The 288,358-nt window shown below is 38.5% G+C and overlaps 4 protein-coding genes, 3 non-coding genes and 1 pseudogene across 7 annotated transcripts in view; 1 reads left to right on the plus strand and 7 right to left on the minus strand.

Moving 5' to 3' along the window:
- Positions 1-7,077: 7,077 nt before the first annotated feature.
- On the minus strand, positions 7,078-39,428 carry DDX50 (DExD-box helicase 50). The gene is made up of 15 exons (XM_052640179.1): positions 39,252-39,428; positions 35,414-35,710; positions 33,019-33,094; positions 32,474-32,652; positions 30,111-30,228; positions 29,808-29,993; positions 29,221-29,366; positions 24,285-24,434; positions 17,080-17,241; positions 15,736-15,855; positions 14,918-14,991; positions 14,536-14,695; positions 11,506-11,640; positions 10,396-10,440; positions 7,078-7,483 (listed from the first exon to the last, which is right to left on the minus strand). The coding sequence occupies exons 1-15, from the start codon at positions 39,339-39,341 to the stop codon at positions 7,205-7,207; spliced, it is 2,217 nt and encodes a 738-aa protein (XP_052496139.1). The 5' UTR covers positions 39,342-39,428; the 3' UTR covers positions 7,078-7,204.
- A 7,044-nt stretch (positions 39,429-46,472) lies between these two features.
- Positions 46,473-111,289, minus strand: STOX1 (storkhead box 1). The gene is made up of 4 exons (XM_052641194.1): positions 110,980-111,289; positions 53,680-53,832; positions 49,294-51,628; positions 46,473-46,620 (listed from the first exon to the last, which is right to left on the minus strand). The coding sequence occupies exons 1-4, from the start codon at positions 111,287-111,289 to the stop codon at positions 46,473-46,475; spliced, it is 2,946 nt and encodes a 981-aa protein (XP_052497154.1).
- On the plus strand, positions 48,519-48,591 carry TRNAR-CCU (transfer RNA arginine (anticodon CCU)). The gene has a single exon. It is a non-coding gene; the product is annotated as a tRNA-Arg (tRNA).
- A 17,929-nt stretch (positions 111,290-129,218) lies between the features above and the next one.
- On the minus strand, positions 129,219-172,190 carry CCAR1 (cell division cycle and apoptosis regulator 1). The gene is made up of 24 exons (XM_052640019.1): positions 172,109-172,190; positions 162,636-162,808; positions 162,198-162,242; positions 160,206-160,238; positions 157,707-157,900; positions 156,628-156,742; positions 156,333-156,525; positions 154,465-154,594; positions 154,032-154,193; positions 151,383-151,608; positions 150,676-150,789; positions 149,975-150,141; positions 149,024-149,234; positions 148,121-148,204; positions 146,476-146,661; positions 140,227-140,418; positions 138,670-138,909; positions 138,214-138,325; positions 133,481-133,560; positions 132,554-132,700; positions 131,707-131,827; positions 131,287-131,472; positions 130,066-130,271; positions 129,219-129,492 (listed from the first exon to the last, which is right to left on the minus strand). The coding sequence occupies exons 1-24, from the start codon at positions 172,179-172,181 to the stop codon at positions 129,433-129,435; spliced, it is 3,450 nt and encodes a 1,149-aa protein (XP_052495979.1). The 5' UTR covers positions 172,182-172,190; the 3' UTR covers positions 129,219-129,432.
- LOC128049172 (small nucleolar RNA SNORD98) lies at positions 150,273-150,337 on the minus strand. Its single transcript, XR_008199533.1, has one exon. It is a non-coding gene; the product is annotated as a small nucleolar RNA SNORD98 (small nucleolar RNA).
- Positions 172,191-184,700: 12,510 nt separating the features above from the next.
- The window catches only part of TET1 (tet methylcytosine dioxygenase 1), a 121,847-nt gene continuing 18,189 nt past the window's right edge, over positions 184,701-288,358 (minus strand). The window contains exons 2-12 of the mRNA XM_052640242.1: positions 271,687-271,740; positions 226,622-228,944; positions 223,277-223,367; positions 222,643-222,736; positions 201,569-201,780; positions 197,747-197,897; positions 197,319-197,405; positions 193,864-193,953; positions 192,097-192,234; positions 188,605-188,953; positions 184,701-185,713 (exon numbers count right to left, since the gene is read on the minus strand). Coding sequence (XP_052496202.1) covers positions 184,701-185,713; positions 188,605-188,953; positions 192,097-192,234; positions 193,864-193,953; positions 197,319-197,405; positions 197,747-197,897; positions 201,569-201,780; positions 222,643-222,736; positions 223,277-223,367; positions 226,622-228,944; positions 271,687-271,740 — 4,602 coding nt within the window. The remainder of the gene's footprint in view (positions 185,714-188,604; positions 188,954-192,096; positions 192,235-193,863; positions 193,954-197,318; positions 197,406-197,746; positions 197,898-201,568; positions 201,781-222,642; positions 222,737-223,276; positions 223,368-226,621; positions 228,945-271,686; positions 271,741-288,358) is intronic.
- LOC128047854 (cyclin-A2-like) lies at positions 232,922-234,611 on the minus strand (annotated as a pseudogene).
- LOC128049146 (small nucleolar RNA SNORA36 family) lies at positions 277,637-277,770 on the minus strand. The gene has a single exon (XR_008199509.1). It is a non-coding gene; the product is annotated as a small nucleolar RNA SNORA36 family (small nucleolar RNA).

The raw sequence follows: 288,358 nt of genomic DNA on the forward strand, positions 1-288,358 counted from the left end.
ACAGAGTCGGACACGACTGAAGCGACTTAGCAGCAGCAGCAGCAGGAATCACAAAGGTTGATTTTATTCTCGTTCGAACACTGCCCAGATTCTCGCTAGCCCCGGCCTGATAAATGAAGATTTGAAGTTGCTTTTGAGTGGCGCCTCTTCAGTGCTTTGTATCAGGTTGCTCGCGTTTGTAAGGTCCTTTCACGCGCAAACGCGCGTGATGTGTAATCATCTTGTGGAAACTTCGACCCTTGAAAGGAGACGCCCAGACTCACAAGCCTGGATAAGAACTAGATGTCAAGCGGGTCTGGTCATTCATTCATGCGTGCGCTCAACATATATCCGCTGAGCATTCACCGTGTCAGGTGTGAGAATCAAGATTGGGATTCGGCACAGAAGTCTGTCTTCAATAAGCTTTGTAGACTAGGGGGAGATGGAGAAGTGTCAGTTGTTTTGAAGGCATAAATAAGCACTTAAACCAGCCTTGGGACCTGTAGAAAGGGTACCCAAACCATGTAGACTTCTACTAGAAAATATCGGGGGTCCTAGACTTGCAGAATTTGGACATAAACTACTTAAAGCTGTTGAGGGAAAGTGGTCCACTGAATGACATGACCAATATCGCTAAACTTCCTGTGAAGAACTAGTGAGGCAAAGAATTGGGAGCTTCTTCATCATAAAATCATTTTTTTAATGGGTTGAAATCTTTCCTGTCTGAAAAACTGAACCGTTTGCTCTGTGATTTTGGCCATATTTCTTAATCTGAATCTGAGTTTCTTATGCATAATGGGGATAACAAAACCTACTTCCTCGGTTGACAAAATTAAGATAATGGATGAAAAAGGGTTAGCATTGTCTGGCACACAGAGCACAGTAAATAAGAGCTATTTAAACTGATAAGGGGAACTATACCCAACATTTTGTAATAACCTATGAGAAAATAATCTGAAAAAAAAAAGATATATGTGTATCAGTATAACTGAATCACTAACCTAAACTCACACTGTAAATCAACTATACTTCAATTAAAAAATAAAAACATGAAAAAAAAAAAGCCTCATAGGTATGTCAAGGTTTTTAGAAAGAACTCAAAATGTAATCACTTTGTGACCAAGGGAAATACTGGGAGTTTTATTTCTGTATTTCATAAGATTAGTTTTTTACTACACATTCTTTAATCTGACAGTTCAAAGGAAATTGTTCATGTTTCACACATTATGTTTCACAGTGTCAATTTTTTAACAGATAAATTTATGTAAATATACGATGCTTTCACTTAACACCCTGTGAGATATCCTTGAGCCAGGAGCTTTGACTGATTTATCCATCTTTGTATCCTTAAGATTTTGGACAGTTCCTGGCAGACTTTAGCCTACCACTAGTACTGGGGTAAGGGAGGAACCCCTTGAAATAAATTTTAGTTATATGTCCAGGCAGGAAAGCAATTAGGAAGTTGCAGTCTAGTCAATAAACCACAAAATTACATGATGCTGCTGTATATGATATGGCTGTACACAGTACAGGGACATTTTTAATACCAACAGATGTTCAACAACAGAATAAGCCCAGAATGCTACTAAATGGGAAATTTTTGTCAAGGCTCATACAGTAAATTCTTTTTTAACATACCTGCACACAGGCACAGGCCAAAATTCCAAGGGGAAATATGCAAATGGCCCTTTTTGACTCAAAGGTAGCCAGATTACTATTTTTAATCTAATTGTCTGTACAAAATTCAGTAGCAAGTGGAAGAAATGGGTCTTACATCCATTTGATAGGGAATTGGAAGTACTTCTTGAATTCTGCCAAGCCAGTCTCCTCTGATAATGTAATATGTTTTCATAAAATTTGGAGAATTTTCTATTTCAAAAAGTATGTACACACACATACACAGTAAATTAAAAATCTATACAACAAAATGTAAGCAGTAATGACCTCTGAGAGAGGTAATTATAGGTGGTTTTAATCTTCTTCCACTTGCTTATCTATTTTTTTTCAAATTTCCAACAATGAACATACATTACTAAAATTTTTTAAAGGAATATAGTTTTTAAAAAGTAACTATTAAGCACTACTCCCAAATTATACAAAACAAAAATGAGAGGCTTTCAGACATTCACACCGAAGTGTGAATTTATTATCAAATTTCTAATGCTGAAAGAAATAAAACATTATTTACAAATTCAAAAGCAGATCAAGGTAATAGATTCAAGTTCAAGTAGATATTAGGGGACCACAACACTAGGGTACAGAGCATCATACAGAAGGCTCTGAATAGCCAAAAGGTGGAGCCATGAAGGCGCTGAGCTCTATGAAGAAGGAGCAAAGATAAAGAGGTGGAATGCAGCCCAAAGCTGAGAACTTGGTAAGGAATTTACCCTGCCCCTCCTCCTTCCAGAAGACAGAGAAAGCTATTGTTTTATCTTCTTAGGATTTGCCCCTTTCCTTCAGAGAAGGAAATGGCAACCCACTCCAGTATTCTTGCCTAGAGAATTCCGTGGACAGAGGAACCTGGTGGGCTGCTGTCCATGGGGTCACAAAGAGTCAGACATGCATGACTGAAGCGACTTAGCATGCATGCATGCATTGGAGAAGGAAATGGCAACCCACTCCAGTATTTTTGTCTGTAGAATCCCAGGGACAGAGGAGCCTGGTGGGCTGCCATCTGTGGGGTCGCGCAGAGTCGGACACGACTGAAGTGACTTAGCAGCAGCAGCAGCCTCTTTCCTTGCTAATAAGGACGCCAGCCTTTAGCAAGGGGACCCCTTAAATCCATTTTCCTTGGCATTTACCTGCATGCATATCTTTTTCACTCTCCTCCCTTACCCCCCAATGGCTTTTCTAAAACAAGGTCTATGAAGCCTTCCAATATATGACCCTTGTCATGTTCTCACCACCACTTTCCTCACAGTCAAGATCCTGACAACAAGAACTACTTATCGTTCGCCATGCTTAGACCATGTTGTATTAGCTACTCTGTGCCTATTTCTTTTACCTCACGTAATTCACAATCATCATGGCCAAAACGCTTTCTCTGAACCTCCCACCCCAGGTTCCTGGGCTGCACTTGGTGTTCTGGTACAGAGTTTGCCAATCATCACACTTCGCCATTGCCACGGACCTAGGTTTATGTGTCCATCTATTTCCCCATATTCTGAGCTATCAAGGGCAGAGACAGTGCTCCTTATTTACTTTTATATTAAAACTTATTCTGAGGTACCAAACACCTCAGTAGGAATGCAGCCCTTATTCCATTTTGGGTCTCAATACAGAGCTCACACACAAATGCAGACAGAGCCATCTAGATTTCCCTCCCCCAAGTCATTAGCTATTTGGAAGGAATCCCACTGCCCATAATCAAAACTTCTCAATCCAGCACCAACAGTCCTTCTTCCCTCTTGGGCTAACTGTAATCTGGCTCTTATTGGAAAATACTCCCCTATTGCTTCCTCACACATACGTTGCTTATTCCTTCACATCCAGTGTATACTGGTGTCAGTGTCTTCCTCTTTTCCTCAGAGCTACTCCTTGACCTTCATGTACATGCCCTTGTCCCTTTGGAAATCTGTGATAATCTCACCTTTTCCCACTCCTAATTCGAGTAATTTGCCAACCTCCCCCACTTATGGTATTTTGGCATCTAGATTAGTCTTATACTTCCTCCTCAGTTCTCATTTGTCTTCATTATCCACGGAAACCATCCACATAACTGGCTTCTCAGTTCTTTGACCACCTAAACTGAAATAACCTTTGCCCCCAACAGGCCTGCTCTGCAATTGTCTTCTCAACAGCTCCTCTCCTGAATCCTCAGACTCAGTCCTCAATCCTGTGCCCCTTCCACGTCCTCCCTACTGTCCACCCCTTCTCCACTTCAATTCCTAAGCAGTCTAGACTCCTTGGACTGTTAATCACTTATGCTGAATCCTTAACATCTTCACCTTGTCATCATTTAATCTTAGAGCAAAACTTCAGTCCCCCATCAGCTGTCTCCCACCTCCAATCCTACAGCACAATGCTGAGTGTTGTCATAAGAAATCACTCAACACTCTAATGGACTACAAATTCAGTCTCTCATCACGACTGGATGTCTGTGACCCTGTTTGCCTGGTGAGTTCTTCATTATGTTCTCTACTCAATACCTCTCATTTCTCCACTTTCCTCAAATTTCCTAGCCTACTACTTCCCTTTTCACCTTCAGTGGCTGACCACGCAAAACTACGACAGGAAAAAAATAGGAAGACATTAGGCAGATAATCTCTCAACTTTTTACCTTAACACCTGCAAACTCACCTCCATGATAATCATACCTTCCTCTTGATGTTAGAGATGGGCTTCCCTGGTGACTCAGATGATAAAGAATCCACCTGCAATGCAGGAGACTCAGATTCGATCTCTGGGTTGATCCCTGGGTCAGGAAGATCCCCTGGAGAAGGAAATGGCAACCCACTCCAGTATTCTTGCCTGGAGAATTCCATGGATATAGGAGCCTGGCAGACTACAGCCCATGGGGTCACAGTGTCAGACACAACTGACTAACACTTTCATTTTTCACTTTTCTGCTGTCTAAGGCTAAAATCTCCAGAATGTGCTTGAGCTCATTTGTTCGGATCTTCATAGAGATTTTGATCCATCATATATTCATTCTTTCTCCTCCCCTATCCTGTCCTGTCCCCTCATATTAGTATTTCAGCATGCTCAAATTTCCCTCATCTGCCCACCCAGCCAACACAAAATTCTCACTGCAATCTCATGTCCTTTCTTCTACATCTTAGCTTGTTCTTCCCTATCCCTATTCATCTACGTTTTAGCTTGTTCTTCCCTATTCCTAGCCAAGTTTCTGGAGACGTGTTCATTGTTTGTTATCCCTACTTCACCTCCCATATCCTGCTGAAGCCACGGCTAAATAGCTTCTACTGTCAATACTGTGTTAATATGGCTGCTCCCCACATCAATGTCTGCTTGCCAAATCCAAAGGCCATTTCAATTTTCTCTTCTGGTGCCTCTGGAAGCCCCATATTTCTGAGCTTTGGGCCCTCTTCTTGTCATCCCTTCTCAGTGGGATCCCCTTTCCTCTGCTATGCAGTAATTACACTGGTGTGCCTTTGGGTTACATTTTCAGACCTTTTCCTTACTATACTTTTCCTGGATCATCTCATCAATTACCATTTTTTGTTTATTATTGCCAAATCTTTCGAACAGCCTCTCTCCTTCATATAAATCCAACAGCCTACTCTTTATCTCCTGACACATGGACTACTCAATATTAAAATACATCTAATCCTGAACTAATCATGTTCTCTCTCTCCCCCACATAACTCTTCTTGCTCTTTGTTCTAGTACCTATCTCAGTGACAAACATAGGTTTAATTCTTCTGCTTCTTTTATTTTCCAATTGAAAGCACCAAGTCCTAACAATCCCATATCCTAAAACCCTCTGAAATCTATCCATGTTTCTCAAAGTCCACTGCCACTATTTAGCATAGTAGTTACGAATGCTGGTTCAGAAGCTACACTTGGTTTAAGTCATCACTCCACTATATATTATCCAGCTGAGTGATTCTAAATAAGCAATAACCTCTCAAGTGCCTCAGTTCACATCACTCAAAATATGTTACCTATCATTTATTATTGCAGACCACCATCACCTCTACCTGGGATTACTCTAACAGCATCTTAAGAGGGCTCACAGTGCCTAATCTGGCCCTTCTGCAATTCAGTCTCAGCATAGTCAGTAATCTTTCTGAAACACAAATCTCATCATGTCACTTCTTACTGTAAACTCTTTAATGATTCTTGTCTTCAAGAAAATATTTCAACTCCTGGGGCCTCTCTGGTGGTCAAGTTGTTAAGACTCCATGCTTCCACTGCAGGGTTGCAGGTTCAATCCCTGGTCTGAAAACTAAGATCCTGCATGCCACGTGGCCAAAAAAGGAAAAAGAAAAGAGTTCTGTGATAAATACAGTATTTCAATTCCTTAAAAATGCACATAGGACCTTTAAAATCTGGTTCCTAAATCCTTATCTATTACTGTCCTCTATCACATGTAAGCCATACTGAACTATGTGGAGGCCTTCAGATCTACTGTGCTATTCCCTGCCTCTGGGTTGCCGCGTATACAAGCATCCCTAGGAAATATTGCAGGTTCAGTTCCAGACCAACGCCAATAAAGCAAATACTGCAATAAAGTGAGTCACACAAATTTTTTGGTTTCACAATACATGTAAAAGTTATGTTTACGCTATACAACAGGCTAAAGTGTATAACAGCTTTATGTCTAAAATAATGTACATACCCTAGTTCAAAAATAGTATCAGAAAAAAACAGGACCAACAGGCTTGTTCAACACAGGATTGCCACAAACCTTCCATTTCTAAAATATACAGTTATCTGTGAAGTGCAGCAAAACAAGGTAGGCCTGTACTGTTCTGACTACAAAACCCTCTCCCTTCTAAACTGGCTAGATCAACTTGTGCTTCTGCTTTACTTCTCCTATCACTTCATCTAAAAAAGCCTGACTCCTAAGACTGATTAGGCACACCCCAATTAGATCCTTCACATTCCATAGCTACTTTCATCCTAAACATCAGGTGTTAATCTCAACCAGAATTGCTGCTTTAAACTGTAAGTTCCTCGAAGATGGTGACCATGCCTTATTCACCACTATACCCCTAGGGGCTAGGATAGTGATGGGCACACAGTAGACATTCAACAAGTAACTTTAACTGTTGAATAAATTATTGAGGATGCACTGCTTGCACACCTTTTAATTAACTTTATCTAAAATTTAAAATGTTGCATCTAACCAATCATGTCACCAGTCTTTACAGCCCTTTAATGCAAAAGGCATTTCTTATTTTCTACCATATTATTATATGAAAGGAATGATCTGAATACAGATACCCCATATTTTGTATTATGCAAGTAACGTTAAGATTGACTTAACTGCCACATTTTAGAAGAAATTTTAAAAGAGTACATTGAGAAAATTCTTAACACACAGTGAAAAGAGACAATAAAAGGAGGTTTTTTTATTCAAAGGTATAACTGGATAAGTAGATTTGTTTACAACCATTCTTGTGAAATACTTTTTAAAAAAATACAACCAACTTCTTTCCAAATAGCAGACACAGACCTCAGCTATGATGACCTAATTTTTGGTTGATAATGTACATGATTATGCAGAAACAGGCAAGCTCACACTGGTAGATTAACTATCTCAGTCAAAACTCCGCTTGTGGCCCCCATTTCTTGATCGATTTCTATTCCCACTTCGTCTTCTACCATCTTGTCGACTTCCTGACCGACTCCCCTGCCGACTCGGTCTACCTGACCGGCCACCGGATCGACCGCCTGACCGGCCCGACCGGCCCGACCGACCACCTGACCAACCACTCCTCTGTCTGGAATTAGAAGATGTATTTCCATCATAATATTCTTCAATTTCAGGCAACTTGGCTGGCACTGAGAGTATCCAGTCTGAATCACGCCACTCTGCCTGTTGGGGTAATTCACAGGATTAATACAAACGCAAAATAGAAACCATAAGCAAGCACATGAGTACAGGAGACTCTGTGAATATCTATTAGCTAAATAAATGTCACAGTCTATTCAGTCCAGAGGATCTGGAATAAAACGAAAAACCAGAAAGCAAAAACATATTCAAAGCTAAAACACAGGAACTTCAGTTCCTAAATTTTATGAACAAACAAAACAGAAAGACTCAGATACAGAGAACAAACAGGTGGTTTCCAGAGAAGAGAGAGATGGGGGGATGAGTGAAACAGATAAAGGAGATCAAGAGACAGAAACTTCCAGTTACAAAATAAATTAATCACAAGGATGAAATGTACAGCTTGGGGAATATAATTAATTATACTGTAATATTTTTGAATGATGAAAGTAGCAAGACTTATTGTAGCGATCATTTTGTAATATAAATATCAAATCACTATATTGTATACCTGGAACTAACACAGTTTTGCAGGTCGATTATACCTTTTTAAATTTTTTTAAAAATGTAGACACTGGGAGGAAATGCTTCAAAATGCTAATAGTGATTATCTCTGGGGGATGGGAATTTATGTATGATTGTTACTCTTTTCTTGTTAATCGCTCAGCTGTGTCTGACTCTTTGCGACCCCATAGAGTGTAGGCCACCAAGCTCCTCTGTAGGATGGGAATTTATATATGATTGTTACTCTTTTTTTGTTAATCGCTCAGTCGTGTCCGACTCTTTGCGACCCCATAGAGTGTAGCCCACCAGGCTCCTCTGTCCATGGGATTCTCCCGGCAAGAATACTAAAGTGGGCAGCCATTCCCTTCTCCAGGTGATTATTACCTTATACTTTTATGTGTTTCTAGTTGTCTGCAATGAACATGTACTGCTTGTAAAACTACAAAAAAAACAATAAATGTCATTAAAAATGAAAAAAATCCTGTTAAAACTTAAATCTCAAATTTAATGTAACGGTACAAAGCTTGGATCCTCCTCACCCCAAAAAAAGTTTCTAAAAGCTAAGTATTAGTCCAAGGAGAAATTTTCAGGCCAATTTTGGGACTCTAAATTCCTACTCGGTTTATATATTCTAAAAGAGCCCACCAGTTTCTCAGCACAAAACGAATAGACCACTAATAAGTGGTCATTGCTTTCAGAAGGTATACTGACAGAAACAAGGTCTGAGAGCTGATAATGCAGATTAAAAATCTGTCAACAGGGACTAAAAATGTCGCTATTAGAAACAATTTGGTATCGGGGTAAGCAAAATATAAAAATCAGCAGCCCTTAAGAGCATCAATATGTCATATCCTGCTACACTGTCTTTCACTGTGATCATGAGTTGCCAAGGCAAGTTAATATTAAAATACCTCCTTACATGTCAGGATGAGCAGAGACAAACAGCCACACACACAACTGGTGGCAATGTATGGCCAAAGCCTTAAAAATACACACAGTTTTTGGCCAAGCAGACATCCTTGAAAAGTTCATCTTAAAGAAATAAACTTGGCAATGCATAAAGAATTAGTTATGCCAACATTTAAGGCCAACCTGTTTATAATACATGTGAGTTGCTCAGTCATGTCCGACTCTTTGTGACCCCATGGACTGTAGGCTGACAAGCTCCTCTGTTCATGGAATTCTCCAAGCAAGAATACTGGAGTGGGTTGCCATTTCCTTCTCCAGGGGATCTTCCCAACCCAGGGATCAAACATTGTAGACAGATTCTTTACCATCTGAGCCACCAGTGCAAAGCTGTTATAATAGAGTATTAGTATTGGAAATAATCTAAATGTCAGAAAAATTGGACATTGGTTAAGCTGGTCACCACTATATAGTTGATAAAGAAATGTGTTTACAACATATTCTGAATTTTGAAAAGGACTTTGAAAACCAAATAATCCCGTTCTTGTGTCAAATATATATGTATCAGGGACACAAACAGACAAATTTCACAGTGTAGGAATTTAGTGGACAATCTCTTTCTTCTTCAGATAAAACACAAGGAAAATTTTTTTAAAGAGAGAAAGAAATTGGAGAACCTACAGAGTAAAAGAGACAAAAATCAAATTATACAGAATGAACTTTGCAGATCTTCTTATATTTAAAAATATTCAGGAGACAGGGGAAAATGTAAACACAAAATTGGATAATACTGATGAATTACTATTTTGGGGGGTTTAATAATGGTATTATGTTTTTTGAAAGTGTTTTTAATATTTTAGCTATATAAAAGTATTTATGGTTGAAATGATAGACTTCCTAGAATTTGTTTCAAAAGAATACAGGAGAGAGCTTCCCTGGTGGGTCAGTGGTAAAGAATCCACCTGCCAATGTAGGAAACATGGGCAGTTCAATCCCTGATCCAGGAAGATCCCACATGCCATGGAGCAACTAAGCCTGGGTACCACAAATATTAAGCCTGTGCTCTAGAGCCTGGGAGCTGCAACTACAGAGCCCACGTGCCTCAACTACGGAAGCCTGTGAGCGCTATAGCCCATGCTTTGCAACAGGAGACGCCACCGCAATGAGAAGCCCATGCATTGCAACTACAGAACAGCCCCCACTCTCTGCAACTAAGGAAAAGAAAAGCCCACACAGCAAGGAAGACCCAGCACAGCCATAAATAAAATTTAAAAAAAAAAAGACAAAGAATACAGTGTAAGTGGATGGAAGCGGACATGAAACACAACTGACCACGAGCTGGTAAGTGCTGAAGCTGTGTGATAAGTACATGAGGATTTCGTATGCAATTCTATTTTTTCACATTTGACAAACTGGATATTTATAATTTATTAGTTTATTAAGGAATTTTTAATTGACTTACACATGATAAAGATATTATAAATGTTTTTTTAATCTCTTTTAGAGAAACATATTCAACTATTTAACAGATAAAAATTTTTATATACCTGTAACCTTTCTGATTCAGTTGTGGGAACATCAAAACAAACACCCTAAAAGCAAAAGGAAAATATTTTTATTTAGATGCACATGAGTTGATTTTTTAAAACACCTTCTTATAACTTTATATAAACTAAAAAAAGAAAAGATTAAGTGGGTCCCATGACTGCTTACAGAATTAAACCAGCTAATACATAATAATGCATGATACAGAATGGCTGCTAATTGTACTTTCTAAATCTAAAAGTAAACCAGTATCTAATAAGAATTGACTACTAATGAGCATCTAGAGTATTCCCTAGAAAAGTTTTTCTAGACACTATTATGTTCCATGTCCTTTTTACAATGACCCATCTAATAAATTCCTTTAAAAACTTATCTCTCTGCCAAGAGATAACCTAAGATGTTTCCTCTTTGATCTTGGCTGCTAGTACACTGAAAGTTAATTAATATCCAAGTATAGCAAATGGTTTGGCCTAAGGATCTAGGTATATTTTCCCTCCCCCTCCACATTTTTTCTCAATGTACATAGTTGTCTTACTTGTCACAGATCTTTTTTGAAGGTAATATTAAACTTTGAGAAAGATAACTTTTCAATAAACAAGTTAATAAACTCTAGATTAGCATATATTTATATAGTCAGGTGAGATGAATAAATATAACATCTTTTCACAAAACCATTAGAAGAAATCACTCACTAAGATTACAGATGGCTTTAACTTCGCTATTTCATAACTGTATGAAAATACCTAATTCAGTTATCCTCATTAACAACCAATAGCAGGCCACTTAGAAACCAATATTGTGTATTCTCTTAAAAAAAAAAAAAACTATTTAGCTGTTGCAATTATGTTGCTCAATTGTAAAAAATAAACACACACAACCACACACACATTCAAAGGCAAAAACTTAGATAACTTGAATATTACAAATTAAGGAGAATGACTTACAGCTTTCTAGAGGAATGGGTTACTTACATAACTCCCCAAATTTCCAACTGGAAACACACTAACACATGGATAAAATAGTATTATTCATCCCATTAGACTTCAAAAAAACAGTGAACAAAATCTACTAGTCTTTATAAACATATACGGCAGTTGTCTGGAAAAGCCTACCATATTTCCCTTCAGGAGGCACATCCTGGTAATTTGGGACACAGCATTACTACTCAGCTTTCTGTTAAGTTCTTTCCAAGCACCGCTGACATCCTGTATTTCTTCTGGGCTTTCCAGAGTCATGGTCACAAACCCCTTAAGGAATAAAAGTCACATTGTGTTTGAGAGAAAAGCAGCAGCAATAGGACAATAACATTCTACCTTAACAGCCTTTTTTGATTTATGGCGTCCCAGGTGGCACTAGTGGTAAAGAACCCGCCTACCAACACAGGAGATGCAAAAGACAAGGGTTCAATCCCTGGGTCGGGAAGATCCTCTGGAGGAGGGAAGGGCAACCCCTCTCCAACATTCTTGCCTGGAGAATCCCATGGACAGAGGACCCTGGAGGGCTACAGCCCAATGGGTTGCAGAGTTGGACACAACTGAAGCAACTGAGCATGCATGCGTGCACTTCTTATAAGCCAACAGGACCAGTATAACATGACCATTAAAAAATAGCTTATTTTAAACTATATTAATATAAGACTAATGCTTATAGATCATTGAAAGTATCATTCTTCTATACACTGATATAAAGACTACATTTAATTCTAAACATAATGATTCAAGAGGAAATTAAACTACAGCATCAGGGATAAGATAAAGTAGTGAAGAATTAGGAAATGCTGAAGGACTCAAGGTTAGCTCTGAGTGGAAAAACAAGAGGACATAAACTTCTTTAAACTTTTGAAGGACTACACTTGAGCAAAAATGACTTGCTCTGTAAAAGTTCACTGGACAACTAAACGGTCAACATGAAGAAGATATAGGGAGGCACTGATGTAACAAATGGTTAAGTGCCCCCTACATATGTGCCAGAGACTGAGAGATTCAGCAGGAAATAGTCCTTTGTCTCACAGAGTTACCTTGTAGTGTACATGTAGCAAGGGGTTGGGGTGGGGGCAGTGAATGATGATGGAATTGTTGCTATTTAGTTGCTAAATTGTGTCCAACTATTTTGCTACTCTGTAGCCCACCAGGCTCCTCTGTCCAAGCGTGACAGTAAACAAACAAGTAAATATATACAATGTCAGATACTAATAATCACGAAAAAAAAATAAAGCAGGGGAAGAAAATGAAAATAGAGAGAAAAGGCAGGAATAAGCTTAGACAGGGTGATAGGGAAAGACCTCTGATACAGTGATACCTGACAGAAAGCTGAATGAAGTGAAGGAGGGAGCCAAGATTAGTAAAAGAACATTCATAATAATACAAATAAGCACAAAGGCCTTGTGTAGGATTAACTTTATGTTTGAGTATCAGCAAGTAGGTTACAATAGTTGAAACAAGAAAGGGGAGAGTGATAGGAGATGAGGCCAAAGAGGTAGCAAGGGAAGACCCTGCAGCACATTCCTCGTAAAGACTCTGGATTATGATTTTAACCCATAAAAGAAATATAAAACCACTAACACCCTGTTGCTAAGATATTTAAGCAGAGGTTAGATGACCCATCTGCCAAAGAGGGATTCTTTTATCAGATATGGGTTGGGATTAGATGACCTCTTAGATACTTCTTAGGTTTAAAAGTCTACCTTATGCTGATATATGGCAGACATGAAACAAATACTATAAAGCAATTATCCTTCAATTAAAAACATTTTTTTAAGTAAAAAAAAGAAGATATTACAATGGCAATGATGAAATATTATGAACAGTTTTATGCCAATAAATTTGATGACTTTAAAAGTGTACCTTAATGTTTCCTTGAGAAATGTGGTTTAAGTTTTCTTGAGAAGTATCTGGTGGGTTATTAGGGATAAAGTATTTGCTCAGTGCTAAAATAACACCCCATGGATTTCTTACTAATTACAGAGTAAAGTATACTTTTTATAATGGGAATACATGGCTCTGGTATGGTTTGACATCTGATACTGACCTGGCAGGGGGACAGGTCAGATGGTGTTTTATACACATACACATACTCTCCACATATACAGGCAATCCTTACTTTGCATGGGAGAAACGCTGGGCTGGAAGAAGCACAAGCCAGAATCAAGACTGCCGGGAGATATATCAATAACCTCAGATATGCAGATGACACCACCCTTATGGCAGAAAGTGATGAAGAACTAAAAAGCCTCTTGATGAAAGTGAAAGACGAGAGTGAAAAAGTTGGCTTAAAGCTCAACATTCAGAAAATGAAGATCATGGCATCTGGTCCCATCACTTCATGGCAAATAGATGGGGAAACAGTGGCTGACTTTGAGGGCTCCAAAATCACTGCAGATGGTGACTGCAGCCATGAAATTAAAAGACTCTTACTCCTTGAAAGGAAAGTTATGACCAACCTAGATAGTATATTGAAAAGCAGAGACATTACTTTGGCAACAAAGGTCCGTCTAGTCAAGGCTATGGTTTTTCCAGTGGTCATGTATGGATGTGAGAGTTGGACTGTGAAGAAAGCCGAAGAATTGATGCTTCTTAACTGTGGTGTTGGAGAAGACTCTTGAGAGTCCCTTGGACTGCAAGGAGATCCAACCAGTCCATTCTGAAGGAGATCAGTCCTGGGTGTTCACTGGAAGGACTGATGCTAAAGCTGAAACTCCAATACTTTGGCCACCTCATGTGAAGAGCTGACTCATTGGAAAAGACCCTGATGCTGGGAGGGATTGGGGGCAGAAGGAGAGGAGGATGACAGAGGATGAGATGGCTGGATGGCATCACTGACTTGATGGACATGAGTTTGAGTGAACTCTGGGAGTTGGTGATGAACAGGGAGGCCTGGCATGCTGTGATTCATGGGGTCGCAAAGAGTCGGACACGACTGAGCGACTGAACTGAACGGAACTGATGTTAGCTGCAGAGTCTATTTCTCGATTTGCATGGCTCCATGACAAAAAAAAAAAAAACGAGGAACAGGTTCTGGTATACAAGTTTCAGTTAGCACAGTACTGTGCAAAGTAAAGATGTCCTGTATTTCTCTCCTGATAGATATCTATGGTTCAATTTTAATCTTTCTCAACCACATACAATTTTCTCACAGATTTCTACCTTATCGGAGGTGATCAACGATCGTGGTTCAAAACTTGATGCGCCAGAAATGTGGGCTAATGCTGCGGCCAGTGCATCCACTGCCCCTTTCTCTTCTATCAGTCTCTGAGCTGATGGTCGGAAAAAATCAACAGCAGCATAAGAAACAGAAGCCAAAGACCTGCAGTTTAAAAACAGTAAATTTTCTTGGTCAAGACAAATGGGAAAGATAAAAGATAAAAGAAGGAATGGGAAAAGAGAGCAATGTTTTCGTATTTTAATATAATTAAATGTCTGTTGATAAAACTGGTGATTAAATTTTCTGATATGTCAACTAGGAGAGCTTAAAGATGTATAGCCTAATACAAAAGAAAAAATCATTCAGCAAGGTCAGAAAGCATACCTGATGGCATCCATGCTTTTAGATTTAACTAAATCCATTGTAGAAGGAACACCTACACGTTTAAAAGTAATTCCCTGAAAATGAAAGAATTACATTAAAGAAAAATGGAAGTCTTTACAATTAATTCCTAAATTAATCTAGATTGTTGAATTTCCATTTCTTGGACTTAAAAGATTTCCAAGCCCTAGCAGATCAAGATTTCCTAATAAATCATCAACAACAAATTCTAGAAAGAGGAAAAAACAATTTTTTTTTCAATTGTCTCATAGTTACAAATCATGGAATTACAGTTACAAAACAGCTGATTTTTTTTAAAAAGATGCTGTTTACAATAAATTTTTTCTTATTATCTTCATCATACAAAGTATGTGAAATAACGTATGAAAACACACATCATAAAAATGGGAAAAATACTACAAAAACTCAAGACCACAAAAAATATGTAATTTCTTGTAGAAACTGGCTATTGTAACATTTCTTAATATAATCTTGACTGTTACACCAAGATAATGTCACAATCATCCATTTACAATTTCAGACTAAGAGGTACTGAAATCACAATGCACTTCTGATTTTAGTCAAGGGAGAAATTCAAGGGAAAAGGGAGAATGTCAGCTCTTCTGTCTTCATAATAAAAGCTGTATTAAAACAAAGTCTTGCAGCTAATATAAATTAGCTCTCCACATGCTTCACATCCAAATGCAGCTTAAATGAGAAGTCATAAAATCTATTTGTGAGAACAAATATAAAAAGATCTCTGATCTCTTTTCTAAGGCACCATTTAGATAATAAGCCTGAAATAATTTAACTCTACTTACTGCTTTTTGTTCCACATATCGTAATTGACCTCTTTCTCTCGGTTGATAAAAACATATGCAGATCCCTGTCCGGCCAGCTCGACCTGTGCGTCCAGAGCGATGAATATAGGACTCAACATCCTAAAAATAAAAGAGGTAACTCTTCTTAAAAAATGTGGCAAATTAAACAGTCATTCCAGTAACCAAATAGTAGTACTAGAAGCAACAAAACTACTAATATCAATAATAACATTTTTATTTCAATCCTGTTGCTCTTTTCAATATCCCAGAGAATGTTTACGCTTGAATTCTGCAGTAAAAGGGATGAGATTTAAAACCTTTTTATCCAGCCTATCCCAAGGTTCTTTATATGGCAACTTTCTATACTTCTCTTGCATGATTCCATACTTCAAATGTAAATAAAGAAGTTAATCATTTGCAAAGGTACCAGATTCTGATCAATTTAACATTACACTAAGAAAAACTGGCTAAGAGCAAGAATAGATAATATATATTTTTTTAATCTAAGCAAAGTCTTGTAAATAAAAGGCAATTTATATAGCTACTCTTATTTTCTCCAAATCAAATCTCATTTCCTTGCAAAGTAAAAATGCAACGAAATATCAACTTACACCTATTAGAATGGCCATCACCAAAAAGACAAAAGAGAACAGATTAACATTTGTTAATGCTGGTGCAGAAGTGGAGAAAAGATAACTGTATGCACTGCTGGAAAACAGGATGGAGGATCCTCAAAAGTTAAAAATAGAATGACCACATGATCCAGTATTACATTTCCAGGAGTATATCCAAAGGATATGAAAACACTAATTCAAAAAGATATCCACACCCCTATGTTCACAGCAGCATTATTTACAATAGTCAAGACACAGAACCAACCTGTGTCCATCAAGAGACAAACAGATAAAAAGGCTTATATGGAATATTATTCAGCCATAAAAACAGGAAATCCTACCATTCGTGACAACATGGATGAACCTTAAAGGCAATATGCTAAGTGAAATAAGTCAGAGAAAGACAAATACTGTATGATCTCACGTACATATGGAATCTAAAAAACAACAACAATAACAACAAATAAAAAAACTAAACTCATAGAAACAGAGGGTTGGGGGGAGGAGAAATGAAGGGAGGTGGTCAAAAGATATAAACTTTCAATTAAAAGATAATTCCTTTCTTCTTTTATACCTATATGAGAAGATGGGTGGTAGCTGAACCTATTGTGGGCATCAATTCACAACATATATAAAGCAAAGCATAGTGCTATTATGGCTTAAACTTATACAGTGATGTATGTGAATTATTTTTCAATAAAATTGGTGGGGAAAAAAACTCATTTCCTACCTGTGGAGGTGAACTCTGAATCACCAGGTCAACCTCAGGAATGTCCAAACCACGGGCAGCCACATTGGTTGCCACCAAAACTTTAAAACTACCCTCTCTGAAGCCTTTCAGTGTGATTTCTCTTTGTGACTGAGCGATGTCCCCATGTAAACACTGGGCATTCTATTTGAAAAAAAAAGGAAAAGTAAGTGTATAGCACATAGTTAGCAGTGACAGCATCCAAATACTATAAAGTCTGTGCTCTTTTTGTTGCTGTTTTTATTTATTTGGCCACACCGTGCAGCATGTGGGATCTTAGTTCTCCACCAGGGACTGAACCTGCACCCCTGGAGTGCAAGTGTGGAATCTTAACCACTGGACCACCAGGGAAGTCCTTCCTCTTTTTGTTGTTGTTTCTAAATCTAGTAATTATAAAAATACATGCTTATTGTTTTTAAAAATCAAACAATGCAGAAAAACGTTAAGCATAAAATGCAAAAGCTTTCCTTAATATCAGTCTCCTAATAAGTAACTGCTAACAGTTAAGGAAATATTCCTCCACACACCATTTTTTAAATACACATACCTCACAAATCCTAGCATATAATTTTATGAATTTATAAAGATGGGATTATACTGGGACTTCCTTGCTGGTCCAGTGGCTAAGACTCTGCACTCTCAGTGTATGCAGCCTAGGTTTGATTCCTCAGGGAACTAGATCCCACATGCTACAACTAAGAGTTCACAAGCCACACTAAAGATCCCACATGCTGCAACAAAGACCTAGTGCAGCCAAATAAGTAAGTTTTTTTAGAAGAGATTATACTATATATGCATGGTTTTACAAGCTACCTTCTAAATTTGTTGTATCTCAGCCATAGATACACATCTACTTAATTTTTTAAAACTACATATGATTTCTTCATATGGCTACCGTATCTTTTCTTTCTGGCTATGACACATGAAATCTTAGTTTCCCCACCAGGGACTCAGCCCAGCCTCAGCAGTGAAAGCTCTGAGTCCTAACCACTGGACCGCCAGGAAATTCCCAGAGTCGTTTATTTTAGCAATACCCTACTAATGAACATTTGGGTAGGATCCAAACTTTCACCTTTAGAAACAAGGCTATAGTGAATAAGCTTGTACTGTATCTCCAGATCCCTCAGTATATGTATATTTCAGTAGATTACATATCTAGAAGTTGAATTCCTAGGTCAAAAATTATAAACATTAAGCATTTTAATATTTAATACTGCAAAACTGTATTATAAAAAGAAATTTGTAAAAAAAAAAAAAGTTTGTAAACAAATAGCATATACACATATGACTGAAGCCACTTATCTGATCTTATAAAAGTGGTTAAAGTACCACAGAAGACACTCCTGATGGATGCTCTTAAAGAAGAATCTGAGATAATTTATGACTTTTGCATGTGCAACCCTCCCTTTTGTGCCAATCAGTTGGAAGCCAAGGGAGTAAATTCTCGAAGACCCCCACCCAGTTCTGTAAATACAGGAGGAATCAGAGGGATCATGGCAGAAGGAGGTGAATTAGTTTGTTAAAAGGATCATCCATGACAGTTTACAACTTGAAAAAAGATTAAGATGGTATAGCTGTATGCTGGGAAAGAAATGCAGCCTGGCTTCTCTGAAGGAAGAACTTTGCATACAAGGGGTTCTTAGAGTCACCTACACTGAACTCTGCCAGGGTCAGACAATGAGACGGGCTTTGGCTTGGAGTTTTTATGATGATGTAACAGTACCATCACCACCCAGCAAGTGAAGAAAACTAGAGAAGCCAAGGAAGCCCATTACGTTTAAGTCCTGGGGTCTGTGATGGAAGAACTAGCCCTCCAAGCGTCATCTCTGGGCCCTGAGACAGTGGAAGGCATCGTGGTTTTGACAGCATGGACTGAAAAACTCCTCACTGACCTAAAGGTCCAGCATAAACGAGTTCCCTGTGGAAAGGAGGAAATCAGCCTTTTCCTAACAGCCACAGAAAACTCCTGGATTCACTTAAGGAGGAAGAAAAGAGACCGAGTGAGACAACTGAGAGAAGAGCCCCTAGCTCCCAAGAACGTGATCGAAGCCTTGGAAGAGAAAAAGTCTCCCCCCAAAGAGTCTGGCAGTAGCCAGGATGTTGCCCAGAGCCCCCAGGAGAGTGCCCTGAGGGGCTCTGCTCCACTGGAAGGAGAGTCTCCCACTGTGAGGGGGCCACAGCCCCAGCCAGGACTCGCTTTCCCAGGAGGAAAACCTAGAACCCACGGAGGATGAAAGGAGTGAGGAAAAGGGGGACATGGAGGTTCTGGAAGGTTGTAAAGGCTCTAGTAATGGAGCCCAGGACCACAAGGCTCCTGAGCCCTTCAGCAGCCCAGTGTCTGAAAAAGGGAACCATCTCCAAGGAGTGGCTGGACGTTACTTATTCAAGTGTCTGATAAACGTTAAGAAGGAGGTAGATGATGCCTTAGTTGAAATGCACTGGGTTGAGGGCCAGAACAGGGATTTGATGAACCAGCTTTGTACTTATATACCTAACCAAATTTTCAGGCTTGTTGCTAGTTAACTCCAAAATTCTAGCACAATTGGGAAAGTTATATAAAGCAGCTTGCTTTGAAGAGTGGCCTAGGGAAGTGGCAAGCTGAATTCCATCATTAGCTCACTAGTAACATTATGTGGAATTGTCTTAAAAAACCAACAAATGAGTCCATTTTTAAACACCCGCCTCCTCTAAAAAAAAAAAAATTACAGGGTATTGTAGTATGGTAGTTCAGAGAAAGAACTGTGGTGATCAGCATCAACAAAATGCCATCGGTAAACTCATAAGGGATTTAAACCTGACTTAAGCTGATCACTTTTGGAGAAGGAAATGGCAACCCACTCTAGTATTTTTGCCTGGAGAATCCCATGGACAGAGGAACCTTGTGGGGTACAGTCCATTGGGTCACAAGAGTCAGACATGACTGAGTGACTTTCACTACTTCACTATAGGAGTGATTAGTAATATTTATCTATACATATAACAATACTTAGTCCTAACCACTAGACCACCAGGGAATTCCACACCTATACTTCTATATTTCTATACCTATTGACTGCTTGTTATAAGAAAAGCACTGTAATAAACACCTTATTTTGTCTCAAAAGTATAAAAAAAAATTAATACCAATTTTTAAAATGGGAACACGGGCAGTGAAATATGAAGTGACTTGCCCCAGGTTACAGAGCCAGGAAATAACACAACTGGAATTTATATCATGTTCTGACTCCAAAGTGCAACTAATCACTATACACAGAAAAGAACATGTTAATAAATGAGAACAATTACAGAAGTAGAACTGTGAGGAATGCCAGTATTTAAAGTGCAAGTAAAAATATAAAAAGACTGCAACAAAGTTGGGAAAGATTAGCCAGGGAAGAAGGAAGAAAACCTGTGTGATATCATGGAACCCAAGTTAGGAGAACTGTTTCAAGAAAAGATACTTTTTTTTTTTAAGTCAAAATCAAAAAAAAAAAGAAAAAGCAAATATACTTTTCCACAAACATCTATGACAAAATTTAGTGACAAGGTATTTTCATGGTTTCCAAACATAAGCAGGTAGAGACAAAAACCTACTGGGGTGGGAGAGGGGTTTGCTAGCCCTAAGAACAGATAGATACTCCCTAGAAAGCATAATTTGAGAAAGTCAGTTGAAACTGGTAGAATTCTTACACATTTAAGGGTGATCGTGAGGAGCCAGAGGTAAAGTGTGAAACCAAATACCAAAAAAGTTAGAATTCAAGAAATGTTGCTGAAAAAGCCTGAAACAGTCTGGGCCCAAATGAACTCTCAAACTAACAAACCAATGCTTCTTTGCAAGGACAAAGCCCTGCACTAAGAAATTACTGGACCTAAAATTCAAACTGAGGATGACAGGGATCCCAGAAGCAAAGGAAAGAAATGACTCAGATGAAAGTGAAGGGAAAATCAACCAGAGCTCAGAAAGTGGGAGACTTTTTAAAAAACAGCTTTATTGAGATATACTTTGTAGACTGTATTCTTAAATACTATCAAAACTAAAAGAGGCAGCTCTAGACCTGTGAAGTGAGAAAACTATTCTGACCCATAGCTCCCCAGCAAAAGTTTGAAAGGATTAATCCCATCTAAAAATGAGCAACAGAACAGGTTATGGTTAAATTTTATAGAAAGTAATTATAAGAGGACAAATAAAAATATTCACCAAAACAATGAAAGAGCTCTAGAAAGGCATGCCTGAAAAAGATAGAGTATATATTATATTTCTGAATGAGCTAAATAAAAATTTTTAAATATTTATATATGAGAGAACAAGGAAAATCAGAATGAGAAAAAGTAAAATATGGGGTGAAATGACTCAAAGAAGTAGAAATAAAAGGCAAAGACTTTTCACAAATGAAGACTACACCGGAAGGAATACAAGACTGACTGAACACAACAAATGATGCCTTAATTTTGAAAAGTTTGAAAATTTAAATAAAGATTAAAAAAATTTGTTATCAAGTGATAAAGGAGAGACGAAAAAAGAGCCAACATATGTATAACAGGAGTCCTTGAAGAAAAAAAACAAAGCAATCAGACAAACCAAATACCAGAAAAATTAGAATTCAATAAATTTTGTTGACATTTAAAAATACATATATTTGAAACTACAAATTGTGTGCACTGTGCACTCATAAAAAGTGAACAACAGCGAAATATATTCTAGTGTAACTACTGATTTTTAAAGAAAAAGGAAAAAACACTTGTATTCAGGCAAAAAAACTAAATCAATCACTTATAACAGGAAAAAATCAGACTGGCATCACACTTTTTATAGTATGCTTTATTCCAGTGGAAAACATATTTAAGATACTGAAGGAAAAGGTAAACCAAGAATTTTAAATCCATCCAAAATGATTTTAAAGTTACAAACAAGCTATCATCAATACTACCACTACTAAGTCGCTTCAGTTGTGTCCGACTCTGTGTGACAAGAGACGGCAGCCCACCAGGCTCCTCTGTCCCTGGGATCCTCCAGGCAAGAACACTGGAGTGGGTTGCCATTTCCTTCCCCAATGCATGAGAGTGAAAAGTGAATCATGAGCCCTTCCTTGGGAATCTTCTAGATACTAAGTGACAGCAAAAATGGCTGAAGAGACATTGACACAAAGGCCAATGGTGTTGCTATCAATAGATGTTAAAATCATAAAAAGGAAAAAGAACCAGATATTACATATCTCCTGATGGAAGTATATCATCTATGAAATAAATTTGCACAAACAAACAAACCAATCTAAATTTACAGGAAATACAGAAAACAGCAGCATACTGTTTTCTGTCAAATGGTATCACTCATGAAAACTTGGTTTCTTAAATAATTTAAAAAGCTGTAAGAAGAAATAGAGGAATCCATGTATTGAAGAGATTTAATGAAATCACTTATTTGGATTCAGATTAAAAAAAAAACAAGCCATAAAAGAAAAAACAAAGCATGTATGCATGAGGCGATTGAGAATTTGAAGACTGATATTTGAAGATATTAATTACTATTAATTTTTTAGATGTCATTAACAGTATTGTGCCTTGGAAACGAACAGATATCATTCTGTCGTTTTTGAGATTGGAAGAAACACTAGCTGGAATCAAGATTGCTGGGAGAAATATCAATAACCTCAGATATGCAGATGACACCAACCTTATGGCAGAAAGTGAAGAGGAACTAAAAAGCCTCTTGATGAAAGTGAAACAGGAGAGCGAAAAAGCTGGCTTAAAGCTCAACATTCAGAAAACGAAGATCATGGCATCCAGTCCCATCACTTCATGGGAAATAGATGGGGAAACAGTGGAAAGTGTCAGACTTTATTTTTGGGGGCTCCAAAATCACTGCAGATGGTGATTGCAGCCATGAAATTAAAAGACGCTTACTCCTTGGAAGAAAGGTTATGACCAACCTAGATAGTATATTCAAAAGCAGAGACATTACTTTGCTGACTAAGGTCCGTCTAGTCAAGGCTATGGTTTTTCCTGTGGTCATATATGGATGTGAGAGTTGGACTGTGAAGAAGGCTGAGCACCGAAGAATGCTTTTGAAATATGGTGTTGGAGAAGACTCCTGAGAGTCCCTTGGACTGCAAGGAGATCCAACCAGTCCATCCTGAAGGAGATCAACCCTGGGATTTCTTTGGAAGGAATGATGTTAAAGCTGAAACTCCAGTACTTTGGCCACCTCATGCGAAGAGTTGACTCACTGGAAAAGACTCTGATGCTGGGCGGGATTGGGGGCAGGAGAAAAAGGGGACGACCGAAGATGAGATGGCTGGATGGCATCACTGACTCAATGGACGCGCGTCTGAGTGAACTCCGGGAGTTGGTGATGGACAGGGAGGCCTAGCGTGCTGCAATTCATGGGGTCGCAAAGAGTCGGACACGACTGAGCGACTGAACTGAACTGAACAGTATTGAGTTTAAAAAATAACCCTTTTATTTTAGAAATACATACCCAAATATTTCTGGGTATAATAACATGTTATCTAGCATTTGCATCAGAATAATTCAGGCACAAGAAGTGAGGGGGCATTTGGATAAAATAATTGTTGCAGCTGAAAAATGAATACACAGGGGCTCATTACACTGTCAACTTCTGTATATGTCTTATATAAGTTTGAAATTTTCTGTTATAAAAATTTTAAAAAGACATAAGGATTTAGTGTTCTGACCCATTCACTCAGTAAATATTTGCATTTCAACTTATGCACAACTCTACAACATTACCCACTCTTATTCATAGAAACTCATCTTGTTTCACTCTTGTGTTTTCAAGATCACATTTGCAAAGTCTTAAGAAAACTTCTGACGAAAATGGATAGAATTCAGGATTTTCCTGGTGGTCAAGCAGCTAAGACTCCACATGTGCAATGCAGAGGGGTGTGTTCGATCTCTGGGCAGGGAAGTAGATCCCATATGCTGCAACTAAAGATCTCACATGCCGCAACTAAGAGCCAGCATAGCCAAATAAATAAAGAGTTGCAAGAGGACTTAGGAATCATGTATTTTTTTAAAAAATGGACAGAATTCTATCCTGACTTAACAGATCATGACAGATCTAACATCTTTCTGAATTAGACCCAACTCAAAGAGTGACAATCAAACCTAGACTACAAAGGACATGACTTTTTTACTCAGTGATTCATAATCTATAATCTCCATTAAAGAAAGCACGAAAAAAGACTTACCTGTTTTATGTGTGGATTCATGGCCATTTCAGTTACATTCTTTTTGGTCTCACAGAAGATAATAGCCCTCCCTTCAGACCCACTGTAGACTTGAAGGACATCTCCAATAACTGCTGGCCTCTGAGACCAGTGGCACTGGATGGCCAAATGCTTTGAGGAAAGAAAATATCAAATATCTGCTTCATTCAAATTATTGAAAAGAATTCTTTTCTACACTTATTTCTATTTGTTCAAGAATTGGTCTTCCTGAAACACAATAAGACAATGATACTCCCTGATGCCACTTTAAAATAGCCATCAACAAGTGAAACGATAGGCAAATTGTAGTACACTTCTACAGTGGAATACTATTCAGCAGTTAAAAGGAATCAACTACTACTGATCTATACAACAATATAAATGAATCTCAAAACATATCCTAGGTAAATGAAGTCTTACAGAAAAAGAGTACACACAACACGATTCCATTTATATGAAGTTTTAAAACAGGCAAAACTAATCTATGATGGAAAAAACACAACAGTAGTTTGCCTCTGAAAGGGGAATGGGCAGAGGCAGAGGGAACTTTCTGTGATGATGTGTAATATTCTTTGTTTTGATACGGGTCTGGGTTGCACACATGCATGAATCTACCAAAATGAAGCAAATGTACACTTAAAATCTTGCATTTTGTTGTATGTAAATCTTATCTTAAAAACTATAAATATTAGGTGGATGAACCTCAAAAACATTATGCTAAGTCAAAGAAGTCCAACACAAAAAAGCCACATGTTGTAATTACATTTATATGAAATATCCACAAGAGGCAAATCCATAGAGACAGAAAGAAGATTGGTGGCTGCCTGGGGCTAGGATAAGGTGAGAATGGACAGTGACTGCTTAACAGCTACAGGATTTCCTTTTCAGGTAATGAAGTGTTTTGGAAGTAAATAGAAGCAATGGTTGTATAATACCATGAATACTAAATGACTCTGAACTGCACACTTCAAAGTGTTTAATTTTAGCTATGCAAACTTTACCTCAATTTAAAAAATTACATGTAAATATTGAAATCTAGCTAAAGATATGCACACTAAAATACTTATGGGGAGGGAATTCAATGTCAGTCCAGCAGTTAGAACTTCAAGCTTTCACTGCTGAGGGCAAGGGTTCAATCCCTCAACTAAGATACTACAAGTGGCACAGTATAGCCAAAAAACAAAAACAACTTACAGGGAAGTATACAATTTCTGTAATTTGAAGTAAATTAAAAAATCAGATAGATATAAGGGATGAGTAGACAGGCAATAAGCAAATACAGCAAAATATTATTGGCAGAATCTAGCTGATGGGTACATGGGTGTTCACTATAAAATTCTCTCAGCTTTCAGTGTTTGAAAATCTTCATGATAAAATGTTGAGGAAAAATCTACTGTAACATTTTAAATCTATACATTTAAACATACTATATCTCAATAAAATTGTTTAAAACAATTAATTATTGAACACATAGAAAACACAGACAAGCACAAAGAAGAAAATTAAGAATCATCTGTACCAGCTAAATCAAAGTCTTGCTTCTTCCTCTCCACCTCTCAAAAATGAAAATAAAAAAGCAGGGCTTCCCTGGTGGCTCAGCAGTAAAAAAAGTATGCCTACCAATGCAGGACACCGGGGTTCAATCCCTGATCCAGGAAGATCCCACATCGAGTGCACCACAACTATCGAGCTTGTGCTCCAGAGCCCCAGAGCCACTAACTACAGAGCTCACATACCACGACTATGGAACCTTGCATGCCCCAGAGCCAGAGTTCTGCAACAAGAGAAGCCATCGCAATGAGGAGCCACATACCACAGCTAGAGAGAAGCCCCTACTTGCTGCAACTAGAGAAAAACCCATGCAGCAACGATGACCCAGCACAGCTACGAATAAATTTTTTAAATATCAGGTTGGTGCAAAAGTAATAATGGTTTTCGCACTGTTGAAATTTGCCATTTGATATTGGACTACATTCTAAATGAGGTTATCTTATACATCATTTTACTGTGCATTTCTCACTTTATGGGGTTTTTTTGCTAATAACATTACTTATTTTATACTTATTTTAGACTATGGAAATGATGTTACACAAAAAAGCAAATTCGAGGAATTTTCTTATTTGAGTTCAGAATGGGTCATAGAATAGCAGAGACAACTCACAACATCAACAACACATTTGGCCCAGGAACTGCTAATGAACATACAGTGTAGTAGTGGTTCAAGTAGTTCTGAAAAGGTGACAAGAGCCCTGAAGATGAGGAGCATAGTGGCTGGCCATCGGAAGTTGGCAGCAACCAATTGAGAGGATTATCAAACCTGATCCTCTCACAACTGCACAACAGGCTGCAGAAGAACTCAACAGTTGACCATTCTATAGCTGTTCGGCATTTGAAACAAACTGGAAAGGTGAAAAAGCTTGAAGTGGATGCCTCATGAGCTGACCAAAAATTTTTTAAAAATCATCATTTTGAAGCGCTGTCTTCCCTTATTCTATGGAACAAACAATGAACCATTTCTCAATCGGATTATGACATGCAATGAAAAGTGGATTTTATACAACCAGTGATGATCAGCTTGGTAGGTGGACTGAGAAGAAGCTCCAAGGCACTTCCCAAAGCCAAACTTGCACCAAAAGATCACAGTCATTGTTTGGTGGTCTGCTGCCCAGCTTATCCACTATAGCTTTCTGAATCCTGGCGAAATCATTACATCTGAGAAGTACGCTCAACAAATTGATGAGAAGCACTGAAAACTGCAACGCCTGCCACCACTGGTCAAAAGAAAGGTCCAATTCTTCTCCATGAAAACACCTGACTGCACACTGCACGAGCAACACTTCAGAAGTTGAACTATGAAGTTTTGCCTCATCTGCCACAGTCACCTGACCTCTTGCCACCGACTACCACTTCTTCAAGCATCTTGAGAAGAAAATGCTTTCCAAGAGTTCGTTGAATCCCAAAGCATGGATTTTTATGCTACAAGAATAAGCAAACTTATTTCTTGTTGGCAAAAATGTGTTGACTGTAATGGTTCTTATTTTGATTAATAAAGATATGTTTGAACCTAGTTGTATTGATTTAAAATTCACAGTCCCAAACCGTAATTACGTCTGCACCAACCTAACAAATAAAAATAAAAAGATCCTGAATCTGATCAAGCCTGACAATCTAACCACCAACTCATAGGAAAATTAAAGCAGAGGAACATGTTAACTAACACCAGAGTTGCAAATCAACAAAGCTGAAACTATGGGAAACCTGAAAGACAATCTTTTATCCAATTAAAAACTGCAAAGAAAAGACGGGACAGAGGAATCCTGACAGGACAGAGGAATCTATATTTAAAAGATTTAATAGATGAATGGATAAAGAAGATATATGTGATGGAATATTACTCAATGATAAATAAGAAAATGAAACCTTGCCTTTTTCAACTACGTGGATGAATCTAGAAAATGTCAGACAGAAAAGACAAATACTGAATGATCTCACTTATATGTGGAATCCTAAAGAACAAAAAAAATGAAAACAGAAACACAGACACAAAATACTAAACAGTGGTACTGTTTTGAAGTGCCAAAGTGAGGGGGAGGGGCCTGAAACAGGTGACAGGGATTGATAGGTAAAAACTTCTAGTTATAAAATAAATACGCCACAGGGATGCAATATACAGCATAAGGAATATGGTCAAAAATATTGCAACAACTTAGTATGGGAACAGATGGTTATCAGATTTATTGTGGTGACCATATCATAACATATGCAAATATCAGATCACTACCTGAAACTAACATAATATTACACATCAACTATATTTCAATTTTAAAAAAGAAAAAGATATGGTGAATAAACATTCAACACAAGAATAAAAAAAAAATAAAAACACGTATAAACCAGTAGCAATATAAGGATCTTATGTGAATCCATAGTCAAACGAACTACTTACCAAAAAAAGGACAAACAGGATAATGTGAACACTAGCTATTAAAGATATTTTTAAAAATTGGTTTTTTCAAAAAAAAAAAATTGGTTTTTTCTACTGTGACGGTAACTTTGTGAGTTTTTTTGTTTTTAAAGAGCTCTTCTTTCCCAGAAGTAATCATTAGTATTAGTTTGATGCTTATCCTTCCCACCTATCCACCTATAAATATCTAAAGAATCTATTTAGGATTATTTGTGTATCTTTTAAAATAGTACAATTCTGTACTTAGAATTTTGTAATCTGGTTTTTATCACTCAAATTCTTTTTAGCCATTATGTTGTGTTTATAGATCACACTCCTGTTCCTCTGGACTGTCTTCATCTACGCACACATATACGTACATCTATCAAACGTGAAGGTGACATACGTGATACATGTCAAAAGTAATGCAAACCTTACCTTAATTCTCTTAAAAAATATACTACAAGTTTACATTTTCATAGAGTCAACATTATAAAGCTTTTCTTTATGGTGTCTTCTATCTTTATGTCTAGAAGAGTCTTCCCTCCCTGAAATCAAATAATGATCTACAAACTGCTGTAAATTATTTTATGGCTTAATTTTTTAAAATATTGGTGAATACTGTTGGTACAGGGTATGAAATGAGGATCTTTATTCCACCCAAGCTTTAATATATTATCCCAACACCAGCAAACTGTGATCAATCACCTCACTTCTCACATTCTACATACTTTAAATCTGTCTCTATGGATATTTGTATCTCTCTCCTGTTAGGACTTGCCTGTTCACAAACTTTTTCCCCTGTTTTACTCTGCTCCTCAGTCTTAGACTATAGAAATACCTAGGCATCTTACTGACTAAGGACCAAAAACAAAAGATTTGTCCTGAATTGGTACCCAAAACATACATTTAGCTTCAACAAATTTCAAAACACCAACTAAAAGCTAAAATCTATCACAATGGAAAGCTACTTACTTCCACAGTAGTTGCAGCCTTTTGAGTCATTTTCCCAACAAGGTCAACCTGTTCATATCTGGATTTCATGTATTTTTTTGCAACTTTGTATACCCACTGTGGGCAAGTTGCAGAAAGAAGTAAAGTCTGAGGATTGTCTTCAGAATCTTAAATAAACAAAAAGAATTCAAATGCTTTATTTCTTAATATCCCACAAAATAGTCAGCTCTTAAAAATGCCCCCAAATTTCAAAGAAATTATGAAAAATTCAAAACTTGGGGTGAATTTTGAACTTTACTACAGTTATTAAAACTTTCAACTTTCAAAACTGAGGGAAAATATGAAGAAAACTGAACCAAAGAGGAAGATACAAATTTAAGAACGAACAATGAGCAACGAAATCAGTAAAATAAGCTAGTAAAACTACTTCTATAAAATAATACACGTAAGAAAACATGGAGAGTGAAGAAAATGGTTAATGTATACTACTAAACATTCTTGTAACCCTGGGGACATGCATTAATATTAAAAATTATAAAATAAACAATTCATAAGCTTTTAGGTAAGAGAATAATTGCTAAATGTGCTTATTTTGAATTAGTATATACCAGTTTTGTAGGACTCATGGAGAATGTCTTCAACTTGTTCAGCAAATCCTAAATCTAACATTTGATCCACTTCATCAAGCACAACGTGGCGCAGTTTAGAAAGATCTAACCGGCCGCTCTGCAGATGGTCTTTGATACGACCAGGGGTCCCAACCAAGATGTCAATACCATTTCGAATATGATTAACTGTGAGAGGAGAGAAATATCAGTAATACATAAAATTCAAATATAGATTTTCACATTATACTTTTAGATTTCAGTAGCAAATAGATCTTTGTACTACCATCAAATATAGTTACTCACTCTGGCTTTGATATGATGTTCCACCATAAAAACATGCCACGCTGAGTTTCCTAGTTATATCTTTGAAGTCTTTGGCTACTTGGTTTGCCAGTTCCCTTGTTGGAGCCAAAACAAGTACCTTGCAAAAGGTTTAAAAAACAAAAAAACAAATTTCTATAGACTTCTAAATTCAAACTGAGACTTTTAAAAGATGCATTTAAAACTAGAAATCTCATCATTAACGTCATTGTATTTAAAGACAGAGCACAAACAATAACAAGGACGGCTTATGTTTATTAAATCCCCCTTTATTTCCTTCTGGAAAAGGAAATGGCAACCCACTCTAGTATTCTTGCCTGGAAAATTCCATGGATAGAGGAGCCTGGCAGGCTATAAACTATGGGGTCACAAGAGTTGAACATGACTTAGGGACTGAAACCACCATTACTTCCTTCAGATCTCTTTTCAAAAGTCACTTTCTCAAAAGGATTCCTAATCTTCTTTTCATATCCTCCCAACCCTGATTAACTGTTTCTTCTTAACACTTATACTGTATAAAATATTTATATTCTACATATTTGCTGACTATCTTGCCCACTAAAATGTAAGCCCCACAAACGCAGGGATTTATGTCAGTATGAGCTACTATATTTCCTGGATTTCAAACAGTGCCTGGCACAAAACAGATACTCAAAAAATATTTGTTGAATGAATGAATGAATGTCCAACATGTGCCATTTTTTAAAAAGAAATAGTTCAATTTATTTAAATTGCAATTAGCATATAAAATTGAATTTGTAGCTAAAACCAGAGAACGCAGGGCTTCCCAGGTGGTGCTAGTAGTAAAGAGCCCGCCTGCCAATGCGGGAGTTGTACAGAGATGTGAGTGTGATCCCTGGGTAGGTAAGATCCCCCGGAGAAAGACAGGGCAGCCCACTCCAGTATTCTTGCCTGGCGAATCCTTGGATAGATGAACCTAGTGGGCTATAGTCCATAGGGTCTCAAAGAGTTAGACACAACTGAAGTGACTTAGCACACACACACAGGAGAATGGTCTTAACTGTTTGGTGTTTAATGATAGGAGCTTCTTCTACACAGGATTCCAAGAGACTTACTTGTTTCATTAAGCAAATAAAACTCATGCTTCAAACAGGTTACACAGAAATTGATTTACACTTCATTTCCCTTTTTTTATATTTTGAAACTGCAGATTTAACAAAAGGTAGCCATAACATTTCTATATACAGGGTCAATTATAATTATGCAAACAATAGTGTTTTACACGATTTAATTTAATCCTCACACAAAAAAACCCTATGATGTGGTATTATCATCCCAATTTTACAAATGAGGAAGATGAGGCTTAGAGAAGTTGAGTCTTGCCCAAGATCAAACAGCTAGAAGTGACAGGGCTGGAATCTCCAGTAATATCCTTCGAGCGTGACAGCTTTAAAGACAGTGTTGGGATTGTATCCTATTGCTTTTACTTTCAGTCTCCCTAATTTCACCTAAGAAACAGACCTCTCTAAAAAAAACCTGTCCTGTCCCAAGACCATTATTATTTACCTACAGTCATATATGTGAATTTACTTTCACACTATTGGGGGATCCCCAGGTACCAGGGACTGAACCTGTGCCCCCTGCAGTGGAAGCCTGGAGTCTTAGCCACTTGATGGCCAGGGAAGTCCTAATGCTGTTTTTTCCTTCTGCACTTTTATGAACCTGAAAGTGAACACAGGTTCTAAAAAGGTCAAAGTTTAGGACAAAATTTCACTAGGTCCTCTCTGTTCTTTACTGCTCATATTATTAACACAGATCTTCAGTGTCATATCTATAATACTCTGAAAGTCAATCAATAAAATAAATATTTTTTACTGAATGACCAAATAAATCAATACCTCTAGCAAAATCACTGTTTAAAAGCAAAGGTTAGAAAAAAAAGAAAAAGAGCAAAGGTTAGGACTAAAAAAAGAAGACATTAGATATGCAGGCTTTATAATATATAGTTATCAAAGACATCTATGGATCCATAGACATTACATTCATACGCAATAACTCACTTTAGCTTCACTTGAGATTTATCTTAAAAATAAAACTTTTGCTTTAGGCCCCAAATTTTAACTTTATGCCCCAGGAGTAACTTTTCTATCTTTGGGGCACTTGAACTTAAGACCAGTACACTCTTTCTTTCTTTCTTTTTTTGGGGCCATGCCAGGCAGTTTGCAGGATCTTAGTTCCCTGACCAGGGACTGAGCCAGGGTCATGGCAGTAGAAGCACCAAGTCCTAACCACTGGACCACCAAGAAATTTCCAAGACCGGTATATTCTTTCTTTTGCCTTCCATTAGAGTAATATTTAAACCTTTTACTCCCTATAATGGTTACCTTCGGTGAGCGGCTTTTTTTAATTGTCTCTTGATTTCTTTGGAGTCTTTCAATCAAGGGGATGGCAAAAGAAAATGTCTTTCCTGTTCCTGTCCGCGCTTGAGCAATTAAATCTTTTCCTTCATATACAGGCCCAAAAGTCTTAACTTGAATAGGAAAGAGATATGTTACCCCTCGACCTGTAAAACGAGATTTCATTGAAATATTTACTTAAGACTGGCATTAGGAAAAAACACATTTATTTGAAATTAACATTTCTGATTCATCAACATGTGCCTAAAGATATATCACCTAGCAACATCTACATCTATTCCTACCCCAAAGAGGAATTATTTAAAAATTGGTCTCAACTTTTAACAAATACATTTAATTCTTTAAAGTTAAAAACTGATCAGAATACTGAAAAAATGATGTAGAAATAATTGTAATTATAAAAGCTATTTCTCTATGTTTTGTACATTTTCCTCTCGGTCAGAAAAGGTACAAGAGTTTTCTAAAATCTGGTTTTAGATTTTCAATTGCATATGCATTAAAATTCATTGTACCTTTCAGAAGCTTTATAGTCTCTTCAGAAATAGGGAAATTGGAGAAGGCTCCTTCTTTCTGTTCACGTGTTAGGGTCTGTCAAAACGAAATCAAAGTTCTAATATAGTTCATATCCAACTAGGTATTTAGAATCTTTTATGCATTTACTGCTTTTAGTTTTACTAAAGGAGCTAGCAAATCAATTTTTCGTTAGTACTTGCAAAAACTGTGTAACTTATAAGATAAATTAATGGGAAATTCTTTTAATCTCAAAAGTATCCCTTTAAACATCAAGCTTATTTAATACATTTTCCCATAAAGCATTTAAAAACGATTAATTCACACATAAAACTTCCTTTAGACATACATTTACTACATAAATCAAAATATAATTCCACTTGACTAAGATATTACAGAAGAGTTATTCAATAACTCCATATTCACAGATATAGATAGTATTAATTACAAGATTAACACCAGACTATAAACCAGCCTCAAAAGAAACTAAGCAATGAGGAAAGTAAATTGTTTCTAAAAGTTAAGTAAGTTGTTCTGTGAATCTAAAAAGCATATTTTAGTTCACTCATACAAGGAAAAGTTCCTGTAAGCTTGAAAATTTCTCTAACATATATATCAGGTTATACATACATATATTATAATTTAACATCTATTGAAAACTTTGTATATTAGTCAATGCATATATAGAACAAAGACAATATATTTATAAACTTTATTATCGGTTGTTTAAAGAAAATAATTATAAAATCATACACAATAGCAATTTTCAAACCAAGAACCAGATGAAGGACATAAGATCAAATGCAAATGTAATCCATTTAAGCAAACCTAAATGCTGTTATTTTTTTAAGATTAAAAGAAAAAATTTTATTACAAAAGTAATACAGTTTCATTGCAAAAATTTTAGAAACCATATATTAATAGAAAAACATTTTAAAGTTATCTACAATCTGGTCAGTTAAAACCACATTTGAAACACATACTTGTCCAATCCTCACTCTATGCATATATACATTTTTAAATTAAATAAAATCATACTGTATATACTATTTTGTAATCTGCTTTTTTTTGCATTTAATAAGATAGACTGAATATCTTTTTAACATACCTATGCTCTTTAGAATCAATGCATTCTATTGCATGAATATAGCAACATTTTATTAAACCAATTTGTCTACTATCAGACATTTAAGATGTTTAAATTTTTTGCTATTATCAGCATCACTGTGATAAGATACTGATTCATACAACTCTGCACACCTCATGATTATGCCTTTAGGAAGAAAACTCCTAAAAGTAGAATTCCTGAACTCTAACATAATCTAAACAAAATAATAAACAGTAAAGCTTATTACAATACAGACCAGTATAGCAGGCAAAAATCCCAACACAGCAAGATGTACATTCCACTATTGAGCAACTCAGATTTGCAGGGCCTTCTTTAGATCAACTTTCTAACAGATGTGCTTCCTGACAGATAGCAAACTCACAAACTGCACCACACTGTAAAGCAAGGATTCAACATCTTCTCTCAAAGCTTCCCAAAGATAGCACATTCAGTTCACATGTATCTAAATTAAGAGCAACTATCAGATTTTTTAAATATAAAGAATACTAAACACGAAGTTATTAAGAATCTCAAAGTTGTTTCTTTCTGAAGGTCTGAGTAATTTACTGACAATTTATAACACCTAGATAAACCTATGAACTCTGCTAGAGGAAGATACAAAAACAAATTGAATAAATTCAGTGCAAGAAAATACCTACACTAACAGATACTGATAAAAGCAGTGACCTAGAAATGAAAATTCTATACTAAGCATGTTTTCTATACCTCCCCCAAAAATTAATACCCAGGAGAACAGAGATCTTCAGATCATTTGTATATGTGTCATTTCTGCTTAAAAAAAGCAAACAGCTTTAAGACTGAATTACAATAAGACCTAAAAATCATTTAAAGTTGCTGTTGTTACAGAAGTACAATAATAATAAGGCAAAATATACAACATCAAGAAGACTTTATGTACCCTGTTTTCAGAAAAGTCAGAATTTACTTAATGAGTACTGGCAAGGACTGAAGTAACCACAAGAATACAAGTAGGTGACCATAAATTAGCAATTTGGAAAATCTGTTTAGGAACCCAATGTACAGGAAAGGTTTAAATTTGACCACCACTCCCTCTCCACCAACCTCTGCACCAAGAAAAAGGCAATATAATGAAAAAAACAAGGAACAAAGAAAAAAAGGCTCAGGTTTCAGCACTATAGATCCCCCAGTCCAACTGAGGGTATTGGACATTAAGCAGGAAATATTATAAAATCAATTCTAATTAGTCTACAAAAATCAAATTCTATTTCAAGAATAATGTCAAATGCAAAACAAAAAAATATCCATACCTCTTCTAGTTTATTATCACTTGATTTATGAGTAGAACTATTTAAAGATGACACTCGCTTTGATCTTTTTTCATGTTCATCAATATCTCCATTTGATAGATCTTTTCTTCTTGGCTTATGAGATTTAGAAAATTCATCTGAAAGTCTATCACATCCTTCCTCGGTGTCACCATTTAGCTTCTCTTTCATTTTAGCTTTTTTGGGTTTGGGAGCATCCAAGTCATCTGTAACACCATTTTCTCTTGTTTCTGATTTCTCATCTGAGTCATTATGGTGCCTTGACTTCCTTCTATCACTCTGTGGAAAGACAAAGAAGCAGTGACAGGAGGGTCACGAGGTCTGCTTTTAAGACTCTAGAGAAGTTAGAGTATGACTCCCCCCAACCAGCAAAGCCCAATTTATCGCAATCTTAAAAAGTTAGCTGGTAGAATTCTAGACTAGTTGCTATCCATTGTTTTCTTTCTCATCCCAACTCTTGCACTCTTAAGACTTGGCCTCTAGTCCCTCTCTAATCCCATTATAACATTTAAGGGAAACTGATTAGTTCCTTTTCAGTAAAAGAATGAGAACTCGACTATAAATTAAAAAGCAAAAATTTCTAATATCTTCAAGAAAGAAATTAAGATTTATTGAGTACCTACCCAGCACTGTGTAAAATGTTTTCAGCTTATCTTGTTTAAATCTTCATAACAACCCTATAAGGGAAGTACAGGTCCATAATCCCTTATCCGAAATTCCGATATCCATAATGCTCTGAAAACCGAAAGTTTTTTTGTAACTTATTTGGAGACAAAACCTTACCTGTCCTCAAATCATTTTGTGCCAAAATTTGACTTCAGAAAACATAAAACTACTTATAATCTTTATTTATTCCATTCAGTATGAATATTCATATTTAACATTAAAGCATTTGATTATAGGTTGGGGGCCCCAAACTCTACCGAGATGCTACCCTTTAAAAATCCCCAGAGTTCTGAATTCCAAAACTAGCCTCAAGGATTTTGGATAAGGGATAGGGAACCTGTATTAGCTTTGCCATTTTACAGATGAGGAAACAAGTTCTCAGATATAAGTAACTTGCCAAAGACCCACATATGGGATTTCCTGCAAGTGAAAGTGCTATTTGACTTGAAAGCCCATGCTCTTTTCACATCATGCTTCCTCTCTGAACTCTGATAAACAGAAACCAAAGTATGTAATTTATGTAAAACCATGATTGTTAATACTCCTGTGGAAGGACAACTGTATTAGTAATCCCAGAAATTTAAGTTTTTAAAATTTGAATAACAGAAAGAAAAAAAAAATTGGTTAACAGCACTTAAAAAGGGGGAAAGGAGGTGGCTTTCTGCAACTTTAGTTTTGAAATGCCAAGCTAGTGGCCAGTGTTTTAATATTGGCAGACAGCAAGAAATGTTTTGGAAATTTAGCACTTCAAAATTACTTGATCAAACGTTCAAAATAAATTACACAGTAATGACTAGTCTTGTTAAAACTACCACCACGAAAATATTTCACCATGATTTACACAGTTTATACAGAATACTTTCACATATAAGTTTCTCATCCATAAAAGTTGCTATGAAAAATGAATAACATATATGAAAATGCTTTGTAAACACTAGAGCTTTACATTAATACAAGCTATACAGTTATATGTTACATCATTTGATCTTTAGTTAACTGAACTAGCTCACATCTCATCAAACCAACAGGTTCTATAGACAAACAAGATTATTTATAGACCCAGCCTTGGGGTTTGAATTGTTCCTGGGCCCTGCACTTCAGGGAGATGAAGCAAGGTAAAATGAGACCTGTAGGTCCAGGCCCAGCAATATCCCAAGGTGATGAAATACACTGTTGCATATCAGATCCACAGTGCTCAACATTCTCCACTTTCCTGGCTTCCAAGACACACAATGTCCCCTCTTAACTCTCTTACCTCTATCTTCTTCGATGTTTCCTCTTTCTCCTTTTGCAGATGCTTAAGTCTCTGTTCTTTATGTACACTTTCATACCATTTTCATGGCTTCAACATACATTTCCAGGCTTCCTTCCTAACCTGCACTCCGATTCTGAGAACCTAAGGCCCAGCTCCATATCTCAACACATCCAAACCCAGTTACCTTCATCTCAATGCCAGACCACTATTTGAATGCTCTATTAGTTGGTACTCTGTTTCCAAATCTTTCGTTATCTTTCATAACTAAAGGAAAATCAACGAGCACATCTGGAGAAACTACAATGTGAAAACTACCAATTTACAAAGATAAAGTGAAATATAAGCATGGGCAAAGATATGGTAATTTCCCTCAGCAATCTTTGGGAAATTTGGGGGAAGGATACACACAGGAAGAATGAGCTAACTTTACAAGGAAGTGCATAATAAACGCTAATCAAATTATAAAGTCAGCACTGGAACAAGACTGTAAGGGGGAATGAGATTACTGTATGTGTCCACTGGAGTGGCTGTAACAGACACAAACTAAAATTTGACAGATGGACAGGATATGGATGCCAAACAAGGGACAAGTATTTTTGGAGGAGCAAAAACTAAAATAACTGCTTGATGATTTCACTTAGAGGAGTTATCTAGAGTAGTCAAATGCATAGAGACAGAGAGGAGAATGGTAGCTGTCAAAGGATGGGGAGACAGGGCAACTGAGGAGGTTGATGTTTAATGGGCACAGAGCTTCAGTTTGGGAGAATGAAAAGTTTTGGAGATCAATGAAGATGATGTCTGCAAACAAATGTGACTGTACTTACTGCTACAAAACTATATACTTTAAAAAGGGATTTCCCTGGTGGTCCAGTTGCTAAGACTCAATGCTCTCAACACAAGGAACCCTGGTTCAACTCCTGGTTGGGAAACTAGATCCCACATGCCAGGGCAGCCAAAAAAAAATTAATTAATTTTAAAAAGTAAATGTAAATTTTATGGTACATGTATTTTACCACAATAAAAAATAAATAAATAAATAACTGCTTGGCTGGAATTGCAGGTCTACCTTGTTGACAAGGTCAGAAGGGTAGGTTTGGCTCTCTGGAACTATGCAGAATATTTTCATTCTTTGGTCAAGTGTCAGGCTTCCAATACTGCTTCCTTACCCTCCAAAGCTCTGTTTCCTTTTCTCTAAGTCTCTTGAGAAGTGGGGCGGGAAGTCTCTGCAACTCTTCTAACGGACTCCTTGAGGGCAGGGACCTTCTTGGTGCCCAGCAAAGAGTCTGGTATAAATTAGGCTCAATAAATATTTATGAATTGAATGAGAACACTATGAGAAAAGACTATTAATAATAATAGCAAGACAGCAACAAAAACAATAATAACCCACATGATCTCTATCAGCCAAATCCTGGCAATGTTCGCTGTAACACTTTTCCTCAATCCTCTACTGACCCGTTATCGAGGTTTGTAAAGCTAAGATCGCTTTCCCCAAGATTCTCGCATACAGGACAGGATGACGGAGAAGTTACACATATTCAAGGCAATCGTTTTTCTTAAATCATCTTCTAAGACGGCCAACGAGAACCAAACGACAGGCCTCGCTGCTTAAGAAGAGGAAAGAATTGATTCCGCGATGAGAACTTGAGTCTGCCCATCTCTTAGGCGCCGACGGGAAGGACTGGGGGACCACGGGAGGCTGGGCCAAAGCCCAGTGCTGCCCTTCTCCGGCTGGGGATGTGGAGGTTGGAATGGCTCCAGAGCGACCTCCCAGGAACGAGGCCGGCGCGAGGAGAGGCCCTCGGATGCTCCGGCCCGGTTGGTGACAGACCATCAGGGAGACTTCCCTCCCCGCCCAAGCCGGCGCTGCCCAGGAGGCGCGGCCCATCCTCAGCGCACCTTTTGCCTCTCCTTCCTCTGGCTCTCGGTCTCCTCCAAGGGTGCCTCCAGCTCCATAATGTCCCCCCAGAGGAGTTTCCCAGGCATCATTCGCCTCCACCGCTTGCTGCCGCCTCCCTCTGGGCACCGTGGCCACAACCACCTACGGGCAGCGACAGCGTGAAAGGAAGCGGGGGCTGGACGGCCTCCAGGCCAAGGCAGTGCGTCACTTCCGGAACACGCATCGCACGGCGGAGGAAAATAATCCCGGATACTCCCAGTTTAAACTCCTTCCTTGCGACGCCGTCTCCCAGCCAATCAATGCGAAGAGTCTCGACTGACCCACCCTTATTCTGAAATAATTGGCTTCTAGAGTAAAACCCTGGCCAATCTCCATAAAGGATACGCAAGCTGATTAGCATAAGATGTTCAGCATTTTTTTTCCGCTTTCTCTCCCCATCCCCCACTCCGAACAATGCGCCGCAGCACAGCGGAGATAATTTGGAGCTTCCCAGCGTGCAGTGCAGGCGTTGGGGAGAACCCCAAAGGCGGGGGAGCGTGGCTCACAGGCGCGACTGGCTGGAAGGAGGACATGCCCGTGCGAGAGCTAAGCGAACGCCACGCGTCGCGTTGCTTTTCGCCGCCGGAAGCTGCTGGCCTCGGGCCCGCCCATTGCGGAGTGAGGCGTTAACGTTTAACGGCTACGCGCGAAGCCAGCCACCTAGCGTTGATGGGAAGGGGCGTCGTGGGGTCTGCAACGGAGTAGGTGGGCTTGGGGCGAAGGCCAGGTCCGAGCAACCTTCCCTCTGAGTTTTAGCTGTGAAGTTAATCCTTTGTTCATTTTAGGTCCTTCCCACCCTACTCACTTGACATTAGAGGAGACTAACACTGTAAAGGACTTCCCTGGTGATTCAGTCGGTAAAGAATCCATCTGCAATGCGGGAGACCCGGATTCGATCCCTGGGTTGGGAAGGTCCTCTGGAGGAGGGCATGGCAACCCACTCCAGTATTCTTGCTTGGAGAATACCGATGGACAGAGGAGCCTGGCGGGCTGCAGTCCATGTGTCGCAGAGTGGGACACGACCGAACGACTCAGCACACAACCCCCTGAAGAGGATTAATTTGGTTTAAGTCACACTGTCAGTGGCACAATGAGGACTAGAGAGCTCATCTCCTGAATCCCAGATCATTGCTTTCTCTGCCACACGAACCTGAAAGCTTTGAGTTTACCAAACGTTTTGGGAAAGATGTTCCCATAAAACATAAAATGAATAATAGGGAAAATCTGGAGAAATCTAGGAAAGAAGCCTAAAATGTCTTCGGAAGCTTATGTATTTGCAATGGATAAAAGGATTTTACTTATGGTTATTAACTGACCGTGAGTTACAACCTTGAACAAAACTGGAAACCTTTTGATAATACAAAGGGCTCTTTGGCATATATCTTTTCTTAGTTACTGGTGCTAGCTTGTTTTTGACTTTCTTTTCACAGCCCCATTCTTTTTATCTCTTCATGATCTCATCAACCTATTTACTCTTCAGTGGAGAAAAAACAAATTGAGATGTAGGTGCAGGGGTACTCGCAAACCTCTTGACAATGTCTAGCACACCAGCTTTGTAACATGAGTATCCAATTTAAGTCTTGGCAACATTTCAGTTTACTACAATTCTCCAAAGAGTTGGACAAAACAGCATCTGAACTGAACTGACACGTCCTAGAGTTTGATTATTCGTCTTGAATAACTGAAACACCAAATATAAATCTGTGATTGCTACAGGTCTTCTGTATAATTATGGGTTGGCCTGAAATCAGGGGCTATACGTTTAACTAAAGTGACCTTATGGATTCAGTACTGTGAACAAATGGGGTGTTCAGTTGATGGTGAAAAAATGCTTGTCTCTCCCTAAATCATAATAGCTATGCATCTCTAGACTGGTGCTGTTCTAAAACCTTTAGGTCCCACTCTCACACCCACTCCCAGTCCTACCACTGTGAAGTCTTTGTAGCCATACAACAAGGTATGATGTGCATAGAAACACAGGAGTGGATGTGTAAGAATGTCACATGTACAAAATTGGGATAATCATAGGAATAGCTGTTATTATGTTATAGTTGAAAATCAAATACAGATAAAGCTTCAGTGCCTCAACTATTTTTGGCATTTATTGTTATGTTGGAGGTCACACAACAGGTCTGAAAAAGGACTAGACTGTTTGAGACTCCCTAGGCAAGAGACTAATAAGTATATTAGTATTTTTTAGAATGACCTTCTATGGTTTGGGACACTCTACAAACCCTACATTCTAAGCACCAAACTCATTGAATCAAAACTCTGACTGCTGTCTGTGTCAGGTGGAGAGGGCAACGGTGGGGAAATTAAACTGAGTCATAAATAACTTGACTAAAGTGTGGCTTAGCTGAAAAAAATTGGAGTACCACTACATGTGTTCTCAGTGGGCATCAAACAAAAACGCTAGGAATGGAGATGACGGGATGGATAATTCATTTTTTCATATTTGGTCCCTGTAAGTCTCAAAAGATTAATACAGATGATGAAATTTATTGGGGGGAACACAAAGGGGATAGAATGAATAATTAAAATGTACAAGTAACTCAAAACGTGGTATTACTAGAACATCTTTGTTTTCCAAATATTTTGCCAGAGTTCCTGATACAATTTCTCAAAATTTGAGAGTTGAAATGCCTCATCTGTTGCTCTGTTGTGACATTCCATAAGATTTTCCTTGCCTTGGTTTTGGCTCATCAAACTCTATAAAAACAAGATGATTATAAACCTGCCTCTCTGGTCTTTCTCAAACCTTAGTGGGCTAGATTTTTATTTTTATTTCATAGTTAGAAAGTAGAAGGTAAAAAGAACCATTTTGCCATCTTCATGTCAAGATTATGTGAGGAATTGAACCACCATTTTAAAATGTTAGGACATGGAAACAGTTTAAGGGGCAGCTACAAATGGGTCAAGAGATGTTGAAGGCAGAGGTTGAGGAGAGTACTAAGGAGAAAATGAAAGAGGGAACAAGAAAAGGTGGTTTCTACCCTTGCTAGCCACATGACCTTGGCCAGCTGTAAAACCTGGCTTTTTGTTAGTAAAATAGGGGCAAAATGCCTCTCCTGCTGATAGTTCAAGGAATTGGGGGGATCCCCTGATATAACAATACAACGGAGATGATGTACAGAGGTACTTCTATTTCTTTTAGCTTCAGGTTTTGACAGTGTTGGCAAGGAGACAGCCTTGAACATATTTATTTAGCACATGTATAACTTCTATATGTATCTAGCTCATAATTCAAATTATTTGGGAAAGCTTTTTAAAGGTTTAACCTTAGGAAGAAGGTCTGTTTCTTTAGTCAATTACTTTGTACAAGCTTTGAATCAAAGTTTCAATCAAACTGAGTAAATCACTCAGTTTCTTCAGAAGAGGGCACCATTCCCCAAGAAATGGAATAGCTACTGCTAACCCACTGCAATGCCAGAGACCACAGTTCAATTCCTGGGTCGGGAAGATCCGCTGGAGAAGGGATAGGCTACCCACTCCAGTATTCTTGGGCTTCCCTGGTGGCTCAGCTGCTAAAGAATCCGCCTGCAATGCGGGGAGACCTGGGTTCAATCCCTGGGTTGGGAAGATCCCCTGGAAAAGGGAATGATTACCCACCCCAGTATTCTGGCCTGGAGAATTCCATGGACAGGCCATGGGGTCACAAAGCACAACTAAGTGACTTTCACTACTGAAAAGAGAACAAATTTCTAAGATTTCAAGTGAGACAAAGATCTGTAGAAGCCAGCAAGATAGTCATGAGTTTCTTTTTAATATATCCTTTGGCCATTCTTGTCTCATGACCCTCATATCTCTCCCACACTCCTTTTAGGCATTAGTCTGTCTTCCCCTTCCTTGAAAGCTTTCTCAGGTAACTGTAGGATGGACTCCCAAAATGCAGTTGATCCCAGTTTTTTCTCTGCTATGGCTCTTTCTACTCGTCCTCATGGAACTGACACTGTGAAACATTCTGTCTGCTAAACTGCATTTAGCAATATTTGATTCATGATTATTCTAATATAAGAATGAGATACAAATGGAGCTTAACAATGTCACACCAGCATGTGATAGGGTTGCATTACTGAGTAGGTGTAAGTTTAGCCACTGGCAAAGAAACTGATATTTCAGTTAGCAAGGAGTTAGGCAAAGGGTATGTACAGTTTCTATTAGGATTATTTAAATATTGAAAATTGTTTACAGAAGCCAGCTACTCTGAGGATTTTGAGGGGTCTGAGATCCCAGATGAAAGAGGAAGAAGAAGAAGAATGTGATCTCACATTATATGACAAGCCACAATAAGCCCATGCTTTGCATATTTTATTCCTATTTATAGCATAAGAGATTAACTGAAAACTTGTTAGCCAAAAGCATAATACCTTGCCCAGGAATGTCTGGATTTTGGTTAATGATACTTTTCTATAATCTTGAAGGACTGAATCTCTAAGTGGAGGATTTCCAGACAACCTGGCAAAAACAAGAGACCTCTATAATGGGCCAAGTATAGATGAGTTTTGTGAATAAATATACAAAAATACACACATATATTCGTAACAATGTCAGGTGCCTCCTGCTTTGGGCACTTTAAATAGATTATTCTCAAATCTTACAATTCTTATAAGGTATATATCATTACTATCTTCCTTTACAGATGAGAAAAAATGAATTAGAGAAGCTTGGTAACTTTCTCCATCATACAGCTATGAAGGATTGGAATTATGATTTAAACTCATCTGACTCCTAAACTCAGGTCACCAACGCTATTTCAAGAGAACGGTTTTCTCTCAGCAAACAGATAGAAGTGGGAAAGAAAATCATTAAGCAAAATTTCCACACACAAAAATTAATAGTGGGAAAATAAATTCAAGTCACCCATTGTAGAGAATAATCTCCCAAACAAGAATTTAAGAACATGTACACTCAACTTTAATATCTGTGGATATGTTGTGTTTTACAGAAGGCAGATTTACTGGTTTCATAATAGGCTTCCTTTAATACATTTAGAGAGTATCAAATGTATCTGAAAAAACTAGATAGATTTCATTGGTCCCTAGATGTGGCCAGAGTCACGAAAGACTTTGGATTCCCCACTGTATTAAGACAATTGTCCAGGCCCAGGATCAAAGAAGCGTAGTCGGTACTCCTTTTACCAAGGATTGGTAGGGAAAGTGCAGACATGGAGACCTGGAAGCAGTACTTGGGCATTTTGAGTGAGTTCAGTATTTCACAAGACCCTTAGTGAATCTTTTTTTCCCCTTTTTTAAAAAATTGGATATATTTTTATATAACCTTCACTCTACTGGTGGAAAGAATCTTCAAAATCGTCTAGTTCTGTCATGCTTTTAAGAAAAGTACTGAAAATACCTCTACAGCATACCCGTCAAGGGATCACCAAGCCTCTGCTTGAATGTCCTAAATGGTGGGAAGTTCATTTGTTTACAGAGTTGCCTACTTCATCTTCAGATAGTTTTATCTAATAAGTTCTTCATAATGAGCTGAATTTTTTTTCTTCTCTTAACTTCCATTCACTGGTGCTGACTCCAAGCTGTAAGACCCCCTAAATCTTTGCCTCCCCCACAGGGCTTTTCTATCCAGATAACCCTTGGTACTTTACCCAGGGTTTTTTGAATATCCCAGTGACCACAGTTAATCTTGGAATGCCATGGCAGATTGGTCAGAGCCACGAAAACCAGCTGTCAGGAGTGAGTGATCCAACCACAGTGAAACAGGGGCGCGTCTGGTCTCAGATCCTCTGCACTCTCACAGGGCCTGGAGGCAGCTCCCCACAGTGCTGAGCTTCATCGTTCTGGCCTTTGCTGTTACCTGGATGGTGAGAGCTGGAAAGTAGTCTCTATTCAAACATCCTTGACAATCCTTAGAAACCTCTTAGAAGAAATGTTATGCTCCGAGCCCGTATCTCCGAACCGACCGAGAGAGCAAGTCCACCACATTATTGCAAACGCAAGAAGGGAGTTTGTTTATTCCTAGCGCGCTCGGGCCCAAGTCTCATCCCACACAAGGGAATCCGACAAGAGCCCCGAACAAAGGAGTATGGCGGCTTATATACAGGCAGTTCTTTGTCTCAGTTACAGGAGTAGCTGGCGTTACATGATTGGCCAGGCAGGATGAGCGCATATCCTGTCTCTTTCTGGTAAACATGACTCAGGTCCTAGAGACCATCATTTGGTCCCTAACAAGAAACACCCCCTCAACTGAAAGTCAGCATTATCATCTACCCAACACGCTGAAACCAGTCTTGACTGCCCCATGTGTTTCCTAAACCCGAAAGACCCGAAAGAACTGACCATTCTACTACTTGGTCTGAAAAGACCTGGTAGAAAAAATTCTGGTGAGGCTACGTAGGTATTATGATGAACAAAAAGGATCAAATGTAGAAAATTATCTATCAGCCATCTTCCACCTTTTCTCTAAATCTCTTAATTCAGAATCTCCCTTTTACTCACAAGCCATCCTGCTTCCCTTCTATCTCCACCATTGAAAGCATCCTGACTCCTCACAGCCATTTTATGGAGAGCCTCAAACATGGGGAGAAGCCAGAGAAACAGTTGAGCCATATGCCTACTGCCACAGGTATTTTGGATATTGTCATTCAATTACAGTGTAGAGCCATTTCCTCATGTTAAAGCTGGTCACAGAGAATATCCCTGGCAGCAATGATTGGATAGAAGGAATTCTTGTTGTAAAGTATCAGTACTCAGTACATCTATACAAATTCTTTCTGATGATAAAAGACTTTAGTTGCAAACAAATTATCTATGTACCTAAAACACTGTTTTCTAGAGTTCTGTGTTGAAATCTGGTGAGATCCGCTTACCGTAAATACTCGGCATTGATGTGAGTACAAAATTCACTACTGGGTAGTAAATTAGCATCTTATGTATTTGAAAAACTAATAAATGTCTGTCTGATAGTCAACTTAATTATATTTAATTAGGAGAGCAATTATCCCATGTTTTTTATTGTAAACAATCTATATACCCCCAATAAATTTATAATAAGCTTCAAAAAAATCAGTGTCAAAAAAGGGAAAAAGCCAGTTAACTACAACAAAATATGTAATGAGATTAATAACATATATGTTTGGCTTTAGAGAATTCTTATAAACTCAGTTAATGAAAACACTCTATATTAATGCTATACGTTTTTACAAGAGTTTCCAAAAAAAATAAAAATTAAACATTTATCACTGGAGTGAGTTGTAGTAAGGAGCTGGATGTAAGTGTTTGACTGCTCTTTGTGCCTTCAAAGTTATGCAGTAAATTTTGTCTTCTTTTTAGTCCATCCAAAATGACTGAATTATTAGATGCCAGACTCTGTGTCCTAAAGATATTAAAAATAACAGAATTATTGCCCTTAAAAGGGTTTCTAACCAAGGCATTATATCTTCATTTGGTACTCTTTGAAGCAGTACATTTACTAACAGGAACTAACTTATAAAGTAAGTTAACCTTTAAAACTCTAAAGTACTCTTTTACATTTTAAAGGGTTTCCAAAAGCAATTCAATTATTTGACAGCTGCTTTCTAAGAAGTTCACATTTTCTAAATATCTGTTCTTAGATCTAGCATCAAGTATATTCTAGTCAGAAATAGTAAGTTCCCTGAAAAACTCTTCTATACAACTGCAGTGACCAATATCTTCTTGTGTAATTTGTTTCTTTTTTGAAAAGTTATATGGTAGAGAAAAGCCAACTATAATATTTTTCATATTGACAACGATTCTTTCCTAAGGGCTGTATGCTATGTTAGTCTCTTATTCAACATACCTGCCTTGCTTCAGCCAATGCACATTATTGGTTTGGCATTTTGCTTTTGACAGTCCCTTCTCCCACCTTGCCTCTTCTCCCTCTCTTGTCTATTACATTGAGATGTCTCAAATGTGTCTTTCCCACACATCACTCTTAATTCCACATCTCTTTGACAGTTATGAAGAGTTCGCACTTTGGTGTTTGTTCATTTGTTGGTCTTTTCGACTAAGTTGTAAGCTTCCTATAGGCAGCAACAACATCTTGTTCATCTTTGTCTCCCTAATCTTCATAACAATTATAGCACATAATTGATATCCAAATGTTATTTCCCCTCTCTTTTTCTATAAGTGTCTTTAATGATTATAGTTATAAAAAGTCTTTCCAGAAAACCACATTATAAGCAATTTTTTTAAATGCAGTTTCTCAGAGACTTCCTTCCTTGGTGGTCCAGTAGTTGAGACTTCACGCTTCTGCAGCAGGGGGCATGGGTTAGATCCCAGGGTAGGAGAACTAATAACCTGTGTAAAAAAATTCTCAATTGCATGTCAATTTCTCCTCTCTGTTTTGGGTTTGTTTTTGGTTTTGTTTTTGCTTTTACCAGAGAGAGAAAAAAAGGGTACCCCGTGGGTTACTGGTTCACACCACCATTGTTTGCCTCAAAGACAGCATGTTTTGATACTTTAACGACAATATAAACTATTCAAGCGGAAAGATCTTGGATATTGTTCCCCAATAAAGTACATATGTTTAAAAAATGCAGACTCCCAGGAATTCAGCCAAAGTTATAATCAAGAATGTCTGCAAACATTTATATAACAACAATTTACTACAGATTGAGTTATTAAAGCAAAAAATTGGGAATAATTGAAATGTCAAAGGAAGGAAAATACTGGTTATATAAATAACAAGAGTCCACATAATATAATACTAAGTAGCCATTTTTAAAAATGAGCTGGATATATATGTATTGATTACAAAATATCCATGATAAGTTAGGTGAAAAAAGAAAGCCACAGCTCTGTACAATCTGTTGTTAGAAAATAATTATAGTTGTAAATGCATGGGAAAAAGTCTGAAAGATATATGCCAAACTGCTAAGAATATTTGGGTCACCTCCTTGGAATAGGAATGGCAAAGGCTGGGAAATGGAGACTTCTAGTTTTACTTTTCTGTATTACTTTACTGTTTCAAAATGAGGTACACAATTTTATTTAATAATAAAACATATATATATATATACACCAAATTTTAAGATGCTTTTTTAGAAAACTAATAACATGGAAATGTTCATTATATTCTATTGAAAAAGCAACATGCAAAATAGTAACTATAGTGTGAGTTCAACAGACAAAATATACAGATCAATACATTCAGACAGAAGTGTTATAAATACACCAAATGTAAAAAGGATTTTTAAAATATTTAGATGTTAGAGTGATTATAGGTGTCTTTTAAAAATAATTTCAGGGACTTCCCTGGTGGTCCAGTGGCTAAGACTCTGCACTCCTAATGCAGAGGGCCCCTGTTCAAGCCCTGGTCAGGGAACTAGATCCCACATGCTGCAACTAAAAAATCCTGTATGCTGCAATGAAGACTGAAGATCCCACATGCTGCAATTAAGACCTGGTGTAGCCAAATAAATAAATAAATATTTAAAAAATAAAAAATAAAATAAAAATAATTTCAGGGACTTCCCTGGAGGTCTATTCCTGTTCCATGCCAGTTCAATTCCTGGTCGGAGAGCTAAGATCCCACATTCTCCATGACAAGGCCACAAAGAAAGAGAAAAAATACTTTTCAGTATTTCTCAACTATTCTATTATGACCAAACTACTTTTATGTTTCTCCTCTGAGCAATGTTATTTAAACAAATTGGTGTGGAAAAGATTCATGGAAAATAGCTACATCTCTATCTCATATTGTACAGAACCAAGTATTAAGTGATAATATCCAACCTTCACTTCAGGAAGCGCTTGGTTTATGGTAGTTCCTTCCTATCTTTGGAAATAACTTAAGATTTTAGTAGTGGAACAGTGGAACAGTCAAATCTTGGTTCATATTAAAAATGAACTCTATCCTATTGTGTAAGAGTTTCATTATAACTTCATATAATTGACTCAGTAAAGGCGGGCAGAACTGCATTATTATAAAAGGTTTACGCAGGAGCCTCCCGCTAGTTAACTCAATATGCCCTTGATTTTAATAATTCCCGTGGCTTAGTGGCTGGTCACTTATGCGTGCACTTACCGTGGAGAATCTATCCCACTATCCCCTGTCAGGCTCTGGGTTTCTGCTCCTTCCAAGTGACTGCGTTCAGGTTGGACATCCTGAGCCAACGCTGGCATATGCGAAGTGTTGAAGAGCTCCAACTTGTGTGTGAACTGTTTTCTCATTTCCTGACTCTGAGCACTCTGACTCCGGCTACCTGGTTTCTTTCCTGAATCACCAACAGAGCCTTGTAGGGCTTCGGCCTCAGCAGCGGCTCTCTCTGCGCTGCAGTAATCAAACACACTTCCATCATCAGGGGCTGAGGTCTGTACATGTTCAGCTACACTGGGTTCCTCCTCATAGTTAAAACCACACTCTATTCCTAAATTGAGGATACAGTTTTCAGCAGAAAGGTTGGGATTTTGGCTTTCACCAGGGTTAGTGAGCTTGTATTGTTCATTTCCTTTAAGCACCTGAGGCTCAAACCTCTGTATGTTGCTGTCGTACTCAGTCAGAGGCCTTTCTGTCACCTTCTGCTTTCCTAAATGATTCCACTTGTTTCCCTCTGGAAAGGAAAACTGAATGTTGTCAGGCAGCATTTGAATTAAGTCGTCATTCTCAGAAAAGTCATCCTCGTCCAGATAGAGTGAACTGCAGGCCCCATCTTCATCTTCCACTTCATTCTGATACAAGGCCTGGCCATCATCAGAAAGCCCTTCATTTTCTAGACACACAGTCTGTGCTTCTTGGACACGTGCCTTTCCCATCAGAGTTTCTTTAGAGTCTCGGTCTTGTCTCTCAGTTTGTCTCAAATGTTTCGCACCCGTTGGGTAATCCAAAAGACCGAGATTTTGGAACTGGTGTATTGTATTGTCAACTAATCTACAAGCAGAGGATGCCTGGTCTAAAGCAGAGGACCCTCCAGATGGCAGGACATGCTGTGTCTCTTCTGTCTCTTCTAATTTGTCAAAATGAGAATAACTCTTCCTTGGGACTTCAGGGACTGCCTCATTTTCTCCACCATACACGTCGCATCTCAACATGCTCTCCCGGAAGGAACAGCATTTACTACCATTTTGCAAACCATTACATTGAGAGTAATTTAAGAGGTGGTCTCTAAAATCATCGCTGATAGATTTGACAGTAGAGTGATTCACATAAGTGGATTCTTCTCTCAGTATATCATTACATTGTTCACCATATAGCCGTTTGGCCTCACTCTCAAAGATTCTTGAGGAAACCAAAGACCTTGACCTTTCGACAGGCTTTCCCTTTGGTCCAGTCTGATTGGGTTCCAAATCACTGGTCTTCTGGATTTTGTGCCCTTTGGTTATTGGGCTCCCTCGGGGAGCCAAACCCTGGAAAGGATTACTGATTTGCTTTTTGTAAATCAAATGGGGACCTAGTCCTGATGGATTCTCACCAAGTGGGTTCTGAAGTACTGCTTCATTTGTGGAGGTAGGCTGTGTAGCAGGGAGCTTGGGGTGTTTCTCCAGTCTAACATTTCCCGGCTGAGCCCCACTTCCCTGACCCCTGGCTTTGTGTCTGTCCCTATGCAAATGACCCTGCCTTCGAGGCTTTACAGACCAGCCTTGTCTTTTCTTAACTCCCACTTTTGAAGAATACTTATATCTGAGTGTCAGCATATCAGTGGATGTACCCTGGCTATTATATTTTTTTTGTTCTTCATACTTTTGCATCAGGACAGTATGTTTGATTAAGTTGTCAACAGTCAGAATGGGATTAATTCGTTTGATTATCTCATGTTCAATGTCTCGAGGGATATTGTCCATGTTGTCTTCATCTCGGACGGGCCATTCTTCTGGTGGGAACTGGGCAGAGAAACTGCTGAGCTTTATTCTGGACTTCTCCTTTCTGGATATATTGCGCCAGAAGAGGTTAAAGCCAAACTTCTTGACTTTTTCTCTATCTTTTGTGTGTGGTAAAGGTTTGATACTCTCACAGACATGATTCTCCTCAGACACTGAAACTGCTTGATTGTGTACCAAAGATTTGGATTCCACAAGACCTTTCTGCCCTTTGCTAGTCACTTCTACAGCAGCTGGTGGTTCCTGTACATCCTGAGTGCACACATCACGGAAACACCGGCAAGAATGACAATGCGAAATGAGGGCTGCATTTTCTTTGGCTAACTCTGCACAGCTCTCCACGTTCACCAGATACGTAATGGAAGTTGGCATCTGGGAATTTTCATCTGACAGAACTCTCTTATTTTCTTGGGGGGTTGTATTTGTGATGAAGTAAGTCTGAGGAGTAACGATGAAGTATCCTTCTCCAGTATGATAAATCTTCCTTTCTTTAATGAGAGTTCCCAGGGTGGTATAAAGAATATCTCGAGATGGAATTGCAATGCCTAAAACAAACAAGAATTTTACCCTGATAGATTCTGAATAAGAAATATTTTTAATGAGTGAACCAATTAATATATGTAATTAAAATGTCAAAGCATTAAAAATGATAGTTCAATTGAATAATAGGAATATAATTTGGTCTACACAAAGATATATGGGTAGGTTACCAATTAAGTAGAGGGAAAAAAATGAGTTCCCTCAAACAGAAACCCCAAGTTAAATGATCTCATTACAAATTTAAATTTTATTTAAGGAAAGACTTCTTGAGAGCAAACATAGAAGTTTTTGAAAACCACAGCCTCATAGCTTAAATCTTAGTAAGAATCCAAAGAAAAAATGAAAATCAGTCTGTGCTTGGGTAAGATGTTAGGTAACCACCTAACATCTGGATTATGGTAGTTTTTCAAAAAAGGAAGGTAACAATTTTAAAGACATTCCCTTTCCAAATAGCAGGGTTCAAAATTATATTTAGGTTGTGAAAACAATGTTTTAAAAGTGTAACACCGGAAGAAAATACATCAGCCTGTTAATATTGGTTTCCTTCGAGTGCATGCTCCGTCCCTCAGTCCCTTCAGTCGCGTCCGACTCCTATGACCCTACAGACTGTGGCCTGGCAGACTCCTGCATGTGGGATTATCCAGGCAAGAATACTGGAATGGACTCCCATGCCCTCTTTCTCCACATCTCTTATGCCTCCTGTATTGGCAGGAGAATTCTTTACTACTAGCACCACCTGGGAAGCCCTTTGTTTGGGCAGTGGTACTACAAGTGATTACCTTTCTATATTTTCTGGACTTTTCTACAATATGCATATTTTATAATGGGAAAATGAAAAATAGTCTTGTGTAACTGTGCATTTGGGATATCCTGTAGCTATGAAAAGAATGAGGTCGATACATGCTTCAACAGGAAGACATTAAAAAATCTGTCTTTAACTTTAAAAAGAAAAGGTGTACAAGGAATGTGTATATGTGCGTGCTCAGTTGCTCAGGTGGTGTCCATTCTTGGTGACCCCATGGACTGTAGCCCGCCAGGCTCCTCTGTCCATGGGATTTTCCAGGCAAGAATACTGGAGTGGGTTGCCATTTCCTACTCCAGGGGATCTTCCCGACCTCAGGGATTGAATCCCACATCTTGCCTCTCCTGGGTTGGCCCGCGGATTCTTTACCACTGTGCTACCTGGGAAGCCCAGAAAGAAAGCATAGAATGATCCAATTTGTTGCTTTAAAAGGTTACAGATATTCAAATACAATATATGAAGAGTCCATGAGAAACTATAAATGATAGAAGTTGCAATTTAAGAATAGGCAGGGACCTCTGTGGTAGATACAGTCTTTAAGACTACAATTACACGGCAAGGTGCATAGGTTCGATCCTTGGTTGAGGAACTAAGGTCCCACATACTTCAGAGCACGGTTGAGAGAAAAAAAAAAAAAATAGGAGGCATGGGGAGAAGATTAATCATTTTTTGCTTTGCCCTCCTTTCTACAGAGTCTGACTTAATTAAATTACTACCGTAAACATTATTTTTGAAAAAGTTCATCTGGAAGATAAAAGAAATACTCATAAATTTGCTGATGCAGACCTTTTTCTGACAGGGCTCTAATTTAGGTTTCTATAATAGAAAAAAAATGGGAATTCCCTGCTGGTACAGTGGATAAGAATCCATCTTCCGATGAAGGGGACACAGGCTTAATCCCTGGTCCAGGAAGATTCCACATGCCTTGGAGCAACTAAGTCCATGAGTGGCAACTACTTGAGCCCACGCGCTGCAACTACTGAAGCCGGAGCACGTGGAACTTGTGCTCTGAAACAAGAGAAGCCATCAAAATTAGAAGCCCACACACCACAACGAAGAGTAGAAGCCTCTGCTTTCTGCAACCAGAGAAAGCCCAAGCATAGCAACAAAGACACAGCACAGCCAAAAATTAATTTAAAAAAAAATCCATAAAAGAAAAAAATTGTATATTGCCCACTTTATGTGTTTAAGATGATTTATAAATAGAAAACAAACACAGGCAATGAACTGATAGAGAAAAACTTGTTACTTTACCTGGGTAACGTTTCATCAAATGTTCCAACAGTGATTCTTGTGTTACTACAATCTGATCAGCATTCATATCAGATATAGCACAGCAGAGAACTTCAGCCAGAGGTATAAACTGAGATTGAGCTATTGGATTCATTTGCACTGGAAAGACATCACCTAAATTGGAGATTTGAAAAAAAAAAAAAAAGTGACAAATTTGATACAGGATAGAAAATATTTGAAATTAGTTCATCAAAAATAAAGATGGATTATCAGGTGGAACTGCTATTCTTTCATCAGTCTTTACCCAGTCTGTTAACATTATACACACAATGATAAAAACCACAGGAAAAATTAAAAAAAGCTTACTTTATGATCTCTACTTTTAAGAAGTCTGTGATAGTTCTCACTACTTTATAAGCAAGAGATAATAAGTTTCCATAAGAAAACTCAAAGTGCTACTGGAGTTCAGGTCAGTCAAGGCTTACATGGCAATTCACATCTTTCAAAGCATTTTTTCATATTAGCTACCAGAGATAAGCACAGATGGAAGTATTTATTTATAATATATATAGCCATAAAAAGCTCAGTAATTGTGCCAATAGTTGTTGTTGTTCAGTCACCAAGTTGTGTCTGACTCTTTGGGACCCCATGAACTGCAGCTCACCAGGCTTCCCTGTCCTTCACTATCTACCAGAGTTTGCTCAAACTCATGTCCATTGAGTAGGTAGACATGACATCCAACCATCTCATCTTCTGTTGCCTCCTTCTCCTTCTGCACACAATCTTTTCCAGCAATCAGGGTTTTTCCAGTGAGGCAGCTCTTTGCATCAAGTGGCCAAAGTATTGGAGCTTCAACTTCAGCATCAGTCCTTCCAATGAATATTCAGGGTTGATTTCCTTTAAGGTTGACTGGTTTGATCTGCTTGCTGTCCAAAGGACACTCAAAGTCTTCTCTAGTACCACAATTTGAAAGCATCAATTCTTCAGTGCTCACTCAGCTTTCTTTATGGTCCAATTCTCATATCCATAAATGACTTCTGGAAAAACCATAGTTTTGACTAGATGGACCTTTGTCAGCAAAGTGATGTCTCTGTTTAATACAGTCTAGGTTTGTCATAGCTTTTCTTCCAAGGAGGAAGCATCTTTTAATTTCATGGCTGCAGTCACCATTTGCAGTGATTTTGGAGCTCAAGAAAACAGTCTCTCACCGTTTCCATTGTTTCGCCATCTATTTGCCATGAAGTGATGACTGGATGCCATGATCTTAGTTTTTTGAATGTTGAGTTTTAAGCCAGCTTTTTCACTCTCCTCTTTTACCTTCATCAAGAGGCTCTTTAGTTCCTCTTCACTTTCTGCCATTAGGGTGGTATCATCTGCATATCTGAGGTTGTTGATATTTCTCCTAGCAATCTTGATTCCAGCTTGTGATTCACCCAGCCCAGCATTTTGCATGATGTATTCTGTATAAAGGTTAAATAAGCAGGGTGACAATATACAGCCTTGACATACTCAATTCCCAATTTTGAACCAGTCTGTTGTTTGTCTGGTTCTAACTGTTGCTTCTTGACCTGCATATAGGTTTCTTGGGAGGCAAGTAAGATGGTCTGGTATTCCCATCTCTTAAGAATTTTTCATAGTTTGTTGTAATGCACCCAGTCAAAGGTTTTAGCATAGTCAACGAAGCAGAAGTAGATGTTTTTCTGGAATTCCCTTGCTTTTTCTGTGATCCAACGAATGTTGGCAATTTGATCTCTGATTCCTCTGCCTTTTCTAAAAACAAGTAAAGGGACAGAAATCAGTCTTCTGACTCCCAATCTAATATTTTGGTCATTCCACCATTTCCTAATTGAAATAATTAGTATGAGGAATTCTCTAGTGGTATCCAGTGGTTAAGACTTCTTTAACCTTCCACTGAAGGGGGCTCAGGTTCAATCCCTGGTCCCACATGGCATGTGGTGCAAGCAAATAAACAGAGCCATTGCCACATTAAAAAAAAAAAAAAAGTCAGACTGGGGTATTTATTCCCTGGTGGTCCAGTAACTAGGATTCACTACCGAGGGTGTGGATCAGCAAAGTAAGAATCTGAAAGTACAAGCCATGCAATACAGAGCCAAAACAAACAAAAAATGTCAGATCAAAGGAAGGGAGTTGGTGAGGAAAAAGTGAAATTAATGAGTCTCCCTTCTGAAGGGTTTCTCATCTTTGGTACTTTTGACAAATGATGACAGATGTCAAATGGGGCCAGATGACCAGGGTGACAAGGACTGAGGGATTTCCTGGGACTCAAGATATTCAGTGCTATAACCAGAAAGTTGAAAGCAAACTGAGATGGTTGGTCACCATAGACAGAGAATTATTTGTTGTGCAGAGCTCTCTTGATCATGGAAGGCTGTTTATTAGCATCCTTGGCCTCTCAGTGCCAGGAGCATCTCCCACAGTTGCAGCATCCAAAAATGTCTCCTGCTGCTGCTGCTGCCGCTGCTAAGTCGTCTCAGTCGTGTCCGACTCTGTGCGACCCCATAGACAGCAGCCCACCAGGCTCCACCGTCCCTGGGATTCTCCAGGCAAGAACACTGGAGTGGGTAAAAATGTCTCCAGATACTGCCAAATGGCCCTGAAAGGAAGGGATTGGGGGTCAAAAGTACCTCAGTTGTAAACCACTGTTTTAGACCATTTGTTGGGAAAATCTGATTGTGAAGGAGTAGAAATAGAACACAAACCAGGAAAAATTAGGATCAAATGAATGTGACTGTGTAGGTTGTGATTTTCTTAAAAGAAGATCTTTGCACATTTGGATGCCAAAAAGAAGGACTTATTGGCAATGATGAAAATTATTCCATGAGAGAGAAGAGAAGACATCAAGATCCCAACGGAGGGGAAAAGGAAAGTGCCTAAAAGGTAGAGGTAAAAGAAGAACTGTCTTAGAAATGAGAAAGATTGTACTTCATCTGAAACTTGAGAAAATATAAGATGGCCCATGACCAGAGATACTCTGAGACATGGAAGGAAAAAAAAATATTAGTACAGCAAAGTCATCTGAGCTCTGTAAAGTGAGAAAGGGAGAAAGAAAACAGAGGTGGGAGGAGAGAAAATGGGACTGAGGAGGTGAGAGTAGGGAGGAGGGAGTTTGGGGAGTTATTCTCAGGGTACATTAGGAAAGTTAAAAATGAACACAAAGATTATGAAGGAGCTCTGAGTCTCCTAAGTGTGGTTTCTGGCAGATGAAGCAATCTGAAATCAAAAAGGATGGGAGTCAGGGAGGCTACCAGTTTCTAAAACTTCAATGTGCATGTGAGAATCACCGGGCGATCGTGCTAGGGTACAGATTCTGTGTGATTCAGAAGATCTGAAACTAAGCCTATAATTCTGCATTTCTAACAACCTCCCAGGTGATGTTTCATGTTGCAGTTCTGAGGACTGCTCTTTAGAGTGGTAGAGGGTTAGGGCGTTAAAGTAGTGAACCAGTCAACAAATAAACATGGCCCCAGGGCAGCATGGGAGTCCACTCTAGCCAAAGAGAAGCCAAAGAATTTAGAAAACCTGGCTATAACCCTGCGTTTGACTCTTCTAGTATCAGTGAGGAAGCCAATATATTGCACTGTTTGTTGAGGAGGAAAGAAAGCGATGAGGACTGGCCAGGAACAAAGGGTTGTAGCCAAAGTTGTTAAGTGGCTCATAATACTGTATCTGCATGAAAGATAAAGGACCTCTTCCATCAGGAAACTGAAAAGCCGTTTGCTGTTAAAGATCACACTGATCTGTTTCCTTGTTTACTTAAGCTTCTCTATTTGGCAGGTTGGGTCATCTTTGACCTTGGAAGGTCACAACACAGGGCAGAACTGCTGTCTGTTTTGGCAGCAGAGGGAAGGATCTCCTCTTGGCCTGCTAGGTGTTCCATTCAGTGATGCTAAGATACCTATAGCATTCTGAGAAGCTAAGATGAATGGCTGATCAATTAGCATTTCAAAGCGTGGTGATAAGAGATGATGCTATGAAACTGACTGTCCAAGCGGAAGGTTAACTGACCTAAAACTCAAAATTCTCCTAGAAACTCCACCTCTGAGCTAAGAGTAATAAGCCTTTCTCCCTATCTTCATTCCCTCTTTGCTTTGTTTTTTACTTTCCGCATGTGAGACTTACTTTCTTTTCTTTCATCTCCCTCCTCAACCGGACAAAATATTGAATTAAAGTACAAATTCACATATTTTTATGCTTCTTAAACATAACTTTATGTGTTTAATTTAAAACAAACTTATATAACTCTCTTCCCCATCTTCCAAGTCACTCTTGGTGACTTTTTTTCTCGTATGTGGTCTTAAATTGATTACCTGTCCCACTTCATGTGGACTTAGAAGTCCTTAATCCAAAAAGGAGGGACAAGTTCTTCTCTGCTAGAAAGATATGGGCTAGAGTGTTAGAGAAGTGGAGGCCAAAACCTAAAAAGGATTTGCTCAACCACACAATACACACTCAAACCTCACCTCACCTCACCCCTGGCCTAAATCCAGTCACTCTGAATTTTAAGACAGGGGGGAGTGGGAGGGAAGTGAAGGCTAGAGATGAGTGGCTAGAAAGTCAGTTTATATTGGATGCCCCTGCTGTGCCCCCTGCCAGGGACTGCCCATTTCTGTACACATGAAACAGGAAGCTGTATTAGGGTCCAGGAAAGGGGTTAGACCCGAAGCAGCCCAGTTTCTAGTTCAACCCTTAAGTTTGTTTCCTCTTTTCATAGGAAAATGAATAGTCAAAATGGATTTTTTATGGGCCTGGGGGCAGACATGCATGGGATGTTCCTGTACATTTTTCTGCAATCCCCTGCATATAACTACTTCCAAACAAAAGTTAAAAAAAAGATTTTTCAGAAAGTACTACTTTTCATTAACAAGAAGTGCATGAGAAATAGAATGTTTCTCAGACATTTTAAAAATCCCAACCAATTTTTTCTTAATCTCAACACTGCTTGCCAAATCCAAAGATGCTTTTGGAAATTTTATTAGTAATTCCTACCATAGTGTGGGGATGTATATTTTAAAAGAGCAAACAAATCCACTACCCACTAGAAAGACAAATGCCTTTTTTTTTTTTAATTACTACCGTTATATGTCAACTGTCTTTTAGAAAACATGTTGAATCGCGTGTATCCTCTGCTTTGGAGCTCCCTCTACACAAACCCTAGAGGAAGCTTCTCAGTACATTCCTTTCACAGCTGGTGCTAAGATATGTCTTCAGGGTGAACCCTGACATGGGAACATTTGTGACAGATGTAGGAATCATTTTCCAGCTGCAGCCATAGTTTGTTTCAGTTACTTTTGCACTTGGATTTCTGGAATGCAATGACCCTTAGAGTTTTGCGCCAAAACTTAACATTCTGTGCAGGGGATTCCTCTTTTAGATGTAATTAGATTTCACAGTAAAAGAACGCCAGCCCTTTGTCTTTATCCTCAAAGTAATCCTGGAGTAACTGAAGAGCACCTTTAGTCCAGGCCTGCTATGGACCTCTGACCCTTGAGCTGGAGCAGGGATCAGAAGGCTAGCAGAGCTTGTGGGCCAGAGTAAACAGTTCACAACAATGTTCTCTCTGTTTACACAGTCTTGCACTCTTGGGTGCCACGGAAATGGGAGAAGTATTTATGCCAAAAGGCTGGTTTCACAAAAACTACCCAAAAAGTAGAACCATACAGATTAGTGCCTGCTACATTTAATGCCACCTTTTCTGCACAGGACATTTTTCTTTTTACCTTGCTGTATTCTCAAAGGATTTAGTTTGTATATAAATTTTAAAAAAAATTCCAAGTTATAACAATGAGGCAAATTATATGAGTTTTAAAAAGATTATTCTTTCAAAGTCCACTTTTTTAGGGAACAAAGAAACAATGGAAGGCAAATTAAATGTATGTAGCATTTAGATAAAGTGAAAACTGAAGCCCTGAACTATCAAAATCAGATAGACATCCAGTAAAGTCCAGAGCCAGGCTCTCCGGGGCTTGCAGTCCTAAAACTGTGACTAGAAGCAGCTTCCTGTATGATGGACATGAATTCATATAGACTCAGACAATCAATTCCTGCTCCCTGGTGCCTAATGATAGTGGTCTAGGAAGCCCCTGGGCAACAGAGCAGAACCCTGGAAGTGTGGCTTGTTCCTGGAGTTGGTGATAATCACTCAACAATAATCTGCTGCAATCAAAGACCTCATCAAAATCCTGAGGAAAACGGAGGTGGTTTCTTTATGTTGGGACACAAAGGCCTCCTCCCTATGCCTCAGTCGGAAGTCCTCTAGAAGAAAACCCTCTTCTGGCTGTTTTCTAACAGTAAAGAAAAGTGGCTGAGAGAACTACTTCCTGAACAATTGATAAGGCGTGAATATTCATGCTCCAGTGCAAAATAGCAAGAGGCACATTCATGACAAATATGGTCACAGCAAGATTGCCTTTCACCAGACCCACAGAAGGCAGCTGGAGTACACCAAGCTAACCTCCCCACCCTGCCACCTCCACGGAGCTGTGGTGCTGGAGAAATGGTCAACCCAGGAACACAGGACTCCCAGATCTGCCAGTATAGACAATCAGTTGGAAGTTTTAGTAAAATTAAAACAAGCCTAAACTTTGTACTCTCCAAGTAAGAAAGGCAGAACCAAAATCAAGTTACAAACTGCCTATCCCAAACTTGAATTTGCTTTGTCCACTGGAAGTAAAAGCATCTTTATCAAAATTGAATGTGTTTATTTTGATATCTGAATACTTTAGTTAGATTTCAGGGAAAAAATTAGTTTTCCATAAAAATGTTCCCTTTAGGGGAAGAAAATTACTATGCAGTATTTACATTTATCTTGCGCTTTTGATTAAGGCACCTAAACAAATTCCAAGAGGGCCTCCTCATGGAATCTATACTCTGACATTGGGCATAAGACGATGTTGCTACCAAACATGCAAAAGAGAGGAAATATGTCTTTGGAAATTTGGAAAGCATTTCCCGTTAGAACTTTTCTGGGTAACACTAAAACATGAATTGGCCACAAAATTAAATTCTAGGCAAAACTAATCCTAACATTATTTCATATTTAAAACACAAAGTTTTCTCTACTATAAACATGTTTAGTCCCTATGCAAGTGTGTTTATGGACTCCATACTAGGCAGTCTGCCAGAAATTCATGCATTGTTGACCTTCAAACGGTTTAACTGAGCTGCTCAAACTCGGCTAATTACCTGGACACATGAAATCGGAGAGCATCTTTTTGGGAGCTTGTATTGAATGACACCGTGGGAAAAATATCTTCTACGTGCATTAGAAATGACAATAGAACGCGAAAAAAACCAGCCTGCAGAGAATACACTCAGGTTTAACAAAAAAGGATGTTTTGTCCTAAGTAATCCAAGAAGCTTCGCTGATTTTAAACTATGCTTTTATCCAGTACAGAATTTCCAAATTTCTTTAATAAAATTGATCCTGAACTTTAAAAAAATGAAAGTAATCTGTAACAAAGTGCCTCAGCCGAGATTAGATGCTGTGCAAAAATTTCCATGACTTTCAGTAATTAGATCTACTGAGTTAAACACTTAAATAGGTTCAGAAAATCAAACAAAATGGGAACAAAAAGAAGAAAGGTTTCAAGCCAGCAAAGCCAAGCCCCTCTCCATGTCTCCCTTTTATTTTACAAAAATGAAAGAAAGCAAACACTTTTCTCCACAGTTAGAAACAAAAGAGGACCATGACTCAGAAACTGGCTAAGAGTAGTCAAGTTATCTACCATGGAAGCTGAAATTCCTTCCCCAGCTCAGTGATGTTTATTTTGGAGTCCCAGACAAATGGCTCCCCTTCTGGGAAATGCCCTCTGTTGAAAAGCTACAGGCTTCCCTGAAGAGAAGGCTGGGCTGTTCACCAGCAGGAATCCTTAGTGCTATCTTTACTAATGGCACTTCAACCTGTCAGGATTAGTAAATGAGAAGGCACTTTCTTTTCAAGTGACATGTCCACTGATACTAACCAGTAGTGGAGTTGCAAAGGTCTTGGGCCATTTATGACAGAGACCTCAGAATCTGGTTGTCACAGCACATGGATATGCTTGAAAAGACACATAGTTGGCCCTATCAGGGAGCCTCCAGCAGCCTTCCTCTATAGAGATACAGGCATGCCTGGCTGGGAGGGAAGGATGTGAATGACTGAAATCAGCTGACCTTTTTTTAAAAAATGTTAAAACTAATTCACACTCAGCCCCAAAGCCCTCAGGCATGGTGGTACCCTTCCCTAACCTCTATTCCCTTCCCAGGTTCCACTTGGGATATATTAATGACTTTACCCAGATGAGTTAGTTTTCTAAATAAATGAATAGCTTAAAACACTGCAAATTTATTATTTCACAGTCTATAGGTCAGAAGTCCAGTGGACTCCACTGGTTCCTCTGCTCTAGGACCCATGGCCTGGGCTCTGATTGGAGGCTCTGAGGGAGAATCTGCTTCCATGCTCATCCAGGTTTTTGGCAGAATTCAGTTCCTTGTGGTTGTAGGACTGAGGTCCCATTCCCTCAGTGGCTGTCAGACAGGAGCCCTTCTCAGCAACTTAAAGCCGCTTGGACTTCTTGTTATGTTGCCCCCTTCAGCTTCAAAGACCACATGGGGTCTTCTCTACTCTTCTATTATCTCTCATGTGCCCTTCTGTTGCTTTGCTTCTGCTTCCAGCCAGAGAAATTTCTCTGCTTTTAAGGGCTCATGTGATTAGATTGGGCCTACCCATACAATTGAGGATAATCTCCCTAAAGTCCATAACCTAATTACATCTGCAAAGTCGCTTATGCCATGTTAGGCAACATATTCACAGGTCCCAGGGATTCAGATGTGGACATCTTTGGGGGGCCCATTCTGCCCACCACAGCAGGTATAAGGGTTGGGGACAACAGCAAGCTGAGTAGAGCACAGGTTGTAAACTTCCATAGTCCCTGTATCTTCTTAAAAATGGGTGTGCAGAAAAACATCCTTTCTTTGCCCTCCAGGCAAACCTGTGGCTGATTTAAGATGAACCTTCTTCCCAAGAGTCTAGAAGCTGCACAGGCGATGATAGCAATTCTCATCTTTGCTCAGCATCATGGTGATGGGTATAAAATACCACTGTGGAAAACTGGGGGAAATTTTAGCACCAAGGTTGTTGTTTGAATAACAGATAAATTAAAATTACCTGTAACAAAGTAGCAGCCTTTTAATATGCACATAGTCTTCACGTTACAAATGAGCACTAATCTGGAGGCAAACCATCCGATGTGGGTTCTAACCCAGGTTTGCTATGTGGCTCTGAATAAGCCACCTCTCTTCTCTGGGCCTCAGTTTCTTTGTCTATAAGTGTGGAGCTGAACTAGATCAGCATTTTCCAAAATGCATTCTATGGAAAATTCATTCCATGAAATGCTCTGCAGGAAAAGGGTCCTAAAGGCCAATGTTTGAGAAACCCCAGAGTCCCAGGGACATTGTTAACAATTCTGAGAACAGTAACACAAAACCTAGCTTGTTTAACTCAATGTTTTCCAATCATATTTGGCAACAGTTTTTACTCCAGTACTTATTACCCTTCAGCTGTGACTTCTCTCCATTCCAGTTGGCCTCTCTCTGAACAGTCTGTATTTTCTCATCTCCATGACTTTGCCCCCATTTCCTCCACCTAAAGCACTCTTTCCCCACACCTCAGTGCTTCAAAATCCTGCCACAAAGACTGGCTCAAACACTGACTAACTCTCCCATGAACTGTTTTCTAGTTCCATCAGTTGGAGATAGTCTCCTTCCTACATGGACCACTTAAGAAATATCTAACCAGTAGCTACCATGGCATGCTATCCGGCACGCTGAACACACTGTTGTTATGACAGCACAGTCCTTCAATCATTCCTTGTCCAGCAAATATTTATTGGGTACCTACCATATGCCAGTTAATGGGGATACGGCAGTGAACACGACACAGTCCTCACCCTCAGAGGGCTCCCGTTCTAGTGGAAGAGCAGTGGTTGGAGGCAATCATAACCCAACATGAGGGCTATAATTAGTGGGACTGGGGCTCAGTACTCCTGGGTTCTACTCCTGGATGCCATTCTCAGAAGTTTGTGGAGCCTGGGCATGACCATCGTACAGAAGATGAGTCAGACCTGTCCCTATGTCGCCTTGGGTTACCTAAGATAGCTTGGGGTAAGAAAGGGAGTTCTGGAATTGGTCAGGCAGACCTGGGCTCAGATCTTCCGCTTCCACTTACTGAGTGCCCTCTTCAAGAAATCATTACTGCTGAACCAACAGTATTTGGTTCAGATGTTATTGTGGAAAAACATCCAAAAGTACCTGGAATAAGATTTGACACACATCAGTTCTACCAATATTAGCACTCTTTAACTTCTCTTTGCAAATTAGGGATATTAAATTGATCATCCCTTATTCCATGTTATTATTATTACTTTGAAGGCTTCTTGGAGGGCACAGTTCTACACACGGAAAAATTACTTAGCCAATCCTGACTTTTCTTTTCCTAATTTCCAGAGCCAATTTGATCAGACACCAGTCTTGACCATGACCTTCTCCCTACCTGAAAATGAAAAGCGAAAGTGAAGTCACTAAGTCGTGTCCAACTCTTTGGGACCCCACGGACTGTATGTAGCCTACCAGGCTCCTCCATCCATGGGATTTTCCAGGCAAGAATACTAGAGTGGGTTGCTATTTCCTTCTCCGGGGGATCTTCCTGACTCAGGAGTCAAGCCTCGGTCTCCCACATTGCAGGCAGATGCTTTACTGTCTGAACCACCAGGGAAGCCCAACCTAGGAGAAAACAATTTATGTAGGTAAAGTCCACTGCTAGCCCTGCTTTCTTCTATTCACTAACACTTTATTTGTGACCCTTTGTAGACATTGTAGGCTGGCTCATTCAACCCACATTCCAAATTACCTTTCTTTACTATGGAAGCAGGAAAAGCATATTACATACCCAGTTTTCCAGGCTTACTTAAAACTAGTGGACATGTGACATCATGGTGGTCAACAAGATAAAGGCAGCCAGCTACCAGTGCCAAGGAAAGAGCTTTCATAGAGAAAAGGTCTTTATTTCATCTTTTACCTTTCCATTCTTGACTCTTTCTTCCAGCCTGCATCCTGAAGAGATTGCAGCCACCTTGTGACCATGAGGTGACAAGCATGGGGTCAAAAACCCTCACCCGCTAAGGAAGACAAAGCAGAAAGAGTGAGCCCTGGTGTCTGACAGCCTTGCTGAGCCACTGTGCTGGCCCAGGGGGCTGCCTTCCTCCAAACTTCTTGTGATGAGACGCATCTACTCCCTATTTGTTCATGCCACTCTTAGAAGGTTTTCTATCATCTACAACAAAACACATCTCTAACTAACACTTGGTCAAGGGCGTCTGACATTTACCTCCTCATATTTTCTACTGTGGGCAAAATGTTTATCTTGAGGGCTTGAGTAAGCTTCTGGGTTTTATACCAGTCGGATGTTTTTACCGGAACACCTTAACTGCTCTGAAGCCAGAAGGCCACACTGGTGGGTATTTACAGAAAAGGTGTCGGGGCTCCTGCTGCTTTCCCCCTATCATGTCAAGTCAAACATGCCAAGAGAAGAGACACAGAAGCTTTAGTGAGTTTCCCTCATTTTTAACTGTACTTAAAAAGGTTACAATGGGCTCTCCTGTTCTAGATGAAAAAGGCTATCCTTATCACATGGAGAAATCACAGAGGGGAAGATAAGAAATGTCACAGTTGATACACCTTGATCTCAAAATATGGGTATCTACAGTTAGAGCCCCAAGAACGGAGTGCCTTTTAATCTCTCCTGAAAGGAAGTCTTATGAAATAGAGCCAGTAAGTCAATATCACCATTAACATCAATGTAAGATTAACTCAGGACTTAAAGAGGCAAATAATGAATAACCTCACTTAGACTTGAGGGGTGAGTGATCTCTGTCTTTGTTGAAGAAATCTGTCTCTGGTTGTAGATCCACACAGGCCCTGGGTCTGCAAGGTGGTGGACTAACCCCAGCAGAGGCCTCCTGCTCAAGAGAGGGGCTGGGTTCTGTGGTGTGAAGGGAGCTGGGAGAAGGTTCTACTCTGCAACACACACAGTGCTGCCTTTTACCACTGGCTCCCCTGCCCCACACACACACTTTACCAAAAAACATCACAAACATTGCAGCCTTGCCTGCTCTTCTCCTACTGAAAGTGGTGGGGGTTGGGTGACTCAGAATAATGAACAGGATCTGCCCAGAATCCAGGGAGGCTTATCAGTGTCCACAGGTGTTTCCCCAGGGCACCCAGCAGGCTGCTCTCCCACCAGATCTGGAAAGCATCACTGAGTTTGTGCATCAACAGCCTCTTTCACTTCTCCGAGACTGTCTGCTATGCTCCAGCTGCTTTCAAGTTGATTACAGACTCTCTTTTGGCCTCCTGAAATACTAACTTTTTGAAAGATAAAAGCCACTCCAGGGATACAATTCACATAAATGTATTTTTACTAAGAAGCACTTCCCAGCTGTTAGAAACTTTAAAAGGCATAAATGTTTTGATTTTAAGATTGTGAGTTTCCTTTTCTTCAGCACAGAAGGCTTCATCTTGCATCTGGGCAAATGTGACTACACCTCCACAGGGACTTCAGTGTATTTCTACAAGGTCATTGCCTTAGGAATGAAAAAGTAAAGTTCACCACGCTAAGAAATCTTAAAAGAGGCTGAAGGTCTTGCTCACTACCAGTGACTCTGATCTTTACATGGGAGGGTCATCTGGTCACTGCTTCTAGGAGCTGACCACCTACTTCACACTAAACCAACAATTACTGCACCTTTGACCCAAGGCAGCCAGATGGTTTTTCTCAGATTACATTCTGGGAGAAAGAACATGGGTTTGTGCACATTGTGTGGTGAGGCTGTCCAGGCAGAAGCCTCTAGGGTCCATCTGCAGAGGTTACCTGACCCCTCCTTTGCCTTCCATACAGACAGGGCCCCTCAACCCCACACAGAACAAATGCCCATGCTTTCTCTTTCTCCATCTCTTGGGTTTCAGCCAGAAAAGGGGTTCCAACACATCTCTTAAATACACTTGCTTCCTAGCTTGCTACGTCCCTAGGCCCCTCCTCTCCCTTTCTAGGAGTCTAAGACTAACATTCTCCATTTACTCATGAAATATTCCTCCCTCGAGCACTGCACACCAAGTATTCCCACTACCCACACACGAGTACTCCTACTACCCACACGCAAAAGGTTTTCTCAACTCCTACTCACTCACCAACCCTCTTGCCAAAGCCAACTCCTCCCTTTCTCGCTGCCACCTCCCGCCTTAGCCTAGCAGCCCAAAGCATGGTGCCAAGGCTCAGATGCAAGAGAGCCAAGCCAATTCTTGGGAGTTGCCTGTGGCAGCAGCACAGACAGCTAGGGCTCAGGAGTCGTGCATCCATCCTGCTCCCAGCATGGCCCAATGGAGCAAACTGTTAGCAGGAGAAGCTTGCTCTCTGACTCTCAAGAGCTGGGGCTTTCTGGATAAATGACGCTGAAAACTTGGAATCCTCAGTGAGGTTAACTGACAACTCGCTAGTAAGAGGACGCTAGAGAGCTTTACTAACTCTGAATGAGTGTTTAGATTTCAAGGGGAAAATGAGGCCCAAGACAGAGTCAGCTCTAAGTCATAACAACTTGAGTCATCAGAGTTGATCTGGGCTGCTTCAGAGATGTATTTATATTCCAAAAGTTTAGAGGGAGAACCCAGGATCCTTCCATCCTGTCTCCATCCAACAAAGGTTCTTTCCCCCTCTTTCTGGGAGAGAAGGAAGCTTTGTCTCTTTCTCTTGTACATAGGCAAAGAAAATTCACTTTTCTCCACCCCTCCCCTGTGGAGTGTCTGACCACCCCCGTTGGAGATTTTTCCATCTGGCTTTCATCGTATTACCCCAGTAGTAAGCACTGAGGCACAAGGTCTTGATACAGATAAAATTACTTACATAATAATATTACTTTTAAGTTACTGCATAATAACTAACCTGTCTCTGATCAAAATACCTATGTGCATTAAAAATAAAATGAATAGAGATGAATATTAAAAGCCTCACAGCTCTGGTGGCAAGAATGATGGGATCCTGTGTGTCTCGTGGCATGCCGGGAAAGATAAATGAGAGCCCTGAGGCTGGTTAGCAGGAGTTGAAGAAGATCCTGATAGCCCAGCTGTCAGGAGTCTGGCTTGGAAAATGGCAGCCTAATGGCACTTTTGGATTTAGCTCTCTCCTCCGGCTGGACCCTGAAATTCTTAAAGGTGGCCTTCAAGTGGAAAGGGGAATTAATTAGCTCCACGGCCAGAGCAAGTCTAGGAGAACCGCAGAGCTACGCTGCCCAGAACTGCAGGGACGGAGTCTGCATCACAGTCTTGAAGACACTTCTCTGCTCCCCTCTGATCCTTTCCTACCCCAGAAATGATCGTCCAAGATTGGAATGCTGGGAGCTCTACTGGACGCCAGTACCATGTAGCCATGCAGAGAAGGAGACACAGGACAGAGGGTCAATGAAGATACTAAGGAAGACTGAGCAAAACCTCAGTGAGTGAGCAGAACAGTGCCAGAGTCTCCTCACACAGGCCAGAGGGTGAAATCTGGGCTGTTCTAAATGCCTGCAGTTTGCACGCTTCTGCGTTCCCCACGGGCAGTGAGGAAAACGGCTTCTCCTTGCAGCTGTGACTTTTATCCCTGTAAATGCTGACTTTAACTGCTAGGAGTTCGTGCAAAAGTTTGCAGTGTGAAAAAAGGAGTTTTTTAAGGCTCTGCATGGTTTTCTAGGCTACTGCATCTGAATGTATGGCAGAAATTGATTTGGATGTTATATGCTTGTCATAAGTGCTTGAGAGGGATCGTCTCTTGATCAGAGAAAGATGCAAAAAGAAGTGTTCATGGCATTCCCTTGCTTTTTGCCACCTGTAGCTGAAATGGATGCCTTAACCCTGAGGTTCTGGCCATGGGGAGAAAGCTGCTGGCTTCTTACATCAAATTGCAGGCCTGCAGTCTTCCTGAACTCTAGGCGTAGGAGACAGAACAAGTCCCTGCACTGGATTTTGGCTAGAGGTTTGCCTCAGGAAAGGTGTAGTAGTAAGCCAAGAGGGCAGGAGAAGGAAGGCTGTTTCCAGATTAAGGTACGCTTTAGAGGTTCCTGACATGGTTACTAGACACATGCCCTTTGGAAAAGCGGCTTTTAAGCTTGCTGACGAGCTCCTGAATAAATCAGACCGCCCATTTGTATATTATGAAGTTGTGAGTCAACTCATATGACAGACAGGTGAAAGGAGCTTTAGAAAAAACTCCTTGCAAGAAAAGTCCTGCTAGCCAGGTGGCATTTCAGCTTTGCCCAAGAAAGTGACAGCTATCCCCTCTGCTGCCCCAAGCAAGGAAAAGCTGCTGATCTGTTGACTGGCTAATCAGAGGGAATCACAGATTCACAAGGTTTCCCTCAGTTGCCTGGGTCAGGCTCATCCGATGCCTGTTGTGGCTTCAAACTTTGCTAAACTAAAAACAAGTGTGGTCTCCCAGCTCCCTGAGCAGAACTTGGACTCTGAAACTGTTGAAAGACACCCTTTTGTGGGGCCGTGAGCTGTGGAAGACAGATCATGAATGCTGATGGACTTGTCGGCATTAGCACAGAAGCCTGTGGAGAGGCCTGTTTTCTGAAGAGGTCACTGCCCATCGGGAAAGCCTGACTCTTGCCCAGCAGGGTTCCTAGGGAAGCTGCAAGTTGAGGAAGGTCCAATCATGAGAAGCACGGCCCATCCGCCCACTAGGGAAGGTGTTACTGATGTTGGCTTTTTGGTTTCAGCCTTTCTGATTTTTGCTGTCAGGACAATGCGTGCCTTTCTGGTTCAGGCTGAGGTCACTACCAATCAGCTGCTGGTCTGACTCCCCTTTCACCTTATACCTCCTAAGGCAGCTTGATCATTCAATGCAGCCTTCACCAGGAGGGCTGATCTATAACAGGAGGGAAAGGGGCAGGGCACAACTTTGGAAAGAATGACATAGCCCAAGGACACAACATAAACCAATCAGAATCAAATGGGACCAAGATGGCAGACAAGACCAGACCTTAATCCTCAATCAACAAATGAAATGACACACCCAGAGGTGCCATGACAGTTCCAGGGTACTTTTAAAAGGCCAAGGAGTGGGTGGTGGCCCAAATCCTGGAAATCTCCACCCCTTCCCAAAAATAGTTGGAATAATCCTCCCACAGCAGATGAAATTACCCAGCCTATAAAAACTAACCACACCAAATTTCGTGGCTGCATTCACGCTCTGCGATGGTCCACACACACTCTGTCTATGGAGTGTGCTTCTCTCTGTATCTAAATAAATCCATTTCTTACCTATCACTTTGTCTCTCACTGAATTCTTTCTGTGATGAGATATCAAGGACCTGAGCTTCATTAGGTCCTGAAGTCAGGTACTGTGGGTTTTGGCTGGGTTTGAGTCCCAGCCATGTGGGTTTAAGTCCCAAACTGGGTTTGGGCTGGGTTCGAATCCCAGCCAAACGGTTTCAGATCCACTTTTGAATATTTCCACTGGATCACTCTAGGATGACAAGGGTGAGGGCCATACAGATCTATTTCAAAACAATTTTTAATTCAAAATTCTGCATTGACCATTGTCCTGGACATAAAGTAGCTTCCTTTCTGTCCCCTAACAACAATCCCAGATTGGTGCGCCTGAAAAGGGTCCTAGGAGATTTCAATTTAATAGTTAAGTCTGTTTGAACTGTATGAAAATGTTCTGTGACGAGGCTTTCTGCCTCTCTTGCACCCACCCTCCTGGAGGAAAGGTCTGGGTGAGACAGGAGGATGGGGGGAGAAACCTGTGAAGTTGTAGTGATGAGAAACACTGGTTTTATGACAACAGAGGGAAAGCAAAAAGCAAGGCTCCAGGCAAGGGAAAACTTGAGGCCTGGGAAGATAGGGGGGTGGGGGCAGAGATTAATGATCTCTGTTTTTCAGAATCTGCTCCTGAAGCCCCCCTCCCAGGGCAAGGCCACGCCTCTGGGTTCTCCTGACTAGCAGCCCTGCGACCCCTTTCCTCCCTGCCCTCTGTGCTATTGTGAACATTCCCAAATTCAAACTGACCGCTGCCTGACACTGACCAGACAGGCGTTTCCATGCAGAATACCTCCAAATATCTTCCACACTGCAGGGACAGATGAACTGATGGCATGAGCAAGCAGGACTGCTTGAAACTACACTGAGAACTGAACTGACCTGAATTATCTGGGATGAAGTGCAGAGTCCCCAGATGTATCCACTGGTGGGAGGTCAGAGGCCCCAGTAGGGATCCTGCCCACTTGTGCTGCCTAAATGATGTACAGCTCAATTTGGGGGCCCTCATAATTGGAAACTCCTTGTTCTCAGGGGTGCCCTGTGTGCCCTCTGCAGCTGGATGTATGAAAGGCAGGCATTAATTTATCCCTGGTAAAAACACTTACTTAAACCTGCAGGTGGTTATCAGAAACTTTCAAGGGTTTAAGGAAATACCCAGAGAGACAGGTAAGCTTACCTACGATGGGAGCACTTCCATTAGAAAAATGGTATAAAAAAAATAGAAAAATGGTATGAAATTTATTCTGACTTTTAACTGATGTGATTCATAACTCTGCCTCAGCCTCAAAGGCATTCATGGCAGCTTCCATTCACTGAGGCCAGTTATATGCATGATAGAATTCGCCATAGATTTCCTTCTCGAAGGTCATGGTAAAGTCTGTGCAAAGTATTAATATATCCAGGTTTATCTGGGTGTGTACCTCAGTCCCAGGTAGGCAAGGTTAGTGCAGAAACCTGAGGAAGCCACCAGGCAGTCTAAGGTAGCATGCGTGCTAAGTCGCTTGAGTTACGCCTGATTCTTTGCGACCCTGTGGACTGTAGCCCGCCAGGCTCCTCTGTCCATGGGATTCTCCAGGCAAGAATACTGGAGTGGGTTGTCATGCCCTCCTCCAGGGGATCTTCCCGACCCAAGAATAGAACCTGCGACCCTTACGTCTCCTGCACTGGCACCACCTGGTAGCTTTGCGTGTGTGTTAGTCGCTCAGTTGTGTACCACTCTTTGCGATCCCAGGGACTGTAGCTCACCAGGCTCCTCTGTCCAAGGGATTCTCCAGGCAAGAATACTTGAGTGAGATCCCTTTTCCAGAGGATCTTCCTGGCCCAGGGATTGAACCCAAGTCTCCTGTGAGGCAGGCAGGTTCTTTACCATCTGAGCTACCAGGGAAGCCCGATAGACTTCATAGTAAATGAGGTTAGTTCAACTGACTAAAACCAGGAGGAGTCTTGGAGGCAGGGACTAAGACCAATACCGTGGGACACCTTATCCTGCCCTTGGGAGTGCTGTTGGGTAAGTGCTGTTTAAGACAAACCCAGCGGATTTGGTCCTAGCTCCCACTGGTCTGACTAAAACAAAATGACAAATAGAGAGGCATCTTATGGGAAAATTTACCAGGTGCCAACCATGGGAAAACATAACAGGTGGAAGTGAGGGACAGAGAGAAAATAGTTTTGTGTTTCTGCAGAGCTGGGGCTTTTGTTCGTTTTGAAAAATCGGCTGAAAACTTGGGATCCTGGGCTAAGAGCAAGTCTTAGGAAATTAATTTGTAACTATATAGATAGTGAACTCCAGATTCACCCAGCCCTGGAGGTATGTGTTTATATTTCAAGGGAAAATGAGATCCAGGACCTTGGAGACATTTCTAGGTCAAGAAGCTGGAGCTTATCTGACCCCTAGAGAGATGTGTTTGCACTGCAAAAAGTTAGAGAACCAGAGTGCTTCTCATCCTGTCTCCAAAGAACAAAAGCAAATGAAAGAAAGGAAGGAAGGACAATTGGCTTTCTCCTGTGTAAACGCGGAGAAAAATCAGTGTTTCTCTCCTACACCAATGGAATGTCCAGCCACTGGTGTGGGAGGTTTCTCTAACCAGTTCTCATGGAGTCATCCCAGGACTGATATTGTTTGGTAAGGAATAATCAATCTGGTTCCACTTCAGGATGTCTGTGAAGAACTCTGTGACCCACTTCCTAGCAAAACAAAGCTGGTGGAAACTATAAGAACAACTATTCCAAGTCTCTGGAAATGTTATACACCAAACAAGGAAACCTTTATTCAAGAAAATCTTGTACGACTTGTTAAGAGCCATGAGACTCTGTGGGAATTGAACCACCGCCTTCTCCCTCCCCAAAGTGTCCCTCCACTTCAGCTCAGTTTGATGAAAGCCCCACTTCAGGCAAATATGGCCAAGAAGTCAGGGCTCCCTCTCCTCAGCTCCCAATCAAGGTTTACTATATCTTGCTGGGAGGGGCAAGCTGCCAGATTTTTCCATCCCCTCCAACTCCAAGCCAAAGAGGCTAAATTTAAATTCCTGATGAGTGTGGCTGAGAGATTTGGGGTTCCCTTCCTCTCCACAGCCTCTACCCACCCACTCCTGGCTCTATCCCAGGAGCCACAGTCCAAGAATACTGAGATTCCAACCACCTTTACTTCATCTCACTCATCAGTTCCGACCTGGGAGGGCAAGCTGGTCTTCAACTTGTGTCCGGCAGCCAAAGCAGTGGCTCAGGTGCCCAGAGTGCAGAGAGGTCCATAAGAAAAAGTTCCAAAGCACTCCCCAAAGGAATGGGCTTTATTTGAAAAGTGTTTAGGAAAGTTCAAGCCTAAAGGCACTCGTGAAGACAGCTCAGCTAAAAAGAGTCCCCCTGGGGTCAGAAAAAAACTTCAAAGATTGACCTCAAAAAACAATCCCTGCCAGAATTTAATTGGACCAGACTGGTGAGCATGTTTGCTTCTTAGTATTGTTGAAATCAACACAACAATCAGCTGGTTGTTGTTGCTCAGTCCCTAAGTGGTCTCCGACTCTTTGCAACCCCATGAAGTGCAGCACACCAGGCTTCCCTGTCCTTCACTATCTCCCTGAGTTGGCTCAAACTCATGTCCATTGAGTCAGTGATGCCATCCAACCATCTCATCCTCTATCACCCCCTTCTTCTCTTGGCCCTCAATCTTTCCCAGCATCAGGGTCTTTTCCATTGAGTCAGCTCTTTGAATCAGGGGGCCCAAGCAGTGGAGCTTCAGCCTCAGCATCAGTCCTTCCAGTGAATATTCAGGGTTGATTTCCTTTAGGATTGACAGGTTTCCTTGCTGCCCAAGGGGGACTCTCAGGAATCTTCTCTGTGAGCACCACAGTTTGAAAGTATCAATTCTTCCACGCTCAGCCTTCTTTACGGTCCAACTCTCACATCCATAAATGACTACTAGAAAAATCAGCTGGTAATTAGAACCTAATAAGAATGGTGTAAGGGAATTCGCTGGTGGGATGTCCAGTGGTTCAGACTCCACACTTCCAGCTGCAGGGGGTGCAGGTTCCCCTTATTGGGGAGTCAAAGAATGCTCAAACTTCTGCACATTTGTACTCATCTCACGCTAGCAAAGTAATGCTCAAAATTCTCCAAGCCAGGTTTCAACAGTACATGAACTGTGAACTTCCAGATGTTCGAGCTGTATTTAGAAAAGGGAGAGGAACCAGAGATCAAATTGCGAACATCTGCTGGATCATCAAAAAAGCAAGAGTTCCAGAAAAAACATCTGCCTCTGCTTTATTGACTACACCAAAATCTTTGTATGGATCACAACAAACTGTGAAAAATTCTTAAAGAGATGGGAATACCAGACGACCTTACCTGCCTCTTGAGAAATCTAGATACAGGTCAAGAAGCAACAGTTAGAACGGGACATGGAACCACAGACTGGTTTCAAACTGGGAAAGGAGTACGTCAAGGCTGTGTATTGTCACCCTGCTTATTTAACTCACATGCAGAGTAGAAAAGTGAAAGTGAAGTCACTCAGTCATGTTTGACTCTTTGCGACCCCATAGACTGTAGCCAACTATGCTCCTTCACCCATGGGGTTTTCCAGGCAAGAGTACTGGAGTGGGGTGCCATTTCCTTCTGCAGAGGATCTTCCCAACCGAGGTATCGATCCTAGGTCTCCTGCATTGTAGGCAGACACTTGATCGTCTGAGCCACCAGGGAAGTCCATATGCAGAGTTCATCATGCGAAATGCAGGGCTGGATAAAGCACTTGATTCTCCTGGAATCAAGATTTCCAGGAGAAATATCAATAACCTCAGATACCCAGATGATATCACCCTTATGACAGAAAGCAAAAAAGAACTAAAGAGCCTCTTGATGAAAGTGAAAGAGGAGAGGTGAAAAAGTTGGCTTAAAACTCAACATTCAAAAAACTAAGATCATGGCATCCGGTCCCATCACTTCATGGCAAATAGATGGGGAATCAGTGAGAGACTTTATTTTCTTAGGCTCCAAAATCACTGCAGATGGTGACTGCAGCTATGAAATTAAAAGACACCTGCTCCTTGGAAGAAAAGCTATGACCAACCTAGACAGCATATTAAAAAGCAGAGACATTACTTTGCCAACAAAGGTCCATCTAGTCAAAGCTATGGTTTTTCCAGTAATCATGTATGGATGTGAGAGTTGGACCATAAAGAAGGCTGAGCACCAAAGAACTGGCGCTTTCAAACTGTGGTGCTGGAGAAGACTCTTGAGAGTCCCTTGGAAGGCAAGGAGATCAAACCAGTCAATCCTAAAGGAAATCAACCCTGAATATCCATTGGAAGGACTGATGCTGAAGTTCCAATTCTTGGGCCACCTGATGCGAAGAGTGACTCTTTGGAGAAGACCTGATTCTAGAAGAGATTGAGGGCAAGAGAAGGGGGTGACAGAGGATGAGACTGCTGGATGGCATCATCAACTCAATGGACATGAGTTTGAGCAAACTCAGGGAGAGAGGGAAGGACAGGGAAGCCTGGCATGCTGCAGTCCATGTCGTCACAAAAAGTTGGACATGACTGAGTGACTCATCAACAACAAATGATGAGCCTTGCACTGAGTGTTTTGTGTGCATTAATTTTTAACTCAAAAGCATTCCAAGATGTTGCTACTTCTACAGTTTCTTATAGATGAGGAACCTGAGCTCCACAGAGACTAAGTAACTGCTCAAAACTAGTGACAGACTTGGGGTTCCAATCCTGGCCATCTGACTTCAGACCCAGGAACTTCTCTCTCCTTTATACTGATATCTGTGGTGGTGGTGGTTTAGTCGCTAAGTCATGTCCGACTGTTACAGCCCCATGGACTGTAACCTGCCAGGCTCCTCTGTCATGGAATTCTCCAGGCAAGAATACTGGAGTGGGTTGCCATTTCCTTCTCCAGGGGATTTTCCTGACCCAGGGATCAAATCCAGGTCTCCTGCATTGCAGCAGATTTCTTTATCAATTGAGCCATCAGGCAAGCCCCATCTGTCTGTAATTTTTTTTACTATTATCTGTCTCCCCAGAAGGTTATTAGTTCCTTGTCTGTAGAGAGCTGGTCTGCCTCATTGGAAAAGACCCTGATGTGGGGAAGACTGAAGGCAGGAGGAGAAAGGGATGATAGAGAATGAGGTGGTTGTATGGCACCACTGACTTGATGGACATCAGTTTGAGCAAGTTCCAGGAGTTAGTGATGGGGACAAGGAAGCCTGGTGTGTTGCAGTCCATGGGGTCACAAAGAATTGGACATGACTGAACTGAAGATCCCACGTACCATGGAGCATGACAAAAAAAAAAAAAATCGGTGTAATACCAAATAAGGCAGACATCATAACCAAGAGATCAGGAAAAGAGAGCTCTGCTAAAACCACTGTCATCCCAGGGAGACTGCATGACCAAGGCTGCAAACTTGAAGGAGTGATATCAAAGGCTTCATGCTGCAGGGGAATGAGACATCACTAATACAGCCTAGTCTTCAAAGCAGCCGTTTTATGTTCTAAGAATTAAAGGAAACCATGTTTATAGAAATAAAGTATGAAGACAATGTCTTGCCAGATAGAGATTATTGACAAAGATAAACTATAAAAAACTACATGAAAATCCTGGAGCTGAAAAGTACAATAATGAAAATTTAAAATTATTTAGAGGGGCTAATACATTTGAACTGGTAGAAGAATCAGTGAACCTGAAATCAGATCAATAGAGATTATACTGACTTTCTAAAAACAGAAAACAAATTAAGAAAAATGAACCAGAACCTCAGAGGATTGTAAGACTCCTTTAAAGTCATCAGTCTGTGTGTAAGGAGGAAAGAGGGAGGGGCAGAAAAAAAAATTTGATAGTTGTAAAATTTTGCCAAATTTGCTGAGAAACAATCTGTACATCCAAGAAGCTCAAAAACCTTCAAGTAGGATAACTATACACACAGACACATCAGAAAGAAAACTGAAATTCAAAGAGAAAATAAAATCTTGAAAGAACTAAGAAATTATCCATCACATATAAGGGAGCCCCAAATAGATCTAACAGTTGACTCCTCACTAGAAACAATGTACCCTAGAAAGCAGTGTGATAACATATTTAAAGCAATGAAAGAATAATCTTTTACTCAGAATACTGTCATGTGTGAATTCTAGATAAAATTAATAAAGATGGATATTAAAAAACCAACAAGAACTTCCCTGGTGGTCCAGTGTCTAAGACTCCACCCTCCCAATGCAGGGTTCAATCTCTGGTCAGGGAATGAGACCCCACATGCCACAAACCAGATCTACTGCAGCCAAATAAATAAACATCTTAAAAAAAAAAAAAAAGAAAGAAAAACCAACTATGCAGGATTTCCCTGGTGGTCCAGAGGTCCGTGTTCCCAATGCAGGGGCCTGGGTTCAATTCCTGGTTAGGGAACTAGATGCACATGTCACAGCTAAGACCTGGTAGAGCCAAATAACTATATCAAAAAATAAAAAACCGACAGTGCTCTAATCAAAATAGTTTAAAATTAAATGACTTTTTACTGCCACAGTTGGAGAACAACAATATTAGAAAGTGAGTTAAGACCCAGATGATTAAGTTTACTCATGATGTGTTCAAAGGTCCTAAAATGTTGAGACTCCCTCTTCCATCTTTTTGCAAGGATGGAGTTGCATTTGACTTGGTGTGGAAACCTGTTCCCTCTTAGCATATCACACTGGCCTTTGTCCCTAGTTCCTGGCACAGAGCTCCTAAAACCTGTGGAATTTCATGAGTGATAAAGGTAATTGGCAGGCCCCTAGAGAGCTTCAGGATGGGGGCTGGATGCCAGGAAGACCATGCCTTGATTAGAAGCTTGGAACTTTCAGCCTACTCTCCAACTTATGGGGATGGGCAAGGGGCTGCAAACTGCACTGATCACCAGTGGCCAATAACTTAATAAATCCTGTATATGTAATGAAACCTCCATAAAAACTCCTAAACAATAGAGTTAGGAGAGCTTCTGGGTTGGTGAATACATCAGGTGTTGGAGAGGCCATGAAACCTTAAACCTCTCTCCTACACATTGTCCTATGCAACCCTTTCGTTTAGCTCTTCCTGAGTTGTGTCCCTTATAATCAACTGGTCTTCAGTCACTCAGTCGTGTCCAAGTCTTTCTTACCCCATGGACTACAGCCTGACAGGCTCCTCTGTCCATGGAATCTTCCAGGAAAGAATACTAGAGTGGGTTGCCATTTCCTATTCCAGGGGATCCTCCCCACCCAGGGACTAAACCCAGGCCTCTTACATCTCCCGCATTGGTCAGCAGATTCTTTACCACCGAGCCAGCTGGGAAGCACCAATAAAGTGGTAACAGTAAATAAAGGACTTTTCTAAGTTCAAGTTGTTCAAGAAAATTCTTAAACCTGGGGAAGTTGGTTGTGAGAACTCTTGATTTTGTAAACAAGTAGAAGTCTGATAACCTGGGGACCTAATACTTTCAACTGACATCTGAAGGGAGGACAGTGTTGTGGGACTGAACCCTGAAGCCTGTGGAATCTGACACTCATTACCCAGAGCTAATTGTGCAACACCCAGTTGTCAGAGAGTCAGAGAATTAGTAGGTGTCAGAAGGAAAAAACACTTCTCACCCTTCCTGCTTTCAACGCTCATTCTCTATGCCTCCAATCTGTGTAACCGTAGCTGGCAGCCCCAGTCAGTAGGTCCTACAGCCTTTCCTCATGGCCCCCATATGGCAAGAGGCTGAGCAGAATCACACTAAAGTCTAAGTATAAACAAACAAGATGTGGTGGAATCTCAGCTACTGACAAAAGTGTCAGCTTTAAAATGAGGGTGTAACCACTTCAGTATTCTTGCCTTGAGAACCCCATGAGCAGTATGAAAAGGCAAAAAGTTAGGACACTGAAAGATGAACTCCCCAGGTTGGTAGGTGCCCAAAATGATACTGGAGATCAGTGGAGAAATAACTTAAGAAAGAATGAAGGGATGGTACCAAAGCAAAAACAACACCTGGTTGTGGACGTGACTGGCGATAGAAGCAAGGTCTGATGCTGTAAAGAGCAATATTGCATAGGAACCTGGAATGTCAGGTCCATGAATCAAGGCAAATTGGAAGTGGCCAAACAGGAGATGGCAAGAGTGAAGGTCGACATTTTAGGAATCAGCGAACTAAAATGGACTGGAATGGGTGAATTTAACTCAGATGACCATTTTATCTACTATTGTGGGCAGGAATCCCTTAGAAGAAATGGAGTAGCCATCATGGTCAACAAAAGGGTCTGAAATGCAGCACTTGGATACAATATCAAAAACGACAGAATGATCTCTGTTTGTTTCCAAGGCAAATCATTCAATATCACGGTAATCCAAGTCTATGCCCCAACCAGTAACGCTGAAAGAGCTGAAGTTGAACGGTTCTATGAAGACCTACAAGATCTTTTAGAACTAACACCCCAAAAAGATGTCCTTTTCATTATAGGGGACTGGAATGCAAAAGTAGGAAGTCAAGAAACACCTGGAGTAACAGGCAAATTTGGCCTTGGAGTACAGAATGAAGCAGGACAAAGGTTAATAGAGTTTTGCCAAGAGAACACACCGAAGAAGAAACACCTTCTTCCAATAATACAAGAGAAGCCTTTACACATGGACATCACAAGATGGCCAACATTGAAATCAGATTGATTATATTCTTTGCAGCCAAAGATGGAGAAGCTCTATACAGTCAGCAAAAACAAGACCAGGAAGGAGCTGACTGTGGCTCAGATCATGAACTCTTTATTGCCAAATTCAGACTGAAATTGAAGAAAGTGGGGAAAACCACGAGACCATTCAGGTACGACCTAAATCAAATCCCTTATGATTATACAGTGAAAGTGACAAATAGATTTAAGGGATTAGATCTGATAGATAGAGTGCCTGATGAACTATGGACAGAGGTTCCTGATATTGTACAGAAGATAGGGATCAAGACCATCTGGGGGAAAAGAAATGCAAGAAAGCAAAATGGCTGTCTGAGGAGGCCTTACAAGTAGCTGTGAATAGAAGAGAAGTGAAAAGCAAAGGAGAAAAGGAAAGATACACCCATTTGAATGCAGAGTTCCAAAGAATAGCAAGGAGAGATAAGAAAGCCTTTCTCAGCAATCAGTGCAAAGAAACAGAGGAAAACAATAGGATGGGAAAGACTAGAGATCTCTTCAAGAAAATTAGAGATACCAAGGGAACATTTCATGCAAAGATGGGCTCAATAAAGGACAGAAATGGTAGGGACCTAACAGAAGCAGAAGATATTAAGAAGAGGTGGCAAGAATACACAGAAGAACTGTACAAAAATGATCTTCATGACCCAGATAATCATGATGGTGTGATCACTCACCTAGAGCCACATATCCTGCAATGTGAAGTCAAGTGGGCCTTAGGAAGCATCACTACAAACAAAGCTAGTGGGGGTGATGGAATTCCAGTTGAGCTATTTCAAATCCTAAAAGATGATGCTGTGAAAGTGCTGCACTCAATATGCCAGCCAATTTGGAAAACTCAGCAGTGGCCACAAGACTGGAAAAGGTCAGTTTTCCTTCCAATCCTTAAGAAAGGCAATGCCAAAGAATGCTCAAACTACCGCACAATTGCACCTATCTCACACGCCAGTAAAGTAATGCTCAAAATTCTCCAAGCCAGGCTTCAGCAATATGTGAACGGTGAACTTCCAGATGTTCAGGTTGGTTTTAAAACAGGCAGAGGAACCAGAGATCAAATTGCCAACATCCACTGATCATCTAAAGAGCAAGAGAGTTCCAGTAAAACATCTATTTCTGCTTTATTGACTATGCAAAAGCCTTTGACTGTGTAAATCACAATAAACTGTGGAAAATTCTGAAAGAGATGGGAATACCAGACCACATGACCTGCCTCTTGAAAAACTTGTATGCAGGTCAGGAAGCAACAGTTAGAATTGGACGTGGAACAACAGACTGGTTCCAAATAGGAAAAGGCGTATGTCAAGGCTATATATTGTCACCCTGCTTATTTAACTTATATACAGAGTACATCATGAGAAATGCTGGGCTGGATGAAGCACAAGCTCGAATCAAGATTGCCAGGAGAAATATCAATAACCTCAGATATGCAGATGACACCACCCTTATGGCAGAAAGTGAAGAAGAACTAAAGAGCCTCTTGATGAAAGTGGAAGAGGAGAGTAAAAAACTTGGCTTAAAGCTCAACATTCTGAAAACAAAGATCATGGAATATGGTCCCATCACTTCATGGCAAATAGATGGGGAAACAGTGTCAGACTTTATTTTGGGGGGCTCCAAAATCACTGCAGATGGTAATTGCAGCCATGAAATTAAAAGACACTTACTCCTTGGAAGGAAGGTTATGACCAACCTAGACAGCATATTAAAAAGCAGAGACATTACTTTGCCAACAAAGGTCCATCTAGTCAAGGCTATGGTTTTTTTCAGTAGTCATGTATGGATGTGAGAGTTGGACTATAAAGAAAGCTGAGCACCGAGAATTGATGTTTTTGCACTGTGGTGTTGGAGAAGATTCTTGAGAGTCCCTTGGACTGCAAGGAGATCAGTCTTGGGTGTTCACTGGAAGGTCTGATGTTGAAGCTGAAACTCCAATACTTTGGCCACCTGATGCGAAGAGATGATGCATTTGAAAAGACCCTGATGCTGGGAAAGACTGAGGGCAGGAGGAGAAGGGGATGACAGAGGCTGAGATGGTTGGGTGGCATCACTGACTCAATAGACATGAGTTTGGGTGGGCTCTGGGAGTTGGTGTTGGACAGGGAGGCCTGGCGTGCTGCAGCTCATGGGGTCACAAAGAGTCGGACACAACTGAGCGACTGAACTGAACTGAACACAGAATTGAACTCCAAGGGAGCTTTTGCAAGACAAAAGCTACCAAGGGTTTCCTGGCAGTTTAGTGAAGTTGAAAAGTTAATGTCTTAGAAACCCTAGTCCACTGTTTCCTAAACATCAATCATTTGGGCCACCTTTGAGATTTGGGACCTATCCATGTATGTGGCTTCCCTGGTGGCTCAGAGGTTAAAGCGTCTGCATCCAATGCGGGAGACCTGGGTTCGATCCCTGGGTCAGGAAGATCCCCGGAGAAGGAAATGGCAACCCACTCCAGTATTCTTGCCTGGAGAATCCCATGGTCAGAGGAGCCTGGTAGGCTACGGTCCACGGGGTCGCAGAGAGTCGGATACGACTGAGCGACTTCACCTCACCTATCTCCAAATCCAGTTTATTAAAATAATTACTGAGAAAACTTGATGTCCCTACTGTAAGCAGAAAATCAGTGCCATTTGTTAAATAGAAGGTATACCTTAGTTCAGTAAGAGAATGTTTAAATGTATGTCTAAATCAAGTTGTGTTACCACTACCAATGCTGTACATGCCACACTTTGGGAAATAAAGCCCTAAAATTATACCATAATCCACTGCGCAGGATGAAAGAGTAAGATCAAAAACAGAAGGCCCTGTCCTTGCGAAGTGCCCTGAGTTGGAGAACCAGGCTTCCTCTTGAGAAGACTGATTTCAGCTTTCTTGATGAAGTACACAAGTAGCCACTAACCTCTATAGCACTTTGATCCAGTTAGAATACTATACTACAAAAAATGTTATTTTATTACCAGGACTCTCAACCAGCAAATATAACTACGGGCCACTACAGGGCTAGACAATTAAGTTCAGTTTAAAGACAAAACTCGGCCCCTGAGACTTCTGAAAGGCAACGTCACCAAATGCTATACTGCTCTCCAGAGATGGACCGTTTTATGTGATCCACAGTTACCACTGAAAGGGCACACCATTTCTTTATTCTCTTCTCTTAGGACTGTGAAGTCAGCTGATAGAAAGTTTAAGAGAAACAGATTCAGGCTACAACAAAAACAAAAACAAACACACAAAATAAAGCAAACACCAAAGCTGCTCCTTGCAGGTAATTTTTCAAGCTCTGTTCCAACAGGAACCAAAATCTGGAGAACGAGGATGAAAGAACAATCATGAAAGAGATTCTAGGGACAAATGCACATACCTCATCCTGCTAAGCTTCCACCCTGACTAGCTTTCCCTTTCCCGTTTATACCCCACTCAGATGGGAGAGGACTCACACATCAAGAGACAATGCAGGGAAATGCCTTGAATGCCCTGGTTCTCTACAGTCTGATCCTTCCACTTGGACTTAGGTGAAAGTCAGCAGTGAAGCTGGGTGTTGCCTGACCTGGCTGAAGTCTGACTGGAACTGCTGCTGCTGCTGCTAAGTCACTTCAGTCGTGTCCGACTCTGTGCAACCCCATGGACAGCAGTCCACCAGGCTCCGCCGTCCCTGGGATTCTCCAGGCAAGAACACTGGAGTGGGTTGCCATTTCCTCCTCCAATGCATGAAAGTGAAAAGTGAAAGTGAAGTCGCTCAGTCGTGTCCGACTCTTTGCGACCCCATGGACTGCAGCCCACCAGGCTCCTCCGTCCATGGGATTTTCCAGGCAAGAGTACTGGAGTGGGGTGCCATTGCCTTCTCCGCTGGCTGGGACTAGCACCTTTCAATTATGGATAATTAGCAGGGACTAGAGGCAGGTTCCTTGCTTCTGCCCTAAAGAAGATATAAAAATGACAGACATGATTTCCAGTGCAGGAAATGGTGCTCAGCCTATGCACAGGGCAAGGAGACTCACTGCCCCTCACTCTGCCCTGCCTGGCACCCACATTGAAGCTGGCCTAGCATGGCTCTTGATCAACAACTAAAGGAAAAGCCTCAATTGAGTCAAGGAAGGATGTAGGCAGAAAAGAAGACTTGAGAACATGTCTGCCCTCCAATGCCCAGACCCACCCCAGACCTGACACAATGCAATCCCTAACAACCCAAGCCATCCCAACCAATATGTATCTGCTAATGCTCTTAAACCTTAAACAAGGGTCATCTTTTGTCACCTTTCAAAATATTTTTCCTCTTAGTTGGTATGAATTTGCTAATTCTTTCCAAGGGATTTGTCTCTCTTTGATCCTCAGTGCCTTTGTGCCTCTTGAGAATTTAAACGGGTCTTCTGGGGTTTCCATTTTCTACCTACCTCAGTATTCTTGCCTGGAGAATCCCATGGATGGAGGAGCCCGGCAGGCTACAGTTCATAGGGTTTCAAAGAGTCAGACGCAACTGAAGCAACTTAACACACACGCAAGCGTGCACTTGCTTTGCTTACTCTTTGGCCTCTGGAAGGCATCTGGTTTCACAGAAGGCCTTCAAAGACTCCAGAAGTCAAAGGTCAAATTCTATATTTGTAACACACAGTCAGAAACAGAGAAAATTTAACAGAGAGACATACGCGTCCATACATCAGAAGATTCAGTTTGTTAAGACGTGAATTCTCCTCAAATCGATCCATAGAGCTACTACAATCCTAAAAAGTTCAAGTGGAATTTTTTTTGTAAAAATTGACAGGTTGATTCTAAAGTTTATATAGAAAAGCAAAGGACCTAAAACAGTAAAGACAAAAAGAAACAAAGTTGGAAGTCTTGACAACTTTGATTTCAAGGTTTACTACAAAACTACAGTAATGAAGACAGTATAGGACTGGTGACCAAACAGGCATCTCGATGAAAAGGACAGCAGACGGTCCAGAAAGAGACCAACACACGTGGCCAACTAATGTGTGACAAAGGGACAAGATTATTCAGTGGAGAAAGGACAGTCTTTTCAGTAAATGATTCTTGAAAAATTGGACATATCAATGAAAAAAGAAAAAAAAATGAGCTCTGACCAATAACTCACATGATATACAAAAATTTTATGAAATGCATCATAGAGCTAAACAAACTTAAAAGTATAAAATTTCTAAAGGGATAAAAATCTTCGTGATTTCAGTTCAGTGAAGGTTTCTTAGGTCACAATAAATACAATTTTAAAAAACTGATATATTGTATTTCATTTAAATTAAACACTTCTATTCTTCCCAAGATTCTGGTAAAAAATCATAATAATAAAGACACAAGCTACAGATTGGGAGAAAACACGTATCTCATAAAAGACATATCAAAATGTATTAGGAACTCCTATAATGGAAAAGTAAAACAATTTAAATGGGCAAAAGATTTGAACAGTTACTTCCTCAAGGAAGATATAAATGGCAAATAAGCTATTAAAAAGATGCATTAACGAAATACAAAGTAAAGCCACAAAGAAATACCACTATCTACCTATTAGAATAGCCAAAAATAATCAAATGAAATACCATATCAAACAAATAGAATACACATACATTGCTGTTGAGAATACAAAAATGGTACACTTTGGTTTCAAAATAGCTCTCTAATCACATGCTAAAGTATTTACCTAAGAAAAACGAAAACATACATCCACACCAAGACCTGTTAGCAAATGTTTGTTGCAGCTTTATTCATAATCACCAAAATCTGAAAGCAAACCTAAATGTCCATCAACTAGGTGAACAGATGAACATGTTGTGGAACATCTATGTGATGGAATACTACTTGGCAACAAAAAGGGATGAATTAATGATATACACACTGACAAATCTCAAAAGCATTATCCAAAGTGCAAGAAGCCAGACACAAAAAACTATACATTGTATGATGCCCTTACAACATTCCAGAAAAGGAAAAAACTATAGCAACAGAAATCAGATCAGTAGTTGCCAGGGGTCAGGGATAGAAGGATGAGAATGATTGCAAAGGGTACTAGGGAATTTTGGGGATGATGTAAATATTCTATATCTTAATTGTGGTGGTGGTTACAAACTGTTTCCATTTGTTAAAACTCAGACCTGTTTATCTAAAAAGGATCAGTTTTTCTTTTTAAATTTATTTTTAGCTGTGCTAGGTCTTTATTGCTGTGCCCAGGCTTTCTCTAGTTGTGGCAAGCAGAGGCTACACTCCAATTGTGGTGCGCAGGCTTCTCATCGCTGTGGCTTCTCTTGTGGAGCTTGGATTCTAGGGTGCTGGGGCCTCAGTAGTTGGTGGCACACATGGAATCTTCCCAGGGATTGGAACTTGTGTTCCCTGCACAGTGAACCCTAAGAAAGGCAATGCTAAAGAATGCTCAAACTACTGCACAATTGTACTCATCTCACGTGCTAGCAAAATAATGCTCAAAATTCTCCAAGACAGGCTTTAGCAATACGTGAACCATGAACTTCCAGATGTTCAAGTTGGATTTAGAAAAGGCAGAGGAACGAGAGAGCAAATTGCCAACATCCACTGGATCATGGAAAAAGCAAGAGAGTTCCAGAAAAACATCTATTTCTGCCTTATTGACTATGCCAAAGTCTTTGACTGTGTGGATCACAATAAACTGTGGAAAATTCTGAAAGAGATGGGAATACCAGCCCACCTGACCTGCCTCTTGAGAAATCTGTATGCAGGTCAGGAAGCAACAGTTAGAACCAGACATGGAACAACAGACTGGTTCCAAATCAGGAAAGGAGTACGTCAAGTATATTGTCACCCTGCTTATTTAACTTATATGCAGAGTACATCATGAGAAATGCCAGGGTGGATGAAGTATAAGCTGGAATCAAGATTGTCAGGAGAAATATCAATAACCTCAGATATGCAGATGACACCACCCTTATGGCAGAAAGTGAAGAAGAACTAAAGAGCCTCTGATGACAGTGAAGAGGAGAGTGAAAAAGTTGGCTTAAAGCTCAACATTCAGAAAACGAAGATCATGGCATCTGGTCCCATCACTTCATGGGAAATAGATGGGGAAACAGTGGAAACACTGGCTGACTTTATTTTTGGGGGCTCCAAAATCACTGCAGATGGTGACTGCAGCCATGAAATTAAAAGATGCTTACTCCTTGGAAGGAAAGTTATGACCAACCTAGACAGCATATTAAGAAAGCAGAGACACTACTTTCCCAACATAGGTCTGTCTAGTCAAAGCTATGGTTTTTCCAGTAGTCATGTATGGATGTGAGAGCCGGACTACAAAAAAAGCTGAGTGCCAAAGAATTGGTGCTTCTGAACTGTGGTGTTGGAGAAGACTCTTGAGAGTCCCTTGGACTGCATGGAGATCCAACCAGTACATCCTAAAGGAATCAGTCCTGAGTGTTCACTGGAAGGACTGATGTTGAAGCTGAAACTCCAATACTTTGGCCACCTGATGGGAAGAGCTGACTCATTTGAAAAGAGCCTGATGCTGGAAAAGATTGAGGGCAGGAAGATAAGGAGAAGACAGAGGATGGGATGGTTGGATGGCATCACTGACTCAATGGACATGAGTTTGGGTAAACTCCGGGAGTTGGTGATAGACAGGGAGGCCTGGCATGCTGTGGTCCATGGGGTCACAAAGAGTCGGACACAACTGAGTAACTGAACTGAACTGAACTGGACATTCCATTGTGTATAAGTTTGTGTGTATGTATACATACCACATCTTCTTTATTCGTTCATTTATTCATTTATTGATGGACACTTAGTTTGCTTCCATATCTTTGCTATTGCAAATGATGCTACAGTGAACATTAGGTTTGTTGTTGTTGTTTTAATTAGTGCCTTTCTTTGGATAACTACCCGGAAGTGGAGTGTCTGGAGGGCACAGTAGTTTTATTTCTAATTATGTGAGGAACCTCCTATTGTTATTCATAGTGGCTGTATCAACTTACATTCTCACCAACAATGCACAAGGGTTTCCTTTTCTCCATATCCTCGCTAAGACTTGTTACTGTTTTAAAATTTGTCCATATCACGTGGCATTCATGATCTAAGTTCCCCCACCCGGGACTAAACCCAGGCCTGAGCAGTGAAAGTGCTGAGTCCTAACCAGTGGACTGCCAAGGAATTCTCATTGTTGACTTTTTTCTTTTACTTTATTTTACTTTACAATACTGTATTGGTTTTGCCATACATCAACATGAATCCGCCGCGGGTGTACATGAGTTCCTAATCCTTAACCCCCCTCCCACCTCCCCCCCCATACCATCTCTCTGGGTCATCCCAGTGCACCAGCCCCAAGCATCCTGTATCCTGCATTGAACCTAGACTGGTGATTCATTTCTTATATGATATACATGTTTCAATGCCATTCTCCCAAATCATCCCACCCTCTCCCTCTCCCACAGAGTCCAAAAGTCTGTTCTATACATCTGTGTCTCTTTTGCTGTCTCGCATACAGGGTTATCAATTACCATCTTTCTAAATTCCACATATATGTGTTAGTATACTGTATTGGTGTTTTTCCTTCTGGCTTACTTCACTCTGTAGAATCGGCTCCAGTTTCATCCATCTCATTAGAACTGATTAAAATGTATTCTTTTTAATGGCTGAGTAATACTCCATTGTTGACTTCTGGATAATAGCCTTTCTGACAGCTGTAAGTCCTGTCTCACTATGGTTTTGGTTTGTATTTCCCTGATGATTAGTAATATTGAGCATCTTTTCACAAGTCTATTGGGAATCTTTATGTCTTCTTTGGAAAAATGTTTATTCAGGTTCTCTGTCCATTTTTTAACTAAGTTGGATGAGTTCTTTGAATATTTTGGATATTAGCTCACATCAGATATATCACTGGCAAATATCCCATTGAGTAGGTTGCTTTTCATTTTGTTGATAGTTTCCTTCACTGTGCAAAAGCTCTGTAGTTTGATGTAGTCCCATTTGTTTATTTTCAATTTTTTTTCCCTTGCTTGAAGAGACATATCCAAAAAAATATTGCTCTTTGATATCAGAGTGTACTGCTTATGTTTTCCTCTAGGAGTTTTGTGGTTTCATGTCTTACATTTATGTCTTTAATCCATTTGAGGTTTGTTTGTTTTTTATCATATATACACAAATCTATATACATATACAGACATAAAGTTCCTCGACCAGGGATTGAACCCATGCCTCCTGTAGTGGAAGCATGGAATCGTAACCACTGGACCTCCAGGAGAGTCCCTTTTGTTTATTTTGTAAATGGTATGACAAAGTAGTCTGATTCTTGTGCATATAGCTGTCCAATTTTCTCAATATCATTTACTGAAGAGATTGTCTTTCCCCATTGTATATTCTTGCCTCCTTTGCTATAGAATAATTGGCCATATAAGCATAGGTTTGTTTCTGGGCTTTCTATTCTGCTCCATTAATCTATGTTGTTTTTGCACCAGTACTATATCATTTGAATTATTACAGCTTTGTAATATAGTTTGAAATTGGAGTGTGTGATACCTCCAGCTTTGTTCTTCTTTCTCAAGACTATTTTGGCTATTCAGAGTTGCCACTGAGATCTTGATAGGGAATTCACTGAACCCATAGATCACTTCGGGTAGCATGGACAAGATGGACATGTACACACTGCTATATTTCAAATGGATAACCAACAAGGACCTACAGTATAGCACATGGAACTCTGTTATGTGACAGCCTGGATGGGAGGGGAGTTTGGGAGAGGATAGATACATGTGTATATATATGGCTGAATCCCTCTGCTGTTCACCTGAACTATCATAACACTGTTCATTTGCTATATCCCAATACAAAATAAAAAGGTCAAAATATTAAGCCCTCCAATCCATGAACATTGCTGCTAAATTACTTCAGTCGTGTCAGACTCTTAACAACCCTATGGACTGTAGCCCACCAGCCTCCTGTGTCCATGGGATTCTCCAGGCAAGAATACTGGAGTGGGTTGCAAATTAACCTTAATTAAATTACCATAATAAAGGCTATACATGAAATGCCCACAGCTCATATCATAATCAATGCGGAAAAACTGAAAACTTTTCCTGTAAGATCGGAAACAAGATAAGGATGCCCACTCTCACCACTTCTATTCAACATAGTCCTGGAACTCCCAGCCAGAGCAATTAAGCAAGAGAGAGAAATAAAAGTCATCCAAACTGGAAATAACTAAAATCATATATTTACAGATGACATGATAAAATATGCAGAAAACCCTAAAAAGCTGTTAAAATGAGTCAACAAATTGAGTAAAGTTGCAGTATATAAAAATCGACATACAAAAATCAATTTTAAAAAATCAGTTGCATTTCTATTTACCAACAAGGAACTATTTAAGAAGGAAACTAAGAGGATAACTCCATTTGCAATAGTATCAAAAGAATAAAATCCTTAGGAATAAATTTAACTAAGGATGTGAGAGACTGAAAACACTGATGAAAGATAATAAATGGAAAGATATCTTGGTGCTTGTGCTTTGGATTTTACAAAATGTTTTCACAGATGGTATCTCACTTGAGCCTGATGGCAATGCTGTGAAGTATAAAGGGCAGGTAATAGATTTGCCAACAGACAAGGCAACCGAGGCTTCAAGAGGACCAGATGAAAAGCTGGTCACTCACCTGGTTAGTGACAGAGAATTAGATCTTGGGTCTCCTGCATGTTCTTTGGGCTCTTTTTATGACCTTACTCAGGTGACAGAGTACCCACTTAACGAGCACCAAAGGCATAAACTGCTGTAGATCCGCAGAGGTCAAAGGCACCGCGAGTGCAGGCACCAATCTCTATGGAAGATAACACACACATGAGGCTGGGAAACATCTATGATGTATTGTGTTGAATAAGAGTATGAAAGTAATCACACACACGTACATGTACTCGACTCCTTGATCCTCTTACAGCGGCCTCAGGCTCAAATCCACATGCCCCAGTACAGCAGCCAAGGCCTGTCACAGGCCAGCCCCTCTCCAGACCCTCCATGCCACTGCCCACCTGCTACTCCATGCCCTGGCTGTGCTCAGATGCTTGTGGTCTCCCAGGTGGGCCATGCCCAGGGACACATGCACCCCCCGACCTCTGCTTAAAGTGTGCTTCTCATCAAGCTAACATCTACTTATTCTTCCTATCTTGGTTCAGGTATCACTTTCTCCTGGAATCATGTGTACATACTTATGGGGCTCTTGGTCATCTGTCCTTCTATTGCTCGATATGATTCTTTTTTTTTTTTAATTTGCTCCATATGATTCTGTTGACCCTAGTCGACAAGCTCCCTAAGGTCAGGGTATGAGCCTTTTGTCCCTGGTGTGTACAGGGCCAGCCACATAATAAAGACTCAGTGCATACCTAATAAATGATTGTGTGAGCAAGGGAGGCCCAGCATGGAGAGCTCCAACAGCCTCGAGACTTCAGACACATGGTGAAGAAGGATACTATTAGAGAATCAAGATGTGTGGGAAGGAATAAGGGGAAGGTACAACATCCCTGATTGTGGAAAATAACTTAAGCAACTTTAACGTGAGCTTTCATCTGTTCTTCACTGTGCCTCCTGACATAGGTGACTGGCAGGCTGATTCAGACAGGCTAGCGCCAAGCCAGGAGCTGGGAAGCCTGAGCCAGTCTCAAAGCCAAAGCGAGCAGTGGGCTATTCACAGCTGAGCACCCAGAAGCCCAGAGAAGTGAGGTGACTGACCTAAAGATTCCTTGTAACTTAGCAGCAGGGTTAGTTTCAAACTCAGGTATGGAAATACCAGTTCAGGGTTCTTTCTATAGCATCAGGCACCCTTTGGATCTGAGATAAGGTTCAAAGAGTTGTGGATCTGACTGGCACCAAGGGCCTGGTGAAAACAGGAAGCAAGGACAAAAGGACAGAGATCTTGAACACAGTCATGTGCCAGACCAGCAATATTCAGCACAGGCCCCAGTGGAGACAGGCTAGCGAAAATGAGAATCTAGAGACACATTTCCTTCGCCCTCCATGCTAAAGATTTCATGTCTTTGTGTTGTTTTCCTGACTCTGACTCTGGACTAGCTAGCCATAGGCTGAGTACTCTCAGGTACCTCTTCAAAACAACCTGCAAAGAAGTTGCTATAACCTCCTTTGTACCTATGAAAACAATAGAGCTGAGAGGGCTAAGTAATTAGCTCCAGGTCACAGAGCTAGTAAGTGGCAGGGCAGGAATTTGAACCTGATTTTTCTCCACTAACCAAAGTGGTTCTAAGTGGTCAGGAAACTTTCAGCTTTCAGTGACTCTTCTCAGTTTTGCTGAGACTGAAGATAATTCAGCAACTGAAGATAATTTTATGCTGGTGTTCTTTAGTAGTATCATATCGTGTGCAAGATTCACAGGGGTACTTAAGAGGCTTAACAACGTGGTACAATAAAAGAAGGAAAATGATCATGTTTTAAAACAAATAGTCTGGAGATAACCACAAAATCTTCTGGGACATTCATCCCTCAGCCAGTACCAGGGGTAAGAATGAAGGATCCGAAACTCAAGCATGACTCAAGACTTTGTTTTTTCCTTGGAGAACAACAGACATGTAAGTACATTCAGTGATGGTGACTCTAGCCATGGCAGATATGGGGCAAACCAGAGAACACCCATGGGCCCTGGCAGCAACAGTTTTGGGAGGTGCATGTTGACCTAAGTCCTCTTGGGTGTCGCCAACAGCCCGACCATAAGATAGATAGAGCCTGTAGATTTCAGGCTCACCCAGGTGCCTCAGGACAAACAACTAACTGGGAGGGAGCAGAGCCCCACCCATTAGCAGACAATTAGATTAAAGATTTACTGAGCATGGTTCCTTTGTTGAGTATGAGGGCTATTCCATTTCTTCTAAGGGATTCTTGCCCACAATAGTAGATATAATGGTCATCTGAATTAAATTTGCCCAGTCCTGTCCATTTTACTTCGTTGATTCCTAAAATGTCAATGTTCACTCTTGCCATCTCCTGTTTGACTACTTCCGATTTACCTTGATTCATGGACCTAACATTCCAGATTCCCGTGCAATATTGCTCTTTACAGCACTGGACTTTACTTTCATCACCAGTCACATTCACAACTGGGCATTGTTTTCGCTTTGGCTCTATCTCTTCATTCTTTCAGGAGAAATTTCTCCACTCTTCTCCAGGAGCATATTGGCCATCTACCCACCTGGGGAGTTCATCTTTCAGTGTCTTATCTTTTTGCCTTTTCATACTGTTCACGGGGTTCTCAAGGCAATGAGAGAGCTAATTCTTAGGTAGGTTGATAACAAGTCTGGGGCCCTCCAAGGAGGAAGGGGTCCAGGCCTTGAGGAGGAGAAAGGGGCCTGGGGCTCTCAAGGAGGAGAAAAGGACAAACTTTTTTTTCGACATTGTTTTGTCTTAGTCACATAAGATGTTATTTTCTTTAAGTCCAGATGTAAATAGATGGGGAAACAGTGGAAACAGTGTCAGACTTTATTTTTTTGGGCTCCAAAATCACTGCAGATGGTGACTGCAGCCATGAAATTAAAAGATGCTTACTCCTTGGAAGAAAAGTTATGACCAACCCAGATAGTATGTTCAAAAGCAGAGACATTACTTTGCTGACTAAGGTCCGTCTAGTCAAGGCTATGGTTTTTCCAGTGGTCATGTATGGATGTGAGAGGTGGACTATGAAGAAGGCTGAGCACCGAAGAATTGATGCTTTTGAACTGTGGTGTTGGAGAAGACTCTTGAGAGTCCCTTGGACTGCAAGGAGATCCAGCCAGTCCATCCTGAAGGAGATCAGCCCTGGGATTTCTTTAGAAGGAATGATGCTAAAGCTGAAGCTCCAGTACTTTGGCCACCTCATGCGAAGAGTTGACTCATTGGAAAAGACTCTGATGCTGGGAGGGATTGGGGTCAGGAGGAGAAGGGGACGACAGAGGATGAGATGGCTGGATGGCATCACTGACTCGATGGACGTGAGTCTGAGTGAACTCCGGGAGTTGGTGATGGACAGGGAGGCCTAGCGTGCTGCGATTCATGGGGTCGCAAAGAGTTGGACACGACTGAGCGACTGAACTGAACTGAATGCTTACACAACAAAACAACTCATCTTGCTCAAGGGTATGTATTCCGTTAAGCTCTGTACTAATGATTACATAACAACAATCAATGTATCTCGCTCAAGGACATGTTTCTCTTTCTTAACAAGAACCATATGTGGGAGTCTGGTGAAAGTATATAAGGCCATGTAAGACTGGTGAGGGTGTCTGTCTCACTTCTGATGTCTGTCAGAAGTTTTCTTTGTCCATTTTCACTTTAATAAAACCCTGCCACACAAAAGCTCTTGAGTGATCAAGCCTGGTCCCAGGTCCTGAAGCTAAACTTCTTCAGAGGTCACAAATCCAACATTGTTCACCGAAACCTATTAGCAAGAATACTGAAGTGGTTTGTCATTCGCTTCTCCAGTGGACCACGTATTGTCAGAATTCTCCACCATGACCCATTCATCTTGGGTGGCCCTATATGGCATGGCTCAACTGATCGGTGCAAAGAAATAGAGGAAAACAATAGAATGGGAAACACTAGAGATCTCTTTAAGAAAATTAGAGATACCAAGGGAATATTTCATGCAAAGATGGGAATAAAGGAAAGAAACAGTATGGATCCAAAAGAGGCAGAAGATATTAAGAAAAGGTGGCAAGAATACACAGAATTCAGTTCAGTTCAGTTGCTCAGTCATGTCTGATTCTTTGTAACCCCATAGACTGCAGCATGCCAGACCTCCCTGTCCCACCAACTCCCAGAATTTACTCATACTCATGTCCATTGAGTCGGTAATGCCATCCAACTATTCCATCCTCTGTCGTCCCCTTCTCCTCCTGCCTTCAATATTTCCCAGCATCAGGGTCTTTTCAAATGAGTCAGCTCTTCATGTCAGGTGGCCAAATTACTGGAGTTTCAGCTTCAGCATCAGTCCATCCAATGAACATTCAGGACTGATTTCCTTTAGGAGAGACTGGTTGGATAGCCTTGCAGTCCAAGCGACTCTCAAGAGTCTTCTCCAACACCACAGTTCAGAAGCATCAATTCTTCAGTGATCAGCTTTCTTTATAGTCCAACTCTCACATCCATACATGACTATTGGAAAAAACATAGCCTTGACTAGATGGACCTTTGTTGCCTAAGCAATGTCTCTGATTTTTAACATGCTGTCTAGGTTGGTCATAACTTTTCTTCCAAGGAGTAAGTGTCTTTTTATTTCATGGCTGCAGTCACCATCTACAGTGATTTTGGAGCCCCCAAAAATAAAGTCAGCCACTGTTTCTACTGTTTCTCCATCTATTTGCCATGAAGTGATGGGACCGGAAACAACGATCTTTGTTTTCTGAGTGTTGAACTTTAACCCAAATTTTTCACTCTCCTCTTTCACTTTCTTCAAGAGGCTCTTTAGTTCTTCACTTTCTGCCATAAGGGTGGTGTCATCTGCATATCTGAGGTTATTGATATTTCCCCCAGCAGTCTTGATTCCAGCTTGTGCTTCATCCAGCCTAGCATTTCTCATGATGTACTCTGCATATAAGTTAAATAAGCAGGGTGATAATACACAGCCTTGATGTACTCCTTTTCCTATTTGGAACCAGTCTGTTGTTCCATGTCCAGTTCTAACTGTTGCTTCCTGACCTGCATACAGATTTCTCTGTCTGGTATTCCCATCTCTTTAAGAATTTTCCACAGTTTGTTGTGATCCACACAGTCAGAGGCTTTGGCATAGTCAATAAAGCAGAAATAGATGTTTTTCTGGAACTCTCTTGCTCTTTCGATGATCCAATTGATGTTGGCAATTTGATCTCTGGTTCCTCTGCCTTTTCTAAATCCAACTTGAACATCTGGAAGTTCACAGTCAACGTATTGCAGAAACCTGGCTTGGAGAATTTTGAGCATTACTTTGCTAGCATGTGAGATGAGTGCAATTGTGTGGTAGTTTGAGCATTCTTTGGCATTGCCTTTCTTAGGGATTGGAATGAAAATGACCTTTTCCCGTCCTGTGGCCACTGCTGAGTTTTCCAAATTGGCTGGCATATTGAGTGCAGCACTTTCACAGCATCATCTTTTAGGATTTGAAATAGCTCAACTGGAATTCCATCACCCCCACTAGCTTTGTTCATTGTGATGCTTTCTAAGGCCCACTTGACTTCACATTCCAGGATGTCTGGTTCTAGGTGAGTGGTCACGCCATCATGATTATCTGGGTCATGAAGATCTTTTTTGTATAGTTCTTCTGTGTATTCTTGCCACCTCTTCTTAATCTCTTCTGCTTCTGTTAGGTCCATAACATTTCTGTCCTTTATTGAGCCCATTTTTGCATGAAGTGTTCCCTTGGTATCTCTAATTTTCTTGAAGAGATCTCTAGCCTTTCCCATTCTATTGTTTTCCTCTATTTCTTGCTCTGATCACTGAGGAAGGCTTTCTTATCTCTCCTTGCTATTCTTTGGAACTCTGCATTCAAATGGGTATATCTTTCCTTTTCTCCTTTGCTTTTCACTTCTCTTCTATTCACAGCTGCTTGTAAGGCCTCCTCAGACAGCCATTTTGCTTTTTTGCATTTCTTTCTCTTGGGGATGATCTTGCTCCCTGTCTCCTGTACAATGTCACGAACCTCCATCCATAGTTCCTCAGGCACTCTTGTCTATCAGATCTAGGAATCAGTGAACTAAAATGAACTGTAATGGGTGAATTTAACTCAGATGACCAGTATGTCTACTACTATGGCCAAGAATCCCTTAGAAGAAATGGAGTAGCCGTCATAGCCAACAAAAGAGTCTGAAATGCAGCACTTGGAGGTAGTCTCAAAAATGACATGGTGATCTCTGTTTGTTTTCAAGGCAAACCATTCAATATCACGGTAATCCAAGCCTATGCCCCAACCAGTAACACTGAAGAAGCTGAAGCTGAACAGTTCTGTGAAGACCTACAACACCTTCTAGAATTAACATCCAAAAAAGATATCCTTTTCATTATAGGGGACTGGAATGCAAAAGTAGGAAGTCAAGAAACATCTAGAGTAACAGGCAAGTTTGGCCTTGGAGTACAGAATGAAGCAGGGCAAAGGTTAATACAGTTCTGCCAAGAGAATGCACTGGTCATAGCAAACACCCTCTTCCAACAACACCAGAGAAGACTCTACATGGACATCACCAGATGGTCAACACCAATATCAGATTGATTATATTCTTTGCAGCCAAAGATGGAGAAGCTCTATACAGTCAGCAAAAATAAGACTGGGGAGTTGACTGTGGCCCAAATCATGAACTCTTTATTGCCAAATTCAGATTCAAAGAAAGTAGGGAAAACCACTAGACCATTCAGGTATGACCTAAATCAAATCCCTAATGATTATACAGTGGAAGTGACAAATAGATTTAAGAATACACAGAAGAACTATACAAAAAAGATCTTAATGACCCAGATAATCATGATGGTGTAATCACTTACCTAGAGCCAGACATTCTGGAATGAGAAGTCAAGTGGCCTTAGGAAGCATCACTATGAACAAAGCTAGTAGAGGTAATTGAATTCCAGTTGAGCTATTTCAAACCCTAAAAGATGATGCTGTAAAAGTGCTGCACTCAATATGCCAGCCAATTTGGAAAACTCAGCAATGGCCACAGGACTGGAAAAGGTCATTTTTCATTCCAATCCCTAAGAAAGGCAATGCCAAAGAATGCCCAAACTACCACACAATTGCACTCATCTCACACACTAGCAAAGTAACGCTCAAAATTCTCCCACCCTGGCTTCAACAGTAAGCGAACTGAGAACTTCCAGATGTTCAAGTTGGATTTAGAAAAGGCAGAGGAACCAGAGATCAAATTGCGAACATCCATTGGATCATCGAAAAAGCAAGAGTGTTCCAATAAAACATCTATTTCTGTTTTATTGATTACACCAAAGCCTTTGACTATGTGGATCACAACAAACTGTGGAAAATTCTTAGAGATGGGAATACCAGACCACCTAACCTGACTCCTGAGAAATCTGTATGCAGGTCAAGAAGCAACATAACTGAACATGAAACAACAGATTGGTTCCAAATCAGGAAAGGAGTATGACAAGGCTGTATGCTTTCACCCTGCTTTTTTAACTTCTATGCAGAATACATCAAGAGAAATGCTGGGCTGGATGAATCACAAGCTAGAGTCAAGACTGCTGGGAGAAATATCAATAATCTCACATACGCAGATGATACCACCCATATGGCAGAAACCAAAGAGAATCTAAAGAGCCTCTTGAGCATGAAAGAGGAGAGTGAAAAAGCTGGCTTAAAACTCAACATTCAAAAAACAAAGATCAGGGCATCAGACCCCATCACTTCATGGCAAATAAATGGGGAAACAATGGAAAGAGTGACAGTCTGTATTTTCTTGGGCTCCAAAACCACTGAAGATGGTGCCTGCAGCCATGAAAGTAATAGATGCTTGCTTCTTGGAAGAAAAGCTGTGACCAACTTAGACAGCAGAGTAAAAAGCAGAGACATTACTTTGGAGACAAAGGTCTATCTAGTCAAAGCTATGGTTTTTCCAGTAGTCATGTATGGATGTTAGAGTTGGACCATAAAGAAAGCTCAGCACCGAATAACTGATGCTTTTGAACTGTGGTGTTGGAGAAGACTCTTGAGAGTACGTTGGACAGCAAGGAGATCAAGACAGTCAATCCTAAAGGAAATCAGTCCTGAATGTTCATTGGAAGGACTGATGCTGAAGCTCCAATACTCTGGCCACCTGATGCCAGGTGTTGAAGAGTTGACTCATTGGAAAAGACCTTGATGCTGGGGAAGATTGAAGGCAGGAGGAGAAGGGGACCACAAAGGATGAGATGGTTAGATGGCATCACCAAACTGATGAACATGAATTTGAGCAGGGTCTGGAAGTTGGTGATAGACAGGGAAGTCTGGCATGCTGCAGTCCATGGGGTTGCACAGAGTCACACACGACTTAGCAACTGAACTGAGCACGGTTCTGCCTACCAGAACAAGACCTAGTTTTCCCCATAGCCAGTCACTCCCATCAGGAAGCTTGCATAAGCCTCTTATCCTCATCCATCATAGGGCAGACAGAAGCAAGAACTACAATCCCACAGACTTCAGAATGAAAACCACAATCACAGAAAGCTAACCAAAATGATCACATGGATCACAGCTTTGTCACAGTGACGGGGCTTGCATGACTCGGTGAAGCAATGACAAAATGTGGTCCACTAGAGAAGGGAATGGCAAACCACTCTAGTATTCTTGCCCAAGAAGCCCATGAGCAGTGTGAAAAGGCAAAGAGATACGACACTTTAAGATGAGCCCCCCAGATGAGTGGGTGTCCAGTATGCTTACTGGGGAAGCATGGAGAAATAGCTCCAGAAATAGAGCTGGGCCAAAGCGGAAACGACGCCCAGTTGTGGATGTGTCTGGTGGTGAAAGTAAAGTCCAATGCTATAAAGAACAATACTACATAAGAACCTGGAAAGTTAGGTCCATGAATCAAGGTAAATTGGAAGTGGTCAAACAGGAGATGGCAAGAAGGAACATCGACATTTTAGGAATCAGTGAACTAAAATGGACAGGAATGGGCAAATTTAATTCAGATGACCATTATGTCTAATTCTGTAGGCAAGAATCACTTAGAAGAAATGGAGTAGCCCTCATAGCAAACAAAAGAGTCTGAAATGCAATTATTTGTATACAATCCCAAAAACAACAAAATGATCTCAGTTCATTCCCAAGGCAAACCATTCAATATCACAGTAATCCAAGTCTATGACAAACCACTAATACTGAAGAAGCTGAAGTTGAACGGTTCTGTGAAGACCTACAAGACCTTCTAGAACTAACACACCCAAAAGATGTTCTTTTCATCACAGGGATTTGGAATGCAAAAGTAGGAAGTCAAGAGATACCTTGATTAACAGGTAAGTTTGGCCTTTGAGTACAAAATGAAGCAGGGAAAAGGCTAACAGAGTTTTGCCAAGAGAACACACTGGTCATAGCAAACACCCTCTTCCAACAACACAGGAAACAACTCTACACATGAACGTCACCAGATGGTCAAAACTAAAATCAGATTGATTATATTCTTTGCAGCCAAAGATGGTGATGCTATATATACAGTCAACAAAAACAAGAACTGGAGCCGACTGTGGCTCAGATCATCAGTTCCTTATTGCAAAATTCAGGCTTAAATTGAAGAAAGTAGGGAAAACCACTAGACCATGTAGGTATGACCTAAATCTAATCCCTTAGGATTATACAGTGGAGGTGGCAAATAGATTCAAGGGAGATTAGATCTGGTAGAGTGCCTGAAGAACTATGGAAGGAGGTTTGTAACATTGTATTGGAAGTGGTGACCAAAATCATCCCAAAGAAAAAGAAATGCAAGAAGGCAAAGTGGTTGTCTGAGGAGAACGTACAAATAACTAAGAAGAGAAGAGAAGCAAAAGTCAAAGGAGAAAGGAAAAGAACTACCCAATTGAATACAGTTTCAGAGAGTAGCAAGGAGTGATGATAAAGCCTTCTTATGTGAATAATGCAAAGAAATAGAAGAAAACAAAATGGGAAAGACTAGACAGCTCTTCAAGAAAACTGGAGATACCAAGGGAATATTTCATTCAAGGATGGGCACAATAAAAGAGAGAAATGGCAAGGACCTAATAGAACCAGAAGACATTAAGAAGAGGTGGCAAGAATACACAGAAGAGCTATAGAAAACCACAATGGTAACCACAATGGATATGGTTACTCACCTAGAGCTAGATATCCTGGAGTCTGAAGTCAAGTGAGCCTTAGGAAGCATTACTATGAACAAAACTAGTGAAGGTGATGGCATTCCAGCTGAGCTACTTAAAATCCTAAAAGGTGATACTGTCAAAGTGCTGTACTCAGTATGCCAGCAAATTTGGAAAAGAGTAGTGGCCACAGGACTGGAAAACGTCAGTTTTCACTCTAATCCCAAAGAAGAGCAATGCCAAAGAATGTTCAAACTATCATACAATTGAGCTCATTTCACATGCTAGCAAGGTAATGTTCAAAATCCTTCAAGCTAGGCTTCAGTAGTACATGAACTAAGAACTTCCACATGTACATGCTGGCATTAGAAAAGGCAGAAGAACCAGAGACCAAATTGCCAACATTCGTTGGATCACACAGAAAGCAAGGGATTTCCAGAAAAACATCTGCTTCTCTTTCATTGACTATGCTAAAGCCTTTGACTGTGTGGATCACAACAAACTATGGAAAATTCTTAAAGTGACAGGAATACCAGACCATCTTACCTGCCTCCTTAGAAACTTGTATGTGGGTCAGGAAGAAACAGAACCAGACAAGGAACAATGGACTGGCTCAAAATTGGGAAAGGAGTATGTCAAGGCTGTACATTGTCAGCCTGCTTATTTAACTTCTTTGCAGAGTACATCAAGAGAAATGCTGGGCTGGGTAAAGCACAAGCTGAAGTCAAGACTGCCAGGAGAAATACTAACAATCTCCTATATGCAGACTATACCACTCTAATGGCACGAAGGGAAGAGGAACTAAAGTCTCTTGATGAGAGTGAAAGAGAGTGAAAAAGCTGGCTTAAACCGAACATTCAAAAAACTAAGATCATGGCATCCATTCCCATCACTTCATGTCAAATAGATGGGGAAACAATGGAAACAGTGAGAGACTTTATTTTCTTGGGCTCCAAAATCACTGTAGACAGTGACTGCAGCCATGAAATTAAGACATCTGCTCCTTGGAAGAAAAGCTATGACAAATTTTGACAGCATATTAAAAGAGCAGAAACATCACTTTGCCAACAAAGGCCCATATAATCAAACCTTTTTCTAGTAGTCATGTATGGATGTGAGAGTTGAACCATAAAGAAGGGTGAGCACTAAAGAACTGATGCTTTCAAATTGCGGTGCCAGAGAAGACTCTTGTGAGTCCCTTGAACAGCTAGGATATCAAACCAGTCAATCCTAAAGGAAATCAACCCTGAGTATCCATTGGAAGGACTGATTCTGAAGCTGAAGCTCCAATACTTTGGTCACCTGGTGCAAAGAGCCGACTCATTGGAAAAGATCCCGATGCTGGGAAAGATTAAGGGCAAGAGGAGAAGGGGGCAATAGAGGATGAAATGGTTGGATGGTATCACTGACTCAATGGACATGAGTTTGAGCAAACTCTGGGAGATAATGAAGGACAGAGAAGCCTGGCGTGTTGCTGTCCATGGGGTTGCAAAGAGTCGGACACAACTTAGCAACTGAACAACAACAAAGAACACCCATCTCAGGCACCCCAGGGAGAACGGCATGCAAAGATAGCCTATGTGAGAGCCCAGTGTGTTCGGAACACAGTACACAAGTCTGGCTGAAGGGAAATGATGGTTAGTCTTATATGTCAGCTGGCTAGACTATAGATACTGCTGTTCAATCAAATGCTAATCTAGGCTTCTCTTTAAAACTATAGATGTGATTCAAGTCAATAAAACTTAAATAAGAGAGGTGATCCTTGACAATTTAGGCTTCTATCAGTTGAAAAGGCTTATGTGCAGAACTGAGGCTCCTCAAAAGAAGAAATTCCACTTATGCAGAGCAGCCTAGGCATGTGCCTGAGAGTTCCAGCCTGCCTTTCATGATGGCCAGACCAATGGATTTTAGACTTGCCTTGCCAGCCTTCACAATCATGCAAAGCCAATTCCTTGTAATAAATCTCTTAATATATATTTCACAGTGGTTCTGTTTCTCTGACTGATCCCTGACTGGTAAAGAAAGGCAGGCACCTCTCAGAAGATGGGGGAGATGGGGTGGGGGGCGGGGGAGTTCAGGCTAGACTTGGATTAGAGAGCCTTGCAGCACATGTTAAAGGCTCTGGACTTTTCCTGAAAAGATAAGAAGAAAAGCAGAAGGGACTCTAGCAGATAAAGAGCAGAATCATATCTGCAGTTTAGATGCTGACAGTCTGTCCACCTGGAGGATGGGGAATGAACTGGAGTGTCCAGGGCCAGCCAGGAGTCAGGACCATAAAAAGGGAGGAAGCTGGAGCCATAATTCAGGTAAGACATGGTGGATCTTGGTTGGATAAAGCTGTAGCAGTGGAAATAGTGAGAAAGGGGTGGGTTTGAGAGACACCAAGGAGTAAGCCTCATGGAGCTTGGTGACATACCGTCTGGGGATGAGGCAGAAGGAAGAGGAATCCAAGTTGATTTTCAAGTTGGCACTTTAAATCCCACTGGACCTCAACATACACGGTGGCCACTAGAGGTGCTGCCTCTCATCCACCTGTCACCAAATCAAAACATGAAGTCAAGGACACTCATTAAGTACCCAGATGCAACATTCAGATCATCCAGCTTGATAACAGCAATGTGTCTACAAGACACCCTGTTGTGAGCCCTTTGGCTCTTTCAGACTAAACCCTTCAGCTGCCCCTACCCAGAATAAGGAAAAAGGCAACATCTGGCAGAACAAAGCCAGAAAAACAGAAAGAAAGATCCCGGGTAGAAAGGGAAATGAGAGAAAAAGCAGGGTCAGAGCAGCTGCTTCTGCCATTTCCCAAACCTTGGAGTGAACCAAAGGCCTGGTAGGAATCTGACAGGCTCACAGGGAGAGTGAGTGCCAGGGCACTGGCTGGTGAAAATTACCAGAGTCTTCACAGGAACCCTGGAGGAACTGGTGGTGAATAGAGAGGAAGGTAAGAAACTCAAGGTAAGAAACCCAAACAATACCAGCCACATCACAGGCTTGATTCATTCCATTTCCTGTCTGCCAAGTGGGCAGAGTTATTTCAGGTTACTACTAAACAGAAGAAAAAGAATAATCAAGCTATAAAAGACTGGATACCAAGGTCTGTTTGGGAGAGAAAAGAGACGGAACAGAGCCATTTGTTTTGATGACTGGCTAAATAATCTGTCTGCAACAACACAGGAGACCCTGTTTCGATCCCTGGGTAGGAAAGATCCCCTGAAGAAGGGAATATTCCAGTATTCTGATCTGGTGAATTCCATGGATAGAGCCTGGCAGGCTACAGTCCACAGGTCACAAAAAGTTGGACACAACTGAGCGACGAACACTAAATGATCTTGTCATAACCATTAATTTCTCTGTGGTCATGATGTTTTAAAAGAGAAAAAGGCAGGACTTAAAAACACCCATTAATGAGGTTTCGTTTCTAATAATGGTGGACAAGATATTATTAAACCAACCTTCTTGCAAAAAACCACCATAAACTTTGGACAAAATATAAAAACTTTAACTTGAAAGTACTGAAATGCAACCAAAATCAGTAGAAACTGGAAGGGCAGTCCTCACAGAAGGAAACAGCAATATATAAGTTTCTCATTTTTTATGGCCCTTCACCTAAAGGCAAGCTACATTAGGAGCCAGGCCAGGAGACTGAAACTATGGTAGAAACCCAAAAGCCGATCTTACTGGATTACAGAATCTAAGGCCACTTTGGAGCAGCTACAACAGCAAGAAAGTGATGCTGAAAAGGAGTGAGCCATGGAGGTGGAACCCCAAATTCTAAATAAAAGCTCATGACTGAACTATGAACTATGCATGCAGAGGGCACAAGCAGCCTCCCTTAAGAGATTTCAACCTGCCATTTACTGCAGGGGAGACAGAGTTCAGAGATTGAGCACTATCATTGCTTGATAAACAAACAAAAAAACTCTACTGAGGCAAATAATAATCCAGAGTCTCTACAGCATATGACTCATAATGTCAGAGACATAATCCATAATGACAATCCATAATGTCAGAGATACAATCTATGTCTAGACAATACAAACAAAGTGAGCCATTCCAAAGAAAAGGCAACCAATGAGACTGATCCTGAGATGACTGAGTTGGTATAATTACAAGGATTTTTTTTTTTTTGGTGGCCCATATGGGGATACAAGGATTTTTAAAGAAGCTGGTGTAGCTATTCTGAAAGATTTTTTTAAGAAAAGAAAACATACTTGTAATGGACACGTTAGAAATCTCATTAGAGAAACAAATTATTTAAAAAAATAATAATCAAATGGGGAACTCCCTGGTGGTCCAGCGGTTAGAGACCTGGCTCTCTCGCTGCCAAGGAAGTATGTTCACTCCCTGGTCTGGGGATCTGAGATTCCACAATTCTCACAACACAACCAAAAAATAAATAATCAAATAATAAAACAATTTCCCGTCCATTTTTAAAAAATAACCAAATGGGATCTATCCAAAAATAAAAATATATGTCTACACACAAACTTGCATAGAAATGTTCATAGTGTTCTTCACAGTGGCCAAAAAGTGGAACCAACTCAAATAACCATCCGCTGATGAGTAGATAAGCAAAACGTGGTACATCCATGCAGTGGAATATTATTCACCCATAAAAATCAAGTACATAAGATATAACATGAAGGAACCTTGAAAACATTATGCTAAGTAAAATGTACCAGACACAAAAGACCACATATTGTGTGGGTTCCATTTACATGAAATGTCCAGAATAGGCAAATTCATAAAGGTAGAAGGTAGATTACTGGTTGGCAAAGGCTTGGGCAAGGGGAGAATGGGGAGATATTGCTAGTGGGTACAGAGTTTCTCTGGAAGTGATGAAAATGTTCTAGAATTAGATAATGGGAATGATCATACAACTGTAAATATACTAAAACCCACTGAATTGTACACTTTAAAATGGTTAATTTTATGTTATGGGAATTATATCTCAACTTCTTTTAGAGTAAGGTAAAACATTACATGAAACTGGGTAATGAATATGAAACTCTGTAACTTTTCTGTAAATCAAAAATTTTTCCAAAATAAAAAGTTTATTTTAAAGTAATTCTATTTACAATAGAATCCAAAATTGTTTTCAGGGACATAAATTAACAAAAGATATTTAGGACTTAAACACTTAGAAGTACAAATCACTGTCAAGACAAATTAAGACCACTCAGAGATACACCATGTTCATAAATTGTTAAGGTATCAATTCTCCCCAAATAAGGGTGACCAAGCATCCCAGTCTGCCCGGGATAGAGGGGGTTCCCAAGATGCAAGACTTATCATTTCTAAAACCAGAGCACTTTGAGGAAAACCAGGATTAATTTCTCATCTAACTTCAAATTAATCTATTGTTTCAATACAATCTCAATTAAAATTCCAGGTGTGTTTTCTTGAAAGACATTGACAAGCTGATTCTAAAATCTATGTGTAAGAACAGAGAACCTAGAGTAGTCAAAACAATTTTGAGGAAGACCAAAGTTGGAGGACTCACAACATCTGATTTCAAGGCTTACTATAAAGTACAATAAGTATAGTATTGGTGAAAGGACAGACTCAAGATGAATGGAAATAGCCCCTGACATATATACTCAATTGATTTTCTGCAAAGTTGCAAACGGAATTCAATGAGGAAGGTTAGTCTTTTCAACAAACTGTCATGAACTGGACACCCATACGCAAAAAGAAAAGAAAACCCTTCAAACTACACCTCACACCATCCACGTGCTGTGCTGTGCTTAGTCGCTCAGTCGTGTCTGACTCTCTGTGACCCCATGGACTGCAGCCCTCTAGGCTCCTCTGTCCATGGGGATTCTCCAAGCAAGGCTACTGGAAGGGGTTGCCACGGCCTCCTCCAAGGGATCTTCCCAACCCAGGGATCAAACCCACGTCTCCTGCATTGCAGGCGGATTCTTTACCAACTGAGACACTAGGGAACTCACATAAATAAAATGGCTCATAGACCTGAATGTAAAACCATAAAACTTATAGTTGAAAACACTGGAGAAAATCTTTGGGGAATATGAAATGAGTGTAAAATGGTACAAACGCTTTGGGAAAAGGTGCCAGAAAACTAAACATAACCTATTTAAGGAGTCAGCAATTCCTCTCCTAAGTAAGGACCCAGAAGAAATAAAAGCATTAAAAAAGTGTACAGAAATATTCATAAAAGTTTTTCACATTAGCCATAAACTGGAAACATCCCAGAAGTCCATCTAAGGATAAATGAATAAACTGTGATATATTGACATTAGTAAAATGGATTTCTACTGAGCAATAAAAAGGAACAAATTAATAATGCAACAGAGATAAATCTCAGAAACATTGGGCTGAATGAAGAATCCTCACACAGAAGTATATAGTCTATGATTTCACTTATGTGAAGTGCTTGAACAAGCAAACTTAATTTATGGTTTACACATAAAAGTGGTTACTTCTGAGGGTGGGGGCAGAGCTGACTGGGAAAGGGCAGAGGGAACTTTCTAGGGTCATGGTAATTTTTCAAACTCTGTTGGAAATTTGCGTTACACTCATGTATATTATATGAAAAATGCATGAAATGCTACATTTATAATTTGGGAATTTCACTGTTAATTTCATCTAAAAATTCCATTAGCTACTGAACCCAACAAGAGGCCCTACTGCCAATTCATGACAGGACTCCAGAAACAAGAAAGAATAGGAGTTGGACCATTCCTTCTCCTCACCATCTCTCCATAACCCTCCCCCCACCATTCCCCAAATCAGATAAAGTAAATCAGAACATTTCTGATGTTTGCCCAACTCTTGTACCATCAGGGCCTACGTATCCTTGAACTATTCCCCCAAATGAGACCCCAGAACAGAGTTTGAAATTTACACCTAGCATAAATTACTGGCTGGACTCTACTCAGAAGGATCACTTGTCATTTTACCTTGATACCTCTGTGCTCAGAGATGTTTCAAGGAGCAGGTAAGAGAGACATGAGGAGAGGTGGGAGAGTCCTCCCATCACCTCCCCTTCACCAACCTGACAGCCTGATCTCTAGGACCCTTCAAAGCACACACCAGGATTCTCTTGTCCAGCTGAATCAGAGACTCGCAAGAATCAGGTCTTGCAGTGCCCACATCTGTCCCTGTGGGATGTAGACTGTGTGAGCCAGCCAGCTTCCAGAACACAGGCTCCCACTCAGCTCTCCCCTCTTGAAGTAAATATGAAGTACACAGGCTGACTCCATTCTCTCCTTGAACACATTCAACTCTGAGTAAAATGTACACTAAAACAGGAAAAAAACAAAAACAAAACTAGAACAGTACCTAGCATATGAATACATTAATGAAGCAAGTATTTTGAAAAAGCCACAGGCATTTTTTTTGTTTTGTTTTTATGGCAGTGCTGCACAGCTTGAAGGATCTTGGTTTCTAGGATTGAACCCTGGCCACAGCAGTGAAAGCCCAGAATCCTAACCACGGTGGATCACCAAGGAAGTCCCCACAGGCATTCTTATTTTCATTCTCATTCAGTGAAAAAGATGAAAGGCCACAGTGGGTGTGAAAGAGTTGGGATACCTCAACTATCAATTTCGGAAAACAAACTGGTTTGGCCAAGTGGCCACCCCTCTCTTACCCCAGGAGGCCATCATTAACCTTTCAACTCCCCAGTGGGTGTGGTCCTCCAGTAAGAACTGATTCATCCAAACAAACACAGGTGTCCCCCATCTCCACCACCTGCAGTTCTGGGAAGCTTCCAGAGCTCAATCCATCAGTTGTTAAGGTCATTTGCTAATTTTTTTTAAAAAAGAACAGAAACAGAAAACACTTGAGGACTAGAGCACAAAAGAAGAGTTAGCGCCTGGTTATCCTGATAAAGACCCTTGGCCCCTTAGGGAAATACTGTCAGCCTGGAAACTATTTTTCTCACCAGAGTAAAGCTGGGGTAGAGAAAGTGAATAGAGAAAGAAGATGCACAAAACATGGGAGAAACAAACTGCTGCAGGCCTTAAATTCAAATCTGTCCCTGGGGTTCTGTCTGCTGTCTGCTTGGCCACAGCAATCTCTCCTCAAATCTTACAAGGCCACCATGAGCCCCAGGTTTGGAAGCCTAGGAGAAGGCCCCATGGAGCACAGCAGGCTTATAAAACTGAGGGCCATTCCTCCTTACCTCCCTGCATTTTGTCTGAGCTGGTCAGCAACACTTCTTAAGCCCAGATGCTCTTATATAAGAGTTGTTGTTTAGTTGCTAACTCATGTCCAACTCTTTGTGACCTCATGGACTGTAGCCCGCCAGCCTCCTGTGTCCATGGGACTCCTTCTCCCTTGGACCCAGGGATTAAACCCACGTCACCTGCATTGGTAGGCAGATTCTTTACCACTAAGCCACCAGGGAACCCCTTACATAGGAGGACATGAGCCTCAAAAAACAAAAGAACGATGAAAAATCTATGCCAAAGAGACCAAACTGATCTGACCAAATTGATTCTTTGTGTCTTTTTCTAACATTTTGCTCTTTCCCACAAGGTACTGAGAGTGGAGTGAAAACCTGCATTAGATCTCAGCTGTTCTTCCTTGCCTTTCTGGTAGTTCATTTTAGCTTCTGGAAGCCAGAGCTGCCAGACTTGTGAAGGGAAGTGGACTGAAATTTTCAATATCTTTGAAAGAAATCCACTCCTCCTCCTCTCACCACCTTCTGGGACTCTTGAGGTGGCCCAAGAGCTGCCTTGATGCCTCCTCTCCTGCAATCTGACCCAAGGACTCCCAAATTGGACTAGTAATTAGCGAATACATTTAAAACAAACCTCTCTCCCTATATGTATCCACTGACCAGCATCAAATAAGATCTTCCCTGTTTTGTTCCTCAAAATGTCCCAGTAGGTGGTTTTGTACAAATTATGTTCAAATTCTTATCAATATTCTGTTAAATAACCTCAAAACTATTCCCTCCAAGAGCCCCTCATCAGGGGCGATGACCCAGAGTAAAGACCACTTTGCTGCACACTCCATAGAATACAGTGTCCATCATATCCTGAACTGTGCGATGAGGCAGCACTATCTGATGGGTGGAGAATTAAGAGTACCTGGTGATATGTTCACTTTGTCCAAAGCGTCTTTCAGATGGCAGCAAACAGGGTCAATCCACGAACCAGCAGTCACCGCTGCTGGCTACACCCCAGGTGGCAGCATCACAGCTACCTCTGGCTTAGCACAAGGCCTCCCTATTTCACCCTCAGGTCCAGACCCCAACCCCATCCACTCTTTCTCTGCAATATGCTCTGTGCGGTGGAGGAACCAGAGAATGCAGCCGCTAATTCAAACCAGAAAAACCGAGGGAGGACACAGGACTGAAAAGAGCTTTTCATCCAGCCTGACCCCTTCCCCTTTGAGAATTTTGGCTTGGCTACTTGGTTCACCGCTATCAAAGCCAGAAACCTATTTTCTTTACTCATTCCTGCAAGTAAAAGGAGATGAAATGTGTGTATGTGGCTTTGCAAATGAAGGGAAGAAAAGTGGGGGTGGGTGGAGGTACCACACAGAACTGGATGCATGGAGGTGAGAAGCCTCACTGGCCTAGGGTGTAGAGACATCGCCTCTGAGCAGATGATATACAACATCAAGGACCTCATGCTGTCTTGCTCCCTTACACCTGGGAACTAAAACAAATGTATTTTATTGCTGCTCCTTGTTCTCCTCCTCCTCTTCCGAGGATGATTTATGGGCTGAGACGGAGAGGGGTTCTTCGGTAGGAGTCAAAATTGAGGGCTGGAACAACTGGTGACTTGTCAATAGCACACCATCAAATGGTACAGCCCCACATAAATGCAGACAGAACCAGGCTGTTTATCGGGAGCTGACACCCACATGAGTTTAGTGGGTACCAGAGACCACTCAGTGATGTGGCAGCTTATGTTCTTAATGAGAAGCTATTTTACAGAAGCAAAAAGCTGCTGTCTCCTAACAAATGGACTCTGAAAAGACTGGAAAGGAGGAATTCTCCCTATTTAGCTAATGGGATGGGATGTGTCCAGAACGCCAATTGTCATTTCTTTTTCCCTAGCAGTTAACGACCCCAAACCCTCCACTAGGCTCTGTGCCAAGACCACCACACACCCGGTACAGCAGGGCGTGAAAACCACAGGCTGTTGTCCGCTCGAAGCGTGTAATTTGAAACAAAACAAACAAAACATCAGCCAGTTCACAATCGGTAGATTCTGGCCAGCTCCTGGTGTACATTTCCTAAGCACCTCCACCCATGAAGCTGGGGCTGAGGCCCCTGTCTCCCGACTGCACAGCTCCGGCTCCCGGGGCCCTAAAACTCTCTCCCTAAAACATCACTTTTCCAGACTGAAAGTTCCTTCGATCAGGAACCTGTGCACTTCACTGCCTCAAAGAGTTGAGGAATGGAGACACCCTAAAGTTGGCCCAGGGCACGTCCAGTCATGTTTTGTTGAAGGTGGAAGCTCTTGGGTCCCAGCAAGAAGGAACATCTCAAGACAGTCCTTCTCCAGCCACTGTCTGCGCTCCCAAACCCACACCCTCCACCGCCAGTTCCCGCCCCAAAGGCCAGGGCTCGGTCCCGCAGCTCGCGCCTGACGCTCTCCCTTCCCGGCCCCGCACTCACCCACCGCCAGGATGCGAAAGCCCCGCGGCGGGCGCAGGGCCCGGCGACACCAGGCGTCGCGCAGCACCTGCAGGCTGGCGGGAGGCGCGTGCACCAGCAGCACCCCGCGCCGCAGCCAGCCCTGGAAGGCCAGCCGCGAGGCGGCGCGCGCCAGCCGCGAGTTCCAGAAGCAGCGCGCGTTGGCTCTTCGGAAGGCGCGGAACACAGCGCGCCCGCCAGGCTCCTCCGCACCCTCCGCCTCCTCCTGCGCCTCCAGCCTGCACAGCACCAGCGCCAAGGAACCCGGCGCCAGTTGCACGGGCCGGGCCATGCTGCCTCGGCGGCCAGGGCCCGCAGCTTAGCGCATCGCCGGGTTCCGCAGCTTCGGTGCGCTGGTGGCCGCGGTCTGCGGGAGGGATCGGCTTACTGTGCGCGGCGCCGGCTGCCGGGGGAACGGGGCTCCAGGGGGCGGGGTCGATTTGAGCGCCGGGCAGGGGGTGGGGCGGAACGTGCAGCCTGGGAACGGCCACTGCTCTCACCCGAGAGGCAGCCAATAGGGGTTTCCAAGTGCTGAATTCCCAGGTCATTCTCCATACCCCAACCCAATCCCCCAACTCCCACTCCGGGGGACTCTCCACTTCCCTGCTTCCCGGCAACCCGAGCTCCTCTTCCCCCATGGGCCGTCACAGGGGCTTTACCCGACCGGTGGGCGGGGGGCGCCCGCAGCTCCCGAGGAACCAAGCTCCCTCCAACTGCGGCTCGAAGGGCAGGTCAGGGTTCCCCAGAGCCCGGAGATCGCCCCCAAGAAGACGCCACGAGGGGTGAATGCCCTCGGGTCAGGAGTTAGGTCTCCGTCTGCTTCTAATCAGTTTGCGTAAGTTACCTTCCCTCTGTGACCTCCGTTTACTCTCTAGTAAAATAAGGAGTTGGGACTCAATTCTAAGAACCTTTTTCGTGACTTTCTGAGGTTCTAGGGTCTGGTCCCTCTCCTGGGTTATCCCATTCACTTGAAGTACTAAGGGACAAAGAATGATCCAGAGGCTCCATCTCGATCGGCTGGCGAGGCGCTGTAGTGAAATCCGTGGGATTCAGGCCTCGGTTGGGATGGGGATTCGGACAAGAATCCCCAGGAGTGTACGGAAAGACTCTAGCCAGTGCGTCGCAGCATGGGGGGCAGTTCAGATGCTGAGGGGAAAGAAGGAATCCTGGAATCCTGACTGTTGCACTGGGTGAGAGCTCCTGGGGGTAAGAACAGAAAGGAATGGAAGGGCAGTCTATAATCAGCACTTTAAGAGGGAGCAGAGGGGCTTGAGGAGACTTAGGAATCAGTCCAGATTCCCACTCCCTCAGCTTATCAGTTATCAGTAACAACTACAATAATCTGAGATAATCTTCACCTTGCTCCTAGTGAGTCATTACCACAGTAAATGATAGGGGATGTTGTTAATAGCTAGAGCTAACATATATTGGACACTATGCTGGAGGCCTTAATTTCACAACTCCATGTTAACTTCTCTTCCTATCTCTCCCTCTCTCGGTTTTTAACAGATAAGGTAACTGAAGCTAGGTTGGATTCAGAAGCACTTCCTGGTCATACAAATAGTAAGAAATGGTGTTAGACAACTTCCAAGTCAGGGCTCCCTATGACAAATTAAGTCTGACACAATTTTCAGTTTAAATAAGCAGGCAAACCTGAGACAACCATCTCACATTTCTTTTCTGTCTGAGATGGATAGATGGATAAATACAGCACAGAGCCCAAATGAACTAAATGTCTGTCTGCATAGCCAAGCTCCTCCTCTCTGTTGTGAGAGATGACATTACTGTGTTCCCCAACCTGGGGAACTATGACTTTAATCTTTATATCTAGCATCTATGACAGTGTCTATGATATCTCTTTATTTCTAGTATCTATGACATGATAATTTCCGTTTACACTCAACTCACTCTACCTAGAACTGTATTGAGAATTTGACATGTGTAGTTTTAGTCTCAGAATTAACCATCTGAAAGGGGGTCATATTACTGAGCCCCATCTTCCCTCCAGAGCAAATGACTGCCAGCAATGCATTTCACTTTTCCATTCTCCTATTTCCAGATGATCTCTCTCTTGCCCACCCCATCAGGCCTGAAATTCTGCCAGTACAATCCCACCTTCCAGAGTCTCAAAGCACATTCATTGTGTCTCCCATTTTTACATTTTGTGAAGATTTAGGTCACTTAATTTGCTAATGTCTGCAAAAATACAGTGGCATTTCATGGGACAGGACCATAGGATCAGTAGAGTTTTTGGGCTTCAAGACCATTAGGAGGATTGAGATGGCTTATCCTAGAGAGAAGAGAACAGGAAGCTAGTGCCTTTGATTGAATGGAGGGAGTGGCACTATGGGAGCACCCTATATCGAGGGACACTTGCGGATACGTGTAGAGACTACACTCTGAGGCATCAGCCTTGAGAACCACAGTGACAAGCTCTCGGAGGCAATGCAGTCAAGCCCATTGCTGGGGCCAGTGACACTGACATCAGTACTCGGTGTCAGGAGGTGCTGAGGTAACTGAATGAGCACCCCAGGAAAAATACCAAGCTCTGTTTTCCTCATTTTCTGGGTATCATGTAAACCCCTAAGTTTTTTTGTTTGTGACAGTTCTAAGGAGTAGACCTCCCGAAACATGGTCAAGACAAGGCCAACTCTGGCAAATGGATCTTGTGAGCTTATTTGGTTTAGAAAACTGAAGGGTAACAGATTCATTCTTGCTTACACTATAATTGCCAGAAAAGATGAACCGGGTCACTGGATGCTCACATCTGCCTGGTGTCTGTCCTATCTTAGGACAGATGATCCAGTTCAATAATCCTGATTCAGTGCTTTTCACACCCCGATTCCAGCCTGTCCTCCATCTCCATCCTTGCCTTCCTCCTCCAATCCACACCAAGGATTGCAGCTACTCAAAATTACGCACCTTCCCAAATATGCTTCCACATCTTTGCTCACACTATTTTCTCTGCCTAGAAGGCCTCTCCCCTTTCCATCAGGTGGTATACTACAAAGGCCAGCTCATAAAACCTGTGACACATCCAGGAAAATTAAATCTGTACTTAGAGCTTTGTTAACCCTCTCATAATACCTGTGTGTTAAAAGTTATAATATTTACTTACCTGTCTCTTTAGGCAACTTGAGAGGGCCAGGCTTCTGCTTGACTCATCTCTGTGACCCATCATATAGCCCAGTACCTGGGGCATAGATTTGTTCCATCTAAATCAAATCTAATTTAACTAGTGCTTGATCCAGGATAACCCTGTTTTTCTTGCTAGCCTGGTGTCACCGCCATACACAGAAGCATTCTGATCTGAGTTTGAATCACAGGAAGACCTTGGTGTCCAACAGTCAATGCTGAGGTCAAAGCCTCAAGGAACATGCACCCAGGTCCCACGCACCTGCACTTCAGTTGTTTCTCTGGAGTCATTTTATGACACACGTTATACTCAGTATTAACTACCTCAAAATTTTTTGCACACTAAAATTCATCAAGTTGAAGTTCGTTCCCCGTAACTCAGAAAATCAAGCCTTGACACTTTAGGCTGATTTAGAGAGCATTTTATATCTGGATTCACTTTATTATGACCATTTCTGCTTCTACAGCACATTTGTTTCCTTTATCAGAGGGGGGGAGAAAAGCCATACAGACTTTTGTTTCCATTTCCCAAAGGAAAATGTAAGGCTTTCCCAAGCAACTGTGATGACTCAGGACAGAAAAAAGGACGTGGGAGCAGGGGAAGGACACTTAATGCCATTTCTTTTCAAAGAAAAAACATTACCTTTATTCTAGCTGTTTTATTTAGGCAAGACTCTGGGCCACAGTAGCTTTGTCTGTAAGACAAAGTTCTGTTCTACCAGAACAGTTGACTGACCTGAGAGATTTCTTGGAGTTCCTTGCAGCTTCACAATTCTACAGCTCCACCTTCACTCCCAACAGTAGAAACCCTAATGCAGTTTCGGTAATCATTGAGCCTGCTGCTGCTGCTGCTGCTAAGTCGCATCAGTCGTGACTCTGTGCGACCCCACAGACGGCAGCCCAACAGGCTCCTCTGTCCCTGGGATTCTCCAGGCAAGAATACTAGAGTGGGTTGCCACTTCCTTCTCCAATGCATGAAAGTGAAAAGTGAAAGTGAAGTCGCTCAGTCGTGTCCGACTCTTAGCGACCCCATGGACTGCAGCCCACCAGGCTCCTCTGTCCATGGGATTCTCTAGGCAAGAGTACTGGAGTGGGGTGCCATTGCCTTCTCTGATCATTGAGCCTAATGAGGTCCTAAGAGATGAAAAAGAGCCTGAGGGTCAGATATCCCTAAGCTGATTCAGATTTGCCTTTAAACATTTATGTTTAAAATTGTTTTTATTTCTGTGTTTTTGGCTGCTCTGGGTCTTTGTTCCTGCGCAGGCTTTTCTCTAGTTGTGGAGAGCAGGATCTACTCTCTAGTTGTGGTGTGCTTTAGCTTCTCATTGTGGTGGCTTCTCCTGTTGTGGAGCATGGGCTCTAGGGCATGTAGGCTCAGCAGTTGTGGCTCCCAGACTTTAGAGCACAGGCTCAAGTGTCGTGGTGCTCAGGCATGGGATATTTCCGGATCAGGGATCAAACCCACGTCTCCTGCATTGGCAGGTGGATTCTTTATCACTTAGCCGCCAGGGAAGCCTGCCTTTGAACATTTCACTTCTTTATCTTCTCAATGGCAAGAGGTCAAAAAAAGATTGGAGAAAAAAGATCCTTAGCTTGGAACACTAAGAGGCTAAGAATACCAGAAACTCCATAATTCTGATGTGAGAAATGATTTTTAAAAAACCAAAAAACTATTCTGGCCCTTGTTAAAATGGCAAGGAAAATTTTGCCCAAGGCTATCGCAAAGTCTAGATAGCAAAGATAGCTGTCCATCTTTGCAAAGACAGCAAAAAAGCTGGGGATTTTTGCCGAGGAGCAGAGTGAGGAAGTCAGTGGATAGAAAATTACTGATAGGAGACATCAAGGATGAGGAATCCTTGCTAAACCTTGAGGATTTATACATTGAGGTGGGGGATGCAGAACTTGATCAGCTGAAGGATTTATACTAACCTGATTTAACAGTATTCTTGGGCAGGGCAGGCAGAAGATTAAGATGAGGCCCAATTTGGGGCCTAGTCAAAAAGAGGACTGAGAAAAGAAACAACAAAAACCTACTGTATAGCACAGAGAACTTATTCAGGATCTTGTAGTGCCTATAACGGGAAAGAATCTGGAGAAAAATATACATACGGATGTACAACTGAATCACTATGCTGCATACCCGAAACTAACCCAACATTATCAGGCAACCCCACTACAGCATTCTTGCCTGGAAAATCCCATGGACGCAGGAGCCTGGTGGGCTGCAGTCCATGGGGTCGCGAAGAGCCAACACGACTGAGCGACTTCACTTTCACTTTTCACTTTCATGCATTGGAGAAGGAAATGGCAACCCACTCCAGTATTTTTGCCTGGAGAATCCCACGGATGGCAGAGCCTGGTAGGGGGCCATCTATGGGGTCGCACAGAGTCGGACACGACTGAAGCGACTTAGCAGCAGCAGCAGCATACTTCAATAAAAATTTTAAAAATACTATAAATAAATAAAAATTTAAAAACAGGGCTCATAAAGGACTGTATACTTTGGTCAAGGAACATCTTTGTTAGGAGCCAATACAAAACTTTCCATCACTCTGCCCTTCCCTACTTTATTAAAGAAATTAATATCCATAAAGCATTTAAAACACCCCATAATCCCATTTTTGTTTGGGGAGGGGACAACTGAAATAATTATCATTATGTTAACAAAAATTATTTGTAGACAGATTACAAGCAATTTTTCTATCAGCTTCTCTATACTCTCAAAAAATTCTACAATTAAAAAGAAGCCCCAATAATTTTTGAGTTAAAGGAAGTAAAGGCAGCTGGCTCTTCTGCACTGGGTCCATTAAAACCAATACGTTTTCTAACCAAAATGAGCCGACTCCATCACTCCACCTTCCCATTAAACTTGGGGTCAGAGGGCAGGTCTCAGACCTGGAAAATATTACTTCTGGAAAGAAAGCTGGAACAGCAATCTGTCAAAAAGGCATAGCAACTAAGTGCCCTGCAGCCAAAGCCAGTCAGCAAAATTCCTATTACCTGAAACATGGAAAATCAGATTAACTATTTCCCTGACACCAAAAAATAAAGTATGGTGGTCTAAGGCAAGATGCCAAATTCAGTTTCATGCATTTTAAAGGAGACTGCCTGTGTGTGCACTCAGTCGTATCTCTTTGTGGCCCCATGGATTGTAGCCTGCCAGGCTCCTCTGTCCATGAAAATTTCCAGGCAAGAATACTGGAACAGGTTGCCATTTCCTTCTCCAGGGAAATCTTCCCAACCCAGGGATCAAACCCATGTCTCCTGCTTGGCAGGCAGATTCTTTACCACTGTGCCGCCTGGGTATCCCACTATTTACATGCAGATCTGATAAAAAAATTTGTCCTCACTCCAGTTGCCCAGATTTCAAAGGAACTGTTTCCAGTGAGGCCCCTGCCTTTTAGGTACAAGTCTCTCTTCTCTGCTTTCTTATGGGGAAGAAGGATGCTAACTTCCCTCACACTGAAATCGTCATGGATTGTGAAACAAAGTGTTGCTTTCCCCATTCTGACAGTCTGTCTACCTGTTACCAGCTGTTTAAGCAGGAATCCAGGATTACCTTTTATTCATCTATGTATCCTCTAGAATGCCCCCACAGCCCTGCTCAAAAGCAAGGAACAAGATGATAAAGAACAAAAGTGTGGTACCAGAGAACTAGTTCAAGTTGGTACCAATCAACCCTGCTTTAGGCCTAAATAGATGTAACTCACTGAACATTCTACAGAGGAACTGAATAAAACATGAAGCTTTATAGAAGCATCTATAATACAAGAACAAATACTTACTGAGCCTGCTGAATCCCAGGCACTGCCTTGGGTAATAAGGAGGAGGATACAACCGTAAAGGACGCATTTCCATTATTTCAAGTAGTTTACAATGTAATGTTTTCCTTTTCATGACAAGAAAAACAAAGCAGGGGAGGAGAGGTTAAAAGGACTTCCCTGGCAGTCCAGTGGCTAAGACTCCACGCTCCCAGTGCAGAGGGCAGGGGTTCGATCCCATCCCACATACCACATGGCAAGCCCTCCCCCGCTAAAAAAAAAAAAGACTTAAGAGACATGCCAACCAAAGCAACAAAGTGTGGGCCTTATTTGGGTTACTGAACACTTTGAACAAACTGAATATGTAACATGAGATACAAACACTGTCTGGATATTTGATATTAAGAACAAAAGGACAAATGAAGGGACAGGTGAAGTGTGATTTATGAAGAAACAAATATGCTCTTAAAATATCTTCACCTTTAGATATGTATGTCAACTCGTTGAATAAATTGGTGATTGTCTTTTCTGCTCTTCAGTAAAAATTACTATTAACCCTCAGTCATCACCTCTAACAAAAAAGTACATCTAAGTAGCTGAGTGCTTGTAAAATAGTTGCCAGTAAGACAAAAAAAAAAAAATTAATATTTTTAAGTAACATCTTTGAAGGAGAAAAATGTCTGCTTTCTAATAATCTCTGGCATTGTGTTCTCTTCACTCACCAAAACCAAACAAACCAAAACAATAGGGAAGAATAGCACTGGAAAAATATAAGTGGTATGAATGAGCCTTTGTGTAGAGTTGCTGCTGCTAAGTCGCTTCAGTCGTGTCAGACTCTGCGATCCCACAGACGGCAGCCCACCAGGCTCCGCTGTCCCTGGGATTCTCCAGGCAAGAACACTGGAGTGGGTTGCCATTTCCTTCTTAGACTACAAATTTTGATCTTACTATCAGAGCTGTGACATTGTTCCTCATATTAGGACAAAGATTCAAACTGAGGATACATTAAGATTTGTTTCCCTTAAGTAAACTAATTTCCATTCCACATACATAAAGTAACATTGCTTGGGTTGACTTCCTCTCCTGTAATGGAATCAGGAAATCTAATAATATAGCTAAAAGGAATTTTGTTTCATCTGTTCTGTCAAAACACTTCATAATCTGAGGGAGGGCCACAGAAGTTAAAAAGTTGCACAGGGTCCATAGCTAGTTAAGTGTCTGAGCCAAGAGAGAAAGTGAGAGAGATCTTTGATACTCAAGTCTAGAGCAGAGATGAGCAAACTATGGATGGTGGGTCATATCTAGCCTACTGCTTGTTTTAGTATGACCTGCAAGCTAAGACTGATACTTACATTTTTAAATAGCTGAAGAAAAAAACATAGCAAAAGAAAAATAATATTTGATGGGGAAATTAAATGAAATTCAAATTTATAGTCATTACTTTTTTTAAATTAAATTTTACTGGAGCATGGTTGACTTACAATGTTCGGTTGTCCATTATGTTTTACTGGAACACCAGCACACTTTCATTTATGCATTCTCTATGGCTGCTCTTGTCAGCAGAGTTAAGTGGTTGCAACAGACTGTATGGTCTGTAAGACCTAAAATATTTCCTCTCCGGCCCTTTACAGAAGACTGCAGAATCCTGGTTTAGAGCTCTATTCATGTGAAGATTGCTTCACAGAACAGGGCCAGACATATGGAAAGCATTCTTAGTGCACAGACGGTAGTCCTCCCGGTACAACCCAGTTGCTCTGCATGTTGGATGCTGCTGGAAGAGGGGAGAATTGGTAGCTGCCCCTGCTTGTCCTCTGGCCGACTTGCTGAGCTGAGGGGGTGGGGATTTAGTTTCTGTTCTCACTGCCCATTTAATCATGAGCCTCTCGGCTAACCCTGTCAACAGGGAGACCAATTAGTGCCAATTTCTATGTGAAAGGCATTTCCTTAGGGCAGAACTGAGATCTCCACCTCATTTCACACAAACAATTCAAGGTCACAAGGTCAACCTGGTTAGAGTCAAACCAGGGCTTAAAAAGTGAAAGGCAGCCTTTCTTACAAAGCCCTAGAGCTCTCTCGACTGCTTAGGAGAAAGCATCCAAGAATTTACCTCATTTACCACAAGGGGACCTAACACTACAGGGGTAAACAGCCAACAGGCCCTGCAAATTTAATATCCCTCCACAAGATTACTCTCAGATTTCCCACAGATGTTTATGGCAAAACTTTATTAGAGCCATGTGTAGTGATCAGCTTCCTTGGAATTCCATTAGGTTTTCCACTTGACCACCTCCAAGGGCCAGTGAGTTTTCAAAACGCATTTTCTTACAAGTGAAAATATTCTTTAATAGGAAATCTTTTGTACTAGATTGCCTAAAACTTTACTGTAAATAAATGTTTATGTGCACACTGTAATATTTTAATAAGATGAGCAGAGCTTACTTCTTAAAACCTTTTGATGGATCACTTCATTAAAGAAAAAAACGTTTCTGGAGACTGCATAGTTATTCCGAAGAATTCCTAATTTTCAAAAAGTGATGTGCTCTTCACATAATATAAATTGTTTATTCTAAATAAATCAAGATTATTTTAAAATGAACAATTCAGTGGCAATCACTACATTTACAATGTCATGGTTTATGTCAATGTAGCCTTTTATATTTATAATATTTATACTATTATATTAATATTTTGACTGTTAAGAGGGCACATACACCCATACTGTCCATGTTCCTCAAATGAATTTGAAGCCAAGAATTGTTTTTTAAGCCAATAAACTATCCCTCTTGGACATTCAAACTGCCAAATGGTGAAGAGAGGTAAATCACACTCGAGGATAAGAGAAAAATTCTTTTAAGCGGATTATAACCACTCAGAAAGGAGATTTACTAGGTTTTTCTAGGGTTTGATCCCTGGGTTGGGAAGATCCCCTGGAGAAGGGAATGGCAACCCACCCCAGTATTCGTACCTGGAGAATTCCATGGACAGAGGAACTTGGTGGGCTACAATCCATGGGGTTGCAAAGAGTCGGACACAACTGAGTGACTAACATACAAACACACACGAGGTTTCAGACATTTCTTTGGGGACATTAATATGTCCCAATATTCCTCCAAACCACACACTTTTTATTTTTTAAAGAATGCCTCTATTATTTCTGAAAAATGACATACCTCATAATTTAAAGTACAAAAAGAAAAACATTAACTTGAAATTCTACCATCCAGAAACGATCTTTAACAGGGCGAACATTGTTTTAGGTAAATATAGACAGAAACAAGTTTGGAAAAATAGAATCACACTGTATCACATTTTAAATTAAAAATATTAGTATCAAGAAGATGGCATAGACAAACTTTTCTGTATTCTTCCCATTTAATAATAACTATTAGACCTTGGGGGTATCTTCAACCCCCACGTTAATCACATTGTCTATATTAGTTATAACAGTAGGGAAGTTGTGAAAAAGTAAATCCTACGAGTTCTCGTCACAAGGAAAAAATCTTTTTTTGTTATCTATATGAGATGAAGACTGTTAACTGAAATTATTGAGATGGGACTTCCCTGGCGATCCAGTAGTTCAGACTCTCTGCTTCCACTGCAGAGGACATGGGTTCAGTTAGGGGACTAAGATCCTGCAAGCCACACAGTAGAGTCAAAAAATTTAAATTAAAAAAATAATTTCGGTAATCATTTCACAATACATGTAAGTCATTATGCTGTACACCTTAAATAGAGTGGTGTACATCATGTTAATAGAACTGGGGGCAATATTTTAAATATATATATTAACAGGAAAAAAAACCCAATGGATGACCCAGCAATTCTACTCCCAGGTATATACCCAAGATAAATCAAAAACTTGTTATATCAATGTTCATGGTAGCATTATTCATAATAGCCAGACTGACTGGTTCTATTTTGAAAGCACTACCTGAAAGGTTAAAAACTCACCTCCTAGAACATTTCCAACAGCCAGGTGAATGCCTTCTGAACTTGCAAAGCTGGTAAAAACCCTGTGATTAAATAATAGATGGATTTGGGAAATGGCAGAAGTGCAGCCCAAGGCTAGTGTACTTAATTTATACCTTAAGGAAGAATGGTTCAAAGTAGGTTTTAATTAAATATTTATGTTATAGCCAGAAACAGCAAGTGGTCTTTGTGTAGTTCGGGACTGGCTTTCAAAGGGTCTAAGAAAGAAAATGAATGAATATTAAATATTTACATGTTGGAAGCAGATTCTGTTCTTTCCCTGCCTGAAGGAAGATAAAAAGGCTAAAGATAACCAGTGAGCTGCATTTGAAAATACTAAGAGGCTAGGTTCAATTTAAGTGAATATGAGGGTTTCACTGAGGCCAGATAATGTGAAATATTAAACCCTTCATTATTTATCTGGGGACCACAAAGGAATAACTTTCCATTGTTTTTGGTTGAATTTTCTAACTTTTAGAATGGGAAAAATCACAATCAATTTCTTTGCTGAAGCATAGGCTACTAACTGGGACTTCCCTGGTGGCTCAGACTGGTGAAGAAGCTGCATGCAATGCAGGAAACCGGAGTTTGATCCCTGGGTCAGGAAGATTCCCTGGAGAAGGGAACGGGCTTACCCGTTCCAGTATTCTTGCCTCGAGAATTCCACGGACAAAGGAACCTGGCGGGCTACAGTCCATACGGTCACAAAGAGTTGTACATGACTGAACGACTAACACTTTCACAGGCTAATAACTGCTGTATCAACTTTTCAAACCCTTATATGACCCTTGCAAAGGAGAATCTATCCTAGCAAACTAAACCCAAGCCAAGTTTGGTTTTGGTTTATCTTGAATCTGAAAATTTAGAATGATCATGAACCACACAGCATGGAAATTCCTCATATTTTGTCTCTTTAGATGTGAGAAAGTTTTGATGAGTGTTGTAATAACCTCTCTATATAATGATATATATATATAATGGCTTCCTAAAGATCGTATTTAAAATTGTTACCTGCTCTTTATGATGCTTCATTTGCCTGAATTGCTACAGCAACAGTGAAGTATCAACTGTTGTTGGACCAAAGGTAAAACTTGCACCTGATTAGTAGCCCCAGAGAATTTTTAGGGCAAAGGCTATGAACACAAATAAATGCTAATTTTAAAAGAAATGTTTGAAAAAGTTCATTTCTGAAGTTAAATTAATCCAAATTTGAGAATCTAGAACAAACTTCATATAAAGAGGCACCATCTTAACCACATGTTAACAATAATGAAACTGCAGTATTGCAATAAAGGAGAAAAATTAAAGTGATGATATGGCATTCTTTGATGTTAGGTCTAGGGCACATGGGTTCTAAAACTGGTGAACTGGAATGGCATCTACTCTCGAGACACTGTAAAACAATGCCAAGATCCAAATATTTAAAATGTGATTGAAATATCTAGACCTAGACTTCAAAATATTTTAAACTTTAAATAACTTAGTAAAACATAGATGTTTTTAAATATCTACTTAAGTTCTCCTGATTTATACACTTTACATGCACAAAATCTCTTCATACATCGTTTCACAACAACTCAGCATCTCTTTAAAAGCATTGGTTTTGCTTCTGATCTTGAATTTACTTTTAAAGCAAGAGTACTGCTGGAGCAATGCTGAAAGCCTGGGATAGCAAGAAATTGGTGGATCACAGCTTTTACCTCCAGAGGCTTGTTTCCTAAGGTGATCTTTATTTGCAGACTGCTAGAGGTCCCAGGCAACAAAGAGTGAAACATGATCAAATTCTGAAACAGAAAAATTAACTGTGGAGCTGAAGGCTGAGCTTTAGCAGGGTTCTTTTTCAAATCCAGATTCACCTTGGATTTGATTCCACTCAATTTGAAATTAAGGTGGTTCACACTAACAAAATATATCACATATATGAAAATGCTTAGGTATTTTTGATTAATAACACCACTAGGTAGGATTTATTACCTTAACTGTCCGTAAATACACTGTGAATGCAAATGCCATCACCCTCACAAAACTTGTCTTCAATTAAAACCTGTGTAGATGTTTCCTGGCTTCTACTTCGTTTGCTGAACATGGGGCCCCCACTCTGAATCCTGCCTCTGTGATTGGTTGGGATCCTGACAGTCTGCAAAATCTTTCAGGGCTGGATGAACAAGCTCTGTCTTCATCAGCTTGACACTGGTTGAGGTCTAATTCTAACTGATCAGTTTTCCCTGGAACTAAGATTATAATCTGCCCGATTTTCAGTAATACTAACACAGCCTAAAAGATTATCATCTTTTCACCCTCTTTACTTTCTACCCACCAGACCGACCTTTGGACAATTAAGTCAGTCATTCCACATTAGTTAGATTACATTTAGTATTTGATAGCTCAGAAAGGAATTAAGAGTCATGTCAGGTTGAGGATGAGAAGTGGAAAAGAAAAAAGTAAAATGATGAAGACTAATGTAAAGACTAAAAAGTAAAATGATAAAGATTCAGTTGTATAAGCAACTGTGACCATTCCCATAAACTATTTTTCAAAGTAGCTTCTCAAAAGTGACTACCCTGCAGGTTACCAGACCTGCATCCACTCATTCAACAAATATTTCAGTGTCTACTATATCCAATGCAGAAATAATTTACCCCTACAAAAAGACCAAAATGCCCAGAGATATCGCCACAAAAACTGCTGTTCTTCTTGGAGTTTTAAAAATCATGTATTGGTAGAAAAAACTGCTGTGTATACTTTGGGTAAGAGCTTTTCCAAGCATGTTAACCTGGAAAAGCAGCAGCACTACCCAGGGAACTTCTTAGAAATGCAAATTCTTGAGCCTACCAGACTGTCTATATCAGAAATTCTAGGGATGGGTCCCAGTCATCTGTTTTAACAAGAATCCCAGATGATTCTGATACTTACCAGTTTTAGAACCACTGCCTTAGTTTAAGGAGAAGGCAATGGCACCCCACTCCAGTACTCTTGCCTGGAAAATCCCATGGACAGAGGAGCCTGGTAGGCTGCAGTCCATGGGGTCGCTAAGAGTCAGACATGACTGAGCAACTTCACTTTCACTTTTTACTTTCCCACTCCAGTGTTCAGGGACGGGGGAGCCTGGTGGACTGCCATCTATGGGGTCACTAAGAGTAGGACACAACTGAAGTGACTTAGCAGCAGCAGCAGCAGCAGCAGCCTTAGTTTAGGCCCAGTGATCACATTCAGATTCCATCCTTAACAGGACTAAACAAAGAGGTGACTCAATAACTTGAGTAGTACCCTATTTCTGGGTACCCAACATAATATATCCTCTCTATAATAGGAAAAGCCAAGTGTATTAATTTATGGTCAAAAGTATTTTGGGACTTAACCTTCATTTATGTTTAAGCCTGAGGCTTGCTGTAAAACTAGTGAGCACCAAGGAATTCCTTGGCAGCTTAGTAGTTAGGACTCTGTGCTTCCACACAGGGGAGCCCGGGTTCAATGTCTGGTTGGAGAAGTAAGATCCCACAATCTGTGGCCAAAACAAAAAAACCCCAAACTAGTGAACACTAAAAGCAGGCCAATTTTACCCATAAAGTGAATAATAAATAAGTTAACAGTTTGTCTTACACTTCGTCTTGATACATTAATAATTATTCTTGGCACTCTGTTCTCTCAAAAGGTTCCCAGTTCAGGGTCTAAGTATCACCTGTTCTTAGTGATTGAATGTTAATAAAACAGAGGCAGTAAAATGTGTTAATAATGATACCTAAAAAGTTCTCATCACTCCAGTAAGCTTCATTAGACAAAAACCATTTGTAAAGATATTCTTAGATATTAGTTTTTATTAACTTCCAAAAGTCCAAACACAAAACTATAGTGGAACAACTTTTTTTCCTAGAACCCACAGACACAGCAACTGCAGTTCAATTACACTGCCAAGTTTGCTGCCCACTACATGTCCTAGGGAGGGGCCTTTTTTGGTACCTCTAGCTACCATGCTCACTTCAATCCTTTGCTTAAAATCAAGACTTATAACTTTTTGTACCTACTTTGACTTCACATCACTGGGAACAAACCAACATGGCTTCTACCAATGAAACCATTGCAACTTCAGGCTATCTCAGACCCACAAGAAGATTCATTCAATGCCATCCCAGCATTAACTTGTGGACTTGCAAAGGTCTGATGTGGTTAAGAGTATGCTGGGCTTGAAGGGCCATATAGGAGGAAGCAGAACAAGTGCCCCTTCTACACTATTAATATAACCAGCGGAATATTCTGAAAGCCCTTCAGTATTATGTCAAACCCTATAATTTCCACAGTAATATTTCTGATGAATTCTAGTTACCACTTACAGATCTAAGCAGCTAAGACAATTCAGGCTCTTAGCAGCCTCTCAAGGGTCAATTATCACCTAGATGAGAGAGAACTTACTAAGGTTAGCCTGGTCTCTTCCAACCACTGAAGATATAGCTTTTCTGTTGGACTTGTCAGCTATTCTATTTAGGTACCTAAACAAAATGTCTTTATTATTTGCTATGTACAATTAACATTATCTGTTTCCACCAAATTCTTTAATGCCCATGAGAAGAGATATCCACAGGTAAATTCCCTAATACAGTTATGATAAATTTCACCCATATTTTAATAAGCAAACTCATCCATGTTTTAATGTATTTCAAATGTCTTCCTTTAGCAGAAAATTAGAAGTTTCCTAACTTTTTATTTTGTTCTCTAAACAAATGCTGCTTTTCTGACCAGAAAGTGACTGCCTCTGTATTACAGCACAACACAATTATCACTGCGGCAGAAACCTCTGTTTTTCCTCCTTTTCTCAGCTAAGAACCTGTGGCTCATAAAACAAAGGCACATAATATTTTCCTCTCACCTGAAGCATAGGCAAGGTACCCCAGAGCTAAGACTCTGCGGATTGCCAAGTTCTTTGCTCCTGTGTAAAAGTTCATGCCTTCACTGGTGCTGAAAACAGATCCTAAGATTTACCAGAAATGTAAAAGCATCTTCAAATGTCTTTCCTCCTGAGTCTACTTTTGACCAAAGTCCCCAAAGCTTGGTCCCTTAGCAAAGGTACAACTCCATATCCTGGCCACTCTTGTGGTTTTAAGAGAGGATGAATTGCTCAGGGGTATACAACTGATGAACTGTTCTCTGCAAGTCATATACTTGTACAAGGGGTGAGGTGCAGATTATGGTAACAAGTGAAATGCTACAGAGAAGCCCTTAGGGTACACAGCATGGGCACATGTAAAGGGCATCAGCTAATCTGTCCCACCTATTCCAGCCTACACCCAGTTCAGGGTCTTTACATGTTTCTTTTGGGAGTAAGAAATGTATAAAGTCTAACTATTGCTATAATTACCTTTAAAGGATTTTCTGTGCTGTTACATTTTGAGGAGTAATTTCTAGGACTTAGGGAAAATTCAGAAAAAAATATAAAATCTTAGTGTCTTAAAATGACTGAACCAAGCATTACTAATGCAAAAACAGGTATCCAGAACATAAAAAAGATGGAAAAACAAAATTAAGTGTTATCACAGACTTATTTTGTTACCTGATTAATTTTTTTGGTTTGGTCAATGTTGGTTGGTAGAATTTAAGAATAGATTGCATGTTTCCTTCTGAATAAAAACCCAAAAGAGTTTAGAAAGACACAAACAAATTCCCTTTACCTCATTTTCACTAAAGACAATTTCTCACTTTCCACTTCCAATTTACCTTTAAGCAATAATGTGAGGCAAAGATTTTATTTTTTCTCCATTCTCCCATTATTATTTTCACTTAACTTTCTCTGAAAAAATAAGTCTGATAAAGTAGACTTTATGATTTTTCTTTCAAAATCATACTGTATGAAAGAACTATATTCTTCACTGTCTTTTAGTTAAAAATTATCTCCAAGATTTCCACCTGCGATTTATCTTACCGTACAGAAACAGAAACATTTATAGAGTAACAGTTACAGATCAGTGGTTCAACTTCATAGAAGTTCAACCAACCATTAAGAGAGGAAAGAGTAATTTATGGTTAAAAAAAATTGGTTTGAAAGAATTTCAGGTATTTTAATCCATTTCTCAGTGACAGCTATGTGGATTACACTTAGCTTAATATGTGTATAACAAGGACTTACATTCTCATATTAAACTGTAGGAACACCAAATCATTATTCTAGCAAAAAGAAAACATAAAAACTCTCGTATTTATTTCTATGCCAGTGAAACATTCCAGGAACGGTTATTCATATACAAATAAACTGATTATTTGCTAAAGCTGCAATTCAGCTTTTAGTGTTACTGCAAAGACATGTCATTTTGGGGACTTCCCTGGTGGTCCAGTGGTTAAGACTCTGCACTCCCAATGCAGGGGCAAAGGGTTTGATCCCTGTTCAGGAAACTTTAAGATCCCACACTCTGTACGGCATGCCCTCTCCCAAGCAAAAGACCAGAATTTATCCCTACTTTCCTTTAGACCAGAGTTTTTCAACTATTGACATTTTGGGCTGCATAGTCTTTGCTGGGGGAGAGGGATGAGGGGCGCGGCAGAGGGGGGGCAAGGCGGGGTGGGCAGCAGAGGCAGGCAGGATATGCAAAGTAGGATATTCATCAAAGTTCTTAACAAGTAGATGCCAGTAGCACTCACCCAGCTGGGCCAGGTACAAATATCTCCAGACATAGCTAAATGTCTTTTGGGGGCAAATTAACCCCCTGTTGAGTACCATTCCTTTACAGTGTATCACATTTCCTACCTTTTCACTGAATTAGTTAATAAACTCTTATGTATCTAAAATTCTGAAGGAGGTACACAGACTAATAAAAATAGTATTTTTAATTAAATAAGACTTAAGGTATCACACTGACATCCACTGGCTCGGTACTAAACTGTACATGTGACATATACCACATTAAAAGAAAAAAAAAACCTCAAAATTAAAAGTAATATACATGCTATTCTGGGAAACTAAAACAGTTAACATTAACATCAAAACTATGTTTTTTGTAAAGCCTAACATATATAACAACACTGATAATTATCCACTATTTTCTTAGTTTTTGATGTACTGTCTTTTGGATGAATTAAATTTTTAATAAATGTTTTTAGAGACTAGTTAGGATTTTAGAAGAAGTAAAAAAAAAAAGTGTGCTCCAAAAAACTTGCAAAATTGAAGCAGCACGCTATTTTGATTTATATTGAAGTTTTAAAAGGCTAGTATCTTTCTTAAAAACTAGTAATGATAATGCTATAAATAAAATCACAACTTTCCACGTTTTTAATAAATGACATCTGTAATTAAATACTATTGTCAATTAAACTGATGAACTTTATTGGGGTTAAAACTATAACAAAGTTCATCCTAAAACATTTTGCAATGCAAAATTATCTCACTCAAGGAGTGTTTAATAATTTGGATGCCAGGAATTACAAGCAATTTTCAAAAGCAAAGACTCACATTCATAAAACTTTATACATCATTTGAACTAACAGATATTTATACTACTAGGATCAAACGTGCATCACTTTCATTCTTGTATCATGATTTTATATATTACATTATTTATCACCATTCTTTGTCACTACATGTATTTTATCATACACTTGCACCATTCTCCTTAGATTTCTGATCTTTATCTTCATTCTTCCCATTATCCTATAAAATATACAAAGAAAAAGTACATTTTATTAGATTCTCTTAGATGCAACTTTAAAAATAATACCTTCAATAAACAGAGATACTCCGATAGCCCATTTCACCATCTATGGAAAAGTGAACCCTTGGGGAACTATTTGAAAGAAATCTCTCACTTCTGTGCAGAATGACTTCTAGTATTTGAGAAAGGCATATAACTCCTAAGAAATCAGAGGTTCTTAGGAATACATTACTAATGATAATACAGTCCCTGAAGTGGAGATTTTTTTTTCCTTTGTTCTCTGAGTGAGACCCAGGCTAAAGAAGGTCTCTCAATTACTGAAGTTAGTTTACAATGGCACTAAGTTACTAGATTAGTAAATCTTGTTTATAAAGAAGTCTGCAAACATAAATCATGTTGACATCTGAAGTAAGCTCTAGGAAAATACTATCTTTGGAGAAAAGGACAGAATTCTACCACTAGTTTCTGTTAGAAAAGCCACTAAGAGCTTAATAATATTAAAATTTCCAGAGATAGGCTTTTCTGAAAAAGAATAAACTATGAAAATGTTGAAAAGGTAAAAAATAGCTAACCTTCTTAAGAACAGTGTGGATTTCGTCCATTACTGTGGATAAGTTTCTGATTGTCTTATTCAGCTGGTTTTCAAACTGCAAATTCATGTTTTCTGAAATCTTTAAGTTTTCTTGTAACTGACTAAGGTCCTTTTTAACTTCTCTAAGTTCACCAGAGAGGTTTTTGTTAGAAATCTCCAAATTTAATATGGTTTTTTCATCTTTATCTGTCAAAAGAAACAAACAAAAAAAAAGAAATCAAGTTCAAAATTCACCATCTTACCACTTAATATTTCCAATTTAACCTTGAGGTTAAAAATATTTAAAGTTAGAAGACTTAAATAAGTGTATTATTAGACTTACTAAGTGTATACAGACTTATTATTAGACTTAATAAGTGTATATAATTCCTTAAACTGGCCACAAGTGTCAATTTCAATAGCATAGCACGATGCAATGCTTCTTTATAAAGAATCCGGCTACAATGTAGGAGACCTGGGTTCGATCCCTGGGTTGGGAAGATCCCCTGGTGAAAGGAATGGCTATCCACTCCAGTATTCTTGCCTGGAGAATTCCACGGACTGTATAATCCACGGGGTCACAAAGAGTGAGACATGACTGACTGACTTTCACTTTCACTCACAATCAGTTCAGTTCAGTTCAGTCGCTCAGTCGTGTCCGACTCTTTGCAACCCCATGAATCGCAGCACGCCAGGCCTCCCTGTCCATCACTAACTCCCAGAGTCTACTCAAACTCATGTCCATCCAGTCAGTGATGCCATCCAGCCACCTCATCCTCGGTCGTCCCCTTCTCCTCCTGCCCCCAAACCCTCCCAGCATCAGTCTTTCCCAGTGAGTCAACTCTTCGCATGAGGACTCACAATACTCAGTTAAATTAAGCTTTACCTAAGTATTACTTCTAAAACCAAGTTCCATTTTTTAGACGATTGCACAGACTAGAAAAAGTAGCAGGAACTGGTGAAAACTAAGCAGAACTACGGGAGGAATTAAAGCATACAACAGAACCATCAAACCTGAGAATACACATGAAGATCTAAGATTAACTCTCATTATTAAGCTAAGCAATTTTACAGCCTTTAACAGAAATAGTCAAATGTAAAGTTACATCATGTATCTACACTATAAAGTATGGATACGCATGTGTACAGGTGTATATATGTATGCACACATATATACCCCAGTAGAGTGTTAAAATACCAACATACCAATGATTTTCCTTACCCGTCTTTTCTTCTAGTAACTGCAGCTTCTGTTCCACTTCAGCTCGTACTTTTTCACTCTTTTCCAATTTTTGCAAGAGGCTTCCTACATCAACCATTGCACCATTGTACACAATAAGGCCAACATTTTCTTCTACGTCCTTTGACTCCTGTTTTACTATTGGTGTTGGAAGTAACAATCTGTTTCCTGTAATATAAAAGATACTTTTATTTTACAGCATGTGGGGTCACAGTTCTCTGACAAGGGATTGAAACCATACCCCCTGCAGTGGAAGCATGAAGTGCCAACCACTGGACCTCCAAGAAATCCCTAAAAGATACCATACTTTAAAAAAAAAACAACCATAGTTTATTATGTTATTCTTTTTAAATTAATAATACAGTTATAAAATGGCATGATCTTAAAATAATATACTCAAACCTAGCATATCTTCCTGCAAAGCTTCAGATTCTTCATGGTTTTCTTCATCTTTTGAAGTGTCTGTTAATTTCCGGTAAAAGCAAGATTCACGGAGTACTACTTTATTAAGAAGCTTCTTTACCTGTTATGCAAGAAAGTAAACAAATTAAAAAGATGAAAATAAGTTTTTGATTCTCTTTGAATATCTGTGTTCTAATTTTCACATATGATGAACATCAACAGCATTTCTCAGGTATCCACTACCATTCAATTAGAGCACTTATGTTTTTAACTGTCTTCTCTAGAAACCTAAATTTCAAATTATCACTTGAAAAAAAATTTCTAAAAAAAAAAAAAGCAACACTGAAAGAAACGCTAACACATACATCAAAGTTTATATACAAACACACATATTACAGCATAGTTTGTGGTTCTAAAAAATGAGAGTCATTCAGCAACTGGGGCCTAGTTAAGGCAATAAAGGCACACCTATGCCATGGGATACTATGCAGTAATAAAAAGAACAAAATGGGTCTCTATTTTCATGGCAAAATGCTGATGATACATTATTAAATGAAAAAAAGTCTCAGATATCGCCAGAATGATTTCATGTATTGTTTATAAAACTGGAACTATCATATGTAAACACATATGAGTTGCTTACAAAAGATCTAGAAGTTTGTATACTAGGCCAAAGGAGTAAAATTAGATACAGGGAGAGGAGACTTTTAACTTCTTACACTTTATTTCAATATTGTTTAACTGTATTACTATGAGCCTGTATTTGCTTTTACATTTCAAAAACTCAAATATACTAAAGAGTTATTTGAAAATGCTTTTCATTTTAAATATTTGTAAGATAGATTACCTGAGCCCGAGAAAGATGTAGTCCAAGAGTATAAAATATTTCTTCCAAATCCTTTTCAAGAAGGTAACCACAATGGCTTTGATCAAAGTAAACAAATGCCATTAATAGATCTCTGTTAATCGTGATCATCTGAGTCTTCTCTTTTTCCTAAAGAAAATGCAGAAAATGTAGTACATAATTTTAACCCCTGAAAAGTGACAAAATTAGACTGTGTCCACAATGTACCAAAAATATGAAAAGACCATTGTCTCATCTTAGCTAAATTGAGTTGATCTAGTTACGTGTATGAAGAAACAAATAAAACATACTGATTATCTGTTGTGTCATTGCCGTTTACTCGCTAAGTTGTGTGTGACTTTTTTGCGATCCCAAGGACTATAACCCACCAGTCTCCTCTGTCCATGGGATTTTCCAGACAAGAATACTGGAACGGGCTGCCATTTCCTTCTCCAGGGAATCTTCCCAACCCAGGGATCAAACCCGTATCTTCTGTACTGGCAGGCAGATTTTTACCACTGAGCCACCTAGGAAGCCCAGTAATTATCTGACATATCTTTCCCTGATGCTGGGAAAAATTGAGGGCAAAAGCAGAAGGGGACAACAGAAGATGAGATGGCTGGATGGCATCACTGACTCAATGAACATGAGTTTGGGTAAACTCCGGGAGTTGGTGATGGACAGGGAGGCCTGGCGTGCTACGGTTCATGGGATTGCAAAAGTCAGATGCAACTGAGCAACTAAACTGAATACCAAAATACAACTGACTGAATTCTGCTGAGTGGTACTATATAGATATACAAGGATCAATAAAGTTCATCACTGTTACGTTTAGTACTAAGTATGTTTTACGTAAGAAATGGAAATTGTTGTGTTGAACATAAGAAACTAATAATGTATGTCAAACATACTTCAGTATTTAATACATACCTTATCTTTAGAGGGCCTCTCCTTGCAGTACCTATTAATATCTCTTTTGTCATCTCGTTTGTTTTCTTCCTCATCTCGATCTATACAGTAAATAAAACAGGAGCAAAAGACTCATTTAGTAGATAAATTTCCAACTATCACACAGATTGAAAATACTTTTCTATTACTGATCAGTTTTCATAAAATACAACAGTGAACAAATATATGAATAAAAATAGTTTGGATTTTATAAGAAACAATTATAAAATAGCCCTGAACAGGAAGAAACTTATAAGGAGACCAGAGGGAAGAAGAAAGTGGACTTTACTGATTTAAATACAAGGATTTAATTCAGTAAGTATTTGGGGGATTTAGTTTCCAAAAATGAATGTATTTAATACAAAAAGATTGAAACAAAATTTTTTTAAAAAAGAGCAAGTATATTTTCTTAAAGGAGAAACAGCCAATATAGGAATTCTAACTGCAGATGCATTATTGCAGAATATAAGTGTATGTGAGAATAGAAACTTTTTTTCATAATTAAGAAGACCTAACAATGTTAATATCAGGAAATCAGATGAAAGTTAAACTTCAAAGTTAAACTTCAGTTGTGTCCAACTCTTTGCGATGCCATGGATGTAGCCCACCAGGCTCCTCTGTCCATAGAATTCTCCAGGCAAAAACACTGGAGAGGGTTGCAATTCCCTTCCTTCTTCAGGGGATCTTCCTCACCCAGGGATCAAACCTGGTCTCCACACTGCAGGCAGATTCTTTACCATCTGAGCTACCACAGAAGCCCAGGAAATTGGATAAATTATTCTTAATAAATAAATAAACAGAAAACTGACAAAAAAGTAAACTCCTCTCTCGTCTATCCATAGGCTACCGAGTTTTTGAAGACCTTGGCCACCACCCTCAGGTAAATACCATTACCACCTTGATATTCGGCTAATATTAAAGAATAATATGCTTATGGATTCAGTCCTTACCTCCTAAAATGCTTAGGTTGAAGTCTTAAGCCCCTAATACTTCAGAATGTTGCCTTATTTGGAAAAATCGTCTATGCTGAGATAATCAAAATGAGATTATCAAAGAGGGCTGTAACTCAATGACTGGTGTCCTTACAGAAAGGAGAAACTTGTATGCAGACACATGCAGACAGAAGACAGTATGAGAATATGGGGAAAAGACAGCCATCTACAAGCTGATCAGAGCTGCCTGGAATAGAACCTTTCCTCACAGCCCTCATAAGAAACCAACCCAGCCAATTCTTTCCTCTTAGATTTAGCCTTCAAAATTATAGGGTTTTCTTGCAGATATTTAATGATCAACAATTTTAAAAGAGAAATTTTAGTTCTAGAGGTTTCTGGATCTTTCAAATGGATCTCCATCAGAAAGCCCAGAGTAACAAAGGGTTTTTTGGTAAAATACAAGATACAGTAAACACAAGAAGTTGATTAGTCCTTGAGATATTACAGAGCATATATTCATAAATAATTCACACTATATTCCCTTCTTGAACATTCACAATATAAATAAGCAGCTAAAAAATTCTGTAGTAAAACGTGTAAACCTTTGCTTTTAGCCCACGTTTCCCAAATTTATTTGACCCTAGAATATTTTACTAAACTTAATACCACTTAATATTTTGGAACACACTGGGAAGGACTGTCTTAAGTGAGAAGTTGTATGCAAACAGTATCAGTGTAGAGAAATCTTTATATTAAATAGAATATGCATGTGAAAACACACATGAACCTTGATAACATTATGCTAAGTGAAAAGAAGCCCATCACCAAAAAAAAAACCACCACATATTGCATGATTCTATTTTTACAAAATGTTGTCTAAAATTGTGTATATATCAAAAACCAGTGAGTTGCATGTTTGTAAGTGGGTGAAATGATTGATATATAAATTACATCTCAAGTTGTTATTAAAAAAAAAAAGAAAACAGTGGGCTTCTCTGGTGGTTTGGTGGTTAAGAATCCGCCTTGCAATACAGGGACACTGCTTCAATCCCTGGTTCAGGGAAGATCCCATGTTCTGTGGAGCAATTAGGCCTGTGAGCCACAACTACTAACCTGACACACTGCAACTACTAAAGCCTGTGTGCAAAGACCCTGTGCTCCACAACAAGAGAAGCCACCGCAATCAGACTGCACACTGCTCACCACTAGACAAAGCCCATGTGTAGCAATAAAAACACACCACAGCCAAAAAATAAATTAGAAATAAACGAATAAATCTTAAAAAAAAAATAAAGGGAAACAGACAAATGTTCTAAAACCACTGGATTGTGGTGATGGTTTCACAATTCTATAAAGTTACTAGAAATTATATTGTTAAATTATTAAACTAATTATATACATTTAAAATGAGTGAGTTTGTGATATACATTAGAACAGCAATAAGCAGTATTAAAAAAGAGAAAGTCTATGTGTTTTGAACCTAATTATTTCATATAAAGTACAGGGTGGTTCAACTGCTTGTTTTATTACCATGGATAAATTAATTTACTGCTAAGATCTGCAGTTTCCTCAATTATGAAATGGTTAAGTATCCTCTTTCATTGGTTCACATTTTACAGACATGACCCATTTTGAGTATTTAACTTGAAAGGTGTCACTTTCGAAACCATCTCTCCAGAAACCTAATTTTAAAACATTTTTTAAAATTCTAAGTAATCACTGCTCAAATCTTAGAACATGCTGTGTATAAAAACTATTTGGTAATCTTTTCCACATCACTATCCCCTATCTACTTTTTCAATGACTGCACAGAATTTAACTGCATGTCTACGTCAAAATGCAAATAACTCCCTGTTGTTTTACACAAAAGTTATTCTAGCAACTGTACTGAAAAGAGACTTTAGAGGAAGGGTATAGGGAGGGAAACCAGGTAGGGGGCTATTGAAATAAACCAGGCATGGGCTGCCTTAGGGCTACACTAGTGAAATAAACAGAAGTGAAACTGACAACGTTAGTCACTCAGTCATGTTTGACTCTTTTGTGACCCCAGTGACTGTAGCCCGCTAGGCTCCTCTGTGCATGGAGTTCTCCAGGCAAGAATACTGAAGTGGGTAAGGTAGCCATTCCTTTCTCCAGGGGATCTTCCCAATTCAGGGATCAAACCCAGGCCTCCCGCACTGCAGATGGGATGCTTTACCATCTGATTCATCAGGGAAGTCTATAAAGTTGGTGACAAATGGTCTGATTCTGGGTATATTTTGAAGAGAGAGGCAATATGACCTCCTGATAGAATGGAAATGGAATATGACCAAAAAAAAAAAAAGGATGACTCCTAGATTTTAGCTTAAGCAACTATAAGGATGAGACAGCCATCAAGAGTCAGAGGTCAGAGGATTTGTATGTTTTCTTTATGGTGAAGAGGAAAAGCAGAAGTTCAGTATTAGACATGTTTATTTAGAAATATCAGGTAAGTGGAGATGACAAATAGGCAGTTCATATGGAAGAATAAGAGAAGCCTGATTTGAGATATAAATTTGAGAACTGTCAATACAGGTAGATAGTATTTAAAGTCAGAAGAATGGAAAAGAACGCCCCTAAGGGAGTTACACAGTAGAAAAGGAATAAAGAAAACAACTAAAGAGAGCCAGGACATTCTGACACAAAAGAAAACGAGAACAGAGTTCAGTGATTTAAGTAAAGCAGTGATTAAAATACTGGGAGAATGGGGGAGAAAAAAAATGGGACTGTAAAAAGGGTTAATCTTCATTGAGCAAAGCAGGTAATGAAGATAAAAGAAACAATGATATATTTATATCATATCACTGCTACTGAGCTGAATGTCTTTTCTTAGGCAACTTGAAGAATTTCTACTTTCAAATGGATCAGAAACATACAAACACAAAGATAACATAAATAAGATAAAATATTAACTAATGAAGCAACTGTTGGGTATAAGGTGTTTAACTTCTTTTGTGTTCCATTCTTTCAGCTTCTTGTATGTTTAAATATTTTCACCAATTAGAAGAAAATTAAAATGCTAGGGTAAAAGGAAAAAAATAGAGCGGCAAACCAAAAATACCTTAAGTAGTAATAATTCTCAGAGATAGATAGGTATTACAAAGAAAACTTCTGAGAAAAGAAAAACTTTAAAAAAAAAGCCCCAAATCTACATTGAAACCAATATTCAGTGGTACTCCATATGTACTATAGAGCTCGCATATATGATTAGTCAAGACATCTACTATAAAGCATTTTGATTGAGTTTCATTACTACTGGTAAAAGTCTATTATTTAAAACTTGGGTAACAGGTATGCAAGTGTTTTTTATTAGTCTTTAAACTCAATCTGACTGTGAAATATACTCTTTTGCTTAGATGATAGCCTTCATAATTGAAAAAAATACTTAGTTTTTTTCTAAGGAAGTTTTTCTAAGAAACTTCTAAGGAAGTTTCTAAGGAGTTAGTTTTCTAAGGAAGATTATAACCTTTTCAGGACACACTTTAATGCAGTTTTTAGGGAAAATTTTACTCAAGTTGAATAAGCCATTAATTATATGTGGAACATATGACAGTCAAAACTAAACATTTCTTAAAACAACCCTCTCACCTAAAAATTAGTAAAATACTAGTTAATATATTAACAGTACTTAATATAACATACTTTTACCAGAGAATATTTTACCTTTCCTATTCTAAAAATTACCATAATTATCCATTTCATTGATATGAAGTCACCAAACAAAAATTGTAGTTTTCATCCTAAGGGGAAATAAATGAATCATACCATCTTCTTCATCCTCAGCTTCTTCTGCTTCCATTGGATCATATTCATCTTGATTATTATCCTCTTCTGTTTCATCATCATCTTTAGAATCATCTTTTCTTTTATCTTCTTTCTGTAATTTAAAACATCTTAAAATTAAGCAAGATCTCAAAAAAATTAAATTCACCAAATTTACTTGAAATATTATCACATTATAAATCTTATAATAATGTACTTTTATCATTAACAACATATATAAATAAGCCATCATGCTATATACCTCAAAAATAGAATAACAAAACTAGTTATACATGCTTATATAGGCTCAAAAGACTTAACTTTCCAATAACACACTAAAACTTTTTAGTTTGACTGTTATATTTCACTCTTCTGATGAAATTTATTGTTCTATGTTACACTACAGAAGACTAACTAGAAAACTAACTCAAGCTGCTGGTCACAGAAACAATTACACACCTTCCTTTCATCCCTATCTTCTTTTTTATCTTTATCATCGCCTGATTTTCTCCGTTTGGGTTTTGGCTCATCAGTTTCATCATCTCTTTCTTCTTTTTTATCTTTTCTCTCATCTTTTTTGCTTTTCTTTTCCTTTTCTTTTTTATCCTCTTTCTCAGGAAGAGACAATAATGATTTGTATATTCTGACACCAAAATCTCTTTGGAGCATTTCATTGAAAAGCTCTGCAAATAATGAAACCTATAAAAAGACAAAACAGTAACATTACTCCAGCCAATTTAGTTAGAAACAGTGAACAAATCCAGCAAATTCAAACAAATCCAGTAATTTATCATATGATGACTTGTCACATCCAACAACTAATGTGCACTAACAATAAACTATAATAATTAATGTCGATGATGCCAAGAAGCCTCAAAATCCTCAAAAACTCTTCCGAAAATATAAATACTGCGTTTAGTATACTTTTGACCAAACAGTATAAAAAAATAACGGCATGACTTCATCATGTGTATCAACAAGATGTACTCTACAAGTTTTTATGAAATGCCTACTATGTACCAGGACTGTTCTTAGCAATGTGAATAGAGAAGTGAAGAAAGCAGATAAAAATCCTAACTCTCTTAAGATAACTAATCTAGGGGGACAAAGTATGAAATAATAAAATCAGTAATCAAATTATAATAAAAACAAGCAGGGTAAGAGCATAGAGAGTACGAAGAGTACAGCCAGAGATGGCCTTTCTGATCAAGTGACATTTGAAAAGTAATGTTAAATTCACATACAAAAATGACTTACATTCTAATGATAGATTAAAAGGAAATTAATTAAGGGGATATGTTAGATGGAGAAGAAAAAAATAAAGCAACATTTTGCTAGCAGATGTCTGTTTCTCAAATCACTGTTTTCCACTGTATGGCATTAATTTGAGATCCTCTTACAGCATCTACTAGATATACAGTATATACACTGTAAGTAGAGATATCAAAGACTATTTTTTTCATTAATTTATTTTTTAAATGACTACTGCAGGAGAGGCACTATTAAGAGTTACATTTATTGCAACTGGTAATAAAAATAAAATCACATAGCATATGATGTTTAAGGACACTGATTCATTGGAATTTTCAATGTTTCAAAAACTGTAAACACTTTAATATTTGTAACATACTTTGCATCAGCATCAGAATGCACTTCATGTTTAATAAGCTCAGAAGCCCTCTGTATTTGTTTGCAAATATCACTTTTATCTTACCATCTGGTGGACAATGAATGACCTTCTGGGTCAAGTAGGTATGACTGATTTTTACAGTATAATTTATCAAATGAAACAATGTGAAATATGTTGATAAGATATAATAATTGTACACAATTATAATTTCATATAGGCTATTTACAAAAGTCTTATTTTACAGTTTTGTTTAAAGAATGAACCAATCACTAACATAGAAAAAGAAGTGCATTTCAACTATTTTGAAAAATGACAAATTATGTTGTAAAACTGCTCTAGAGTAATGATACAAAGAAACAGATTCACGCTGAAAAGATAAACATTACCTCAAATGAATGTTCTTTATTATCCTCTAATCTGTAGTCCAAAAGTACACTCAAAGACATGATGCTACAATCAAACTTGCCACTTTTTGCAGCCCAGTTTGGATGTACAACAATAGCCGGCTCATCAGGCAAAATATATCTTCTTTCCCGACGCTGGCGTTCCAGTTCCTCTTGACGTTTTCTTTCTTCTTCCTACACATTTGAAATTTTAAATAATGGTTAAACCTCCACGTATGTATCATACCAAAAGAAAAAGGGTGAATTTCTAACAATGATAATATCAACTTAAAGGGCTAAGAAGAGAGTGAAGTTCAAATTTACTAAAGAAGATAGCCACTTTTATGGCTCCTAATTCTCTATCTTTTTAATTTTCCAGGGTAAGGTGCTGCCTTCTAAAGAGGGGAAAGACCCCACAAACCTCTATTACCATCATATAAATCAGGATATTCTCGGAAAATGGTGGCAATCCCCACATTTGAAAAAGAGACAGTATAATCTAGATACCAAAACCAAAATCCATGTATATTCACAACAAAATTAAATGACAAAGGTATTTCCACAAACCTCAATATACAAGTAGGAGGGGAAAAGTCACAAGATCTAAAACATCTATGTGTTACTGACATCTGTGTAGAGGGGAAGCAGAAGGAAGCAATGAGGTTACCTGCTGAATCTAAGAATAGGAAAGCCATAAAACAGGCAATGGAAAGCATAGCAGGTAAATTTAAAAATAGTAGCTGAAACTAGGTAAAGGTGAGTGAGTACAAGGGGTCAGTGTTAAGATCTAAGGCGTTCTAGGCCTACCTATGAACTTGCAAAGCTGATTTATCAGGGCACCCTTTCAGCAAAGGCCAAACTGAGGAGAAACTTCCAGGAGCAGAATCAACAGTGAACAGGGCAAGAATAACAGAGAGAATAGAGAAGTGGGAGGAAAAGGTCCAGATAAAAAGTGACAGACGGCAATAAAGATAGAAATCTCAGCAAGCCACCATATTTTTGGCAGAACAAGAAAATAACAGAACATAGGGCTCTATGAAGTCAGAAAAGCTATCTGAAGCAACCTCCTTCTAAGAAACTTTAGAAAAACCACATTCACATAAAAATGAGCAACAGAAATGTACTTTGGTCAAATTCCATGCAAAGTTTATTACTGGGAAAAAAAAAGGAGGGGGAGACAGAATAAGGAGCAGAATCACGTCTCTGGCAGACAATGAAAGTGGACCAGAAGACATGGCCAAAAGACAGATAAAAAACCTTAACTTACTATTTTAAAGTGTGCTAAAAGACATAAAGAAAATGTTACAACATATGAAAGAACAACATGAGTAAATATTTTAAAAGTAGAAAATGAGGTGACAGAATTTAGGGAACAATCAGAAAAGATAGTTCCAGAAATTTAAGAAAAAAGTAAAGGAATAAAAAAGCAAATGAACTCAACAGGTAATGCCTTATTTCCTCTAAAATCAGGAACAAGACAAGGGTGCCTGCTTTCACCATTACTATTCAACACAGTTTTGGAAGTCCCAGCCACAGCAATCAGAGAAGAAATAAAAGGAATCCACATTGGAAAAGAAGTAAAACGCTCACTGTTAGAAAATGACATGATCCTCTACATAGAAAACCCTAAAGATTCCACCAGAAAATTACTAGAGCTTATCAATGAATATAGTAAAGTTGCAGGATATAAAATCAATACACAGAAATCCCTTGCATTCCTATACACTAACAATGAGAAAACAAAAAGAAATTAAGGAAACAATCCCATTTCAACGGAAAGAATAAAATACTTAGGAATAAACTTACCTAAAGAAACAAAAGACCTATATGTAGAAAACTATAAAACACTGATGAAAGAAATCAAAATGACACAAACAGATGGAGAAATATACCATGTTCTGGGATTGGAAGAATCAATATAGTGAAAATGAGTATACTACACAACGCAAACTACAGATTCAACGCAACCCTATCAAGCTACCAATGGTATTTTACACAGAACTAGAACAAATAAATTCACAATTTGTATGGAAAAAAAAAACACAAAAAACCCTGAATATACAATGGAGAAAAGACAATCTCTTCAAGAAGTAGTGCTGGGAAAACTGGTCAACCACCTGTAAAAGAATGAAACTAGAACACTTTCTAACACCATACACAAAAATAAACTCAGAATGTATTAAAGATCTAAGTGTAAGACAAGAAACTATAAAATGCTTAGAGGAAAACACAGGCAGAACATTCTCTGACATAAATCAGAAGATCCTCTATGATCCACCTCTCAGTGTAATGGAAATAAAAATGAAAATAAACAAATGGGACCTAATTAAACTTAAAAGCTTTTGTACAACAAAGGAAATGATAAGCAAGGTGAAAATATAGCCTTCAGAATGGGAGAAAATAATAGCAAATAAAGCAATTGACAAAGAATTGATCTCAAAAATATACAAGCAGCTCATGCAGCTCAATACCAGAAAAATAAACAACCCAATCAAAAAGTGGGCTGAAGAACTAAACAGACATTTCTCCCAAGAAGACATACAAATGGCTAACACACACATGAAAAGATGCTCAACATCACTCATTATCAGAGAAATGCAAATCAAAACCACAATGGTCTACAAACAATAAATGCTAGAGAGGGTGTACAGAAAAGGGAACCCTCTTACACTGTTAGTGGGAATGCAAACTAGCACAGCCACTGTGGAGAACAGCATGGAGATGTGGTAACCGCCATATGACCCAGCAATCCCATTGCCGGGCTATACACACCAAGGAAACCAGAACTGAAAGAAATACATGTACTTCAATGTTCATTGCAGAACTGTTTACAATAGCTAGGACATGGAAGCAACCTAGATGTCCATCAGCAGATGAATGGATAAGAAGTTCTGGTATACAGACACAAAGCTATAAAAAAAGAACTCATTTGAGTCAGTTCTAATGAGGGGGATGAAACTGGAGCCTATTATACAGAGTGAAGTAAGTCAGAAAGAGAAATACCAATACAGTATATTAACACATATATATGGAATTTAGAAAGACAGTAATGACGACCCTATATGCAAGACAGCAAAAGAGACACAGATATAAAGAACAGACTTTTAGACTGTGTGAGAGAAAGTAAGGGTGGGATAATTTGGGAGAATAGCACTGAAACCCATATATTACCACATGTAAAACAGATGACCAGTGCCAAGTGTGATGCATGAAGCAGGGCACTCAAAGTCGGCACTCTGGGACAACCCAGAGAGATGGGGTGGGGAGGGAGCTGTTGGGGGTTCAAGATGGGGGGACACATGTACACCTGTGGCTGATTCATGTCAACGTATGGCAAAAACCACCACAATATTATAAAGTAATTAGCCTCCAATTAAAATAAATTAATAAAAAAACAAAAGAGATAATGCCTTAAAGAGAAACGGAGGTAACATGGAAATGTTAAAAATCAAAGAGAAATGAAAAAGTGACCAATATTGAGGAAGCAAAAAAAGTAAACACAAGACATCAGAATTCCTTAAAGAAAACAACAGTGAACAGAACAAATAAAAAATTATTACTTGACACAACTTGTTTGTTCATACCACAATTATTCACAATAGTCAAGAGACAAAAACAAGTATTTCTGCTACCATGAGCTCTGAGGTATCTACTAGAGATGAACTTCAGGTACAATGACAAAAGGATTAGTTGTAAGCATTAGGTATACAGTAGAAAAAAACAAAATTAAGTGAGCATTAAAAGAGTACAGAAAAAAAAAAGAGTACCGTATGTATGCTACATGCTAGGACAATGTATTTATAGGACATTTTTTAAATGCGGAGAAAGCAGGTATAGGAATAGGAAATTCAAAAATATACTTAAAGTAAGCAAGACTTTAATACTGGTGGTGGGGCTACTAATATTATATTTGTATTATGTATCTGTATATATATTCATAAGCACTGGCAAAAAAAAAGTTGACAATTAGAGCTTCAATAAGAAGAATCACAAGGAACTGAAACCCATTAAAAATGTTCAAATCCATGTATTCATAATGTTTAAAAACAAACAGGTAACCATTTGAAGATGCAGGGAATCCATTCACTATTGTAAAAACTGGATAAACAACAAAAAAACAAATAGTGCTTGATGGAGCAGCATATATACTACATTAGTATGGCAGAGGAATGATGCAAATTCCTGAAACCTTTTTTTTGCCACTGTGCCATATATGGGATCTTAGTTCCCCAACTAGGGATTGAACCCGTGCCCTGTGCAGTGGAAGCACAGGATCTTAACCTTTGAACCACCAAAGAAATCCCAACATTCTATATTTTAAACATGAATTTACCAAAAGGCAAACTTGTACCACTGAGTAACCAAAAGAGCAGATGAGAGGAATATGTGAAAACAAGAATTATACTACCACCATTTTTAACCTCAATAAATCAATGGATTTAGGATTTGAGCACCACTGCCCACTAACATCAAAAAGTGAAAATCTGCTTTCTTCTGTTGCTGTTCTGAACAATTCAATTCTAAAGCAATTCCTCCAAGCAAAGTAGGTGTCCACACAGGACTGAGGTTGATGAGAAAAGTTTAGAGCTACAATGGCCCAGAGTAGAAGAGCTGCCTAGTTATCAGGCACTGATAACCAAATGAAGCAAGGAGGGCATCCATACAGAGAAAGTATAGGACAGGAAATAAGACTAAAGTGGAATAAGGAGGATATACAGATTGGAGAGGGAGTGTGATGTATAACTGAGGAAGTAAGCAAATCCATTAAGTATAACAGAAGGCATGTTTCTCATTATTGGGGAAAGGAGTTAAGATACATGGAAAGAGAAAACCAGAATGAAGTCTGTGATGTTGGAGTAGAACTGGAGTTATTCGTGTAAGCTCTTCACTTTCAACGTACATACCACAGTAAATACGATGTACCATTCTTCACTAAAAGGTACCAAGGCTTCCTGGGGAAATGGGTGACTTCAGAAACAGGGCAGGGATAGTAATCAATGAGACTAAAACACTTTATGTCATAATGCAAAATAAGCGAAGTCCTCAAAAGATGACACACGGCTATTTCAAAGAACACAGAAGTCAACTTGAAATGCCTCCTGCTGGACAACTCTGAGATAATTCCACTATCAAATCTACTATTACATCCATAATCAAATTTCTCCAATTATCTCAAAAAATATTGTTAATGGCTTCCCCCACTACCCTGATCCAGGGTCCAGTCAAGTTTCACTCAATGCATTCAGCTGTCATTATTAACCTTCTTTAAGCCATTTTTCTACTTTCATCACATGAACATTTATGAAAAGTTCAGACAAGCTGCTTTGTAAAATTTCATACATTCCAAATCTGTTTTCTTACAATTAGATTAAGGTAAAACATTTTTGGTAGGAAGGCTTAATAAATAATGATGTGTACTTTCACAATACATTCCATTAGTACACACATAATGTTGGTTTATCCAATTACTGTTGGTGTAACACACTTCTGACATCCCCATGTTTCAAATTCAGAAAACACCCGGAAGTTATTCTTCTGGGCATATAAGACTGAGGCACAAACAAGAGTGAATAAACGGCCTCTGAGTCTTAAGAACTGCGATGCAATCAAGGAAACAGTTTTAAAGCAGCAAAATTCTCAGACAAGCACTTCGCCAGAACTCAATCTCTGAACTTAATAGCTCTGTCAAGCAAATTTTCTTTGATTTTTTAATATCTAAAACATTATTATTCATTTTTAAGAGGAAGGATTGAAAACACCTGACTTATAGAAATCATTCAAATGTCTCTCAAGTGAAGAATGAATGAACACTGATACACTGATGCTGTGGAATATTATTTAGCAACTAATAAGAACTACAGAAGCATACAATCTCTAATGCATTATGTTAAAGAGGTCAGACTCAAAAGGTTATATAATTCCATTTACATGATATACTTGAAAAGGCAAAACTATAGGAAAACATATTAGTGGCTTCCAGAGGCTGACCAGGTAGAAGAAGAAAACTGCTTACAAAGAGGTATTAATATAAGTTATTTTTAGGGGATGACAGACCTTTTTTATATATATGATGACTGTGGTAGTGGTTAAAGGGCCATACGTATGTGTCAAAACTTGCACAACTGTTCACTAAAAGGATCGATTTTACTATTATGTAAATTATATCTTAATAGAAGTATATACACATACATATTCAAAGAACCCTATAAACCAATATTAAGTGTAACAGTATTGAAATGATTTAGTATATACCTCTTTATCATCTTCAGATTTCCTATCATCCTCCTCTTCCTCTTCTTTCTCAGATTTCTCTAATTCCTTTTGTTCTTCTTTTTGCTCTTCTACTTTAAGCTGTTTTGTCAGTCGGGCTATTAACTGGGATTTTAAGCCCTTGGAACTAAGAGCTCGACTTTCTAGTTCTTTTCGGAGATCATTTACCTAAACATACACAGCATAAATACACAGAAAATGGAAACAGGGTCATGAAATAAGGAATCATACAATTATCTTCTGTATGAGTTTTTTAGAAGTTTTGGTGAAAGGGAATTCTGTACAGCTCATAAAACATATGTAAAAATGCAAACTGATAAAATTATTTAAGTAATTTGCAACATGTTTTAAGATGCTTTCAAAGAAGTTAATGATCTTTGACCTAGAAATTCTAGTCTCTGGGAATTTACTCTAAAGAAATAATTTATACACAAGAAAAAAAACTTTTTATATATTCTTTGTCACAATCCCTCCATCCAAAAATGTGAAGAAACAAAATATACAATAAAAGAGTAATATTAATATGTAAGGGAAAAAACAGTACATCATTTGAATGGTACAGTATAAAACATTTAAAAAGAAATTACATGGGAAACACTATTATTAACTGAAAAGGATGAGATGGGAACTTTTTTATACAACATGATTAGAACCAGGCAAACACTTTATACCCAGAAAAAATAACAGAGGATAATACATCTAATTTTTAAGAAAGGTTGCTGTGTTTGAGTGACAGGCTTGAGTCATTTTTTATTCAGTATTTTATGTATACACTAATTTTTAAAATAAGCATGCATAATATTTATAGTCAGAGAAATACAAGAGAAGCCATCAGCTAGACAAAAATTTCTTAGGCTTAATCTAATCTTCTGAATCTACAGGATTCTATAATAAACCTGATGTTGAGGAAAACTGATGTTGAGGAGTAGTGCAAGAGTGTCAAAATTATGATATATATTCTCTACTTACTAAAAATCAATGTTGGCTTAAAAACTATAGTTTCATAAGAAAAACTCTGATTTTGCTGAGGACAGAAGTTAACCAAAAGGTCAGCTTTTGTATGTTAATAAACAGAAAGCTGCAAAGCAATCAAGTTTCTGTTCTACATAGAATTTAAGCATGCGACTCTCTAGATCTACATTCACAGTATAGACCCAGAGATGCAAAACTGTCAAAAGATAACAGGTCCAAAGACCTTGGGAAGCAAAGAAAAATTAGTTAAGTATTAATCAAAGATTTTCAAAACAGGGTCTTATATTACCTTCCTCCTAGTTCAGATGTATTATGAATCCACGTTTTACTTTTAAATTCATTTAAAAACTGGATAATCTTTTTCTATGTTTCATTCCTTCTCCTGGAACTTAAGTAAATTAAGTGCAGAAATTCCAACTCTTGGTCAGTTTCCAAATCAGAAAACAGTACTGCTCACACCATACACATATGCATATTACATTCACCAGATATTGGCTGAACTATTTAATTTTTGCACACACAAACCCAACACAGAATTTTATATATAACCAGTGGACTTCATTTTTAATGACTTATATCTAAAAAACTATTGTCTACAATATCCTCTATTCCTGTTCATAGATTTCTAATTAAATATCATTACTTTCAATGTTACCTTCATTGTCTTTGGGTCAAGTTTAGACCAATGGGTAGGAGTGGAAATTTCTTTAGCTTCACCATCATCCTTCTCTTCTTCATCCTGATATACAAAGTTAAGAATAGAATTACTATTCTGAAACCTTAAAATAAAGGTTAATTTATTTTTAAAAGTCTGTTGCTGATCTGTGCAAGGTCACAAATGTTTCAGATTGTCTTCTCCTAAAGTTATTATTTAGGCAAGTCCACGTACATACATTCTACCACTTTTAACTGATCACAAAGACACTCATCAGCCAATCAAAGCCAGATCTGTGAAACACAAAAGGGTGATAAATTACAACACAAAGGATATCAGGGATGCACAAACACTGCCGGTTCTCCACTAACCACACAGTGTGTGATCTTGCCCCAATTTTCAAACCACCCAAAGTTAAGACTGATTTAGTCAGACCTTTCAAATGTACCAAAGATGCCGCCACATAGCCTGAAATTTCAAATCTCTCAGACTTGTGGTTGTCCAATTTCAAATATCCATGACTAGAAATGATGACCGTGAAAGAGAAAATTTTTTAAATTTTAGAAAATGGCAAAATGTTTAAAATGGCTTAATACTGAATCTTGCTCAACAACTGGTCCCAGATTCCAGCAACTAGACCTATGATAAAAACAAAATTCTGTGCAATTTAAGCACAACTTATTTTCCTTTGAGGTCTCAGCACTCTTAAAGTTAGCATAATAGACACATTTTTTTTTAACAGAAAAGAACATACAACTATACTGCTGAAAGCTGGATTACCAGTCGCTGTTACCAGTTATGTTCCTCCATGTGTGTTTGTTATGTAGTGTGTGGTGTGCATTTGTGCCTGTGTTCCTGTGCCTGTGAGAAGCGGAAATAGAAAAAGGGATTAGCGTTCAGTGCCTGTTCTCCATCAGCCTCCTTGCGTTCACCCTGAAGCTTCTCGACCAGCTGCTGCTTGTATCCTCGGGAGAGGGTTTCCCACTCTGAGCGGGTGGGAAGGCAATGCCAAACATCCGGGAAAAATAAAACCACTGTCTCCACATGAGCTGGAACTGTACGCCCCTTGTGGGTCTCCTCAGGGCGATGGTAGCGAATCTCTGCAAAACGGTACCTGTTGCAAGGGAAGAAGCATGTTGGAAAAAAAATTCTAAAATACATTTTAAAGACCCTAGTTCACTTGTAGCACATCAAGTAAAGAAATTTTGCTGCAAGAACTTGAGGTTGGTCTAAAGAAAAAAAAATTATAGAAGCCATAGTTCCTCTTTTGGTACATTTGTACAATATTTTATGGTTAAAAGAAGAATATGTTCCCCAAGGCATTGTCAAGTTTGATTACAGAGCTAACCATATTTTAGAGAATACCTGAAGAAGCTGGATAGCTGTTCAGATTTCATGTGCTAAAAAAAGAATGTTCTCAATTAAATCACAAGAAATACACTAAAATACACAAGACAAATAAGCCTCAAGAGAAAATATGGCTGAACAAAAATAATCAGCAACTACATCATTTTATAACAAAAGAATTATAATGAAATGAAGTTCTCTCTTGACGATCTTCTCCAGCTATGCATGAAATGAAAAATATTTTCAACATACATCCAACTTCCAAGTACAGCATAACAAAACATTAATATTTTCAGTTTATTTTTATTAGTTCTTAATCCTTTTCCCCCAAACATTTTTGGCACCAAATAAAACTTTTGCTACAAATGAGCATTTTCCTTTGAGATTATCTGCATGATCAAGATTGCTAAAATACGGGGGGTGGGGGTGGGAGAAGGCTGATGGACAAGAACATCTACATAAACTATTAGAAAAACATTTCTAATCAAGAAATGAATTAGTACTTACCATTGTGTGCATACACTTAGATCAATGCCTGTCAGAGCCTTACAACAACGAATAGCAGTCTTAATCAACACAAAGGGGTCTTTTTCTGGGTCTGGTCCATCCAACGAAGGAGACCAATGGCCTCCAATGGCCATGGCTTCATCCTTGCCTTTCATGCCCACTAAAAACTAATTTAAAACAAAGAATCATTTACATGTATTATGTAATCTGTCAAATTACAAATTAAATACTTGAAAAGGAAAGGAACAAACCTTTCCAATACCATTTTTACTACCTCTGGTATCTGTCAGTCAAGGAAGAGTTCAGTTCATCGTGTTCCACACTGCATTTCAGCAATGGAATAGGATTTACACATCATAACTCATCCTTCTAAAATATTTCCTCAGATAAAAAGTTCTTTTAAAGAAAACAAGCTATAATTCACACTTTAAGGGCATCCAGGTACACTAAATCCACTAAGACTTTATTATGCTTCAAATATATAGCATCAAAACGACAGCTGAACTAGCGACATATAAATAAGATACAGCCATAATCTGCAATGAGAAAAACACCTACATCATTGACTGCTATAACTATATTAAAATAAGTTATAAAATAAATCAACAAAATTTAAAAGGTAGTATTTTTAAATTTTATATATGGACAGAACTAAGTAAAGTAAATATACACCTCAAGTTAAAATAAATCTTTCAGTTTACCTTAACAAGTCTAGCAGGATGCTGAAATCCATCTCGAAGTTCTTGTGGGTCTTCAGCAAGAGCACATGACTTATGATACAAATCTTCCATACTAGGGCTAGCCATCAGCATTACCTATTATAGTCAAATAATTCAATCCTGTCAAAAGTCTAAAGTAATGTAAAAAAATGAGAAGCACTACTAATTATCCTTCCATAACATATATCTGAAGTTTTTGTTTTTGTTTTGTAAAAATGGAAAATGCTACAGCAGAAATGGTATTGGATACCTTATAATTATATAGTTTTAACTTTGGAAGAAAAGGCATTTTGATCTATGTTTATCAAATAGCAGAAAACTACTGACCATAAGCAATATATTCAGCGTTATCCCAGAGACTAAAATATGGTGCATTTACCCAACAGAACATTTTATCTGGATCTATCAGAAGCCTTAGAACATTTCAGAAAGCTCAATAAAATGAACTTCATCTTCACGTTTTATAAGGTTCAAAATGTTGACGCAATATCACAGTTTTACAGCTCAAGAATTAAGGCAAAACAGAGGTTAAATTACTTTAACAACCAAACAGAATCACGCAGACAAGAAGAAATCACAGGCTTTTAGGTCTTAAAACATCATAAAAACATTCTGAAGATCAACTTCACATACACTCTTAATACGAATAACTGCTCAGAAATTTTAGCTGTGTATCACAGAATACAAACCTTTGCACTGTATAAATGATCAGCATCTGGTGGATCAAGAATGGCCATATTTTTTTCTAAGGACTCTACTTCTCTGTGCATTACATAGAAATTGCAGTAATTTCCCAGCTGAAATGGTCTTGACAAAGGGAAAGCATCCACCCATGTAAACTGAGCATCAAAAAAGTCACTAGGTATATATAAATTCTGATAACGGCGCCTTAGCTCCATCATGTCACAACTAGGACTGAAAAACAGACATAAGTAGTGAATAAAGTGCCTTAACACCAAAGATTATGCAAAGCTTCACTCAATTCAAAAGCTATTATATATAATTTGAGACAGTTAAAAGCCAGCTGAAAATGAATGGTCAACTATTAACGAGCTTTACATTTACACAGAAGCATATGAAAATGTCATTTTCAAATACATTTATTTATAGTTTTGAATAAATAGCACCTATGTGTTACCTTCTTTATTATTTGTGTATAGCTTAAAATTCACTTAGAGAAGACCCTTTGAAATAACTTCAAACCAAGTTCCAGAGAAGATCTAAACAAAATCAATTCTGCTTCAGTTGAAGCTGTATTTTTGAGAAAATTATGGTTCATACAGAATAAATAGTATCAATGAGTATGACAGCTCCTCCATCAGGCTTATACAGTGTAGAAAAAAATAAAACCTTTATTTCTTCACATCTCTATACCTCTCTATTTAATGATTAAGATCCATACCTGATTTATTATGTAAAGAGAGGATAAGTTTCTTGTCTTTTAAATGTGACATACTGAATTTATTTTTAAAGGATGATTTCTGTTTTCCTAAGAAACAGAACATTTGAAGGAGAGACACTCAAAAGTAAATCAATCTAGTAAAAAGGCTGAGAGATATGTTAAAAACATAATGAAAAGTGGAAAATACCAAAAGTGTGTAAGACAAGAAGATTAACTACACTGTCCTTTTAAAAAACAAAAAGTACGAAATATGAGCTCTATGTATCTACAGGGATGTTTTTTCGTTTGAAACCTAAAATATAGAATTATAGCTGTTGACATATTTGGATAAAATTTTGTCGTCAAAATATCAAAAATGTGGTTATTTGAGTGTTGTTAGAAGTATTACAAACAAAAAATGTAATAGTTTTAGTTTTCCATCACTAGAATTTCTGAAGTCATGTTTTATCCCACAGGAATAGAATCTATAAATGAATGAAACATCACCACTTCTTGGCATATATCCCCTATTATAATCACATTACTACAAGAAAATCTTGATTTCCACAACTACCGATGAGAAGAAATAAGGAAACTTTAAAATAACTTTTATTTGTAATGTGTTCCTCTGATATCTGGGAATTTACTTCAAAGTGATGAAGTGATACTGTGAAGATTTAACTTGGAAGGATAAAGACAGCTGCTCAAATTACATCCTAAGTACCAATTCCTCCCAGAATAGCAATTGAGACTAGGAACAGATGAGTTTAAAAGCAGAGCTGCTCTAGTTAATATCTGGAGATGTGGTTTTGTTTCAAATGAATTCCTCTGAAATATGCAGGACAGATATTTTTTAAATACACAAGTAAACAGGAGTAACAAGAAATTAAGAATCGTTAGTGATTTTACCACATGCAAGAGTAAATGAACAACAACTACCTAACAACTAAGCAAAGTCATCAAGCAAGATTTTGGGGGCATGGAGTAGCTTAAACACTACACTGGTTTACTCAAATATAAAACTGAAGTAGAAATTTTAATTTTTGTAGCTCAGTATTATGAATACTTTGTCGAATGGAGCAATACCTTCTCAAGACACTCAACTACATAGTTATTTGTTCCTGTGTCAAAAACAGTTTTAAACACTTTCACTGATTCATTTTTCTTATCTTACTGTAAATTTGCTTTTACCACCTGTTAATTTATCTTATACACAAATACCAGTTCCAAGGCTTTTAGAGGATTCTTCCTCTCCTTTAGAGTAGATTAGTCATTTATCAATTTGCCTCTTTATGAATTACAATTTTGCACCTATTACCTAGTTGGCCACCACATCCCAACCATCACTATCTACAACTGCCATACAATGGATTAAGTGCTTTACTTAAATGAAATCAACGCAACCTCACAATTAGTTCTGATAGTTAATATAATTTCCATTTCACAAGTGAAGGTCAAAAACTCTTGCTAACTTTCCAGTTACTTCTGATTTCAAAAACTAAAATATATAATATGTATACACACATATGTATATATGTTATATGTCTGTTAAGTACATACATATGTTTCTATTATACTGCACAGCCACAGAGAACTTGAACTATCTGGTCACTACTGTATCATTACTTCATCATATACAATGAACTATGCATGACCTTAATAAAGTCATCAATAAACTAGAATCTTAAATAATTTTACTTTATGAACAACTTCATTACAGAGGGGCTGCCTTTTTCAATAGCTAGTATCTGTAATGAGTGTATGAAAATAATGCAATCTTGCAAAGAACATAAATGCTAATTCAAATTGCCTTTCTGCTCCTATATAACTAAGAACTAAATGTTATGAAATCAAAATTGTAAAAAAAAAAAATTCTCTAAAGGTAACACACTCCTCCAAATTACAAAAAGTACAAAATTAGTTATTTAAGAAAACAATGGAGAAAAAAAGAACTTACCAATCTAAAGAAAACTTTGAAAACTGAACTGTGTAACGTGGGACAACACGTCGGACTCTCCGAGGTGACCGTTCTCTCTCTCTCCGAGGAGATCTCTCTCGGGAACGTTTTCTCTGAGGAGATCTTTCTCTGGATCTACGTCTTTCTCTTTCTCTTTCACGACTTAAAGCAAATTTTCCTAAAATTACTTTTTCTAGCATTATCAAAGAGTTCTTTAATGAAGTAAATTTAATATGTATAAGCATATATATAAATATAAACAACATTTCACGGTGTACATTTTTAAATAACTTCTTGAACACTGTGGTAAAATACACACAATATAATAATCTATTTTAATCATTTTGCGGTTTACAGTTCAGTGGCATTAAGTGCATTCATTCACACTGTACAACCATCACCACTATCAAAAGTATACTTTTTAAAAACATACCTTCGGTCATCTTTTCTGTTGGGCACTTGATCCCCTCTGTCATTTCTTCCTGAAAATCTGGATGGTGGATCTAACCTTCGTGCTGGTTGTGGCTGTGAAACTATACGGACAGGAGGCTGCAATAAACCAGCTTTAAAAGATACAGAAAAATATATTTTAACTTATTTAAATGAAGTTTAAAAACATCACTCGGTTAAATTTTATATAGAAAACTTTGGCTTTTAGGTTTTGTGACCCATAAATGGTAAAGGCCAGGGATGATTTGCATATTTGTACGTTTTAATACTATCATTTAGAAGTGTAAAAACCATTTTTAGCTCAGGGACCACACAAAACCAGGCCACAGACCAAATCCTAGGGCTACAATGTGCTAATCTCTGACCTACAGATATTAAACCAAAGACATTAAAAAACAACAAACTCTTGTTGTTGGCTACACAAGATATTCTAGCTGTACCAGAGTATCATCCAGACATTTTCGACAGAGAAAAACCTTTATAAAAAGAGAGCTGGACCATCACTCTGACCAAGTACTCTACCACCTATAATACTGGAAGAATCTGACAACATGTGCCTCCTCGTATGATGCAGTACGAATGAGAAAACATCACCTAAAATGTGCCAAACGCCTTTAGACTTAACTTTTACTTTATAGTTTATATGGCAGAAAGAGGAACAAGGTAAAAATACCACAAGGAATCCACACAATCCAGAATATAACATTATAAAAGAATTTACAAGTCAACTAGACCAATATTTTAAAAAGTCAATGCTATAAAGGAAGAAAGAAAAAATGGAAAACTATTTTGGAATAAAAAGACTAAAGAAATACTGTTGTTGCTACTGTTTAGTTACTCTTTTGCAACTCCATGGACTATAGCCTGCCAGGCTTCTTTATCCATGGGATTTCCCAGGCAAGAATACTGGAGTGGGTTGCCATTTCCTTCTGTAGGCAATCTTCCCGATTCAGGGATCGAACCCACTGTCTCCTGCACTGCAGGAGGATTCTTTAATTACTGAGCCACCTGGGAAGCCCAGAGTAACATAACCAGATACAACACATGAAACTTAACTGCCTTTTCATTCAGGAAACAAAAAACAACCTTTTTAAAAGGTATCTGGGGACAACTGCGGGTGTCTAAATATAAAGTATTTAAACGCTTTTTCTTAGAAGTGACAATACATTGTGGTAATAATAGGAAAAGATTCTCTTTAAGGAAAGGCACACTTACGTTAATGGGTGAAATGTCAAAATGCCTACATCATGAACATTCATTGCAGTGTTTTCAGAAAACAAAAACTAGAAACAGTACATTTACCAAAGAAAAACATAAACTGTATAATATTCATACAATGGAACATTAAGCGATAATGAAAACAAAGAAATTAGAGCCACATGAAACAAGTATGAAAAACTTTAAAATATAATCAACAAAATTCTTATAAAAAAGATTATATAGACAGAATCACCTGTAAAATTCAACAGGCAAGGCTGAAGTATATTATGAGCATATATACTTAGAGTAAAGCTGTTAAAAAAGGAAAGGAGTTAACTAATAATGTACTTTTTTACCCAAGTAATGATTACATGGGTGTTTATTTAATAATATTTAACTGCAATCACTTTTATAAATGTTATGTTTGTGCCAATTTACGATAAAACAGAAAATGCCACAATTACATTAAAAAAAATACCAATTAAGTGGACTTCTACAAAAGTTAAGACTATCGCTATACAAGTAGAAATTCTCTACAAAAGATATTTAACTTTCTTTTTAGGTATTCTGCTAGTCCCTGCTTTTTTTGGTAATTAATAGCATACTCTCATTATTTTAATAACTGAACAGCTATGTTTTAGTCTGTAATACCTTTCTGCTGTGGCTGCTGTAATAAAGGCTGCGGCTGAGTCTGCAACAGTGGTGTAATAGAAGCCGCTGAAATCTGTGCCTGCAGCAGTGACTGGGGCTGGGGCTGAGCCTGAACACCAAATGTTGTCTGTGGTGCAATTGGCTGAAGTACAGCAGGAGGAGTCTTCAGTAAAGGTTGAGTTTGGGATTGATTCTTAACAAAAAGAAATAACATTTTAAAAAACAGAGAAAAATCTTTGTAAATTGGAAGACTCAATCACCGAGTTTTTATAATACCTAATACTATTTTATATACCTGATTTGGTAGTGTTTGAATTCTTTGTGCATTCCATTTAAAAGGCATATTGGGATTATATGTAGCTTCAACCAATACTCTGTCACCCACTTGGGGGGTTTTCCCTTTGACAGCACTGAAAAAAAAATTAAGTTAAATACAAACACTAAATTAGAAGAAATTCTTCCAAAAAAGATTTATATGTTAATACTAAACACTGTAAAGTACACCAGAAACAGGAAGCCTGAAAATCTCTTTTAAAAAGTAGATATACCTCTAAGACTTAAAATATAGCAAAACAGGAGCAATATAAAATATAGCAAAATATAGCAAACAGGAGACCCACTTAAACAGAAAAATCTCACATAGTAATTAAACTTAGTATTTCAAAGTACTTCTAAGGAAGTTAATTAGAAATACATTTGAAATATCAAAGGGAATACATATTTCCTGCAACCACCACTACATGAACAAAATACTATTTCAAATCCATTAGTTTATCAATCATTTAATCCTATTATTTTTTTCAACTAAGTGAAGTGAAAGTGAAGTCGCTCAGTCATGTCTGATTCTCTGCGACCCCATGGACTGTAGCCCACAAGGCTCCTCCATCCAATGGGATTTTCCAGGCAAGAATACTGGAGTGGGTTGCCATTTTCTTCTCCAGGGGATCTTCCCAACCCAGGGATGAACCTGGGTCTCCTGCATTGCAGGCAGACACTTCACCGTCTGAGCCACCAGGGAAGCTAAAACATTTTACATATATATTATCATTAGGTATGTCAAATAGAAGATTAAATTTTAAAAAGTATATGACTATTTTAATCTTAAACCTTACTGTAAGTCTGTTCATTAATAGCTAGAAATGTAAACTCACCCCTATAAAACTTTTATAAAGAATTCACAATGACTAGTGTTCAATAACCAAAAGATATCTTTCATCATATTCTCCATCAAAAAACATCACAGGTACAGGTTGAATTATTAAAGCAGAAAATAACAGCTAAACCACAATTCCATGCCACAGTTAAGTAGGTGTCTTATCAAAATACTTAATGGTAAATACAAGCAGCCATCTGCCAATAACTAATTAAGTTTACCTAAGCTGAAAGAATACATCTTCATCCACAAATCCAAATGTATCGTGTAGTTTTGTGACCGCCCCTGTAAAAACACGCTGTTTCTGAGGTTGTGTTTGTTGCTGACTGGACCTTGGCGTTGGATATGATACAGTTATCTGAGCTGCAGGTTGAGGAGTTGACAAGCTAAGGCTTGTAGGCAGTCCAACAGCTGGCTATAAAACAAAATCAACATCAAATTAAGGTAAGTATTACAAGTAGTCTAGAAATAAAAACTGACTACTTAAAACTAACTCAAAATTCTAAAAACAATTTAATACACAGGTACACCTTGAAGACGCAACTTAAGTCTGAAAAGAATTTTTTTTAATCAATTTCATGATTAAGTTCCCTCAAATGAATGCTTTTACAGGGACGTTTCAGGGGAAAAAAGCCACCATAGTGTAATGAGTTTTAAAAAGCACTGCATATTCTAGCCCTCTCTTAGAAATTCAAAATCCATAATAGCATAACAAAGACTCAGGAAAGTCCTAGATAAGTGAAATGAGGTAGAGAGAGAAATACAATTATGTATGATCTCACTTTTATACACGGAATCTAGAAAAACCAAAGAACTCAGAAAACAGATTGGTAGCTGCCAGAGGCGAGTCTGCTGAGGCAAACGACTGGTAGCAATCAATAAGTACAACCTTCCAGTTAAACATAAGTTCTGGAGATGTATAGAATCGTAACTATGGTTAACAATACTGTATCATACATTTGAAACTTGTTAAGAGAGTAGATTCTGAAAGTTCTCATCACAAGAAAAAGAAAAATTCACTTATGTGAGGTGATACATGTTAACTGATTGTGAAGATCATCTCACTATACATATATATGGTAATAAATCATGCTGTACACCTTACACTAATACAATGTTGTACGTCAATTAGAACTCAATAAAACTTGAGGGAAAAGGTAACAGTTTCATTGGTCTTTTCTGGCATAATTCAGCATGAATAACAACATATTATTAAAATTTCTGTATATAAACAGAAATAAAATCATTAAAAAGAAAGGAATAATCATGATTCGACTCAAATTCCATAATTCGTTTTACCCTTTCCCAATAAAGCAAGTCTCGACGTTCTACAGTTGAAAAAATAAAAGGTGAGTCCCGTTCTATAATTAGTAAAGGAACTCACCATCTCTTAAAACTACAGCCACAAAATTCTCATGATGTTTCTTTAACATCCTAAGACTTCTTTTTCTTTCAAAACTGTGCCATGCAGTTTGTGGGATTGAATAGTTCCTCAAACAAGGATCAAAACCTGAGCTCTCAACAGTGAAAGTAGAGAGTCCTAACCACTGGACAAAGGGAATTCCTGGTTTTTGTACTTTTAAAGAATTACATACAAGGAAAAAAAAATATGGGTACACTTTGGGAAATGCTATTCTAAGAAAAGGCTTCCTTGGTGGCTCAAACGGTAAAAAAATCCGCCTGCAATACTGGAGACTTGGGTTCGATCCCTGGGTTGGGAAGATTCCCCGGAGAAGGGTATGGCAATCTACTCCAGTATTCTTGCCTAGAGAATCCACACGGACAGAGGAGACTGGTGGGCTACAGTCCCTGGGGTCACAAAAAGTCGGACACAACTGAGCAAGTAAGCACAGCATTCTAAGAGGCTAGCTTTTATACCTTTTCTATTTAGTTTGGAAATCCTACTCTTGAAAACCAAAAATAGGACATACATGTTAATCAATTTTAGTTGTGTTTTTCCTTTTTTTGACCGCACTGCAGGGCATGTGGGATCTTAGATCCCAGACCAGGGATCAAACTCGTAACCTCTGAAGTAGAAGCTCAGCTTAACCATTGGACCACCAGGGAAGTCTTATGATTTTTATACAACTTACTATCCAAAGATGGTTTTTAAATTTTTTATTTCTTTCAAAACTGTGCCATGCAGTTTGTAGAATTGTAGTTTCTCAAACACAGATCAAAACCTGAGCTTTCAACAGTGAAACCATGGAGTCCTAATCACTGGACAAAGGGAATTCCTGGTTTTCGCACTTCTAAAGACTAATATAAAAGGAAAAAAAATATGCAACATAGACTGTAAGTGGCCCACAAAGCCTAAAGTAGCATTATGTATCAAAAGTTCACAAAAGTTTTAATGCTGCTGAAAAATTTAGTTGATAATGCATTACAATAACTTTCCTATAATAAAGTCAAATGAAAAGATATAATATAAAAAAAAAACCTAAAAATTTAAGCTACAAAGAAAATGTAAAAGCCAAAAAATCAGTATTAAATTTAAAATAAGGCCTCATATTTATTCAAACTAGATCACAATAGGATCAGCAATCAAACAGCATAAAAGAAAAAGCAAAACAATGCTTTATTCAACATTATATTGCTAAACTATTATGTGAATCCAACAAATATTCATTTTTAAACGCTGAAGGAAAACACAGCATAATAAAACTTTAGTCTACTCTGCATTCAGATATTCAAAAGAAATAAAATAATGCCAAACTAACCTGTGTTAAAAGGGTCTGCTGAGGTTGCTGTAACTAAAAATAAAACAAAAAACCAAACAAAAACAGGAAAGAAAAAAAGATAAGGATCAATCGGAATTGCTGCTTCACAGATGCTTTACAAAAGGAAAAATTTCTGTTAAATGATAGCTTTATTTGTAACTAAAAAACAGATAAAAAAGTAACAGAAGTCATCAGGGTAAGGTTTCCTACAAGTATTTGTAACTGCAGAAGACCTTAAATATAACTAACTCATTCAATAAGGATCAAGACATTATTTTTGCTATTTCATAGGAATAACACCCAGAAAAAAACCCCACAATTCCTGCCCCACATTGATTACCATGCTACAGAAACGATTCAATATCATCAGTGTGCTATCTATATCAAAAATATTACTGGCTAGATGTCTAGTTAATATATATATAAAACACCATAAAATGAGAAGCACTTCTTCACAGTAAGATTTGCCAAAGATAAAGGACCACATATTCTGACATAGAGTTTTCATGGCAATAACAAAGTATAACATTACCAGAAAGCAAAAGGAATTGGTGGGAAGGGAGAAATTTTACATGTTTCTTCTGTGGAAGAGAAGTAACTTTATGAAGTCTCAGCACTGTGTTTTTTATTCACCATCAGGAAGGTCTCCAAAGAAATACTTATCCTTGGTGCTCCTTCTCCCTGTCATCTTTCAACATTCTTAATAAGCTGCCCAGCCTGGAGTTGTCTTATCATGCTCTAGAGCCCCAGCAGTACTAAAGAGTATATAGCTAGAAGAGCAGGCATTTCCTCATGATGCTTAATAACTTGAGGAAAAGGTCTTTTTTCCTACTGGATAGGTAAGCAGTCTGAGGAAGATATGGGCATCATTTCTGAGTTGCGGATATCCTGAGCAGGGTAAGATTTGGGCTTAAGTAAGATTTCTCTTGGGACATCATTAACGTTTATTAGCTTCTAACTAGTGTTTTAAGCCCAATGGTAGAATCTGAAGATCTCAGTTCTTCTGTTCATGACTTTTTACTCACTGTGACTAATAAACCTTAGTAATAAATACTAGTCTAGTAATAAATCCTTACTAGACTTAAAAAGCTAGGATAAAACAATCTATATGACATTTTAACTCAAAACAGTATAAATGTTAAATCTATCAAATTTCTTTTTCTGAAAGTTAAGAATGGATGAGTAACAGCAGTTTTTAGGGCAAAAACATTTGAGTATTGCCATTTTGATGTGGCTCAAGACAACACACAGGCTTTGATTATATTTCCTAACAGTACTAAAGTAAGTCTAAAGGTAGACTTTCTACTTTGCTTGCTATGTTTCTCCTTGGGTTCTGTTTTTCTTACCATCACAGATATAATAACCCTTGAAGATGATGATTAGAGTATGAGCTTGGGGAAAAGGAGCCAAAGAAACTTATCTTAGTCCAAGTAAGGAGCTTTCAAACTGTTCAACTGTGCCCTGGGAATAGGGGAACTACAACGGGAGGCTTCCTCCCATTTTCAACACTATTTTTATATTTTACATACTGGATTTCAATATACAATTTGATTAGGGGGGAAAAAAGTAGGGCTCCATTGCTTTAAATAAATAAAGGCTGGAAGTCAATGGTCTAGGGTTTAGGCTTCAAATGGAAAAAGGAGCTTTTCATTTTGACATGTAGTCTAGTACAGGACAGAAGGCCTGAAGGTTTCAAACAAGAGTATTGGGCCAAAGATTCATTTAGAGTTATCCTTTCCAGATTATCTTCTACATGTTTTCATAAAAACATGTGACAAAGACTGGCTGCTGGTTTAGGATTTGAGTTTTCAGGACCTCTCTCCTATCTTCCTCTCCCTTGGAGACATTTCTTTATACCTACCACATTTCTTCCACTCCAGAAGAATTCAAATCACACGTTAAGGTTACTGAGGGGAATCAAAATCTATGTAAGTTTAGTTGGAAAAATTACTTTTTAAAAATCAGTTTTTAACATGGAAAATATAAACTAACCTGTTGCTGCACACTATACAAGGCCTGCTGAGGTTGTGAATATTGCTGGAAAAAAGATTTTTTAAAGAAAAAAAATGGATATTAGTTTTAGTCATTCTCAAAAAGCAATATACACACATACATTCAAATATATAATAAACATTACACTAAAAAGGAATTTTCTAAACAGCTACACTTCATCTAAAATAAAATAGTGATTATTTATAATTTCAGATTCGTCAAAAATGAAATTTTATTCAAATAACTAAGATATAAGGACTTTAGAATTTTGACTCTGCAGCTACACTTCTGTTATGTCCTGGGCATAAATAATTCTTATCATCAGAAAAAAATAAGCATAATGCAACTCCACAATTACTCATCCCTTAAAATGTACCTACCCTTGGCTACCCAGATTTGAAAGTTTTCTATGTCACATTTTAAAACCTAAACATTCACCTGTTGCAATGCAGCTGCTGCAGCTGCAGCTTGTTGCTGCAATGCTGCAGTTTGAGTTAACTGATAGTTTGCTGGGGTTTGTGTAGTAAGGCCTGCTGCTGCCAAGGCAGTTTGCTGTGTATAAATGGTAGGAGATGCTCCAAGGAGAGATGGCTGCTGAACACCCAATGCAGCTAAAATGAGATTAAAAAGAGGGGGGGAAGGAAAAAAAAAAAATCAAGATTATTTGAATTCTTTCCAGGAATTTTCAATGAGTGCTTAGTTATGCATTACAGTGTGCCACTACTTAGTGAAGGAAAAAAAAAAAACTAAAGAAAAATTTCAGTAATGCCTCACCTCAGATTCCAATGGCTTTAAATATTTGTTCAAGTCATGATAAATACAAGAAAACCTTAATCTATAAAATTAAACGACAGAATGAACCCAACAAACCTCAGCTAGACCAAGAGGCTAAAGTACCCTCAAGAAATATTTTCAGAAAGAACAAAAAATATATTATCTTATTTTACTCATCTAGAATGTATTGTTTTACCCTCAAGCAGATTAGAATCAAACATTAAGGACAGTATTGCTAGAATGTATTGTTTTACCCTCAAGCAGATTAGAATCAAACATTAAGGACAGTATTGCTGGAAGTGATCCACCATTAAAACATCCTACTATCAAGGATGTATTTCTTGTACTTCAACTCTGTATTAAAAAACCATAAAACTAGCAAACAGATGATAGGAACAGTTTAAATACAAAGCTAAACTGCAGTCTGGCATTGCCCTTCCCAAAACTGTATCTCCTAGAATGATGACTAGCTCCCCAGGACATTAAGTTTGTAAAAAAGGGGTCCAAGGTTTTAAAAATTGACGTAACAGCAAATTAAGTATGTATTTTTACTGTAAGAATCCTAAGAACATTTAATATGCCACTAAGCACTGTGAATATCAAAAGAGGTCACCATAAAACAGTATTTGCTCATGTAACACTCCCTTTTCCAAAGCATCTTGCTTGCATCTTAGAGTAACCTGAAAAAAATGCTGCTCCTCAGCTATTAGTTAATAACCATACAGAAAGAACAATAGGAACAGGAACAGAACAGAGACCATTTATGAATTAACCAAAGCACCTAGTCTAGAATCTACCAGAGAATCTTTCGAAGTGTGAAGTTCATCATCAATCTTGTTTAAGAGTCCAGATTAATTCTACTTAAAAATAAAGCAAACCAACAAGAAAGTGAGGCAAAAACAAGCAAATCCCAGAAATCATGTTTGGAATTCATATAAATTACACATTACTCCCTGATAAAACATGATTTTTAAAAATTAAAAAAGAATGAAGGGGAAAAAAAAGATTCTAAGGGGGGGAAAAAAAACTTACTGGATGTCCTGAATACACAATCCTAAACCCTTACAACATTAATATTTTATTCTCTTTGTTTTTAAGATAAGTCACATGCCATAGATGGGTAAAAAGGAGAAACCAAGACTAACAAAATTAAAGAGAAGTGGGGAATGTCTTAACACCAATGCAAATTCAAAATGAGGTTAACTGCACTGAGAATGGAAAAAAAAGTACAAAACTACAGCACAGGTTCTAACCAGTAGATCCTGTTAACTTCTGGAACTGTACATAAAATTACAGATAAGAAAGTTTAAAGTTTTCATCAGTTTTTCCAAAGCGTAAGAAACCCCAACAAGCTTAAGAACCACTTCTCTAGGATAACAAAAGCAAAATTCTCATGTAAACACAAGACAGGTAAAAAACATAGGAAAAATTAAAAATTAAATTCAATGTTCTGCATTTGACAAAAGTAACCTCTTGTGATTCAAATCATGCCTGCATCTCCTTCCCCTACGTGAGCTCTGACCTCTGATCTGTTTCACTCTGCTAGCACCAATTTCCAGAACACTGGAAAGTATCAATAGCTGTCACAGTAAAAGTGCTTACAGCCAGTATCTCACAAACAGCTCTTTTTCCTACAGCTTTTCTAGGTGTTCTAGACTCTGACAACATATTAAGTAGCCCAGCATTAAGTAGGTGGGATGACAGCTGATATCCGGCATCTCTTTTCCACTGTTGACAGTCAATGTGAGGAATTAGAAACTACAATGCAGACTGACAGGTACCAAGGCTCAAACTCGAGGAGAAACTTAAGGAGATTTACATACCAGTCGCTGCTGCACACTACTAGCTAGTTAATTCAAACTTTGTGAAATCATTGTGCTTAGGTTGTGGCTTTTATGTCTATATAATATAGCTCTTTTAAAAATCGTTAGAGATTTTAAGCTCAATAAAGTACATTTCATTAAAATTTATTAATGCTCCTCTCTTTCGTAGCTAGATTTAAGAAGCTATCCTTGAATATTTCTATACAGCATTCTCTACTCTTCTCAACCAAATAAAATCAATATTCTGCATGATAATTCTATAGCTTGCAAAGAACAAAGGCATGAATCTCTGAGTTAATCTTTCTCTCTCCATAAGTGGCCTAATGCTGATCAGTTGGAGATTTTTCCAATTATCCACATTGGAACACGCTGTTCATTTATCTGTGCCTGATTCAATATGACTGTTGAAGGTCTCGTGACACATCTGAAACAGATACACTTATAACCATGTATCAATACTTGCACAGACCTATGAAATAAGCCCTAAATGACCAAAGGTTCAGTTCAGTTCAGTCGCTCAGTCGTGTCCGACTCTTTGCAACCCCATGAATCACAGCACGCCAGACCTCCCTGTCCATCACCAACTCCCAGAGTTCACTCAGACTCACGTCCATTGCGTCAGTGATGCCATCCAGCCATCTCATCCTCCGTCGTCCCCTTCTCCTCCTGCCCCCAATCCCTCCCAGCATCAGAGTCTTTTCCAATGAGTCAACTCTTCGCATGAGGTGGCCGAAGTACTGGAGTTTCAGCTTTAGCATCATTCCTTCCAAAGAAATCCCAAGGCTGATCTCCTTCAGAATGGACTGGCTGGATCTCCTTGCAGTCCAAGGGACTCTCAAGAGTCTTCTCCAACACCACAGTTCAAAAGCATCCATTCTTCGGTGCTCAGCCTTCTTCACAGTCCAACTCTCACATCCATACATGACCCAGGAAAAACCACAGCCTTGACTAGACGGACCTTAGTCGGCAAAGTAATGTCTGCTTTTGAATATGCTATCTAGGTTGGTCATAACTTTTCTTCCAAGGAGTAAGCGTCTTTGAATTTCATGGCTGCAGTCACCATCTGTAGTGATTTTGGAGCTCCAAAAAGGCATGCTGGCTTGTAGAATCTTAGGTCCCCAGACAGGGATCAAACCAGGGAGTGAAATCACTGAGTTCTAACCACTGGACAGCCAGGGAATTCCTGCAATCTTCGATTTCTACCAAATGAGTTGGATATATCCAACTCTATCAAGAGATAACTAATGTAAGTATACATAGCACATCAGCCATTATTTGTTTGAAAAAGACCATTAATCTTGCAATTGAACAATGTGAGCTCCTGACTCAAGAGATGGGGATTTTAAGACAACCAATGGGCCAGATTAAAAAGCAAGAAAAAATGAGGTCATATTTATGACAACATCCTAAGTGTTTATTAACAGATGAATGGATAAAAGATGTGTGGCACATATATATACACAACAGAATATTACTTAGCCATAAAAAAAAAAAAAAAAAAACCTTGCCACTTCAGCAATATGGACGGACTGGAAAGGTATTATGCCAAGTGAAAAACAGGCAGAAGAAAAAATGCTGTATATCACATATATGTGTAATCTAAAAACTAAAACAAACTAGTGAATGTAACAAAAAGGCAGAGTCACAGATACAGAGACTAGTATCTAGTTCTGAGGAGAGGGAGGGAGGGGCAAGACAGGGTCGGGGAGTGGGAGATGCAACTACTGGGTGTAAGATAACACACTACAGCACAAGAAATAAAGTCAGTATTTTGAAGTAACTTCAAATGGAGTGTGATCTTAATAAAATTTGTATGGGGGGACTTCCTGGGAGTCCAGTGGTCAAGACTCATGATTCCAATGCATGGGTTCAATTCCAGGTTGGGGAACAAACATCCCACAAGCTATGTGGCACAGCATAAATAAATAGTTTGTATAAAAAAATGTGTTTAAATACAGCCACATTTAAAACAACTGTATTAGCTTCACTTGTTAGAGCATCACATAATCACCATGACTTTAACTCCTGAACTAGTTCATTTCTTTGTCTATAGCCAGAATGTCATCACCCTACAAATGGTCAAAGAAATGGGTGAGAAAATATGTCCTGGAATTGGCTAAATCCACCCAAACATCTTAATACTGTTGCAATTATATACATATACCATGCAAATACTTTGAGTCAAATATACTGAAGATACTCCTGAAGTGAAGTTGCTCAGTCGTGTCCGACTCTTTGCGACCCCGTGGACTGTAGCCTACCAGGCTCCTCAATCCATGGAATTATCCAGGCAAGAGTACTGGAGTGGGTTGCCATTTCCTTCTCCAGGGGATCTTCCCAATCCAGGGATTGAACCCAGGTCTCCTGCACTGCAGGCAGACGCTTTACCGTATGAGCCACCAGGGAAGCTCAAGATACTCCTATATCACTATAATTTATCTAACGGATATTTAAAGATTCAATCAGTGACTTACCAGCTATCCCTCTCAATGTCCCTTTACACAACAGAAATTGTTTAACTTTTAAACCTAAAAGCTCTGGTCCCAGTTATAACTGTCATTGAATATATAGGAAATGGAAAAATAGGGTAAATTTTAAAGACAAGAGTAAATATTAAACAACAAGTATTTCAGTATAGGAAATTTAGAAAGAAGGCTGGAAATACAGACCCTAAATACCATCTCAAGAGTTTGAGCTGTATTCTAAAGTTCTTGAAGACAGTTTCGAGGATGAATCTGTCTAGTCAACGCTATGGTTTTTCCAGTGGTCAGGTATGGATGTGAGAGTTGGACTATAAAGAAAGCTGAGCACCGAAGAATTGATGCTTTTGAACTGTGGTGTTGGAGAAGACTCTCGAGAGTCCCTTGGGCTGCAAGGAGATCCAACCAGTCCATCCTAAAGGACATCAGTCCTGGGTGTTCATTGGAAGGACTGAGGTTGAAGCTGAAACTCCAATACTTTGGCTACCTGATGCGAAGAGCTGACTCACTTGAAAAGACCCTGATGCTGGGAAAGATTGAGGGCAAGAGGAGAAGGGGACAACACGGGATGAGATGGTTGGATGTCATCACCGACTCAATGGACATGGGTCTGGGTGGACTCCAGGAGTTGGTGATGGACAGGGAGGCCTGGCATGCTGTGGTTCATGGGGTCACAAAGAGTCGGACACAACTGAACGACTGAACTGAACTGAAAAGAACAGAATAATGGAAGAAGCAATGAACCTAACAATAGACTCTGGACTCCAGGAGTTGGTGATGGACAGGGAGGCCTGGCATGCTGTGGTTCATGGGGTCACAAAGAGTCGGACACAACTGAACGACTGAACTGAACTGAAAAGAACAGAATAATGGAAGAAGCAATGAACCTAACAATAGACTCTTCTGTGACTTCCTCTTGATAAACTTCACCACTTTTCTGGGCCTCAAATTCTTTATCTGGTAGAGAAACATGCTGAGACAGAATCTAGTTCAGGGTCCATTCAGCTTTGGAAAATTTTGTAATTTAAATAGAAATCATGCTTTAGGAAAAATTATCACATCTGACAGATACGTTGGAGGTGGGGGGAAATAGTAAATATCACACCTAGTAAAAGAGGAAAGCAAATTAAAGCAGTTAGAACTTAATGAAGAATAATAAACATAGAGTATGACCAAATGACAGATGGGGAAAAGAGCATCCCGACTTAAGTGAATGTTATGGTAAATCATGTGCTTAGTCACGTAGTCGTGTCTGACTCTTTGAGACCCTATGAACAGGGGCCCTCCAGACTCTTCTGTCCACAACATTCTCCAGGCAAGAATACTGGAGTGGATAGCCATTTCCTTCTTCAGGGGATCTTCCCAACCCAGGGATCGAACCTGCATCTCTTATGTCTGCTATACTGGCAGGCAGGTTCCTTATCACTAGTGCCACCTGGGAAGCCCACATTACAGATCAGGGTATAAAGTTTTGGGAAGGGTATGGAAGAGCCTGAAAGTTAGGTGAGAGACTCTGGCATAGCTTATATAAGCAAGAGAAAGCTGTTATGGATGCAGTCATCCAAATGTGAAGTACAGAGGCCCTAAAAGTAAAAGAGAGGAATACATTTGAGGCATTTTCAAAGGAGAAGAAAGTCAAAGTTTGATATATGTTTGAATATGGGAAGTAAAGGAAAAGAAAATTAAAGACGACAAACTCGAAATTACTAACTCCTTAACTGAACAGCTTCCCAGGTGACTCAGATAGTAAAGAATCTGCCTGCAATGCAGGAGACCAGGGTTCAATCCTAGAGTTAGGAACATCCATGGGAGAAGGAAATGGCAATCCACACCAGTATTCTTGCCTAGGAAATCTTATGGACAGAGGAATGGGCTACAGTACATGGGGTTGCAAACAGTCATACACGATTGAGCGAACAGCACAGACACAATTGAAAAACAGCATTAAAATTAATCAGAAATAACTCAAACACTGATCTTCAACTTTATGACAGACTTCACCAATTAAGTGCTAGTGGACATACTTTTATTGAAGTTTCTAATCTTACATATGTCATCTGTGTGAATGCACTGAAATGTTCAAATCACTGTTAGCTGATTCCAGAGTTAAGTAAAAATGCAAGACAATCTTGCTAGAAAACGGAATAGCAAAGCCATTAACTGAACGTAAGCTTAAGTCATATACTAAAAGGAAATAGCAGTAATTTTTTATATTGCTTTCAGGAGAAAATGAGTCAGATACACAGGCACAAAGATCAAAATATTTTCATTTGAATTGAATTTTCAGTTAAACTTTTTCTGTTGTATGACCACCATTTGATTAACATTGACCTCTGATACTAATATATCTGGCATATTTCAACGCATGCATTTTTTTTTAAACTAGAATAAAATATGGAGAAGGCAATGGCACTCCACTCCAGTAGTACTCTCGCCTGGAAAATCCCATGGACGGAGGAGCCTGGTAGGCTGCAGTCCATGGGGTCGCTGAGAGTTGGACACGACTGAGTGACTTCCCTTTCACTTTTCACTTTCATGCATTGGAGAAGGAAATGGTGACCCACTCCAGTGTTCTTGCCTGGAGAATCCCAGGGACAGGGGAGCCTGGTGGGCTGCCGTCTATGGGGTTGCACAGAGTCGGACACGACTGAAGCAACTTAGCAGTAGAATAAAATAGGCACCTATACCACTATCCTGATTAAGTTCTTCTGATGCCCTCTGCTGAAATTTTTTTTTTATCAAATTGCATTTCAAGCTTACAGGAGAAAATGTAAAGCCTTATATATATACTAGGCTGAAATTCTCCATTAAAGGAGGTATAAATAAAACAAATCATAATTGACTTAGAGTTGAAAAATATTCAACTTTGACAGAAATTAGCTTGGCTCTGAGAATCAATTCTAATAAGATAATCATTAGTCACAAAGGCTTGAAAATGAAGGCTAGAAAATATCAGGCCTTCAGGAAACAGCTCAAAATATGAAAGTCACTCAGCCGTGTCCAATTCTTTGCGACCTCATGGACTGTCCATGGAATTCTCCAGGCCAGAATGCTGGAGTGGGTAACTTTTCCCTTCTCCAGAGGATCTTCCCAAACCAGAGATCAAACCCAGGTCTCCCACATTGCAGGTGGATTCTTTACAACTGAGCCACAAGGGAAGGCCAAGAAAGCTGGAGTAGGTAGCCTATCCCTTCTCCAGGGGAGCTTCCCGACCCAGGAATCGAACTGGGGTCTCCTGCATTGCAGACAGATTCTTTACCAAGTATAGAACATAAAATTTTCAATAGTTTAATAAAAACACTCACTAGAGAACCTACTCCAGGATTTTTTAGGAAAACTAAACATAGATGCTAACAAAATACTTGCCTAGTTACTGAAGTCATGATGCATCAATAAAATATCTGACTTTGAAAAACTATGATTAATGGCAGGTTCCAGAATAATCCATAATTTCTTAGAGCACAAACTGTTTACACAAATCCCATTATTTACATTTGGAATCTCTATTGTCAAATATGGAAAAGGAGGTGTATAATTACTACTGACTCTTGACAAGTTTTAAAACCTTTATAGTGTCTCCTTTGCTCAGTTTCACAATAAAAACAAAAGCACAGCGCGTATTTAAGTAATTACAATATAGATGTTAAGAACTATGGACAACAGAAATTCACCATAACAGCTATTCTATAGAAACAATACAGATAAGAAATTAAAGCAAATTGTACATAGAAAATCAGGTAAACATGTTCTTTACCAAAATACCAGTACACATCACTTATTTCTGGACACAGAGTATTTGCTAGTAATTCCTGTTTTATCAAAATTAAGTCATTATCAGGTTCCCCACTATTTAACACAGAGAAGAAACACTTGGATACCAATTATAACTATTATTTCATATTATATTCAGTTGCTCATTTAATCCCTCAAATCAAATCAGCTGTTGCTCCTTTAATATTTCAAATCAAAAGTAACTAAAATGAAAACCCTAATGTATTCATTTCCTTAAAGACAAAGGTCACCTACATAGCAAGATAATCATGTCAATCCAATTTAGAACATCAGAGTTAGAAGATCACAGTGTCTCTGCAACTGACCTCAAATAACAAAAATTTAAGTAAAATGCAGCAAAAACTAGTACCAAGTATATCATAAATAAAATACATTCAAATTAACAGAATAAGCTGCAACTTTTCTGGGTACTCAGAGAAACTCTAAATTTCATTTTGTAAACTGAAGATTCAAACCATAAGTCAAGAAATGGCAAAAAAAAAAAAAAAAAAAAAAGTAAAAGTCTTCCCAAGAGCAATAGGAAGAAAAGCTGAAATAAACACTTTTAATGACATATTTTGTTACCTTATTTTGAAAATGACATTTCGTAGGCTTTATTTTGAATATGTAAATATTTGCCCTTTTCCTTTACATCTATTTATTCTTTTCCTTTGCTTCATAAATTCTTTAGAGTTGGTTTTTTCACTTAAAATTCAAATACCTGAAAACCAGTCTTATAATTTTTCATAAAGTATGAATACACTTAATTTTAATATAACTTATGAATACTGACACCTTAACATGCCAAATGAGGTAAACTAGGATGAATGAGTGGCTGCTAACCTCTAACATAACTAAACCAATATAACTGTCCAAACTGCTGTTGTAAGGCAGGTATTTCGCTAGCTGGTCTATGAATTTTTAAAAGAAGCTTCACAGATTATCTTAAAAGATACATCATTTGCAAAGTTATATTCACGATATTATGCAGAGATTAATGCACACAGTTAAAACAGATCCCAAATCCGGCATCTATAGCACATGTGTTCAGAGGAAGCCTGACCTGGCTGAGATACCGCAGTGGCTGTAAACTGAGTAGCCCATGGCGGATTCTTCTGTCCTCCAAACTGAGCCATGACAAAAGGGGAGGGGGGACCTTCGCTTGTTTGTCTTCTACAGCAGCGATCTATCAAGAAAGGAGCCACAGTTTAAAGTTCAACCAAACTACAACCATCACAAAAGTCTGATTTTAAAGAAATGTTTAATTTGTCAAGGCCATCTTGTAGACCAACTATAAATAACAAGGGGCACGTGAATGTCCGATATGCAGCAAAAACATTTACATCAAATTAGTTCACCAAAGTAGCCAATTTCAATACATGACATTAGAGGTCGACTTACAAGAAACGCACTTCCCTCATCGACTACAAACTGTCACATTTAAACACAAGACCGTTTTCTACCCGATTCTTAACAATAAAAAATACACAGCTTTACATTCAACAGAAAAATAGCCTGCTTGTTTCTTTTGGCATGGGCTGGAGGCTGAAAGTGGAAAAACCAATAACGGAAATTGGGACGAGACATCGAAGAAAGGTATTCAAGAGCATCATTTAAATAACGAACATCTCCTTACTTTTCAGACTAGGGAAGAACCTGGGGGCTCCTTTTCTCTCCCCTTCCTCGAGGAGAAAGACAGTTGAAACAACGGATGCCCCTTAGAGAACCATCGTGAAGACCCCTCCCCCCCAAATCCAGCCAGAAGAAGCGAAGGTCTCAGCCTGCGCACTCCCTTCCCCCCACACCTCGGAGGGACCAGAGCTGTGCCATCCATCTTCCTCCAGCCCCAGCTCCTCGCGGGCCGCAGACCAGGGGAGAGGGAATCCTCTGTCCCGGAGACTAGGCGAAATGCAAAGAAGGGGATACCGACAGCTCCGGTACCCATAAGCCCCCAGCGGTGCGGAGAAGCCTCCATTCCCCCAAAACCCGTGCCGCCGGGCAAGGCTCCGACGTCCCCGACCCGAACCCAGGAGGCTAAAGCCTCACCGGCTGGAGAGCGAGGGACGGCGGCCCGGAGCCCCTTCGAGCCTGCCAGGCAGAGGCCGAGGCCGAGGGTTGCCGGGGGCACCGGAGGGGCCGCCGGAAAAAAAAAAAAAAGAAAAAAAACCGAGGCGGTGGGGGAGGGGCCGCGGCCGCGCCGGGCCTGCTCCGACCCGCACAAAAGGGACTGTGTCCCTCCCGTCCCAGTCCCACGAGAGCCCCACCGTCGCCGGCGTACGGACGCCGTGCTACCAAAACGGCCGCTCCCGGCGCTGCGGCGGATCCGACAGGACGCTAGGAACCCCGGCACGGTCGCCCGCCGCTCCAACCGCGAGGACCAAACCTTCACCTGAATCCGGTCCCAGTTAACACCGAAGCCATTTCAAACCCATCAGGCTTAAGCGCATGCGTCAACCTCCCCCTCTTCCTCCGCGCCTCTGCCCGCTCCCCAATCTCTCTGAGGAACGGCGCATACGGCCTTACGTTCTACGTGCGCGCTCCCGAGGTAGCCGTCAATGCGCTCACCCCTTTCCTACGCAGCTGGAATCGGAGCTTGCCTAAGACGGGTTACCTTGCCACTTGTATAACAATGAGCCAACTGTCTGTATCTCTGCGCAAGTTCAAAGAAAGAGGCTTCGCCGAGTGTGGGAAGTAAAGAATCGGGAGTCATGTGATCCATGAGATCGCCGCCATTTTGTGGGGGGGGTTCCCCTTTTTTTTTGTGGCTCAGGTACGTGGGAGAATGACTATATCCAGTGACATCTTCCTAACTTTTTGAAAAAATTGAGATGAAATTCACTTAACATATAATCCCATCGTTTAAGTATTTTATTGTACAATTCAGAGGCTTTTAGCACTTACATAAAGCTGTGCAACCACCATGCCTCCAAACCTTGAAAAGATCTCCTACCCGTTACGCAGTTCCTCCTTAATCCCGGCGCCCTCCAGCTCCAGGCAACTACTAATCAGCTTGCTTTCTATGGATTAGCATGTCCTAGACATTTCCTGTTAATAGAATCATACTGGGACTTGCCTGGTGATTCAGTAGCTAACATTCCAAGCTACCCATGCTGGGGTCCCGGGGTTCGATCCCAGGTGAGAGAAATAGTGCTTACACGTCAGAAGTAAGACCCATTACAATTAAATAAAAAATTAAGAAAAGAATTATACAGGCTTTTTGTGTGATTACTGTATGATGTACAAGGTTCCTCTGGTAGCGTGCCTTAGTACTTCAAACGATTATATGAATAATACCATATTTTGTTTATCCATTTGTCAGTTGCTCTTTGGAGTTGCCTCCACTTTGGGGCTACTATGAATAATGCTGCAGTGAACATTCATATACGAGTGTTTTGTTTAAATTCCTGTTTTCAATTCTCTTAGATTATAGCTAGTAGTGCGATTCTGGGTTATCTGGTAAATTCTATGCTTAACTTGTTTTCACAGTGACTACACGAGTTTACATTCCCACGATTAACAACATTAAGTATCCATTCTATGAATATGAAATATCTTTCCAATTATTTAGATCTTCTTTCAGCATGTATTGCAGATATCACAGTTCAATTTCTCACACTTTTTCCCCCTTTTTAAACTGTACTCTGCAGCTTGATGGAGCTTAGTCCCCCAACCAGAGATCAACCAGCGGTGGAGGCATAAGAGTCCTAACCACTGGACCACCAGGAAATTCCCTTGCATCTCCTTGAGTAAATAAAAGTTATTCACCAACTATTTCATTGTTCTTCACACTTGGTGAATGACCAAATAAGGAGTGTGGTTTCATACTAAGTACAGGGGTAAGTCATTGGGATGTTTTAAGCTGGGGAATGTCATGACCCAAGATTTGTGTTTTGTTGTCTGTTTTCTTGCCGCACTGGCAGCTTATGGGATCTGTTCCCCCAGCAGGGAATCAAACCCATAAACTCTGATGTGGATGTATGGAACCCTAAAACTGGACTATCAAGATCTGTTATTAGAAGATAACTGTTTTAAAGGATTATTCAGTTTGTTGTCTAACAGAGCATCAGTTAAGATAAAGGAGGGCATTCTCTGGCAGTCCAGTGGTTAGGAATTAGTGCTTTCACTGCCCAGGTTTCAATCCCTGGTCACTGGTCAGGGAACTAAGATGAAACATCTAGAAATTGTTTCACTAAAGAAATAGTGAAGGAAGCGTCTATGTGGCCTACAGAAGACTCAAAAAACCTGATAGTTGTCTTGTAGGGTACCTGTCGAGTTAGGATATTAGCTGAGCTATTTATTCTTCCATCCCCTAGAGTGTTGTTCAGGTCTCTTTGTAGGTTCAGCGTCTCTAATGTCTCCCTTTTAACCAGTCAGGAAGGAGGTAATAAATGTACTCTCTAGCTCCCTGGAGAGGAGGTGGGGAAAGGGAGGTGGGGGGCAGTGCAGTAGTTTCAATCACCAGAAGAAAGACTACTGGGATGCTACAGAGAGATAGGTTTCAAACTAGATGAATTTAAAGTAACATTCTTCTATAATATTTGCTGGAATATCACTAAAAACGTATTTGTGTGTGTGTGTGTGTGTGTGTGTGTGTGTGTGTGTGTTTTTCTTTTTTTTCATTTCGTATGGTAGAGAATCTGCCTGCAATGAGGGAGACCCGGCTTCCTTCTCTGGGTCAGGAAGATCGCCTGGAGAAGAGAATGGCTACCTACTCCAGTATTCTTGCTTGGAGAATTCCATGGATAGAGGAGTGGCAGGCTACAGTCCATTGGTTGCAGAGAGTCAGACGTGACTGAGCTACTAACTTTTTAGGATGTCAAATTTAAAATAATGTTAGCATTCTGTGTTCAGGATTAAGTTTTATTAAAATAATGATAAATCCAAGGGAGGGCATGAGTCAATATAGAACAAGGTTGATTAACAGCTTTGCTAATTACTAGGGGTGTGAGCTTAACCACTTTAAAAGTTCCTGAATTGATCTGTAAAGTGGGGTTAGTAAGAGCCCTTACTTAATAGCATCACTGTGGGGATTAAATAGTTTAAAACGCAAGGGTTCTGCTACAGCCATCCTGATTTGGTTTTGAACCCAATGCATATATTTGGTCATCTCCAAATAAATCGTATAGTCCTGTGTAGTTAAAAATATGTGACTTTTATTGGATAGTAAATGTAAAAAATATGATTTTGAAGAGGAAAGAAAAATTAGACTACCAGGTGCAAAATAGAAGTATAAAATTTATTTAAAACCACCCACAAAGTTCTGTGTAATCAGGAATGATACAATTTGCAATAGTTTTTTTTTTAAAAACTCATGACAAAGATTTAAAATATAATTTCAATTACAGTATTCATTTAGCCTTATTCAGTTAGAACAACTAAAAAAGAAAATTTATACTCTAAATAAATGAGACACACAGGAAAATAGACAATTTTCACAACTATCTTTACATGTATTTTTCAAAACTAGTACATTTCAAAGCATTTTTGCTACATAAACATGAAATCATGTACAACTGCTGTGCACCAAAATTTAGCTTAATTAGGTCTTTCAAGTAACATGCAATTCCAACTCACAAGTCTTCAAGTACTGCTAGTAAGTGTTCCCTTGTTTGCAGAGCCACTACCTATTGATCCTGAATTGAAATCATCATAATTAAGATTATCTTTCCCTTCTACATGTTGAAGTGCTTTTATAAAAACTGTTCCCCCATGTGTTAAGAACCAAAAATGGATATTTGTGGGGTTTTAAAATCTTTACTAACCTATTTCATTGTATGGGATATTTAATACAGTAGGACGGCAATAGGTAAAATCTTCCAAAGAAAAAATCAAAGATACAAAATAAATAGTAAATACACCCCAAAGAGAGGAAAAAGTCAGCTGGAGACATAAATATTATTTTGTAAAATTGATAATTCTCTATTGGGAATTTAGTACTACTCTACTTCACCATGGTGAAGAATCTGAATATTTTGTTCCCACTAATGATAAGCATAATCGGTCTCCTTCAAACAGATATTGATACGCCTGTGAATCTATATGATAGGTCACCACATAGCATAAGAGAAAATGAAGAAACCAGTAATCAATACTTTTCTTTCGCTGAGCAGATTTTTGAGCTTCTCTTTAGGGAACACTTCATGATTTCTTAGTAACCGAAAGATGACTATCCACCCAGACATCACAATACAAAAGCTGCCCTTTATTTTTACTACAAAATCATTCTGGAAAAATATTTCTCTTAAAGCACCTATCACAATGTTAGCTCATAAAAGTTAAAAAAAAAAAAAAGACCGTATATCTGTTTTTTTTAAAAGAGCTCTTTTTGTAAAGTCTTATGTCATCAGGGATTTGTTTAGCAATATCACAGAGAAGCATTAGGGTAGGCAGTTATTGAACTGAATCACCAAAAATGTTATTTGACTATTTTTAGAACAGTCTGGACTATGTTTTTTTGTTAGTAGCCCATAATATACTGATGAAGTAGCCCAACTTTCCTCTTTATAAAGAGCTTACTAAAACCTAGTACATCTTATTATTTTTCTTAACTCTCTGAACAAAGGTATATTTAACCTTTGACAGATTTTACATGGCTGGAAAAGTTGAACAAAATACAAGTTCAAATAAGTGGGAGACAGAGCTATCTCTTAGAGATGTCAACAATTTTACATGTTTACCATGAGTGCCTGGGAACTAAAATAATCAGTTTACCCAGCACATTCCCTTCAACCATTTCAAATTACAAAACCATTAAATTTTGATTATGAGTTGTTCACCTTGTTTCCCTTTGTTTCAGTAGTATGGGGACATTCTTTAAACAAAAACAACAACAAAAAATTTTTTACAGGGGTAAAAATAAAGCTTCATTAATCTAAGCCCTAATACAGAAGTCCTATGAATCTGACCGGACATTCTGATATATGCGTAAGAAAATAGCTGGCTAAAATAAATAGTGGAAACAAAAAACTTCGGAAGCATATTTTCTGTACAATAAGTAGACTTTGTATTATTCTTAGATTAGATCTGACAAAATATCCACTCAGTAACACTCTCTAAGTCATAGTTTATGGCAAAGAAATCTGTTCAGGAGTCTGCAATTATTACCTTAGTCTCAAATGAGTTGACCTGCTTTGTGATTTGGAGAAAGTCATTTGCTTTTCTTGCCAATCTGCAGCTTTATCACCAATAAGGGAACATTGTTCTCTGTCCAACCAGCAGCATTATGGAGAAAAAAGTGGCAGATAGGAAAGAGTTTGATAGCCTAAAACATTATAAAGTACAAGTATTAATTTTTATTTCCATATTTTCTTTCAAAAGGTTCATTTTGAGTTGCTATTTTTTGTAAAGAAACGTATGGAGTGAGGAGTAGAAACATTATAATGTGGTTTTGAGCTGGTAGGTGAACCCACAGGCTGCTTATAGGAACACAATTCTTCCTTTCTGCCCCTTAACTTCCTCCACTTGTGCTCAGAAGAAAGCACCTCTGATGATTGACTTAACTCTTCGGATTACTTCCAGTCCATTTTTAAAAAAACTTTTCTCATCCAGGTCCTATTATTGCCAACAACCAAATTCCAAAGGAATAAATCTACCTTACAAAACAGAAACCACAAAATTGAGCTGGGAGATAAGGAAGAAAACAGGCAAAAAAAGAGAGAAAATACTACCTAGTCTATAGATCACACCCACTAATTCAAAGTCACTGGTCAGAAAATTGATAATTAGTATGATGTGTTTCACAGAAATGGCAAAGCCAGAGTGCTAGAATATATAACTTCTCAACGTTTTGTAGAACATTCAAACACTAACATAAATTGAGGGTCAAACATCACTGGGATAGGTAAACAGCACTTGATGCTAATCTGGGGTTCCTAAAAACTGAATTTGCCTCTAACCAAAAGGGCTGACTAACAGGTTTTAATTCTTTTTGGTATTATCCCCAAAAGGATTGATGAAGTGATTTTAAAAGACAGGAAAAGACAACTGATCAAGTTCACTGCTATTCCTAAAATGAACCATGTGTATCTGTGTAAGGGACATACATGGGGGAGTGAAGATAGGACAGAGAGGGTGGAAGCAACAGAGTCTTAAAAGAAAATCAGAGGAAAGGATCAAAAACTGTAAAAGGAATGAAGGTACACTTAGTGACAATGTAGCTTCAGTAAAATGAGAAAATAATCCCAGAGTTTCTGCTCAAAGATCTAAGCCAGATGGAGAAAAAACCAAATTACTTTCCAATATTATTTCTCCAAAAATGAAAATGTTTCTGAGAGTTGAGGTTTTTTTGTTTTCTTTTTTGGTGTTCTTTTTTTTTTTTTTTTTTTTTTTGTGGTGATTGAGAGAATGCTTTTCATAACAGCTACTAAGACTTTTTTTTTTTTAGGAAAACTAGGTTTATACTCTTAACCAAGGGTTTCCAAAGTTGCACTCAAACATAAAGGGGTTAAATACTCTTATATATAACATTTACCTTAGACTAAGATTTAATTTAAGGGACATCTATGGCTGAGCAAACTAGAAGAACATTTATGACCCAAGGAAGATCATGAACATCACAGTAGGGATGAGAAAGGAGTACCACCAACAGAGAAATGATTAATGTGATTAATGTTAGACTTTTACAGCTAGAGATATTAAACAGTGCATACTAGCAAAAGAGAAACACAAGGTGAGACCCTCACAGAAGGGAAAATAAGCAGTGCCAAATACACCTGGATTACCTGAAGGAACAAAACATATGCCCTTTGAAGTCAACAATGGTATTTAATTCGATACTGAGAAGAAACAGGCATTGAAGGGAAGTTGTCCAGATACTAGAATGCAGAGAATTAGTTTGTCAAGTTCATTGTGGACAAGAAGAGTGATGTACTGCATTAAAAACAGCTCCACCATCTCCAAAATTAACATAAGAACTCACTCTTATTTTATACACTAGAGAAAAGCAAAGATTCCAATGATTCTCAATATATTCCAAGAAAATATACAAATTCCACTTCTGATAAAGAACATACTGATTCTTTCCAAACTGTATTTCAGAGCCATGGACAGCATCTTTTTTTTTTTTTTTCCCTCTTGCCAAGTTGAGAATTATGTCTTATTCAGCGAAATTTCTAAGGGAATTCAAGCCCAGGAGGTAGTCTCTCAGATAGTTCTGAGCAACAGCTCCTGGCATCATTTTGTAAACCATTAGAAGAAAGCTCAACATGGAGCCTAATTTGGTTTAAATAAATCCAGACTTCTTCAGAAATCAGGGCACTGAATTCTATTTTGGTTAAGTGTGCCATATCACTGACATCGAAGTTACACAAGTTCAGTACATTTAGGAGCTGTGCACAAAACATTATTCTAACACACATAGACAGTCCCATCAAAGTAACTAGTCTAGGACTCTGTTGTGAGGCCAACTATGCAAGAATGTGAATAGACTGTACAACTATGGCTAGGGAATATATACAATGGAAATATACTTTCTCCAATTATTCCAACCATTCAGTCTTTTATAACTCCTTTTATATGCCAAACACTTGTTCCAGGGGAAATAAAAACCTGTACTCTATCAGTACTTGATTTGCATTTATTGAAATAGCAAATAGGACAATTGCCACATTTTGTGAGATGAATTAATAGGACAGCTTCATAGGTAAAAGTCAGCTAGATTTCCCACAAAAGGCCCACAAAACTGTACAGGCAGGGAAATCTTGATTCAATTTCACTTCTTACCCCGAATTGCTCAGAAACAGAACCCCAAAGCCATTTTATTTTGACTTGTACCAAAAATAAGATTACTTTACAGTGATAAAGTCCCCTGTGGGTGAGCAGATCAAGTTTTCCTACAGTCCTCCTAACCAAAAAGTGGCCTTCATTTGACTGTTTAAATTTCCAAACGTAATTGAATACTAACCCTGACATCTGTCTGGGCCCCAGTGACTGGACTGTATGACTTCTAAGGTATCTTCCAGGGCTGTGAGAGGCCACTATGTTACCCTATTTCACAATTCTCATCATAAATTTCTACAGAAGATCAAAATTCCCAGTTGTACTAAATCTAGACAAAAAGGATTTCCATGCATCAGGAAGTTGTGAAATAGAAGGTAGCTATATATTAAAGGTCACATACAGCTACTGATTTACTGGGCACATTCAAAGGAAATGCTGTGCCCATTATTGGTGGAAGTTGTCATGCAATGTCATAAGTTCGTCCAAGATAAAAGATATAATTTGTTTTAAGAATACTAAACTTAAATAGATTGGGGTTATTTTCATACATGCTGTCGTGAAATAAATGATAATCAGTAGGAATCCACTGAAGTAGTAACATTAGAAAGTAGGTTACTTCATATGAATTTGGTACCTCATTTACACAGCGGTATGCATTCAATTAACTATGTATTGGGGTTATGTCTTAAGTAAATTGCTTATGAATCTCATCTAGTTGAAATTCTATATTTAACAAATGGAATTATTTCATCCACATGCAGATTGCACAGTAAGGATGTGGAAGGGAATTTAAGATGCAAACATCTTGCAAAACTTTACCTATAGCTATACATTTTCAGCTAGCCTCAATTTTCAATAAGAATGTTTCAATCAGGTTTATGATATGATGTATTTGGTACTTTGTGGATGAATTGGAAAGACTAAGATGAGGCTGACAGGCACAAGAGAAGACTGTTTCCATCAATGGCCTGAGAGCCATTAAAGAAACACTGAAGGGCAGCATGACATTTTGTAGGATTCTACATCAAGTAGGAGTTATTCTCTCATTATAATTGGTAACTTTGTAACTATGATGAACAGGTTGGCCTAACTTAAGGGCCAAGTATAAACGAATTCAATTATCATACCATGAACAAAGGCAGAAGATTAAACATAAGGCTATAAAAGAGGTAAAATAAAAGGTTTTACAGTAAAACATAACAGAAGTGTAGAAATAATGTTAGATGACCAGTTTTCTGAGTGAAAAATGTCATTTCAAATAAATTTATTTCCTTGCTTCATGATAAAGAGCATTCTAAAAACAGTATAGCCAGCATACAATCACAATGCTGCAGGACATATAAAAAGCATGAGCTTTGGAAAAAAAAAAAATCACAGGGCACACAATGGGATGGTACACTGTGAAACTTGAGAAATGAGTTCAACAAGGTAGGAATCATATGTGGTTCCCACCAAGGGGTTATCAGTTGAGGCAAGCCATTCATGGTGCTACTTACAATAAGAGAATGGAAATATATTAGTTGAGATAGGGTATTTTCATGTATTCGTTTTGGTAAATTGCAACTAACTTCACAGATCTGAATGTTCCCCTAAGTCAACAATGGTGTTTCAAGTTTAGATTGTTAAGGAATTTATTCAAACTTAGTTGACAAACTGATTTGAATAGCTGCAGATGTATTACAATGGATTGCTTTGAAGGAAATTTGCTGTTTTTGAAAAAAACAGTACCTTTTGGGATTTTAATTCTTCAAGTTTACTATGTCAGGGTGGTAACTTAAAGAAAAACAAAAGCTAATACTTAAATTTGATAGACATTCAATGATAACTGAATAGAGAATGGATGGATGGATGGAAAAAGGTTCTTACAACTTTATCCATTAAATCTGGTGAGGAAATAATTTCTGGTGGGAGCTAAGGCCTAAAGTCTAAAACAAAATATCACAAGGGTGTATTCCTGATAGTCTAATAATAGTAATATCTTATTGAAGCAGCGGAAACAATAAACAATCACTTATTTATATACTTATATGTATAAGAAACCTTAGGCTCACAAAAATATACATGTTTTAAAACAGAAATCTAAGGCACACAAAATACTAAAACAAGTCAATGATTTACTCTATTTTACATATTCAAGAAGCAGAAATCTACTTGACAAGATGATGGTCTATCAATGGACATTTTGTTATTTACAATCCCTTCATATTCCTTTAGTCAAAATTAGTCAAAAGCTTGAAACTGATACTTTGCACCATATATTATTTTAATATAAGTTACAATGAGTTTTCCTTTAGATAGCTTGTTGGAACTGTTTGCTTTTGCACCAGAAATGTGAGTGTTAGCGGTTGTGAGCTTCCTATGGCATTTCCAAGGGAGAAGCACCAGAAGGTTTTCCATACTCCCAAGGAATCTGACACTTTGAATGTTATAGCACCTCTGCATTTTAACAGAATCAAGTATTTCATTGAAATTTCTTCTTGTTCTGAACATTTTCATTGGGAAATCACTTCTGCTTTGCTATAAATTGAGTCAATAAAGCAATGGGGAAAATAATGGGAGAGTTAAAATAACTGGAATGCCTATTTTCCTGTTACCTAGAAAAAGAAGAGTTAACATTTCCCCAAAACAATATACTTAGATAAACTACTTTGGATTAGCTGTTAACGGACAAACTGTGTCTAGGATACCAGCGCTACTGTTTTATTTAGAGTGTGTGTGTGTTCGTTCGTGTGTGTGTGTGTGTGAGGGGGGTGGTGTGTGATGATGATGATGATAGGAAATTTACTATCAAAAAAATTTCTACAGGAATTTTATTTGTCTTCTGAACCAGAATGACTTTCAGAATGAATAAGGGGTAGATAAGGTTCTTGCCACTTAATTTTTTAATTTTATCACCATGAAACTTTAGAAGCATTTGACTCTTCAGAATCATCTTATGTCTCATCTCCTTTTGAAAACATCTTTTATGGATTATATTACAAAAGCTGGGGTAAAAGTAAATCAGGGCCAGTGTTGCTCAATCAGAAGAGACCACTCTTATTTAGTTCCAAAGAAAAGTTAATCAATATTGGTAATATGCTTCTTAATTCCAATTTTACAGAGAATTAACAATTTTTGCATGATCTAACTATTTTATATAAGTAGCTAACCTTTGAATGAGAAAGGACACATTTAAAAAACACAAACCATATACATGATTAGGATACACATTGCAGTTAACAAGATGGAACTCTACACAGCAAGAATAAATGATTTCTCTTGTATGCAAGTATGCACAAACAATAGACAATAGGATTCTTATACTATACTATTTCAAGTTACTTTTAAAAATAGAAAGTGCTTTTAAAATATATATTTACAATTTATGAACAGCCTCCAACCATTACTAACAATAACGAATTATTTTATACAGGAGAAATATTTTAAGAGAAAACACTTCATTGGTTTATTTCAAAGGAATATGCCGATTTCCTAGCAATGATTGGAAGATGTTGGAACAATGGCACCATGAAATAATAAATCAGCTTATTTTTGTGTCGATGTGGTTAAGCACCAGGAGCTGTGTAGAGTTAACACTGTGTGTCTTAATTTTACATCATAGCACATGAACCTGTTAAAATCCTCTAAAAATGACTCGTTTCATAGTAAACAATTTAAAGCACCAAACTGAGTGATTCTATCAAGGTTAACACCTAACCAAAACATTTCTTTATGTATTTAAAACTATAAAACTTTAATTTTTGCTTAAAATGTGCACCTTCTACCAATTGTCAAAATATAGTCACAGTTAAGAAATACCCACCCCCAATTTTTTTTTTAACCTCAGCCTTCAAATGGGTGAGATGAAGCTATAGTAAACGACAACATGACTTTCTTTTAAGAGCACCTTGAAAAAATACACCGCACTCGCAAAGGCATTCAGAAGGGGAGAAAAGCCTTCAGACCCAATGATTATAGGGCCCCGCAACATGTGTGAGAGCATAAGGGGACACAGTGACAACATTGTCATGGGTTAATGTTAACGCTTTGTGAGAAGGAATCTGGCTAAATTCATTAACTTCTGTGGACAGTTCAATACCCTCGTTAGCTGCCTGGTCTTTCTGCTCGGAGGCTTTAGTTTTCTTATTCTTAGCTTCTTTCGCCTCAAACTTAATCTTGTTTAGTTCGAAACCGTGTTGGGGCTTATTCAGGTTTTTGTGCTGGTAGAAGACAAGAGAGAGGCGCGTAGGGTGATTTCGGTTGGGGTGATCAACAGGAGTCGTGGCGTGAAGCTCTCGCCGGGCGCATTCAATCAGAACCGAGCCGTGGGAAGGCGCTATAGCCACGCCACCGACATTGGCATCCAGGAAGATGTGCTCACTGTCTGACCAATACTCAACAATGTGGGGCAGTTTCTCCTCAGCAGGTGACAAGGGGTCGTCTGACAGGGGGTCGTCTGATGGAGGCTCATCTGCTTCAGAAGGCTGCTCATCTTCTTCCACCAGAGAGGAAGCAAGCTCATGAGGAGAAGTGATGAATGGAGGCTGCTGGTTTGGCTGATTGGAAGTTAGCTGCTCCGATGGGCCAATGGGAGGCTCAGAATAACCCAGGGAATTTGTCATAGGAGTAGACAAGGTGGGAAGAGGAACCATTTCACCAGGCTGTGCAATTTCAGCGCATTCCCCAGCAGCTACATTAGCACCACTGTGTCTTGCAGAAGGCATTATGCAGTGGGGATTGCTACCTCTTTCTGAAAACCCATACGAAAGTGAAGCATCATTCTTAAAAGGAGCTGTTGTGACCAAAGCAGTCTTAGAGGACCAGGAGAAGGCTGGAGCTAAGTTTTCCTCTTTCACTGGGTGAGGAATGAACGGGGCTGGTGAGTAGCTTTTAGTGTTGTCCGAACCTTTGAAGATAAGATGGGGTTCAGTTTCACTTTTTATTTCAGGTTGCACAGTCTCTGTTTTATTTCCTAAACAGAGAAAAGGACACCAAATGTAAAGACAAACATAAACTAATTTGGTAGTTGTTGTCTTTTAAAGATAAGTACAAAGATGACTAGAATAAAACCAGATGATGGCAATGATGGCCAGTTTTGTTCTATTTTAAGTCTGACTTATGCACACATTAAAAATTATAGTTGGTTTGGGTATGCTTTTACATTCAATACATTTTTACTTAGAATTGATTACTTTGGAAATAATCATTTAAAAAGTTCACAAATTTAGCAGGATGTCCATTGTCTAAAATGGTATGATACTAGAAATGACCCTAATTGGCTATGAAGTAAATATTAAAACCATACATCAGAATGCAGTGCAGATGATAATATGGGGACAGCAGCATTTCACTACCCGAAGAACTGTTTAGATACATTTTAGATAATGCATGATCAAATTTTTGAAAAAGTTTAAGTAAATAACAATTGATAAAGATTTCTGGATAGCAAAAGCATCATAACTGGCAAAGTTTATTATTAGGCAAAAGGAAGTAACATAAATAAGCTATCTGTAACCTCAAAACAAGTGTACTTAAGCTGCATTTCTTTCTCACAAAGTAGGTAGCAATTTATTATTATTATGATATTGGCCAAAATGTGGGCCATCCACTCTGACATATCCATGCAAATCTCATATCAAATGGAAACATTTTTCTTGAGGACATTCTCCCTTTCAGAAGTTCTAGCAAAATGCTTGAAAGGTGGGGCTTCCCTGGTGGCTCAGTGGTAAAGAACCTGCCTGTTCCTATCCATGGGTCAGGAAGATCCCTTGGAGAAAGAAATGGAAACCCACTCCAGTATTCTGGCCTGGGAAATCCCATGGACAGAGGAGCCTGGTAAGCTATAGTTCATGGGGTCACAAAAGGAAAAAAAAAGTGTTTGAAAGGCAAAAGCAATAGATCTTAAGAATCAAAAAATAGCAAAAGTAAAGTGGTGTTGTTTAAAAAAAGAAGAAAAAGCTCTCATGGGTAATATTACAAAAGAACAAGAAGTTATAGGGCAAGTATTGTGCATTTGGCTATTAATAGAGTATATATTTTAAAAGAATAACATGTAAAGATGCAATTGGAAAATGACAGAAAGATGAAAATGTTATGATTGTTATAAACAAGCAGCATGGAACCAGATATGTGAATCTTAAAGCCTCTTCCCTAACTCCGCTGAATCTTTCCCAGTGTATATAAAGTCTGCACTATCAGTTCTCTCATCTTAAAAAAACAAACAACTTTTCTTAAAAATACAAAAATCAAAGAAGTTAAAGAATACCTTCTTGCTCCGACTTTGAGTATCAGTTTAAATTCATAGTATTACTTTTTTAGGCTCCCTAGAGGAATGGCTGATTTTAGATATGGGGCAGGATTATATAAGAGGAGCCTGGAACATCTTGTCAGCACAGAAAATTAAGGAAGTTATCAAAGACAATCAGGGTCATGACAAAAGAATCATCTTCTCTGAATTACACTCTTATTCAACTGCTTTCCTAACACCTCAACTTGAATGTCTGACAGGTATCTTGAACTTTTACCATGTCCAAAAGTGAGATTCAGATTTCATCAGGGTAAACCTTTACACTTTTTTGGTCCACACTCCAGTTTTAAATCTATTAGAAATCCCATTGACTATACCTCAAAACATCTAGAATCAGACATTTCTTATGCCCTCCTCATTAGCCACTCTGATCCAAGCTTCACTGTCTCTTTCTTAAGTTGTTAGGATAGCTTGTTTATCAACACCTTAATACTTCTCTGCCCCGTCTGACTATAGCTACAATCCAGTAACTGGAATGTTATTTTTGAATCGGATCATAGCCCCTCTCTATGATGAAATATCCAGAAACCTTCCTCTCCCTCACAATACAGGCCAAAGTTTTACAGCAATCTACAAGGTGAACTGCTCAGATGTCCCTCTTACCTCTCTGATCTCATATCCTGCTATTCTACCCATTTCAAACCCTGCTCCAACCATCGTGTGCTCAGTCGTGTCTGACTCTTTGCAACCTCATAGACTGTATCCTGCCAGGCTCCTCTGCCCACGGAATTTTCCAAGAAAGAATACTGGAGCAGGTTGCCATTTCCTATTCCAGGGGATCTTCCTGCCCCAGGGACTGAACCACATCTGTTGAGTCTCCTGCATTGGCAGATGGATTTCTTACCACTGCGGTGCCTGGGAAGCCCTCTGTGCTCCAATCATACTGACTTTTTTGCTTATATCAAGTATTCAAGGTAAATTCCTCCTCCTGAACTTTGCATTTGCATCTTCTGCTACCTGGAATGCTATTTCTCCAAATAAAAACATTGCTGATTCTCATATTCTTTAGGACTTTACACAAATTCCTCAGTCAATCCTTTTATGACAACCCTGTTCAAATGGAATTCTTTCAGAGCACTATCTCCCCTCTTATTCACTGCTACAGTACCTAGAACAGTCCGAAGTAGTGCTCAGTAATATTTATTGAATGAACAACTTAAAGCGATGCTGAAGCTGACTAAGTAAGACTTCAAGGAAGTGATGACATTTTATCTGTGTTGAGTCAGTAGATTGGTTCACAAGAACATGCTTTGGTTTTATACTTTTTTAAGTATAAATAGAGGGAAAAAAAAATACCAAGAAATACTGATAGGTCACTTTCTGGTTGACTTATAATTCTGGCAAGGATATGGAATATACTGTGTCTTCTTTGAATTCTAAATGAGCTATATAAAAATAATTAGCTAATTGGATTGACGGGTATCTGATCTAAAGCTTTCTTTTCATAATGCCTCATTCTCAAAAGAGTAGCAAAGATGGAGTTGCAAAGGCCAAGTGCAAATGCAACTGCCAATGAAAGTTGCAGACAGAAAATTATCAGAGTCCATAAATCTTACCTAAAAGGGGCATTGATGAAGCCTTACTATTGTTTGTCATTGAATTATTCTTCCGCTTGATTCGAGGAATAAATTTCTTTTCCACAGCCCTTATCTTATGTGCCAGAACCTCTGTCATCATTGCTGCTCTCTTCTTCCCAGAACGAGGAACGGGTTGAGTAAATCGCATTCTTTTTTTCTGGCGGGGTGCAAGGACCATGATGGCCCCAGATTTGATCTTGGCTTCCATTCCTTCCCTTGATCCAAACTCATCTGTGTCTGAAAGTTTATAAAGAGGAAGCACATGCAGCTGCTCATCTTGAGGAATAACACCAAATGAGCGGTTATCTTCTCGTGTTAAAGTGCAGACCTGATAGGAAGAAAACATGAAATGGGAACCAGAGATCCTGCACATTCATCACAGTTATTCCTACCTTCTTAGTTATTCCTACCTATTTATTGTTGCCATTGTGAAAGGGAACTATTTTCAATTGGTTACTGTGATAGGTTAATTCATTTTGGAAAAATATTTTATATATCGTTACTCAATGATATTCAGTGAGTAACTTATCAGTTGTTTTTAAGCAGACCAGTATAATTTTGAGTTGATTTTCTAAGTACATATTATCCATGTTTATGCATTTTATATTTTGAATATTAAGGCTTGTTATATTTCTTCTTGTTCCACAGTTAATAGTTACTGAATTGTTCACTATCATCATATTAAATAGCAACAAATAAAAGATATTACTTCAGGCTACAAATCACACTATTTCTTACTATTTGAATAATGTCACATTCCTTGGTTAGAGGTGCCTAAATCATGAGGAATTTTCTAATTTGCTGTGATTTCCTCTATAATTTTTTTCACTTCTGCTTGTAAGCGAAATTTATCTACACATATTTTACCCTGCCCTGTTTGTCAAGGTGAGTTTTTTTTTTCTCTTCTTCATTAAAAAATTGACAGATATTAATGAAGCAAAAGAAGCCCAGGAGATTTCATTTTCTAGCAGGACTTATATACCCCAATACTTTTAAAAATTAGCTGAAATATTTTATCTGGATAAATAATTGCTCTGCTCCATTTTGATTTTAGTTAGGAGTATAATAACAGTAAGTCTGTCTTTTTCTTGGATGTAATATAGGACTTTTTAAGAAAATATGGTCTTGGACTTCCCCAGTGGTGCAGCGGATAAGAAGCCACCTGCCAATGTAGAGGACACCATCTTCGATCCCTGGAATCAGGAAGATTCCAGACACCAAGCAGACGCTAAGCCCACGTGCTTACAGCCTATGCTCCACAACAGGAAAAGCCACTGCGATGGGAAGGCCACACTCTGCAATCAAAAACAGCCAATCGCCATAACTAGAGAAAGCCATAACTAGCAAAGCCACAAAGACCAGCACAGCCAAAACTCAATAAATTTAAAAAATAAAAATGATGTCTTGAATATAGCCAATCTCAGCCTTCTCTCTACTTTATGAGTTATTTTTGAGGTGGGGGGGAGGTTCAACATGAAAAGAACCTATGCTTACTTATGGCTGATTTGTATTGCTGTATGGCAGAAACCAGCACAGTAATGTAAAGCAGTTATCCTCTAATTGAAAATATAATTTTTTCTACGTTATTTCTATTCATTGTAGAGAAATGAAAGTACAGGGAAATGTGGGAAATTCCTGACTCTGACACATAAAATTATATTTATCATAAATTAATATTTTAATGGTAATTAGTTTTCAAATGTCATTAAAGACCCATCAAAAATATATCCAATGATCTCATTATTTTTCATTAAAACATTTCTTCCAAAACTAAGATCTCTTTCTAAGACAGCAAAGTGTTCTAAGACTGGAAACGGCAAGATTTGATTTCTCCAAGTTGATAGAACTTGATGGATACAGATGATAAAGTATGTTAAAGGTTTTTAAAGTCACATGCCTTTCTAAACATCTACAGCCACATTTACCATCAAGGCCTGAAACACTGAACTCTTTTCAGTGTAATTTGTTAATAATTTAAAAATAATAATCATTAGAATTAGAATATTTCATTTATAAATGTTTACTTCAATTTATTTGGTCACAGGGAGACTAAGAAGGGGACAAAGACAGGAGCATAATTACAAAGACCAGGGAAACAAGGAGGAAGAAGAGTTGGCAGAAAATCAGTTCACATTTTCAGAGATGGGGAAATCTAGCATCATGCCAAGTTCTAGGTATGCGCCTCATTGCATGAGCAAAAAGAGGAGTACAAAGAACAAGCACTGAATAATACATAAGAAAGAAGGGGAACGAAAACTTAGTTTGATTCTCAACCTAATCCAATCCGATCACTAATAATTATCTCAAATGAAGAAACTCATGGAAAATGTACTGGCCAAGCAAGATGTTGAATTATTCTTCAGCTAAGATTCATCGGGATGGATTTGTAAAATTTCAACATTTGAAAATAGCATTAGTCTCAGAGACCAGAGTCAACATCATGAAAACACATGATAGACAGAAAAAAAGTTATTTTTGCTCCTTAATCTGTTGCTGATAGACTGCATAGACGAAAGGAAGGAAGACTGCATTTTGATGGATCAGATGGTACACTTTCAATCAATCAAAGTGGAACAATCATAGCTCTGTCTTCAAAGAGGCCAAACTGGTATAGTTCAGAAATAGAGGCAATCACTCTCTGTTTTACTGAGTAAAAAGATATGCACTTGAAGCAAACTCATTTCCCATATAAAAGGACTACTGCATGATCTTTCCTGAGGTCTTCTCCTTACTTTAAATATATTTTGATTGATTTCATGCTCTAAGCATGTCATTGTTTTCCATGGCTATACACATAACAAGCACATATATGTGCAAATACTTCTTCTAAATATTCCTACAAACTAGTATTAAGAACCAACATTAAAATTTTGGCACACAGTTCCCTCACAAAACCCCTGAAATACAGGGGAATTCCTTGGCGGTCCAGTGGTTAAGACTCCACATTTCCAGTACAAGGGAGATGGGGTCCTATCCCTGGTCAGTGAACTAAGATCCTGCAGCCCGCGATGTGGGGCGAAAAACAAACAAAAACCCATGAAGTACAGATGGCAAAAAAAAAGAAACATTAACTCGCTTAACTTCCTACCTACCAGTTTGATAGCAGAGAATGGTAGCTTTGAATAACCATGTATTCCTCCATCCCAACAAACCTCCCACCATATATAATTTGAGACATTCAAAAAAATATTTCAGGGACTTCCCTGGTGGTCCAGTGGGTAAGACACCACACTCCCAGTGTAGGGGACCTGGGTTTGATCCCTGGTCAGGGGACTAGATCCCACATGCCCCAGCAAAGACTGGCAGAGCCAAATAAATAAATAAAAATATTAAAAAAAAAAAACAAAAAAAAAACCAAAAAAATATTTCAGGCTGGTTCTGTAACTTTTGGGGAGCACTGTTGATATCAGGACCTCAGCTTGAGAATATGTTGATGGAGCCTTTAGAATTGAAAGCTACCCAGGTACATACCACTGTGCTCCCATTATTCATGTTGTGAATGTCCCTGTGGGGATGGGCACAGAAGTCTAGGCAAGCAGTGACCCCAGAGAAAGGACGACCTTCTTTCTTCCCAAGCCGACATTCTCGGGCAATATGTTCAAGCGCCACCTGAAGAGTAATGAATTACCCACAGTTTTAAGAGACAAAAAGAATCACCTTCAATAAAGATAAAAATCACTTTATGACAAGTTTATAACTTAGTTACACTTATTATTTCAGAGATTTGGATTATCATAGTGATTGTGTAGTTAAGTAATATTAAGAGTAAAGAATTTGAGGAAAAGAAAAAAAGAATTTGAGGGTACATGAATTAAAATGACAATCACTGAAGGCAATAGGAAGACACTAATACTTGGTGGTGGATAAATAGGAAGAGTAGCCTGAAATATTTCATCAGGACAAAAGACTAATATAGTGCTTTGATCATGCATCCAGTGTTCAAGGTCTATAAAACCAGTATAGAAAGTCAATTTGTAACCATTTAAAATGAAAGGTTGGAGAAGCACCCTGGTGGTCCAGTGGCTAAGACTCCAGGCTCCCAGTGCAGGGAAGCCAGGTTTGATCCCTGGTCAGGGAATTATATCCTACATGCTGCAACTAAGACCAAAGATCCCATGTGCTGCAATCAGGACCCGGCATAGCTAAATAAAGAAGCAAATAAATAAATAAAATGAAAAATAAAATGGAATTGGGCAGAGACCTTGTTATTCATGATAATACAAATAAATATTTGAATTTTTATCATATATTTAAAAAATATGCACCCCTGGTTATGTTTTTCATTTTTGTTTGCTTTTTGGCCTACTTGCTCTGTTTGCAGGATCTTATTTCCCTGACCAGAGATAAAACCTTTGCCCTCAGCAGTGAAAGTGAGGAATCCCAACCACCAGACCACCAAGGAATTCCCTGGTTACATTTAAAAAGTATTTTACACTTATTTCTACTTGGTCTGCTATATGATTCACCCTTATTTTCTCCCAATATATGGTTATCCTTTTCTTTTCTTTTAAAAATGTGTTTTCCCACCTCAGTTTTACTGAGATATTACTGACATACATAACATATGTAAGATTAAGGTGTACAGTGTGATCACTAGATACATGTATATGTTACAAAATGATTACCACAATAAGGTTAGTTAAACATAATTATAATTTTTTGGTGTGTAGAGGTATTTAAGACATAATTAAAACTTTTAAGTATAATATAATATTATTAAATATAGCCAACAAGCTGTGCACCAGATCTTATCTTATTGCTGGGAGTTTGTACCCCTTGGCTAATATCTTCTGATCTCCCCCACTTCCCAATTGAATTAAATCTCATTGTGGATATTTAATTCAATTGCCATGAAAAGAAAGTGAAAGTGAAGTTGCTCAGTCCTTTCCTACTCTTTGCAATCCCAAGGACCGTACCCTACCAGATTCCTCTGGCCGTGGGATTTTCCAGGCAAGAGTACTGGAGTGGGTTGCCATTTCCTTCTCCAGGGGATCTTGTCAACCCATGGATCAAACCCAGATCTCTTTTTCTGCAGGTAGACACTTTACCATCTGAGCCATCAGGGAAGTCTTCAATTGCCATAATACTGTTTTTAAAAAACACTAGATAATTTTTAAAACTGTCAATAAAGATCTACATTGAGGTAAAATTTGAAAAACAATTTCTGTTAACAAAGACATTGTTTAGATGTAAATTTCAACCATGTTTAAAAGCTCTATATAAGGTCCCAAAACATACCTGGTTTTGATAAGCAGCTGGAGCATACTGCTTATAAATTGGAGCTAATTCTGTAGCCAAACTCTGTAAATTATCTTCAAGGTTTTTTTCCTATAGGAAAAGACAGTCCATAAAAGTTGTTTCATAATTACATATGAGTGATGAATTTATATAACATATGAAAATGAATTATACCTCATTGCTGATATGTTCGTTGTTGGTGCACAGTTCATACTTACCCTGATAAGCTACCATAGAAAATGACATGATTGCTACCATAAAATCTAAATTATTAGTCATTGTTATGCTTAGATTTAGTCTTTTGAAATTAGAAGTCTATGTTATCAGCTAATGAGAAATCTAACTGGTGTTAGAGGTAAGTTACAAAGCTGCTCACGTCAAAATAAGAACCACATTTTATATTTATTCAATAGTAGAGGGCACTTGAAGTAAATCAAGACAACTTTCCTGGTGGCAAGTGGAGATGTGGAAGAATTCTTACAGTGAAACAAGGTTCTATGACAGAGATGGGAGAGCAACACATATAAGGCACATACTGTGTATCAGATCCCCGTGCTAAGAGCTTCAAATATAATAAGTAGGCAATGGGCTGTCTTAATCCAGTGTTTTCTTTTCTACACAGTAATGTCTACAAACTAAGGAAGATTTGATAGAATTGTGGAGAAGCCTTAACACTTTATCAAGATTCTGGGGTCTAATGATAGTAGAAATATGTAAGACTTTTTTCGAAGGAAAACTGTCATAACAACAGTAGTAAAAATGCCACTGATGACAGAATGAGGTATGGAGGAGAGAAAGGAGACTTTAGTAACCTTAGCTGGAAAAACATTGTGATAGTTTTTCAGAGATGATTGTATCCTAAATCAAATCAGAGATTGATAAATGGTCAGTCACAAAAGACAAGTGATGAAGAAATGACAGCAATGAAGGGCTTCAGAGGTTTGAAGGTGTCTGTCTCATCTGTGATCTGGTAGATGAGGAAGGAAAACCTTCCTGTGGATCACTTCACCTCTGGTGCAGCAAACTATTACAAAAACCAAAGCCACATAGCAATGTAGACATGGGAAGTTAATTCTTGAATGCTTTATAACAAGACTCAGTCTTGGCAACTGCAAAGCACCAGTGATAATCCTTTTAGTTTCCTACTCATTTCAGTTGGTGTGTTCATTGAAAAGGAAATTCATATACATAGGGTCTATATCTAAATTGCTTTCTTCTCTTCATCTGTCTATTTACATATCTGTTACTTAATGTAGCTTAATAAATATAGTCAGGGAGGTCAGACTACTGACAAAAGAAAAAATCCTTCCTGGCTATACTGACACATAATTTGAGGAAAACTTCAGAATTACTATTTAAATGGCTAGTTAAAAAGACTTTATTATATTTTATTGCACTTGAGATATTGGGTAAGGTAAATTGTGTTTTATTGCTAGAAGAATGTTATGAATCATTCAGTGTCACTAGTCAGATTGGGCAATTTTTTATCTTATGAACTAACATTTCTTGTATACAAATGAAATAAGTCAGGTACATAGAAAAAATTAAAACTTAAATAGATGATTATTGTCGAATGCAGGTTCTTTATCCATATCATAGAAATCCTTACTTTCTAACTGTTTCATTAGAGTAAGTGGGTGTATTAGAGATCTCTTATTAGATCTTTACATAATGGGGCTCATGCCCTACATCCCTCTGCCCTTCTCACACTATACCTTATCTATCGGGTCACCACCTCCACATCAATGCCTACAACTACCACCTGGATCACATACTAACCCTGAGGTTCTTATTAATGACCAGACAGCCTCATTTGGATTTCTCTTAAGAATCTCCAAGCCAGTGCATCCAAACTGAATCGATAATCTGTCTTCTTTATAAACCCAGTCTTGTTTCACCACACCCTTTGTCAAAGAATAGCACCTAGTTTTAACAACCAGTCCAGAACTACTACTTATCATTTCTTCTCTCACAACCATATTCTAAGTCACTACTATCCCTTCTTTGGACTATTCTAATAGCTAGCCTATCTTGCTAAATGAACTCTTGGATAACTCCAGTCCACAGAGCAGCCACAGACATCCCATTAAAAAAAAAAAAAAAGATATCATTATATTACTCTCTGCTTTAACATTCTACAATGATCTCCCCATATTCTTAAAGGCAACTATATGCACCTCACTTTCCCTAGCCTGCTGAGCTTTACACTGGTCTTTTCTCAGTTCCTGAAAAGAGGAATGCTTCTTCCTGTATTATAAACACTACATAAACATTACTCATTGTTAATAATAACCATAAGCAAAAACTGATCATCCATTTATTATATGAGTGTTATAGAATATAGCATCTTCATTAGATAATTATTTAGAAAAAATTAACTTTTTAACGTTTATTTTAAGGAAGAATTCACATCTCATTATCTAATATTCTGATCTTTGAACATGTTACCTTCTCATTATCAGGTATTTTATATGTCCTTTTAGTATAGTTTTCTCCCTAAAGGTCTGATAAACTTGTTAGATTTCTTCTAAGGTATTTTATCTGCAAAAGACAGTGCTCTTTAGAGTGATTTCCCTCTTTTATTACAGTAGATGGGAACTCTAGAGAAAACAAATAATTTTGATTACTCTTTAAAGGGATTATTTACTTATTCTGAGCTTTCCTGAAAGATGTTACATTCCTTGTATTATAGATACAATTAGAGTAATTTCTGCTGCTTTATTTTGTGTTTCCTATTTATCTTATATCCCAATTAGATATTATCTTATATCTCAGTTAGACTTTTTAAACTAACCTTGCTGACTGATGAATGGGTTTTTTTCCACAACTAGTTCAAAGGTTATAAATTATATTTGTAGTCATCTAAAAATTTTTAAATATACACTTCTCAAATACGTTTTTCTGACAATATTTAGAGCAGTATTTTCCAAGCTGTGGGACATGACTCTTTAGTGGGCTAAGAATTCAGTTTGGTAGGTCAAAACTAGAATTTAAAGAAATGAAATTTTATTTAAAAAATGTTTTTGCCGCATCATAGTGATCTTCAGCAATAACTGTCAGATATTAACTTTTAATACTTAAATATTATTTTTGTTATATGTAATAAGGCTAAATGTTATTCTGTGATAGTTTTATCTATTCATTTGAAGATATATTTTTTCCAAATAGTTACTTGTAGTATAAAATATTTTTATATTCTTGGTCACAGCACAAAGCTTGAAAAACACTGATCTTGGAGTTAATCACTATCTAAAATCTCCCCACTCCAAACAAATCATAAAACATTGCCACACTTAATTTATATAGGTGCCCCACCCCCTCCCATTGCCTACCCACCCCTGATTTGAGAAGAGTATTGAATTATACTTATAGGTTGTTATTTCAATTAAAAAATGTAAGTACTCAACTTATTTAATTTAAACTTAACAATAAGGTTGACTAATTTCTTTGCTCACCATGGCCTCGTGTTCCGGACAGATTGGTTCCGGTTTCATATATCTTCTTTCTGGATTACGTCCTTTAGTAATTCTTTCATAGTAGTGCTGTGGGTAGTAAACTTACTGAGTCTTTGAAATGTTGGCAAATAGCTTTATTCATTGTTCCTACTTTGGCTGGGTATAAAATTCTAGGTTTTTTTTAACAGTGATTCTCTTTAGGGTGAGGGAAGGAGGGAGTCAGGGACAATCGGAATTTGGGTTGATAATTAAAGATTTTACCTACATTATTTAGAATTTGAAACTATTTTCTTATATATATATATAGACACATATAGTTACTATTTTGTCACTACGTTCTAATATTAATTTTTTACAATTTAAAAAATTTTTAAAGAAATGTACTTATATATTAATAAGTGTAATTCATAAGTAAAAAGGACACTTACGTGTAAGGGAGAACTTGGATCAATTCTAAATCTTCTAGGACTTGGGCTTCTACCAAATTTGCAGCCATTGAAATACATACTCCATGAACAGCCAAAAGAGAAGGAAGCTCCACAAGTCTCTGGATCAATTCCTTGACATGTACAGGTACGACTGTAAGATGATAATTGCAAGGGAATGAACTGATAAAGTAGGATAATACCTCAAACAGAACATTTCAGGTTCATATATATATAGAAGCAAGGATGGATAATGAAATTATTTTAATATACCTATTTCATTAATTTTTTTATCTAAGGTAGTGTTAACAACACAAAGCTAATAACACTTGAATGTAACTAAAGCTTCAATTAAAATGTTTGTTCAAGATTGTAAATCCAATAAAAGGCAAGAACCATACAGATCTGAAATATACATAACCTTGTTTAATTTGGAGATATCCAAGGTAAGGAAATAAAGGGCCTGGATTTTAATCATAGATCAGTTTCCTATCAGAATTTGAAAATTATAGCACCTCATTGGACTTAAAAATACAAGCAATTAAAAAATACATTTTTGAAAAATGATAAATAAAAGAAAATAGAAATTTGAAATAAAAACTATATTTAATTGTGAAAGTCAGGAAAATGCTAAATATGAAGGAGGAATAGTTCAATTATTCTAATTTTCACAAAGATAAAATATATACTTTAAAGGGAGCAAAAGATTACAATTACTTGAAAAGAAGAAAATGAGATGCAAAGAGTATCAAAGAAGAGAAACTTTAAAGTGCAGAATTTCAAAGAAGTCAAAAAAGTAGAAAAATGTACTGTGTTTAGTCGCTCCGTCATGCCCAACTCTTTGTGACCCCACGGACTGCAGGCCACCAGGCTCCCTTGTCCATTGGAATTCTCCAGGCAAGAATACTGGAGTGGGTTGCCATGCCTTCTTCCAGGGGATCTTCCCAACCCACAGATCAAACCCAGGTCTCCTGCATTGCAGGCGGATTCTTTACATCTGAACCACCAGGAAAAGAAGAATACTGGCTTCCCTGGGGATCTTCTCCAGGGGATCTTCCCGAACTGAGAATGTAGTTAGCTATTAACTATGAGACCTAAAATTGGCTCCTAAACAGTCAACATCACAGATAATGAGACAAAAAGACTTTAAAATAGCTCTTAATATTATGAACTTAATGTAGTATTTTTGCCAATAATTCCTGAATTGAATTGAATCAGGAAGACAATCAAAAATTGAGCAACAGTTTGCAAAATTACCTTGTCCCTTTCAAAAACACAGTGCTACGAAACACTGAAAAAAGATAGATATAAGTATCAAGGAACCCAAAAGACAAAATAACTTATTCCATCAAATCCTGGGTGGGAGAAAATTAGTATGCAGTACATTATAGGAAAGTAGATGATATTTAAATTAGAAACTAGCATTTTATCCAAGTGAAATAGCCTGGTTTTGATAATTGTACTGGTACTTGGTACCTGGTCTTGATAATTGCACTGTACCTCATTCTCTGAAGTATTATTTAGAAGTAAAAGTTTGCAACTACTTCACAAATTATCCAGAAGAAAGTATAGAAAAAAGCAGTAATGATAATGACATGTAAACTTATGTGTATTGTGTGATTATTTGTGGAATTAGAAATAATGATTCCACAAATAGGTAAGGTAAGGGGTATATAAGAATTCATTGAAGTATTCTTACATCATTTCTGTAAATATAAATTTTTTAAAAATAGACTGGATCTACATTGAGCAAAATAGCATAAAACTTACTTATGAATTATTGGGAAAAGTAAGCTTATATGTACACAATTTACAACAGTTTCTTTATATTAGAGGTATTATTATTATGAAGCCACATAATAAAATAGATATATTAAAATTATGTATATATATTTATTGGTATTAGAAAAATAATAAAAAGGATAATGAAATGATTTTAAGCATAAAAACAGTACTCTGGAAGATATACAAACAATCCTGTGAGGAGGTTAGAGAGGGGATATTTTATAATTTGTATAATGATGTTTCTTTTGTTAAAAAAGAGAACTTTTTGAGGAAAACCATACAAAACACTGTTGAAGAACACAAACACTTGAACAAATGAAAAGAAAAATCTGTTAATGGGATTGTAAGATTCAACATCAGAATGATGTCTGTTTATTCTAATTTAATATAATCCCATTAAAAATACCATTAGATTTATCTTAAAACTAGACAAATTGATTATGAAGTTCATTTGAAAGCAGAAATTTTTTTTAAAAGACTTGAAAAAACAAGAATGGTGAGCTAGTCTTACTAAATATTAAAATGTATAATGCCTCTATAATATACAGAATTCATAAGAAAGAGGATTTGATTTTTGTATAAATTTAGTATTTCAAGTCAAAGGGGAAAGAAGAACTCTTTAGCAGGTAGAGTTGTGATAAATGGAAAAAAGAATAGAAATGGATCACTTCTTCTCACTTCTGTCTAGCATAAATCTTAAATGATTTCTGTTTTAAAAATTTGTGATTTCAACAGGAAATAAAAGAAAATATGGATGAATTATTCTAGAGCTCGTGTGAAAGAAAAATGGTCTTAAATATCACTAAAAATTCAGAAACAGTAAGGGAAAAGAGATATAATAAGTTACATTTTTAAAAAGTCCCTGGGACTGCAAGGAGATCCAACCTGTCAGTCCTGAAGGAAAACAGTCCTGAATATTCATTGGAAGGACTGATGCTGAAGCTGAAACTCCAATATTTTGGCCACCTGATGTAAAGAACTGACTCATTTGAAAAGACCCTGATGCTGGGAAAGATTGAAGGTGGGAGGAGAAGGGAACAGCAGAGAATGAGATGGTTGGATGGCATCACCAACTCAATGGACATGAGTTTTGAGTCAACTCCGGGAGCTGGTGAAAGACCGGCGGGGCCTGGAGTGCTGCAGTCCATGGTGTTACAAAGAGTCAGACACAACTGAGCGACTGAACTGAACAGAACATACAAAACTAAGTAAATTTGCTGTACAGTTGAAATTAACACATATTGTGAATCAACCATACTTCAGTGAAATTAAAAAACTAAAGAACAAATAGCAGATACTCTTACCATAAGAAAAAATATTCAGTCATAATATGAAAAATGCAAATCAAAAGAAATTGAAGACATTCATCAGAGAAGGCAATGGCAACCCACTCCAGTACTTTTGCCTGGGGAATCCCATGGACGGAGGAGCCTGGTGGTCTGCCGTCTATGGGGTTGGACCATGGGGCCATGAAGAGTTGGACACGACTGAGCAACTTCACTTTCACTTTTCACTTTTATGCATTGGAGAAGGAAATGGCAACCCACTCCAGTTCTCTTGCCTGGAGAAACCCAGAGACGGAGGAGCCTGGTGATCTGCCGTCTATGGGGTTGGACAGTCGGACACGACTGACGCGACTTAGCAGCAGCAGCATCCCCTATTAAATGGGCAAAATTCAAGTTTGACTACAATGAAAGCTATAGAAAAACAGATATTCCCGTACATTGCTAGAGAAAATGGAAAATGGTACAATTCCTATGGAGGAGCTGATCCTTTATAGAAAAATCTCTCTCTTTCAGACTCCAGGGCTGAGAAGGATCAGGTGTCAAAATGGAAACAAAGAAAGAATTAAGGAGAATATCCTAAAATGGCCGTAACTCACTCTGAAAAAGTCTCCCTTTTAAGCAATGTTCATTCTTTCCAGTTGCATAATACCTAAAATTCTGTCCTCATCTATAATATATATATGTCTATTACTCGGTAGTCAATTTAACAAGATATAACACTGATGTTAAAACAGTATAAAACATATTTGATTACTTTTCATTGAGCGTGCATCTTCGGTCTGTGGGATGACCATTGTATGACTTGAGACTCTCGGTAAGCTGTGAATACAGTTTGTCAGCCATCGGGAGAGGAATGCCGTCCCATACCATGATGAGCACCACCATCACAGCTGTTGGACAGTGGTGGCCTGTGCGCTGTCGAACCAGACAAAGAACTTTCTCTTCATCGCTGCTTCTTCTTAAAACCTGCCAAAACAGAATGTATACATTTATGGAAAACAAGAAACCTAATGTCAAATGCAATGGATATTGCTTTTAAAGTTCTTCATCACTACATTCTAGTTTTCTAAACTTACTATTTCTTAAAGCATTGACGCCTGTAAGGCCTTTAGTTGTTAGACTAGCTGCCTCCATACAACTCATCACAGGGTATCCAAGGTTACTTGACTAACAAACAACAGGCTGAACAGAAATCTGTGGAAACAGTTTGTGTTTTATTTCACTGTTGACACAGTATTGCAAAACAGACAACAGAGAATCCCATGGAAAAGAGCCTAATTAACTCATCTGCTCTTCCATAATTGCCAGAAGTGCACAAATCTAGCTAAATGGAAATAGCCTAGTACTCCCAACATTAAAAATAAACTCTGAGCACTGATATTTAGCATCTGAGAAAAATTACGGATATTTGCCTTGGGCAAATGGTTTGGCCATATAAAAAACAATTCATATGTACATAAAGCAATAATTCTGCAATTTTTCACCATGCTCCCACAGATAGTTATAATACCCATCTTAAGATTAAGATGTTCCAGCTGACAGAGAATACAAATTATAAGTAATTTTGAATATTTAACCATTTTTCTTACACTGCATCATACACATGGGTAGCTAAAAACAGATTCCTAAGTATTTAAAATACTGTCCAGTGGTCCTAGTGTTTACTTTTGTTAATTAGATTTAATTACTATGCTTAAAACTCCTTCCATATATCACAAATTACAAACAGACTAATTAGATCAATCAGTATGTAATCAGTAAACGATGCAACTGCCCACCCCTGTGACGACAATGGAGCACCCAATAGCATAATTAATATTCCATTTTTGTTGCTATAATATTACAAAAACTTGAGATGAAACTTCTTAAGATGTTAGTTACCCAATATCACTTTCTTCTGTCACTCCAGATGGTTAACAATCATTGCTACCAAGGCATCCCTTGAGTAGAGTTGGCTTTAGGACCTTCCCCCTAAACACAATTATTTACATTAAAATTTTTTTCTGTTTTTATGTCCTTTTACAGCCAAAAAATACATTTGCTTCCAAATAAGCTCAAATGCAAAATGATACTGTATCAAACAAAGTCACACCAGATAATCTTCATGCTGTCAAACCAACAAAGTTATAGTCATAGAGTCTTTGTGTAAGAAATGCTAAAATGCTATTTATTCATTGTATTTGTGCCTTTTCTAGATCTCCCATAGCTCTTTCAGTGAATGAAAGAAAATTAAGCATAATGAGTCACTAAAAGTTCCAATAAGCTGCTTAAGTATCACTATGTTATGGATATTTATGTTCACTTAAAATTCAAATAATGAATGCTCAATCTAAACAATGGTATTAATAGAACCTTTGGGAGATGGAGATGATTAGGTCATGAGGAGGAAGTTCTCACTAATGGCATCAGTGTTCTTATAAGAGACCCTTTTGTCTCGTTAGCTCCTTCTACCTTTTGAAGACACAGGGAGAAAAAGGACCCACCATTCATGCTGGCACCCTGATCCTCAACTTAAAAACCACATAAGTGTGAGAAATGAATTTGCTGTTTATAAGCCATCCATTCTGGTATTTCCTCTAGTAGTCTAATCAGAGTAAGACAAATATTAAACTTGTATGAAATGTTTGAAAATTATAGAAATATTATTGAAAGAAATTAAATACCTAAATAAATGGATATACTATTTTCATGGAATAGTAATTATTATAATGATGTTTATTTCCCCAGAGTTTGTTGCTAGATTTGATACAATTGCAATCAAAGCCCTACTAGAATAGTTTTGTTTGGGCATGGAAATGGACAAAGGTTTTGGAAAGTTTACATGTAAATGCAAAGGACCAAGAAGTGGAAAAAAAGGAACAAAGACAGAAAAAATGATTAATCAGGTATCAAGACTGATAGCAGAGATATGATAATTAAGACAGTTTAGTATTGGTACAATGACAGATAAGGAGATCAATGGAATAAAACAAAATGCAGGAGAGCCATATATATGTGGTCACTTGACTATGACAAATGACACTGCAGTCCAATGCAAAAAGGAATCTTCTCCATAAATTGCAGTGCACAGACATCCATATTGGGCAGGGGGGGGGCGGGGGAATGAATCTTCATGCGTAATTCACACCAGTAACAAATTATACTGTAGATCTAACTATAAAAGATAAAACATTAAATTTTTAGAAGAAAATACCTTCATGACCTTGGAGTGGATATAATATTTTAAAACAGATCACCAAATTTAATAATTATAAAGGAAAATATTAAGAAATTGGAATATATTAAGAACTCTTGTTCATCATAAATATTAACTAATAAAAGATTAAGAAAGCATAAAAGCAATCAATACCATGGGAGACATATCTGCAATATATATAAACACCAAATTATTCTTACCCAAAATATATAAAGAACTTCCTCAAATGAGTAATAAAAGCAAAACAGAAAACTGGCCAAAAAAGTTAAAAAAACAAACACACAGAAGACAACATCCAAACAGATGATGAGCATATGAAAATATGCTCAACATTATCAGTCATCTGGCAAAATAAAAAAATTCGAAAGCACTACATATGTGAATGGGGTTTTAAAATGGTTTAACTGCCATGCAAAACAGTATGAAGTTCCTCAAAAACTTAAAAATAGAACCAGCAATCATATGATCCAGCAATTCCACTTCTGAATATATACCAGAAAGAAATGAAAATAAAGTCTGAAACAAATCTTTGCATTCCCATGTCCATTTCATCATTATTCACAAGCGCCCGGAGGTAAAAGTGACCCAAATGGATATCAATGGATGAAAGGATAAACAAAATATTGTATATGCACACAAAGGAATAGACACAAAGGAAGGAAATCCTGTCACACACTGCAAATGAATTAACCTTAAGCACATAATTCAAAACGAAATAAAACAGTCATGAAACAACAAACATTTAATGAGTTATCTAAAGTAGTCAAGTTCATAGAAACATAAACTAGAACGGTGTTAGGGGCAAGGGTGATAGAAAAATAGAGAATTGTTTAATGGAGATAGAATTTCTCATTTGCAAGAAAACGTTCGGGAAATCTGTTTCAAACTGAACTATACACTCAAGAATGGTTAAGATGGTAAATTTTTTATTATTGCTATTTTACCACAATTTTTTTTTAAAAAAAAGGAAGGAAAGAAATGAAAAAGAAAATGTCGTGTGGAGAAAGATGGAGAGCAACTTGTACAATATTCATGAGAATGCAAAAACAGATCACCATTTTGGAAAACTGTATTGATTCAAGTTGCACATATGCGACGCCCCCCCACCATCTCCTAGCAATTCCACTTCTAGGTATAAAACAAACAGAAATATATTTTTGTATTTCCCAATGAGAGGGCTTCCCTGGTGGCTCAGAGGTTAAAGCGTCTGCCTCTAACGCAGGAGACCTGGGTTAGATCCCTGGGTCAGGAAGATCCTCTGGAGAAGGAAATGGCAACCCACTCCAGTATTCTTGCCTGGAGAATCCCATGGATGGAGGAGCCTGGTGGGCTACAGTCCACGGGGTCGCAAAGAGTCGGACACGACTGAGCGACTTAACTTTCAAAGACAGCACCACTATTCATGACTACCTCAAACTGATAACAACCCAAGCATTAACCACCAGAGACCAGCTCAATGAGATGAGAATTATCTACATTTAAAAAAACAATGCTTAGTCTCACAATTATGAAGTTTTAAGATAGTCGATGTATGCAGAAGACTACATACAGCAAGACTGCATTTACATAAGGTTCAAATTAGACAGGATTAATCAATAACGGTAGAGGGCAGGAGAGTGATTCAGCGGGGCACGTAATATTCACTGCTGGTTACACAAGTGTGTGCACTTTAGAAAACTTGTGATCGAAGAATTTCTGAAGTCTTCTGCGTGTATGTTATACTAAAATAGTGTACTTGAATCTAAATTCAAAACCAGAACGCAAAACTGCTTAGTCACTTACTGGCTCATGACACTGTAGCAACTTTCTTAACTCTTCTATAGTAGCACAAACCTAGGATCTAATAACTATTAGCTACTAAGATTTTTTTGCTTTTTTAATGCATACTTGGATCCTGAGAACAGAACTCAGCTCATGGAAGACTCTCATTAAATATTTGTTGAACGAATGGTTAAAAACCACAAAAACCCAATGTGGTTGGATTTTATAAAAATTTCAAAAACAAGTTATGCTATTAATAAGACAGAATCTATCATTTCAGAAATAGCCCAACAAACAGTCCAAATTTTAAAACATTTGACAAAAATCACATTTTTTGATAACTGGAACAAAATATTAATTGGTAAGTGGTTGAAGCCAGGGTCTCACAACATATTCACTTTACTTTTTATTTTATTTATTTATCGTGGCCAAGCACCATATGGGATCTTAGTTTCCTGTCTAGGGATGGAATCCTGTGCCACCTGCATTGAAAGCATGGAATCTTAATGACTGGACCTCCAAGGGAGTCCCCAGAATCACTTTAGATGGTAAATGATGTGTCTAAAACATGAGTAACGTAATGTTCATGACTACTGTCCTTTCACTTTTTAATAGTCTTATATTACATGACATACAAGTGTTATATCATATGAAACATCATACTTGAAACATCATTCTTGAAACATATCCCATACTGAATACTGCAGTGGTAGCCATTTCCTATTCCAAGGGATCTTCCTGACCCAGGGATCGAACCAGCATCTCTTGAGTCTCCTGTATTGGCAGGCGGATTCTTTACCACTGCACCACTTGGAAAGCTCTCATGGATATTACCCTTCCTAAAAAACTGAAAAAATAGTTTGCCACCAGAAATACGCTAGTATTGGATTGGCCAAAAAAAAAAAAAATCATTCAGGTTTATCTGTAAGATCACATGGAAAAACCTGAAAGAACCTTTTGGCCGAGCCAATACAATGGCAATTCTAAGATTTTTGGAGAACCAGTCTACAAAATAAAGGTGTTATTTAAGAATTCTGCCACTTGCAGTCTTATCAAACGGACCCTGAGATTATAAAACTCCCTTCATTAAATTAATATACATAATTGGTTAAATTTCTGAGATAACTTCTTGTTCAGTTTTTAAGATGTAGCTAGCGCAAAGTAAACAGCTCATTAAAGTCCTTCCTGTACCACAAAAGGTTGCTCTTCGATTCCTCCCTCTCTGCTCCCCTATCAAGCAGGCGAGTGATACGGGATTAACTAGCACATAGATGATGCCACGAACAAGATCATGTGTCATGAACAAGATCATGTAGTCATGAAGGAGATCACCTAAAAGGGTATATTATAGACAGCCTGCCTTGAGATCGTGAAGAGATGGGGGAAACCTGTTTCTCTCCTAGAAACCAGGCGAAACTTCCCAGAAGAGGGACTGGAACCAATAGTTTGAACTGCTTCAGAAAGGTTTTGAGGATCTAGTCAAGGCTATGGTTTTCCCAGTGGTCACGTATGGATGTGAGAGTTGGACTATGAAGAAGGCTGAGTGCCGAAGAATTGATGCTTTTGAACTGTGGTGTTGGAGAAGACTCTTGAGAGTCCCTTGGATTGCAGGGAGATCCAACCAGTCCATTCTGAAGGAGATCAGCCCTGGGATTTCTTTGGAAGGAATGATGCTAGAGCTGAAGCTCCAGTACTTTGGCCACCTCATGCGAAGAGTTGACTCATTGGAAAAGACTCTGATGCTGGGAGGGATTGGGGGCAGGAGGAGAAGGGGATGGCAGAGGATGAGATGGCTGGATGGCATCACGGACTTGATGGACGAGAGTCTGAGTGAACTCCGGGAGTTGGTGATGGACAGGGAGGCCTGGCGTGCTGCGATTCATGGGGTCGCAAAGAGTCGGACACGACTGAGCGACTGAAATGAACTGAACTGAACTGAACTGAACTGAGACTTTCTTTGGCAGTTAAAGTGTCAGTAGTAATCACAGGGATAGTACTGAGTGTCTCCAGAAGTGGCGATAAAAGATCAGTCTGATGATCATTAGGAAAAGATTTCCTAGCTACTTCTATGATGGAGTCCCCTTATTCTGGATTATCAATTGTTCTGCTTCAACAGCCTATCTATGTACAGATCTGAAATGTACATTCTAAACCATTTCTGTTAACTTGGTCTGGATGAGATAACCTATTTAAATTCTAAACTGGGAGCTCTTGAGGCATGACAGACCATGATCAAGAATGATAATCTCAGTTCAGTTTAGTTCAGTTGCTCAGTCATGTCCGACTCTGCGACCCCATGAATTGCAGCATGCCAGGCCTCCCTGTCCATCACTAACTCCTGGAGTTTACTCAAACTCATGTCCATCGAGTCAGTGATGCCATCCAGCCATCTCATCCTCGGTTGTCCCCTTCTCCTCCTGCCCCCAATCCCTCCCAGCATCAGAGTCTTTTCCAATGAGTCAACTCTTCGCATGAGGTGGCCAAAGTACTGGAGTTTCAGCTCTAGCATCATTCCTTCCAAAGTACACCCAGGACTGATCTCCTTTAGAATGGACTGGTTGGACCTCCTTGCAATCCAAGGGACTCTCAAGAGTCTTCTCCAACACCACAGTTCAAAAGCATCAATTCTTTGGCACTCAGCTTTCTTTATAGTCCAACTCTCACATCCATACATGACTACTGGAAAAACCATAGCCTTGACTAGACAGACCTTTGTTAACAAAGTAATGTCTCTGCTTTTGAATATGCTATCTAGGTTGGTCATAACTTTCCTTCCAAGGAGTAAGCATCTTTTAATTTCATGGCTGCAGTCACCATCTGCAGTGATTTTGGAGCCCCCAAAAATAAAGTCTGACACTGTTTCCACATCTATTTCCCACGAAGTGATGGGACCAGATGTCATAGTCTAAATAACCTCTGACCATCTAGGGTTTAAGGCCACTCTGGAGGGAAAAGACTGCTCTGAGAAACAAAGTTACTGTTGTAATTTATGAGGAAGAAGCTGTAGGTAACAATTTTTTAATATACTTAAGACATGGGAAAAAAAATGAAAAGAATCTCAAAAATGGAGGGCAGTTTCTACATAGCAGTCAAGCTTGACTTCTAGCCATAGTACATTTACATGGGTAATGGAATTACTTAAGTAGTATTTTATTCCCCTGACTCCAAAATCCAGAGAATTCTAGATATACATAGTCTTGCTTTGCACAAACAACAAAATAATCATAATGTTTATGAATAGTATGTTTGCATTTAATTATCTTCCAATATAATCATTAATTTACCTTACAGTATAGACTAATAATTATATAACTGTTCTTTTGGAAACACAGCATTGTGTTTGTTGGGTCAGAATTACTACATTTACTGGTACCTGCAAATATCTGAACAAAGGCTAATCAAACTATTGTTTCTGAAAAGAAGAATTAAAGGTGATTTTTAAAACATATTTTAAAAACAAGTATTATTATAATTGGGAGATGATTATTTTTTATAGATTTGAGTCCTCCTAGGAAACTCAAGAGAAGCAAAACTTAATTGGATTTTTAAAGAGAATAACACAGGTGGCTACTTATAAATTTTGAAGACTCAAAGGTTTAATATATACCAGCAATAATCAAATAGAAATTTGGTTTACAGCTTAAATTAAACATTAAATTAAATATAGCTGTGAGGATTATCTTAAGGGAAATGCATGTAAGTAAATCTTAATTAAGTTGTTCCTAGATGGAAGGTCAGACATTGAAAGATTTTATTTTAGTTACCAATCTATTCCCCATTCTATATATACTTAGTTTCTAAAAGTTCATATGAAAGAATAAATGAACATTAAGTCATGAAAAAGACTTTTACATATGAACAATAAATGTCCTTTTAAATTTAAAACTTTTCTGCAAATCTATAACAAAAAACATAGTACCAGCCTAGGAATGGTCTTCCCTAATGAGTCAATGACCAACAACAGACAACTGGGGCAAATTTCCTGGTGGTCCAGTGATTAGGACTCCAAGTTTCCACTGCAGAGGACACAAGATCAATCCCTGGTCTGGGAACTAAGATTCTGCATTCAGTGAGGTGCAAGCAAATTAAAAAAAAAAAAAAGCTTTTAAAACCAAATACTAAATCAATACATAAAATTATAAGAATACGGGAGACACTATTTTTATAGTATTGCTGTGGAAAAATCTTTAAGTCATGTATTAAATGACGTAAGTTTGACCTGCTAAGCATTTCAAGCTCCTATAAAATAGGTCTTCCCAGGTGGCTCAGACAGTAAAGAATCTGCCTGCAATGCAGGAGACTTGGGTTCGATCCCTGGCTAGAGAAGATTCCCCTGGAGATGGGAATGGCTACCACTCCAGCATTCTTGCCTGAGAACTCCATAGACAGAGTAGCCAGGCAGACTGCAGTCCAAAAGAATAGGACAAAACTGAGCAGCTAACACTTTCACTTTCATACTAAGATTAACAGTCAGATCACTAAAAGAAAATCTAGTATGAGATAATGGCAAATATATGATAAAGTATAATTTACAAAAATAAAAAAAATAACATCAACAAAAAAAGCCTAAGAAGAGTGAATTCATAGCAGAAATAAAAATGGCTAATAAATACATGAAGAAACCTAATTTTACTAGTTAAAATACAAATTTAATCAAAATAGTTATTTTTTAATAGTTATTTTTAATTGCTAGTTAACGATAACAAAATAGATTTTCACCAGTAGATTAGTATATTTTTTCTATTTAAATCTTTGAACAGTAAGAAAGAGATTTATTCTTTATCATGAATTAAGAATTTGGTGATGGTGAAACCAAGACAACCTTATATAACAATTATCTTCCAATTAAAAACTTTTTTAATTGGGAAAAATTTATCCATTTCCAGCAATTTTTTTCTTACATTAAACTAGTTCTTTGATGCCTTAAAAAAAAGTAATTTCTAACAGTGAATTCAAACCACTCCTGAAGAATTGAGCTATATATTCGATTTCAGTATGCAGAGAAGCAAAATCTCATGAGTAGTTTCTGCTAAGAAAAAAAAAAAACACCTATGTTCACTTAATCAAACATTTTTGAAATTTAGGAAGTTGGATAATTATTAATATATTGACTTCACTCTTCTGCTTACCATGCTTTAGCAGGCACCCAATTTTTAACATCTTAACTCTTCACTTGGGCATACTCAAAATTGCTAAAAATCATTATCTCTAAAGGGGAAAACTAAGATGTGTTTTAAAATTTTAAATTGTTTTGAAATTTAATTTAATAAGGAGTTTTCATTTTCTACATGTAGAATTTAACATTGAATTTTATTTTATTGTTCTTCTTAAATTAAAAAAATTTTTTAATTGAAGGATAATTGCCTTACAATATTGTGTTGGCTTCCAGCATACAACAATGTGAATCAGCGATAAGAATATATATATGTCCTCCTATTTTTATTTTACAATTTAAAAAAAGGAAATTAAACAGTCCTTGTAATATTAACCTTAGTAGTAAAGATGCGCAGGTAACTAGGTTCCTGCATAAGCGCCAACAAAAATCCGCGCTCTGCGGAAGAATAGACTATAGTTAAAGCTGCTGCTGCTAAGTTGCTTCAGTAGTGTCTGACTCTGTGCGACCCCAGAGACGGCAGTCCACCAGGCTCCCCCATCCCTGGGATTCACTAGGCAAGAATACTGGAGTGGGTTGCCATTTCCTTCTCCAATGCATGAAAGTGAAAAGTGAAAGTGAAGTTGCTCAGTCGTATCTGACACTTCGTGACCCCATGGACTGCAGCCTACCAGGCTCCTCCATCCATGGGATTTTCCAGGCAAGAGTACTGGAGTGGGGTGCCATTGCCTTCTCCATAGTTAAAGCTAGGAGCAACATTTATGTCAAGTGTGGATTACATTACCCAAGAGAGATCACTTTTTTATCCATAACCATGAGAGAAAATTACAGTTAAATTTTCAATACAAAATGATGGAGGCCATCCCTACCTCTGGAAGCCCCAAATCATCCACTGATTAAGACCATTTAAATCTTTCTTCGCTTCCTTCCCTTCACTGTTCACCTGAAACTACCACATTGTAAACTGGCTATGTGCTATGCTTAGTTGCTCAGTTGTGTTCGACTCTGCGATCCCGGACTGCAGCCCACCAGGCTCCTCTGTCCATGGAATTCTCCAGGCGAGAATATTGGAATGGGTTGCCATTCCCTTCTCCCAGGGATCTTCCGGACCCAGGGATTGAAACCAGGTCTCTTGCATTGCAGGCAGATTCTTTAAAGTCTGACCTACAAGGGAAGCCCCAGTAAAAAATAAGAAGTAAAAAAATAATAATTTCAGTATGTCCTATATATTATACCTAATGAACTTCAACCCCATTTTTGGAGGGGTGGTGGTGATTAGATGCATGAGCGGTGTTCTGGGGCTGGTGTGCTGATTTATTTCTTAACCTGGATGATTTGATTTTGTAAAACTTCAGTGGCCTGCACACTTACAATTTGTGTAGTTTTGTGTATTTTATAGTTCAATAAAAACTTTCCTTAAAAAAATGAATTCTATAAGCAAGTCAATTAGTTCAATTCAGTCAGTCAGTTGTGTCTCACTCTGTGCAACCGCATGGAGTGTAGCACACCAGGCTTCCCTGTCTGTCACCAACTCCCAGAGCTTGTTCAAACTCATGTCCACCGAGTCGGTGATGCCAACCATCTCATCCTCTGTCATCCCCTTCTCCTCCCGCCTTTAATCTTTCCCAGCATCAGGGTCTTTTCAAATGAGTCAGTTCTTCACATCAGGTGGCCAAAGTATTGGAGTTTCAGATTCAGCATCAGTTCTTCCAATGAATATTTAGGACTGATTTCCTTTAGGATGGACTGGTTGGATCTCCTTGCACTCCAAGGGACTCTCAAGAGTCTTCTCCAAACCCACAGTTCAAAAGCATCAATTCTTCGGCGCTCAGCTTTCTTTACAGTCCAACTATCACATCCATACATAACTACTAGAAAAACCATAGCTTTGACTAGATGGACTTTGTTGCCAAAGTAATGTCTCTGTTTTTTGATATACTGTCTAGGTTGGTCATAGCTTTTCTTCCAAGGAGCAAACAGCTTTTAATTTCATGGCTGCAGTCACCATCTGCAGTAATTTTGGAGCCCCCCAAAATAAACTCAGTCACTGTTTTCATTGTTTCTACATCTATTTTCCATGAAGCGACAGGACCAGATGACATGATCTTAGTTTTCTGAATGTTGAGTTTTAAGCCAACTTTCTGTCCTCTTTCACTTTCATCAAGAGGCTCTTTACTTCTTTGCTTTCTACCATAAGGAAGGTGTCATCTGCATATATGAGGTTATTGATATTTCTCTCTGCTTCACTCAGCCAGGCATATCAAATGATGTATTCTGCATATAAATTAAATAAGTAGGGTGACAATATACAGCCTTGACGTACTCCTTTCCCGATTTTGAACCAGTCCGTTGTTTCAGGTCTGGTTCTAACTGTTGCTTCTTGACCTGCATAAAGATTTCTCAGGAGGCAGGTCAGGTGGTCTGGTATTCCCATCTCTTTAAGAATTTCCCACCATATCTTGTGATCCACAGAGTCAAAGGCTTTGGTGTAGTAAATAAAGCAGAAGTAGATGTTTTTCTGGAACTCTCTTGCTTTTTTCTTTGATCCAATGGACGCTGGCAATTTGATCTTACTATAAGCAAGTAAGCAAACATAAAAGTAGTTCTAATCGTACATTGGTAAACAGAAATGAAGAAAAATGTTTTATAACAAAAAAAGAAAGAACAATGAAAAGGCAAGTCAGTACCAATCCCTCTGGTTTTTGCCCAATTTTAATCACTGAAGCATTAAATGGTTTTTTCACATTAGCAAGATTTTGCAGACAAGTAGCCAGCCCATGACTGCCTGTTTATTATTCTGACATGGTAATACACATAGAGTGCCTGATCTGGGCACAGACATAAGCAGCACAATGGTGCAGCTTGAAAATAATCAAGGCGGGTAAGAGTCAAAATCTTGGAAAAAGGAATTCATAAAAAGGGAAGTCTTTGAAGATATGTGTATAAGTCAAGGCAAGATGGTTTAAAAACCTTTAGACACATCAGCTTCATTTACAAAACACCCTAAAAACTCTGGTCACTTCATACCCAAGTAAGCAATAAAACATTCAGTTGTACACATTGTCACACCTGCTCTACTGACTAATAACAATCCTAGGTGGGGCAACCCATGAACTTGGGCCTGGTGTGAATTTCTCAGCATTGGAGTCATCTGTAGTAAAGGGAGTTAACAGAGCTTAGTGTATTAAAGAAACTGTATTGCCCTTTCCATCAAAATTTACTGAATAACAAGATATAACTACTCCCTGCCAAGACACAAAATGACAGAAGGAAGAGTTAGAAATGTCTGTCAAAAATTAACAATTATGGGTAAGTGTTCAAGACTACCTGGTAAAGAAGAAAGATTTTGAAGAAAAGATTAAAACTGTTTTACGAACAAAGGCAAAACATAGTGAGACTGGCTTAGAAAGTTCTGCTCCCAGTTAGAATATGTTTTTAGGCTTGCTGTGTATGACCTAACCCTAACAACTCCCTTCAAGAAAAGAAGGCAAGCGCACCATGATAAAAGTAGGATAAAATCCAACCACTAGGGACTTCCCTGGTGGTTCAGTGTCTAAAACTCCATACTCACAATGCAGGGGGCCTGTATTGGATCCCTGGTTAGGGAACTAGATCCCACATGCTGCAACTGAGACTCGTGAAGCCAAATAAAAAATAAACAAATAAATATCTAAAAAAGAATTCAACCACTATTACCACACATAAGTCTGCACACACACGAGAAAACATACATCAAATCACAAAATGCTAAATTTAGGTTAATGTTTAATATCAAATACAGGACTAATGTAAACTATGCAAGATGAAAAGTAAGTTTAAAGCAATACTATATATATATATATATATATATATATATATATATATATATAAATTCTGCAATGCAACCTAAAAATTCTATCAGTGGTGCTGAAACTCTTGAGAGTCCCTCGGACTGCAAGATCCAACCAGTCCATCTTAAAGGAGATCAGTCCTGGGTTTTCATTGGAAGGACTGATACTGAAGCTGAAACTCCAATACTTTGGCCACCTGATGCAAAGAGCTGACTCATTTGAAAAGACCCTGATGCTGGGAAAGATTGAGGGCAGGAGGAGAAGGGGACAACAGAGGATAAGATGGTTGGATGGCATTACGAACTCAATGGACATGGTTTTGGGTGGACTCAGGGAGTTGGTGATGGACATGGAGGCCTGGCGTGCTGCAGTTCATGGGGTCGCAAAGAGTCAGACACAACTGAGCAACTGAACTGAAATACTGTTATGCTATAGAAGGGATGAAAGAAAGAAAGAATCATCCAAAGTCCTACCACTTAACCCAGCCAACCTTGCTCTTTTGGATCACTTAGTCAAGGGGAAGCCAACTGCCATGAGTATACACATTCATGCCTTGCTGGTGGTAGTGGTTTAGCTGCTATGTCTTGTCTGACTCTTGAGATCCCATAGGCTGTAGACTACCAGATTCCTCTGTCCATGGGATTTCCCAGGCAAAAATACCGGAGTTGGAGTGGGTTTCCATTTTCTTCTCCTCATGCTTTGTTACTTAAAGGCAAATAAGTAAAAAAATATCAAACAGATACAAATTAACAAACCTATGTAAATTATCAGTGTCAAATATTGGGAATCAATCCCTACCACTTATTTCTACAAATGAGCAAGGTACTATGTAGGGGCAAACCACAAAAGAACAGTAACCATACCATAAGGAAATACATAAGGTGGGCAGATGGTTCTTAGGGTCTCTGAGAACCTAGCAATGTTGTATTTTTTCACCTAGGTAGTAGCTTCTGTGCTCAGTTGCTCAGTTGTGTCTGGCTCTTTGAGACCCTGTGAACTGTAGCCCACCAGGCTCCTCTGTCCACGGGATTTTTCAGACAAGAATACTGGAAAATGGGTTGCCATTTCCTTCTCCAGGTAGTAGCTTGATGAGTATTCAATTTATAATTATAGGTAAACTCTAACTTTATTACCTTTTTTCTTGAAATATTCCATAATGAAGAATGTTGATGTTTAACAGCATTATTTTGTGAATTAAGATCTACAGATTAACATTTTTTTGCCTTGAGAGAAGCTAGGGCTAAAGAAGATAGTTACATTTTTCAATGTCAATGTAGTATCTTTAACATATTGATGTGGGTTTCCCTGATAGCTCAGCAGCTAAAGAATCTGCCTGCAATGAGGGAGACTTGGGTTCTATTCCTGGATTGGTAAGATATCCGAGAGAAGGGAATGGTTATCCACTCCAGTATTCTTGCCTAGAGAATTCCATGAATAGAGGAGCCTGGCAGGCTACAGTTCATTGGGTTGCAAAGAGTGAGACACAAGTGAGTGACTAACACTTTCACTTAGCATATTGATATTTTTAGTGAAGAAGAGATATTGAATTTTATGAATAGCCTGTCTCCAAGATGCCCCCAATCATCACCACCACCTAATATTCTTGTCTCTGCATAGTCCTCTCCTACACTAAAGGATAGCTCCGTAGCAATTTCTGAGGTTAATGTCATAAATGACATTGTGGCTTTCTTGTTATATTTTGATTGACTCACCCTGGGGAAAAATAAACTGCTATGACTGAGAAAACACTTAAGTAGTCCTATGATAAGAGAGTGAGTCTTGGGACTTCCCTGGCAATCCAGTGGTTAAGAATCCTTCTAGCTACCTACTGCATAACACATGGAACTCTGCTTGAAGTCATGCAGCAGCCTGGAAGGGAGAGGGGTTTGGGGGAGAATGAAAACACACATAGGTAGGACCGAGTCCCTTTGCTGTTCATCTGAAACTAGCACAATATTGTTGCTCAGCTATATGCCAATCAAAATAACAGGTTCAAAGTCTGGGGGAAAAAAAGAATCCGCCTTGCAGTACAGGAGACCTGGGTTCCATCAAAGGTCAGGGAACCAAGATCCCACATGCTATGAGACAACTAAGCCCGCATGCCATAACTAGAGAGTCCAAGCACTGCGACGAAATATTCCACATGAACGAGTATCCCAAGTGTGACAACCAAGACCCGACATATCCAAATAAAAAAACTAACTAAAGCCTCCTGCAAATGACATGGGACGTTGACTCTCTAGCAACTCCAGTCAAGTTCTGAAATGATAAAGACCTCTTCTGGAAGCACCCTCCTAAGTTACCCACAGACAGATTTCTGACTCACAAAATTGATGAGATAATAAATGTTTGTTGCTCAAAGCTACTAAATCTGAGTAATCTGTAAAGCACCAACAATAGAGCTCATCAAGAATAATAATTAAATAAGCTTTAAAGTGAAAGTGAAGTCGTGTCTGACTCTGCGACCTCGTGGACTGTACCAGGCTCCTCTGTCCATGGGATTCTCTGGGCAAGAATACTGGCATAGGTTGCCATTTCCTTCTCCTCAGATTGCTCTTTATAAAACATAAACCAGATAGATAACTTGTGTGTGTATTTGTGTATGTTTGTGTGTGTGCGCGTGCGTGTGTACATGCTCAGTCCATTAATTTGTGTCCTACTCTTTGAGACCCCATGGACTGTAGCCCACCATGCTCCTCTGGCCATGGGATTCTGCAGGCAATAATACTGGAGTGGAGACTTCCCTGGTGGACCAGTGGCTAAGACTCCATGCTCCCAACTCAGGGGGCCCGAGTTGAATACCTGGTTAGAGAACTAGATCCCAAATGCCCCAACTAAGACCTGGTAAAGCCAAATAAATAAATAAACAGTTTTTTAAAAAAAGAATACTGGATTGGGTTGCCATGCTCTCCACCAGGGGATCTTCCTGACTCATGGATCAAACCCGGGTCTCCTGCAACTCCTGCACTGCAGGTAGATTCTTAACCGCTGAAACACGAGGGCAGTCATAGGGATTTTAACATATCCCAAGTTAAAATACTTCAAAGATTTCATATTCATGGACTAAAACTCATGACGGCCTAGTAAAACCACTTCGGCTATTGCTTCTGCCAACATTTTACATTCACTTGTTTCCATTCTCTACTTCCTTTACTTCACTAGATTTCTGATTATTAAAGAATGTGCTCTCTTCCTCGACCTTTGTACTTGCTCTTTTCTCTGCCTAGGAATGTTCTTCCTTGTGTGCGTAGGGGTATTCTTTGCATACAAGGCTCCTTCTTGTCACTCAGTTCTCAGCTTAAAAGTTCTCTCCTAAAGAGGCCTTCCCTGATTACCCTTAACGAGAAAAACTCTGGAAGGTCTCTACTAAAGAGAGGAAAAAGATAAGTAGACCATGTTTAAAGAAATTTAAATTTGGAATTACTTTATTAGAATAACTGTATTAAGTGAAAAAAAGAATTTACTAGTTTAAATTTTAAAGGGGAATATAAATTTGTCATTATATATTATATGATTGTACACCTGAGATACACAAGAGAAATTAATTGAAAAACAGGAAGCATGTAAAAAAAAACTACAGAAGGACAAAGACAGACATCAACAAACAGAAAAGCATAGCATGTAGGATAAGAAGACTAAACATCAAAAATGTAAACTCTCCAAATTCTCTTGCCAATGATTTCAATCAAAATATCAAAAGACATTTATTACAGAGACACGGGTGATTATAAACTCGTATGGAAAAATAAACAAGGCAAGAGTCAGGAAATTGCTGAAGGATTATCTCCATCAGATATGAAATACATTTTTAAACCCAAATAATCAGAATAAATTGATTATGATGCAGGAGAAACATAACGATGTGGTAGAATACAAAATCTAAATATGAATAAATATATCAATAGGAAGTAGATGAACAATTATTTAGGTAAGTAGTGTTGTTTGGGTAGTCAGTTGAAAAAATATAAGTTGTGACTAACATTTTACATATAAGAGGAATAAAATAGGTAAGTGTATGAAAATGAAATAAAAAAAGAAAAATGCAACCATTCAAATATTATAAAAAGAAAATTTGAAAAATATTTATAAGCTAGAAGTTGTAAAAATTTTTCTAATTAAGATACACTAAAGCCATAAGTAAAGGCAACCCACTCCAGTACTCTCGCCTGGAGAGTCCCATGGACCTCCAGAGGAGTCTGGTGGGCTGCAGTCCACGAGTTCACGAAGAGTCGGACATGACTGAGCGACTTCACTTTCACTTTCCACTTTCATGCATTGGAGAAGGAAATGGCAACCCACTCCAGTGTTCTTGCCTGGAGAATCCCAGGGACCGAGGAGCCTGGTGGGCTGCCGTCTATGGGGTTGCACAGAGTTAGACACGACTGAAGCAACGAAGCAGCAGCAAAGCCATAAAAGCAAAGTTTTTTATTAAAAATTTAACTTAAATTTTCATCTCATTTAAAACAATCAGAATGCTAAAAAAATATGACAAAGAAGGACTTCCTTGGGTGTTCAGTGGTTAAGACTATGCTTCCACTGAAAGGGGCGTGAGTTTCATCACTTGTCAGGGAACTAAGATCCCCTAAATTAAAAAAAACAACAACAAAAAAAGCAAACAGAAAACATATTTGCAACTTACCACAAATGGTTAATTTTCTAAAGAACCTTCTATAAAAATCAATAGAAGCCAAATAACCCAACAGAAAAAAATGGACAATGTGTATCATTTCTTACTTGAAAATGTTTTGAAACAACAACTTTTTCAAGAGTGAATAAAATATAAAAATAAAGATCACTAAGGTCCGTCTAGTCAAGGCTATGGTTTTTCCTGTGGTCATGTATGGATGTGAGAGTTGGACTGTGAAGAAGGCTGAGCGCTGAAGAATTGATGCTTTTGAACTGTGGTGTTGGAGAAGACTCTTGAGAGTCCCTGGGACTCCAAGGAGATCCAACCAGTCCATTCTGAAGGAGATCAACCCTGGGATTTCTTTGGAAGGAATGATGCTACAGCTGAAGCTCCAGTACTTCGGCCACCTCACGCAAAGAGTTGACTCATTGGAAAAGATTCTGATGCTGGGAGGGATTGGGGGCAGGAGGAGAAGGGGACGACCGAGGATGAGATGGCTGGATGGCATCACTGACTCGATGGATGTGAGTCTGAGTGAACTCCGGGAGATGGTGATGGACAGGGAGGCGTGGCGTGCTGCGATTCATGGGGTCGCAAAGAGCGACTGAACTGAACTGAACTGAAATCACTGACTCGATGGACATGAGTTTGAGTGAACTCCAGGAGTTGATGATGGACAGGGAGGCCTGGTGTGCTGCAATTCATGAGGTCACAAAGAGTTGGACACGACTGAGCGACTGAACTGAACTGAAACAGTGTTTAGGTTTATCTTCATCAAAACTCTTACATGTGGTGTTTGACTTGTTTGGGTTTATGTTGTGGAAAACCATGTAGCTTTCACAGCTGAGTTGACAAGAGTATACACAGCAAGACAAGAAGTTGATCCTTGGGAAACAGGACTTCACAAGCACTGACACCACCCTGCGGCAAGTGTCACTCAAACAATAACAGGAAGGAAGCTTCGGGGAAAATTCTACACTTCTAGGGAGCATTTTAGAAAATTTTAGTTCTTGAGAAGCAAGATGACTCCAGGAATCATGCATGTTACTACAGAGTAAGCGAACTTTAGTCCAAAATGTGTTTGTGATAGCTGATAGGACCCAGGGCCAGTTTCTTCCCATCTACACCATGAAATGACTGATAAACTTTAATTCACACTTGTATCCCCAGTATCTAGCCTGGAGCCTGCCAATGAAAAGTTCTCAATAAACACAAGTTCCTTCACCTTTCTCATCCTAAAATTCTATTATCTTCCAAATTCACCCACACTGAACAAATTAAAGGCGGGTATCTTATTTGGGACTCAATTCTATTGCACAGAACAGAAAACTTCCTAATAGGTTTTAAAGAAGTGAAAAAAAAAATTCTGTTATGTTAGAGAAATCCAGGTTTAAGCAGCCTGAGGACGGGACTTCCCTGGTGGCCCAGAGGTTGATTCCGAGCTCCCAAAACAGGGGGCCCAGGTTCAATCCCTGATCAGGAAACGAGATCGTATAGCAGTTCTACTGGTATCAGAGATGCAGGCTCCGGTCGTCTCCCCATCCGAACACAGATCTCCCATTATCAAATCAATCCATAGTTTCACATGATTTCTGTATCTCCAACTATTGAACCCATGTTCTATAGATGATGAGGGAAAGGAGACAGATACAAAAGAGTACATTCTGTATGGTTCTAATTATCCAGAAATTATCTAAAAGATCTTTATCGACATGGAGGTTAAATCGTGGTTATTATACATGGAGTTACCAATGGGGAGCAGGCAAAGGGAGCCTTCAGGGGTGCTACAAAGATTTACATCGCTGTCTGGGGTAGCGTTATATGTGTGGAGAATCACTTGATATTTTGGCAAGACTGTGCACTCCAAATGGACTGAGGAAACAAAGTATTCTAACACATTTAGTGTTCACGCCCAGTTTTTGTGGTCATCACTGCGGCCACCTTCCAGAGGTTGGTTGAAAAATAACCTATAGGGATTTCCCCGGCAGTGCCGTGGTTAGGATTCCCTGTGCTCTACTGTAGGGAGCATAGGTTTGATCCTTGGTCAGGGAACGAAGATCCCACATGCCAGATCAAAAACAAAAGCAAAACAAAGACATAGAAGAGATGAAGGTGCACCAACTGTCCTGCTTCAGGAATAGCCAGGTTCAAACCCTTTTTTTTTTAAATGTTTTTTTGTTCTTCTGAAATGGGCATAAAAATAATGACTTTTCCTTTTCCAAAATCTTAAGAGTCCCTCTGTGGGGATTAATGAGGCAATGTATGTCAAGTACTTAACATGGTGCCTGATATTTAATGAAAGGTAGTGGTTACTGTTATATTATTTATTATCATCATGATAGTCATCATTACAAACAAATGATAGGACAGGATTTCAAATGAGCCTTTAGTGCAAATTTCCAAAGAAACTGGTCAACATACTTGTGAATGTGAATATCCTCCTGAAAATATACATTTGGCTAGGCAGGTAATGACTGTTTCTCTGTTGAGAACTTCCAAAAGAAGCTAAAACCAGTTGTTACCTCTGATAGCACCACAGTTTTAGAAAACTCAAAGTAGTTATAGAAATAATTTTGGAAATATACTGTAAAATTTTTGATTTTGCCTTCAATGTTGCATGACCTTCATTAAGGTGGCCCCATGAAACAAATGGGCTTTCCTGGTAGCTCAGCTGGTAAAGAATCGGGCTGTAACGCAGGAGACCCTGGTTCGATTCCTGGGTTGGGAACATCCCCTGGAGAAGGGATAGGCTACCCACTCCAGTGTTCTTGGGCTTCCCTGGTAGCTCAGATAGTAAAGAATCCACCTGCAATGCAGGAGACCTGGGTTCAGTGCCTGGGTTGGGAAGATCCCCTGGAAAAGGGAATGGCAACCCATTCCAGAATTCTTGCCTGGAGATTTCCACGGACAGAGAACCCTGGCAAGCTATAGTCCATGGGGTTGCAATGAGTCAGACATGACTGTGCAAGTAAAACACATACATATATATTTATTTACTATTTATTTATGCTGTCTAATTATAAGCGCACTCTACACTCTCTAAAAAGTAACAACAATAACAACAACAAAAAAAACCTGGTAAGAATGATGACTCTAGATCGCTACATACAGACTAGGAATGCCATACCGTTTTGTTCATTAATATAAAAAGCCGAGGCTAAGACAGGTAGCTTCCTTATTTCCCTGGGAATAAGGGAGGTGGGTATTTTCCTAGTCCATGTTTTCATGGAAAAAATTAACTTACTTAGTATTTATATAGAGTAAATCCATTTTGCAAAATGTATAAGTACAAAATACTTACCCACTTAGCAACTGGACACCCATTAGAGCTTTTTCCTTCTTTCCCCGTGTATACTACTATTTCTATCCTTATTGCATTTCCTTTTTGACCATACCTAAGTATGAAACACAGTGAAGGGAAAAATCATTGAAATAAACTTTTAACATCTTTATGGGCATTAGATAAAGATTTACAGAAGCACAAAAATCAAACACTCTTCATAATAATAACTTTGTTAAAAATTATTTGTGTGTGGCAGATATTTTTGTTGTACAGTTCTATTTACTAGTCCGTAAGGATCACTCTTTTTAAAAAAATGTCCTGGCTCCAAGACAAGCAAAACCAATGTGAATATAGTATTGACAGTGTTAATTTTAACTATTTCTATGATTATACAATAACATAAAAATAAGTATGTCTGCATTTAACAAACACAGCTTGTTTTGTGAGGGTCTTTATTGAGTTCCCAACGGCTCGTGTGAATGACTTGGCAGGGACACCAGGACACTGGGCTTTTCCTGCTTCCTAAGAAACATCCAACTCATATTCCTGAAGGTTTTCCGTTCACCTTCTGTTTGTTCCCAGAGATCATAACTCTGCATTGAGTTAGGTCCCCAGTAATGAATGATTTTAACAGGGAAGCATATTTCCTCACCTATTCTCCATGATTTCCCTGACAGCAGCAACACTTGGTCCTGCCCCAAGGTGTGTATAATATGGGCCTTTGTCTTTTTGTATAACTCGATCTGTGGAAGGAATAAGATTATTAGACCCAAAGCTTTACAGAATTGCATAGGGGCGCGGAAGAGCTAGTTTTACTTTTTTTTTTTTTAATTCAGAACAATGAATCTTGACAAGATTTTGGTAAGCTTTAGTAATTAAAAACTAGGACAATAGGCCCTGGAGTGTAACTTATCCCTTTTTTCTGCTCCTAATTAATCCATTCTTTCTCTAAGAATCAGAGGAGGAAAAACATATTTTAAGTTGTGGTTAACATTTATTCTCAGATCTTCTGCTTTAAAAAAGATCTATAAAAATTGAGGTAAGAAATTAAGTTATCCTAGAACAATACATCTTAAAAGCTTTGCCTCAGAATCCTATTAAAATTGACCCCCCCCCAAAATTGAGCCCAACAATTGCACTGCTAATTTATTTTACTACACACATGCATAATTATTTATAATGCACGTGTACACAAGAATCTTCATTGTTACAATAATATGTAATATCAAAAGAGAGAAAACCTGAATCTTTCAATTAAGTAATAGTTTAAATTTGGGGTTATTTATACAGTGGAATATGATATAGCTATTAAAACAATAGCATTTACAGACATTGAAAAATCCAAGTTAAAAAGCAAGCTGCAAAAGTAGTATGTTTTAAAAGCCTTAAATTTTGTAAAACATAAAATTTTTACAAAAAAATTTTGTAAAAATTGAAATCACTAATATTAATTCAATAGAAAAACTGTAACAGCTATTTTCCTTTAAAAAAAAGATATTTGCACCACATTTCTGTACAATTTGAGTTTTTGTGAGTATGAATTAAGTACTTCTTAGAAAATGTTATTTTTAACTTGGCCTCTGAGAATCATGTCTGACTAGAATCAATGGGGAATGCATATCTACCCACACCAGAAGGTTATTACTTACCATTTTAATTGGATATCCAATACAACATAGGATTACTTTTGTGGCTACTTAAGCAAGATAGCAGTGAATAATTTTTAATTTATTGGAGATCTAGAGCAGGACTTCCCAGGTGTCTCAGCAGTAAGGAATCTGCCTGCCAATACAGGAGACATGGCTTTGATGCCTAGGTCAGGAAGATCCCCTGGATAAGGAAGCAGCAACCCACTCCAGTATTCCTGGGAAATCCCATGGACAGAGGAGCCTGACAGGCTACAGTCCATGGGGTTGCAAAACAGCTGGACATGACTTAGTGACTAAACAACACAATCTAGAGCAATGGTTCTTAATCAGGGATGGTTTTACCAAAGGGGATATTTAGCAATATTTTGAGTTGTGACAACTGTATGCATGTATGTGTGTGTATTATTGCTAGCTAGTGAGAAGAGGCCAGGGATGCCACTAAACAGCCTAGAACAGATAAAGCAACAGATAACAAATACACAGATAGCAAACAATTACCCCACCTAAAATGCCAATAAATTTGAGGAACACTAACTACTCTAGTTTTGCAAGGATATAACACTTTCTTAGAAATCCTCTACCCTTGGATATGATTGGGATACTTTACCCTCACTTGGGATGATTTCTGAGTCTGCTCTTTTGTTTATCTTTTTAAATTCCCATCTCTACACAGTGAACTCAATAATCTCAAATGGAACAATTATAGGAAAACATGTAGCTGACAGTGTATTTATTATTACATAGTTCCAGGTCCACTGCAGATACTGAATCAACTTTGAAAGCCTGGCTGTCTCAATTCCTATAATGTTACAAGATAGGATGTATAAGGAAAGAGTTTTCAAACTAGCTAATCATCTTATCGAAACTATGTATCGGGTTAAATTAGACTAGCTCAGGTCTCTACAAATTTATAGCATTTTAAAGACTTCTTTTCCATGTTTAATGACTTATTTCAAAAAAAAAAAAAGGTGTCTTTTTCAGATTTTTGATGCAACAGAGGATGGAAGTTACAAATACAGCCTCTGGAGTTGGAACTGCCTATCTTTGAATTCCAGTTTAATCATTTACTAGCTATGAACTTCTCTGATTCAATCTCTTCACTTGTGAAATGGGGATAACGAGGCTTCCCTTTGGTGGGTTTTTGTTAATATAACAAGTCAAGGATGCAGCTGTTATGAGACTCGCAGGAAAAGATCTGGAATCGGAGCCATTGTCATCACTACACTCTTCTGTCCTTGGTCTGAAAATCTCTCTTTCCCAATTCAACCCCACTCAGACAGCGCTGTCACCCCTCCAGACCGTCCAACCCTTCTAAAAGGCTCTTCATTCTGAGAGGAGCCTCTCTTTGGTGCCTGGCATGAGGTAGGCTGTCAAAACAGTGCTGAATGATGGGCAGAATAATGGAAGGATTCATTTCAGAATATTAAATGCACTTTGCATAATCAAGAACTGAAAGTAATTGCTATACTTCACTATTTTTTCTGTTGTGGTTAAAAAAGTATATCAGAATGATATACTTACTCCATCCTTCCAATCAATCCTTTAACTACCCGTTCTGGAATGTACCAATGAATCATTTTCTTCTTGATTAGGTTAGCAATTACACAGATACTTTTCTTATGGTTATTTAAGTTATACATATATTTTATGTTCTCTGCATACATGTTTAAAATGTACAACTTAAAAACACTTGATTTTAAACAAAAGGGCCTAAGGGTTGAAATTTTTCTGAATATAGGAAGAATAAACTGTGATAAAGTATTAAGGGATTCATTCTTAAGATGTGCACAATAGACAATCTGAGAGACATCTAGCTTGAGCGAAATCCAATTTTCCACTTAAGAAAGTTTCTGGATTACCAGTTGCATTTCCCATGTATCTGAGCCACATCAAAAAAAGGTCCCACAGAAAAATGGGTATAGAATTATTTAGTCCATCCTAGCTAGAATATGGGAGAAGGCAATGGCACCCCACTCCAGTACTCTTGCCTGGAAAATCCCATGGACGGAGGAGCCTGGGAGGCTGCAGTCCATGGGGTGGCTAAGAGTCGGACACGACTGAACGACTTCACTTTCGCTTTTCACTTTCATGCATTGGAGAAGGAAATGGCAGCCCACTCCAGTGTTCTTGCCTGGAAAATCCCAGGGACGGGGAGCCTGATGGGCTGCTGTCTATGGGGTCGCACAGAGTCGGACACGATTGAAGTGACTTAGCAGCAGCAGCAGCAGCAGCTAGAATATGAATGGGGCCAAAATGTCACATATAAAAACACAAATCAAACTTTACTTGATAAGGACATGAGGCAATTAAGGCAAGAAAAAAATGAAACACTTCATGCATGTACTTACCAAGACAGTTGCAAGTAGGCAATTCAGAATCTTTCGTTGTGGACACAAGGGTTTTCGTAGGATTGGTAAAGAAGTTCATCGCATAATCATTAAAAGTTTTCTGTGCACTGTTTATTGGGGGAAATTCGGATGTTCCAACACTAGATGAGCAGACGTCCTCTTCATTTTTGGTAGAAACCACTGTAATTCCACCTGAACATACTACATTTAGGTTCCTGAGAATTTGTGCTGGGTCTGGTAAAGGGGTCTCATGAGAGATACCAGGAGATGTTGGCAGTCTCTGATGCATGAGTTGGTCTTTAACATCCTCTTGGAACTGTCTTTGGTCACTGCCATCCAGGACATTAGCACACTGGTTGGTTGGAGAGGCTGGCTGGAGTAAAGGATGAGCTTTCTGATTAACATTCACTGTTGGCTGTACCTGAGTATACGCATTTTCTGTAAATGCCTGCCCATTGGATTCTGTTTTTAACTGGATTATGGGGATAGAATCCAAGGGTTCAACCTTCATCTTTTCCTGTGCTAATTCAGGATAATATCTCTCAAATTTTATCTGAGTGAGTGGAGGAAATAACTTTTTGTGTTCTAATGCTGAACTTGTTTGAGTCAGTGGTTTCCATACTTTAGTTAGGGGAGGAATTTTTCCCAATAGAATGGGAAAATCATGTGGACCAAATTGACCAAATCTTTGAAATTTAGATGCTATCCAAATGTCATGTAATTTACTATACTCATATGACAACTGTTCCTGCTTTTTCTGGTCATTTTCTTGACAACTTATGACCATGTGCTTTTTTTTCCGTCTATCTCTTGATGGAGTAGATTTTGTCTTTTTCTGGATTGTGTTCTTTTGCTTTGTTACTGATGAGCCTTGATTATTTTGTACATTGGAAGGAGGTTTCTGTGGTGGTGTGCCCATCTCCTGGTTATACTTTTGCTGTACATTATATGCAACAAGGCTTGTTGGTGTACTTTCAACTTTTTTGTCCTCTGGTTTCACATAATTGAATTTAATCATTGATGCAAGTTGTGTTAACTGTGCGGCAACATCTTCTTCTATTTTACTATGAACTGAATCTTGACATGATGAATCATCCTTTGAATCCAACTTGATGCTGTTGTCTAGTGACTGGTTACAATACTCTGATTTGCTAGTTATTGTGGTCAACTGCTGCAAATTCCTAGAACTGTCGAGAGTAATCCTACCTTGAGCAATATTTTTATTGGTATCAGTTTTAGATGAATTTGAATTTGGTATAACAAGTGATATTGAATTTGTGACCGTTGAACTTTCCTGTGCCTTTGTGGATGCTTGGTCACTAGGTGAGCTGTTGTGTGACTTAGAAATGATATTTTGGCCATTGAACACTACAGCGTTGCATGAGCTTTGCTTTTCCAAAGACCGACAGTGATGAAGGCTCTGAGGCTCCCCTTTTAAGTTTGGGTCTTGGAGGTCTTTTCTCACAGAATACAGAATAGCTTTACAGCTGTTAAGCAAGCTAGCTGTTCTCTGTTCTGTTTCTTCATCCTTCTCTGACTTGGATGGAGAGGAATTTTCTGATGGGGCTTCTGACAGTTGTGTGAGAGCTTCTATTGCCACCACTTGTTCTAGTGTTAATCTCCTATCTTTCATTAGGGAGAGGAGACTTGGTTGAAGTGTTGATCCTTCTTTTAGTTCTCTATTTGCTATAATTTCTAGGGATTTTGGTTGATCACTTTCATTGTGTATACTCATATGACTATTTGAGTTGCAGTTCACAGGATCTGGGAAAGACTTACAATTAAAGCCAGGCTTCTGAATAACCAAAACATTACTCTTCCCCTTGAGATGATCACAGCTCCCACTAGTAGCAATGGTGCTCATGACATTGTTATGGTTTGCGGTGTCTTTCAGGAATTTATAAGGATTGCTTTCAAATGCCTTGCCAAGTTCTTCAATGTTGATTTTTTTAAAAGACAAATTTGTTTCAGTTGGTAAATAGTGTACATTTTTAATGCCATTTCTTACAGTTTGTGCAAACAATTTTTGAGGTTCAAGGAGGTCAGTAAGTAGAATTTTTTTCCTGTCATCTTCAGAGTTTTTCAAATTTTCAACTTCGGTTTTAATTGTACTAAATTCTCCTTTGACATGATCAGTTAAGTGTGATTTCTTGTTTTGTGTCCAATTCTCCACTTCAATACCTGTCATACTTTCTTCATTTTTAGTTACATTTTCTAAGGGACATGAATTCAATTCCAATCTCTGTTCTTCCTCATGAGCACAACTACTGTATTCCATGGATTCTGACTTGGGGCCATTTACCAGTTTGTTGTCAAAATCTGCCTATAAAATAAACACATAAATTACTCATATAATCTACTCCAATATCTGAGGAAGGGTCATAAGAACTTTACAATTTAAAAGCAACTAAATGTGAAGTCTCTGAAAACATTTTATTTTCACTTTTTATATTTTCCAATAAGTTATAAAAAATCAATAAGGGGAAAAGAAAAAAGAGAGGTAAAAACCATCATAATCCCATGCCTGTTAATGTTTTGGTATATTAATTTTTTCCAAAATAAATTTTTTTTACAATTAAAAAAAATTGTAAAATATTTTCACAATTACTGTCATTCAGTGAGCAATACCTACTATTCTAATCCAAACTGTAATGAGACACACACATTCAAAAAAATCATACATCATCATAGGTAAATCTATGGCTGATTCATGTTGATGTTTGGTAGAAACAAACAATACTGTAAAGCAATTATCCTTCAAATAAATAAGTTTAAAAATATATAAATCATAAGTACTTATATAGATTGCTGAGTTTTTGCAAAACTGCTATGTACCCAAGTCCCACCAAGAAATTTACATTTAATAAACAAGGTACTACATTACTGCACATAGTATACTTAATCCTATGATAAACCATAATGGAAATGAATATAAAAAAGAATTTGTATACATATAACAAACACTTTGCTGTACAGCAGTCACACTGCAAATCAACCATTTAAAAATGTAAAAATTGATTTTAAAAAACTTATCATCATCACTCCAAAACCAAAGGATAACCACTGATTTGACATCTTAGATTTCTTTTGCTTATTTCCTTACTTTATACAACCGACTTTCTTTTACTCAAAATTTTATTTGTGGTAGTCTTCCATGTTGTAAAGTATAATTGTAATCCATTGATTCTTCCTGCTATACAGTAATTCATTGATTGAATATACTATGTATTTTTCTGTTCTACTGTAGATGCACATTCATTTTTAGTTTTTGGCTACAACAAAGTACACTATAACATATTACTGTTATCTTTTGGTTAACTTATATATACATGGGGGTGGAGGGAAGTGCTGGATCATTCAGTGTGTGTATTAATATATGCACATGCACCTTCAGCTTTAGGAGACAGGCCAAAGAATTTTCTACAGTGGTTATCGATATATACTCCCACAAGAATTATTAATATGTTTCCATTTTTATTAACAATTAGTTCACATTCTTATCAAAACTTAACATTTTCTGTCTTAATACATTAACCATTCTGATGAGTGACATCCATTTTTAAAATTTTTTTGAGATGAACTTCCCATAAGATAAAATTCATCATTTTACTATTTAAAGTTGTATAATTCTGTGATTGTATGCACAATATTGTGCCACAATTACCTTTAATTCCCGAACACTGTCATTGCTTCTGAGAGAAACACTGAACTCATCAAGGAATCAGTATTCCCCCCTCTAATCCCTATTTTTTGTAAACCTTGAAACAAGGATTTCCCTGCCAATCCAGTGGTTAAGACTCTGCACTCTCAATCCAAGGGGGCACAGGTTTGATCCCTGGTCAGAAAACTAAGATCCTGACTGCCGCACAGTGCTCGTCCAAAGTTATCCCACAGGATGACACAAGGGGACATTTCTGTCAGGAGAATAGAAAATAACCTTTATCTTTAAAATGGTGCTAGATGTTTTAGTCAATGCCTAAAAGACAGTAAAATCTAAATATAAAAATACTGAATAAATGGTGATATAATTGACTCTAATAGAAAAACCAAGAGTATTGACTAAAAAGAAAAAAAGATTCAGAGTTCAGAAGGGCCATATCTAATATCCTGTCAGGGTACAGGTTACATAGGCTATGTTTAACATGTCAAAATTCATTTTTAAAATGCAATATCATATATACATTATCCTATATTACATATACATAACAACTTTGTAAAAATAAGATAGCCAATTTTTTTAAAAAGCAATATGTAAAATTTTAATATTACAAGGAATAATAAGTTTAGCATTCCAGATAAATAAACAAATTAAGAGAATAAGTTCAATAATATTTAATATTATTGTTAAAATGCTGGCATTTGTAAGCAGCAGAGAAAATTATCAATTTCTTAATAATGACAAGAAAGAAGTTTGATCCTTATAACATACAACAAAAATTCCAGACATTAATAATTTAAATAGAAGAAAATTTAGAAAGTAGGAAAAATCTTCCAAAGCAAGAGTAAAAAGTGGCAAGCCATGAAAAAGACAGAATCTTTTGACTACATATAATATTAACACTCTGAAAGGCAAAGACACCATAATATGCTTTTTAAATTGCTGATCACAACCTGAGTCCCAATACCAATTTCATGCTTTGTAACAAATTCTTTTTAATAGAATATTAAAGAAAAATAAGTATACTATATTCAGTAAAGATAAGTATTATCATTAAAACCTTTTATGTATGGTTTTGTGTCCAGGTACTGAATAATGATGTAAACTGTATTTACTTCCTAATATGCATAGCTACTTCAAAGGTAGGAGAAATATTGTCAAAATTAAAGTGAAAATTTTATTGAAAAATTTTTATACTGAAATTTTTATTTTTTTTATACTGAAATTTTAAAAAAATCAAGTGACAGACTGGATAAATACAAGATATACAGTTACTGTTCTTAAGGGAAAAAAAATTTCTGAGAAATTAAAAAGGAAAACGACTCAATAGAATACTGAGGAAAGAACAGGCATAAGTAATTCACTTAGGTGGAAATCAAAAGGATCAGAATCTATCCAACTTCTTACTAGAAGAAAATGAAAATAAATGCAATCCAAATTGCAAAAATAAAATGTAAGCAAATCATGATGCAATATAACATTTAGAGAAAATATGAAATAAAGCCTCATATATTCACACTGTGAATTAATGTGCAGTCATTACTCTGTATCAATCTAGTGATTGCATGGCAAGATATTCATAATATATCATTAACCCAAAATAACGTGTGACAACATGTGATGTGATAACATGTGGTAAATTAAAACATCTTTTAATTTAAAATATACAAACAGTAGGAATTCCCTGGCAGTCCAGTGCTTAGGACTCAGCACTTTCACTGCCTTGGCCTGGGTTCAATCCCTGGTCTGGGAACTAACATCTCACAAGCTTTGCTGGCATGGTAAAACAAAAAGTACATCCAAATAATGTATTCATCACAAAGTGGATATAGAGGGAGCATACCTCAACATAATAAAGGCCATTATAATAAGCCATAAGCCCAGAGCTAACATCATGTTCAACAATGAGAAGTTAAAAGCATATCCTGTAAGATCAGGAACAAAACAAGGATACTCGCTCTTACTACTTTTATTCACCATAGTATTGGTAGTCCAAGACATGGCAATCAGACAGAAAGAAGAAGTAAAAGATGGCTAAAGATATCACATCAAAAGATGTTCACCATAACTAATCAGAGAAATGCAAATCAAAACCACAATGAGATATCACTTCACACCAGAATGGCTATCATCAAGAAGACCACAAATAGCAAATGTTGGTGAAGATGTGGAAAAAAGGGAACACTTGTACATTGTTGGTAGGAATATAAATTAGTGCATCCACTATGGAGAACAGTATTGAGGTTCCTCAACAAAGTAAAAATAGAATTACCACATGACCCAGCAATTCCACTCCTAGGTATTGATCTAAAGAAACTGAAGACAGTAATTCAAAAAGATACATACACCCCCAATGTTTATAGTAGAATTATTTTTTTCAAATCAATTCATTATTATCCTGACAGCTGGCATCATTAATACTTTAATAGAATCCACTTAAAATTAGCCAAATATATAAGATAATTACATGCACAAAAGATATACAAACTATAACCATTTAAAAAGTAATAGATACCATAATTTGTACTTGACCATAACTTCTGTATTCAGAAATGATTATAAAATTAAAATCTAAGATAAAATCTGTATACCATATACTTTGAGTGCTTTACATCTTAGAAAACAAAGGTAGTCTTTCACTGTTACACATTTAGTGTCTCTGATGAGTTGAGGAGATAAACACCATAAAACTTCGAATTTTTGTACTTTTCTCTTATTGACTGTTGTGCATGCTGTGGTGCTCTGAGGTAGGTCTGGTGAACGTCCATGAGACAAGACTTAGAATTTCCAGCGGATATCCAGTCTTTTATACTAATGAGTCAAGCCAGCTTTGTCTCATGACTGTGTAGACTGCTAAATGAAAGACCACAGCAGTGATAACCGATGGCAAATATTTTAGATATGAGTCAGTGTCTATCCGGAGAAGTCAATGGCACCCCACTCCAGTACTCTTGCCTGGAGAATCCCAGGGACAGGGGAGCCTGGTGGGCTGCCGTCTACGGGGTGGCACAGAGTCAGACACGACTGAAGCGACTTTGCAGCAGCAGCAGCGTCTATCAAACCTCACTCTCACAAAAGCACTGCTAAACTTTCAACTTTGCCTTTTGCAGGGGGCTAATGCAGAAAGTCGGAGAAGGCAATGGCACCCCACTCCAGTACTCTTGCCTGGAAAATCCCATGGACGGGGGAGCCTGGTAGGCTGCAGTCCATGGGGTCGCTAAGAGTCGGATACGACTGAGCGACTTCACTTTCACTTTTCACTTTCATGCACTGGAGAAGGAAATGGCAACCCACTCCAGTGTTCTTGCCTGGAGAATCCCAGGGACAGAGGAGCCTGGTGGGCTTCTGTCTATGGGGTTGCACAGAGTCGGACATGACTGACGTGACTTAGCAGCAATGCAGAAAGTACTGGGTAAGAAACTGATTTATTGTTTGTACAGCTAAGTCAAAAGCAAGGACTTTCAAGACTAGGTGCTCCATTCTCAGAACTTTTTCTTGATACAAGTGTCATCTGTAATGTAAACAAATTCTGCTACTTCTGGGGGTCTATTTCTTCAAAGTTTGAGGCTAACAGCATAGCAGCAGTCCCCACAAGTTGAAGTTTTCCTCTCAACACAGACATGGATGAAAGAAACCTATCAAGGTAGTTCACAGTCAAATGCAGGGTCTCATTTTGTAGTTTATATTCTTCTCCTACATCAACTAACCAGTCTGTGAGGACAGCCTTCATACTGTTAGTAACGTTGGGCTGTTTCTTCATGTAACCCATGTTAGGCTTACATTTACCCTCCATTTCCCTAAGGTATGTGTGAACATCCTCATGGTAGTCTGGTACTTCATTAACACTCCCTGGCTTTTCATCTTCCAATACAATTGATGTGACCATAGTATGTGGTGATTGCAAACTACCATCCACTGGGTAATCAAGAGGTACCAGTGGTTTTCTTGGTCCTGGCAAAGTAACAGCCAAGACATCTTCACTTTCTGCTTTTTTAGATTCAGCTGGCCTCTTTTGCATTCTTCTGCTTCATCCACATGAATGGTAAATGCAGGCTGTTTAGTGTTTAATTTCCAGGGAGGAACAGTGATATGCTCATCATTTATAGGAAGATCCTTAAGAGGTGCAACCCGTCAAGTGTTAGGCCTCTGGGGTGCTGGACCCCGCGAGTTTCCGGCCTTCGGTACCACCAGCCCACCCGGTCTGGGACTGCTGGGCGGGTGCCTCCTTCTCAGGGTTGATGTTCTCTTAGACTTCTGGAATGCTCTTCGCTGCAGTGTTAGTGCCGAACCCGCCTGGCGGGCCAGTGGCTGGGGCGCGGAGCTGCCCACCATCACTGGGGCGTGGTGGTTCAGCCCTGCACCAAGCAGCTTGCACTGGATCCAGCAGACCCCCTGAGGAACTCTCCAAACGTATCCCCGTGGCAGCTTGAGCCCGCCTGCCCGCCCACCCAGGGGTACGGTGTAGGACCAACGAAGTTGCTAAAGGCGGAGGCAAGCACTGCCAGGCCTGGAGGGGCAAGGACGCCTCGGAAATGAAGTGAGCAGCCTGCTGAAGCAGCCCATTCTTGCAGTTCAAATGTATAGCAGAAATTATTTAAGTAGCCAAGATATGGACACCACCTGCATGTCCATCAACAGATAAATAGATAAAGATGCTGGTTTATTATATAAACTGGAATGTACTCAGCCATAAAAAGGGATGGAATTTTGCCATTTGCAACAACATGGATGAACTTGGAGAATATTATGCTTAGTGAAATAAGTCAGACGGACAATACTATATGGTATCACTTATATCTGGAATCTAAAAGATAAAATGAATGAATTTAACAAAACAGAAACAAAATCAGAGATATAGAGAACTAGTGGTTACTAGTGGGGAGAAGAATGGGGGGAGGGTCAAGTTGCTGCTGCTGCTGCTGCTAAGTCACATCAGTTGTGTCCGACTCTGTGCAACCCCATAGATGGCAGCCCAACAGGCTCCTCTGTCCCTGGGATTCTCCAGGCAAGAATACTGGAGTGGGTTGCCATTTCCTTCTCCAATGCATGAAAGTGAAAAGTCAAAGTGAAGTCGCTCTGTCGTATCCGACTCTGTGCAACCCCATAGATGGCAGCCTACCAGGCTCCTCCATCCATGGGATTCTCCAGGCAAGAGTACTGGAGTGGGTTGCTGTGGGGAATTAAGAGGTATCAACTACTATGTATAAAATAAGTAAGTTAAAAGGACCTAGTATACAGCAGAGGCAATGTAACCAATATTTTCTGTATTTTTTTCTTCTTTTGTAACCAATATTTTATAGTAACTTTAAATGAAGTAAATAATCTATATAAAAATTTTGAATCCTATGTCCTATACCTGAAACTATTATTTTAAATAAACTATTCCTCAATTTAAAAAATACATAAAATCAACTTATTTAAATAGATAAAATCAAAATAAAGTATATATAGGTTTGTTTTTAAAAAGAAGTATTGAAAAGAAACCAATTTATTTGCCATTACTATTTAATCGTGAATACTAACATGGGGAAGGAAAGAGAGCAATCCTTAGGAATTATACAACCTAGGATGTGCTTAACCATAACTATAGTTTTCTCTTTTTAAGAGATCATATATGATTGTGATGGTAATTAAGTGAGATAACTATGTCAGATAATAACTGACTCAAGAGCACAGTGATAATGAGCTATCACTAAGGGAGAATACAATTTCATCACAATAGTTGTAATTCCAAAGCCATTAGCTATATTCTAATATACTCATTACTTGCAATAGCTCATTTAACCTTCATACAACCCTGACATAGGCACTGTGGAAAGATGCTCAACATTAAAAGAAATGCAAATTAAAATGACATTTTTCATTTATTAGAATAGCAGTCCAAAAGTTTGACCACCTAGACCCTTGGGCAAGCTGTGGGGAAATAAACTCACATATTGGTGGTAAAAGTACAAAATGGTGCAATCCCTATGGAAGACAATTTGGCAATAATTATCAAAATTAAGTGCAACTTTCATACAGCAGTTTGAAATTTATCCCAGTTATACCTGCATATAACTACATGTTTTGACAGCTTTGTATATTTAAACAAATAGCTGAAAAGATTTCAATGTCCATCTGTAGCAGGCTAATTCAATTGTGATATAGCTATATAATGCCTTGCAACCATAAAAAAGGATAAAAAATTCCATAGCTAACAGGAAAAGATTATATGTGAAATACGTTTTGTATAAAAAGAAATAATATACACATTCATATCTGCATAAAGTTACTCTGGAAGAAACTAATGGTGAACAGAAAGAGTTTAGGAGCAATGCTTTATAGTGAGGAAACAGCAAAGGTTGATTTAGGCCAGATATGATTAAAAGCTCTTTTGACTTTTTATAATATATTTCCCTTAAAAGTAAACCAAAATTGACAAAGCACTCTATGCAAAGACTTCTAGGTATAGTAAGTGAAAGAAATCTAAATGCAGAATAGTTTATGTAGTATCAAAATACAAACAAATCGGAGCGTGAGGAAAAGTGCAGAGTACATATTTTTTTTATAATACTTGTTTAAGATATTTTAGGAAGGCTAAGTACAACAGTCAACATTTGTCTTTTAGAACTTGGGAAGTGGTGGGGAGGAAGCCCTATTTTGTAGGGTTGGCCAATTTTTGTGGTGCCAATCCACTATCAAAGTGACCAACTAAGCAAGAGTTGGGAAGAAATGCACACACCTAATAAGCTGCAAAGAGTTGTTTCCATGACATCACTGAGAGCGTGAACCCAACTACTTGAAATAAGTCCCAATGGCTACAGTTTTTTAATGATGATTTTATTGGCATTTAATCTGCCTAGGGATAGTGTATTTCCTGAACATTCATCTTGAAGTGCAAATTATTGGGTTGGCCAAAAATTTCCTTTGGGTTTTTCTGGAAGCTGTTACAGCAAAACCCAAATAAGTACCTACCTGTGTTTGTATCTCTTCTCCTCCTACCCCAGCCCCTCCCCACCAAGTTCCATTCTTGTCCTCTACTACTCCAAAAAGACCCAAGGGTACAGTTTAAAAGACAGTAAATGACTTCAAAATCCCCTAGTTGTCTGTCTTCCATTCAATACCCATCCCAAGATTACAGGTTGCACACACTCTGAACTAACAGGAATGTTGAACTCCTTAGATGAGATCTGGATCCAATAGTTCCCAAGCTATTGCCATGTTCTCATTTTTCCACATTCCTATCCTCAGGACACTCTTATACCTACTCTTGCAGGAGCCAAATGGTACTGAGGAAGTAAAGTGAAGCCGCTCAGTCGTGTCCGACTCTTTGCAACCCCATGGACTGTAGCCCACCAGGCTCCTCTGTCCATGTGATTTTCCAGGCAAGAATACTGGAGTAGGTTGCCATTTCCTTCTCCAGGGGATCTTGCCCACCCAGGGATCGAACCCAGGTCTCCCGCATTGGGGGCAGACGCTTTACCATCTGAGCCACCAAAGAAGTAGGAAAGAGGCCTTCTATTCTGAAAATTCTGACTCTGCCCTTTGAACAGGATCTGACTGTAGCCCTCCCAACACATGCTCACATTCCATACATGCTGCATTTCCTACAACCAGAAACAGGTACCCAGACTACATGAAAAAATAAAAACTTCCAAAGCATTTTCAGAGCTTTGGTCCAACAAGACTATAACCTTTACTACACAGGTAAATCAGTTTGTTTCTTAACCTACTTTTCATTTTTTCCCCACCCCTTCTCGCAGAAGTCTTTTAAAACATTTTTCCCCTAATATTCCTCCCCAGAAGATCTTAATACCTCCCCAGAAGATCGTAATATCACAGATATAGTGTGTCTGTGTTTACATACGGTGACCTCATTGTGATATCTTAAGTTTTTTCAACCACTCCCCCACCAAGAACCAATTTTTTTTCTTCACCTTCTTGGAGGAAAAAGCAATTTTAAAAACTAACAAATAGAGCGGCAAGAGCAGCCCACAGTGTATTTATCCCTAATCAGAAGAAACACCTCCCAGGTCTGCTTCCTCAACCTGAAAATTGAGCATGTGAAGAAAAACCCGAGGGAAAACCACTGAGGCCTCCATGAAGTTTGACTTTCAGAAGACACAATCATTCCTGATACTGTATTTTCCCTCTCACATTCCCTTTAAAAAACAGCATGAAAAAGACGCACAGAGGTCAGCCCTACTCTCCAATCTACCACCAAACAATGCTCACCACAACTCCTTGCTAACAAAATCAGATTTAAGTCAAAAGTAAAGATGAACCAGTGACTCACCAAAGATCCACCTAAGGAAATTCTAAAATAAGCATTTAACACACACATACATCAAAAATATCCCCCTTCAAAAGGGATCTACTTTATTTTATTAGAGCAGTGAAATTATCTGCTCCAGATCCCAGCCATTAATTTCCCCCTTTTCCTTTTTTAGGCATAAAAAAGGAATACCTGCCCTACCAAGATTTGTACCCCTAACATTCTTTTTTAGTTTTGCCTCTTATCTGTTTCTCCAGTTTGCCTACAGCTACCCAGTGAGTGGTTTCAAAGGCCACAGATAGGCAGGGCTGGGTCAGCCAGAAGAGCGGGAGCATAGAGACTGGATGACTACACACCCCAGCCTGTCCTACCTTGGGGCCACAGGGCCTTATGCTTTTTCCAAGCTTGTGCCGAATAGGAGCCATGGCAGAAACTACAGATGTTTCTCAATTTCCTCCTTCAGATCCAGAAGCCAGATGCAACAGCTTTCCTAAAGTTTTCATTCTTACCCCCCAAAACTCCACCCTCATTTGGCCACAGGGTTTTAGAATCCACAGGAAATCCTTTACTTGAGGGTGGGGCAAAGGAGGAGACTTAACTAAAGGGAGGGACAACTTCTATTTAGTCAAAAACCAAGTTAATTGCAAATGCATTCCAAAAGTGTAAAACTGACCTAAAAGCTAAACCTCTCTAGTCATAGATGACCTTGTTGTAGACCACCTCCTCAGCAGCTAAGAGCCAGTATAATTTATTCCTAGTCAAAAAGATAAAAATCCAGAACTTCCCTGGCAATCCACAGAGCTCAGGTTCAGTCCCTAGTCAAGAACAAAGTTCCCACATGCCTCGAGGCATAGCAAAAAGAAAAAAGAAAAAACAAGTATGTAAGACATTAAAAAAAAAAAAAGAAAGAAAGATAAAAACCCCCTCTCTGGAGGCAAGGCTAAAAGCACCAAGGCCAGGACTATCTGTCAATAAGAGCCCATTATGGTACCACCCTCAGGAAAATGATGAAGAAAATTGAAATCAGCCAGCCCACAAGTACACTTGCTTCTCTGGTGGCAAAAACAAAATGAAGAGATAAGCTTTGGGGATCTGGTTCTGTGGTTCCTGAAAAGGTGGCAGGTAATTCCCGAACCTACAGCACCACTTCTGTCAGGCTATAGTCTGACTGAAGTAACTAAAGGTCCACCATGTGTAACATCGCTAGCCTATAATAAATGTGTTAATTCATGTAAAAACAACAAAAGACAAAAAAAAAAAAAATCCCAAAACCCAGACTCCAAATCTGCCTCAAAGCTATCAACCCACTAAATTCCCTCCTCATTCAAATATCTTCAGGGGTCACACCTCAAGCTTATAAATGACTTCTGAACTGCCAAATCCAAACACTCCTTAAATATTACACACCTACTCTGCTCTTTTGTAGCTCCCCAAGGGGATTCTCCAATGAAACTAACATCTAGGTCTTCCCTGGAGCCTCACTCTTGAATGTCTGTCCCTAGCCTGTAGGTGTGTCCCCCAAGCCTGTTCCTTAGAAGATTCTAGATCCACTGCCTTTTTAGTCTTCACACTTTTCGTGAACAACCCTATCCAAGCTTAAAATTAATAACCAACTCTGATGTTCAGTGTATTATTCTTTACACTTTTTTTACATACCTTAACTGTTTCATATATTTTTAATAATGTGAGCTTTCCCGGAATGAAACTGGTAACTCCCCTTTCTATTGCTTACCAACCACGCGGCATAAAGCTCTATAGATCCCCTTTGCACCTCAATTTCCTTACGATAACTCAACTTACAGACAATACTATATATAAAAAAGATAACCAATAAGGACCTACTGTATAGCACAGGGAACTATACTCAATAATTTATAACAACCTATAAGGGAAAAGAATCTAAAAAAGAATTGCACCTGAAATTAACATGATATTGTAAATCAACTAGTATTGTTGCTGTCCAGCTCTTTGCGACCCCATGGACTGCAGCATACCAGGTTTCCCTGTCCTTCATCATATTCAGGAGCATGCTTAAACTCATGTTCATTGAGTCAATGATGCCATCCAACCATCTCATCCTGTCTTCCCCTTCTCCTCCTGCCTTCACTCTTTCCCAGAATCTGGGTCTTTTCTAATGAGTCAGCTCTTCCCATCAGGTGGCCAAAGTATTGAAGCTTCAGTTTCAGCATCAGTCCTTCCAATGAATATTCACTATTGATTTCCTTTATGATTGACTGGTTTGATCTCCTAGGAGCCCAAAGGACTCTCAAGAGTATTCTCCAACTTTACAGTTCAAAACAACTATACTTAAACTAAAGGACAATAATTTCTCAGGATTTAAAAAATAACTTTAAAAAGATAAATAACTACTGTATAGCATAGTACATACTACTTGTATTCATCTGTCTGTGAGTTATAGCAGAACAGCATTGCTCTTTAAATAAAATATCATAGCTTAATCTCCAAATTCAGTATATGCATACAGGTTTCACACGGGGTTTCCCTGGTGTCTCAGATAGTAAAGAATCTGCCTGCTTTGCAGGAAACCCAGGTTCAGTGCCTGGGCCAGGAAGATCCCCTGGAGAAGGAAATAGCAGTCCACTCCAGTATTCTTGCCTGGAGAATTCCATGGACAGAGGAGCCTGGAGGGCTACAGTCCATGGAGTCAAAGAGTCAAACACGACTGAGAGACTAACACTTTCACTTTTCACACAGGGTTCTCACAAATTATTAAGGAAAGGAGTGAAACTGGAACCCAATTTAGAGGCTAGGTCTTAAGGAAGCAGTCAAAGGTCACCGTCTATTTCTCCCACAAATATTCCTTGGCCTATAAATCCTCTTCAGAGTAACCCTGGTACGTTTTGCTGCTGCTGCTGCTGCTGCTAAGTTGCTTCAGTCGTGTCCGACTCTGTGCGACCCCATAGACGGCAGCCCACCAGGCTCCCCCGTCCCTGGGATTCTCCAGGCAAGAACAATGGAGTGGGTTGCCATTTCCTTCTCCAGTGCATGAAAGTGAAAAGTGAAAGTGAAGTCGCTCAGTCGTGCCTGACTCTTAGCGACCCCATGGACTGCAGCCTATCAGGCTCCTCCGTCCATGGGATTTTCCAGGCAAGAGTACTGGAGTGGGGTGCCATCGCCTTCTCTGAGCTGGTATGTTTTACTTTCTAGTATAACTTTTTCTTCAAATTTGTTAGTTTCATATAATTAGGAGGAAAAGATATGGTGAAAACTTCCTGTTATTAATACCATAATATGAATTGCCATATTAAATTTTAAAACAAAAGAACATACAAATTGCAGATTACTTATCCAACCACACGAGTTTTTGCAAATGCAGTTTACATGGACTTTTTTGGGTTTATTTGTTAATGGCACTTAAACTCTCCTCAAGATTTCTGGAGATTTGTAATCCTGTTTTCCACTAGGGTTTAACCCCTGTCAAGTCACTCCACCTGGAATGTTCCCTCATAATCAAAGATAATATTCAAAGACCTTGCCTCGCCTAACTCCCTCCAGAAGGCCATCAGATAACTGGCTAATTTATGATCCTATGAGGAACCAAGAAAGGTTTTAGTTTTTGATGCTTTCTACATCGCCCCTGTGCATGCGTGCACAGTGGTGGCACAGTGGTAAAGAACCCTTCTGCCAATGTAGGAGACACAGGTTCAATCCCTGGGTCAGGAAGATCCCCTGAAGAAGGAAATGGCAAACCACTCCAGTATTCTTGCCTGGAAAATGCCATGGACAGAGGAGCCTGGTGGGCTACTCTTTGGGGTCCCAGAGTCAGATACAACTAGCCATGGACACACACCCAGGCTTACGGCTCACATGCCTTGGGTCTCTGCTCCCTTCCTCCAACATTTTCCTTTGAAGAAAATATGTCTATTTCAGTTTAGACTTTCTACAAATAATAACATAATCTCCAAGAATACTGACTATGTATTCAGCACTTAGCTGGTGATGGTATGCACAGAGGTATTTATATGTTCCTAACAGAAAAATCAGAGAGCATTCTGGAGTCAAGGATCGGTAAATCTCTCCTAGCTACCTTCTTCCCCACAGCCTAGGACAAACTGAAATCTTTTGTCTTGAGAAAACAAAAGCCCCCAGAAATATTTAGCTCCCACCCTACCTCTCTGCGCTGTTCACAAAGAATGTCATCCAAACCTCAATTACCTATTATGTACCTTCAACCCATTATAATTAGGCTTCTGCTCCCACTACCCCACTGAAACTATCCAAGATTCACCACGGTAGTCCAATTGGTCACTTAAGATCTTTCTTTCAGTTCTGAGTTCATCATTTCAGTCTCCCTGGTTGGCTTCTTTGCCCACATATAAAGGATAGTGTTTCCCTTTGTCTCCTCTCCATTCACCCCGTTTATTGGCACACTTGCCCTTCAGTCTATGATTGCCTGCTATTGATTCTCACATCAAGAAAAGACATTTCTCCTGAATGTGAAATTCATTTATCCACTAACTGGACATCTTCACCTAGCAATTACAACTGAACCATGTCTAAAAGGGATTCCCTGATGGCTCAGATGGTAAGGAATTTGCCTGCAATACAAGAGACCCAAATTCTAACCCTTGGTCAGGAAGATCCCCTGGAGAAGGGTATGGCAGGCAACTCCAATATTATTGCCTGGAGAATTCCATGGACATAGGAGCTTGGTGGGCTACAGTCAATGGGATCGCAGAGTGTCGGACAGGACTGAGTGGTTAAAACTTTCATGTCTAAAAGTTAATGAATTACCTCATTCTTTGGGCTTGCTTTAACCCCCAAATCCTACTAATGACCCATGAGTCTTCTGAGAAGCCATTAAGTTGAGTACACTCTTCCGTTTATCCCTGTGTTCCCCATTCCTACTTCTTTGCCTCTGTACATGCATTCAAAATGCTTATGGAGACCAATAACAAGGCATGTATCCATCAAAAGTAGAGGAAAGGGACCAGTTCTAATGGAACTCACATTTTCATGAGCATTAGATAGCAAACATTGTCTGGACCTAAGCTACCCTGAGTGGATTAATCTCAGAATTCGGATTGGTTTGCAGAATATAGCACACCCAAACCTTCATGCTGTTCAAAGGAAGCACTGTCCAATGTAAATACAATGTGAGCTACAGAATTCATTTCAAAGCTTTTAGGAGATATTTTCTTTAGGTAAAAATGAAGCAGGTAAAATAAAATGCAATATATTTCTATTTAAGTCACCATAGCAACCAAATTATTTCAGCATGGAATTATTATAAAAATTATCAGTAAGTTTACATTTTTACATAAAACCTATGAAATTTAGTGTATATTTTATACTTAATGAATCACAGTTCAATGCTAAATATTCAGTGATTGAACAAAAATGCAATGGTACCAAAATAAAGTTGTATTTTAAATTTTAAAATTAAAATAAAATAAAAATTGGTTTCTCAGTTGTCCTATCCAAATTACAAATTATTAGACAATGCAGTTATTTATGGAATTCATTTGAAATGCAAATCTAATCGCTTTAGGCTATATTCCACACTGCACCTGGCTAAACAACAACATCACCCAAGGGGGTTCTAGAAACCACGCATTCTAAACTAATCCCTGCCTGGTTCCCTTAGATCTGAAGCTAAAAAGCCCATAAAGACTCAAAGAACAGCTTGGTAAAGGAAAGAGGGAACCAAGATTCCCCAGAGCAAAATTCACATTTTTCAGTCCAGCAAGCAAGGCCTCCAAGTTCCTGGCTTTGGGCCATATTTTACAGAATGTCTCTTAAACCACCCATACTCCCCTACCCAGCCCTACCCCCAGCCTTGCTTCCTCTAGGCTATTTTAAGCAGCCCTATCTTCAAGTAAAACTTAACATAGAAAGCTTTTTGGTCTTCCAATTTGCCTCTAATAAAGAACTAGAGGAAATGTGACATTGTGAAATCAAGTATTTCTTAATTCCCCAGCTTTTTACATGTTTTCTTCTTGCTGTTGGTGGTGGTGTTTTTATTTTTTTACTTTTTGGGCCACAACACAAGTCACAAGGGATCTGATCTCTCAGACATGGATGAAACACTTTCCCCCTGCAGTGGTAGCCCAGATTAAACACTGGACTGCCAAGGAAATCCCAGATCAAATATTTCTCTTTTTTTTTCCCTAATCAATTATTTCTTATCCTGCTGCCTCACTCAGATAAAAGGGGGTTCCCTGGTGGCTCAGATGGTAAAGAATCTGTCTACAATGCAGGAGACCCAGGTTCAAACCTTGGGTTGGGAAGATCCCCTGGAGAAGGAAATGGCAATCCATGCCAGTATTCTTGCCTGGAGAATCCCATGGACAGAGGAGCCTGGCAGGGTACAGTCCATGGGATTGCAAAGAGCTGGACATGACTGAGGGACTAATGCACTCACATAAAACTGAACACTCCCTTCTTTACTATCTCTGCACACATATTTAACACAATTGATTGCACTTAACCTGTTTTGTTGTTGTTCAGTCACTCCATCATGTCTCACTCTTTGAGACCCCGTGGACTGTAGCAAGCCAGGCTTCCCTGTCCTTCATTATCTCCTGGAGTTTGCTCAACCATGTCCACTGAGTCAGTGATGCCATCTAACCATCTCATCCTCTGTTGTCCCCTTCTCCTGCCTTCAGTCTTTTCCAGCATCAGGGTCTTTTCCAATGACTCTGCTCTTCGAATCAGGTGGTCAAAGTATTGGAGCTTCAGCTTCAGCAACAGTCCTTCCAGTGAATATTCAGGGTTGATTTCCTTTAGCATTGGCTCATTTGATCTCCTTGTGATCCAAGGGACTCTCAAGAGTCTTCTCCAACATCACAGTTTGAAAGCATCGACTCTTTGGTCCTCAGCCTTCTTTATGGTCCAACTATCACATCCAGACATGACGACTGGAAAAACCATAACATTGACCATACAGAACTTTGTCAGCAAAGTAATGTCTCTGCTTTTTAATATGTTGTCTAGGTTGGTCATAGCATTTCTTCCAAGTAGCAACCATCTTTTAATTTCATGGCTGTAGTCACCATCTGCAGTGATTTTGGAGCCCCCAAAAATAAAGTCTGCCACTGTTCCCATTATTTCCCCTTTTATTTGCCATGAAGTGATGGGATCGTATGCCATGATCTTAGTTTTTTGAATGTTGAGTTTTAAGCCAGCTTTTTCACTCCTCTTTCAACTTTCATCAAGAGGCTCTTTACTTCTTCCTTGCTTGCTGCCATAAGAGTGATGTCATCAGTTTATCTGAGGTTATTGATATTTCTCCCAGCAATCTTGATTCCAGCTTTTGCTTCATCCAGCCCAGCATTTCACATGATTTGCTCTGCATATAAGTTATTTGGAACCAGTCCATTGTTCCAGGTCTGGTCCTAACTGTTGCTTCTTGACCTGCATACAGGTTTCTCAGGAGGCAGGTAAGGTGGTCTGGTATTCCCACCTCTTTAAGAATTTTCCACAGTTAGCTGTAATCCAAATAGTCAGAGGCTTTAGCATAGTCAAGGAAGCAAAAGTAGATGTTTTTCTGGAATTCTCTCGCTTTTACTATGATCCAACAGATGTTGGCAATATGATCTCTGGTTCCTCTGTCTTTTCTAAATCAAGCTTGTACATCTGGAATTTCTGGTTCACATACTGTTGAAGCCTAGCTTGGAGGATTTTGAGCCTTACCTTGCTGGCATGTGAAATGAGCACAATTGTGCCGCAGTATGAACAGTAGTTCTTTACTAATATGAAAATATTTATGTGAGACTTTCCTAGTGGTCCAATAGTTAAGATCCTGCACTTCCACTGCTTGGTGCATGGCCTAGAATTTAGATGAGGAATTAAGATCACACTGCGGTGTGGCCGAAAAAAGATTAAAAAAAAAAAGTTTTGAGAATATTTATGTAAAGCTTGTTTGAGTTGCATCATAAAAACAAAGGTTTCAAAAGGATACAGGACTGGGTAAATAAAGTACAGTATGATATGTCTGTACAATGGAATTCTAGGTATTCACTAAAGTAGCCTGTATTGCAATGACAACATTTCAAAATATACCATTAAAAAGGGCAGCTGAAAAATTACATATGATACAGTCCTCTGTGTGTGTACGTGGAAAGTGTTAGGGAGAAGTATCTATGTAAGTGTAGATTCCAACCATCTGCTACCTTTATAATAAAAGTTGTAAAATTTCTAATTACATTAAAAATATAAATAAAAATTCAGAAAACCACATGTAGGAAATTTCAGTATCAATCAACTTTCTATGAAAAACTGTTTCATTCCAATAACAATAAGTAAATAAAAATTAAAGACTTAACGGACATTTTTCCCAAAAAGACAAACAAGTGGCCAGCAGGTACATGAAAAGAAGCTAATCATTATTCATTATTAAAAAAACACGAATCAACACCACAATGAGATAGTACCTCAAATAAAGTAGTAGCACTATTCAAAACAGTCAAGGTAAGGAAACAACTTAAGTGTTTGTCAATTGATTAATGAGTAATGGGTACAAAAAATATGGTGTATGTACACAATGGGATTTTATTGTCTTTCAGTTCAGTTCAGTCGTTCAGTCATGTCTGACTCTGCCACCCCATGAACCGCAGCTTGCCAGGCCTCCCTGTCCATCACCAGCTCCCAGAGTTTACCTAAACCCATGTCCATCGAGTCGGTGATGCCATCCAAACATCTCATCCTCTGTCATCCCCTTCTCCTGCCCTCAATCTTTCCCAGCATCAGGGTCTTTTCCAATGAGTCAGCTCTTTGCATCAGGTGGCCAAAGTACTGGAGTTTCAGCTTCAACACCAGTCCTTCCAATGAACACCCAGGACTGACCTCCTTTAGGATGGTCTGGTTGGATCTCCTTGCAGTCCAAGGGACTCTCAAGAGTCTTCTCCAACACCACAGTTCAAAAGCATCAATTCTTCTGTGCCCAGCTTTCTTTATAGTCCAACTCTCACATCCATACATGACCACTGGAAAAACCATAGCCTTGACTAGATGGACATTTGTTGCCAAAGTAATGTCTCTGCTTTTTAATATGCTGTCTAAGTTGGTGATAACTTTCCTTCCAAGGAGTAAGCATCTTTTAATTTCAAGGCTGCAATCACCATCTGCAGTGATTTTGGAACCCAGAAAAATGAAGTCAGCCACTGTTTCCACTGTTTCCCCATCTATTTGCCATGAAATGATGGGACTGGATGCCATGATCTTTGTTTTCTGAATATTGAGCTTTAAGCCAACTTTTTCACTCTCCTCTTTCACTTTCATCAAGAGGCTTTTTAGTTCTTCATCACTTCTTCTTCACTTTCTGCCATAAGGGTGGTGTCATCTGCATATCTGAGGTTATTGATATTTTCCCCAGCAATCGTGATTCCAGCTTGTGCTTCCTCCAGCCCAGCGTTTCTCATGATGTACTCTACATATAAGTTAAATAAGCAGGGTGACAATATACAGCCTTGAGGTACTCCTTTTCCTTTTTGGAACCAGTCTGTTGTTCCATGTCCAGTTCTAACTGTTGCTTCCTGACCTGCATACAGGTTTCTCAAGAAGCAGGTCAGGAGGTCTGACATTCCCATCTCTTTCACAGTTTTCCACAGTTTATTGTGATCCACACAGCCAAAGGCTTTGGCATAGTCAATAAAGCAGAAATAAATGTTTTTCTGGAACTCTTGCTTTTTCAATAATCCAGCAGATGTCGGTAATTAGATCTCTGGTTCCTCTGCCTTTTCTAAAACCATCTTGAACATCTGGAATTTCACGGTTCATGTATTGCTGAGTGCAATTGTATGGTAGTTTGAGCATTTTTTGGCATTGCCTTTCTTAGAGATTGGAATAAAAACTGACCTTTTCCAGTCCTGTGGCCACTGCTGAGTTTTCCAAACTTGCTGGCATATTGAGTGCAGCACTTTCACAGCATCATCTCTCAGGATTTGAAATAGCTCAACTGGAATTCCATCACTTCCATTAGCTTTGTTTGTAGTGATGCTTCCTAAGGCCCACTTGACTTCACATTCCAGGATGTCTGGCTCTAGCGGAGTGTGAGTGATCACACTATAGTGATTATTTGGGTCGTGAAGATCTATTTTGTACAGTTCTGTGTATTCTTGCCACCTCTTCTTAATCTCTTCTGCTTCTGTTAGGTCCATACCATTTCTGTCCTTTATTGAGCCCATCATTGCATTAAATGTTCCCTTGGTATCTCTGATTTTCTTGATGAGATCTCTAGTCTTTCCCATTCTATTGTTTTCCTCTATTTCTTTGTATTGATTACTGAGAAAGGCTTTCTTATCTCTCCTTGCTATTCTTTGGAACTCTGCATTCAAATGAGTATATCTTTCCTTTTCTCCTTTGCTTTTCACTTCTCTACTTATTACAGCTATTTCTAAGGCCTCCTCAGACAGTCATTTTCCTTTTTTGCATTTCTTTTTCTTGGGGATGGTCTTGATTCCTGTCTCTTGTACAATGTCATGAACCTCCATCCACAGTTCATCAGGCACTCTGTCTGTCCGATCTAGTCCCTTAAATCTATTTCTCACTTTCACTGTATAGTCATAAAGGATTTGATTTAGATCATACCTGAATGGTCTAGTGGTTTTCCCCACTTTCTTCAATTTAAGTCTCAATTTGGCAGTAAGGATTCCATGATCTGAGCCACAGTCAGCTCCCAGTCTTGTTTTTGCTGACTGTATAGAGCTTCTCCATCTTTGGCTGCAAAGAAAATAATCAATCTGATTTCGGTGTTGACCATCTGGTGATATCCATGTGTAGAGTCTTCTCTTGTGTTGTTGGAAGAGGGTGTTTGCTATGACCAGTGAGTTCTTTTGGCAGAACTCTATTAGCCTTTGCCCTGCTTCATTCTGTACTCCAAGGCCAAATCTGCCTGCTACCCCAGGTGTTTCTTGACCTCCTACTTTTGCATTTCAGTCCCCTATAATGAAAAGGACATCTTTTCTGAGTGTTAGCTCTAGAAGGTCTGCAGGTCTACATAGAACTGTTCAACTTCAGCTTCTTCAGCATTACTGGAAGGGGCATAGACTTGGATTACCATGATATTGAATAGTTTGCCTTGGAAACGAACAGAGATCATTCTGTCATTTTTGAGATTGTATCCAAGTACTATATTTCGGACTATTTTGGTGACTATAACAGCTACTCCATTTCTTCTAAGGGATTCCTGCCCATACTGGTAGATATAATGGTCATCTGAGTTAAATTCACCCATTCCAGTCTATCTTAGTTCGCTGATTCCTAGAATGTCAATGTTCACTCTTGCCATCTCCTGTTTGACCACTTGCAATTTGCCTTGATTCGTGGACCTAACATTCCAGGTTCCTATGCAATATTGCTCTTTACAGCATGGAACCTTGCTTCTATCACCAGTCCCATCTACAACTGAGTGTTGTTTTTGTTTTGGCTCCATCCCTTCATTCTTTCTGGAATTATTTCTCCGCTGATCTCCAGTAGCATATTGGGCACCTACCAACCCAGGGAGTTTATCTTTCAGTGTCCTATCTTTTTGCTTTGTCATACTGCTCATGGGGTCCTCAAGGCAAGAATACTGAAGTGGTTTGCCATTCCCTTTTCCAGTGGACCACATTCTGTCAGATCTGTCCACCATGACCCATCCGTCTTGGATGGCCTCACATACTGTCTTTAAAAGGAAGGAAATCCTATCATTTGCAACAACATGGATGACCCTAGCGGGCATTCTTCTAAGAGAAATATGTTACACAGAGAAAGATAAATATTGCATGGTATCATATATATTTATGGAATCTAAAAAAAAAATCAAACTCACAGAAACAGAGTGAAAATTGATTGCTAGGAGCTGGGGCATGAGAGAAACAAAGAGAGGTTGGTAAAAGGGTACAGGCTTTCAGTTATACAATGAATAAGGTCTGAGGTCCTAATGTATAATTTAGTAACTATAGTTGATAACAATGTACCGTATAACTGAAATTTGCCAAGAGAATAGAAGGCTTTCCAGGTGGCTCAGTGATAAAGAATTTGCCTGCCAATGCAGGACACTTGGGTTCAATCCCTGGGTTGGGAAGATCCTGAGAAAGAAATGGCAACCCACTCCAATATTCTTACCTAGGAAATCCCACGGACAGATGAGCCTGGTGGGCTATGGTCCATGGAGTCTCAAAAGAATCAGAATGATTTAGTAATTAAAAGAACAACAACAAGAGAGTAGGATTTACATGTTTTCAGTAAGAAAAATGAAAAAGAAAGGTAAGTCTATGAGAAAGGGAAAGATAAATCCATGCTAATTAACTCAATGGAGGGAATACTCTTCACATTGTACACTTTGAGTAGCTTGCAAATCTATTTGTCAATTTTTTTGTGGTGGTGGTGGGGGAAAGCTACACTAGGTAATCTGTGGGATCCAACTAGTTTCCTGACCAGGGATTGAATCTATGCCCTCAGCAGTGAAAGCTCAGAGTCCTAACCACTGAACTGCCAGGAAATTCCCTTTATTTGTCAGTTTAACCCCAATAAGGCTGAAATAAATCTCAGTAATAATTTTAAAAATGAAAATAATGTAATCACTTTAAAATGTCAGACAATAAAGAATAAGGATTGATAATATCTAGAGGTGATAAACTTGTTGCTTTTGGTTTAAGTTTAAATTTAGAGGAAAATAACTATCAAAAAATTCTATTTACACCTCAAGTACATTATTTTTGTTTACACTTTTCTGGAAAATCTTTTGCCCATACTTTGCATTTCAACTCACATTGCTTTTAGGATTGTGTCTTGTGAACAATAGATCATTTAGATTTTATTTTAGTTATTCAGTCTGTGGGATTTCTTTTAGGTTGGGTCTATGTTTGTTAAATGGGTTATTTTTCTTTTGTTTTACTCTGCTAATTTAAAAGACACACTATTTTGATTTTATGACTGATTCCCTTTATGTCTTTAAATAGTATTCTTAAATCCATATTTCTCAATTTTTAATATCATGATGGAAATCTACTTTGACCCAACAAGAAGTACATAAATTTAATATTACAAGAATGAATGAAGCCTCAAAAAAGTAATATAATACAATCTAATTTTTATAAAATCATAATTAATATTAGTGTAGTTATAGGAACATAAACCAAATGTTTATTATTTGCTATGGAATTAGTGACTGGTGAAACATTCTTGTAATGAGAAAGAAATAATTTTATTCAAGAGAAAAAATTTTCTCTTAACTACATGCTCATCTCCCTCCTCCGTACTTATCCTGTAGAAATTTACCCTTAAGAACTATGGTATTGAAGATGCAGACAGGAATGACAACACTTTATATATAGAGTAAAGAAATGATTATGCTAAGGGCAGGGAAGAAATTTCCTCTTGGGGGCTGGGAAGGTGATGAGATGGTCTAATGATATGCACAGATGGTTGCAGTATTGGCAATATTCTATTTCTTAATCACTTGACTGGTGATTGACTGTTCTTGCAATAATTCTGAACTACACAAATGTCTTACATGAACTCTGCATGTATTGTTTCAGAACTGAAATTTTAAAAGCATATGGCAAAATGTTAGAGTATGATACCACTCTCTGTATGTATGCTTTTATATGTAACAAAGTGATTTGAAAGAGTATGAGACAAATGTTAATACTGTCCATCTGGGTAAGTTGGAGGAGGCTCTTAGTCCATACATACTCTATGTATACATACATATGGACAAACTCTATGTGTATATACTCTATGTATACATACATATGTATGCTTTCATATGTAACAAAAGTGATTTGAATCAGTATGAGACAAATGTTAATTCTGTCCATCTGGGTAAGTTGGAGGAGGCTCATAGTCCACAACAAATAAATTTACAATTAAAGGAAAAGATAGTTAAGTGTCTGCTTAGATACATATTATTTGAAATAAAACATTAGCACTGGCATTGCCATCATTGTTTCAAGTACTTCATAGGGCAAACAAAATGTCATAGATGAAAATGAAGGCATTACAAGGAAATGTAGACATTACAAAAAATAATAATAATAATTTAGAAGTCATTTAATCATATAGAGGAAGGCACTGCATTTCCCCCTTTCCTTTTAAGTATTTCTTTAACAATTATAAGCAGGCAAATTCAGATCTACAGCTCCATTACTTTTTAAAGCCTCATAAACACCTTAAAAACATAGAATATAAATCAAATGAAGGAAAAGGAACACAAGAATAAAATCATAAATCAGAAAAAAGATTCTGAATTTTACAGTTTCCAAAAGACTGGTGTTACACAATGAAGTGGGAAATCCTCAGTTTTAATATCATCCACTAAGTATGGTTGTAAAAAGACTGACAACCAAATATAAGGCTTTTAATAAAAGTAAATGAAAAGAGCACCAGAAAATGATTTCCTAGTCTGTGAACACTGATGGGTTTTTGTTACTGCTGAATTTTTCTCACCTCTCTTTTAAGTCTTACAAAGTCACAACTTGAGCCTAAATTTACCTCTCTGGAAAGCTGCCAGCTAGCCCTTAGTGGTCTGTTCTTAAACCAGTTTGATGCTTGCTAACAAATGAGATGACATCCATGGAAACTAATGGGAGTTTTGAGAACACAAGGCTCCAGGCAGGAAGAAACCTCAGCAGATGTTATACATTTGGACATTGATAATGAAGCATTTCCAACAGGGTCTCTTGGTATTCTACTTGCAAAAGTGAATCAGACAAATCAGCTTGGGGATGAGCAATCAGAGGGACTAAAGACTGGATTAAATATGGTTAACAAAGGACTTTTGCCAGGGACAAGCAATACTTGTCTAGTAAAGATTCAAATAATATCTAAGACCTTTTAACTAATAATTAATTTAAAAACACAGCAAAGAGCAAAATTTTAGCCAGTAGTAAATGAGACTAATGCTACAAACTACTAAAATGGAAGAAAATTTCACTGATTCCAAAATAACATAAAAATGTGATAATCGTTTCAAAACATACACACATATCAAATTATCACATTACACACCTTAACCTTGTATAGTATTATAGGTCAATTATATCTCAATGCAGGGTGGAAAAAATTAATTAAAAAAAAATAAAGTTTGATGTTTTTGTATAGTAAAATAAACACAAAACGAGAAAAATAAGTTTGTTAAGCCTAATATATTGCTTCATGGAATTATCATGGAAATAAAGACAAGTATAGAATTCATCTGAAAAATATGAAAATGTCTGGCAGGAATAAATCCAAAATTGAAATTCTGAAGAAGTGATAAAAAAGGATTTTCAGTGGCAGTAGGCAACAAATCATAAAACAACGTACTTACTAGGAAACACAATGATACCAGCAAATGCAATTATCTCCTTTACACATCCCAAGAAAAATTCACCTTGAGCTAAACTTACACATCATTATATTTAGTTCTAAGAAGTGAGAACCCAGCTACATAAAAACAGTGGAATCTTTCATGTCTGCATTTTTAGATTATTTATGTTGAAGTTCTATACATCTTACCCTTTGCCTGCAGTGCCAGCTGGGTTTTACTAATTATGGGACAGATACACCAGAGGCTAACCATGCTCTGATATAAAACCCTCACTACACAAGCTTAGTGGCTAAGTAAGTTATGAAGTGGCCATCTGTGTTTTCTGCTTAAGCTGCTGAGAGGATCTCAAGGTTAGAAGAGAATTTCAAGGGCACGGAGTCCATCTAGTGAGCACCAACTATCTGCAATACCTCTATCAAGCAATCCACCAACCTCTGCTTAAGTGCTCACTGTAACAAGAAACTGTCCAGTATGCCGTTTCATCCCACCCTTCATCCATCAGTCCTACTTTATCCTGGGAACCTGATATGGCAAGTCTCCCTTAACCCTTCAGTTATATATTAGTGATGGATTATACTCCATAGAATAAAACAAAGGGCTATGAGTCCTTTCTTTAGGCTGAAGCAGCCATACACACACTTTCAAGACTATCCAAATTGCTCTCCAGAAAGATAGTAGTAGTGCTCAGTGGCTCTGTGTCTGACTCTTTTGAGAACCCATGACTATAGCCTGCCAGGCTCCTCTATCCATGGAATTTTCCAAGCAAGGAGACTGAAGTGGCTTGCCATTTCCTACTCTAGGGGATCTTGCTGACCGAAGGATCAAACCCATGTCTCCTGCATGGGCCGGTGGATTCTTTACCATTTCAGCACTTCAGGGAAGAAGGAAGATAGTACCAATGTATTTTCTCACAGAGTGCCTAGACTGTCCCGTTTTAAGTCAAATTTTCCATATTTTCTAATCATGTTCTTTTAGCTTTCCAAATTCATATGGAAAGAAAAAAAGATAGAATAATGTATGCTTTTCAACTTATTATAGAGGCTGACCATTTAAAACTTATTTCTTGGACATTTATATTTCTTCTTTTGTGAAGCTGACAACTTACTAAGTTTCTTTCTCCTTTATTTTAAATTTCCAGGCACCTCTTTCGTTCCCCATAACATCATAAATCTTACTGATGTTATTTGTAAGTGCTCTTATTTACAACTACTGTCAGTATTATCTGATGTAATCTACTTTAATTAGAAATTTGAACTCTTTTTAGACCAAGCATGAAGTTTTTATGCTATCAGGAAACATCTTGAACTTCAATTCCTCTTTTCTATGTTCTATCTTTGTTTTAATCTAAAGATTAAAGGCCAATAAACAGCAAAGCTACAGGATAAATTGTCTCCTTTCTACAGTTAGCAAAACTAAACACAACCTCTTAAAACTTATGTCACCTTTAACTTTATTTTTTTTATATTATTATTATAGGTTTAATGTTTTCTGACATTATACAACATCTTTAAAAAGATAATTATATAACATCTTTAAAAATCTGTGTTCAATCAACTATGTTTACTTTAGCAATAATTATAATGATGAAAAAGCAGAAGCCAATTATTTCTCCTGAATAATAATATTTTCCTGACAATGCTATTGTAATTTGATAATGCTACTATTTTAGGTAATGTATAGACTATTATTCAAAAATAAATTACAGTTAAGACTTTCCTGGTGGTCCAGAGCCTGGGAATCTGCCTGCCAATGCAGAGGACACAGGATCAATCCCTGATCCAGGGAGATTCCACATGCCTCAGGGGACAACTAAGCCTGCACACTGCAACTACTGAACTCATGCACCTAGAGCCCATTCTCCCCAACAAAAGAAGCCACCAAAGGAGAAGCCCGTGAACCACAGCTAGAAAAGAGCCCAAATGCAGCAACAAAGACCCAGTGCACCAAAAATAAATAAATAATAAAATGCTTAAAATGAATGCATTGTTATAATTAAAGCAGCTATTATAGAGCCATTTAATGGGTAACAATTGACAAGAACATAGCTATAACTAGAATGACTAAATAAAACAACTGACATGCCAAATGTTGGAGACGATGCAGAGCAATTAATATTCTCGTAATTTCAGTGGAAGACTCTTACAATATTAAACATACATCTATCCTACAAGCAATTCAAATTCTACTTATGCACGATAAATGAAAATATATGTTCACACCCAGAAAAAGCCCTTGCATAAGAATGCATTGGCCTGAATGTAGAGAAGTTGGATCTCTCATACATTGGCAGTTCCTCGAAGAGTTAAACATAGAATTAACATGACTGAGCAATTCCATTCCTAGATATGCATCCATGAGAAATGAAAACATGTCTACACAAAAACGTGTAGTGAATGCACACATCGGCATTGTTCAAAAGAGCCAAAAAGTGGAAATAACTCAAATGGACCTCAGCTGGTGACTGAGTAAGTAAAATGTGCTGCATACATACAGTGGAATATTATGCAGGGAAGGGAGGAAGGTACATGCTACAATGTGGATGAATCTTGAAAGCATTATGTTAAATGAAAGAAACTACATATAAAGTATGATTCTCTTTCTGCGAAGTAGATTATTTGGGGGGATAAGGAGAAGGTTCTAAAACTGATTGTGGTGATCCATGCACAACTGTGAGTACATTAAATACTCCCAGAAAAATATATTCTATAAAATTCCATATGTGAAAAAATTATAGAAAAGGCAAATCAACCTATGATGATAGAAATAAACCCAGTAGTTGCTTGGAGGGGGAGCAGATTAACTAGGAAGAGGAGCTAGGATGACAGAAAAGATGGATGTCTTACTGTGCATTCATCAAAACTGGTTAAACAATATTTTTAAGACCTGGCTATTTCACTGTATATAAAATACATTTCAAAAAATAAGGCTAGGGACTTTCCCAGTGAAAGTCAAAGTTTTATTCCCTCACTCATGCAATCCCATGGACTGTAGCCTGCCAGGCTTCTCAGTCCCTGGAATTCTCCAGGGAAGAATACTGAAGAGGGTCGCCATTTCCTTTCTCAGGGGATTTTCCCAACACAGGAAGTATCAAACCTGGGTCTCCTGAATTGCAGGCAGACTCTCTACCATCTGAGCCACCAGGGAAGTTGGTGGTCCAGTGATTAAGACTTCATGATCCCAATGCAGGAGGCCTGGGTTTGATCCCTGGTCAGGGAACTAGATCCCACATGCCACATTTAAAGAGTCTACATGCAGCAACTAAGATCTGGCACAGCCAAATAAATAAATAAGGCTGTTATTTAATGCCCACAAAACTACTAAGAGGATCTATCCTTCAGATGTGAGAGTAAGGAGGATTAAAGAAGGGAGGGACAATGAATATAAAGAACATTTTTCATTTTCTTCATAGATTTCTTTGTTTTTTTTTCCCTGCTCCTCCAAATTTATTCCTGTGCAAAGACATACTGGGGTTTTTTTTCTTAAGAGCTTATGTTATATCTTCTCTTCCCCAGGTCACCCCTCTAGTGGCTGCAGCCTCTCTCTCCCAGTCACCTGACTCAGAACTGGCAGGATGTTTCGAGGGATCCCAGCCACTCCTGGCATGGGAGGTGCGTATGGCCCATGCTGGGCCTAGGGACCCAGAGGGCTGAGGCTTTGAACCTGCAGAGGCTGAGGGTTGCCTGCAGGCTAGAAGTCCCAGGGGGTGGCCAGAGGCCCAGACACCTCCTCCAAGTGGAGTCAGCTGGACGCAGAGATGACAGCTGTAGTGTGGCTGGACTTCTCTAGTATCTCAGAGTCCTGAAGCCAGGTATATGGTTGAAAAGCCTTGTATGCCCACAACCACGTCATAAGCAAGGTGTGGTCACTCAGCTGTAGGGGCAGTAGCTGAGCAAGAGGGGTGGAATGGAGCACCAGGCCTGGCATGCAGCCCCAGGACCCAGAGGCCTGTGCTCTGCTTGGGTCCCCTGCAGATTGAGGGAGCCCTGACCTCTGATAGAGTCCCCTGTAGACTGAGGGGGTCCTGCCCCCTGCCTGAGTTCCCCACAGATTGAGGGGGTCCTGTCCTCTGCTTCTTCATACATTTCCTTCAAGATTATTCTTTTTTTGTAATTTAAAACTAGTTTAAATGAGTTCATTGGATTTCCTTTTAAATCATACTGATGTTTGTATTTTCTTGCTCAACAAAATTTTGACTACACTTTAATATTTGTGTCAGATCATTAATTGTACCTTGGGTGCTAGTATACTTTTGCTGCTATTCTGATAATCTATAAATGTCATCTGGAGTTAATTTTGTTAAGTTTTATAATTTATACACACCCTGAAAGATGATTAACGTAATTTATTTCCTATCTAGCTCATAAACAACAACAAAAAATTTTAATGCTACTTTGTCCTAGATTGAGGGAATAAGCTGTTATTGATTGACTGGTTATCTTCTATTTTACTTTGTTTCCACTGTGTTCCTCTGAGTTAGACTTCTTTCTTTTGTATTGAGTTTTTTGTAAGATAGGGTTGTGTGGAAGATAAGAGTGGAAAGGGCAAGATAAAGAAGGAACGAAGTCTGAGTCACATTCTCTTCCAATCCTAAACCTACTTAGCCTCATCATCTTCTCACTTCCATTTTTCAACATCCCAGATACTTACTATACCCATATTTGATCATATAGTGACCAGGACCCAACTTTCTCAACCAAAATGAACCATTTGGTTACACTGTGCAATAGGACATTAAATAGTCATAGGCATTTTTCCTTATTATTGAAAAGCTTCCTTCATTTAACCTCCAAAACATAAAATATGTAACATTTCTATGTCCAAAGGAAAGTTAAGATGACTTAAAGATAACAAAATACAAAATAAAATGTTCAGCTTAAAATGAAGTCCATCATAATCACATCAGACAAGAAACATGAATGGATACTAAAAACTAAGAAGTAAGAGAATGCTTATAGTCTTAAAGCATCTCTACAGGAGAAATTTATTACAAAAGGAAAAACGGTAATTTGGGAGAAACTTGGCAGATGCCACCTTAACCAAGAGATCAATGTAAAGAACATAGTAATGGAACAAACTGACATCATGTGCTTTCAGATATAATTCACTGAAAAAAACAAACAAAAAAAAAACACAAAGAACTTTGCTGGTGTTCCACTGGTTAAGAATCTGCCTTCCATGTTGATGTATGGCAAAAATCAACACAACATTGTAAAGCAATTATCCTCTAATTAAAAATAAATAAATTTTTTAAGAAAGAATCTGTCTTCCGATGCAGGGAACGCAGGTTTGAGCCTGAGCCCGTATGTGTATCAGAACAAAGACCAAGCACAGGCAAAAACAAAACAAAACGACTAACAACAACAATAAAAGCCAAAACACCACCAACTCAATTCTGTGGCATTCTTGTTAAAAATGCATAATCTGAATCCAGTCATGAGCAAACATCAGTTCAGTTCAGTCGCTCAGTCGTGTCTGACTCTTTGCGACCCCATGGACTGTAGCACACCAGCCTTCCCTGTCCATCACCAACTCCCGGAGCTTGCTCAAACTCATGTCCATGGAGTCAGTGATGCCATCAACCATCTCATCCTCTGTCGTCCACTTCTCCTCCTGCCTTCACTCTTTCCCAGCATCAGGATCTTTTCTAATGAGTTAGTTTATCACATCAGATGGCCAAAGTAATGGAGTTTCAGCTTCAGCATCAGTCCTCCCAATGAATATTTAGGACTGATTTCCTTTAGGATGGACTGGTTGACTCTCCTTGCTTTCCAAGGGACTCTCAAAAGTCTTCTCCAATACCACAGTTCAAAAGCATCAGTTCTTTGGCGTTCAGCTTTATTTCTAGTCCAACTCTTACATCCATACGTAACTACTGGAAAAAACTGAAACTTTAACTAGATGGACTTTTGTTGGGAAAGTAATGTCTTTGCTTTGTGATATACTGTCTAGCTTTGTCATAGCTTTCTTCCAAGGAGTAAGCGTCTTTTAATCTCATGGCTACAGTCACCATCTGCAATGATTTTTGAGCCCCCCAAAATATAGTCTCTCACTGTTTTCATTGTTTCCCCATCTATTTGCTATGAAGTGATGGGACCAGATGCCATGATCTTAGTTCTCTGAATGTTGAGCTTTAAGCCAACCTTTTCACTCTCCTCTTTCACTTTCATCAAAGGCTCCTTAGTTCGTCTTTGCTTTCTGCCATAAGTGTGTTGTCATCCAAAAATCTGAGATTATTGATATTTCTCATAGCAATCTTGATTCCAGCTTGTGCTTCATTCAGCCTGGCATTTTAAATGGCATACTCTGCATATAAGTTAAATAAGCAGGGTGACAATAAACAGCCATAACATACTCCTTTCCCAATTTGGAACCAGTCTGTTGTTCCATGTTCAATTCTACCTGACCTGCTTCTTGACCTGCATACAGATTTCTCAGGAGACAGGTCAGATGGTTCAGTGTGCCCATGTCTTTAAGAATTTTCCACAGTTTGCTGTGATCCACACAGTCAAAGCCTTTGGCATAATCAATAAAGCAGAAGTTTTTCTGGAACCCTCTTGCTTTTTTGATGATCCAGCAGATGTTGGCCATTTGATCTCTGGTTCCTCTGCCTTTTCCAAATCCAGATTGAACTTCTGGAAGTTCACTGTTCACTTACTGTTGAAGCCTGTCTTGGAGAATTTTGAGCATTACTTTGCTAGCATGTGAGGCGAGTGCAATTGTGCAGTAGTCTGAGCTTTCTTTGGCATTGCCTTTCTTTGGGATTGGAATGAAAATCGACCTTTTCCAGTCCTGTGGCCACTGCTGAGTTTTCCAAATTTGCTGGCATATTGAGTGCAGCACATTCACAGCATCATCTTTTAGGACTTGAAATAGCTCAACCAGAATTTCATCACCTCCACTAGCTTGTTCATAGTGATGCTTCCTAAGGCCCACTTGACTTCTCATTCCAGGATGTCTGGCTCTAGTTGAGTGATCACACCATTGTGATTATCTGGGTCATGAAGAACTTTTCTGGATAGTTCTTCTGTGTATTCTTGCTACCTCTTCTTAATATCTTCTGTTTCTGTTAGGTCCACAGTATTTCTGTCCTTTATTGCACCCGTATTTGCATGCAATGTTCCCTTGGTATCAAATAAACCCAAATTAAGAGACATTCTAACTGAAGTATGCTCTTTGAAAATGTCAGGCTGACGAGACTAAAGAGATAGAACAACTGAATGCAATTCATAATCTGAGATTATCTTTTGATATGTACTGCATTAAGGACAGACGGTGAACTTTGATCAGTAGATGGTAATAGTATTGTATCAATGTTAATTCCCAATTTTGATTATTGTACTATAGCTATGCAAGAAGAGGTCCTTGTTTATAGGAAATACATACTTTAGTATTTAGGGGTAAAGAGACCTCACATCTGAAATTACTCTCAAATAATTCAAGGGAGAAAATCTACATGAGAAGACATAAAGCAAATAAGATAAAATGTTAACATGAGTAAACTATGTGAATGGTATATGAGAATACTTTGCAGTATTCTTACAGCTTTTCTGTTGTTTGAAACTATGTCAAGGTATTTTTTTAATTTTAATGAAGCTAACAAGAATGAACTAGGAAGATGAGATGCTTTCTCATTTTGGAGTTGAGCATATTACATGGTTTGACCAACAAATACTTCTGAATTTTCTTAGTTGAAAATCAAAATAGAAAATACATTGTTTATTGTCTTTTATTCTGGCCATGGGCAGCACATAAGTTAGTCTTGACAGACAATTTTTCACTAGAAATTATACTGAGAAGTTAGACTGTCCCTTATATAACTATGGTATGTCATGATGCACAGTATCCTAGAAAACATGGCCCAGGTAACTCAGCTTTCTGATGGTTCCAACTTGTTTTAATGAAGTAATCAAATATCAGAGGCTTTAAATAAACCCTGGATAGCTGGATTAAATTTCTGATGAAATGTTCTAACCTACAGTGCAGCTATTTTATACTGTCCATTAAGTGAGACATAAACTAGATTTCAAGTGTGTTGAGTGACAAAAATCATTTTTTTGAAATAGCTCTCTTTTGTTTTAATCTACAAATAACATTCAGAATTTTATGTTTCATCAATAACCTGACTTCAAGCCAATAACAGTACTTTTACAAGTGCTTCCCCATGGCTCTATAAATACCGCTACTTCTTTTTTTTTTTTAATTTCTTTATTTCAGTTAGCCAATAATTAAGGCATCCCTTTCTCTTCCACTCTCTGCTACCACTTGGTATAGATGTGGCAGGTCAATTTAATCTCTGAGTTTAGCCAACCACATTTAGTTTTCCAATCTGCTAATCTCCTCTAATTAAGAATTTAGGATCCAATCCAGGAAGCATTGGACAATCTCCAACAAAGTCCCCAATAGTTAATGTAGATTGGATAACCTATCTGAAACCTGAAATTTATTGTAATTTACCCAGATAACTTGATCCTCAATCAAAACATTTTATAAAAATGTAAAGAAAGAGAAGTAGTGTTCAAAATCACCAATGAAGAAACACACACACACACAATGGAAGGAAGAGGAGATAAAGGAGTGCAAAGAGGCAAGACACACCAAATCCAAGACAGGATCTAAGATTACAGGCTGCATCAGGAGGAAACACCTAAAAAGGATTTGGGAGGAGGGGAAGAACAATTGAGAAGATTTTGAAAGGGACAGCACCCTCTGAATCATTAAAGGTCTGCAGTGTGATCATTGTATTGTAGTTAAGGAGAGGCATGCTGCAGTATTTATAGGTAAAATGTCACATGGCTCAGCAAAAAAAAAGAAAGAGTACTGATGCACAGTGTGTGATTCTTTTATCTTTTTGTAGGTTTGATTTTTTTCTAATAAAATTTGAAGAATTAATCAAATTTAAATATATATATATGTATATATATATATATATATCCTGATTTCCACAGCAATTCATTATCAATACTATCCAAGATTGGCCTGATGATTTCAGAAAGTGGTTTCCCTTCCATACTTTAGATGTCACTATAATAATTTCAGGAGTTCAGACCTAACTGACTAAAATTAGGCAATAAAATGCATTAATTCAATCATTCATTATACCAACAATTATTGAGTTGTAGGTAGAAGATATTACACCAAGACTGCAGAACACAAACTTGAATGCTGCTCTAAACTTAAGAGGTTTACAATCTAGCTTAAAGAATAATAAAAGCACCTAAAAATCTAAATACATCAATATTCTACAAAGGATTTTATTTTATATTAACAGTCATAACAAAAACAGTCATGATGTTGATAACTATCATTTAATGAACATCCACTCTGTATGGGATAAATTTAGTAAAAATTAAAATTATGTAATCTGCTAAACAACCCTATGGATTAGTTATTGCTCCTCCTTTAAAGATAATGAAAACAGTTCCCAAAGAGTTCAATTAACTTTCCCTCAGTCAAGCATCTTCCTTTGGGTACTGCTGACACCACAAAAAAAACACACAGTTTAAATTTTAAAATGAAAAGTAATCGAAAGCACTAACTACCTTACCGTATCAAAATTTAAATACTCAGGGACTTCCCTGGAAGTCTAGTGGTTACATCTCCATGCTTCCAATGCAGGGGCAAAGATTCCATCCTTAGTAGTGGAACTATGTAGTGGAACAGCTACATCTTAGTAGTGGAACTAAGATCCCAGAAGCCAAGTGGCAAAAAGTCAAAAAATACATACTCAAGAAAATTTCAGATCTGTGTTTTCTATTATCAGAGAAGTTACATCTAAAATAACATTAGTTAAACTTATTTCAAGAAATGGAATAAATAGTTATTAGATTTTCCTTTCTAAAGTAGAATGAACACACAAGATAATAAGTATGAATAAAAATATTTTTCCAAGAAAAAAATATTCAGATATTTAATATATTTAAACTTTGTGACAACTGAGTGAGAACATTCTCATGTGATTCTTATCTAGAAGAAATCATGCTTAAGGTATATAACTTGCAAACAACGCTATAACTTATATCCTATTTCAAGTGTTCATCCTAGTTCACATTTTTCTCTGCAGCTGAAGTTTTTTTTAATCTGTTTATTTTTAATTGATGGATAATTGCTTTATAGCATTGTGTTGGCTTCTGCCGAACATCAATATAAATCAGTCATAAGTATATATACGTGCCCTCCCTTTTGAGCCTCTCACCACATCCCTCCCCATCCCACCCTTCTAAGTTGTTACAGAACTTTCCCTGAATCATAGGGCAAATTCCCATTGGCTATATTACATACAATAATGTATGTTTCCATGTCACTCTCTCCATACATCCCACCTTCTCCTCCCCACCACACCATGTCTGTAAGTCTATCCTCTATGTTTATCTCCATTGTGCAGCTGAATTCTATAATAGAAACTAATCATCAACTGTGAGATTATTTTTCATACTGATGATATTGTAGTCTTTATTATAGAATTATTGATTCTATAAAATATATACATATAAAAAAGGGGGAAAGAGAAATTTAATATTTTCAAGGTTTAAAGTCTTCTTTCTGATACTTCTCATTTACAAAAAGCAGAAATGACATTTTTAAAAAGAAAGGAAAGGCTCTGGGGGATATAAAGAAAGTGAATATATTGGTTTAAAAAAATTACACATTTTCTTAAAGGCTCACTTAATATTTTTAGTAGGATAAATTATATTTTTAGATTTAATAATAATACCACTAACTGAGAAATTTCTATGTGTCCAGCTATCCTAAGCAATGTAACATGTATTAAATAATTTGTTTATGTTGGAGAAGGAAATAGCAACCCCAGGGACGGGGGAGCCTGGTGGGCTGCCATCTATGGGGTCGCACAGAGTCAGACACGACTGAAGCGACTTAGCAGCAGCAGCAGCAGCATAACTATCTTATGATCCTATGTGTATTTTTGTGTACTAAATTTAAAATTAAACAACACACAATATAATGTTTAAAATAAATAGTTTTGTTACTTAAAAATAACTAATTTCCTAAAATAAGTCTATTATTTAACATCTGGTTCTCTAAAACCATGAAAAGAACCTATGCTTTAATCAGATTCATATATCACTAAATTATAGACATAATAAAACTGTACCATCTCTTCCCTTAAAATTTTTCAAGTGCAGAAAGTCCTGTTTTTAGTTCAAAAAGGAATAAAAGTATTTAAAACTATGAAGCACGAGAACAGGTTACAGAATGACACTGTAATCTTCTTTCTCTTGAATAAGCCACTACAGTGGGCAAATCTTGCCATCACATCTTTAAAAACATATTTTTATGACACATTTGAATACTGAAAGGCATTCCATTATCAAATTAACTACAACTTGAAGATGATTTCAGGCACTAGTAAGGTTTTAACAAAAATTTAACTAACAGTTCCTATTTTGGCTCTTTTTCCCTGTCTGTTGAGATGATATTCTAGCCAATACAGGGAGAGCTATACAGTAAAGAAGGCAGACATCAGAAAACAGTATAAATCTAGCTCTATCAAAACACAAACACATTATCAGATGCGCATAAGGATTCAAGACACAAAGCATATGTTCTTTTCTTAGCTCAGAAGAATTCAACAGACTTTTTTTGTAGCCTGAATGAAATTTTCTTCAAGCCTATTTACCCTACTTGGCTTCTATTCACTCTCATTCTGTTTGGGATCATTCCTAGAAATTACAAAATGGACATGAGTCTTGAATCACTGGAAATGTTCATGTTCCAGTGATAAATGAATGACTTGACTGTGTGTGAGTTGGCTTAGTGAGAACTCAGCCCTGAAATCAGTCTCATCATCCCTGGGCAAAATGCTATGTTACAATTTCTGGATATGCAAACCAGAAGCCCCATGTGTGCCTTTGAGCGTGTGAATAAACATTGATGAATGAGCACACATCTTTGATAGTTTTTGCCAGAATATGACATAAGGAGGAAAATAAGGACCATGTGTTGTTGAACTATAAAGCTACATTCTTCAGTTTTATATGATCACCTTATACGCTAAGATTATCTTCTTCCAACATATACATTTGTGGGGTTTTCTTTTGTGATTGTTGTTTTTAAAGCTGGTATCCCTTTGCGGATACTCTTACCACTCACTCTGAATTTTTCCCCCCTGATGGTCTGTTACATTCAGATGTCTGGGATTCCTTGCCTGGGCCTATGTAAGACTATCATAGGACTTCCCAGTGGTCTAGTAGTTAGAATTCTGAGCTTCAACTGCACAGGGTAAAGGTTCAGTTTCCTGGTCAGAGAACTAAGATTTCACATGTCATGTGGTGTGGCCAAAAATTTTAAAACAAAAACAAAACACAAAGAAACTATCATTATGCCTCCCCCCTCAACCCCGGGATTTCTTTGGAAGGAATGATGCTAAAGCTGAAACTCCAGTACTTTGGCCACCTCATGCGAAGAGTTGACTCATTGGAAAAGACTTTGAAGCTGGGAGGGATTGGGGGCAGGAGGAGAAGAGGAGGACAGAGGATGAGATGCCTGGATGGCATCACTGACTTGATGGATGCGAGTCTGAGTGAACTCCGGGAGTTGGTGATGGACAGAGAGGCCTGGCATGCTGCAATTCATGGGATCGCAAAGAGTTGGACACGACTGAGTGACTGAACTGAACTAAACTGATACCTCCCCCTCCCCCCAATAACCATCAAGATCACTATATGATGTCACTAAAATCTGCAGCATGTTGCTGCTGCAAGTCATGGAAAGTTACTTTGTAACTAGACTTAAGAAAAGTTTATCACTTTACCAATGATTTAACCAACTGAAACAAAGTTGTAGATAAGTGTGCAGAGACAAAGCTTTAGTAACCTTGTTCTCTTTCATTTCTAGTAGCTTAATAAGTTTTTAAGATAAACAAGGTAACTCAATTGTATCTAATTTGGTACTTTCGAACCCTCACTAGTGTAGGTAACAATTTACAAATGAAGTAAATAATTTTCAAAGGTACCAAGTAAATTTCCCTAGGGGGTGTTTTGCTCTATCTCGGAAATTTTTTTGGTTTGTTTTTTTCCTTCAAAGTATATACCACAAATTGTAATTTATTAATTTGTCTTTTTTTTTTTTTTTTTGCCCTCAATCTCATTGAGGGCAGAGATCACTTTGGACTTATACACCATTGTAGCCCAGCATTTAGTACGGGCTAAAAAAATATTGACCGAATGTTAATAATACTGTTTTTCAAGAAAGAAGACTCATTGAGCATTAACTGTGTGCCAGGAAATGATGGTACTAAAATATTTTGAATATCACTGTCATGTAAATCAAGATCACATATGAAACGTGATACATTTATGATTTGATTCTCCTTTTAAAACATGTTTCAAAAAGACTAATCAGTATAGCTACACGCCATTATCTTCTCCTTCTCTTAGTGAGACATGTCTTATTTCCCCTCATTCCATACCTCCCTGCCCCCTCAACCACTTCTTCTTTTATCAGCATCATCAAGGAAGGAAGGAAGCATTGAAGAGCAGGGCCACGAGCACAGAAGCTATCAGGAAGATTACTTAGTTTTCTTTTTTCTTTATTTTCTAAATCATTTGTAGACAAGTTCCTGGTTTAATATCCCTTGATATTTCTTTGTATTTGTTCAAAATATAATACTTTGATGATATTTAATAACCAAATAGCTAGAAAATGTTTCTTACCAGTCAAGAAATTACAGAATGTATAAATGCAGTTCACCCTCAGGGATACCCACACTTTTTATGCTGACATGATTTTAGGTTTTCAGATAAGTTGCAAAAATAGTATAGAGTTCTTATATAAACTTTACCCAGTCCTGTCAGTGTTACTTTCTTACATAATCATGGTTCTGTTTTGACCCTGCCATACTGTCCCTGTGGTCATTTAGTGATGCTGAATATATTTTATTTGTCCCTTCAGGTCCCCACTCCATCTTCTACATCCTCTTATAAGACACAGGAAGCTGACCAAGATATATCTCATTAGTAGGCTCCCTTTCTTTTTTTGGGTTCTGGTTGGGATAAACCAATGAAAGCAGCAAGAAACTGGAGGGCAGAGTATATGTTTCCATACCCACCTCCCCATGACTTTCTTGCTGAAGAAAGATCCTATTACCATAGGCCACACAATAGAATAGTCCTGTTCTATTTAGCGACAGCTATTCTACCTGACTTTCTGCTCCCAAGCCCTTATCCCTTCCGGCCTAGGAGTGGCAATTTGTCTGCTGTCCTTAGCCCTAGGATGCTTTGTCATCCCTAGATTTTTCTGAATCCTACCCTCACCCTTTAAAAAAAAAATCCCTTTCTTAACCCAATATTTTCAACTAACTGTGCAATCTGATTTTCTCCAGAGACAATGACTGACAACCTAACCAAAGTGATGTTACCTTGAATTGACTCTCTCTAAGGGTATATATCCTTCTACCCCAAAACATAGAGCAATGGCTATTTACATACAGGTTTCTGCCAAGAAGAGTTCCAAACCAAGCCACTCATAAGTACACATTTATGAAACATGGCCTGAAATCATCTCATACATTTACCTTTCTCAAGAATCAAGTGAACAATTAAAGCACAGCTAATAAGCTGTCATCTATAAAAATAACTCCAATGAGTTAAGGCAGAAATGTGGCCCTCTAACACCAGTGGGGAAGGAGTTTGTGCTGAGCACCCCAACCTCACTCCCCCAGTCAATTGATACCCATTCTGGCCACGAGAGTACTTTGAACAGACACTGTGCATTCAGCTAGAGGAAAATGCTATCTTTAGTCAGGAATGTGAGATCACTATTTATAATTCTAAATATTGAATTATAACAGCATGAATACAGATTACCAATTTAAATAGATTATTTAAAGATGAGAGGTGGGAGACTCAACAGGTAATTTTAACCCATAACTAGATTCAGGATTTAGTTAGCAGGTTCACAGTAGGATGAGACAAGCTTCCCAGTTTCCTTAGTCAGACTCTTCATTTATCCAACTACTTCCTAATAGATTATGAAGATGAAAATCAATCAGGATACTTATAGGTAGCAGCTACCCTGACCAAGAGCAAGGGACTGAAGAGATGTGAAGACTTTAGAGGTTAGAGTCCAAGGAAGAAGAGCAGCACTCAGGCATAAGGTCAAAAGCAAAACTGTAACCTGAAGATTCCCATCACTGATCCCTGAGTAGCAGCTGACTGCAATGGTAAGTCCTCACCCATAAAATCCTAAATGGAAAGTTTTGCTTTTCCTCCACCCTCCCTCCCAAAATGCAGATTTCGTTTCCTTAACATCTCCTTTAGGGTTACATAATATTCTCTGCTTGAACTGGTCCCTTCCAGGGGCTGCTTCCAGCTGCGCTAGGAGGTCGAGGCAGGCTGGAGGCCTCAGTTGGACGGGACAGAGAGGCAGCATCCAGGGAACAACATGCCAACTGCCAAGCAACTAGCTGACACTGAAGGCTGCAAGACCTTCACCTCCATGATGGTCCTCAGTGTGCACGGGGGCTACTTCTGCAGGGTCCGAGCCTACCACTATTGCTAGCAGCACAGCTCCCAGCGCCAGGCTGCAGAAGAACAGAAGACCTCGGGAGCCCTGTTGAATGGGCAGGCTTTTTTCCTTGAGCAGAGAGGCCCAAGGCCTGCTGTGGAAAGACTGCACCTGCAATCATTTCCGAGTCCAGCGGACCAGGGCCTTAACAGCTTTCGAACTCTGCTGGGAAAAAGCGCCCATGTTCTCTCTGGTACATCCAGTTTGGAGAGGCTATCAAATCAAAACAGGAATGGGAGGGTGAGGCACACTTACAGACATTAAATAATTTGCCATTACAAAAAAAAAAAAAATTCTACACTTGCTCAACTGTATTTTACACATACCAAGCTGAAACCTGAAAGTATCTTAGCATTTCTTCTGTGGTGCAGAGAAACAAAGCTTTCTTTGGAAAAGAACAAAAAAGTATGCCCAACAGAAAATTAAAGAAAACATTTTAAAATGTCAGCATCAGAAAATCATTAATTTTTTCTTTTTAGAGCATTTCCTTAATCTTGTACAACTGATAACTACAGAGGAAGTGAGCAACAATTTGGTTCTGCTTGTTGTGGCACATGAATATCAGCCACACACAGCACTTATTTCTTTTTAAAAGTCAGAGTTCATTGCCACGATTCAAAAAAGCAATACACAGTATATTTACTTCTGAAATTTATTTCAGGTAACAGGACACCCACAGACTAACAAAATAAACAGAATTCAAGAATATTCCCAAGGCCCAATCCTACCTCATGGCAAAGGGAGGTAATGACTTAGCTACCAGGGTTAGACCATATTAGTTTGTCCATGTGGTTTCCTTCCTTTTCTTCTATGCCCTCTTCCCATCCACCCTCAACCTGCCCCCCCCACCTGCCTCCCCACCTCACCCCCACCCCCACCCCCAATACACACAAATCTGCGAGTCATTTATAAGAGCAAGACTAAAACTATTTCCAACTTGAAGATTTTAAGACAAAATACCTGAGATGGATATACCCAATACAGTAAATAAGAAAAGAAAATAAGATATACATTCAGGGATTTTAATGATATTCTTCTATAATTTGGGGAGGAGAAAAAATTAACAGGAGGCAGGTGGATCAATATGCAGAAGAAAAACAGAGAAGGGTTTAATTTACCTTGAAAATAACCAGTATTCTATTTGTCTAAGCCCAGTGAGAATTTGTGCCAAGCAATTTCATTCATTTCACAGTGCCTAGCAGACAACTGACTGTGTGGTAAATATTAAATAAATACTTGTTGGTTGATGAAAAATGTACATGGCAATGCTGTGTACACACAGGAAGCAGAAACTTGAAGTGGTCAGACAAATTAGAAAGCAATGCAAGGTTTCGTTCTGCATGTCAATAGCATTTTCAAGATACACAACTGAGGAAACAGATGAGAAAAAAAAAAAGGTGCTACATCCATAGTTCAAACATGTTCTTCCTCTTTGAGTGCCAACACTTTATTTGCAAAAGAAAAACTAAGATTAGGATAAGATATTTTTAGTTATATATACACAATATAATTTTAAAGATCAGTCATTTTATTGCTTAATGTCTTTTTGAATTAAAAAGGTTGCCTGCTCAAGATACTTACATTCAGAATAGCAACATACTACCTGAAACCTTTAACACATAAGCACCTATTTACTAGACTAAAGCTAGCCTTGAACTTTTAGTCATGTATATGATTTTAAATTAACCCTGCTAAATACCAGACAAAGCTCATAACACAGACTGCTAGCTTATAACTGAATTAGGTAACTACTAAATACTCATTAGGCAAATTACAGAAAATAAAGGAAACATACTCATTCCTACAGCTTCATGAATGCCAAAATTAATGATGATATAATGAGAATTTGGGATTAAGCAATTGTAATTTGGCTGTAAAATCTCAATGGCTTACACATTTTAAATTGAAATAAAACCTCCAAGCATCTTTTCCTTTAGAAAAATCACACATTTAAAATAGTGTCTAATGGAAGGACTATTAAAACTACAATGGATCATAGCTGTCAACTTTAAACAGTGTCTTTCTCCTTAAGAGCTTAAGTTTACACACTGGTGCAACACCACAAATGCAGATGCTACAAAGAGAGCCACAAAAAAAGCCACAAATTTTATTCACAACACTTTGCATATAAAGTTTTCCTTCTGCAGACTTGTGTGGAGTTGAAAATAAAGGATGCTAATATGCATATTATGTAGTATATAAAAAGAGAGAAAGAAAGAGAGAGATAAAACACTTTAGTTGAGTGAAAATTCATTTATCTACTGAAAATCTGGGAGAACTCATATCCACTGTACTCCAAATTTACCCCTCAGTGACAGAAAAATACTATATGAAATGGAAAAAAATTAAAAATGATTTAATCAATAGCTGATTACCTTTAAAACTTTGGGCTTCTTTTCCCTCTGGGGCCTCTTGTTTTCCTTTACAACCTAAAAAAAATCAAATTGCAAAATGAGCCTCCGTTTAAGAGAAAAAAAAATTAGCTCCCACACCACCCCCCCAAATTTTTTTTGGCTATTTCTCTATAAAACTACTTATCCCATCTAAAATCATCAACATGTTTGCTAGGCAGAACCTAAAGAGCTTATGTAAAATGTATACTTAAAAAGTCACTGAAAAAAAAGCCTTGCATAAAGATGAAGTAGGGAAATACCCTTTTTTCCCCTTAAAGTCTGTCTTAATTAGCCTCTGCATTCTTCACAGCGAAGCCCACGAGGTAGCCATCTTGCTTGCTTCTGCAGAGGAAGCCTCTACAGGGGAACAGTTCTGCAAACTGCTTTTTGGTATTATTATCATGGTGTTTAAAGGCAGCCCTGGCCTGCCAGCACTGTAGACGTGCTGGGCATGCCTTTTGCAAAAACAGCCCCACAAAGAGTGCAGCCAATGGCAATGCAGAGCTTAGCAACTCCAAAGTGATCTTCTCTGCCTAGCCTTCCTAGACAAAGGATCTCCTGTGCGGCTCCGCTCTCACCACAGGACACAGGCAGCCACAAGCTGCGACATGGAGTTCGCTGCAGAGGATCCGGTCGCGCCGAAATCACAGGAGGCTTCAGCAAACACAATGCACACAAATCCCCAGGTCTCCACCATCGGATCGATGGCGGAGTTTCCCTGATTAGTAACCTCTTGGCGGCTCCGAGGGCAGGTCTGCGCGGGGGGGTTGGGGTGCGGGGGGTGCATGGCCCTTCCTCCAACATACAGGAGATATAACTGAGCTGAGGGGGGCATTTGGGCTTGCTGAAACTCTGGAAGGTATTGTGCATTTTTACTTTATAAGGCAAGGCTAAATATTGGCGATATTTAAGGCAGGGAGGTTATGTGAGGACACTGTAGGCTCAGCTGTTGGGCTGCGTGTCTCATTCCTCGGGAACCACACCTCTCTGCAGCCGGCGCTTTGCCCAGAAACACAGCAATTTGATTTCTGTCAATAAATGTCCAATGACAAAGGCAGATTAAAAAATAATAATAAAGCCGCTTAAAAGGAAAAGGACAGGATGAGGACAAGGAAAAGGGGAGGAGTTTTCAGAATACACTTGCCACTCTGAGTGGCTGGCGATTTCAAAAAAGCTTTCTCTCTCTTGCTCTGGATGTTTCTGATGACCTTCATTTCCCCCAAGAAATTAGTCGCTTCCAGAAAGTGAACTCATACTTCTGGGACATAAGAAGCACCTTTGGCTCCTCTACCTTCTAAGATCTTCAACTGTCACCGAGGATCTCTCCGCAAAGCTGCCAAGCAGGTCACCACGTGGAGCCTGTCTGTGCACGGGCTGATGATCAGACACGGCCACTTGGTTCCCAGGGACTGGGAGCTGAGCCAGAGGTGGAACAAGCAGCCACCCACACTCAGCACACCTGGACTACACCCCGCCCCATGCCGAGCGGGTGGCAGGCACTGGGAGAGCAAGGCACCACAGCTGGAACTTGCCAGACTCTGGGAATGACAGAGCCAGAGGAGTCTAGCCCCTCCCTTCAGCCCCCTGGATAAGTAATAATGGCAATAGACAAAGAACCAGGACAGCTGTTTGAGCTGGCAGGTCTCAAGGTCACTGCCAAAATTCGGTGCAGAGGCCAGTCACAGTGCCATCACAGCCACCTTGACAGCTGCACAGATCTTGGGAAGACAGCTTCAGCTCCATCCTCACAGGGCCAAAGTCTCAGCAGCACAGTTGGGGGATTGGCAGGAGGGCCTCTCTGGCTGCTCAGCCAAAGATGGGTTTTCCACTTGCAGTTGGATTCAGAACAGATTCCCACAACCAGAAATCAGGAACAGAGTGAGGGCCGGAAAGCCTGTATTTCATCACCCTGGATTCCTAGCCTTTCGGTTTGCCACAAAAGCACGCTTTTCTAGTTGGAATGGGAAATCCAACATGCATTGTTTTCCCGCTTTAAACTACCTCTCCCCAACCCATTCACCCTCAAAAATTTTAACAAATGTAAGAAGCAAGCAAAACCAGTGGATTGTAACGTAACCACGTTCACCACGGCAACTTCAAGCACACTGAGCCCACACTAAAAAGCTCTCTGTGGGGAATGAAGCAAACATGAAATGGGTCAAAAACAGGACCAAATATAACAGGATTTGAAAATGGGCGCAAAACCTTTCAGCCCTATGTTTCTTTCTCTTTGGAGGCTTGTGTGGGTGTGGTAAAATATAGAAAACAAAAAATTTTACATTTTTACCATTTTAAAGTGTATAATTTAGTAGCATTCATATTAATAATATATTCATAGTATATTCATAATATTATGCAAGTATCACCACTTTCCATTTCCAGAACTTTTTCATCATCCCAAGCAGAAACTCTGTACACATGAAGTTACTTCCTACTCCCTAACTTCTGTTAACTTTCTGTTCTACTTTGTCTCTATACATTTGCCTGCTCTAGGTACCTCATATAAGTAGTATCAAGCAATATTTGTTCTGTTGTAACACTGGGTATGCAAGTATCTGTTTGAGTCCCTGCTCTCAATTCTTTCAAGTATATATACCTAGGAGTAGAAATAGTGGATCATATGAAAATTTTGATTAATTTTTGGGTGAGGAAACACCAAACTATTTTCTGCAGCCAAGCCACCTTTTTTTTTTTTTTTGCCATGTTAAATTCCCATCAACAATACATGCAAGGATAGCCCTACATTTATTTCTTAAAGTGTTTTCCATTTCAATTAAAGATTATGTCTCTCCATTTGAATACCTGAATAAAAATTTTTGAAAGCATGAACATTTTTTCAGGTTGATTGCTCACTGTTTAGTAAAGTGATCATGATATATTAAGATATATATATTATATATATATATGTATTTTTTTTTTTTTCCCCTCATCATATGGCTTATGGGTTCTTAGTTCCCTGACCAGGGATTGAACCTGGGCAGTGAAAACACAAAGTCCTAACCACTGTATTACCAGAGAATTCCCATAATTACATATTTTAAATAATTTTATTACCTATGTGATCCATAATGTATGCCTCAATAAAATAAAATCAGGATCAGGGTGTTAGGTCTACTAAATATCTGCACTGGTGAGAAGTTCATTTTTTTTTTAAAGCCCCATGGGCAGGCATTTTTACTGCCTGGGATACTCATGAAACTGCATAATACTGCACTTGGTAACCTAAGCAAAACAAACATCGAAAGTCTATGTGCAGTGTTCTGTAAAATGAATTAATAAATAAAGCCAAAGTTCATCCCAGCTAATGACAGTTAATGGAAGTGATCATAGCTAACATTAACTCCAAATATCCAACAAATACTACACCATGAAAATCTGTAGTTGTTTGAATACAGAATACATTGGTAGCCTCTATTGGTTGTGACCATCTGTTCTAAATCCTACACTTAGCAATTTATCCGTCTCAGCTCAAGGCTTAGGTGATAGTGAGCTCTGATGGAGAAAATAATCAGAAATTACTAGCAGAGAAAGTGGAGGTCAAGGAAGCCATTTCCACTTTCTTATTATTCAGAGCAAAACACATACAACTAGATCTTATTGAATGATAAATTAAGAAACTAAGAAACATGATGTTGTAGCCCTACTTATTCAGAACTGATTTTTGTTACTGAAGTCTATTTGTTTATTCCAACCTAACCCTAGTCACAAGGAACTCATTGCATGAGCTGATACTTAATCTTGTAATTAACTCAAGTGTACTAGGTTCTTTCAAATGTTACAAAATAGTTCTATCTCTTTTCTCTTAAAAAATCATATAATTGGGACTTCCCTTGTGGTCCAGTGGATAAAACTCTGTGTTCTCAATGCCGGGTGCCTGGATTCCATCTCTGCTCTGGGAACTAGATCCTGTATGCTGCAACTAAGACCCAGAACAGCCAAATGATAAATATTTAAACCCCTCTCCCCCACGCCCCCAAAATCACATGATTACAAAGATTAAAAAAGAATATCAGGGACTTTCATGGTGGTCCAGTAGTTGAGAATCTGCCTAGCAATGCAGGGGACACAGGTTCCCACATGCCAGGGGGGCACTAAGCCTGAGCACCACAAATAAAGAGGCCACATGCGCGTCAATGAAGAAAGACCACATGCACAGCAACTAAGACTCAACACAGCCTAATAAATAAATAAACAAAATCAGAGAAAATTTAGGTCATAGATAAATCTAAGAGGTGAGACCCAGAGAAGTGAAATTACTTAACTCAGGTTACATAGCAAGTTAGAACTTGAGCCTCAATCTAACCATCTTGCACAGCTCTCTCTATAACTTCTCATTTTCAGTGCTCAACAATAGACATTTATAAATATCTCAAAATAACCTTAAAGGAACTGTCTTCAAAACCATACCCTTCAGTATAAGAATACTGAACTAAAAATAAAAGAATATTGAATCATTGTGTTGTACACCTGAAACTAATACTGTAAATAAATGATTTTTTAATCAATTATATTAAAAAAAAAAAAAGAACACTCACATGCATCATTTCTAGCATTGAACAGCAGCTCAAGAAGGTTAGTATTTTAGGGGCTTCCCTGGTGGGCTCAGTGGTAAAGAATCCTTCTCCCAATGCAGGAGACACAGGTTCATTCCCTAGTCCGGGAGAACCCACGTGCCATGGAGCAACTAAGCCCATGTGCCACAACTACTGAGCTTGTGCTCCAGAGCCCAGGAGCTGTAAGCACTGCAGCCCCTGTGCCTTAAAGCTCCTGTTCCACAACAGGAGCAGCCACTTCAATGAGAAGCCTGTGCACGGCAAGTAGAGCAAAGGCCACGCAGCAATGAAGACCCAGCACAGCCAAACAAATACATAATTTTTTAAAATGTTAATTAGTATTTTAAATTAACATTACATCAGATGTACTTTTTTAAAATGTATTTTTTGCCCTCAGAGGTAAATCTATGAATAATTTCAAAATCCTACTTCTATTTCTAAACATAAGCAATTATTCACCCACAAGAAACTAGACATACAAATACTGACAAGGAGGAGTCTTCTAAATTAATCGCTATGCCTCAATATTGACACCTCTGCAGCATAAAATCCTTCTAATATAAGCTATTGTCTCATCTCCCATGAAATCATTTTATATTTCTTTTCTTATGTACTGTTGGAGACTCATGGCTTTTGCAGCGAAACCTTGGGAAGATATACCAAGTACCATCTTTTGTAAATTTTCAATCAACAAGAATAAAAAAAGAGCAGCTCATACTTTAACAATTCTAACGGAGATGTTAAAATCAGTTTGATTTTATTTCATGTGCAATACAAGAACCTGAACAGCTAACACTGGAGACCTTCCTGGATTATTGAGATCTTCTCTATTATGGGTACAGTCTTTCCCTGTGCTTTCCTCCCCCAGTTCCTTCTCTGAGGCTTATCTACAGTAGCCCTTTTCTTCTCTAAGAGGCCAGGTCTGCCTAGTATCGAACCCCATTCTCTCTAGCAGTCCTGTTTAGTGCTGGTAAAAACAACTGCTCTTCAATAGCTAGAACTAAGGAACAAGGGAACAAAAAATGATCTTCTGCAGTTGCCAAGCAAGGGCAGTTGACAGTAAGGTGAACCATGTTGCCCAAGACTAAATGGGGCTGAAATATCACCTTGCCCCAATTTCTTCTCAACAGCTCTTCATACTAACTTAAAACTGACAGTTGTACTCCCTCTATCACAGTCTAGATCCATAATTTAAACAGAGAAATCCAATAACATCACCTATGTTCTTTTTTTGTCAAAATCAAATCACAAAGGATGCTGTGATTTAGAAAAAAATTTCCCCCTGTGTGAATGACATGGTGAAGTTTCCTTCTTATTATTGCTAGTCTGTCCTGTATTTTATAATCAATATTATTTATTTATTTGTTTGTATGCAGTGTATCTGTAGGCTAGGCAGTATATGAATAGCGTAATGCTTTCCATTCACTTATCCCTCCTAGCCTGTGTTTCAATGTCCCAAATTCTAATTAACAGAACAGGGAAGCTGCCCTGAACTGAACTCAACACTCTGGAAATCTTTCTTTGTTTCTTTGTTTTTAAAGGAAGTTCTGTACCTTTAGGCTCCTTTTCTACATCATGCAAGAAAGCTGACAGTTGACTCTAGAGAACATTGTACCCTCAGTTTTTGATCTAACAACAAAATCTTAAAAATATTTTGTTTCACTGAGAAGCTCAAAGCATTTATGCACATACAATTTGTTTTTTAAAAAAACAAATAGTTTTTTAAAAAGTCAGACCTAGGTGTCTCCTAAATTTAGGAAAATCAAGCTCATTTTTTAATTCATGTTTTTACAATGAAATCCCCCAATTTAGTAACCAAAAATCCTTAGAAGACTAGGGTTGTTTTTAAAACAACTGTTGGGCACTCTCAATATGTAGACATGTTCTGGGCTTGCCCTCCAGCCCCCCAGAATGTACCATCTCAGGAGAGACATAAATAGATAATTATAAGATAGTATAGAATGGAGATGAGCCCAGAAAGCTATACAAGACTAGAGAAGTCTCCCCAGAGGAAGTGACATTTATTTCCACTGAGACCAAAGGATAGGTAGGAAGTTGGTTAAACAGAGAAGGAGCGAAGAAAGGTGCATGCCCCAGATGAAGGTAACAACATGTTCAAGGACACTGGGAGCACTGTGGCTATTGACAGTCACACTATGGGGAGAAATGTATGTAAATAGATACACTACTACTTGGACATTGTTATCTTTCAGTCCCTCGATCGTGTCTGACTCTCCTGTACAATGTCACGAACCCCCGTCCATAATTCTTTAGGCACTCTGTTTATCAGATCTAAATCCCATGAATCTATTTGTCACTTCTACTGTATAACCATAAGGGATTTGATTTAGGTCATATCTGAATGGCCTAGTGGTTTTCCCTACATTCTTCAATGTAAGTCTAAATTTTGCAATAAGGAGTTCCTGGTCTGAGCCCCCTAGTCTTGATTTTGCTGACTGTCTAGAGCTTCTCCATCTTTGGCTGGTCATTAAGCATGCATAGGAAGAGATGTAATCAACCTTTAGTTCTATACCATTCAGGTTAGAAATATTTCTATTTCAACCTTCAACTTTCCGTTATTGGTCCCTTCAAATCCCAACAATGATACTCCTGTTAAGTTTTTCATCACAAATATCAGCTACCTTTTCAGGAGAACTAAGGGCTTCCCAGGTGGCTCAGTGATAAAGAATACCCCTGTTAATTCAAGAGACACGGGTTCAAGTCCTAGGTGGGGAAGATCCCTGCAGGAGGAAACAGCAACCCACTCCTGTATTTGCCTGGAAAATTCTGTGGACAGAGGACCCTGATGGGCTACAATTCAAGGGGTTACAAAGAGGCGGATACAACTGAGTGACTGAGCATGCACAAGGAGAAATGACTGGTTTATCCCAGATCTGAAACCCTTGTATTTTACCTGTTTAAAATTCCCACGTATAACTAAGTCTCCTAATCAAAGAAAAGCAATATTTTGAAAATAAGTGTATGTAGGTTTTCGTTGAGATGAGGCCAGTTACTCCAGAAGGGTTAATGTCCTTAGTTTTTTAGCTAATTGACTAGAGTCCCACACAATATTTGGAGAAGAAAGATTTGTCTGCCTAAAAATGTCACTCTTTCATCTGGGTAACTGGTTGTACTAGACAGATGCTTCTGATGGTTGGAGAAAGGGAAGTCCTTCCTTTTTAGTTCATTCCAGAAATAGAACAGATAACACCAACTATATCAGAGGCACTGCTTAACACCTGTGGAATCTCTGACTCAATGAATAACTTTTCCATTGAACTTAACTCAGGTAGAGAGAAAACACAGAAAACTTGCCATGCAGCCCATAATATCTATAATTATAGAATGCCCCAAATTAATCTTTTTCTGAAGTTTGTTTGACTTTCTTGATAGCCAAATACTGGGCACATCAGTTCTTGTTTAAAATAAATGATTCTCGAAATCCTTAATAGAGACATTTCTTCTAACTTGCGAATACCATTTCACTGTCTGAAGGGATCCTTTTGAGCTTTTGCAATGTAAAGCCCTTTAGGAATACCTTGTGGGATCAGGAGACATATTTGTCATAACAAGAAAACAAAAAGGTTATTTTTCACTACAGTGCACCTTAGATAACAGGTTTGGAGCACAAACTTCTACTTGTGTTAACTGTGCAAGTTTAAATGAAAAACTTGCCTATGATTATCAGGAATGTTTTAACCTAACTGATTGTAATGGCATTTCCATAGATACTCTTAACAACTGGTTGAGAAAATGCAATTTCCTCCCAAATTTGTTTGATTTACCTAATTTCAAAATACTTATTCAAAAGGCACAGTAGCTCTTGTTGTTTAAAATAAATGGTCCTTGATGTTTTTACTAGATATTTATAAGCTATGAATTGATATTTTCCTTGCTCATAACAACAATTCTTTCATGCACATCACTTGAGAGTAAGTCAAACTGCATTCACTGATGCTGTGATTGTTTCTAACTTTATGAAATATATACCCATATTTTAATAGGGCTACTTTTGCTAATAATCATAATGAAGCCTTAGTGATTTGGTGCGGGGGATGACCAGTACACCTAACAATTCCCTAATTGTAGCTATGCATGTGATGAAAGAAATTACTTTAGATTTTTTTGAAACAAAAGTATTCTTTCCTCCAGGCCCCCTGTTTACCTTAAGATGTTATATTACACATAAAATATAATTTATTTTATATAACATAATAAAATATAATAATAAATAAAATATTTATAAAATATAATATATTTTACACATATTGTTAAAATATGATATTATACAAGATCAGTATATTCCTGTTTGGTTGCTGTTCGGTTGCTCAGTTGTGTCCAACTCTTTGTGACCCCATGGACTGCCGCACACCTGACTCCCTTCACCATCTCCCAGAGTTTGCTCAAATGCGTGTCCATTGAGTCGGTGATGCTATCTAACCATCTCATCCTCTGGTGGGATCCAGATCCCAATGATGCTTATTAACTGTGTGACTTTGAGCAACTTCGCCTCCCATAGACTTTGTCCCCATGAGGGACAAAGCTGACATTAGGGTTAAATGCTATAATGGCTATGAAAAATCTTGTGGTATGGCAGCTGACTTCCAGGTGTTCCACTGCAGCAACAGAGAACAATGTCTGTCATTAATTAAGAAAACAAGTACAAATAAACAAGGTATTGAGCAATAAAAACTCATATAAAAATGGAGGTATTCAAGCAAACGGTATTTCAGGACATTGGAACCTCTCCCAGATAAGTCTAATACTAACAAGATTTCTGATAGAGTTAGGGCATGCTAATTTCACCATAGAATATAACCTATCTTTACACTTATTAGTTTAAAAGAAAATGAGGGAGTCCCCTAGCAGGCAAGTGGTTGGGGTTTGGTGCATATTCACTGCCGTGGCCTGGGATCAATCCCTGCTCAGGACACTAAGATTCTGTGCTGGGGTGGTGGGGGGTGGGGAAGAGAATGTGAAACTCTCACTTCCAGTTGTAACAGAATTGGTAATTTGAAACAACTACTTAAGACAAAGAAAAAATACACAAAATATAAAAACATTTGCACAGAGGCATAGGAGAGTGAAAAATTACCATCATAGTGTAGGATTAATTACCAGACCAGAATTTAGAAAGGAATGAGGTCCAGGGAGGGTAAAAATTTCTTAAGAAGAAACTAAAAATGGAAAAGAAAAAAAAAAGAGCTAGAAAGATGGTTAAAAAGACTGTAACCTTGAAATTAAAATACAGAAGCAGTGGGATTGGCAAACTCAGAGAGTTTAAATGTTTGATTCCTGTCAAAAAATTATATTTTTATAAAATGAGCTTATAAAATTATTAAACTTTTTATTGAAGTATAGTCGACTTACAATGTTGTGCTAGTTTCTGGTACATATCAAAGTGATTCAGTTTTTTATATATTTTTTTTCTTTTCCATTATAGGCTATTAGATGATATTGAATATAATTCCCTGTGCTCCTTGTTAAAAAGATCCTATAAGATTCTTATACAACATCTCTTTCGAAGTTTCACAGGTCTAAGATAGCAGCAACAAACAGCATGGCTATCTTCAACCAGTCCACATTTTGGTCCCACTTCTCTGAATCCTCCAGTTTCTTCACATTTTGATTGCTGCCCTTGCTCAAGGGCATGGTGGTTAAAATGAGCCCTTCGCATATGAGCCAAGGGCTCTAATCCAAGATCAACTGTGTAGTCTTAGACAAGTTACTTGGCCTGTCTAAGCCTTATTGTCTTATTTTATACACTGGGGGATGAGTGTACATGTCATAGGACTATTGTAAGGATGAAATGAGACAATGAGCATTTCAGTTCTTAACACAATTCCAGGCATTTTGTATGTACTCAATACATAATAGTTGTTATTAACCCCTTTGGATGTCAATGTTTACTACATACCAGTTTCACAGCCATGACTAGTATCATTCAATTCAACCAACATTTGCTTGATGCATAATAGATGACAAGCACCACACAATTTTTGTGCCCCCACCAAATTAATTTATTTTAATCCTAATGTCTAATATAATGAATTCAAAAGTTGGGCCTTTGGAAGATACTTAAGTTATACCAGTTGAATTGAATGAGAGTACTACATTCTAATGGAGAAGGCAATGGCACCCCACTCCAGTACTCTTGGCTGGAGAATCCCATGGATGGAGGAGCCTGGTAGGCTGCAGTCCATGGGGTCACTAAAAGTTGGACATGACTGAGCGACTTCACTTTCACTTTTCACTTTCATGCATTGGAGAAGGAAATGGCAACCCACTCCAGTGTTCTTGCCTGGAGAATCCCAGGGACAGAGGAGCCTGTTGGGCTGCCGTCTACGGGGTCACATAGTGTCGGACACGACTGCTGCGACTTAGCAGCAGCAGAAGCAGCAGCGCATTCTAAAAGAAGCTCCAGAGAGATCCCTAGCCTCTTCCACCATGTGAGGACAGTGAGAAGCCACCAGTTATAAACCAGGAAGTAGGCCTTCACCAGAACTATGAGCAATGAATCTCTGTTGTTTATAAGCCACCCAGGCAGCAGTATTTTGTTGTAGCAGCCCAAATGGACAGACTTGAAATAGACACTTCTCCAAAGACACACGAGTGGTCAATAAACACATGAAAGGATGCTTGACATCATTAATGAGAGAAATGCAAACCAAAACCATCCTGGAGTATCACTTCACACCCACTAGGAAGGCAATAACAAAAAAGTCAGATAATAAGCTTTGATGAGGATGTGGAGAAATTAGCCCCTTATACATTGCTAGTTGAATCTAAAATGATATGGTTGCTTTGAAAAACAGTTTGGCAACAAAAAGTTGCCATAGGCAAAAGAGACACAGATGTATAGAACAGTCTTTTGGATCCTGTGAGAGAGGGAGAGGGTGGGATGATTTGGAGAATGGCATTGAAACATGTATAATATCATATATGAAACAAATCGCCAGTCCTGGTTCGATGCATGATACAGGATGCTCTGGGCTGCTGCACTGGGATGACCCAGAAGGATGGTACAGGGAGGGAGGTGGGAGGGGGGTTCAGGATAGGGAACACATGTACACCCGTGGCAGATTCATGTTGATGTATGGCAAAAACAATACAATATTGTAAAGTAATTAGCCTCCAATTAAAATAAATAAATTTATATATAAAGAGTTGTCATAGGACCCAGCAGTTACACTCCTCAGAATATACACAGCTCCAGAGAGATCCCTACCCTCTTCAACTCAGAGATTTCCCTAGCCTTTCCACACATATTTTTTTGTGAAAAATATTTTCACACAAAAACCTGTACACATTTGTTTGTAAATGCATTATTCATAATAGCTTAAAAGTAGGAACAACCCAGAAGTCCATCAACTGATGAATGCTTATACAAAATGTGGCTTACTCATGCAATGAAAAAATATTCAGTCATGAAAGTGCTGATAAATGCAATGACAAGGACAAAACTCGAAAACATTAGGCTAAAGTGAAAGAAGCCAGATACGAAAGACCAAATATTGTATGATTCCATTTATATGAAATACCCAGAATAGACAAATTCATAAAGACAAAAAGCAGATTAGTGGTTACCAGGAGCTGACAGAGGGAAAAATGAAGAGTCATTGCTTAATTATACTGGGTTTCTTTTTTGGGGTGATGAACACATAAGAAATAGATTGTGGTAATGGTTGCACAACCTTGTAAATATACTAAAGACCAGGAATTCCTTGGTGGTCCAGTGGTTAGGATACCAAATTTCCATGGCAGAGGGCACTAAGATCTTGAAAGTCATGTGGTCAAAAATAGATAAAAAATACAAAATATTATATAAATATAATATGCATTTAAATATATATAACACCAGAAATGTCCCTAGAAAATGAAATTAGGTGAATAAAGAATGTAATTTAATTTTATGTTGCCCAGTAGACAAATCTCCCTGCAATTCTGTATCAACTCCTAAACAAGTTACTTACTCTGCCAAGAACAGAGGAAATTAACACACACACACACAAACACACATACACTTTTCTTTCTAAACCTAAACTGGATGAGCTCTCTCCAGAAGTTTATGGCTTGCATGAAGCAACCTAACTGTCCATCAACAGAGGAAGGGGTAAGGAAGATGTGGTACGTATGAATAAGGGAATATTGCTGCTGCTGCTAAGTCGCTTCAGTCGTGTCCGACTCTGTGTGACCCCATAGATAGCAGCCCACCAGGCTCCGCCATCCCGGGATTCTCCAGGCAAGAACACTGGAGTGGGTTGCCATGTCCTTCTCCAACGCATGAAAATGAAAAGTGAAAGTGAAGTCGTGTCCAACTCTTCACAACCCCATGGACTTCAGCCTACCAGGCTCCTTCGTCCATGGGATTTTCCAGGCAAGAGTGCTGGAGTGGAGTGCCATTGCCTTCTCCAATGAGGGAATATTACTCAGCTATAAAAAGGGACAAAATGGTGTCATGTGGGTGGACCTAGAGAGTGTCACACAGAATGTAGTAAGTCAGAAAAAGAAAAACAAATACATATTCACATATATATGTGGAAACTAGAAAAATGGTATAGAAGATCTTATTTGCAGAACAGAAATAAAGACACAGACATAGAGAAAAACATATAGACACCAAGTGGGTGAAAGGAGTCAGGGCAGGGAGGAGGGTGAATTGAGAGATTCAGACTGATATATATGCACTACTATGTATAAAACAGATAAGTAATGAGAACCTACTGTGTGTCACAGGGAACTCTATTCAATTGACATAACACTGTAAAGCAACTATACTCCAAAGGAGGAAAAAAAAAACAGTCCATGACTTGAATCAACTGTGGTCTTCCACTGTCTTAACCTCCTACTTCCTTCTGCCTTGATCCTACTTTTGCACTTTAACAGAAAACTCACCACAAAATGGTGTTCCATATGAAATATGATATGAAAATAAGCTGTGTAGTGTGAATGTCTAGAATACAGCAGAAACACCGAAACCCTTTCATTATCCAAGGACAAGAAAATAACTGTGGCATCATTGTCTCGCCGGAAACCACAGCTATAATTCTGTATCACATGGGAATGGTGAAATCAATTCATTCATAATGTATCTTAATTCTCTAGCAGGAAAAATGCATTTGCAGATACTGTGAAATGGCATGTACTGGCTACTTCTGCAGACTTTAGCTACTTTCCTCTAAAAAACCAGAGTCAAATAGCAAGAGGGAAATGAGTGAAAGTAATAAAATGGATAGGCAAATCTTCACAAGGATAAAACAATAACCACCACATTCAAGCATCCATATGTAGCAGGGACTCTTCCAGACTCTTTGTAGACCTCAGCGCTGCTCCTCAGGACATCCCTGCTTCACGGGTCTGACTATCACAATGTTATAAATAGATCCATTCTCACAATGGAGGAACATCAGAACTCTTAGTATAATTTAATCATAGTAACAGTTGTCAGTTTCATTCCTTCCAAGCCTTAAAAGATTAGTGTGATTCTCTTGTTTTTATTTTGGAGGGTAGGAAACATGATCTACATTTCTGTAAAATCTAATGAAAATTAAAGATCATCTTTCCAGAAAAATGCACAGAAAGCATATAATTTTGAGGGGATGGCATCACAGAGCACTGAAGTCCATCCAGATTAAAACCCTCTGCTGTAGTTCTAACTTAATCGTTTTTGAAACATTATATGAAAGGCAAGTGTTGGGATCATTGAAACAGGATCAAATTAATCTTAGGAATTCTTGTCTAGCAACCAAAACCATGTGGAAAGTTTAGCAGGACTAAAGCACTAATATAATAATAAATTTTAAAATTCTGTTTTTTCCATAGTAGCTAAAAATACACCAAGTACCTAATCTGATCTGGCTAGTATCCAGTCATTAGTTAGGAGGTATGCTGAAATGCTGGCTCAAGCTCCATCTTTGAGAGGGCATGAAGATGTGTTTGCCAAAAAGAATGTAACAGAAACTTTAGTTTCTCATTTTTTGAGAAGGAAATGCACTTGATTTTCCAAAACCAAACAAACAAAAACCTATACTACAAATTTCAGGTTTCAAAAGGTGATAAAAGTTTAAGAAACTGTTGTGTGTGTGTGTTAGTCACTCAGCTGTGTCGGACTGTTGTGACCCCATGTACTTTAGCTTGCCAGGCTCCTCTGTCCTTGGGATTCATCAGGCAAGAATATTGGAGTGGGTTGCCATTTCCTTCTCCAGGGGATCTTCCCAACTCACGGACTGAACCTGGGTCTCCCACATTGCAAGCAGATTCTTTGCCACCTGGGCCTCCAGGGAAGCCCCAATAGGCTTCCCTATTTAGGCAATAATAAATCATAAATTATTAGCAAAATACCAACATTTCAGTTACACTAATACTGCTAACTTGACGTAAAGGACTAGTATATTCCAGTGTCAAAACACAATTTGAAATGGGAACCAAGATTTATACAGATAAAATAGTTCACTAAATATAAAATAATTCATCCAGTAATGAAAAATGATTTAGTGGGTTATTTATGTTCATTATCCCAAAGGAATATTATACACATATTTTTAAAACCTTTACAGATTTTTACTTACAAGGGAAATGCTGATGATATACCAAGTAAAAATAAAAAGGAGAAAAAATTTTGCCCCAGTCAACTCTAATGATGTTATTTATTTTGTGTGTGTGCGCACACATTTAGCTTTATTGTAACAAAGCAATTTGTATACCTTTAACATTTCAAACTGAGCATCATCTTTCCTTTCCAGTGAAACAAAAAGGAAAAAAATTTAAAACAATGGTATTTTTCAAATGTAGAAAAAATACTATATACTCATAGCGGTTGCCTCTAGATAACAGAATTAAAGTTTATCTTTTCATATTTGTTTCTCTTTTCTTTCTTTTTTGCTGAATGGCCTGCAGGATCTTAGTTACCAGAACCAGGGATGGAAACTGTGCCCTTCGCAGTGAAAGCATTAGTTCTAACCACTGCACTGCCTCTTCTAAACTTTCTAAATGCAAATTACATCACTTTGATTTAGTATATTTTATTACTTTTTAAATAAAACATAAGTTCTTTATGTAGAAACTCAAACCATTTTAGAAAAATTTAGTCAAAAATTTAAAGTCACATATGTTTTAATACATCCCTCCTACATCCAAAAAATCCAGTCCTCAGAGGTAAATGGTTCCAACGTATGGTTTGGTAGGTATGTATCCTTCTAGAACTGTTTTCCAAAATTCCATTTACGAGTAGAAAAATGTGATTTTGAGTTTTCATGGTCTTTTTTCCTCTAGAATTTTGAGTTGTCTAAACTTCGTATCTTGATATAACTCAAACTGCAAATGGACATAGCTGTAATTTTAAACAACACCAGCAACTGCTTTTTTTAAACATATTTTTAAAGCACTGTTTACCTTCCTAAAAACATTTTTCTCAAGTCTTTTTCTTAAATTTCTATTATAGATATGTCATGATCCTAATATCTTTGGTACTTGAAAATGACATATATAGGACAAACCCCAAAATTTTTGGAGTACTAGTTGCTAAGATGATATTTTAAGGATATATGGAATATGATGGTTTACAGTACACTTTTTTTTTAAGATACACTAGTATGTGACATAGGCTGAATCTTACATTTTTTAATGAGATTTCATTCATTCATTGAGTCATTTGTTCAACAAACATTTGTTGAGCACCTGTTATGTGCTGGCACCTTCCCTAGCCTGGGCTTTGGCTTTAGAAGTAAACATCTTACCTCTAATCATTGCTATCTCATGATCCTCTTCTTTTTAAAGCTTCCCTGGTAGCTAAGCTGGTAAAGAATCTTCCTGCAATGCAGGAGATCCCAGTTCGATTCCTGGATCAGAAAGATCCCCTGGAGAAGGGACGGGCTACCCACTCCAGTATTCTTGGGCTTCCCTGATGGCTCAGATGGTAATGAAACTGTCAGCAATGTGTGAGATCTGGATTCAATCAGTGTTCAGTTCAGTCACTCAGTCGTGTCCGACTCTTTGCGACCCCATGAATCGCAGCAGGCCAGGCTTCCCTGTCCATCCATCACCAACTCCCAGAGTTCACTCAAACTCATGTCCATCAAGTCGGTGATGCCATCCAGCCATCT

This window comes from Budorcas taxicolor, chromosome 5, assembly GCF_023091745.1.
Source record: "Budorcas taxicolor isolate Tak-1 chromosome 5, Takin1.1, whole genome shotgun sequence".
Classification (NCBI taxonomy): domain Eukaryota; kingdom Metazoa; phylum Chordata; class Mammalia; order Artiodactyla; family Bovidae; genus Budorcas; species Budorcas taxicolor.

Excerpts from the sequence above, each read along its gene's own strand:
- DDX50 (XM_052640179.1), bottom strand. The coding sequence starts at position 39,341 with ATGATGCCTGGGAAACTCCTCTGGGGGGACATTATGGAGCTGGAGGCA. Across the intron at positions 32,653-33,018 it reads GACTATAAAGCTTCTGAAAG|GTCGAGGGGTAACATATCTC; the intron begins GTACAATGAATT and ends CTCGTTTTACAG. Across the intron at positions 11,641-14,535 it reads CGTTGATCACCTCCGATAAG|GGGTTTGTGACCATGACTCT; the intron begins GTAGAAATCTGT and ends TTATTCCTTAAG.
- STOX1 (XM_052641194.1), bottom strand. The coding sequence starts at position 111,289 with ATGGCCCGGCCCGTGCAACTGGCGCCGGGTTCCTTGGCGCTGGTGCTG. Across the intron at positions 53,833-110,979 it reads CTTTCGCATCCTGGCGGTGG|GTGATGTCTTTCCAGTGCAA; the intron begins GTGAGTGCGGGG and ends TCTCCAATTTAG. Across the intron at positions 46,621-49,293 it reads AGTGGGATAGATTCTCCACG|GACACAGAGTCTGGCATCTA; the intron begins GTAAGTGCACGC and ends TAATATCTTTAG.
- CCAR1 (XM_052640019.1), bottom strand. The coding sequence starts at position 172,181 with ATGGCTCAGTTTGGAGGACAGAAGAATCCGCCATGGGCTACTCAGTTT. Across the intron at positions 149,235-149,974 it reads CTAAGTGTATGCACACAATG|GTACCGTTTTGCAGAGATTC; the intron begins GTAAGTACTAAT and ends CCCTTGCAACAG. Across the intron at positions 129,493-130,065 it reads TCCACACTGTTCTTAAGAAG|GATAATGGGAAGAATGAAGA; the intron begins GTTAGCTATTTT and ends TATATTTTATAG.